A 288,358-nucleotide genomic window follows, 5' to 3' on the forward strand; every position below is an offset into this window, starting at 1 on the left:
AGGTGCCATGTTTATGATAAGCTTTTATTTTGCATGGATATATGGTCTTAATACAGGCATTATTATGTATTTGTGTAAACAATCTGTTTCATACAACACATTGTATTAATTAAGTTCACACAAACTGATGTTATAAGTAATTATTTGTCTTTAATTTTGACAATTTCCTGATTAAACTAATGTATGATTATTCTTTTATAAATATGGGCTTTATGAAAATTATGTTTTATACTGAAATGCTTTTATTTTCAAAAGGTGCTTTTAATTTAGCAAATGAGCTTCACTGGGACACATTTTAATTTATTGAATAATTTAATGATTTTGAATTGAAAGACAAAAAGAAAAGGGTCCCGAGACTAAACCTTGATGAGCACCTGTGTTTGGCTCTTGAATCTTTCAGTGCTTTCTAAAACTCATTTACAAACATTTATTTTTTCTTTGGGATAAATATATATATATATATATGACATATTATAACTTTTTGATGACATTGTGATTTATTGAAATACACCTGTACATCTTCCTCACTGCTGTTCTAGCAAGATGGCGAAGAGTTCCTATAAAAGAGGCCTGCTTTTAAAATAACCCGGCAACATCTGAAGCAGCAAAGACAATCAAAGCAACCACAGTCACCACAACATGTCCGTAAAGGTGTACCTGATGTGACTGTTACTGTTACAGGTCTTCACAGTAAGACCGAACAGATTTCCAAAACAAGCTCACGATAAGCACTTGTTGTGAAATGTGTCAAAGTGATAACGGCACGCTGTTCCGTTTCACAAACTCGGTTAAAGTTTGCTCAGCTGAGCTGACGTGCTGCTGCAGGCTCGTCTGCCGTGGGTCACTCAGAAAGAGGGTGTGTTCGTGTTCGTATGTGTGTGTGTGTGTGTGTGTTTGGCAGGATGCCACGCCACTTCAAAGCAACAAGAACTGCATGTCACCGTCTCAGCTGAGAAGTCTCCATCCTCCGCATTTCCTCTCACGTCTTAAACTCAGCAGACAACAGTGACATGCTGCCGTTTCCAAACAATAATAAATAGCAATAAAAATATATTTGCTGTGTTTTTCTTTTCGCTACAAGTTTTAGCTTCTTCCCCCCCGACCATTCACCCGGTTCCACAGCAGCAAGGCAATGCCTCTCACCTTTTTGCATAAACCGACCTGGTGGGTGTCCTGCGGTTTGTTGGGTTTATAGTAAGGGGTTACAACCTCTACAGGTCTACCATAGGGACTCCCCTCTAGGCCCGTTTACCCCCGTTATCTTTTCTTTTACCCAGCAGACCCGATCAAGCCAGAGATGACTATCGGTTTCATCACACTCAGAGCTGGAAGCTCAGAAGCCACAGTTGCCTCCATACCTGCAGAGAAACAGCCCTGCACGCTGGCGGGAAACTTGCTCTGAACAGCCCAGTGTTGGCAAACGGGTGTTGAGTCAATGCTACAGAGCCGTTTTGCTGCGTAAATGTGTATATTCCAGGAGTCACTCATGCTAACAGCAATGATACAATTCTGTCATGGGTTGAGTCTGTTCACCCCCGTGTCAAAACCCACAAATCCCGAGCAGACACAACAAACTGAGTCATATTTGAAGACGTGATTGACTTGGAAAAAAAAAACTGAATGTGGGCACAGAGGTCAAGAAAGACTTTATACTACTGACTCAGTGCGTCATAAGGGTTGGCAAAATTGGTTGTATGTAGTACTTATTAAGCAGGAGTGCCCTTGAAGTTGATCCCACTGTTGTTTTATTGGAATTTCTTGACAGACCGACAGAGTAAAGCATAATTGTCAAATTGAAGGAAGCTGATTTATGAGTAGATCATTACATTTATTGGTCTTTGCATTTTCTGTTTGCATAAATGATGCACTGGCACACTTACATTCATGTTAGTAAGTCATCATCTGTCATATCTGTGAGAACAAAGAGTCTGTCCTGAAACTATCTACATGATCTCAGTATGTAGATCAGGAAGCCCCTGACAAGAACTGCTTCTTGAGAAAGAATCCATCTTTGAATGATGAAGAAGGCCAAATGGTGGAGCTATATATTGAACTGGCTCACATGCCAGAGCTGCAGGCTGCCATTTATGGAGAACCAGTAACGAGTGCTGCTTGGAGGTTCAACGTACGCAAGTAATGGGTGATCCGAGTCCAACTGACAATCTTAAGAAAGACCTTACAAATTACAAATTACAATGAGTTTAAGCTATTTTATGAATAAAAGGGTGGAAAATCTCACTAGTAATTGTAGCAAAGTATTGAGTCATGGGGCTGAATTGAAATACACACCACACTTTTCGGATTGGGAAAATGGGGGAAAAAAACCAAACACTTTAATTTCATAACTGTGTACTTCTTTTCCTTTTGTTTTCTTACTGGTCCATCGCAAACAAATTCCAATAAAATACAATGAAGCAGAATGCCACGCGGTGCAGCTGTGACTCAGCCGCCTCAGCCGCTCTTGACGCAACGATTCAGGGTCTCACTCCTGTCCTTGAGAAATTTTCTGCATGTTTAAAGCCACTAGCTCCACAAAATAAATCTAAAAAAAAAAAATTCCCCCAAAAATTTTAGTTTGCAATAAAGAGATAAACCTCCAGGTTAATTTATAGTTTTCCAAAGCAATGTAAATTTTTCGGAAATATTTAGCAACCAATTTTCTAAATGTTCATACATTGGCAAGATATGCGATATCTGTGCGGCGCCTTTCGTCTTTGATGACTTTTGAGTAATTTCCAGTTCACAAAAACAGAGAAGAACCAGTTTTGTTTTACATTTGTTTTGTTTTTTTTAATCCAAAGCAGACAAAAAAATGGCAGGTGGAGCTGAACAGACTCAAAGACGAGGGGAAAGACAGACACATCTGCACTTCCACTACAAAGATGTGATGAGTTGAAAGACGACTCATCACATCGACGGGGATAGGCAAAAAAAAAAATTATAATATCATTCTCACTATGAGAGATGTGATACAATTGAGTGTGATTTTATAAAGTGACAAGACCAAAATGACAAATGATTATTTTCTACAATCCCAAGTGAGTTAGGAAGTGTATTGGCAGATTGATCAAACTCTTGAGGATGGGGAAGAGTTATAGTGTGGTAACCTGCTGGTGGTTTAGATTGTGCACCATAGTTCTTTCTAATTCAACTCAGAACTTCAGGAAAATGGCAGAACATACGGTGACATAAATCCACATCAATTTAATTATTGCCCTCTAACAGAACCTCTAAAGGGCCAGTGTGTACCATACAGGATGCTGCGCCTTACATCCCTCCTACTGATGCAGAACATCTTCCCAACACATTTGCAATCAAAATTAATAATAATAATAATAAAAAAAAGACAATTTCAATGGTATTCTAAGCTGAGAAACATCTGCATAGGCTTCACCTGACATACAATCCGTCGATATTTTCAAATCAGAAGGGTAACATTGGTAAAAGCTTGAACCAAATGCCAAGGAGGGATTAAAAGCTAGATGCTAATAAGCAATACTCAGTAAGGCCTAGGCTAAAATGGTCATAAAAATCCATGAAAAAATACAGTATTTGTTGCCTCCTCTCCAGTGAGCTACATGTGAAAGAAAGAGTTGTTCTGGGGTGTCTTTCTCTGCTCCATCTCTGTCTGACAGGCGCACATTTAGTAAGGAGAGAAGGGCTACAAGTGAGGTGCAGTGTCAGTGGCACAGTTCCCTTGTTTGAGTGCATAGGCCTCAGTTTAACATTCATAAAAACAAACTGAACCCGACAGACACTTCCTGTCCAAATCCCAGAAATCAGCCTCCATTTCTTCCCGGTTCCCACAGACAGTGTCTTTACATTCCTCCTGTCAGTTCAGAATACATCTGCTTGCTTAGCATGTACACAGAGAGAAACCTTCGCGTGTTTCGATTTTTGGGGATTAGCCACGTGATACAACATTCACAGGTAAGGGGGGCTGTGGGGACAAAAAATTCAACTAGAGCTAATGCTAAGGCTTCATGTTGTGATCCAACATCACTGCCTCTCTCACTACACAATCTGATATCTTGAAAAGAGAATGAGAGAGATATCTAAAACTCCCCTCTCCTCTGTTTTCCTGCGTTTCATAATCTCTTTTCTGGTGTAAATACATGTACCCGCTCTTCACCCTGCAGGCAGCAGTGTGATGAGCTTGTTAAAATGGCTGAGTAACAAAAAAAAAAAAAAAAAAAAGGAAGAAAAAAATACACTTTTACAAAACTTTTGCCAAGAAAAATAAAACACTGAGAAAATCCATGCAGTACGACTTGTGTCGACAAATTATTGCTTTCTCCTCTCAACCTGGGTTGTATGTGCATGCAAGCCTGACTCTTTCAGTGGGCAGCAGAGTTTGGGTTGTTGGCTTTCTTTCTCCTTTTCGTTAGCAGTGGATTGGTTGAGTCTTCAATGGTCTTGATTTTGATTTGCTCGTAGTCGACCCTCATCGTTGCCAAGGCACTGGTCATTTCCTCCTGAGAGACAGAACAATGAAAGACATTAGGCTATAGCATGAGCATAAATGAAAAGATTTCATGAGTTGTCTCCAGTTGTTGTCCTGGAGACGATGTGTGTCGTTGCTTTTTTAAGCTCCGGATCCAGATAATCTCTTAAAATTATCCCTGAAGAAAACAGCTGAGGAAAAACTGCAGCAAATATTCGAAAAATGCGAGATGTTTTGGTGCAACTCCCATTACTTTCACATCAAACCAGATGACTTCAAAGTTGTTACCATCGACAACAGCAAGTCTTAGTCAGCAGAGGTGCTGAAGTCAAAATTTACCGCACTCCTGTGTTGGGTGGCAATAACGCTTGCAGTGCAAACCTTTATGAAATAACTGCACGGTTCTTTACATTCCTTCACTATCTGCAGACCAGATGTAAAGATTAGTATACAAACACCTCCTACGCACCAATGTAGTGCCGTGCCAGAATAATACAAAACAAAAAACGCAAGACAAGCCAAAACCGAACGCTGTAACTGTTACAACACCTTTGAGAATATTCTCCGTGAAAGAGCTGCAAATCATCCAGCTAAATAAACACACCTTTTCCTTTTACAAGTGTGTGTTGCTTCTTATTTCAGATTGAGAAAAACAAAAGCCTCACCTTGACTTCCTCCCATGCATCCCTCTCCTCCTTTAAAACCCTGCTGGTGTGAAGTGGGGTCTGGGGAACCTCCATTGATTGCTTCAGAAAAAAAAAGGAAAAAAACAACATCTCTAAGGTTAGAGCAGTACTGCTGACCACAATAATTCAGTAGGAAATTATAATTAAGATGAACATTTTGGTTCACTCACATTGATCCATGGATGATTCATGAACTCTGTGATGGTCATCCTTTGGGTCGGCTCAGTCTTTAGGAGGGTCCTGATCAGCTGTTTGGCTGTGCAAAGATAGAAAAGTCTATGATTCCATTTGCATATTTTCAACAGGGTTTCACAAACTCAAATTTAAGATTTTCTAAGACCATTATGGAATTTAAGATCCATGTCTCCACTGAAATGTACACACTTTGTCCAGCAAAGTGGAGATAAATTTGCACATATCCACGATAGATGCAAAAAACCTACGTAGCTAGCTAGCAAGGATACATTAGCAGTGAGTCTTAGAACGATGTTGCGCGTGACTCAACCTTTTACCTGACAGAAATGTCCCGCGAGGAAAAACAAAGATAGATAGAATATACAATTAAATAGACCTGCCAAGACTAAATTTAAGATCTGTGATTTAAAGCCAGTTTACTTTTTTGTAATTAATTTAAAATATTTTAATGCTTTAATTTTAGATACATTAATTTAAGACTTTTAAAGGATCTAAAGACACACCGTTTCATACAGACATATTGTATTTTTTGTAGGATTTTTTAAATCATTAAGGTTAAGATATGGATCTATATTCTCCAGTCATTCTTTTAGTCTTGCTAACCAGGCTAATCGCTACTATAAGATGTTGGATTAAAACATCTTACTGTGTGTCCTTTTGCACACATTTAAATCTCCTAATAAAAATGCGTTGAAAGTTTTCAAAAACTTTCAATGCTGTTCTCATATCTTCTTTCTTCTTTAAAAACAGGAACTGGCTACAATCTGCATTGGAATAACAAAGCTTCACCAAACACAGATGTATACAGTTCTGATTGGCTCTTCCCGTTGCGTACTAGTGAGGCAATGCATTAACAGATGCACTTTATTTTTTCTGTAACAGAGCAAAGTACTTTTTTTCCCAGCATTCTCCAAAAGAAATTATGGTTCTTTGAAACATTGTTGGTAAAACAAACAAACAAACAAAAGAAACACTTGAGTAGATTTTTCCAAAGTGAATTAAAGTGAGTTCAACTATTGAGACGGTCCGCTGCTCCCTCTGATATTTGGAGAGAACTGTACAGTTACACATCATCACTACGCAGCTTCAGTTTTCTTTTTAAAACTAGCATATTACTCATGAAACGAGAGTCGACTTTCGGCTTAGCAGACGGCAGCAGCCTTAGAGGTGGAACACCTTGATCAGTTTCAATTTCTTGATCAGTTTTGTTATCCATTTGTCATGGTTTATTGGGAAGTTTCAAACACCAGCAGGAGTTTAATAATTGTGGCGTCATCAAATTCTAACCGTAATAAAAAAACAATCACCTGCATCAGAGCTTTAAGCGCACCATTTAAAAATATACAATCATCTATTCAAAGATTTATTTACAAATATTATCATTTAAACACCACAAAACTATTGCAGTACATACTTTTGCAGAGTTATTTTACCGAATTTTCTATAAATCATTTAAGCAAAATAAAAAGTTCAGCTTTAGAGTCTTACCTTCTTCCGACACCTCTGACCACTCAGGGTTGGGAAATTCATACTGGCCCATCCTTATCCTCTTCTTCATCCCAGGAGAGATGGCTAAGCCATGGTTAGAATAAAAAGGAGGGTATCCACACAACCTGTTGGGTATTTTAAAAGGTAAGATTAGAGAAAAAAAAAACCCAACAACTAACAATTAGTGAGCTGAAGGGATAGAAAGCCCAGAATGAGCGACTTACAGAATATACATAATGACGCCCAAAGACCACATGTCACATGACTTGTCATACTTCTCTGGGCCAAGAACCTCTGGAGCTGTAAGCACAATTTGAATAAAGGATAAAAACAATAAAGTTTAATACCTTTATTTCACCAGCATTTTCTTTGTTTATTATTAAACCTTTATTTAAGCAGAAAAAAAATATATTGAGATCTAGACCTCCTTCACCAGAGTGACCTGGCCAAAAAAAAGGCAGGAGAACACATCATAATAGACAATTGGAAAAAACTAAAATAGACATAAGAAATATATAAAATGCAAACAATGAGGCAATAAAGTGCAGTAGTTCTGACAATAATTTTATAAAGCAAAGGCAATTTAAGATTTATTTGTGCAAAGTGTTGTTTGAAGGAATGCTGGCCTTACAACAAGAAATACATTTCATAGATAAAACTATAGTTGCAATACTATAAATGTCACAGTGTAACAATCCACTAGAAATAATTGTCACTTTTCTATAACGAAAAAAAGCTAATTGGATCACGTTCCTGTGTAATACCATGAAAACTTGTCATTTTTATATCACATCTTTTAGGCAGCCAACGACCTAAAAAAACAACAAAACGGTCAGACGTCAGAGCTGTGCAGGTGCAGACTCTCACCAACGTAGTAAGGTGTGTAGCAGGGAGTATCTAAAGAGTTGTGTGAGGTCGTCTCCTTGGCAAAACCGAAGTCTGTTAGTTTCAGGAGAGCCCTGGGCCTCTTCGAAGAATACAGCAAGTTCTCTGGCTGCAGGAAGAACCACAGAGACGCTTTAGAACTGGCAGGTGTCTTTTTTTATTATTATGCAAGATAAATAAGGAGCATAACACTAAGATATGAAACAAACCTTCACATCTCGGTGTGCAATATTGATGGCATGTAAGAATTGTATGGCCTCTCCTATGCTCTTCATGATATCAGACGCCTCTACAATGAAGGTTATTTTACAAATGATCAAACATGCACATCAACACTACAGCTGTAGCAAATAAAGTATTCCAGTTGTATGCTGTGAAGGTGATCATAACATTTGGTATTCTGACTTATGTAAAAACCGCTCTACCTTTCTCTGTGAAGGCCTGGTCTCCTCTGTCCTGGATCCGACTGAAAAGCTCACCGCCGTCCATACTGTAAAAGACAAACACCACAAACGGTGTTATTAATATACATGGATCTACAGAACAACTTCATTAGGAGGAGTTGCACAAGAATGACACTTTATCTAACAGGTGAAATTGAGGGAAATATGGATTTGGTCTGTATTTGGGTTTGGATCCCACTGAAGATGATAGAAATCCTGCAGGAAGGACGGATTTAGCACTACTTTAAGCAGATAATGCCAAGTACTTGTTGGTGTTCCTAAAAGGAGAAAAATGCTGAAAAGCAGATAACGCTGATCTTTTCAATGAATGTAAAACTTCCAAATATGGCACTGCTCTGCTCGTTTTTCAAACAAGCCCTACTTCAGCATACTGGCAGTTTCAAAGAACAGACAAGACAGAGTTTTTTTTTTTTCTAACTTCCTTTTCCCTGTAACAGGTGGTCTGTGGTTTGTCGGGGGACTAAAAAAAAAGTGATAATGGGGTTTGCTCCGTTTAGAAACTGCTCCTTTTTCTATTTTCTCTTTTGTCTTCGTCAGAAATCAAATCTGAACTCAAAAATTTCAATCCAATTTTTGGAGATATAAAATGCAGAGCTCTGAAGTCTGATGCACAAAATCAGTCTGAACATAGCAGCTAACAGACGTGTGGTCCGTTCCAGTAATACTGATGACTAAAGCGGCGCCTTTTTCTCTGAATCAGCAGGAGGTTTTTGACATTAAAACAGCGTGAAAATTGTAAATTTACATACAAATCTGAATCTTCAGCAGAAAAGATGGCAGTTTAATGAGAAGTAAAGCATGAAGTAAGAGAATATGCATTTGGTGATCCAGGCCTATTTAGACTGAAAGCTTCACTTTGACTCAAATATTCATTATATTATCATCAATATTATAACTGTGACTTGGTCATGGTATCATTTAATCACAAAGCTGAAGATATTTGGCTTGTCCATGAGGTCAGCTGCAACTAAAGTCTTAAAAGATGGCATTTTTTGAGCAAGAGCTTATCTGAAATTATTTCACTCTGGACACCCACTATGGTGTTACAGTGATTTCCAGATTAACATGGAGCCTTACAGCAGTGGTCCTCAACCAGCGGGCCGTGGACCGGTACCGGTCCGTGGGCCAATACCGGTCCGTGGGCCAATACCGGTCCGTGGGCCAATACCGGTCCGTGGGCCAATACCGGTCCGTGGACCAATACCGGTCCGTGGACCAATACCGGTCCGTGGACCGGTACCGGTCCGTGGGCCAATACCGGTCCGTGGACCAATACCGGTCCGTGGACCAATACCGGTCCGTGGACCAATAGGTACCAAGCCGTGCAAGAAATGATAAATGTGTGTACTTCTAAGGGGCAATTTATATTGACACATTTTTCACTCAACACCACCAACAACATAAGTTGTCATTTATAAAAACAACTTTACACAGGAACACCTCTATAAAGTTCTGCGTTATCTCAGCAAATAGACAAAATCCAGCTAATGATTACTTACTGCATATGAGAAAACTCTCTCCAACTTACTCCATAAGTTTCATTTAGTCTTTTTGCTCGCTATGACTGCACGAGTTTCAGATCAAATCATCAATACCAATTTCACATCTGCTGAACGGCTCATGTCTCCGAGGATCGGCTCCTCAGGCATGCGAGTGGTTAGAGGAGAAGCAGACTCAGAATTAGAGCAGAGGGACTCCCTCCAGAACCGCAGCACTGAGAAACGGACGGCGGAAAGCTTTAAGCAATGCAGGCCGTCTTTCATACAAATCTTACTCAGTTCTCACTCTCTTTTTTTTTTTTTTTTTTTTCCCCAAACATGGTTCAGAGAAAGGAGATATTCTCGAAGTGTCTCGGCCCAACCCTCTTCCTCTACGTTTCTCAAAACTGTTGAGGACATGAATTTTGTTTCACAAAGGATGATGATTTTGATTAAAGGTGAAGACGGGTACATATTCTTACTGAAACAGCAAAAAATTGAGATGGCATTCTTACACACACATCAGCCTACACTGTTTCACATCCCATCAGCAGTGTGAGGGTGTTTAACCATATGAAACAATAAACTAGAGACTGACGACACATCTCAAACGACTATTTCTAATAAATGTAGATCGAATTAAATTTAAATTTGTTGCATTTTATACACTAATGTGTCTTAATTACAAATGTTAGATCAAGGAGTTCTCAAACTATTTGTAATTCAACATGTTAAAGATAAACATATCTATGCTTACCTAGGTTACTTTAATTAGGAAGGGATTCATTTTGGAAATTTTGTAGAGGCCCTGGCATTGTGACCCTTTACACAACATGGGTCAATTGTTCAAAGTGCCTAATGTAGGTCAGACTCAGTGACTCGTGTATCAGGTAGCAGAACAATCAGTTCATCAAGATTGTTCTCCAAGTGTTATATTCTAGGAAATGTTTTGATTTCATAAGAAAAACTACCTTTTTCTTTAATTGCCACAGAATCTCTCAAGGAAATTACTCATCACTTGCTACACCACTGCATGAGCACCTCGGCTCACATGTCTGCCTTTGTGCAGCGACGACAACCACACAGCAAAAAGGATGCACGTGTGACAACTTTATGGGGGTTTGGCGGTTTTAAAATGCAACAAAGTGGAAATGGAAAGGAAATAACAGTAAGTTGTTTAGAGGAAATGGGTCATTTTGCGCCAAGGTCATGCTGAGTAAATTTACAATAAGAGCTGAATAAAGTTAACCTTTGTAGGCTTAAACTTTGCCTTCTTAACACCAGCACCTGTGGGATGTAGAAATAAACAGAAACTGAATCGTTAGTGATGACAGCTTCGCGCAATAAAGAAGTGAACTGTGAATCTTAATGAAGTGATTCAACTCAGACCATAAGCATCAGCCTTGAAAAGTCATCACAACGCATTGCCGATACAATAGTCACTAATGAAAATATTTATCATAGAAACAGCCTTTCCTCCCAATCAGTAAAAAGAATTAAATTAGTTTTAAATGGTAAAATAATAAGCTTGTGAAATAGACATCGAAATATAAAGTGTCTGTACTAAAGAATATTTTTTCACATAACTTCTGTCCTTTTTTCAGTTTTTATATGTTAAACATCATGCAAACAAATACAAAAGTTGCTGAAGCCATTTTTTACTGTGTGTGTGTTTTTCACAGGTAAATTTAGTAAAATGAGCTAAATCACATTGCATGAGGTCTGACAGATTTGGGCTTTTTATGACTTATGATCAAAATTGGGTTTGTAAGTCAGCCTGCAAAATACTTCTGATAACATCCAATACAAACTGACCTATTCACCGACCACATATTGTGTGGGTGGTCATTATCTCAGACAAATCCTGAATACGTTTTTCAATTAATTTTTCTTAGGATATTCTCTCACTGTAAGTAACTTAACATTTTTAAGGTATCAGGAAATATGTTTATTAATTGTAATAAAAGTAAGCTACCATCACCAGTCTGGTCCAGGACCATGATGAGTCAGGATGCTGAAAGTAGGTGGACCTGCCGGACCCACTGGTGAGGTCAGAACCACCTTGAGCTCAACCCGCTCAGGACAGAGGAGGTGACAGCAGATGTCCACAGAACAGTTGGTTGACAAAGTTGTTTGGATTCTATTCAAATTAAAAAATTGTCAAAGATGGATCCGGCAAAGTGATGAAACTTCAATTGTAGATTTTCCAAAGTGATTACAATCTAAAATACCCAACAAATCTGATGGGTACGTTAGCTGGCGAGTCATTTTGGGTTACGTTAAAGACGTCTGCGAAAATTCATCAAAGCAAAGCGAAACAGAAGCTGGCAAAGGTGTGAAAGCTAAATAGAGAAAAAAATCAGTTTGTGTCTCAAAGTTCTTTGATGCACGATTTAAAGGGGCAGTATAAAACATTTTCCAGGTACATAGTGGTATTTTATAGCACAATAAAGTAACTCTGTTACCTTTAGTTGTTATGAAAATATTATATATATATATAAACTTAGAAGATATTTGACTTTGTAATTCATTTTATAAACTCCTGCGCTTTCTGAAACTCCGCCTTCAAGAAGTCATCACAACATGGCTTCTCTCATAAATTTAACAATGTTTTTACCAGCATTGGACTCAGAAGTGGCTCATATAATGAGCTCAGCAGATGTACAGCTCCAACAGGTGTTTGCTAATTGTTGCTGGATAGTTTAAAGGAGCAGAGTGGGAGAGTCGCGCAGGAGGGCTGCTAGGAAACTGCAACACTGAGGAAGAGCTGCACCTCAAAGGCACCTACTAAGTGTTTTGCCACTAGAGATTAAAAGACTTCTCAAATCAAAGCAACAGTTCAAGAGTGTTTATTATGAGGGAATAATGTAACAAAGTGACATAAAGCTCAAAAAAGTTGATTTTACATAATAGTGTCCTTTAAATTGTTGAAAGATGCTTTGAGCATAATGTAAAATAGGAAAACTGATGGGGTTTTTTTCTCATTATTGTTAAATATTTAACTTAAAAAAAAAAAAACGAGAAAAATCCTAATAAAAGAAACTCGATCAGGAGTCAGATTGTCATTGAAGTTAAAAAAGTACAAATTGAAACATTTTAAAAAAATACTGTAAAAAGTGCCAAAAAGCTGACATCTGTGAGAAAGAAAAACAGAAACAAATTGCTTCACTTCCACTCTTGCTGTAGTGAATGGAGCATGACATGGACTTGACACTTGATTCAGATGAAGGAGGATATGTTGGGTAAGACGGAAGATCTACGGATGTGATTTATTCTTCCCAGAACAGCTTTTCCTGTATTTTGTTATGACAGTTTAAGGGCCTTCTCTATTGTCAAGCTGGTGAGTGTCTGGTTCGGTTCTACTGAAGCTTGGAGCGTCTCCATCGTTAGTGTGTTCCTCACCGTTTTGCTGCTGTGATTGTGAGCAGGAACGTGGGCGAGCCATTAGAGCTCAGGAGCTGTGGTTGGCGCTCCGATGAGGTTGTTAGCAGCAACATTCAGCAACTGAAGACCTTGAGGTTGTGGTTTGCATGGACTCAAATAAACCCAGGTATTTCATTTTATCTTATAGAAATTTATATCTGGCCCAAACGTAATGAAAACAATTCAGGTTAGCTAATTGCTTTGCTAAACGTACAAATTTATCTATATTGCATCACTTTATTTGTATTTTTCTAGACATGTGCAAGCTTTAGATTCAGGTGATGAAGTCGAAACGATGCAGTGCAAGATCCATGCATGAACATTATTGAAAACGAAAACCCAAAGAATAAAATGCACATCACGTCCAACTAAGTTCTGGTGTTTGAAGTCAGTCAGTGCAAAACTATTGATCTGACAGAATGTTAACCAGAGCTGCACAGTTGCTCGTCTTTTCATTGCATTCTTGTTTTTCAGAGACACGTGTTGCTTGTAGGGCTGTGAAATTACACTTATTTCACTCCAGAAGTTGATGGATGTGCTTCTGATTTTTCTTCTGATTACATCCTTCCACACTATCAGCTTTCTGATAGCAGACGGCATATCCGCCAGTCCACACTGTGGTGGTTAAGACGTTGTTTGGATCTTGAAAGGTTCGGCCTTTGCCTACAGTGGCGGCCTTTGCCTAAGCTGGTTCCAAAAAAGCTTAGGCAAAGCCTAAGGTCAGGTTCCTCCCCAGTCAGGTTCCTCCCCCTAACTGGGGAGGAACCAGTTAAAGCCGTTCTCATGGAGAAGACGCTTTAGACACTCGGAACGATAAATAATGTAAACATAATATGAAGATGTTTGAATTTTCAGCTCAAAACAGAAACAGAAATCTTAGAAAATTGCTATTTTGACATGTGCGTAAATTGAATCCCAAAATGTTTCACCATCTATACAGGAGAACCTCTGTTGAATGAGCGTCTGTGTAGACAGACTGTGCACTCACCACTCCATGACAATAAGGAGACACTTCTTGCCCTGATAGAGATTCTCATAAACATCAATGATGCGCACAATATTGGCGCATGGGGACGCCCTCCAGTGCAGCTCTACTTCCCTGCGTGCCTTGGGACAGTCCTGCAGCATCTGAGCACAAACACAAAAAGAGAGAGTGTGATGAACAATACGTGTACCATATGTAAATATTTATTTATATTGAACATCCAAAGACCTGGATTGCATAGAGTACTGACAGAGTAACAAATACAAAGACCAAACTCAAAGTAGTGAACTAATTTTCTGTTTTTCCTCTTCCAATTAGGTTTTTTTTTTTTTTTTAAATGGCCATCTTATGACAGATTGCTGCACGTAGCATGAAGCAACAGAAACCTGGAGAAGTTATGCTGCCACCAGATGGCAAAATGATAAATATACAGGAGTATTCTTTTCTTTAGACTTGTGAGCAAAGAGCTCCCTCTGTCTGTGACACTTTGTCAGCACACCGTATATGACATTATTTCTGTCAGTCGTTGTGAGAACGTCTACATGAAAAGTAGAGGTCAATAATTCATTTAATAAGGGTTAGGCATTTGTGACCATCAGAACAACACTAAAATTCAACAACACCGTCTCATGCAATAACATGAACAATTTAAACAGGCAAAAATATTGAATTTTTTTTTATATGAACTGACAGAACATGCATACTGAAGAGTAAACAGTGGGCAGTCATCAGCTCAAACAACCAACAGCAGACAGAGAAAGTTTTACTGCACATAGCAGTAAGAGATGTTACCTGGAGATGTTATGCACCTGCAAAATACACACACCAATCATGCATGTGTATCTATCTAGTCTTGTAATGTTGTGCACAGACTAATCAATGTATTAAAAGTGAAGAGGACATGACTTTTTTTAAACCAAAAATTATTTCTTTACAATTCAGATAGTGATTGAAATATAAGCTGTGTAACTGAAAAAACTAATGATAAATGAGTTTATGCACATATTTTAATTAGAGACAACATGCTATCCTGCAATTAACACTTATTTATTCTCGTGAGTAAAAAAAAAAAAAAAAAAAAAAAAAAAAAAAAAAGGAGCCTGGACAATGAGCCACAGTCCATCTAATTTGTTATGTTACATTCCAACCCGGCCCACTGTCATAATACAATAGAGTGAGCTTCATTCCTCTGAGCAAAAAGTATCCACTCTGATCTCTGGTGCTTCACAACACACACTGTCAGTGGACTTGTGTGCTGCTAAGCAAGCAGTTTACAGAGGAAAGCAGCCATGGCTGTCCGAAATGGCACAACAATGAAAGAAACAACTTAAGCTAAAGCTTTAATAGTTTGCAGGTTTTAGCATTTGCAGTACAAAAGTATTAGCAATAACCATCGATATGGGAAGGAATAAGGGTAACTTGTACAAATTCTGAAAAAAATCTCAACTAAATGTAGGTCAATATAATACACCAAGAAATATTAGAAAACAGAAACTTCACACACAAAGAGCGATATATCTACCTGTAGGGAATAGCAGAGATTAAAAGTGAATTTTAACAATTATGGGAATATTTCTCAACCCTGAAATAAATTACTTTCAAAACAGTGGTAATGGTGCTTTTAAGTCTGTGTTACAGCATTTAATTTCTCTTTGGAATTAATTGAGTATTTTTTAATTTAATTCAACATCAATCAGATGCAGGCTGTAGGCACAAGCAGAAAGCAGTCAAAATAAAGCCGCCACACCTGAATGGCGTATTTTAGACTTCATAACTGTGCCAAGGAGGCTTTTGGGATACATTTCTATCCTCGCTACATGCTGAATACAGTAGAAATCATTTTCCAAGAGCCACAAGTTTCCAAGCAGCTTAGTTAGTTTTTAACAAATCAATACAGTTTTCAGAACAATCTGAAACATCCGGAGACTACCAGCATTGTAGTCTGTTTATACGGAAGAGGATTAGTGCCACCGAAAAATAAAAATAAAAAAAAGAATTCTGACTTTAATCTCAGAATTCTGACTTTAATCTCAGAATTCTGACTTTAATCTCAGAATTTTTTATTTATTTTTATTTTTCGGTGGCCCTAATCCTCTACCATATGTTTATATTCCGAATGACAGACAAAAAAAAAAAAAAAAAAAAAAAGCAAAGCTTTATCCAAATTCAGACACTGAACGTTGTTAAAAGTGCAAAGCACAAATTAAAAGAAAAAAAAAAACCTTAATGTAATTCACCCACTGGGACCTTCAGTCTATTCATTTTGTTGACTTTCTTGAGGTGGTCTAAGGTTCAGTACCTAAAACAACTTAAAATTCAGAAGCTATTCTGTGGTTGGTGTTTTTTTATATGCATCTTTTATTTAACATATAAATAAAAGATGTATTTGTGTTATTTTTTTTGTTGTAAAAAACAAAAAAAAGGAGATTGTTGGGACAAGTTGCCAAGATAAAACAACATACCTGCTCCAACAGGCCTGAATCAAAAAGCTGAATTACAAATTACTTCCCCATTAACTATTCATTTGGTTCAGGTGTGCTGGAGCAGGGATTTATCCAAAGTAAGCAGGACAGCAGGACTGGTGGAGTGGAGTTGAAGACCCATGAATTATTAGTTAGTTAAATTCATTCAGCTGGTCAGCTAATTAAAACAAATGAGTCTTAAAAGAGCCAAATATCCCTAAAATCTCTTTAACCTCTGATAAGCAAAGAATTTCTGGTGACAAGAAAATTAAACGTCCATCTAATCTATACGGTAGGACAAAAGAAATAGATTTATTCTCCAGACTAGAACCTGCCAGAATAATACATAGCAATGGTTACCAGGAAGATGTGGTATGGAGGGTTTGGGCACACCTATGTTTTATACAGTGACGTGCGGTCAGGGGAGGCAGGTGAGGCAGTGCCTCACCAGCCATCATGGAAAGAAAGGAAATATATAATCATAAAGTAATTTAAATTGTTATATCCATCCGGTGGTTTGTACTAAAAAATATTTATTTTTCATGTAGCTTCACCAATTTCGATTTTTATTTGTTCAAAATCGCTGAATTTTCTTATTTTCCCATTCAAATGCTTGGAAGCGATGCCGGTGCTGCCTCACCTTGGATTGCGCAACCCCTGGCTCTGCGCTGGCTGCTAAGCGGAGAGAGCATGTTGCTGTACGGCGTCAATAAAATGGTTTAAACAAATTTAATATGTGAACTTATTTCCAATAATTGAGCTTATGTATATAATGTACAGTACTTTTTGTCACCAACTGTGTTTGTGTAACGTGTTTCGTGTAATGAGCGATTATAAACGGCAGAGAACAGGTTCGAGGTGAGGCAGGCAGTTCTCTTGCCTCATGGCAGGGGGCGCTCAAGATCCCAGACGTTCGTCTTGTTCACTCCTCAACTGCCGAGTAAGTGACAGCGAGCTAGGCTAAACGATTCGGGAAGAAAGTCAAGTGCAGCGATAGATTATAATAGATATAGAGATTTTTTGTTTTGTTTTTTAAGGAAATGTGTGTTTTGTGAGCTACAGTGTGTATGTGTAAGGATGCAGAAGTGAAACATAACCTGTAAACTGCTGTCAATCTATGCATCTATTTGCAAATCTGATTCTGATGACGTCAGTGCCTCACCAGCTATGAACCTCACCGCACGTCACTGGTTTTATATCAACACCACACATTCAGCCCAGTTTAACGAATCTTAAGGGCAGAACAAACCACAGCTTGGCTTCCATCCTTCTAAACAGAGTAACTAGGAAAACACATAAATACATAATCCAGTTGGACATAAACATAGCAAAATGCACACACAAAAAAAAAAAAAACTACAGCATTAAAAATCTATTCCTATATTAATTGTTTTGTCTTTATAGTTCTAAAATGTATTTCTGAATATATTGGGTTTGTGCATACTTTTTTTTGCTTTGTATTATAAAAATAAAAAAAAAACTCATCACACCATTTTCTGATCACAGCAGCTTCGTAAAAAAACAAAATAAAGACTGCATTAGCAAATATTCAAACTTCCTTTGGTCTACAACCATATTTATGGGTAATTTTTGTTACGACAACATTGTGGATCATTTAACACCCAAATCAAACACAGTATAAGTGCTGGTATGACAAAACATCACGCTAAAAATAATTTAACCACAGGCAGATGCGTTCTTTAGAAAAAAAAACAGTTGCGCACAGTGAGATATTTTGGACACTTTGCATATTTTAAGCTGAAGCACAACACCAGCTAATCCATATTTCTCTATTTTAAAAAAATAAACATTATTAAATTGTTTTCCCATCACAACCTAAAAGTGAAAGTAATATCCCATAACATGAAAAACTTAAATGTCAAAAAAAATCTAAAAAACAGTCCTTCTGTCCTTAGGCCACCTGCAATGCATATGAAAGCAGAGTCCTGTGACCTCACTGCTGGTGTTTGTGCAGCGTGCCGCCCCACTGCCCTCCAATCATCTGTTGTTTGCCCTTTTAAACTAAACAGTGAAGCTTATTAAGAAGGCGGGAAAAGATGGAGGCAGATGGGCACACAATGCACTTCCACAAGCCCCAACAAAAATTCCCAAGGGCGGGCCAAAAACAGCAGGAGGTGAGAGACAGTTCAGCGAAAGAAGACCACTTCCTCCACTTGCTGTGTTGAGCCACAAAACGGCTAGTTAAAAAAAAATAAATAAATCACACAGTGAGTGACGGTGCAGTGAAAATGTGTGGGGGACTAAGAATAGGCAGAGGTGACAGGTTAAGCTCAGCTCAATCAGAAAAGCATTTTATGCTGATAAAAAGAGGCTAAACAGCGAGCTGCCAGAGGAAGAAGCAGTTTGTGCTTTTGGCTTGTTCAGTGTAGACTCATTAAAGTTGGAAATGTGTTTGTGTCGTTGGAATATTAAAGCCATTAATATCCCAACGATAAGATCTTTTTCTTAACTGTAAACAGAAGAAATCAGGTGTTTACATACACTAAAAAAAAACAAAATCAAACAGTTTCCTGTTCTGTAATTAGATTTTTTTTTTTTTTTTTGTTCAAATTCATAAGTTCACATCCATTTATTTTTATGCTGTATGACCAGGACCAAATGTTTTGGGTCTCCTTCCAGAGGTTTCTCACAAGAGCTTGCCGGACCTTTCTCCCATTCCTCAATATGGAACTGATGCAACCAGGTCAGATTTGGGACATGCTCTCAAACACATTTTTAGTTCTGCACACAAAGTTTCCATAGTGCCAAGATCAGGGCCATTTTGTATCTAATTTGGTGGTTCAATTGCAATCACTGCGTCCAGAAATACCAATTTGTACCCAAGCTTTAACTGCAAAGAGAAACCAAACAGGCAAAGTTTGTCTGTTAGCTTAGACTTAAAAGGAAAGTTGGATTTTACAAGTTCTACAATGTGTATATTAAATGTGGTTTGAACTGTAAAACAAGTTTTGTGGAAGGAAAAAAAAAAAAAAAAAAAGACACCCATGAAGATTACCTGCTTACACATGAACAGCATTATTTGTCCTTTCTAGTTATCCTTATCACACACCCTTGCATTTAATCTTCAAAGACTCAACAACACCCACTTTCTTTTCCATTAGGAGCGTTCGTTCTGTATCAGGAAGTGAGATGACAGGAAGTGTTACAGCCTTGGTTGTAAAACAACTGGCAGTTGCTCCCAGCTGCTCGAAACAAGGCTCCCTTAAGCAGTGTCCTAACAGAGGAGGAAGTGAGAGTCTACTACATCTCTATGATACGGATGTGTTGTTTTAGAGCCAAGGCTGTAAGATTTTCTGTCGTCTCACTTCCTTATACAGAACGAAAGCTCCCAATGGGAAAGAAAATGGGTGTTATTAAGTCTTTGAAGATCAAATGCAAGGGTATGCAGGATAAAGATAACTAGAAACAATAGATAACGCTGTTGATGGAAGTAAAACAGAGAATAGAAGTTACCAGATATAATTCTGACTCAAACGATCTCCACCCCACGATCTGGTCGGACCTCACCAACTCAGCCCTGTGGTAACCTCATGATTCACAACATGGACCGTGTTTTGTCACTAATATCCGTGAACTACATTAGCGAACCACAAATGGGTCACTAGTAAAAATTCAAGCATGGGTGCTAAATGTTGAACTGCTGACCCGACTCAGACTGTAGAAGTAGTGCAAATACTGAGCACAGGCAACATAAAGGAAAAATAAAAACCCTTCCACCTCCCTTTGATCAGTCACTCATTATTTCCTACTTAGACAGCACTAAAATGATTGCATAATGGACCTCACATAAATCTGTCATCCTCACAGAGTTATTATCTGCTTAATCACAGCAGTCATTTCAGGTATCTCAATAATTCGAGGCATTCCTTGTGAGATACCTGCACCAAGCAGGTCAATTTATTTCCGTTGTCTACTTTCCAATAAATTATTCTATTTGTTGATTTCTGTGGAAATGTTTAAAACAAAAGCAACATGCCACAACTTGTTTTCTTTCAATAAAATTTAAGTGGAAACTAACTAGTTTGAAAGATACACCAATTAAGCCTTAGTATGCAAAAAGAACTCTCCCTCGGGTAGTTTTTAAATAAGAATGAGGATGTTCTGCTAAAACTACTGAAGAGTGGTGGCACCGATATCTAATGCATGCCATATAGTGGTTAAAATTTTATTTAAAAAAAGTTAGATTAGAAACTTATCAAGTTAAGATCTCGTTTTATTTTCTCACTTTCTCCACTTATAGTGTTTACAACTGTAAACAACTTCAGTTAAATTTTGAGGTGAGCATTAGACTTCCTGAAAAAAACAAGTTTCAAGGTAGTTTCACTATTGGTCGCTTCGGCTACCATTCATAACAGAGCAGCAAGACTGGTTATTGGTTAAATAGCCTTTATAAAGAAGGGGAATAATGCTTCCTTTTACCGTTAGCTCCATTCAGCACAATTTAACCACACTGCTTCCGTATCAGGAACGAATCCCAAGTAGCAAATAACATGTAGAGAAAGATTTGCTAAAACAATTCAAGCATGAAGTGTTGCTCTAGAAGTTGTGTTCATTATCTAAAAGTTGTCTTATACTTTTGAACAAACATATTCAAGTCCATGTTTTGGGCTCTTTTTTTTCTTTAAAGTATGACAGTTGCATCAGCTTGGAAAATACTCAGCCACACAACTTGTTAGCAAGTTTCTTCTCCATCTATCAAACCACATCCTTACAATCACACATCCGCCCACATAGAAACTGGTGGTCTGCTCCTCCTGAAGTCACACATATGATAAATACAGATTATCATCCAAGCATGGCCTCAGTTTGGACTAATAAGAGTCTACATTGAACCGGCATCAAAATATTCACAATTCCTATTAGTAAGATTTATGTAGGTCTGTGCAAGTGTCACTGATATTCTTCATGTGCATCATGTAGTTTTTGCAAATATGAACAAAAGGCTGCAAAGAACACAGTAGCAATTCCTTGCTACCGTCACAATTCCTGATGCGTCACTTTCCTGACAGCGACACATCAGGAAAGTGACAAACTCGTATGTAAAACAGAAAAATAAATGTATTCCTTTTCAACTCCCATCTTTAGTTTTTAAGGATGGGAGTTGAAAAGTAAAGGATTAGTTACAGAAGGCAGAGCGGCCTCAAGCACCAGCTTCACATTTAAAATAAAATAAGGATTAAATACGTAGGACAAAAAAAGTAAAATTAGGAAAAGAATGAATCATCCTGAATTCCAAACTTTGGTGTCAAAAAGAAAACTACATCTGCTGACCTGGTTTAACTTTAAAAAGAAGTGGTGTTTATCAGATTTTACAAATCCTTCAATCTAACCTCAAGATGGAAACACCGAAAATAAAAACCGTACGCAAATGCAAATCACTCAAACCCTAAAGTTTAAAGGCAGTGTTGTTTTGTCTGTCAGTGAACATCGACTATGTAAATCTTGTTTCTAACAGAAAAAATACTTAAAGGGAATTGTGTTAATAATGAATAGTACAAAAAAAAGTGTTAATGATAACAACTTGAAGAACCATTAAGGAAAAATACTTCGTTTCCCCAACCTATGAATGTTTTATGATCAAAAGACGGGGACTTTCCTCTTTGGGGACAGAAACAATAGAAATGTCAGATTATTAAAGATAAATGTTACGATTTTACACATATATGAAAAACAGAGGTGAAAAACTATCCAGAGGGCTGACACAGCACCTCTACATCTGGAGATTTTTCCTCTTTCTGTGAGTGATATATTGCCATAGTTACTTCACTCTAATCATGTTAATGTTTAATCAGACAACAGTGTGAATTCACATGGATTTATTATCCATGGACGTTGTTATGATTGCCAAGTCCTCATAAAACGATGTCTAGGTAAAATCAGTTCTACCCTGTTTCAAGAGGCTTAGTGGTCATAAATTTAAACTGCCTAATATATTCAGTTCCCCTTTTTCACACCGGTTTACCATGTTTACCTGCAGTGACGCTTAAAAGCATACGCAACCATGTTCAAATGCCAGTTTTGTTGTGATGTAAAAGACATCATCAGAAGAGATATATCATTTTAGTTTTTCCACATGATATTTATGCTGTACTACTTTATGTCAAAATAAAAATGAAGCCTATCTGAAGTACAAACATAAAACTATGAAGATACTAAAACTAAAGAGATTAAATCTGAACAGACTTAAACTAAAGTTTGACTCAGATTCAGCATTTAATCTTCTTTAGTTCAACTATATCAAATTGAGCTAAGATGGAATAATATTCAGATGACCTAAGATTTACCTGATATTTGCCAGCTGGCATTTTGTTACATCGGATCAGAGGGACTACAAGACATCAAGTCAAAAGAAGGGCCAACTTGATGCAAACCAGTCAACTCCAATAGGAGAAATAACACTAGAAATTAATTGGAAAAAACAAAAAAAACAAAAAAAAAGATGAGCAAGAAACTGGCGATGAAGGCTTCAAGTAGCTCGACAGCAACACTGAAGGAGTTGCAAGTGTTATTTTTTTTATTTTTCTTCATGTGACAACAGGCTTCTGTATTCTCAATGTACCCGTAATAAGAAACAAAGTTGCAATGCAGGAGTCTTCTCTTCCCGAGAAAAACACCCAGACCTGGTTAAAATCTTCCAAAACCTTGTAGACAAATTTGATATGATCTCATAAAAGCAAAGTTGAACTTTTGAACCATAAACTGGGTTATTTGCCAAATGAACAGTGCTTCGCATCCCTGAAGCACATCATATAGACACTGAAACATGGAGGTGGCTGAATCAAGTCTGGAGTTATTTAAAGAAAGTGACTAATATTTCCAAATACCAATAAGGTTTAACACAAAAACATCAAAAGTCTGCAAATAAGCTGAAGATGAAAATAGATTTGCTTTTTCAGCATTACAATAAGTCCAAGTTGTTTTCCAAAATAACAGAAGATGGTACTCAATGGTTTAAAATTGCCTATTTAGAAATAAAAACCAAATCTGTGGGATCTCCAGAAGATAGCTTTGGACAAGAAATGTTTCCACAATGTCTCCACAAGAAACAAATCTGATTGATCTGATGAACCATTTAAAGGCAAAGTGGGAAAATATTAAGTTCCGGGCTCCAAATACACTCTCACCAAAAAAGGTCGGATGCTAAATTTGAGTCAAAAGACGCTCAATGAAAGGATTAGTTTAAAGGTCGACTCACCAATGCAGCTCGATTTTTGACCCTTTTTTCCATCTTTACAAATGTTTGCGTTTCAGTTAAATTGTACAGGATAAACGTGAGAAGGTTGCACTTGGCTCATTTTTCAAAAACCAGACCTTTTAAAACGAGTGTGTACACTTTGGTAGAAAACCATAAGGCTTTCTACCAAAACCTTATGGTTTGGAAGAAAAGACTTTTAAACGTGTTGGATATAAATTGTAACAATTGTAACCACTGTTTGGCTTGCATGGCTGTTTGTCTTTGTGTTGTCCTCTAATAGACTAGGGACCTTTCCACGGTGAACCGCGTCTCTAACGACAAGAGATGGGCACCAGCCCCTCTCTCAATCTCACATGAACCAGCAGGTATAAACACTAGATCGATGGTTGTTTTCCTAGCAGTTTATTTCAGGCAGACCAGTCACACACCATCCCCCTTCTGCTGTCCTCTCTTGTATTTACATTTTACCACTGAAGAGTCGTCACACCACATAGCTCCTCAGCTTAATCTAACACCATGTTCTTTCCAAATACTTCTAGATCCCTTCTCCATAGCTTTGATAAACAGATAAGGCCCAAACAGTACGACAGAGTCCCGCTGCATGACATGTTAAACCAGCCCAAGTTATACAAACACAGACAGCAAATGCGTCAGCTGCACTCGTAGGTTTTCATTATTCATCACATCAAAGATCCATAAAGCCAGGGCTTTAATGTGGAACAATCCTTTTACCTTTTATTTGGGTTTTTATGGTCTAATGTAAACAAGTGACACTAAAAATAACATTTAGTTATGACAGAAGTTTTAAATGATAAAGCTGAATACTTTTCACTGTTTTTGGTGGTTATTTAAAAGAAATATCTGGCGAAAAAAAATGTATGGAGCAATAATTAAAAAGTCACATTTCATTGAAACGTGCCTTACACGTTTCATCCCTTCATGCAGTTTTTGGGTAATGCAGAGTTTAGAAATGTAAGAGTCTATGCTGTTTTTTTGTTGTTGTTTTTTTAATAAAAACACAACCAATAAGTGAAATAGAAACATTAATACTAATAATATATTTAACTTTTAATGACTTTTTGTATTAAATAGCAAAGGGAAAAAATCCCACTTTTAAACTTATGATACCACAGCAAAATGTAAAGTTTAGGTAGATTTATCGATATCGACTCTTGCTAATCTGAAGCTTTGATGCTTCTTTCCCAAAAGACAAAAATAAATTGTGGCTGTTTTGATATTTTAGAGGACCTGAAATGATGACTTTAAATTTTGACTAAAGAAAATTAATATACAAAATGGATTTGAAATCTTCTTTAATATTTAACCATTATTTATCAGCATTCTTCATTCAGGGTGTTCCCTGAAGTCCAAATTTAAGTTGTAGCCTAATGCAACACTTAGAATTTCAACACAATACCTGTTGAATTTTTAAACAAAATGGTTCAGTATTATGAAGTATGTATTTTTGAAAGTAATTGCTTTCATCTTTATGCTAACATCAGGGCTAGATATATATGTCAGTGACATTTGTTTTTATTGCTCCTCTTTAATTTAGTCAGATTAAGTCCATCATCCACATAAAAGAAACTGGTTTTCAGTTCGTTTAGGATTTTATTTTAGTACAATGTTATCACTTTACAACAACACTTGGCAGTACTTCAGACTATAAAAATATTTCCGCAATAAGGACACATTATGGGCAGACCAATCAACACAGGAAGCATGTATAAAGTCAATCAAAAAGTTATTGATTTTTAGAGAGGCTATAATAGGTGGGATACAATAGAAGGCCATAAATAATTACGTTTATAGGCAACGTCAGTCTGCCAAACATTTGCCGGTATTAAGGTATAGTAGCAAGTGGCTAAATAAGAAGTTTCTTTCATAGTGTGTGAGGTTTATTAAACTTAAGAGAATGTCCATATAACCAGATTTTTTCCCCAAAGAAAAGCCAGATAAAAAGATTGCATTATTCTGCAAAACCAGAACAATATGTGATCCAAGAAATACACATGCTGTATCAATACAACATCACCATGATAACTTTACAGGTACTTGAACCTGGACTCTCAATGAACACAATGAGTTAGCACAACCAAAACAACATTTTGCAAAGTATTTCACAGCATGACACGCTGCCATGGAGACTTTTTTTTTTCTTCACATTTGCGTTTCTACATTAGCACGAGCACAAACAAAAGCAAAACATATTAAAGAGACAAGTCTTATGACTTGTGATATCTCTTTATACTTTCACATGCTTGACTCTTCTAGTGTGCGTTACTTATGAGAATTTTTGTGAGCCGATAAAGACGCAGCAGCATTCCTGATGTGCTCTTGCCTTACACATTTCTTCCCTTCATGCAGTTTTTGGGTAATGCAGAGTTTAGAAATGAAAGAATCAGGTCAATGCTGTTTTGGTTTTTTTCCCCTACGCTGTCTGGACACTATGATAGGGAATAACACCCACTTCACTGTCTGACTATTTCTAATATTCTGCAAAGCCTCCTATTTCCCTGAGAAACACTTGGTTGCGTCAGAAGCAAAAATTATTAAGGAAATATTTAAAACAAATATCACTTTGATTATATTTTTTACATACTGTTTAATGTGAACATTGTTAAATGTTCATATCTTTATTACCTTATTTGGTGACTGTCCAAACACATTGCAGCTGGATTGTATAAGTCACTGGAAACTCTCTTTATGAGCCAATCTTCAAAATATACCTGTGTGTCTAGGAGTAAAACCCAGAGCTTCGCAAAGAGCCATTCTTTTTACCAACTGCATTGTTGATAAAATTTTCCATCACTGGGACTGATACAATCTCTCAAATTAGGCATCTGTTTCTTGTTTGGTTGCTTTTTTTGTTGTGTTTTTCAAGTGAGCAGAACCAGTGTCATCGGGCAGAGCTGTAACGTATGCACCATCTATGTCTAATTGACACAGATGTGAAATGACTCGTAACCATGCCGACAACACTATGAAGCAACTAATAATAAACTGTATTTAAAAAGGGACAACACAACTCAAACATAAATATTAGTATTTGATGCACTGTACCAGATTATAGCTTGGTTTTTTTAAACATGATAGACAATAAGATTCCTTAATTCGAAAGATCTAAAGTAGCCGATGGTTCTTCCCTGTTTGCAAACCTTTTCTAAACATTACGGCCGATTACTGTCAGACCATCATGGGAAAGCACATTTATGTACAAAGGTACTGTGAAATGGAGAGTAAGGCAGCCTTCATTCAAATAGTTTGGTTTTTGGAAGAAAAACTCAGTTTTTATTTTCTGCTGCCTCCTGTGTCTTCAATGCCAACTTTCAACTTGCACCGCAATGGCATTTATTTAATGTTATTGTTTTATAAAATACACAACTGAGATTTTGTAGCAAAATATTTAGCTCATACAGGTATAATACACCGAGAGTACGCCGCTCAACCTCCGCCCGACAGTGAACTCTCACACCGAACATCTGCTTAAAGACGCAGCATGTAACTTAAATAAATAATAATAATTTTAAAAAAAGATTTTAGATATGTATTGAAGTATGTCTAGAATATCTAAATTAGGTCAATTTAACAATCCAGGCAATCAGCAATGATCGGTAGAAATTGGCCTCATGGATGATTGGTATCGGCAGCAAAAAACCTGATTGGAGCATCCCTTGAATTAACTTTACAAATCCCATAAACAGCATATTACGCTAAATTTAGTACTTATAATTAGCAACTAAAAACATTATGCTGAAATAATTTTGAGGAAAATGCTACTCTGACAGCAGCACGTTGCAGGGATTGGCAGAGAATACACATCTAAAGCCACGACAGATCAACTTAAAACATTACTGCCATCATTTGCTCATTTAACTGATTTAAAACAAGGGGCTTAATATTAATATTAAATAACATCCATGTATTTTTCCCCTTTAACACACAAGAGAAGGTATGATGAGGCGTAAGGGTGTGACTAATTTGGAGATTTTAATACATAAACAAAAATCACACAGTGCTCCTCAGTGCAGCCCAGAAAAAAGTTCATTCATCCTTACAGATCTTCGCTAAATGTGGACATGTATCAGTCTTGCGTGTGTTTCTCTGTAAAGATGTTTGCCTCTCATTAAACATTGACCAGGACAGAAAGTGATCTTCAGGCGTTGTACCTAATGCAGTGCGTCACATTGCACAGGTTTTAATCTTATCAGCATTTAACTCAAATATGTGCAGCTCAGTAAGCAAGGGTCAACATTTCAAGGTGAGCTGAGGAAGAACCTGTTCTCAATCGATTTCTCAACAGCGCTGGAATGGTAATTATATTCAAGCGTAAACATGAAACAATAAAACGTCATTCCGATGACGTTTAATTTACAGATGCCTACTCTACTACCAGGTTAGTAATTAGAGCTAGTCATGGCATGTTTCCAGCCACCAACGTCACATTTCAGCAGGATGCAGTTGCTGACGCTTGATGATGTGTTTTAAAAAAAATGCATTTAGAACTGTAGTGTAGAAATGGGTCAGGAAATAAGCTAGTGAAACTCTAAGATCTGATTATCTTCCAAATTAGTTAAAATACTACAAACAAGCATCACTGACACCAACACTTCAGCTCCCCGTTACAAAGCGTTTCAGAGTCAGGGAGGTGATTAGAAGTAAAGTCAGGGGAAGTACAGAGACGTGAGAAGATAAGTGAAACCGTGTTTTATTCATCTCCAGTTCAGTTGGCACAGCAAGGCTACTTTGTTTCATCCTTTTCAGTTTTAGGTTTCTGTGATGGAACACCATTAATTTGGAAAAGGGCTGTAAAGACATCAGCGAGTACAAGTTCATCTTGGATGTGACAAAAACAGGCCTTTATATTTTTTGTGACCAAATTACTGCAGAAAAGCTAATTCTGACTTCCTGGAAAAATAAGCGATCAACTTTAAACTTTGGCTCAAAGGAATGACTAATTTTTCCTCATTGGTAAATTTCTATTTTTATGTCCTACTTCTGTGTCCTTAACTTACAATGAGACTTGAGTCCATGTACTAAACAAACTGCACATGCAACTGTGGTAGAAGGGATTACTTTACGTATTTGAGAAATTCTGGTTGTGTATTTGCAGAGGTCACTGAATAATGCTTTTTCTGACAACTGTCTGTCAAAAAACAAACAATGACCAGGGGGTAAAAACAATGCTATTTCAGTCATTCTAGCAGCACCATGTATGCATCACTAACATAAAGTGCTAAAGAAAGCTGGAAATGTTCACTCACACTCACTTAAAAATATTTGGAAAACTCTGCTTTACATTCAATGGCAGCAGCTCCAACATCACATTGGAATGGTCGCGCATAATAGGAAAGCTAAAAACAAACAAAAAAAAATGTTGAATCTTCTTTCTTACATTTAGGGTCTCTGCAAGTCTTCAGATTCACATCAAGGCACTGATTATTTAATAAAATAAATAGATTTTACTTATTTAGTACTAAGCAACTTATATACAAATTTAATTTAAATGTTGTTTTCCAACTATTAGATGTTCTTTTAGGTCTGGGTTTCCTTACTTTAGCACCTTCCTATAGTACAAAATAAGCTTTAGATCACTTTATATTACTGATGAAAGGTTTGGCCAACTATTGAAAACTGCCCTGTGAAATCTAACCATGGTAGTGGTTGGTAACAAGAGTGTTTTGGTTTTAATTCAATTTTAAACCAGTAATTGTTTCGCATGTTTATGGGCAAGACTAAATGTCTGGTCTGTCTGATAAATGTATTTTGACAGGAGCAATTGCTTTCCTGCATCACAGAGCTAGTAGTTTTGTCACAACACAATGCCACCCAAATTCCACAACCAGAGTTTCAAATCACTGAAAAAAAAAATACAGCAGCCAGGGAATGAATGAAGTTATGCAATTAACTCACTGATACAGCTATTGGAAGGGCCTCTTGTGGAAAATGGGGCATTTTGGGGGCTGGAAATTATTTTTAAGGCCTGGGAGAAACGCAAAATATTATGGCACAAATTAAGTTTGAGACGTTCAAGCAACGGTATCGCCAGGTGAAAAGCTGAAAAAAACAAAAGCAAACATGCAGTGCGTAGATATATCCATACCAGTCTTGATAGACAGGTAGAAGAATAGATCTTTCTTTGCTTTTATTAATGATTTCACACGAACAAGATCATCTATAATGGCGGTTCAAGTAGTGTCAACTACAGTATTTAACTGAGTGGCATATAGGACCACTGTGGCTCACCTTCAACGCATATTTGTCACCGGTTTTCCTCTGGAAGATTTCCACCACCTTGCCATTGATCCCGAGCCCCAGCACCTGGCCGGTGATCTTGTACTCATCTGTTATGGCGTTCTTCTTGATCTGTAGGTGGGGTCTGGCATGGAAGTGGCCCGTGGGGTTCTGCTGGCCCGCCGGGTTCGGAAACAGTGGTTGGTTCTGAGCGTTAGACAGCATAATGTCCACAGTCTTGTTTGACTGATCTGGTGGGATAACTTAGCCGTCGCTTCTCGACAATTCCGCGCCGTCGTTCTCCTTTTTTGTCCAGAAATTGAGTCTTCCTGACTTCGCTGGCCTCTGACAGACTAAAAACGGTGACAAAATAAGACCCAAAGTCTAGCAGAGAATAATTCTGATGCTAGGAGTGAGTAAAGACCCTCAGTTACCCGATAAAAGCTCAATTAGACAGTTGTTAGCATGCTAGCTCGAGTCTATTCTGTGATCTATGACTGTCGGCTAACAAGTGAGCTATAGGTTAGCTTATCCATCTCCGGTGGTATCCGCCTTCCACCGGTTCCTCAAAAAAACGCTAGAAAAACTTCTCTAAAACATCCTCTAAGTTAGCTACAATGTTTGGTTTCACTATGGAAAAATCTAAAAGATGAAAATAAAGACGACAGAAACCAGTGGAGAAAGGACAAATAACAGAGAAAGTCCGACACCCACTGCTTCGTCAAACACACTTCACTTTTCAGTGGACAGGCAGCCAGCAGGTTTTACTCCTCACGTCATAGCTGGGTTTTTTCGGCTCTTAAAGAAGAAGTACGACAGAGGAAACGATACGATGTGTAGAGCCAGATTCCAGCTATTTAAAACCAGCGAAAGTGAAGCGTGTCTTTTTGCATTTTTCTTGGTATTGTGATATTCTTTGTAAATTGGTCTTTATTTCGTTGCTGTATTGTCTAAAGGAAGAGACCGTCTAACAAAGATGGTACCAACGAGAGGGAGGGACAAAAATAGACACACTAATCTCTGACCACAGGCCTGCAGGTTACCTCAAGGTTAGGGCTCTTTTCTACCAATTCAGACTGCTGTTTCAAAGGAAGCAGAAGTCCAGCCATTTACAGGTGCATCTCAATAAATTGTAGGAATAATTCTGCTAAAAAAGTGAAATATGTACGCATTATATATTTCAACTCTATTTCCCTTAAGCTCAATAATTATAGATTATAAAGCCACAAAGATTTCTCACTGTGAAATGTTCTGCTGTGGTGTATGCAGTCTGGAGAAAGACTATCTGTTTGACAGTAGTCAGAGAGTTGAGTCACATAAGGGCATTTATTAAGACGCTGGCTGCCCATGGACGGTTTTGTCTGAGCATATTACAGAAATGTTTAGTGGAGGGAAAACCAGCTGGAAAGAAATGCAACAATTTTAAAGCAAGAGGTTGGGGAACATTAGAAAATGGCCATTTGTCACGGGCCCTACTCTACACAACCCTTTTTTTTTTTTACTGGTTTTTCCAGCCTGATACCTGCTTTTTTGGTTCCTGCACAGAAGCAGGAACCGTCAGAGCTGAGCAGAGCACAAAGGTGACATGAACTGACTGCTGTTCATAGATTGGCCATGAGGTGAGACAAAATCCGAAGGTTTTCACTGAGGTAGCGTCAAGGAAAGTTAATAAAACTCAAGAGTGACTATAGTAATATTTAGAACCACAAAGCAAGAAGCGAGTAAAACCAAAGTATTTTACTATTTAAAACTACTAAGAAGTTGATTAATTAATCAGCTTCTTAGATCCATATACTGTTCTTCGAAAACATACAAAACACCATCACCATGAAATGGCTCATGTCATAGTCCTAATAAAAAAGGGTCCCTAACAAAAATCCTCCTGCAGGGTTTTGTACTTTGAAATCTGCTCATAAGTTCTTAGGCACTTTGAAACAACATTGGGACCCAAATTAATTCAGTCTTTGGATTACCAAAACAATATTAGACTGTATTTTTCGCAGGCATGGTGCAGAGATCCTTCTCTCAGTGAGTTTGGCCATGTCTCCGTGTGCCAATGGATTACAGAGAAACCCTAATCCTAACCATTGCCCCAACACAAAACGTCCTCTTAAAGCCCAAAAATGGAACTTCTTCAGGCAAACACTGGAGCTCCACCAGACCAGACAGCAGCATCTCTCCTCTCCGCTTCTCCTGCCACAGCGCTTTAAGGTATAAACCCTGAGGATTTTTATTTAGTCTGGACTGGTTCTGTGTTCCAGAGTCTTATCGTAGTGGACAACATGTTAGATAACTAACCGCTATGATAAAAAGGATTTTGTATTGCATCAGCACACCCCTAATATGTAACCACATGGTATTATCCTGCTTAGTTATTACACTGATTGTGTGAACAGAAGGAAATTATTATAGCATTCAATTAATAAATGGACTGAATGGGACTTCTTCAGCTGAGCAGGATTAGATGAAAGCTTTCCCTTCAATTGTTATCATATTAACAAAGATAAACAACTCTAATCAGGATATAAAGCAGGGTTGCCCAAAGTCGGTCCTTGAAGGCCGGCATCCTACATGTTTTAGTTCTCTCCCTAGTTTAACGCACCTGGATAAAATGATGGCTCGTTACAGAACACTGACCTGCTGAAAAGGTTGTTGGTGCCACCAGGGAGAGAACTAAAACATGCAGGATGCCGGCCCTCGAGGACTGACTTTTGGGACCCCTGAAAAGGCTTTCTATTCTATTCTATTCTATTCTATTCTATTCTATTCTATTCTATTCTATTCTATTCTATTCTATTCTATTCTATTCTCTGTTGTTCTAAAATTGTTCCAAATTCATCCCCAAAACAAAACATTCAAGAAATATATCAGTTACAGAGTTGATACCTGCTTCATTGTCCAGTTATAAAATAGAGAATCACTTATAAAATACTAACAAATACAATCAAGTGTGCCTTAGAGTGCTTCCCTAATATAATTAAGAGTTGTCTCTGTGTCAGTAGAGGTCATTAGTTATAACCCTTTTTTCTTTATTTCCAGTGTCGTTTCACCACTCGATTTATTGTAACCGAAACGCAGTGCTGCCGCTGACCACTAGATGGCAGAAAAACCCTTATTATTGCCTCTGGATCGCAGAGTTAAAATGTCTCACAGGACAGCAGTCCAATATATCACATAAAGACAGGCAAAAGTGTATTTTAAGAAAGAAAAAGATGGCATATATAAATTGTGTTTGTGGAGAAGACATGGAAAACCCCAGTCACTGTGTTTTAAAGAAGTTCAAAACACAGTGACTGGGTTTTGAAATTCCAACAACCAGAAAGGTTGTTGTTGATTGCTGCGATGAATTAATGTATGTACTCTGACACTTCACATACATATTGTGTATATTGTGTTTTATTTTATTTTTTCAAGTTAAAATCTGAAAATTGTGATGTGTGTTTGTATTCAGTCCCCTCTATCCTTTTGGAACCACTTTTTTGCTGCCATTACATCTTCAGGTATTTTGTGGAATAACTCTACTTGCTTTGTACCTGCAGAGACTGAAAGCGTTGCCTATTCTTCTTTGCCAAATAACTCAAGCTCAGCTTAGATAAACAACTAATGTACGATTTTAAGATTATAATCTGGACTGAGGTATGGACTTTGACTAAACCACTTCTAGCACACGAATTTAAGGTGGAACTTTCCATTGTATCGCTACCTCTATGTTCATATTATTTTCCCCTTAAAAAATGCCTATCATTATTTCAGGGTACCACTATATTGTGTTAATCAAATATAATTCCACAAATCTTTTATACACTACATGTACTGATGTCTGCATCATGCTGAAATATGCTCATCGCTGTTTCCACATGAACCCAAAGAAGTCTTTCATACAGGTAGTGCTGCCTCTTTGTGTGCTTGATTCTCTCCATAACTTTCACCCTTTGTTATATTTCAAGTTTTGGAGCTCTGCCACGTGACTATTCTTATCTAATGGGTTAATTGTGTGAGTATGTAGGGCAGTGACAGAGTTTGTGTAGGTCAGGCTATGTTCTGCTAAATCTGATCGTAATGCAAAAAATGTCTGCAACTCTATTTCTCAACAATGCTTTGACTTGTTGTGTGATAAAACAAACAAGGCTCTCCTCAGAGGCTTGTTTATATGAATATCTCTATATCAAATTGACTTTCCAACAAGGGATGAGAAATAATAAAAGTCTGTGACGCTGAATGAAAGTGAACTGGGAGAGGTACACACCTGATTCACGTGGTGTAGTAACAGGATTTAGAGAGACAGGACCGAACTCACACACTTTCAGTCCAGTACTTGAATCATGTTCAGCATGTGATTTTGAGATTTTTCAGATTTAGAGCAATGAGACGTTATCAGATGTTCTAAAAGATGTGAGTTTCCCACAGACTCCTACACTCAAAATGGCAAAAACAGGCTTAGCGTTAAGATCCAAATGAACTGAATAGAATTAAATTTGTGCACAGCTTGCACAAAATATTTAGCAGAAAGTATGAAAAAACAGTACCAATATTTTTGCATGCTTTATTTTCTTAAATATGACTTTGCTATAAAGTAAAACAAACAGCGCTTTAGTCCCTAATGCCAAGCTTTCTGTAGGGCCAGAAATGTTTATTATGTCATAATCCGTTCTTACATTGCATGAGGACTCAGTTCAGTGTTGATTGCATTTGTATTTCAACAAGATTATTAAACTCAAAATGTTCACATCCAATATGATTTTCAGACTACTATAAAAAATTAAGTTAAAGAGGAATGTTATTGTTTATCACTGTTTCTGTCATATTTATTTGTTTTATTTAGTTTATGTAAGGCGCTGTCATCCAGAAGTCTCTAATCTTAAAGAGACTTCCTGGTTAAATAAAGATGTAATCAGGAAAATGTATAGGTGTCTTTTTAATTTAAAATGTGAAAGGTACTTTTAAATACTTTTAGGGCACGTTGGAGCACTACTCAGGCTTTATATCCAGGTTTTAAAGTGAAATGCTGCCACCTATGGACTGGGAAAAGCTGAAAACATTTGAAACATTATGACATAAGATAGGATCACAAAACTTGCCTTTACGAAAGTATTATACAAGGATTGGAGAATATATTTAGTGCTGTTTATTTTTTGATCACATTTTTCTGAAAGGGTTGCAACCTTTTCTTTTTAATATTTCACCACAGTCTGGTTCTGACTTAGAGTTATGTGTCTGTGTCCCAAAGTTTGTCTTGGTCTAAAAGGATGAGGAATGCTCTGCTGTGTGCAGAGCTCCACAGTCTGGCATGCTGACATTTTCTTTTTTTTTTTTTTGCTCCTTCCCAGAACTCCCTCTGGATACACTCGCTCCTGTTTCAAAGTGCTGCTTTAAAGCTCTTTACTGGAAGGAAACTTGGAGTGAAAGAGGTGCAGATCCACCCGTCTTCTTCACCTCCATCCCCTGTTACCCCGCTCTTCATTTGTGTGCCTAACTGGGAGCAAGTTTGGAGCAGTTATTTCAGGCTGGACAGAACCCCTCTTTCTCAGAATAATCCTCTGCCCGCGGGCTGAAACCTAAGCCGGCTCTTGATATAGACCCATGGTCAGTACTGGCCTTGATATAGGATTCTAGCACCTGGACACTCAAAGCCTGCAGTCCAACATGGAACCTGGTGAACTGGCTCACCCCCACTGTTGGAAACAGAAACACTCCTTCAAACACACACACACACACACTTCATAATGCCCTGTTTAAACTCTTTGTCTTTCTCTCAAATTTGCAGAAGTCATGACGAGGAACCAAAGTCATGTCTGAACCTATGATCTGTTTTTACATTGTATTTGTGTTTCCTTAAGCTTAAAAGAGTCTCTGTAGAAGTTGGAAACGCATCACCCCGTCTTGCCAGTAAAAACCTGTTTACGTTCAGGAGTATTTGCACTGGGATTTGCTCCTGACCTGCTTTACCTCAGTGAAGCAAAATAAAAATCACTCTCATAGGACACGAGATGAAGTCTCCCTCTTCTTTTGTCCTTGCTTTCCGGTAGTTCATACTCAGCTCTTCCTTTAAATGATTAACACAAACACACCATGTTCATCTCCAGTGACCTGACTCGAACAATTTCAGCTCGAGATCAATTAAAGTTTTAAATAAAGGCATCAGTAGAGGAAGTGCAAAGGCCGTCCTACTTTCAGCTCTACAACACAAGGCTCGCGAGGGGAAAGTGTGCAATGGGCGACCAACAAGAGATGATGGAGTTTTGTGTGTGTATGCTGCAGGTTATAACTTATTAATGCAGCTCATACATATTTTAGAGCAATAGCAGTTCAATCAAGTTATTCTCATGTAGCAGATCTGCCTGTTAGCGCACACTGTTCAAAAGCCTGGACAACCAAGAGCAAGCTGTTTTGCATTGGTTTTTTTGAGCGTGGTCACACTTTATGTTACAAACACAAACTTCAATAAGGCTTTGAGACCTTATGTGACAGACACAAACACAAACACAACACAAAGTGGCCCATAACTGTGAAATGAATGGGATCCATTGTTTCCAGTTATGTTTTTGACAGATACAAATTTACAAAGAAAGAATAGAGAAAGTAGAGCAAGTTAAAGCAGTATCCCAAGCTTTGAAAAATCTTGGGATACAACATCCATCTCCATTTTGAGGAGAAATGGAGATTTCTCTACCCTAACCCTAACCCTAGCCTACAATGACACACCTGGTCCACCTAAACCAGGTGTGTCCGTACTTTTTGTCACGTGGGCCAAAACTACTAACTCAAAAATAGTCCCGGCAAAATGTTGCGATTTCTTTTACCTGCGCTGCAATAAACTAAACATAAAGTACAGTACAGACCAAAAGTTTGGACACACCTTCTCATTGAATTCAATGGGAAAGTGTGTCCAAACTTTTGGTCTGTACTGTATTTTAATTAAACAAATATAGTCATCAGATTTTTTATTTTATTTTTTTATTTTTTTGGAAGGAACAGGATTGTAGTTCCAAAACTTCAAATGATGTTTTTGCACGTTTTTTTCTTGTTTAGTGAAATAAATCCAGTTTGCTTATTATTCTGGGCTTGTTTGGACCTGGAAAATACTTTTTCAGTAATTAAAAACATATGTCAGTCTTCATGATGCCCTCTTTAAAATCTTTGTCTTTCTAGCAAACACTGTTTGCTTGAAAATTAATTAATATCAATATATTAATGACCATTAATACATTAATTAGACTAGTCACGTTTTAATACAGTAATTAAAAGAAGATTTGTACAGTGTTTTCAAAGTGAAGGCCGCAACTCACTGTGGAGCCAACAGGAGGCGCAAGAGGAAACTTGAGGGAAGACGAGAAAAAAATGCAAACAATAAAATTGTACCTACTACATTTTTCAATGAGAACTTTTTAAATCAGTTTTATTTTACTCAAAATGTAATATGTTTTTCAATCATTATTATAAAATATAAGTTAAAATAATTTATTTAAATCTATGACATGCTCACCTTTTTGACTTGTGTCGAGTGAAATTTATCAAGCTGCTTTGCTCCTCAAGTTAGTGTGATATGGTTAACTAAAGTCAAAAGATGTGAGGCAGCATTTGTGTTTAAAAAAATATTGTTATTGACAATAGAGAACTCCTGCTTTTGAGTATTAGTCAATGAATAGATGTATTCCTATTTACAAAGACAATAGAAGGAAACCAGACAGCTTATGAGAGATAATCACTTTATGCTGCATCTAACATTTTATTTTGAAAATAGTAGTTTTGTAAAAGTTCATTCTTGAATTGTGGTTGGGAGGCCACACAAAGTTAGTTAAGGGACCGTAAATGACTCTCAGTCCCCACTTTGAACACTCTTGAAATTGACTAATAGACTTTCCACTGAATTAGAGAAGCAGACATAGTAACTCTGGAGAGCTTCCGGTTAGAAGCCTAATCTATCTCATAAAAACCCAGTTTAATAGGTTTGTTGAGAAAAAGTTCAAGGGCTATGAATAATTTTGGGAGTCACTCTACAAATTTTTCCGTCTCTCTTTCAAACACACATGTACATCTGACGTTGTATCTAAAAAAGGCCCGTGACATGCCCACGTTGCCTTTTACTCACAAAGCTGCAAAATGCAGTCCTGCATATCCCACACAAAAGAAAAGCTCGTACGGTGTGCCACCCATAAAATGGTTGGCCTCTTCCACAGCCCTGCAGGACACATGTGACTGCTGCTGGAATCCCCTTTTCATCTGCGAACAGAGAGCGAGTCACATCATTCTGTCTCTCCGGGCTGCAGAGAGACCTCAGCGGGGTGCCTGTTCTGGCCTGTTCTAATCGATCCACCACAGCTTGATGCCAAGGACATGCAGTAGAGACTGATACCAAACCCTGGTGATAAATAAATGGAATACACTACATATATATGTATATAAAATGTTCTTTTATTTCTTGTAATCTTTTCAGGTTAGTGGGACACCAACTTATATGTGAGCAGTTGCTCTCACGTTTTAGTCACATGGACATTCCTATCTTCCCTCTAGTCCAGTGCAATAAACAAGAGACCGCTTGATTACTGGAGACGATTATTTAGCCTACTTTTGATGCCAACGCCTCTTTTGCTCTCTACTCAGCTGTGAAACATGCCCTACTTTCCCCTGTGCTCATAAGCAGCCACACGCTCACACACATTTTGCTTTGTCACTCGTACAGTTGTCTCTGTCCCTTGTTTTCTGTTTCTGTTTTCCGTCACATTTCTGCAGATACCCAGACACACAGATCTGCTTCTGCTGACCCAGAGACACGTGGCTGCAGGATGCTCCAGTTATTCTGTACAGAGAGAGTCTGTACAGTTATTGATGCTTTGGCACAGGAGCCACTTCCAAACAGACACAACAATGTCAGACTGCTTTCTCTCCCACAGATTCACTCCAGGCCACCGACCCTGGCCTGAGCAGATACAGTAACACCTACCCAGTCACACAGTCTATCAAATGTGCTGTTTATAAGCAGAGTTACCTCAAGATAGCAAGGCGCCTAGAAGGAGTACAGATTCCCAATATATACGTGCTTATTTTATGGGTAAGTGCAGCACTGGGAAAAACTATATACAACATTTGCTAAAAGGAGAAAAGCTATCAAAACCAACCTGACCATACATGTGGAAATGTGGCTGGACTGAAAACGAGCTGTCATGAACAACATAAAGTCGACCATCTTCCTTTGCCGTCTCAGTCCTCAAACCTAAATCCTGTAGAAAACTTCTACTGTGCTGAAGAGAAGAAAGTGTCTATATAAAATTGTATTATATTGTATAAGAAATGCTCACATCAATAGAAATGAGAGGTTTGAGACTGGTGTTGTTTTAGGATGATAGAAAGTTGGCAATCTAGTACAATTAATATCTAAGTGGAATAAAGCGGATACTTCAATTAAATGCTGCTGAATGTCTCTCCGATAAGGAAGTATTGGTGTATGTAAACAGAAACATAAAAGAATCCTATGTGGGGTGACTGACAACTTTCAGGACTACTAGTGGGCAGACTGACAGAATCGGGGCTGATGGAGCCTCTGACCACCAACAGGCAAGGTCAGCAAAATGTCTTGTTCAAAAACACAAGGACAAAGACAGTCGAAGTGGGCTTTGAACCGGCAGACAAACCTGTAACCCTTGAGCAATTATCGCTCCTAGAGCCTTCAAAGTGAGAAGAAAACTACAAGACAAAAAAGCCTTAAAAAGATTGGCAGTAAAAGGTTGGCATTACATCAGAAGAACAAAAAGATAAAAAAAAAAAAAAACACATGCTGGGATCTAATTGATAATCCAGCCTTTGACCTCCACTGGGAAGTTGCTGTAAACATACAAATTTTCGGCCTTTGTTTAAAGGAGCCAAACGTTTCTGCACATTTAGGTTTTTCTGGCATTTTGCCACACAATGAAATGATGGAAACTAGTTGCTGCCTCCCATTGTTTAGCTCTGGTCCTAAAAAATGTAAAAGGTAACAGATGGGTTACAGGCAGTTTAGATTTTCTAAATCAGTCTAAATTATTTTATACTGAACCATGTATTTTGTGAGAATTACTCAGATACATTGGATACCTTATACCTTAGTCGATAGAGTCAATAGAGCATTTTGCAAGTAATCATTTAATTGGTGTGATATAAGATACAATTTAAGACCCACTCACTGCAAGAATACAAATAAAATAAATTTTTTACTCCAAAAGAAGAATCAAGCAAACACAACAAACCAAAAAAGAGGATTATTAGGAATAATAGCATGGAGAGATTTGAATGGAAATGTTCAGAGAAGTTAATATACTGAGATGATATATGGCACATAAATCTTCTGTTGTCTAAATATTTCCCCCGTTATCCATTTGTCTCTGCCGTTCCTCCTCTTTACCTCCCAGGAGGCCGATCTAATCCAGGGATCCAGTTGAACCCAAACTGGGATTATATGAGTTGAAAGAGCCACTTTGCCAACAACATTAAATCAGTCGTATAGTTTGTTATGTTTGTGTTTTCGTGCACAAGCAACCCTGTGCCCATATCTTGAACGGACTGAACGTTTCATCTTGTGTTCGGGAGATAATGAGGGGTGGTGGTGTGGGAGTAGAGCAGCTGTTGCTGCGGCCTCCCTCCCTTCATCATCTTTCCACTGTGTTCTGTGCATTAGCAGGGGTCAGGCTGGTGCTCTCTAAATCCTAGCAGTCTGATCCTCATCACGTTTCACGTCAGCCTACTGTCCCACTGCCCTTGCATATCTGCTTGGCCAGCTTCGCCTGAGAGGACTCCATATTCTTCAGCTTGCTGGCTCTGTGAAGCCATTCACCATCACCTTGACCTACCAACAGCTCCCTCCCCTCCGCCTGCGCTCTCAACAAGAAACAAGACAGCTCGGTGACAGTCCTGTGAGACGACTCAGTCTAAGCATCATCTCTTTTGCTCATCAGTCGTCACAAAGCTGAAAGAAATCTGCTGTGAATTACTACCGCACCAGCCATCATGTGTTCCTAGAGTCCCGTGCGTTGGCAATCTTCCACACTGCACTATTTTTAAGCAGCCCAGCTGGCACTTAAACTCTCCACCACCACCACCCGCTCCACAGATGCACACATCCACATACAGTAGCATGCGGGCGTGTGCATGTGCGAGGCCAGTTGTGACGATCCTTCGCCTCTCCAGTGTCCTTGTATGGCGGTGTGACCCACACACAGCCGTGCCCGACTAACGCAGATTTCCATTCTTGGTGCCCACACACTCCTCTCAGTCATTATCGTGTCCTATCACGCCTTTTGCCCTGTAGGTGCCCTGCTTCCATCGCACACACAATATGTTCACATGGTCATGCCACATCCACACACCTGCTCCGCTGTAACACGGCCCAAGTCATTTACACCGAAGTAATGTGCAGAGATAAATTTGGAAATTCAGTATTCTTTGCTGTTCACACAGTGCTGCGCCGCTAGCCTCACATTTCCAGTGGGTATTTCACTAACTGACAGGATTAGTAATATTAAGACCTGAACTCTTGAACTCATGCACTCAATGCGTTAAAGCAGCATTGTCCTTGCACTGCTCTGTTTTGTGGACCTTTACTGTAAAGTCAGCAAATAGACCTTGGTGATGGGTCTTGCAGAACCTTGGTTGGAAAATTATGACCATTAGCAAATACTGAAAGCTAATTTTTTATGTTTATGTCCACATTGCTGGGAATAAAAACCCCACTACAGAAAACATCTTTCTCTCTCCACAAGTGTGTTTTTGTAAAGGTCAATAGTCTCAACAGTGATGAAGAGGAAAGAATGTCAAAGTTATTTAGATATCGGCTAAAAGTCACAACTTTGTCTTTAGTCACTCAGTGGCAATCCAGTGTATTATTAGGTTTATGGAGAAAAACATAATTACTCACAATGAAACATGGTGTAGGTCATGATGTGTGAATGCTTTGCTGCCACCTCTGTCAGGTCCTGGAAGGATCAAGAAACATGTTTTATTACCACAGGACTGTAGATGTTTCAGTTTCAAGAGATCTTCTCACGTTTTCAGTATTTGCCAAAACTAAAAGATCATTTATAAAATGTTGCTAACTTTTGTTTTTACTAACAAGTATCTTAGAATCACTATTTTATGGTTATGAGGATATTATGAAATACATTTAGATGAATTGTGAAATTAATGATGTTGACTTGATAGGCAAGGCAAGGCAAAGCTAGCTGCTGCTTAAAACGACTTATTTCCTGGTTTACCATAGGAAATCCAATCAAATACAGTAATTTTTCTAGCTATGATGTGATCATCATGGCTATGACTACTTTCTCAAAACATTGTTTGTGTTGATGGAGAAATGCATCAGCAAAAATCTGTCCTTTTGTTCTAAGCAGTTGTGAAACCTGATTAAAACTTGTTTTAAATCTTCCAATCCAAATGAGATTTTGGATTGGAAGTCCTTCAAAATCAAACATTTTGAAGGACTTTCAAACATTACACTGAAAGGCAAAACACTAAAGGATTCAGAAAAAGTCCCCGATGCCTGCAGATAAACAGTGTGTAAAATTTTAAATAGCCACATTTGCTTATCAGCTCGGTTGTAAAAACCATCACGTTGTTCCGTGTTCCCAACAAAGGGTTGGCATGACCTCATTACAGTATTACTTCCTGCAGCATGTTATTCAGAAAGTTAACCTGAATCTTATTTTTGTCCTTTCAACAACACAAACAAACAATTTATGCAAATAGAAACAAAATTTTTATACCAAAGACTGCACAGGTACAAGAACTGATCCAGCAATAGATTAAAACTGCTATCATGCAGTTTTTTTAAACAGTTTTTTTCCCTCTTCATGTTGGTTTTACATGGACGTAAACATGAAAACATGAACATTTATGATGGTCCCCTACTTCAGAAGTCGCCATCTTGTTTTTTTTTTCTCACAAAACAAAATTGATTTTGTTTTGCTTTGGTCAGTTATTTTTGGTTATGCAAATTGTCACACTGAAGTTCATTGGAAACATATTGTATATTCTGATCTTAAAAGTTACAACTGGAGCATATTTATGTTGACCTCAACACACATTACAACAAAAGATTTATGTTAATCTTTACATTATATCTCATTGTTTCTGTGGCTAAAAGTGTTTAGGGATTGAAGCTGAACAGCATTAATCCTAACACATTACTCATCAGTGATGATATTAGAGTAATGTTGAAGTGGAGGAATAAGTTGAATTTAATTCGTTTCTGTTTTCCCAAATGCAGACATGAGGTACAACAAATCCTGAGGCGGCGCCAGAGTTCTGTGACTAAAACTGGTTGGTTTTTATAATGTTTTGGATTGCTGCTAGTTTGTCTCTAAACATCATGCTTCATGGCTACAAATTGCCCTGGTGGCATAACCAGCCACCAGCAAAACTCAAACATCAATACCATGAAGTGTGACTAAATTATTGATGCTCAGCTGATGCGTGTTGAAAGTGTGTTTTTTTTTTTTTTATCCTCCTTTGAATCTGAATTCAACCCATTTCATGTGTTGAATGAAATGGCAAGATGGAGGCTGATGTACATTCTGACTGTCACTTCAGCTCCAGAGGGAAACTCTCCTTTCGTCTCCTTCAGTAGGTCAGCATTTCTGGGTCAGCAGCAGACGGGGAACTGGCTTTTCAAGCTCCACCATGGAAAACATTTTTAGGATAACAATTCCCCGAACAGCTGAGACAAAGCAGAGGGAGAGGGATCAGAGAAAAGGAACGTGGAAAGAAAAGAGCAAAAGGGGCTTCCCGGCAAACGAACACTTGTAAACAAGTTCAGAGATGTGTGCGTTACTGGAGCCACCGTGCCTTGGAAAGATTGCATCAGATTGATCGGTTTAATATCTTCAGGGAATATGTCAGTGGGACTTTTGTCCCTTTCAACTCTGTAATTTAGTATGTGCCCTTTAAACTAGATTAACTATAATAAGTAATGGCGTGGCTTTCCAAGCAGCCACTGAAAAGAGAATTACCAGCAGATATGAGAGCACTCAAAAAACAGTTTGCTTGCCTAATATTTGCTAAATCTTTGGACTTTCTGGCCTGCAGAAAAACAAAATGGTAACTTCATAGAATTTTTTTGCATGGTATTGACTTTTTCTGTACTTAGAAATGTAGATTGAGCTAAAGTGAAAACAAGGTAGAACATGTGACAGAAACTGATAGGTCTGTGTTTATAGGTCTGCATACACTGACATGAACTCATATGCAGAAACTCACACATGCAGTGTCTTGCAAACCCATTCAGACCCCCTCTAACCTCTTCACATTCACTAGCTACAGCCAGAAGCCTAAAATGTAAGTACTGGATATTTTATACACCAACACATATGGTATGATATGATTAAGTTTTGCAACAACATTCTGGACTTTGAATGGGCCATTGTACCAAACAAATATCCTTTAATCTAAACCATTTCCTTGTTGCTCTGGCTGTATGTTCAGGGTTGTTGTCCTGTTGGAAAGGTGAACCTTCACCTCAGGCTTTTGTAGCCTCTTACAGGGTTTTCCCCTGGATTATCCTGTATTTAGCTTCATCCACCCTCCCATCCACTCTGACCAACTTACTGACCATCACTATGTTTCACCTAGAGTGATGGGCGGTGTTCATCAGCTAAATATGAGGTTTATAAAAGCATCTGTTTACACTTTATTTCATTCAGAGATTTCATAATAAAGAGCCCAAAGCTAAATAGACCATGTCTGTTGGTCTATCACATACAATTAAAGTTAAATATTTAGCAGTTCTGGAAAAATATAAAAAAATCTCTAGAGGCATGATTATTTTTTTCAAGGCAATGTGTCTTCTTCTTCTAATTTGATCATGACTACATGGTAGCCTACTAAAAGTTTTGACCTGAGCTGAATCTGTCTCCTAAAATTTTCCCCCAGCGATAGGTTGCCCTGCCTTGTTAAGGTAATCTTAAACCAACCACAAATATCCAATTTACCCGGCAACAGAAAGGATGCAACAACAGTGTCCCCGCAGAATGTGCTTTACCAGGAAACAAGAGTCTCCTGCACAGCATCTAATGGCTGCAGAAACATGTTTGAAGTGGATGCTCTTGGGCGGCCACGGTTTCAAAAACCTGCCGGTTTGGGAGTGTATGTATGCATGATGATTAAGAAGAAAGTGTTAAAATAACATGTGGGCAGAAGTGATAAGAGCAGATCAGTCATGTTACTTTCTGTGAAAATTAGCTTGCTGAGTGCAGAAAAACACATGCAGCAAAATCTATAACATCCCAAAACACAAATATTTTTCAGAATCTAGACAAATCTTTAAATGAGGGATCCGTAAAATAGAATATCAGAAGACTTTTGGAGATGTTTTCTCTGGAAATGTGATCTGGAGAAGGTCATTTATACTTTTACCATCTTTTGTGCAGATTATTGTAAAACCATTTATGTTGGGTTAGACCACCCATCCCTCCATCAATTATCTCAAGGAGATCAAATAAAGATTCCCATGTCAAGGCTAAGAAGTAGCTCTCTGTTTTTCAGTAAAATCAGGCTTTGTGTTGTTTTTGAGAATAAGATTCTCAAAAATTATTTGTCCTCATGGTTCTATGTGTCACTGGAAAAAATTATCCTTGAATTTCACCAAATCGGCTTAATTAAATTATGTCATTTAGGAGAAATATGCTCCTCCCTTGTAATCTTTCCTTGAAGGAAAAGTTTTAAAATCATTCTAAGAAACCCAAATGGTTACATTTCAGAAGTCAATGAGGCAAGGTAATTTTATTTATCTAGCACATTTTCAGCAACAAGGCAGGGATTTAGAATGAATTGGAAGGAAATATAAAACAAAATAATAAACCAAAGGAAAGAGCAAAAAGACTAAATCAAAAAAGGATAAATTAGGTGTTGGTGCTCCATGTTTGATTGTACAAAATAGATGGTGCTAAATGTTGATGTTCTGGGTTGTGAAGCGGAACAAGAATAAGAATGAAAATTTCATCAACTGAACATTTCTCAGATGTTGCTTTTATATCTCATTATGATTTAGACCACATGTTGACACTTATTTTACAACAAGCACTGCACTGAAGTTATTAAAAGTGCTTTATATGTGCTCTTAAGCTCAGCAGATTTAAAATTCAGCTAACTAAATAAAGTGCTTTTACTGTTTTATAGCTAAGTCTACATTGTTGCTACTGTAAAAACCTCTTAAAATCACAAGCTAGCAGGCTAGCGTAATACTAATAACGGAAACAATGTCTTTCATTTAGGCTAACATGGTTCCCAGTAGTACAACCTGAAGTTTAATGATTGTAATTAAGTCTGAATAAGAGTTTCAAACTACAACTTGTATTTCTCTGAAAGGATAGCTACTGATAAAATGTCCAGATTGGCCTCCAATTAATCTGCCTGCTCTTTTGTGTACTCCATAGCATAACCAGACTGTGGAAAATATCTTCTGCTGAGCTGTGAGCGGTTGGGTTTACAGATCTTGCGCAACGATATAGCTATAGCTTCGACGATGAGCTCGGAGCTTCTTCCAGGAGTGTTGCCGTGCAGACCTACTACCTTCGGGCTATATGAGAACTGGGAAGACACGGGAGTTGAAAAACACACGCAAACTCGCAGACGCACTTATCACAGAAACAGACGCACAGTCGGATTAATCTCTGTAGACAGAGAGTGACTCATCCTCTATTTCCGTCCCAGCTGTGTCGCGTCCGTGTCATGTAAACAAGACGGGGAAACTTAAAACCTAAATATGGAGGAGGTGGGCTGCATATACAGGCAGGTGATACATATTGCCAAAAAAAAAAAAAAAAAAAAAAAAAAAAAAAGAAGCTCAAGCTGAAGGATTTTTACCAGCATCAATGGGAGACAAGTCTCATCTGAGAACTTTTGCACAGGCATTGGAATAAAAAAATAAAATAAAATATATGCACAGCTCCCCTTTCCCGAGGTGGAATGCAGATTGGTAGGTTTGGTGGGCTTGTGTTATTGTGTTATGTGCATGTGTGCCTGGTGTGGGCTCAGCTGTGAGTGTGTCACTGTGAGTGTGTGACTAAGAAACAGTGGGTTGCAGTCTGTTTTTGTGCAAGTGGGGACATGTGTTGTGTTTGTGCGTATGCCGGGGTGTGCATGCAGGCGTGCGTGTGCGTGTGTGTGTGTGCGTTGGTATATGTGATTTAGCAGGACATTTCGTCAGAATACACACCACACTAGAAGGACATTTTGAATTAGCAGGACAGGAGCGGTGTCCTGCTAAAACAGAGAAAAATCTAAAAACGTAGAAAGGTTTCTATTGGTCTATTAACCCCAAAAATGCAAAAAAAACGAGATGTCCGCTTAATACACATAAACCTGATTTTGTGTATAATCTGTGTATCACCACAGTGCCCCCTATGGCAGGTTTGTGTAATAGCAGGACCTCATGAATATTCACACAAGGTCTTAATCTGATTGGTTGTTTACCGGAAGGTCCTGCTAATTATTACAGTGTCCTTCTAATTCACGTCTTGCAATTTACACTGGGGATGAGTTGGCAATATGATTATTCTGTGCTATAAGATACAGAAATGAATATATATTTTGGTCAAATATTGTTTATTTAAAATATTATGACTAATAAATGTGTGACATAAGTGCATGGATTAAAAGAAATATAAACCATAAGACAGCCATTTTTTCACCAAACTATTTATACACTCCACTGCTAACATTTTGTTGATTCTGGCTTGCTCTGCATCCATAGAACCAGAACCAAGCATTTTGAAGCAGAATTTAGCTTCAATGCACCACAAATCTTGAATAAAGCTTGAAAACAGCTGAAACAATGAATTCCTTTAAATCAAGGCAAAAACACAACTATTTACAATTGTTTCTGAATCTTAATCAAAGGTACATGTATCATTATATTTGATGTATATGATTTTAATTTTGATTTTAATTTGAATTTAATTTCTTTGTTTTTTTTTCTTAAGGTGAATGCACACCATGTTCTAAATTATTATGCAAATTGGATTTAACTGTTATAAAGATTACATTTTTGTTGTGCTATTAAATTTATAGATGGTATTGTGTGTCAGGGCTCTTTTAATCACTATAATTAATTTCGGATTAGTTTGTCTGGTGAGCTTAATTAAAGGAAATCTACTTAAGAAGGATGTTCCACATTATTAAGCAGGCCACAGCTTTCAAGCAATATGGGAAAGAGAAAGGATCTCTTTGCTGACCAAAATCATCAGATAGTGTAGTGCTATATGACAAGATATGAAAACATCAAATATTTTAACTGAAACTGAAGCACTATTGTACTGTGAAGAGATTTGTGGCTGATTTAGAACAAAGATGGGTTTGTATAGATAAAGGCAGAATGAGGAAGGTTTCTATTAGACAAATTCATCAAATTAAGAGAGCAGCTGTTAAAATGCCCTTACATAGCAGCAAGCAGTTACTTGAAGCTGGAACCACAAGGTGAAGGGTCCTCCAGAGGCTTGCAGTGCATGAACCTACTATTTGGCAGCTCCTAACCAGAGCTCACAAGCAGAACCGGTCATGATGGGCCCAACTGTACATGAAGATTGATTTTCAAACAGATTAGTTCACTGATGACTGATGTGCAACCCTGGATAGTCCAGATGTTCGCAGTAGTGGATTGATGATGGATGGCCACCAAATTCCAAAACAGCTGTGACATCAACAAGGAGGTAGTGGAGGCTGAAATCATGTGGAGAGAGCTGGTCAGCCCTTCAGAGTCCCTGAAGGCTTGAAAATGACCTCAGCAAAGTATATGGACTTTCTGACTGATCACTTTCTTTCATGGTTCAGAAAGAAGAGCCATACCTTCCATACCAAAATCATCTCCATGCATGACAATGCATCATCTTATGCTGCAAGGCCACTGTGTATAGGCATGAAAGCGTACAAAAACATGGTGAGGTCACCATCCTCCTCTGATCTCTGACCTCAACCCTACTGAGAACCTTTGGAGTTTCCTCAAACAGAAGATCTAAGGGTGGGATGCAGTTGATATCAAAACAGCAACTCTGGGAAGGTATTCTGACATCCTGCAATGAAATTCAAGCAGAAACTATCCACAAGCTCACAAGTTCAATGAATGCAAGAATTGTGATGGTGATATCAAAGAAGGGGTCCTATGTGAACACGTAACTCAGTCTATTAAGAGGTTTTTGATTGAATTAGGTTTTGATTTTAGTACTTGTGATGCTGCACATTCAAATATTGATTAGTTCAGAGAACTGTTTGCAGTTCTTTATAATCCATAAAATGTTTAGAAAATCTGCTGTGCATATTAATTTGGAACAGTGCATTTTGAGTTTCTTTTTGAAAAAATACTGTTCTCCTTGGGAGCTTTGTTCAGTAAAATTTTATTTATACTGTAGTAGTTCTTGACTTGACAATCATACTGACCATCATTTCCATTGACCATTTAATAAAATCTGAGAAGATATCAATTACATAATAATTTGGAACACAGTGTATGTTACTTGTATGACTTCTTAGTTCTGTGTTTCTTTGATGTAAAGCACTTTCAACTGCCTTCCAGCTGAAATGTGCTATACAAATAAACTTGACTTGACAGCAGTTTTCAGATCTTGCCAAAGATTCTCTGTTGAATTTATGTCTAGACTTTGACCTTGCCACTCTAACATGAATGTTTTTTAAACCATTCCATTGTAGATCTGGCTTAATGTTTAGGGTCATTGTCTTGCTGGAAAGTGAACCTCCGCCCCAGCCTCAAGTCGTTTGCAGACTCCGGCAGGTTTTCTTCCAAGATTGACCTGTATTTGGCTCAATCCATCTTACAATCAAGAATGAAGAAAAGAAATGTTTGTCAGTGGGGAAGGTGTGTTCAGAGTGATGTGCAGTGTCCATTCTCCACCACAAGTAATGCTTTGCATTTTTGCCAAAAAGTTCAATTTTGGTCTCGTCTTATTGTTTTTGCTGTATCCCACCATGGCTTCTGGCAAATTGCAAATGGGACTTTTTTATGTTTAGGTGGATGGCCTTGTCTTGGTAGGTTCACAGCTGTGCCATTCTCTTTCCATTTCCAGATGATTCGTGGAACCTGTTTATAACCTAAGCCTGCTTTAAGCTTCTCCACAACTTTGTCCCTGAGTTGTCTGGTGTGTCCCTTGGACTTTGTGATGCTGTTTGCTTCCCAATATTCTCTTAACTAACCTTTGAGGCAGTCTTAGAGGAGTTGAACTTATACTGAGATTAGATTACACACAGGTGGACTATTTAGTCATTAGCAGTCATCAGGCAACTTCTGAAGGCAATTGGTCGCACTTAGGGAAAGGGGGCTGAAGATTTTGTACACTGCATTTTCAGCTTTTATTTGCAGAAAATGTTTTGAATCATGTATAGTTTTGTTTCTACTCCACAACTATATGCCACTTTGTGTTTGTCTTTCCCATAAAATTCTGTAAAAATATGTTTGCGTTGTAATGTCAGAAAATATGGAAAAGTTCAAGGGCTATGGATACTTTTGCAAACTACTGTACCTACAATAAGTAAGGCAAGTCCAATGAGAGAAACAAGGTCCAGCAATCAACAGCTATGCATTGACAGTTATCAAATACCATGCTGGAATGATAAGATGGAAAAGGGAGGAAACTCAGTCCACTGATATAAGAATTCAAATGCTACTGATGATGAATGGAAAACTGTGCCTCTCAAGGTTGTAGCACATTGGAGTAGCCCTGTTATTTCATTGAGAATTTAACTTTTAAACTTTCATTCCTGCCTTTCTGGGGAAATATAGCTTTTGTTTGGACAAAAGTTCCTTCTTGTTTTGATACTGTGTATTTGGACTGATTTTGTAAATATTTTTATACTTTGCTATTTTGTTATGATGCATAATCATAACAACAGGGTGTTTTACAATAGCGAGCAAACAATACTACCAATGGACAAAAAGGCTTAGACTGAAACACAGCACAGAGGTGGTATTTATGGTGGCACACAAGCAGGTGCCTAGTACCGTAGCAAATAGAGGCCAATCCACATAAGTGGATGACTTATTTTGGGCTGTCTAGCCCACAATAATAAATTTAGCTCAACATGGGATTGGGTGTCCATATGTTAGGTCATTATTTTATGACTTAGTGGTAGTGGAAGATTATTACATATTACAGGCTAGACCCAAGATGTTCAGTGTTTATTGTTGTGGTGTAAGTTTACAAAAGTTGGCAACTGTAGAGATTTACCATGGTGCTAAACATGGTGATTTAAAAGGAATAAATATTTTTCTGAGAAGAATTATGTCCACATATCATGTAAAAAGATAACTCTTTGTTTTTGGAATCATTAGGGCCCAATCAGCCCCAATATTAAAGATGAATTAATAATGCATGCCATACAAAAGGTTAAAAAGAGTGTGGAAGGTGTGGGCAACAGTAGTGCCTGTGGTCACTGAAACCCTTGGGGTAATGACCCCTAAACTGGAAGAGTGGCTCAAACAATACATCATCAGACCTCTTGATACAGAGAAGCACACCTTTGGGAACTGTTAATATACTGTGAAGACCACTCACACTCCAAGGCCTGTGGTAGAGGACCCAAGCTTTTTTAAAATTTAATTTCCTTTTTAGGATCAATAAAGTATTTTTGAATTTGAAAGAAGAGATAACCACTCATGGAGTAATACAGAATTACAAATATAAATATAAAAAGCATTTATTTAAAAATATTTAAAGTGCCAAAAATATTATGATTACTTATGTTACTGTTAGCACAAAACTTTAGATTGATATTTTGTCATTATCTCAATGTCACTACTCTGCATACATGCAGATTGTCTAGGTAGTCTAATTTGTCTGTAGGCAGGTACATAAGACAACCTTTTTCTGCTGGTGTTGTCTGCCATTAGACAACAGTTTTGTTTTTATGATTTAAAGTGTTTTGAACACTTTATATCATAAAGTGATCTAGTGTATATATATATATATATATGTGTTGAAATGTGCTATAGAAGTAAACTTAAATAATTGATTGAACAGAAATGATTAAAAGAAGTGACCTTCCTGATAAAACATTAAACATTGCTGGTGAGAGATACCATCTTACTGTTGTTTCCTAATTAAACAAAGATGTATGATAAACTATTTAACTTTGAAATATTGAATGAAAGTTACAAAATATAACTCAAATAAATTTGTTTTCTTGTTTCTGAAAAAAAATCTGACCTTGTGTGCTTCAGAAACAAAATGGATTTCTCCTTTTGTTGTACCCCTCCTACTCTATCAACATGGTACAGTCCATCAAGGCCAGGTGCAAGCCATTAGTATTAATTGAACTTCTTTTGCGTGGAAAAAGAGGTAAGACTCATACAGAATCTCTTAAGACATTTAAGTACATATTGATTTGTAATTCTGAAGAATGTTGTAGGTTACTTGATGTTTGGATGCACCAAAGCATCTGATTTGCTTCAGTTTAGCTAGTTATCACCAACCATCTTAGTCAGTGTACCAGAGTTTAAAGGGAAGGTGGCTCACTCCAGAATTAGACAAAACTGTATTTGGACATTTTCTGTGCATCAGTGAGTGATATTCTTTCACAGGCACAAATTATCCTTTGTAATAATCATTACTATTAAGATAATGTTTTAATATTTGAAGGTTTTGAGAACCTGTCAATAGAAAGTCAATTATTTAATACTGTGTACTTCAGTACAGGTTTTTCGCATACAATAAAATCAAATCATATTGTGTACAGCAGAGGTGTCAAACTCAAGGTCTTGAGGGCTTGTATACAATAACTTTTAGATGTGTCTGTGATGCCACATGGCTGGATCAAATGAGGTGGTCATCAGCAGGTCATCAACTTGACTGCCCTTAGAAGCTAATTCAGTCATATAATTCAGGTGTTTTGGACCAGAGGAACATCTAAAAGTTGCAGTATACTGCCCCTCGATGCCTGGAGTTTGACACTCCTGATGTACAGCATCATGTTGTTACTCAACAACAAATTACTCTGATCTTTGCAGGAGATGTCAGCAACAAGGTCTCAGAGAGCAAAAAGAAATCCCAAACATGATGCCAGCTATTATTCTCCTTGGGTGAAGATAAAGAGGGATTTGATGTAAAATACATCAATTCATTTAAAGGTGAGTTGTGACTTTTTTACGTACAGGATTCCAGAGTTTATTAAAGGATTGTTTTTGTTTACTTTTGTCTTGCTTTTTGACTTTTAAACTATTTTTATACTGCACACTAGCATAGATCATATATATATATATATATATATATATATATATATATATATATATATATATTTATGTATATATATATATATATATATATATATGTATATGTATAAAGGAGGACTGTGTTTTGAAATTCCAAATATAAAAGAATGAGTGACATTTAGAAGCACCACTCAGCTGACAAACAAATGTTCAAGTAACACAGAAAGACCTCAAATTAGATCAATTAACTGATTTTGAAAAATTTTAATAATCTCATTTGCTACTATTTGAAAGATATGCATTGTTTAAAGTTTATTCAACCTTACTCATTATGTTTACCTGCAGGTCGGGGTGTGTTCAGCTGCCAGTGCTTTCAAAAAGGAGATTTCCTTATTGAGTGCAGAGGGGAAGTCATAAGTAGGAAGGAACAAGAAAACCGATTGAAAATTTACCATGATGCACTCCAGGCTTTTATGTTTGATTTCAAGTTCAATGGACAACAGCTTTGGTATGTGACTGTTTTAATGTTGTTTTTTATTTTATATTTAATCAAAGTGATGTAAACATTTTCAGCTTCATCAGTAAAAGTAGTTTTAGTTGGAGGAGGACTATTCTTCTGACATGCAAACACCAAATATGCAAAATCATTTCCGTTGCATGGTATAATTATTCTTATAGCATACTTAATATTTTAGTGTTGATGCTGCCAGAGAACATGGATCATTGGGGAGGCTGGTAAATGATGAAGAGATGAACACAAACAACAAAATGAAAGTTACAAGGGTGGATGGAAGACGTCATCTCTGTTTGTTTGCACTCAAAGATATTGGTCCAGGGGAAGAAATGACTTATAATTGTAATGATTCTGACTGGCTATGGAGAAGAAGGGTACTAGTAAGCGTGAAAATACTATCACAAGTCATTCTACTAGCATTGAAAATATTTTTGAAGGAAATGTCAAGTTGTAGTACAGAGTTTCATTATAGTTGAAAACAAGAAGTGATTAGCAGAGTGCCTAAAAACCAGATTTTGGAGAAAGACTTAACCAGACCACTATTTCAACTTGTTCAGCGCTATCCAAAATGCTAGAAACTGTCATATGTAAATTAATATATTTTGACCTTATATTAATGAACATTTTATAGCAGGAGACATATTTTGCAGTGTGAATACATAAAATGTCTGTTTAACAATCAGCTGGACAGGTTCATTAAATAGGTGGATTTTATTTTCTATGGACTCATTCAGTATACATCTCTTCATTTCAGATTTCCAAAGATGAATTGTGTCAGGCTGGTGATGTGGAAACATGCGGATCCTGTTCAACCAACCCTCCAGAGGTAATTTTGGTGTCCAACGACCAACATATTTTCTAAAACTAAGTCATTGAAATGTTATTAAGTACTGTTCAAACACACAGGTATTGTCTAGAACTTGATATGTAAAGCTGCATTAAAAGGGAGGACAGAGGTTTGAAATTACAAGTACAAAAGAATGAAAGTTACATGTAAAACGCCCATACACAAAGGTCCTGTGTAATACTCATCATGTAAGGTGCCAGAATAAGGAGGACATAGCTTTAAAATTACAAATACAGACGAATGAAAGTGACATGTAGAAACGCCTATATACACAGGTCCTGTGTAGTACTAAAAATGTAAGGTCCCTGAATAAGGAGGACTGTTTTCTACATTGGGAACAAACTCACATTCAATGAGTGTTCTTTACATTTCAGATTTCCAAAGATGAATTGTGTCAGGCTGGTGATGTGGAAACATGCGGATCCTGTTCAACCAACCCTCCAGAGGTAATTTTGGTGTCCAACAACCAACATATTTTCTAAAACTAAGTCATTGAAATGTTATTAAGTACTGTTCAAACACACAGGTATTGTCTAGAACTTGATATGTAAAGCTGCATTAAAAGGGAGGACAGAGGTTTGAAATTACAAGTACATAAGAATGAAAGTTACATGTAAAAACGCCCATACACAAAGGTCCTGTGTAATACTCATCATGTAAGGTGCCAGAATAAGGAGGACATAGTTTTGAAAGAATGAAAGTGACATGTAGAAACGCCAATACACGCAGGTCCTGTGTAATACTCAAAATGTAAGGTCCCTGAATAAGGAGGACTGTTTTCTACATTGGGAACAAACTCATTCAATGAGTGTTCTTTACATTTCAGATTTCCAAAGATGAATTGTGTCAGGCTGGTGATGTGGAAACATGCAGATCCTGTTCAACCAACCCTCCAGAGGTAATTTTGGTGTCCAACAACCAACATATTTTCTAAAACTAAGTCATTGAAATGTTATTAAGTACTGTTCAAACACACAGGTATTGTCTAGAACTTGATATGTAAAGCTGCATTAAAAGGGAGGACAGAGGTTTGAAATTACAAGTACAAAAGAATGAAAGTTACATGTAAAAACGCCCATACACAAAGGTCCTGTGTAATACTCATCATGTAAGGTGCCAGAATAAGGAGGACATAGCTTTAAAATTACAAATACAGATGAATGAAAGTGACATGTAGAAACGCCAATACACGCAGGTCCTGTGTAATACTCAAAATGTAAGGTCCCTGAATAAGGAGGACTGTTTTCTACATTGGGAACAAACTTGGATTCAATGAGTGTTCTTTACATTTCAGATTTCCAAAGATGAATTGTGTCAGGCTGGTGATGTGGAAACATGCAGATCCTGTTCAACCAACCCTCCAGAGGTAATTTTGGTGTCCAACAACCAACATATTTTCTAAAACTAAGTCATTGAAATGTTATTAAGTACTGTTCAAACACACAGGTATTGTCTAGAACTTGATATGTAAAGCTGCATTAAAAGGGAGGACAGAGGTTTGAAATTACAAGTACAAAAGAATGAAAGTTACATGTAAAAACGCCCATACACAAAGGTCCTGTGTAATACTCATCATGTAAGGTGCCAGAATAAGGAGGACATAGCTTTAAAATTACAAATACAGATGAATGAAAGTGACATGTAGAAACGCCAATACACGCAGGTCCTGTGTAATACTCAAAATGTAAGGTCCCTGAATAAGGAGGACTGTTTTCTACATTGGGAACAAACTTGGATTCAATGAGTGTTCTTTACATTTCAGATTTCCAAAGATGAATTGTGTCAGGCTGGTGATGTGGAAACATGCAGATCCTGTTCAACCAACCCTCCAGAGGTAATTTTGGTGTCCAACAACCAACATATTTTCTAAAACTAAGTCATTGAAATGTTATTAAGTACTGTTCAAACACACAGGTATTGTCTAGAACTTGATATGTAAAGCTGCATTAAAAGGGAGGACAGAGGTTTGAAATTACAAGTACAAAAGAATGAAAGTTACATGTAAAAACGCCCATACACAAAGGTCCTGTGTAATACTCATCATGTAAGGTGCCAGAATAAGGAGGACATAGTTTTGAAAGAATGAAAGTGACATGTAGAAACGCCTATACACGCAGGTCCTGTGTAATACTCAAAATGTAAGGTCCCTGAATAAGGAGGACTGTTTTCTACATTGGGAACAAACTCGCATTCAATGAGTGTTCTTTACATTTCAGATTTCCAAAGATGAATTGTGTCAGGCTGGTGATGTGGAAACATGCGGATCCTGTTCAACCAACCCTCCTGAGGTACTATTGGTCTCCAAAGACCAACTTATTTTCTAAATGAAGTCATTAAAATGGTATTAACTACTGTTCAAACAAACAGGTCTTGTGTAATATTCATCATGTAAGATGCAGGTATATAGAGGACTGAGTTTTGAAGTTACAAAAAATTTAAAGTTACATGTAGAAGTGCACAGACACACAGGTCTTGTGTAATATTCAACATGTAATGTGCAGGAATATGGAGAACTGTTTTCTACATTGGGAAGAGACTCACCTTAAGCAAGTGTTCTTTACTTTTCAGTTGATTAACCCCATAATTTTATATGTTCTTTTCAGCACAAAGTAAACACAGATGGTAAGGGAAAGAGCTCAACAGAAAACTAAAACAGAAGGACATAGAGCCCGCAGAAAAGGAACACAAATAAAAATTCTGGTAAATCACCACACCTACACAAGTCTTGAAACACCAAGCTAGTTAAGCTCAAAAGCACAACTGAAGCATGGTCAAAAGTAATGATCTACACCACTGAAAGGCAATAGGGTGACCATGTTCTTCTTTATGCATGATATTTTGAGCAGACATTATCCAATATGTCATCTGGCTTAAATTACCACACACATACCATTTAACTGTGCCTTGTATTAAAATGATAAACTTTCACACAGCCAATGTTCAGATGCTAGAAAATCTAATTTGGTGATCAGTAATGGGACTGTTTATACTACTTTCTCTATCCCAATCTTAATCTGAAATACATTCACATATTTATATTTTTTTCAAAATATCAAAGCACCACAAAACTAATAAGCAAAGTAATCAGAGTATATCTTTAAATTTGGTTAATTTTAAGATATTAACCAAATTTAACATCTTAAATTTGATTAATCTCTGGTTTTAGGAAACCAGAGATCTCAATAAACGGCCCTTTGCTGATGCTGCACCTGTACAGAACCTGTATTTTGGTGGAGTCAGTGAGATGGTTCAGAGTGGGATCTCCTTCACTGGAAAAAAGACTAGGCACCAGCATTAGAAGGAGGAACAAGTCTTTTGGCTTTGGATGGTTCTTCACCAGCTGCTGAGGCCTGTTTGTCAAACAAATGCAATTTTAAATTATGAAAAAAAAAATTTTTTTTCTAGAATTCCCTCAAATAATTAATCATACATACCAAGCAACCATACCAAGTGTTAACCTGTTTGGCATTTGCAGAAATTAATTTTCATCGATGCAACCTACATGCTCATTTCTGTAGCTTCTCCCACTAATGTATGTTCTTTATGAATGCTTATTTGAAAACAGGCATTACATAATTTATAACCAAGAAAAATTAACAATTGGAGTTGGTTTTCACTAATGAATTATTTCTTTTTTCTAGCATCTATGGAAAGTGCTAGGAGAGCAAAAGCATCCATGATCTCCTGGAGATTGCGGTCATGAGGCACTTTGGCGAACACATCAAGAAAGGACAACTGGCCACTATAATAGAATGCCAGCATTATCTTTTTGATTTAACAATAGACCCGTAATTCATTTAACTTTGCCATTCACAGATTTTCCTTTATGTTCACAAACAGAATTGTTGCTCTAGTTCTTAGTGAAGGTGCTGTAAATAAAGTCCACTTTCTGTGTAGCCATAATCCATATTTCCATGTTTGGACTTAATACATATATATTTCATGTTTGTGTATGCTGTGGTCCTGATAAATAAAATTGGCCCTGACAATTACTGTTGGTATCATGGGCGGAGCCAAGCACCTCATTATCGTCTGTCCTTCTAATACAGCATTGCATCAGGTTCTTGTATTTTGAGTTCTGATGTGTGTATTGAAGTTTTCAAGTGAGATCTATGTTGTGTAGCTCAAACAAGATTTTTGACAACTTACTACGTCTTTCTAGCACAAGTGGAAAGGGGTGACTGTTTAGTGTTGCAAAAAACTGGTTTGAAAAAATTGTCCCTCTAAACCACCAAAACCCGTATGTGTGTGTGTGTGTGTGCGTGTGTGTGTGTAGGGACTAATGTGGCATTTCTCTGCCTCCACTCCTGGTCCGAACCCTCAGCTGTCCCTGTGGACCGAAGCCAAACTACACACATTAGCTTCACTGTGTGTCTGCACTCTGTGACCTGAGAGTCTGTGTGCTTGACCATATTGTTTAGCATAAAGCAAAACAAGAGGTTTGTTTTGCTGGGGGAGGGAAGGGAAAAAAAAAAAAGAAATTGTTGCTGAGAGGTGAGTCAGATTCACAATCCACGCTTCGGTCCAGATGGGACAATTTTCTCTGGCGGATCACAACAGCGAGATCAAAAAAGCCACATCCCTATAATGCATGCAGTTATGTGAATGAGCAAAACACAATAGAAAAATTCTTCAGCACCGGCCAGACACATTGGTTGCTCTCTCACATCTCTAGATGTAGATTAAATTGTTCTGCTTCCATGGGAAATTCACCGCTGGGTTTAAAAAATAAAATAAAATAAAATAAAACAAAACATTATTTTTTGCTTTCAAAGTTGATATTATAGAATATTTTTCAGGCCTTTTTGGGGCCTTTTTGTTGTTGTTTTTTTATGGAAAAAGTAGAATATAAATCCATCAAAAGTTGGTTTAACTTAAGTTGGCTGTATGTTTAGCAGCACTGTCCTGGAAGGTGACTCTAGTCCTCACTGTTAAGTCTTCATTAGCCTGTAACAGGTTTACTTCTGGTATTGTCCTGCACTGAGTTCCACCCATTTCCCCATCTACCACCACTACTGTTGGTGTTCGTCCCAATAAAAGACATTGTAGTTTGTATTTTTTTTAACATGACAAGATCCGAACGGCATGGCTGAGGGGACAGAGGCGAAACGCGGAGAGACGGAGACACATGTTAACTCTTCAAGCCAAATGCGGAGCGACGGCCAGGTCAAGATTTCTTAACCTGTGTGGTAATCAGAAACCTGTCAGCACACAGCCCCTCCCTGTCCACCGGCAGGAGCCGAGATCCTGCTGTGGCACCAAAAGGTCTGCAGACGTCGGGATGTTAGTGTGGATGAGGAGAGAAGAGCGAGGCTAACATAATGTGTGTCAAAGAGGACGATCCTTAGACCATATGGTCACAGGGTGACCAGGTTGATTGGTAATGGGATTGGTCTAATCTGCTTTTGCATTGACTGAAAGAGTTGTTTGGAAATGGCGAACATTTAAATTGTTCTTCACTGCTTGTGTATTGATCCTGAGAATAAATATCGCAGGAAACCCATTAAAATGAAATTCTTTGGAGGAAGATGTCAATGATTTTGGTCATTATAGTTAGAGTCAGGTTACTAGATTAGAGTAAAAACACAGCTACTTCAAGACACAAATCCCATTAAGATCAACAGAGACCAGAACGGCTTGGTTGTTGGTTTGCTGGGCCTCTTATTTGAATGATGACGACAATGAGAGCACAACGACTCACAGCTTATCCAAACAGAGACACACCCAGAAAGAATGAACAGTTTTTTTAAAGACCAGCTGGCATTTAAAGACATGAGCCAAGATTTTCTGACACATAGCCAACCACCCACTGCATCCTTCTCTGTCTTTCTCGTAAAACACTCACATTATCTTGTTTTCTGCATTAGCTAATGTCACCCAACCGGTTTCTGCCCCTCCCCCTTCTCCTCCTCCTTTTTTTATTGCATATGTGTACCTGATGCTTTCCTATCTCCAGGAACCTGCCTGCAAGTGGGAAGTCATATGAATCACAACCGTGGCTCATCAGGTGACTGTCCTTATGACGGGAAAGATTTATCAACATGCTTCTTTATTACAGGGACAGACAAAACATATTTAGTCTGGAAAAATATGTAACACCTGGCATTGTTTTTCCTTCCAGATAGTCAATCGAGAGTTGAATCACAGAAAGAAGCGTCACATCTGCCATTAAGAGGTGAAAGGAATCCGGATGAGAACCGTTTCAGACTTGCAGTTCTGCTTCAGGGCTGCCAACCAGAACAGCCTCTCAGACTTTGACAGAATGTCACGGTGACATGGCTTTGACCAGCGTTTCCTAGAAATATATTACTTGAACTCGCCGTTTCAAACTCCACACAGCATAGCACCATTGTAACTTGTCACTGCAGGTCAGCTGGAGCTGCAGCGACAAACATGACCTCAGCGGTCCAATGGAGATCCAGCAACTACTTCAATTTTGTAGGCTGTATTTGTTTTGTTTTTGTTTTTTTCCTGCGAGGTTTGGCTGTAGAAGAAAAATAAATGAAATTAGAAATGCCGTTGCTACATGAAAAGGTAGCCGCTCCCCGTCGTGAGTGTTACATTAATGGCAGCAGATGGGTCATTCCCAGACGCATTGCTAAAAAATAAAAATAGTACCAGTCAGACAACACGAGGTAAGCTAAAAGATTGACAAATGTAACACACCATCTCTCTATCTGTTTCATCCCATCTAACGGGTTTGGATGATTTTATTAAAACATAATGGTTCTTTCATGTGAAATATTTCTCTGAAAGGATAAATATAATCAAATTGAAGGATGGGTTTTAATTATTTTTTCAATTTAGAACTGTAAGATGCGAGGGCTGACAGGAGCGTATGTGCTGCTCTGTAAAACCACTGAAAGGTCAATGCATATGAGGAAAGAAATTAAAAGGGTGACAAGAGTAGTAATCAACAGGAAAGATTATTTAATTATCTACTAAGTTATGGATCCAGTGCACAAAGTGGTTCAGCTTATCTTCTACATGGAGGAAAAAAAGTATGTTGAAAGTAATTTGATTTTAAGAGCATGCTGACCAAAATTATCAGAATGTTCTTTGTAATTGATAAGCAATCTTTTTTTTCCTATATGACTGAATAATTGCCGTATGGCCGTGGTTTTGATTTATGAGTTATTTAGATAAGTTCTCCAATAATAAGGAAGTATTAGTTTTACAGGTCGGTGACTCATCAGTTTCTCTGGGTGTTCACTGAGTCTGTAACCTGATCACCGACTGAAATCAAGTTCTTTTTAATAGTGAATCAAAACCAGTTTGTGTCACAATACCAAACAACGAAGAGGTTTTACTTGAAACAGTCAGATGTTACCGAACGCTCATTGTTACAGTGAATGGCATATTAATCTGGGGCTTGGGATGCTTTGTTTGATCAAAAGTGGTATGATCTGATAACGATCAAATTCAATGAAATTCAAGAACTAAATAAATAAATTTGAATTTGAGATTCATTCCAATGAAAATAATAGGTTGACCTAATTTAAACTGGTTTCCTGTCATGGAACTCCAGTAGCTTAATGTTGACTTGTCTTCCCAAACACATATTAATGTGTAGTTTATAGATGTGTTATTAACACTTTAGAAATCATTGCTAACAGTTTATTATGCATTAATAAAGGGTGAGAAGGAGACAGCATCTACCAGTCGCTTGCCAAATAGTGAGCCAGGTCTGTTCACCTCTACATTTTATCTAGAGTTGTTATACTAAACATTTCAGACCACCTTGTGAGAACAATAAGTATTTGTAAACATATTTTTTGTGTGAATAATATGTTAAATAAGGCCTTTTTGTAGCATTTATTTTTTTTTGCTAAAAAACATGCATTTCTCATTTTCTACAAATAAATACAAAATTTGTGCTTAGAATTTCAGAGACATGTTGTCAGTCGTTCATAAAAGAACAATGTTCATTTTACATAAACATATGAAGCGTAAAATCAGAGAAAATTATCATTTTAAATGGTCTCTTAATTTTTTCCAGAGCTCTAAGGGGAGTCTTATTGTAAAGTGGTAGATATTAACTGTGGGTCAATATCTACCAAATGTATTGTTACCACAGAAACCTTGATACACTGTATTAATATTTGCACTTATTAAATAAATATCATAGATTCAATCATTCCAAGAAAGCAATGAGGTGACGCTCAAATAAGACAAGATAAACACTACCACTATTAAGTATTTATTTATTTATAAAGGGTCACTTTGAAATGTCATCGCATAAAACATGTTTTCTTAATATAGTGACATTCTGATTGGTCAAATTTTAGCTATTTGACCAAAATACTTTTCTCCACAGGGCATTTGGCTCATCCACATGGGCAGCTGCAAATGTCAGTGAAGCTTGAGGTTGTTGGTTTTGGACCAGACTCTTCTTTAGTCAGCACTATGTCATTCCATGTCCATATACACTTCACTGGTGGTCTAGCATAATGGAGTTTATTGACTTGATCATTGCTCCCTCTGTTGTTTTTGAACATCCTAACCAACTTTACTTCAGTTTAGTAATCCAGCAGAGCATGGAGCCCAAACACACATCCGGACTGGTTTCAGAATGGATTAAACGGACTAATATCATTCAGGAATGATTCCAACCTTTACCCTTTTCAACAAGTCAGTGCCAAAAAATGTCTTAAGTGGAGACTGCTAATTCTATAAGAAAAGTGTTGAAAATGTGAGTGGGTTCTTTGCAACTTGCCACAAATATTATAAACAGTGTATATCCATATGTTTGATCTATGGTTATGTCTGTGTTTGAACATCTCAAATAAATTTTATCTTTTTAAAAGAATTAAGTTGTTTGTTTGAAGGGTTTCCAGGCATGTCCACCTGAGAGGAGACCCAGAACTCGATGGCCACTTCGTGACCCGATCTCATTAAGAATGGATGGATGTTTGTCGTCTCATCGACAAACATCAACGTAAAAGTCAAAAGCTTCACTACAAGCCCAAAACTAATTAATGCCAGTAATGACTGTGCTTAAAACTTCTGAACTGTGATCTAATTAATGTGATGAGATTTGCAAAAGAAAAAACGAAAAAAAAAAAAACGAAGAGCAGCAAATTTTACTTAACAGCAAGTTTTATTTTATTTTTTTGTAGAAAAAGAAACTATCACAACTTCATTTGGTTACTGTACATTTCTCCTTTTCATGTCAGTCGCTCCGTCTTGATAACAGCTTGTGATTTCATCCTGAACACCAAAACACCCGGCCGACTAACTCGCACACCTCTAGCACAACATGTCAGAGCACAACTTTCTCTTTCTCCACTTTCAGGTTTTACATCCTCTTGATAATCTCATGTGAAAAGCAATTAGAAACCACTTCTACATATATACATTATATATATATATATATATATATATATATATATATATATATATATTTATATATATAAAACGGAGGAGTAGTACAAATCCCTGACAGAGTCGCTTAGAAAACGAGGGCTGAGAGTCTTTTAACGGTGTGGTCCATAATCAACATGCACCTGACGGGTTTCAGTGTTCGGACAGCACCATGCATCCCCATCTGTGCGTCAGAGAGGTTCCCCGCTCTACACCAGACAGAGAAGAGAGGAGATAGTTGTTGGGTGAAGAGAGGGCGATGAATCTAGGTCAGACTGAAGCGCATGCACACAACCCGCCCTCCCGTTTGGAAAAGAAAAAAAAAAGATTAAAAAAAATCAGAAATGAAGTCTCTCGCTCTTTGTGGACAGATCTGCATGCGTTGTTCACCCGCTTCCGCGGTGAATGACTGAGTGAGGAGCACAGTGAATGAAAAGGATGCATCAAGCATGTCTCCCTGAGAAACACATCGATCTTCAGTACCATAGTAATCCTACTTTATCGCCATCTTTTACATCTGGGCTCATTTTTAAATATTCTGCTCTTCATGCTACCTCACAATATCTCCCACCAACAATTACAGCGGCCTATCACAGGGCGCAGCGCGCGTTTCATAACAATCGCCTTGCATGTTTTTGTGTGCACTACCCTGGTTCTCTCCATATATTTACCATGTGACGTAAGGCGGCCTCTCGTAAAACCAGTTGCGAAGTGCCGAGTATGACGGTGACGCCTTTGCGATGGCGAGTGGTGCAACTGTCCTTTCTACCCTCTCCTCTTTGTTTTTGTTTATTTTTTTCCCCACCAGTGTGGTGAAACTAGGAGAAGCTGTAAATAGGTTGCCCCTTGCCCTTCCCCTCGATGTTTCCCACTGTAGCTCCTTGCGGCTAAAGCACACACACATTAACGTCGAACAGCAGGCTGGTGTCCTTAAGGCAAAAGGAAATGCAGGAAGAAAGGTGCCTTGGAAAACTATTCATACAGTTTTGAAAAAAAATTTTTAAACACTTTGACATGTTACAACCACAAACTCAAGATGGTACATGGTCTTCAACACACACACAAAAAAAAAATCTGAATTGTAGCTTGCATTTGGATTCAGCCCAGTAAATAAAGCCCATTGCATCCAATACAGTCAATCACCTTTAGAAATCATCTAGTGGGATAAATTGGCTTGCTGGAGTAAATCAAACCCGCCACCTCTAAGGTGAAAGAAGGTAGTGGAAGCATCATGGTGTGGGAACTCTTCACTTTTGCAGGCCCGTGAAGAATAATGGAAACTCAATTTATTAAAGTAACACAAATTCTCAAATATTCTTAAAATTTGCCCCAAGTTTATTTATCTATTTATTTATCCCTCACTATATTGACAAAGTTATGCAGAATGTTTGCCTTGGTAAACCAGCACAGAAGTAGAGAATATGATGGCGACACAGTTGGAGTTGTCCGACTGCTCCTGTCCCAGTTCATTAATGCTGTGAAACATGGTAGTGGCAGCATTATGGCGTGGGAACACTAAATGATAGTTGAAGACTCTCGGAAAAATCTTTTGAAGGATGCAGTCGGGTTGTTTGATCATTTTGACGGGGTTTCCATGGCTTTGCATTAAAAATCCGAGACATGCATCTGTTCTGTGACTTCAAAAGAAGTTTTCCAGAGAGCGTCACTGAACAAACAGCATCATGAAGACCAAGGACCAAACCAGACGGGTCAGAGAGAAACCCGTTGTGCTAAAAACATCCCCAGCTTGGAGGTTGCAATATGACAAAACGTGAAAAAAAATGTCAAGGCTGTGTGAATATTTTTACAAGGCACTGCAATTTGCAATTATTCCCCACAAATAAAGCCAGTCCTGTTTTGCCTCTTTAAAAATCGTCGTGAGCATAAATTCACATTTGTGTCGCATTTCTCTTTTCCATCAACTTCCGTTGGCCTAGCATACACCTTCTAGCTCTAACCTGATAGGAGTAATCTCTATAGCCCTTTTCAAGCTTTGCACATGTAAAGAGAGAATTCAAAATGGCGGTGTCCTGTGTGAAGTGAGGCAAGTGACAGTGCAGGTGTGCTCGAGTGCGTTTTTGCTACAACACTCATAAGAGATCAAGCAGAGGTTTAAAAACATCTTCTCTTTAACAAATAAAAAGCTGTCCACTCACAAGGAAGATTTCTTTTTTCCCCCCCAAAAAATCATCTAAAAATCAACAGGCTGTAAACTGAAAAATTCACAGCCATTAAAGGAAATCCTCTGTATAAAAACCTCTATGAGATAGTATTATTATTTTTTTGTTCGCTTGTTGTCATGATTTCTCTTTCTTTGTTTTGCTAATGTTAAAACCAGAAACCGAGGTGTCGACACCTCAGTAGAAAAAACAAATAGAAGAACAACCAAATGAGTTCTAAAAACCACGTCCTCCGTGTGGGACTCCTCCTGAGGAGTGGGTGGAACGAGCAGAGATCAGAGGATGCTCTCTCACTTTTTTTTTTATTAGGAGACAAGTTTAGGTAGGACTGTGCGAAGAGGGATGGTCTCCCCTGAATCTCCAATCATGTTGCTCTTGAGTTTGTTGCCGGGAGCCGTTGTGCCTAGGCCCTGTCCGCCCTTCGTCATGATGGAGGGGAAGGAGGAGCTGTGGTGCTCAGGGAGCCGTTTCACGGGCGCCCCTTGGCTCTTCTCTGTCCCAGGGAGGGGCTTGGGAAGCCGGCGGTACAGCCAGGGGTGTCTGAGGGCCTGGCTAGGCGTGAGGCGGGAGGAGGGGTCCCAGTCCAAGCACTTCTTTAGGAAGTCAGTAAAGGTGGGGTCCTCGCAGCCTTTGAGCGCGACGCTCCAATCCTTGCTGCCCGGCGGGCCTCTCATCTTGCCGCGGCGCGAGCGCGACCCTGTCAGCACGGTGGCGCCGGTCGGCAGGGTGCTGACCCCGCAGTAGCGAGGCTGACCCTTGGAATTGATGAAGTTCTTCGCTCTCTTGGCCTGCTCCAGGATCTTCTGTGGGGGCATGCCGAGCAGCTCCATGACGCAGGCCAGCTGGTCACCCTCGTCCTCGCCGGGAAACAGCGGGTAGCCCGTCAGCAGCTCGGCCAGGATGCAGCCGAAGCTCCACATGTCGATGGGAAGGCCGTAGCGCGAGCCGAGGATCACCTCCGGAGCCCGGTAGAAGCGGGACTGAATGTAGGTGTAGACCCGCTGGTGCTCAAAGCAGCTGGAGCCAAAGTCAATCACCTAGCAGAGACACAGGGGGAGGGAGGGAACAAAAAATGTAGGAGTCAGCATCAGGTTGGGAAAAGCTGTAAAAAGTCTTAAAGCTGCCATACAAAAATACTTTTTTATTTTTTTCCATATTTGTTGAAACTGTCACCATGTTGTTCTCAACGCTGTCAATCACGCGCATGTATGCGCGCTCCTCCTCGCCTCCTCTCATCTTTCTCCAAGCTACACTACAGCTACTTCCTGACAGCAGAGCCTGCTTAATGCTCAAGCTAGAGCAGAGCCACTGATGATGGTGGATAATAGTAAGTTGTTTATCTGCCATAAGCACACTGAGCAGCGCGTACACAAGCTTGACTGACAGCACTAAGACACTCCTCCTGGCTCTGATTGGTTGTTTTTGGCCAGAACGGTGCATTTCAATAAGTTTAATCTTTTCACAGATGATCTGTTTCATAACAAACTGTAATGAAACCTGAGACAGTTTTAACAAATATGTAAAAACCTTTAATAAATGGTTTTTACGTACTTCAACTTTATTTCTTAAGAGTGATATCATGGAATTTTATGATTTATTTTATTATAGAATAATACAAATGAGAGGAAAATTTTGTTTACTGCCAGCTGGGTTGCAAAGATTTCTTACATGGATCCAAATATGATTTGCGACATATTTATAAATTTACACACACACAAAAAAAAACAAAGATAAAAAAGAATGTCTTTTGCTCTAATTTAAATTAAATTATAAACTGATGAAATCATGGATGACAAGAAAGAAAACATTAGATAGGCAGATGTGTAAGACAGGGATAAGCCTTGTGTTTCTGTCTGCGACAAGTTATTCAAATCGTTGCAGTGTTTTGGAGAGTGCATAACAAATCATTTAATGACTGACTGAATAAATAATAATCAAAAATCACATCAGCGTGAAGTTGTCAGGAGTGCTACCTTGATGCCGCTGCGGCCCTGCTGTTTGAGCAGGATGTTCTCAGGCTTCAGGTCACAGTGGATGATCCTGTGTCGGTACAGCGCCTCCAGACACTGCAGGATGGAGTGCGCAAACTTCCTGACCAGAGGCAAGCTGAAGCCTTGAAACTTGTTGCGCTTGATGAGCTCATACAGGTTCATGCTGAGCAGCTCAAAGGTCATGCAGATGTGGTTGCGGAAGGTAAAGTTCTCCAGCATGTGCACCACGTTCATGGCGCCGTTGCGGTCCTGCTTGCGCAGGTGCTCCAGGATGCGGATCTCCTCCTGCGCTTGCCGGTGGAAGCGCTTCTCGTTGCGCACCATTTTGAGAGCCAGGTGCTGCTGCAGCTTGTGGTCGTAGACTTTAGCCACTTGTCCAAAGCTACCCTTACCGATGATCTGAGGAGGCAGAGGAAATCATTTTAGATTCACGCCCAAACTAAAATCAACAAGAAGGTTGGATACAGGTCTAAGCCAGAGTTGGGTAGTAATTAATTATATTCACTTGAGTAACTTCTTGGGAAAAAAAAAAAAAGAAGTACTTTTAGGAGTATTTCTACTATGCTGTAGCAGAAATACTCTATTACAGTGTAGAGTAGTACACTGTACTTTTTACTTTTCCTTCAATAACTTTATTATGAAGTATGGCTATTTTTACTTTAATAAAATGTCTGGATACTCAACGCACTGCAAGTAACTTCACTGGAGAAAGAACAAGCTTGTTTTAACCAAAAAAATAATAATAATTAAAAGTCACCAGACACAAACACAGACCTGCAGTTTAATTAGTGTTTTATTGAAAGAAATTGGTATTTTTTAAATTATGTTATTTACATGAATTATTGTCAATTTGGTCTTTAAAATAACCACAATTTTTTATTAATGTAAATTCAAAGTTTTGAATGACTGAATGTCTGATAAGTTACTCAGCATTTTTACCAGATACTTTTTTACTGTTAATTGAGTAATTTCTTGGAAGGCTACTTTTCAGTTCACTTGAGTAAGAATATGTTGTAGTAGCGATCTACCCACCTCTGGTCTAAGCCCTCTTTAGCGCCCTAACCATTCCCTAACTAATAGTTTGTATCACCAAATGAAATAAATGGCACCATTTTCTGAGTTGCAACCATATCAGAAGTGACAGTATTTGCCTTATTTGTAATGTACTAGGGAAACTCCAGGTGAAAATGGGCGTGGTCTAGGCTAACAGCTACAGAGTCATCCAAGCATGAGACGAGATCAAGTTTTGTAGATGTGACTAATGCTGGAGGGAAGCTGCTAATCTTAGGCTTAGTGTGCGCTAGTTAGTGTTTTTATTTTAAAGCAAAATTCAAGTGCGTAATGCAGTCTTGGACCCAAAAACGTTCATTTAAGTTACCTTCAGGAACTCATATCTGTACGCCAGGTGGTCATGAGGAACATGAATGTAGCCACCCTGCTCGTCGTCGTAGCCGCAGTTGTTGTTTCCGCCGGGAACGACGGGCCTTTTCCTCGCGTTGGGTCCCACGAAGTAGATATCTGGGTATGCCTGGATCTCTGTGTGCTCCAGGGAGGTCAGCTGGGACCGGTAGAGTCTCAGAGCCTGCTCGGGACTGAGGGTGTTGACGAGTTTGCTGCCGTTTCCAGCTCCTTGTGAGCCAGACGATTCACTGGAGCCCTTGCTGGAGTCAGAGCTGAGGCAAATAAACGAGACAGGTAAAAACGCTGAGCCTTTTTTTTTTTTTTGAGGGTGCATTTTATAACTGGAGTGTAGTTTCCTCACCTGTCCGCACTGTGGTCCTTGGACAGGCCGGAGACGGTGGTTTTGGAGGGCGTCTGCACAGTGCTCCCAGTGTTCTGCATGACAGCGGTGGTTACAGCGTTGATTTTCCGGTTATTGGTTGAGTCTTCATACAGGTACTTGACCTTCAGCTGGCCACCTCGCACACTCATTTGATCCCTCATTACAACCTTGTTACCAACAACCTGTAAGCAAAAAAAATAAAATAAACTGTTACATGTTAATAAATGCAAAAGGGCTGGAAAAAAAACAACAACAAACATCTCTGATTCTCTTTAATTTCAAAAGGAACAAAGACAACATGATCATACTGTAAATGTTGAATAATAATTTATGTGATAAGTAGAGGGTGATGTATTCATTTTAATGTGACCAAACCCAAATTCAAAAGAGAAAAAACAGATGTGAATAAAAACAGAGAGCTTAGCATATAGTAGAACTAAGCCAGGTGTTGATGAAGAAGAGCAGAAATATAAACACCAGACTTTTGAGTCGAGTGTTTAAAGCCAAGCAGCCTTGCTGAAGCTTGTAGCTGGTAAACTGGCAAGACCGGATCTGGATCCAGTCCGACTGAAAACTCTCCAAAGTGACAAACTCCAACACCTCACTGACAAACATGCAAATGAACTAAGCCACACCCACCTCTGTGTCTACGGGTTTTTAACATTTACAGCTAACTTATACAAATATTTATACCCCCTTAGCCTTTTCATGGAAAACCAGGAACTTAAATGTGTTTTGGGGGATTTTAAACGGTGGATGAACACAAAGTATTACGTAGATGGTGAATGTGGCGAAGCAACAACTTTGTGGAACGAACATTTTTCTTTGATGACAGCTACTCATGCCTTGCGACTTTTCTCTATCAGATTACATTCTTCTTAAACAAAGGCCAAGCCAAGGCATTAATTCTGAAGTCTTGACTTTGACTCGGCCGTAGGGTTGGTTGATATGGACTTGGAAGTTTTATCATAGTAGTTTGCAGCACTACTGTGATAATGATAAAAGGTAACTGTATGGCTGTGTGTCGCAGCTATTTTAGCCCCACAAAGTCAAATGCTGCTCTTCGAAAACTTTCCCATTTGTATCAAGCTTCTTTTGGGACGTCTGTTGCATAAGGAAGTGTAATTTACATCAATAAACTGCAGGTTGTAACTGACATTTCATAATTTGTTCAACTTTATTGATATTTATTGATGTTTTTATTGAATAAAAAGTGGAGAAAATATTAAAAACCAACAATCCCAGCGGCATGGGGAGTTTTGAAGGTTTCAAGCATGATTTACTGGAACTTATCATGACAATAAATAAAAGAATACTATATAGTATAAGACATCTATAAATAATAAACTACATGACAAACGCCCACCCACACTAGACCATCATGACACATGAATACTCTGTAATCTAATCCTACTTAAATGTAGGTCTGGGTAGACTTTCCTCCAGGGTTGCTCTGTTTTTTGTTTCTATCCATTTCTGAGCAGCTTCCCACTATCCATACTGAAGAAACGTATCCTCACAGTTATTTCTGTGACACTGTATTTCACTTAGGAGTGAAAGATTGAGGGTGGATGAACTTTGCAACTTTCTTGGTCATTCACATGGAGGTGTTTTGGCTGTACCCTTACCAGATGTCACAAAGAGGGCGCAAAGACTTTTTATGCAATGTAGTCAAACACTGTCAGCAACCTCAAAGCACTACAGCCACATGTAACTCATAAAGTTCAGTATTTAACTCCTTGAGGTAATCATGATGTTTCTATTAGACTAAGACCTCCAGCGTCGACTGTCTCTGTGTTAGGACAAAGACAAGATTCTGTCAACAACAACAGAGATTGCATGTGTATATAGATCAAAATATCACACTACATACTCATAGACTTGTAAAGAGAGATATCTGTGGTTGTTCAAAGGAAGAGTAGGGCTATAAAGTCTAAAAAAAGGTCTTGAGTCTTTCCAGTAAAGCATTTCCTTCTGGCAACACCAGGAATTCCTTCTTCCACGCTGTCTGACCTTCTTCTTTCTCACCAGCGGAAAAACCCTCCACAAGATTATGGAGCACAGAGGAAATAATAGTCATTAAAGTCAGATTACGCTCCCAAACTATAGAAGAAATGTAGCTATAAAGACAAAAATGAGAGTCGGGCTGACTTTTCTTTCAAATTTGAAAAGTTCGTCTTCTAATCGCCAAGTGATTTTTTTTTTTTTTTTGGGGAGGAGGAAACAGTCTTTCCTCGACGCTGAAATGACTGAAACCGCGCTAATCTACAGAGACAACAAAATTTAAAAGATTTAAAAGAGGGTGCCGACACGTTCCCTTGAAAGAGGACTCAGTCAGGAGTGTGTTTATGTTGTAAGTTTGAGTCCCTAAAATAGACGAGGTATGCAGGATTGGTTTCCATACATGTAGCTGTATAGTCTGAACTTATGACAAGCCTTTCTGCTGAAGCAGTGTCTCACGCAGCTGTTCTGCAGTCACAGTGAATGTCATCGATCGCGCCCCCTTTGCTTTTTTTTTATGCTCAGGCAAACACGTGCAAGCTCGTGTATATATATATATATATATATAAAAAAATAATCGAGGGTTCATGCACGTGCTGCAGTATAATGGATTACCAGCTGACCGGGCCGTGGGTGTTACAAACAACATAAATCGTTTTGATGCGCGGACAAAAATGGAAACAGGAAGCAGATTTCTACCGCAGGTACTATTGAGGGTAATGCGAGTTGTGTGCGAAACTGTAGTCTCCGACAGATGGAGGAGAGCTTATCACTGAGCTGTCAGAAACACCTCAGAGCGCTTTTGATTTTGCTCCTGAGCGCACACGGGTTTCCGTCTTATGTAGCACCTAAAAACACAGCAAACTTCGGTCACAATCGGCTTTAAACTGGATCCACGTTTTCCGTTCAGAACTGAGTTCTCTTCCAAATTCACATTTCAAGACTTTCACCATTTTTCAAAGCATTCTGTTAATTCGGGAAGAAAACGTGAACCTGATCTGTCCTGTGTTGCATAATTGTGAATATTTTTGTTTAATTTTAAATGTTTGATATTAAACAAACAGATGAGCCAAAGAAATTAAAAGAGTCCAAAAAAAATGAGACGTCATTACTTGCAAGTTTTACACATCAATCAACAGCTTTCTTCGGCCTCTCGCTCAGCTCTACACTCAGGAAAATCTGGTTTGTTTTTATCAGCTTGTGATACATTTAATTTGTCTGTAAAAGCCAAAAGTATTTTTGGAAAAATTTATGTTTATCACCAATTACAACAATAAACTGAACTTGTTCAATTTCCCCCTTAAACCAATAGAATCTGCTTACAAAGCCATTAAATGTTTGCAAAAGCAGGGACAGTTCAGCATTTTCCATCAAATCCAATTTTATAATTTTCCATTAAGCTCCTCTCTGAGCACTTTCGAACTGGGACGAGCTCCTGTCAGTCACGCTGAGCAGACCTCTGCGAGCGCTGCCAAAAAAAAACAACAAAAAACAACAAAAAAAAAACACTAAAGGAAGAAAAGTCGGACTAGAATAGAAAACTAGGCCTAACCTCTGAGCGAGCTCACCGACATACACGAACATAACAAGAGAGGGAGGGAGGATGTTGATCGGTGATTTGGTTTGTGGGTCACATTTTCAAGTCCAATAAATCTCTACAATGTATCAAACCAGCCTTTTTTTTTGCTGGAATGTGGAAAACAGAGCATGCATTTTTTGCTGACGGGGATATTTAGAGAGGGGAACAGAGACAATATATGTTTTATGTCGTTTTATAGAATCAGATAGATTGCATTCTATAATGTGCATTAACACGTGTAGAAACTGCAGAATAAATCAGAGTGAAACTGGTTCCTCAGTCACGCAATCGGCATCAGCAGATGAAGAGTTTAACTAGTAGTCAGATTCTGGTAGTTATCTAGTTATCTCCCTGGAACTCTCTCTCATTTTGCAACATTAAACCTTGTTGTGGAAATTTTCCTTTAACAAAGAGTGAGGCAAAACTGTTTCAAGAACCAGAGAAAGAATATATTCTTAATTGGTATTTATTCCCACTACAGCCTGCAAACCTTAATTTACCAAACTTTAATTTATTTTATTGGGATTTGTGTTATAGAGCCACGCATTCAGGCTCAATGAGTCAACACAATAAAGACATTTTTGTAAAATTAAAACTGCAAATTTCTTAGGATGTTTTATGGCTTTCTGTAAATAATCAATTTTCCCTTGCCACTGTTCAATTCTGACAAGATTTGAGTTTATGTCCAATAGTTGTGCTGTCAACAGAATCCCCTACATGAGCAGTGGATCTCTGCAGTTCCTCCAGAGCTACCCCAAAGGCCTCTAAGCTGCTTCTCTGATTAATTTTGCCATGTTCTGGCCTGTCGGTTTAAGTAGACGGTCATTTCTTGGTAGTTTTGAAGTTGTACTGCATACTTTAACAGTTCTGTGTGAAAATACACACTGCTTGCCTCTATTTACCAATTGTATGACTTCTGAAAGTTACTGCTTCCACTGCAGTGGTGAGTAAAAGGGTATAAATATAAATGCACTTCACAAATATGCAACTTTGTGTTTGTTCTATTACATTAAAAAATGTGTTTGTTGTTGTATTGCGACAAACTGCGAAAGAGTTCAAGGGGCATGCATAGTTTTGCTCTGTACACAGTGTGCATCTGCCTTCCCTGCACTATTAAACTGACAAAATAAATAACTGCTGCTGGATCTCTGGGGGACACTCACTCTGCACGTTTCACTGTGACACAGAGATCCTCCGCATTAATCATTTTCATTTGTCTCCAGGAAACGAATCAATATTACTCACATGATCACAGCTTCCTCACTGAGGGGCATAAAACTGACCGCGGTAAAAATACTGGAGAGAAGGAAGGAGATAAGCTTCCCTAATCGACACAGAAAAAACAGGGGGAAGAGGGAGGAGCGGCACAAAGACGAACAGAAACAGGGCAGACTGTAGGGGATGTCTCTCTGAGGAACAGGATGTCTCAAGACAGAGAGACATCCTGAGCCTCGGCACAGGAAACGAGCTTTAACTAGCTCCGAGCTCTTTTGTGTTTTTCTGTGCACTACTCACTGTGTGCTTGGGCATCGGGGGCAGTCCAGAAGGGCTGTTTGCATCTGCTTCGTCTTTCAGAATGTGGTCTGTTCTCATGTAGGAGTCGTACAGGCCGTCACCATGGCGCGCTGCGGTGGACAAAAGTGACCAAACAGATCAGTGCGACGGCAGCGGCCCCTTAACATCTGCAACACTCAAGGATAAAGATGTGATAAGAGGTAATAATTGTATTCTACACGGGCAAAGTCCCATTGATTAGCTCATAAGTCTTCTGGACAGCTCAAAAATAAAACAATTACCTTATCACTAAAATAAAGGAGTTGACAAATCCCTTCAGCTAACCTCAGCAGGGCTCCCTCCTCCTGTGGAGTGAACGCTGCCTGCTACAAGATCCCAGCACATGTTTATAGTGAAAAGGCCATTATTAGCAGGTACACCATTGTATCTATTGTGTGCCATACATTGTATCCGAGCCCAGGGCTCTGACCTGAACAGCTTAGATAAGGCTTAGGGTCCCAGATCGCTAGCGCTGCAAGTGGTATTATTGGCCTAATGGGGGTAACAGATGCCTCAGTGACGACAGCATCTTTCCATCTGTCCATCCGGCCAAATCTTTTAAGGCCCACACCAGGTGTGCTTGGGAGTTCTAGATAGATAAATGGATGGATGCGTAGGCTTGCCATTCAATAAGTGCTGAGTTTTGTGCTCACCTCTGTGGCTTCGAGCCAGACACCTAGAGTAACCCGAGATCATACAGGAGGGAGGACAAGGCGACGAGAAACGGGTTTGGGAAGGCAGTTACCGAAATGGCAAGCCACCATCAGCCGGCTGTTTATGCCAACAGTCATCTAAGCTCCTACACTTGCCGTTGGTTCCGCAGAAGAAAGGCGAGAGGAAAATCTGTGTAAATGTGAAACTACCACCCCTCGCTTGGACAAAAAGCTTTCAGTTTTGGCCCGTTTGATCTTCTAACCGACTGGGCCTTGAGAATGTTGTAATCATATGCAGATGCGTCAGAGGGCCCACGTCCCTCATGCAACTCCGTCAAAGGACCGGCTTCTGAACAGATTAGGCCTGCTGCTTGGATACAGACGCATTAAACCTGCACAGCACAGCAACCAGCCGCATTAAAGCCACGCACACAAAATATTAGGCAAGTGTGTGCTCCATTAGCCTTCTGCAAACTCCTAATTACTCAGCAGGAAGTCGACAACTTCTGTAGATGACCTGACTTACTTGTTCGCACAAAGAAATTGTTGTTTTTTTGTCCGACCAAAAATTCCTCCAATAGTGGAAATATCTTTGAGTTGCTCCATAAACTCAAAGATATCAGGTTGGTCAAGCTAATTCTCAGCTTGACCAACCCAAATCGGTGACTAGATGGTCAGAAACTGAAAAATTCTATCTTTTTGAAATCAGTGAACACAACATACCAAAATACATGCTTCGGTGTGAGAGTTGTTATGGAGTGAAGACACTTGGCCAAGAAGAAAAAGAGTTGCAGAAAGCCATTTAAAAAAGGTACATTTATAGAAACCAAACAGTTATTTAAACTGTGCATACTCACTAGCTAGATAGGCAACAAGAACAAATTTAACTTTGTCATTTTGTATTTCTAAAGTTTTGGTCATTTCAACATTTTCAGGTCAAAAAAACAAGCTCTCTGCCTCAGGACCTCAGTCCACACTTGTCTCAAGGACATTTAATCAATTCCATCCTTGTGAGCTTTCAACCCCTGTCTGTCATGGCCCAGGGTTAGGGTTAGGGTCAGGAATAGGGAAATACTGTTAACTTTTTGGAAATCTCAAGCCCTGTTCACACTGATCCAGATTTCCAGATGTTTTCTGCTGCGTCTATCAAACGCAATAAAATGAGGAATTAGAATACGTTTAAAAAGAAAACTTCTTTCTTAGGTTGAGATTTTTAAAAACACAATTCGGACCTCCATATGAGATAACTAGAACTGATGCCATCACTTCCTGAGCTTGATTTTTTCCCTCAAAGGATAAGAACTCCTATAGGAGAAATTAATGTGCCAAATGCTATCATTAGTCATTTTAAATGCAAAAGGAAAAGAAATACTAGTGAATTTGGATTTAACTTGCCTTTGTCTTAAAATCTTAAAGTTCATAAATCATCAACTGGTGCATATCTAACTTTAAAAACCTGGAGAATGTAAATCAATACATCTGTAAAGCATTCGTAGGAATCAAAAGGTAGCGACAGTCAAGTAAACAAACACAGCAGTTAATTTATCATAAAACATGTAAGTGGGGCTGTAAGTGCTGTAAAGTCAGATTTTTTGCTTCCTGGTAACTCTGAACAGTGCCTCTATAGACAGAATAAACCGTCTATTTCCTGGTACACATAACAATAAACCCGCAGTCAACACACTAAAATAATAACTATCGTGATATGACCCGAACAAATTCCAAATAAAGCTAATAATACGACTATAAACAGAAGAAGGGCTTACAGGACAGATGTAAAATCAACGCAGTACTTCATGGACTGTCTACCAACAACATACAACATTTTAAGAGGTCTTAAAATTGATAATCACCACAAAGCATATTAACGACCCGCATCACAACACAGAAAAAAACATTTAAAAGAAGGAAAACTGACCAAGCTCATAATTAAAGTCGCTTTTGGTGGAGGATGTTTCGTTGACAACCCCAAAAAAGATGGAAACTCGTACATGAAGCGACCAAAATTAACGTTTTCAAAAACAAACAAAAGCAAACGATAGAAAGAACTGTTGTGGTTACCTGTTGCTATCGGGGCTTCTGGTTTTCTGCTTATTATCATCATATTTGCTATTAAAACGTGATTCCAGCATCCAAAGAGACAAAAAAACTGATGGAAAAAAGAAAAGCGTCCACACCGTTTTCACCTAGCAAACTCAGCTAATAGCATCTAAAAACTTTGTTTTAAAGTCTTTTTTTTGTGTTTGAAACACTCCCCGCTTTAGTTTTAGGTTAAATTCGAGTTGTTGTTGTTGTTTTTTTTTCTTTCTGGGGGTTTTACTTTTTCTCTTTATTCTGGATTTAACAGTGACCCGGCTTTATTAAAACCACAGATTGCTGTATTTATACTTCTGGCTAACATTAGCCTCGCCTGCAGTCTGGAAAGACTTCAACAGGCAGTGGGGGTCGTTACCCGCAGCTAGCCAGCCCAGCTAGCTCTCAAAGCAGCCACAAAAACACCCGTCCGGACCGAAGCCGCTCCCTCCGTTGAAAACAGTTTGAGTCCGAATATCACAGCTGGCTGTCTTGGCCCTCGTACCCCTCGCCTTTCTCTGACAGGACAATGAGTCTGTCCAGAGCACCATTCCCGTCCCGGTTAGCTGACTCGGTAGTTAGCAAACAGCGATGCTGTCACTCGCTGAGCCCCCCAGAGATTCGTCCTGTTTTGGGACAGCTCAGAGCTGTTTCACTCTTCCTCAGTGGAAGCTAGCCAACTGATCAGGCGAGCAAGAGCCGCACAGAAGCTCCATGTCCGCAACAGAAAACAAGCGGAGAGTCCTCTTCGCGTAAAGCTTCAGCCGAAGTCAGTGCTGTTAAATCCCTCTTGAGCGTGGCGAGAGTACCTTATTCTGAGCTGTGTGTTGTTGCTAAGGGCGTCTTCAGTGAGCCTAGAGACAGCAGGGAAACTGAGGGAGGGAGCAGGGCGGCGCTTAGCCAGGAAGGCTGAAAGGACGCAGACAGGGCGCCCCCTAGCGCTTACTCGTGCGCTACAGATGAACTTTGGGCTATTTGTCGATTCTATATGTTATCACAAAATTCAACTGCACCGTATTTCTTTGAAGCATTTAAATACATCAAGCAAAAATTAGCATAATCTATAGGATAGTCATCTGCACAATTAGTGGCGATGTGTTAGTATTTTATTTGGCAATGTGTATCCATCGTCTTGTCATAATAACAAATTTTGTTGGACAATAATTGTCCTAAACGTTATTGCGATAAATGATAATAATATTGTTTTAAGACCGTTTTGAAGTAATATATCATGGCATAATAGAACAATTTCGCTCTCTAAAAGACCAATAAACTTTGATTTTGTTTATAACACTCAACACTAGGCTCACCCATGACTACATTTATGCAGAAACTGACACTTTTATCAAAATGATTAACATATTAAAAAAATCAGGTACTGACAGTCTGTGTAAATATTGTAATAAACAATTCAGAAAGTAACCAAGGAAATAGGTTTAACAGCTACATATTTAACTTCTGTGTGTGTAGTTGCCAATCAGAAGATTGTGACTAATATGTTCATGACATTGTCTTCAAGATGCCACATGTTTTCTTATAGTCTGAATTTGTAAAAAACCTACAGCAATTCTATTTTCTCTTCATTGCCAAATGAAAAATCTGAAAGAGCATTTAAAATGGATAGTTCAGGGTTTTTTCAAGTGAGTCTAAAAAAACAATATAAATCAGTTTACATCATTCAGGAACAATTAAGATTGTGTCTGTGTCTGAAGCTAACAGCTAGTCCAAGAGCAGGCTGCCCAAAGTTGTCTTCCACCTAAAAACCCAAATTTAAAATAACATCAGCAGTTTATCTATGCACTTTTATTACTTATCCTTAAGCTCTTGTCGTGTTTGCCATTATTTAACCAGATACGGATAACTAGTTGGAGTTATCAATTATCTTCCTGTGGGAAACTTGTACCATACTTGTTCATGGTGTATTTCTAATATAAAAGTAAACTTATGTAAAAATCCTAAATATTACAGCAATTTAAGCACACAGAATTGTATTGATTTCTACACTCTCTTAGTTCACTTAAGAATAGAAAGGACGTGTCTAATCAGAATTGCTTTACATGTTCCGCTCTCACTATGTGTGGAAATAACCATACAAGGCAAACATCACAATAACATAAATATTTCTAAATCTCTTTTTGTCATGTTCTATTTGCTTTATAATATAGAAGACTTCTTTCTTGGCATCTCTTAGTTAGCTTGAGCCACTGGGATCAACTAATCTAAATCAATAGTAAATCAAGATGCCCAGGTGATTGCCAACTAGAGGGAAGATATTGACTTCCAACAGCTATTTATCAAGATTTAATTTACAGAAATCATTACCTATCCATTTAATATTTTAAATGCTAAGAGCAACATTTATAAAAAAAAAAAAATTAAACGCATTTTTAAAAAAATATTTTTTTTTGTTCTGCAAAATTAGCTCAGCCTTTTCTGTTTGTCAGAACAAAGAGTAAAGAAAAGCAGCGTTTATGTTGTTAAATATTTAAAGCATATGTTTTTTGCAGAACTTGTTAATAGGGCCACACTTTGCTAACGGTCATTCACTCCAAATACCCTATGAGGGAAACTGCGAACTGAAACTTGAGAAGTCATGAAGATCCATACTGAGACACAAATAGTTGGAGGCAGCGAATAGGACAGACGGAGTAAGACCGGGCCGGCATGAGAAGGGGACCGAGGCTAAATTCAGAAAGTGATACATGGTGGCTGCAGAGGGTAAAGCTAATCATAGCTCTTTCTCAGAGGTGAGAAGAGGGCCCTGTCTATATTTGCTTCCAAAAATATGCATGCTGACACAGATTTAGTTAGCTTCTGGCCAAGAGCCAACCCTTAAACACCATATTGATTATTCTTAGGCTGTGTATGTGACAATGGCTATAAACTGAAACGCTTTTCACACTTTCCTCTAAAGTAGGTTGGGCATGTGAGAGTGTGGCCAGGGAGCCTATTTAACCCCAACTGATGAATTTACAGCTGCAGCAAAACATAGGGCCTGGTGCAAAGCTACCTATAGGTCCTTGTGGGGGTTTCTGGCTGTATTTGGTCATAAATCTCGTGACAGACACTGACACCTGTTAGTTTATTGCTTTAACACCATATTCTAAAAGGACAGTGAAAACAGAGTTCAACTAACCCAACCCTAAAAAAGGGAACTCATTGTGGAACCAAACTGTCGCTATGATACAAGCACCAAGGCTGGGGCTCAGGCTGCCGTCAGTAATATTTAGAGGAAATTTTGTTAGCCTATTGAAAATTAAATTCAAGGTAAATAAACGTTAATGTAGCGCAAATAACCCACATAATCAAAAAGATGAGCAGTTGAAACACTAGAAACAGGGACTTCTGATGTAGCATTTTAGCTAATTCAGATTCTGTTGTGCTTTTCATGCTCACAAAAGTATATTTTGTTCACAAATAGAATAAAAGTTTCATGATCTTAAGTTTTGTTCACAGAATCCATCTTCAGGGCAGAACAGGCTTAGTTTATGTTTGTATTTTTATAGAACCATAATCAGATGTAGGAAGAAAAAAACCTCTTTAATTTAGAGCCGGCTTGAAAGTTCAAGCACTAACTTCTGCATAACTGGCCATCTCTGAAGTGTGTATATCTTCCTACAGTTCTTACAGCATGCACAACACTGAGATGCTGCAACCATCCCCCCATCAGCTCTTCCTACAAAAGCCACGCCACCCTGGGCAGAGAGCCACATCAGTTTTTGACATCATAGCAGTAATTTGGAAAACATAGTGCATTGTAAGATAGCACTGCTGCTATAGGGTTTTCTGTAAGCAGATAAAAAGAAAACACAAAGTAGGACGAACAGCTGTAGCTTACATCCAGCATGTACAGATGGTGCTTGTGGTTTAGATGAGGTCTCGCCACCTGCTGGTGGTTTGAAAGTAGTGCAAGTGGGCTTTTCAGAAGGAACTCAAGATACAGGCAGATCAGCACTTTCTGAGGTTCATGACCAAACTACACATTGTGTTCAAACCAGGGATCCAGTAGATGGCGTGTAGCTGTGTCACTGTCCAAAATAAACATACTAACACTTAATTAGAAATGTGTGTATGTGACTTTATACGAATGTGAAGCAAAACAACTGTTTAAGCAAACACATTTCAATAAAGAGGTTACCCTTTTATTTCATTTGAATTTCTGTACAGGTCTAGTCATATTTATGCACAGTTGTACAAGTCAAACTAAATAAATTGCAAAAAAATAAAGCAACACCCTTTACATAATTTCACATGGATGGTTGTGAACCATGAAATAAATAAAACGCACACACGCACGCACACACCCAAACATGCACACACACTCCCACATGGGATTTGCTGAGGGAAAAAAAGGAGCATTCTGAAAATGGGGATTAAAGGGAAAAAAATTACAAATAAAAACCAACGTCATTCCAGAAAATCGCACACAAGCAGAAGCATCCACACTTGTAACTCAATCAGGCACCTGAATGTGTGCTGAAACCCACGTTAACGCAGAAAACACATGGGACAAAAGGCACTGCCAGCAGGAACAGCTCGGGTGGTGAGGGTGGGAACACACAGGTGTGGGTTTTACAGGGAAGTATGTGCTCATGGACAGCAGGCCTCACTTATTTGAGGATTATAACAAACATAAGAATGTTTAATGGATCCTTTCTACGCAGGATGACCATGCACACACACACAGCAGTGGAAATGATGTAAAAAAAATAATAAAATAAATAAATTTAATTAGCAACAACGTAAAATCTTTTCCCTCTTTTTTCCAGTGTCTACACAATTCATATGCATTCCAAACATATCATAGCCATTATTATTTGTTTTACATATTTTTGTTCCTTTTTAGGGGTTAGAAAGTAAACTAAAATGCATGTCCAGCCTCAGAGTTGTGGCCTGGATCAAGACGTGCAAAACAGAAGCTGATTTTTAATTTTTTTTTAACGTATTCATTTTTTTTAATCCACCACCTCCAATTCAATTGAAATCCTCTTTGTAAAAGTCAGTTGGTGAAAACGTCCTCTCTCATTCAAAGACAACCCCCAAACAACAAGAGTTTGCTTGTAACTAAAGGCATAAGAGCTGACTTTCATCATCACTCCAGGGTTCTTAGTTGTGGATTTAGGCAGCAAAAAAAAAAGAAGAAAAAACTAACCACATAGTTTTTATGTCCATCAGTGGACATGTTGGGACCGAGTGAATTAAGAGGAGAAAAACGACAAGCATCTCTCTTACTTTCAGATCATTTTATGTATGGTAGCAGCTCCCTTCTGAAGCTGTTACCCCCACGACCCGACTCTGGATAAGCGGAAGAAGATGGAGGATGGATGGATGGATTAATATATATAAACACCTACTAAGAACATGGTGGCGGCAGCATCATGCTGCTGGGGTGGACAGTAAAAGAGGTCGAATAGATCTAATTCTGCTTTCTGTTCAGTGAACTGAAAGCAAATCAAGCACTCTGTTTCATGACGTTTCCTGATCAAATCGGCAAATCCAGAAATAAAAAAATAAAAAATAAAAAATTACATCAGATGACATCAGACACGTCACGTCTAAGAAAACACACTGTGTGATTGTCCTTCAGCTCCAGCTCGAGGCAGCTAAAAGTAATCATGCCTTCTGTTTTAATCCTAATCCTATGTGCAGGGCAGATGAGCTGAGAGACTCATGCATAAGTAACACTTGCAGTAGCAGTAGCAGCAGTAGTTGTTGTAGTAGCAGAAGAGAAGGGAAAAGTTTAAAAAACATTGCTGATTCACATCAGTCATAAATGAGATCTCAAGAAGAAGGTTGCAGTTCCAGATCTTCCTGCCCAGGGTAAACAACTGTTGTCCGGATCCTGTTGTGGATGGTGGGATTGTGTAAGGGAGCCTGCGTACGACCTGAGAAAGTATATGCATCAGTGTGTCTCTTGTCTGTGTCGGAACGTTTCTCGACGAGGAGTCCGAAGGTAAGTTCAGCTCAGGCTCCGCTCTCTGGACTCAGATCACATGGTGTCCTAAAGGTCCGTGCATCCCCGGGTCGGAGACATCAGGGGACGGGGTCAGGCGTCAAGGGCTGTGCTGTTGAAGGGCCTGCTGCAGCTTCTGTCGGTAAATGGTGTACTTTTGCTGCACAGCTCGCACGCGCTCCGCCTCCTCTTTCTCCAGGATGACCAAGAAGTTTTGCAGCTCGGGGACAGAGAACGCGTGCCACTGTGGAATGAAGAGTGAAATCAAAGAAGGACATGAGTTCACTCTTACAGCCTCTTTTTAATTCAGACTGTTGTTTTTTACTTTGAATTTATAAAACTCTGCCTTGTAACCCTTTCCCATTTACTTGCCAAGTAACTCTGCATGAAAGGATAATGCAGATTGTACACTGCAGATTGTACACAGCTTTGTAAATGTGTTCGTAGTCCATTTCTACGTTTTTACAAGAATCTTAGTCTCAATGTGCTTAATTAGGATCTTATTAAATTATAGACCAAACCATGCCTTTCGGAATTTTATTGCACAACTATGCGCCGGTCTGTCACCCAAAATCTTAATAAAATTTTGGTTGTAACGTAACAAAATGTGAAAAAGAGAAAGTCCTACTCTTGGAAAGCATTATATTTGCACGATTGTTTCAAGGCTCCCTCACCTCAACCTCTCCAGTCTCGTTTTCCTTAAGGACAAAGGTGAGCTGCTCAGGATCTGGTCCTGCTATCAACCTCAGGACAAGAGGATGTTCAGACAGAGGGACCTTCTGGAACAAGTCTGTACCGGAACAATAATGACAAAAAAAATCAGGGATTTGTTGGGCACATTATGCATTAAACAACTTGTGGGAGGTCTGTTCCTCACCCTGACCGTCTCTGTGCGTCTGCCTGTACAATGCGAACTTGCGAGGGTCGTCTAGCACCATGAACTTCTTCAGCAGGCCCTGTATCACCTCACTGGTGGTGGTCAGAGAGCCGATGTGGATCTGCTTCACACAGTCGCATGGTAAGTAGAAGGACGTTCGCTTTTCTGTACACTCGCCCTGCTCTCCATCCTGGTCTTCTGACGAGGCGCGGCCCCGCTTGCCGTCCACCGTGACCGGCCGACTGAGCCGCAGGTGGACCTTGATGAAGCCGGTGAAAGACCCGTCTGTAGCCTGAAGACGGCAACAAAGGGGAGAGAGTTCAGAACTAAAATATGTTCTTTAGAAGGAAATAAAGACTGAATGAGTATTTAAAAAATTACAATCATGAGCAATAAAACTTTCTTTCACAGTAAGAACATGTAAAAAAAATCCAAAGTTTATTTTGATTACATTTTACTTAATGGGGGAAAAATATGAGTTCACTAAAAAAAGTGTTGTAATAAAATCCCATGTGACAGAATTGTGTCCATATCTGCATACGGTGACTTTCAAAAGTGCACAGACTCCTGAAAAAATGCTTTTGATTTTATGAGAGCATGATAAATCATTCCAAAAAATTTTTCTAGTTTATTATAAAAGACATTTAGTAAAATTCAAAGCAAAAAACACACACTTATCCGAGGACAGCATTTTCTAGAGCATGGAATTAAACATGCCATCTAATCATGTGTCACTTACGCCTTTATGTTGTAAAAGCAACATTGGATTAAGGTTTCACATTCAGTCTTATCAAATTCACAACTGCCATCAAATATTATAAAACCTGATAACCATAAAGTTGAGCTGGCTAGACCATTCCTAACATTTGTTTGTTTGAATCCTTTAGCTAAGGCCATGATATGGAAAGAGGTGATAAGCTTTAGCAAAGATTTATCACAACAGTGGGCAATAATTGGAGAAAATTTAAGACAACAGAGATCTTTAAAAAAACTGGACATTTATATACATTTATATATTTATACAAAACGTATGAAAAACATGAAGCATAAATTGGTCAGGGAGGTTGCAGAGAAGCCGACAATGTCATTTCAACAAGTACTGGCCCACATATAATCTCCCAAAACCTTAACAGAAATTGTGTTATGATCCAGTAAATCGAAATCTTCTCAGACTGTTCAGACTTCTGCTACATACCACCAGCAGCAGTCATTCCAACCCATGAAAGACTTAATGGGAAGAAAAGAAAAGTTTTGGAATGGGCTAGTCAAAGTTCAGAACTAAAAAAAAGTCGGTGGAGTCCTTAGAAGAGAGATGACAACAAGAGTCGTTCTCCTAATCAGACATATTTGGAGAATGTCTGCCAGGCAGACTTGGCAAATATTACCAATCTGACTCCTGAGGGCTGATACTGAATCTAAAGGTGCTTCCATAAAGTTTTAAAACTGTGCACAGTTTTATTAGATTTTCACTTGCCTTCACAAAATACTACCAATTCTTCATAATATTATTAATTTTCCTCACAAAAAATAAACTGCTTTCTTCCAGTGTTTAAATAGTACATATGTGCTGCTAAACAGCACAAAGTAACAATTCTAATCAACCTTATTAGTTGACAGTATGACAATGCTACTTTCTAACACATACTAAAGCAATATATTCTTTTATGGTTTTCTAACTCATCTGTTTGCATTCCTCTACCACTAGGAAGCAACAAATGTAAAAAAAAAAAACAACAAAAAAACAACATAGTACTTTTTTTCTGATCAGAACATTCATCTATAATTGGATTTGATGGTTTCCAGAACTCACCAGATTCATGCCATTTTCAGACACCTGAGCATTGTACGACTCTATCTTGGCCCGGACTTCTTCCTCTGACAGCTCCTCAGCGCCTCCTCTCTCCTCCTTTGTTTCACTTTGCTGGAAGGAGAAAGGAAATATCAGTAAGTGGAGGACTGTCATGATTGAATCAGTGCTCTATATTTAACAGCAGATGGCGTTGTTACAGTTCTCCCAGTAAAAAGAAAATGAAATAAAAATTTTATTGAGGATTGGAAAAGTTGAATGAGCAAAACTTTTTAACCTCTGTTTTTTTAGTCTTTGAAGGAAATATTAAACTGATGTATAATGTTGATAATGGAGTTAAAAAGCCCAAACAGAAAAGTCTCCATGCTTTTCCCCACATAGAAAAGCTGCTATTTTTTGGGGGGGGGGTTGCTCATCATCCTTCCTCAGCAGTGAGATGATTCAATACTCCAGCTGTATTTGGAGTCAAGAAATATTGTGAATGGAGCTAATAACAGTCGACATGAGAAGAACGCCTTCCCCTTCGCTCTTATTCATGCCTCTGACAGAGAGATGGGGAGTGAGGGAGGAAACGCAGGAAAGGAGGAGAAGGATGGAGGGAGTCAAACAGTGGGAGGCCCTGAGTGAGGGGTGAGAAATGATGAAAGAATGGCTGCTGAGCAAGCCTTAGCAACACAGAGTTTGACTGGGTTATTTATAGTACAGTGGGATCCATCCTCTCTATCTCACAATAGCTTCCCCCCCACCCCCCCGCCACTTCCCTCACAATCTTCTACAGTTTGTTTGCATTTTCTGAGGCAGTGGGAGAGCGTGGAAGGAAGAGAAAACATTGTTGGGGGCAGGAGAGGAGGAGAACGGGGGCTGACGGGGTCACGGCGGCAGGAAGGGTGATTTTGTGCCTGAAGTGCAGACAGACAGGCTGTGATGAATCCTGGAGGACAAGAGAGCAAGAGGAGCCCGTGGCACCATGAGGAATAAAATTTAAGGACGATTCTTGAGTTTGGTTCAGAAATATTCAATCGCAACTTGGTGAAATGGCAAACATTACTCTGTGCAGCGCACACACTTTTCATATCTTTTGAATATTTTGTCTAGGGAAATGAAATAGACATATTTGGACTTCGTGTAAAGCGCTCTGTGTGGCTGAAACTTATCACCACGCCGACACAAGTTTGTGCAGTTTCAGCAGAGAACTGCTCGGATATTGGATAGTTAACAAAATCAGACATTTCCTTGACCGGTGATCAGAACTTTAAGAAGAAAAAAAATCTGCATCAGATGGTAAAAGTCAGATCAGCGCATCTACAACATCCCAGTGTATGAATAATTTTCAGCTCTGTTGAATGTACCATTCAAGATTTATATGCTGGGACTGGATTTGGTGTTACTTTAGAGAGCCATTAGGATGTTTTGCTAGTTATTAGTTTCATATCCAAAAACAGCAACGATAAAATTCTGTTGGGAAAGAAATGACAAATTAAATTTTTTTTGTAATTTTCTGCATAAATTATTCAGAATCTGGCCTCCATGTCTGCAGTGAAGCCGCAATCAGCCAACACTGAAAGTCTATTTTATCTGTTTATTGCATGGCACCTTGTCACTGCAACGTTCAACGGTGTTGCACACTGCACGTTTTCCTATTTTGTGTAACACACCATCGCCATGGAGACCTGTGGTGGTAGGAGCATCATGCTGTGGGAATGCTTTTCTCCAGAAGAGACAGGAAGCAGGTCAAAGAATTGATGGAGCTAAATACTCGCAGCAAAACCTTTCTTTGACATTATTTTTTCATTTATTTTTTTATACATGCTCTACATCTAACCTGACTGAGCTTCAACTATGTTGCAATGGTTCTTGGACTTAAATTTCTGTCTCCCAACGTTTCCTTCCACTTCACTTGACTTCCCAGTAAAATATCCAAATTTAATATATTAAAGTTTGTTGTTATCATATGACAAAAGGGGATACCTTAAGCAGGCATGAATACATTTGAAGGCTATTTTACAATTAGACACTTCTCAGTGCATGCAATAACACTGTTAAACAAATAATCAATAAAACAGGAGATATACTGTAGAGTCACTCCATCTCTGACCTTTTGTATTTATCTTTATAGACCCATAACCTATTGAGTTTGCTGACCTGTTCTCAAGCATAAACAAAACAAAACACAGTAAAGCTGTATAAATGTTGAGCAAGCACTGAGCGCTCCAGGGTTGGGAAAAGAATCTGAGGGTTATTGTATGTAGGAGTCGGACTCCTTCCAGAATTCCTCACAGTCGAAAGCAACGGAGTGAAAGGAGCCTTGCAGGAATTCCTGCGTTTGTATGAGAGTTTCTAAATGTAACGGAGGCCGTGCCCTGCCCTCCCTTTCTGCATACCAGTGAGAGTGATGGGAGCACAATGGAGCAGGACGGAGTGGGTGTAGCTTCGGAGTCCCACAAAGTTACCCGGTTGGCCCGGGTCGCTTTGGAGCTGCTGACCGAGAGCACACAGAGTCAGAAAGATGAACAACTATATCTGCAGTAACTACTAGGAGGTCATGAATAGTCAGGGCTTCGTGTTCCCTCTATCAGGACGTACTTTTCTGTCCAAATAACATGCACAGACAGGATGCTATTTGATTTTACCTTTGCTTGAAAAAGTATTTATAATCCTCTTCATATTTGATCACACTATCACTGTAAAGTACAGTGTGTTTTTTTGGGGATTTTAAAATCAGCACAAAGGAGTTAATAGCAGTGAAGATGATCGTTTTGTAAGTAAAAATCTAAGAAGTGTCTTGTAAGTGACACGCAAAAGTTCAATTAAGGGTTCGGGTCAAATGGCACTAAAGTCTACCGTTTCGAACTGTGTGGAAAACCACCACTGCACATCACCACCATGTTTCACCATCACCATGGTGAAACATCATGTTGTGGAATACTTTGTGTTCATGTATCACATATAATCTAAAAAGAAACAAAAAAATCTTTAAGTTTGTGGAGACAAAACGTGAAATAGTTTCAGCTCGTGCTTTCAATCTCTTGTAGAACACAGACAGTTTATGAAATCTGTTTATTCTTTAGTTGTGAGTATCCAATTGGAAAATTTTCCATCCCTTTCAACTCAGAGCAAGGCGTGACGGCAGGTGACACAGATGATTCCCTTCTAAGTTTATGAAAGCCCAGCCTAATTGCTGAGAGTCCAGCATCTGTCAGCTGGATGTTCAGTCCCTGTCTGGTGAAGATAATAACACTGCAGGTGACAGAGAGCAGACAGATGCCATGTTATCTAATCCATCAATGTTAGTGTTGCAGGTGTCGGGTGAAAACAAATGTCTAGGATGTCTTTGACGGCCATGTAAGCGACACACACACACACACACACACACGCACACAGACTCATATTTGCCATGCAGAACCTGAGGGTGAAATGAGTAATCGTTGGTCTGTCTTGCGCTGCTGACATGAGACAAGAGAGGTCAGGATTGCTTGAAATGTCAGTGCTGCAGCATGCTGCATGTTTCCTTAATCTGACCAGCTGCTCCTTAACCTGTGATAGTCAGTGCCACATCACACCATCTGTGTTTCCGTGTGAGAATAGATTGCATGTGCTAGTGTACAATGAACGTAGGGTGTCGGCAGAGAGCGTTTGCACGAACACACACTCACACATGCAGATTTAGTTTCACAGCTTTCAGGCTTTCTCACATGTGAGTGTGTGGGGGTGTGTGTGCGCGTGTGGGTGGGTGTGTGCGTGTATGTAAATGGGTTAGAAGATGCAAAATCATGTTTCTATTACTTCAGAGAACACTGGCTGTGTTGTGTAATTCAATCTAATAGTTTTTACATATAATACTACTGATTACTAAATAAGAAAATGCTTTTTCTTCACATCCTTAAAAAATAGAAAAATAGTATTATGGGTAAATTTCACTCTTTGTAATATGAACCCTTCAACACCATTTGACATATGCTTCAGAAGAAACAAACATAATTATGCTTAAATATTTTCAATGACATACTGAATTTTTAATGTTATTTTTAAATGCTGTTGTTTTTTCGAGACCATTTTCAAGTAATATATTGATAATGGCACAATAAATTCAAATTTGCTCTCTCGAAGACCAATGAACTTTAATTTTGTAAAGAACACTTTACACTAGAACTGGAAGCGGTATCTTAAATATCCAAACTAAAACTTGACAACCAAAACCAATAATTAAAGTGGAAATAAAAACCTCACACAACAGAATGCATAAATCGATTATGATGTCTCTGTAAAAAAATGAATCAAAATGGAAATTATTGACCTCATTTTAATTTATCATGCAATTAATTGATTAATTGTTTGCTGTGACAGGTTTAGAGACTTCTTATAGAGTACAGATGTATTTATAGTCAGATTCAGTTACACATAGATTGCTTTCAATAGTTAGGTGACTATTTAAGGATATTTGGTGACACTAGGTTTTATTCAGGGATATCAGAGTAAAAGGGGCTGAATACAAATGGGTTCTATAGGGTATGTAATTGTAAAGTAAAGTGAAACGCTTTGCAATATTCATACACTTTGAATGAATACTTTCTAGTTAAATAATATTCAGCTATATCAAGATTACAGTTACTACAGCGAACTGTGTGAATGTCACTAAAGTTTTCATGCAAATATGCATCGAAGCTGCAGAGATATAACTCCTCGATTTGCATGCGCGTATCCCACGCTCAGCAGCTGCACACCCACCCACACTGGGACATACATGCATAAACGCAGACTGGCTGATCTGAAGGAAAAACGACGAGCTGTGGAAATAATTCATAAAGGATGGCGATGAGCATCTGCCACCTCCGTGGATGTGACGGTGCGGATGCAACTAAAAAAAGAAAAAAAAAACAAAAAACCCACTGACACAAATGTAGCAATTTACACCTAAAAATAAAAGGATGCTGAGTGTATCCAGAGGACGCCACTCGGATCTGTTTGTCCAGCTTTTTTATATTCAAATACAGGTAAAAAAAATCCCCAGAACTCAATCAGTTCCTGATTGAACGTGCACAGTCGCTCCCTTTCGTATCCTCTCACCTAGGAGTTCAGCTTTATTACAATTAATGTCACACTATTTGCCTGTGGATCTGTGTTAACAAGTCTCCACGCTGACTGATCTGACACCTTAAAACTCGTCTGTGTCAGCATGGCAGCAACCCTGACTCTGCGCAGCTGGTGAATTATTCAGAGAATAAACCCTCAGACAACCAAAGAGAGGCCAGGACAAGGTCAGCGTGAGGCAGCCCAAGGAGTCGCTCATTAATGCAGCCGTCCATGTCGCCGTGCCTCAGTGACAATCACCCGCCGAGCATCCTGCCCCTACACACACAAACATGAACAGAACCCTAGAGGGCGAGCATCGCCGCATGTCTGCCGCTGCTGCTCCATCTAGCAGCTCTGTGTGAAGTGACCGAGTGCAAAGCAGAGTGAAATTTCTCAGAACATGCAAACGGAGCCAAAGAAAAAAAAAAACCCCCGAGAGTTGCCATGGCAACCACAAAGTACTGGTAAAGTGATCTGCACCTTGCACACACAAACGACAACATAAACCCGACGCACGGGCATCGCCGGCGTTTCTACAGAAACCTCTCCCACTCGCAGTGGAGAGGAAGCCATTACGACGGCTGGCTCAGATCATTAGCATCTCTGCTGGCTGGGCTGAGGAGACTGGAGAAGCAGCAGCAGCAGCAGCAGCAGCAGCAGCAGGAGTTCAGTTTCAACTCTGAATGCCTCAGGTAAAGGAGTTGAAATGGGTTTTTAAGGTAAATCATAGAGAAACAGTGCAGATGTGTGAAAGTAACTCCCCTCCTGTACTCTCACACACACCTAGAGGCCTGCTTGAACAACACCACCACTTCCTCTCCAGACTTCTGCTTTCAGGCTGCATTTTTTGTTGTTTTTTTTTTCATATAAATGACAGTTTGCTTTGTTCCCAGACACACTGAATCAAACCGTTGATCTTATCTGTCAGAGTCTCCCCTCCATCTCTTTTATCAACATCTTAATCCATCTCGGAGAAAATGATGCAGATCTGTACCTTCGGTGCATGCTTGGGCTTGCGGAAGAACGAGGTCTTGGCGGTGAAGAAAGTGAAGTCCTCGCTTTCGTCGTCCAGGCTGCAGTACCCGCTGCTCATGCTGTTACTGCTGGTCATGGAGGGGGTCAGCACCGTGCTGACGGTCATGGAGAGGTCTTCCAGGACACCGGAGCGGCGGGCAGCTTGAGGAGAGCGTCGGCTCGTCTCAGAACGTGGCGGCTGAAGGGACTGTCAGCCGCAGTCAAGAGTCCGAAAGCATCCAACTGTCCCTCACTCACCCAGGAGAGGTCAGAGCTGCTCCGCTGGCACATCCAGTTCAAACGGTGGCGGCGATGGGCTGGAAGCAGCTGAGCTCAGCTCGGATCCGGTACCGTGAAGCGCCGCCGGAGAACGGGACCAGGAAATACAAGAGCGATCTCAGACGTGTCACTTCCTCCTCACGAGCCTGTGTTCCAGAAAGCTCTGGTGCTGCTGTCGCAAACGGGCTGCAGAGCACCTGGCTGTCGGCAGCTGACGCTCTCTCACGCAGCAGGCCGGGACTCCTTCATGTCCACACCGGTTCAGAGTCGGCTTACAGCCTGGTGTCAAGTTAACCCCGCTCACCTGACGGCACCTGCTAAGCCAGCAGACTAATGAAGGCATGCATGCAAAACCACATCCTGTTTCAGACTGGGCTCTGCGTCACACTGGCGAATAGGGCAAACGGCAGCTGGGGTCAAGTTCTGGCTGCGGAGCAAATAAAGAGCTCAGTGATCCCCATCCACTCCCGAAGTAGCAGAAGAAATCTCCGCGGAGACGACGAGACGCTCTCCTCCTCTCTCCATCGCTTTGGACTGATCCCTCCCACACAAGAGCCTCGCTTTCTCAATCCTTCTCTCTTTGCGATCGTTTCCCTCCCTCGGTCTCTCGCAACCTCCCTCAACCATCTGTGGTTTGAGCGTGTTATCAGGCGGAGAGCGCCCTCCCCCTTCTCCCTCCGCTCTCTCTCTTTCTCTCCCCCCACCTCCGTCTCTCTTCCTGCAGGCAACTGCACCCTGCAGAGCACGGCCACTTCCTCTAGCAGAAGACGACGAAAGCAACAGAGAGGTGGGGGGTGGACGGGGAGAGACATGAGTACACAGAAAGACAAACGTTGATGAGCGGGAGCCATGAAGCCTCGCTGCTCTTGTATGCGCCGTATGTTCGAACGGCGGAGACAGGAAGCAGCAGGGCCGGGAAAGATGGCTGCTCGATTGCTGAAATTCTGTCATTGTGTGTTAACAGTTGACTCGAAACCGGCAAGACCACCAACCAGGTGTGTCCCGGCAGGCCAGAGTGTCGTTGAAAAGTGACATTATTTCTGTAGTTCAACGAGAAAAGTGAAACTCATATGTTATCTACAGAGAAAACCGACAGTTCAATTGGGTCAGTCGTCATTTTTATTAGAGAAATGTTATGTCACGGTCTAGGCAATAATGAGGAACTAGTACCACTGAGGCTAGTTGTTCACAGAGTGCTGTCTCTAAGTATGTTTGTGGAAAGTTGAGTGGAAGGAAAAAGTGAGGTAGAAAAAAGGTGCACAAACAGCCTGGGCAAATGAGCAAAAGATCTAAACCACTGATTATAGACTTTTCTGTTTAGATGAAAGTAAATTTATCCTTTCATTTTGAAACCAAGCTTCTTGAATTTTGTTCCTTGAGTGAATTTTAAAGCTCTAAGTTGGTAAGTCTTATGGGGATTGTTTAATTTTCCAGACAGAATTGGCTATCAGAACAATCTGGGCATCTTAAAAACCTCCGTAAGGAGACAGACTGATCGCCTCAGTGCCACACTCTAATAATGAATTTTAAAATAAGCCACAACTGCACAGTACAGTACATAAAACATGTTTTCCTTCCACTTAGTTTTGTGATATATTTGGATAGAACACTATGAAAAGCCAGCTTCTTGCTTCTTTACCCATGACTCACTAGTTTATTTAGTCTTTTTGCAATTATTTACAAAACTGAATTTTGGGTTTTTATTAGCTGTAATCATCTGAAAGAACAGATAAAAATGCCTCAGTTGTGTTGCTCTCTGTGATATTAACCTACATAAGAGCTTGCATAAGATCCTCTTGTTTAAATAAATTACTTGGCATGAATGGATTCTTCAGTTAGGTTGTAATTTATTGAAATGTACCTTTAAAAGCTGAGATATCCCCAATCCTTCTGCCTTACGTCTGCTGATTTTCTGCTAAAGAGATGGGTTTGTGTCGACTAAGAGGGATAAAATATCGATAATTTACCCAGTAAGAGCGACTCCAGTCACCTTTGACCTTACACTGAATACACGATCTGCCCTTTCTGTCTGGCAGTGACCTCCCATGTCAGAAAAGAGCCAAAGCCTCCCCCTTCAACCATGATATTGATTCCATCTGAACGAGCTTCAGTGAGCTGCTTTTGAATCTTCACAAATGCAGAACTGGTTTCTGTTATGGTAGAACTGATTCACCATTTTACTCTGTATCTGTCTGTAAGCTTTGGCTCTGCTCAAAGGGAACCGCATGCAGATTTCTTCCTCTATATGGGTTTGCTGTTTTCCTAGAGGGGAAGACAGCAAAAAGGGGGGAGTGGGATGCAAAAACTACACAAACACACACACACACACACGACTACGCAAACATGCGCGTGCGTCTCCGATCAATAAAACGTGGTCAGTGCTTTGAATTGTGAGTGCAGCCACAGCAGCATCTGGGCACGTCGGGGCGCGTGGGGATCAATTTTTGCTGAGACACACACAAAGTAACAAAAGGCTGGTGAAAAAAAAAAAAGCAACCAGACACACAGCTACAGCGATAAAACAGAGCAAATGAAAAAAGGGGGACAGCAGGAAATAAACACTCGTCTTTTCTCTGGTCTGCAGCGCTGCTGCAATATTTTGCGCCAAACCACAGTGTGCACAGAGACAAACCTCGGTCTCACAAATATGTGCAAAACAGGGATTGCACTTGTTTTGCTTCTTTCAGGCACAGCTTATTACGATGGGCTTGTTGTTCATTTGCTTCCAAAATTCAACTAGCAAGATTTGAAGGATGTACTGGAGGTGTGCACTGCCACAAACGACAGAGGAGCTTAAAGAGAAACACACATCTGTTAACAACAGAGATTTTCAAGCAGTTTTCTTAAGACTTGAGGACGTATAAAAACATTTTTATTTTTTTTTTAGGCTCTTTAAAGGTGTTCGTAAGTGGATATTTCAAATGATATTTGTTATCACGGTGAGTATATGAAAAATAGACCAGGGTGAATTTTCAAAATTTATTGCAAAGGAATGCAAAAGAAAAAAAACAAACATTTTCCTTGGGGGCTTCATAAATTCAGGCACTGGCAGTAAAATGGACCATTTTAAATTTAAACTAAAATACTGATTAGTAAAGGGTTAAAAATCAGTGTGAGATTTGTCAGCTCCAGGGAAAATATGTCAAATTAATCTAAATCTGTTTAAAAAAACAAAAAAATTATTAGGATTTTGTCCTTTAATAAATGAAAGAAGGACAAAGGTCAGTAAAGTCAACCCCTCTTTTATTCTGGATTTTCTTTTTTCCACACTAATGGAAACCTGGAAAACTCTAAAAGCCAATTAGATGAGGTTTTTTTCAGCTGTACGAACCCTAAACAACATTATCTAGTCCCTTAAAAATGCAGCAATCTTAATAGGCTCATCTCTGCCAGCAAAATGCAGATTACACCAACATTGATCCTACAGCTCACTGTAACATTAACTCATAATGGAGATAGAGCAGATTTACATAATTAAACAGAACTCCTTTCATGACTGATTATTTGAGGATTAATCTGACACAATTGGATCTTAACTTTTAGGAATGATTTGAGATTAAAGGAAAATGTTGACCAACATTCACACTTAGGTCGTTCTGTGACGGGGGGGGCTTCGTCAGAGATCAAAGAAAACATGTTGGGATAATGCAGCTTTGCCGTGACTGATGTCTCTTGGGAGAAACAGTGATTAACCTAATTGGTTTCCTCCTTCTGACAGGAAGAGAGGAAGTGAGGCCATCATGGGCCAGAACTGATTCGATAAAGTGAACCCCTGCTGCTGGAGAGAGGAGATGGGGAGGCTAAAAAAAGAAAAAAGAAAAAGTGGGGAACTGGAGAGTCAGCAACAGAGGAGGTTGTAGGCAGATGTTAATTTAATGTAGCGTCCGGTTCTGGGAACATTCTGTGAGCGAAAAAGGTATCTGAGCACATAAATAAATCCTGAAGTGATCCTGCATAGCCTATTGTTGGAGCGGAGGACGCTTACGTAACAGTGGAGGCATGGAAAGATGACGCAAAGACAACCTAATAACTATAAAGAACTGAGTCATGTTCACCTCGCTCTTCCAACCGAATCCAGATTGTCTCACCTTGCACCGAGGAGCTGCAGAAGAGGAGCAGGGGGATGAGCGCCCTTTGGGTCCTGGGCTGTCTTCCGTCTCTCTGTCCCTCTGGTTGCAGTCGAGCTGGACCTGTCTCTCACACTCCAGGTGACAGGTGTAGCTGCAGTCTGATGGGACAGAAAAACACACATCAGTGCATTCAGTGACCAATCAGCGGGCAGGACTGATAAAATAACATAATTAATGCTGCCCCACAGGAGTCCCACCAGCAGCAGTGCAAGATGAGGAAAGTAGGCCAGAATTAAAACTTGATTCTTCATAAGAAGGAAATGGCTCCGTCTAGTGGTTGAAGCCAGGAGTGAACATTTCCTATAAGTCTCTTCTGATGCAGGTCCATTGAAAAACTCATAATGGATTTATAAGATATAACGTAGAGCTGTGTTAAATGACTCTAATGTAGTACAGCGATGAACTGACTCTAGAAGCTTTTAAGTGATTAAGTATAAAGCAGTTTCCATGATTTACGATTTTCAACTCTCATCCGCTTCTGGTAAAAAAAGAAAAAAACAAAAACAAAAAAAACCAACACGGATCAAGCTACTTCCACAAAGCCCTCTTAAAATAGTTGTTTTTTTTGTTCTATATGTGGGTCTGCCAGTTTCTGCCTCCAATACTTTCTTGTGGTCAGAGGTTTTTCCCAGTCTCAGATCTCACTTCTCCTCAACGGCAGAGAAAAACACAGAGACCATAAAAAAAAACTGCCCAGGCAAGAAGAGCTCTCCTCTAGGGGGAAACGGGAGTCAAATAATCCTCCAAAACACTTTGTCGCTTCCTCTTATCATTTATTGAAATGGCCTTTTTCTTCTTAAATGTAATTTAATCAAAAGCAAGTAACTACAAATAACTAACAGAAGGTGAAAGAGTAAAAAAAAAAAAAAAGATGAAATACCAAAAGTAAATGATATTTTGCAGTTTTTTTTCATTGACATGCTAAAACAGAATAGGTTCGGTACAGATTTTAAGAAATCCTTCTACTACACTCATATTTAACCTTTACAGCCAAAGCTGTCTTCAAGCTTTTCAGCCTATTTAAATGGATAAACATGCTGCTAGGTACATTTGTGTTTTTGAGCTTAATGTCTTTAACCAATGGTCAGTAAACTGATATAGAAAAATGCATGGCTTCCCTACAGCAATGTGTCCAGGGCCAAATGGCCTTATTACCCTCTTCATTCTGACAGATGCTTTCTTGCCTTTTTAGATAATTTAGGCAGTTTTATGTTGCCTAACGAGTCATATTGAATTATTCCAGACCTGGGTGTGGTGAATAAATAAATACGGCTTATTACAGGTAATTCATGATTTAACAAGAGCGAAGGGATTTTTTATTTTTTTTTACAAGACTATGTTGGTTTGGATATCAATTTTTCTTAAACAAATGAAATCCTCTGTTAAAACTTTATTTTGTATTTACCTAAGTTGTCTTTGATGTTAACATTTGTTTGTGACGATCTGAAACACTGAAGCAGGACAGAAAAACAGAAACAGAAGAAATCTGCAAGGTGGAAAATACATTTTCACAGCCTTGCATAAGATATTTAGCCAAAAAAAAAATCTAAAATATGAAAAAAAAAAAAACACTAAGAAATTGTATATTTTGGCCGGTTTAAGTACCAGCAAAATAGTTGACTGGATAGAACATCACAAAGAGATCATATTTCAGCTATCTGATGGATATTAAAACAAATAAATTCATGAAAAAATAAGATAAGCCCTGTTTTTCCCTTTCTCTGCCAACATCAGTGACCTTTTCCACTAGGAAGAACATAATGGCAGCATGACTTGGTGACTTGCACTGAAAACAAAGATCTCTTTGGTTAAAATCCAACTTAAATGACCTTTTTTTCTGCAACATATAAACTTCAGACAAATACAAAAAAGATGTAAAGACAGGGCGACACTTTCAACTATTTAGCTTTGGTGGAGAACAAAGAAGGAAGATGTGACAACACATGGCATACTGTATACATATAAGGAATACACTGATAACTGAAGGCGCCTGCACTGGAACAGGAGGACAGATATAAGTATGTGTGAATGACAGCGACTGGATTGGCAGATAAACCGGGAGAAGGAAAAGACGGGACTGCCTCGCTGACAGGCGGGGATGAGTCGACCAGAGGGAAGAGTTCAGATAAGAGGATGCTCCGCTCTCGACATTTGAAGGTCAGTGCAGGGAGACAGAAAGAAAGGAAGCTGACAGGGGGGGAAAGGAAAAGAGAGACTCCTTTTCCTGTCTTTGGTTTTCCCTCATCCATATTTACACTGGCATCACCTCCACATCTAACGCAGCAGGTGATCCGGGAGGCACTCAGTGGGTCACGGTATGACGGCATGCATGTGAGCAAAGTGCAAAATAAAAGTGAAAGAAATATGAAATAGAAGAAGTAGGAATGGAGTCAGGAATAAGGCTGTTCTTCTTGTGTAGCTTGTTAAGTGATGTGTGTTAGTTTGTTGGCGTTTGTAGGGAGAAGAGAGGGGCTTTCCCTTTTCACTTCAGAGGAAATTTTATAACCCCCTTGTCAGATAGAGAAGTTAAGTTGGAATTTCTGACACACTTACAGGAACTACTGACATTTATTTTATTCTTTTCACAGACTGGGCCAAGAACAACCTTTTACTTCATATTTTTACTTTTGGTTTTTTTTGAGGGAAAAAAATCCCCTCAACTGGGAAGTTGACTTCCTCGTAGTTTACTCTCTTCAGCTGAAAAAGCGTCACCTATGGGATTAGAAAGTCTCTTTGAAAATCAACCAATCCAGCTATTGTCTTCTGCTTATTAGAGGTTGGGTCACAGAGGTTACAGGTCCAAGAGATACACCCAGACATTCCTGTTTCCATCGACACTCCTATGATTTCTGGTGGATCCCAAGCTGTCCCTGTAGTGGCGGAGCCAGAAAATGTTCATACTGATTCAGTAGTGGCCAACTACTGATCTGTGCCAGAACCATTTTGAAACACAAGATCCGTATTCTCCAAATAATTCACTATTCCATCAATTTTCTTCATTTAAAGACAACCTATACACATTTATTTGTAAATTTATGTTGTCCAAGCATATTCCACTGCTTATTTGGTCCGCATTAGAGTTCGATTGGGAATTCTCTATTTTATAATCGCATTGTATTTTATGATTGTGTATAGCACCTTGGTCCTGTCGGTGTATAAAGTGCTTCATAAATAAAGGTGATGATGATGATGATGATTATTCTCAACTCTACAAATGAATCAAACTTTCCGGGCAAACGAGCCAGAGTTCAATTAAAGTGGACTAAACAGGACTGGTGTGAATGCACCCTCAGTTTTTTGTCTATTCTCAAATTAATTTCTTGCTTCCTTTTTGAGATTTTTGGCCAATTTCCTGTTGTCTATTTTAAATAATTTGATGCATGAACCAACTCCAGGTTGGTTTGAACATGATGCATATGCAATGACCGTAGATGAAGGAACAGGTACAGATAGGTCACAGAGTCTGCAATGAACTTGAACCATAAACAATCATTAGCATCCAATCTTCCAATGCAGTGTTGATGCCAAGAGCCGTGTGTGTTGTCCCAACATGAATGGTGTTGTGAGTCACTCTGATGAACCGGTCTGGCTTGTTTCTGCTTTGTAGAAAAAAACCCAAAACAAAACATGTGGGATATAACCTCCTGACTGACTCTGCCTCGACAGTGCAGGGCGAGGAAAAAGGCACGTTTTCAGGGATGTGCATCAGTGCAGGCGCGGAGAGGAAGGGAGCTCCGACCTGCACTTAGCAAAGATCCATTTGTGGAAGCTGTGTTAACTTCAACTGCGGCAGCAGTCGATAATCAGTTGGTAGATGGGAAACGGGAAACTTTGTCTCCCTCGCACAAGACACATCATGTCCTGTCTGCATTCCTAAACGCATCTCTTTTTCTTCAGTCTCCCATGAAGCACAAAAATCCATCTCCATTTGAAGTAACTTGAAACATCGCTCTGTGCAATCACTAAATGGGCTGAGACAGGAATTGCAAGATGCGGGGATGCGGGTGGTTGTTTTTCTGTTCCTGAGAGACAGTGGGTGAGGGACAGATTAGCAGTGTCTCTCAGGTTAAAGAGGATGTCTGCATGGCTGCAGATACAAAGGGGGTGGGGGTATTATACTTACTGTGAGTCTGGTTCAGGAGGGGGATGTTGTGGGGTTAGATAGCTTTAACATAAGGGGCAGGGATACTAACACCGACACTAATGAATCTAAGCGGTCTAAGAAGGACCTGAAAGCAGCTTAGAGGGTCTTTGGGGGAACGTTTAACTAGTCTGATCCTATCACAGCTGATTTGGAGTTATTATTCATGTTCTCCCATGTGTGAATTGTATGCACAGACACACCATGCTTCACACACTCCTCTTTTCCTTACTATTAGTATTTAAAGGTATTACTTGCTTCCATTTTTAAACATACAGCATCACATCCATCTCTGATCCTTTTGCAAACACATATTCACAGTAAAAAAAAAACCCTTTGTGTGAGGACCCACCAGACATAAACACACAAGTGTAATCCTCATCAAATCTGACCCTCCATACATCTGTGTTTGTTTATCCGCACTGTAGCTTCGTATTTGATAACGAAGAGTCTGCCTTCTTCCTCATTCTTTAAATATTGATCTGTGTGGATACAGATGCTCCCACGATGCACAAGAAATTGAGATTCAGAAATATAGCAGCACAATTAAATGTACGGTTCCAATGCCTTTTCTATCTCAAGATTTATTTTGCAGTTTTGGTAACACTAGATATTTAAGTACAAAATTTGACCTACTTGGGTTCTACTATCTTTTCAACAGCTCATGATCCAACATAATGGTGAAGTTTACTTCTGGTTTTGGCAGTGTGGTAAAGAAGTATTTCACTTCCTCTTTTGCCATCCAGATAAATTTAGATCCGTTTTAATTTCAAGTATGAAATAAAAGCATATTTTATTTGCTGGGTTAATCTATGCTAAACACAGGTTTGCCACAGCGCAGTTTGTGATACCCTTCTTAAAAATTCTATAAATTGGACTGTTTTGTTTGGCATCTAAACCACAACCAACTTGGAAACCCAATCTAATAAGGTCTGGAAGCCCCAAAAGTAGTGAACTGTGTTCAGAAAAATGTTGGTTGTCTGTCGGCAGCTTATAAACTAAGAATAATGAATTAGTTGGACTAAAACTAAATTGTGTTGTTTCAAATGCCAAAATAAAAAATATACTACCTATAAATTGATGTGAAAGCTCCCCTTTGAAACACGGGCAGAATACACACAAAATCAAGCTTTTGCTGAAGAGAGATATTCAAAGATTTATAACTCAATTAGATAAATTCCTACTAAACCATCCAAGTTCACAAATCTGTACACAAGCATACTGAAAACTGTAACCATTCATATCTAATTACATGTGTGACTTTGTGCTGAAAATGACTGAGCCCCATAAACAGGACCTTATCGACCTTAGAGTCAGCAAAGACTGCCTTGTCCAGATGGCATGAGCTGTAAGGAAGGGTCCGCCTTAGGAGAACTGCTGGTCTATCACAGGGCACACAGATAGTCATGTACACCAAATTTCCTTCTACTTTTCCTGTTTTCAGCTTGGGACAGATTAACCAACAGAGAACAAAAGCTGAAAATAATCAAGTCAGGGACGATTTGGCCTTTTATGATGAAAGAACTTTGGTTTACTTTAGCTGTCTTGTGTTGTGGTTTCTATTTCAGTCAGTTCTTTGTAGTTGTTTTATTCTGGAGTTTTTGGTATTTACATTCTGAGTCATTTCTGTGTTGCTTAGTTTTTCCCAGGCCATCCAAGCAGTCTCCTGTTGAGGTCTGTGCTTTGTATCACACTCTAACCTACCCATAGTGGGATTGACTCTCCTGTTGTATGTTTTCGGTTTCATTTTAAGGTATTCCCACATTAACTTTCTGGCTGGCCACTCTTGGGTCTTTTACAACATGCGCTGTTAAGGTCACCCAGATAAATCTGGTAGATTTTACATTCATTGGTGTGACTGTTAAAGATATATGAAATAAATTAATCCTGCATTGCAGTACCATGAGTACTTTTAAATTCCTTTCCTATCTTTGTGTTTCCTCTAACTTAAACTTTGAGGTTTCTTCACACAGTAACTCCCTCCACACCGATGAGTGTTGTCAACAGGTCAGGGGCAGGATGGGCGTTCAGGAGTGACCAAGACAAAAACAGTGATGCCCGGCAGGCAATTTCTCTATGCATCTTCAGTGCCAATAAACACGGCGCTCGCCTTATACTGTAAAAGCAGTGAGCTTCACCCTTAAAGTACTTGATCGGCAAAACGTTTCAGCCACCCAACCTGCAGCTGAACTGCTTTGGAATTAGGCTTAAGGGATGAGATACCTTTACTTGAAATCCCTTTTGAACTCACTGTTTACACTTGGGAGTGAAAGGATATTATAAAGGCGATTAAAGTTAGCCTTGAAGCCCGCGCAGAGTTTCTCATGCAGAAGAAACTATAGAAAACTCCAAGAAAACCTATAGACTACTGTGTTTCATGGAAAAGCACAATTTAGGTTGCAGCAGAAATGTCTCTGCTTGCATTTAAAAAAACCACTGTGTGTATCAGTGGGCTTCTGATTGTTAGCACTTTATGAGATCAAAGGGCTTACTTTCTCGCTCAAAGTAAACTTTGAATTTCTCCACATGCCCCTTGATGTTAAAGTTTCTGAACCACATCTTTTATAAATGTTTGAAAACACTTAAATATGCTGAAATCCTAATAGAATAAACTATTCAAGAAGTGAAGTGTCCAGTTTGTCCCGGTTTTTATTCTTTAAAGGGATTAACTGGGTTTCCTTCCAGGGAACGCCATCTATAAATAGCCCTTATCAGTCTGCAGTGAGCCTGCGCTGCTGAAGCTGCTTCTTAGGCTTTGAAGGCTGCAGCATGACGTCACTCAGGTTGAGTGGTGGTGAAGAAGTGCTCCCTGAGTCATGTTTGGTCAGGGTCTTATCGCACTCACACAGAAGGTCACACACACAACAAAATGTGTGTGTTAAATCTTTTGCTTTAAAGATTTGCGTCATTCTGTCTGTGGGTGAATCAATGAATCTGCAGCATCCAGCCATTATTTGCTCCCTGCCTCTTTTCACCCCGGTTGCACTTCAGGCTAATGTTACATGATGTAGTCATCGCCCTCTAAAAAAATATACAACAAAAAAAACAACAAAAAAAACACATTAGCTCAGTCCTTTATTTGGGTAAAACATGGGGAAAAATCGATGCTGCGCAGCCTATGGTAGGCTCCATCTTTTCTCAAATTTCTGCCAGACAGAACAAAGTCAATATCATAATTCACTTACGGGGGATTTTAGAGGCTCAAACTGAAAGTGTGTTTTGGATCCGTCTGAGTAAGATGGCGACTTTCTGGAGGTGCAAAAGCAAACTGCAGCTGCCAGCTGACCTTTTCCACTTGGTTGTTTCCAACCAGTGTGCAGGCCGGACCCTGATGATGGTGAAACGTATGGAAGGCCAAACATGTCACATTGAAATGAATGATCTTTTATGTAATAACTTCAATAAACTTGCAAAGTATTACAATTAATAACTAAATTGGTCAAAGTTATTTTAAATAATTAAATGTGAGAAATGTAAAAAAATAAATAAATCCTTTCATATTAAATAAACATAAAATGGGTCATGAAATGGTTTCCTACAGTTTAACCCCACATGATGACGCTAACACTGAAATAATTATAAAATATATAATTATGAACACATAATAGATTAAAAATAGTGTAATATAAATTTTTACATTTATTGACAAAAACCTATTTTTTAATTATTCATAATTGTATTTAATTAACAGTTATTTCTAATTTTATCAGACTTCCTAAATAAGTGAATATTTATTGATCCAATTATATATCTATTAGATTCTGGAATGTGGTGAGCAGATACCATCTTCTCTTACACAAAAAGCAACAGGAATAGATCAGTCAATAGTGTTTCAGAGACAAAGGCTAACACGGTGTTTCGAGGCATGGCTGTTCAATAGTGGACAGAATGGTCGACACAAAACAGAAATATTTTTGGCCTACAGCCGGCCTCTGAGGTCAGCGCAGCTCAACTTGTCCACTCATCAACTTTTTCTCTTCCCTCAAAGTACAGACTCCTGTTCTCATCATGAGAAACGTCAGGAGATTTTTATTTGCCGTTGTCGTACCTGAGCTGGTAAGCAGGGATCCGTTAGACGATGATCTTCGCAGGATCCTCAAGCCGTCGCTCCAGGAGCGAGACTTGGGCAGCCTCTTCAGCAGCCGGCCCAGCCGCCGTGACACATGGCCGAAGCACGCGCTACCGGCATCCACTTCTGAATCCCCCTTGACTTCCTCCAGACACAAGGACACCTGGCCCAGAAACGTCCTCCCCACTGGTTCGACTCGCCCCAGCCCTTCCCCAACCTCCCGTTTTCCCTCCTCCTGCCCCGGGCGGAGAGGTGCTATCTGTGCCATGGATGGAGCATGTTGACACCATCCGGTGGGCACCGTCCGGTGTGCGTAGCCTTCGCTGGATCGCCTGTCCTGTCGCCGACTGACCCTGTCCCTTTGTGGACTGCCCCAGCGCCAGCCCACCAGCTGCCCCCCTCTGCCATCCCAGCGGAGCCACTCTGCCACCGGTGCCACGCTCCGAATAAACAGCCCCTTCTCCACACGCTCTGCCACCCCTCCACCTGTTCTCCACACAGAGTCCCCTATGCTCCCACCTCTTGAACGGTGCACCTCACACCTGAGCGCAGACACTTGAGATCTGAATCTGTGCCGGGCGGCTTGTTCCTCTCTCGCCCTGCTGTTGCCACTGCTCCCGCATCCTCTCTCTGTGTCTACTGCAGCACCCACACACTCTGCAGTATCAACCAGCCAGCTTAAAGAGACAGACACCCCCAAATACAAACACTCCTCTCGAAGCTCCTCTGCTACTTTCTCTCCTCTTTTTGTCCGACAACAAAAACATCTTCCTCTTCGTCAGTGATCGATTTTTTCAGCCATTTCTCTGACTCCAAAGAGGCGATCACTGACGCTGTCTCATATTTTATCCCTCTCTTCAGTCTCCTCACTGAGGGGAAGTGAGTCAGCCAGTCTCTTTCGCACCACAACAGTGGAATGTCTCGTCTGTGCAAAGCTAACGCATCGTGTGGGTTGAGCTGACGCACAGTCCGGCGGATATTAATATGCTCTGTGAAGAAGAAAGAGGAAGAGCCACATGGAGTTCTTCTCCTGTCCTACTTCTGAAATAGAAGAAACAGGACGATGTGCTCACCACTTTGACTCACGGTTATTATTACGTAATCACAAGCAAGGACGTCAGAAGTAGATTTTTGCGCCGATGGAGCAGCCGTCCTATTCTGTGTACCTGGTGGAGGAAATGCATTGTTTTTATGTACTATCTCTGATGTAAGACGGGTCTGCAGTCCTCACAACAGTATCCAGCCAAGGGCATCCTAAAAATAAACTTCATTGAAAGTCACCACTGTTCTTTAATGCAGACGCCACTGGAGATGCAGCTTTCCTTATGGTTTAGATCTCAAGAAAATATTCTAAGCCCTTGAACTTATACACAAAGAAGTGCCTTATTCTGAAGTGGAAAGGAAAATATTTTTTCTTTCAACACTTTCTAGAAGTCTCTACCAGCTTTGCTCATCTAGAGACTGAAGTGTTGGCCTGTTCTTTGATCAGTCAGACTGGATGCAGATCACCTTTGAACAGCTTTTTTCAAGACGTTCCACAGATTTGCAATTGGATTTAGATCTAGGTTTGGACTAGGCCATCTGACTGTATGTTTAGGGTCATGGTTCTACTAAAAGACCAGGTTTCCAACCACTACAAGGAGAAGCATTCCCATAGCATGTTGCTGCCACCATCATGTTTTAAAGCAGCTTTTGACAATATGTAAACATGGCTTCTCCAGACACTGGCTTTCTTCTAGCCTCTGTCTCATAAAGAAAGAGATTTGTGAACTCCATGAGTCGTCCTGTCAACAGGATCTCTGCAGCTCCTCCAGATTCACCAATCGCCTCTCGGCTGCATCTGCACTTTTTTGCTCCTATTGTAGGTTTAAGTGGAGAGGCATCTCTCAGCAGGCTTTGAGATGTGCCATGATCTTTTCATTTTCAAATGATTGAACAGATCTCTGCGAGATGCCTAAAGGGTGATATATAATTTTATAATGTAAAAATGCTTGAAACTTCTCCACAACTCCCTTCCCTCATCTGTCTGCTGTGTTCCTTCCTCTTCATGATGCTGTTTGATCGCTCAGGCCTTCACAGAACAGCTGGATTTATACTGAGATGAAACTACACACTGACAAATACAATAATTTACTGAAATCTGAAGGTTTTATTTATGCATATAAGGAAAAGGTGGTTGAATATCAATCCACATTACTTGTTTTCAGATTTTTCTTTCATTTTCCATCCACTTTGCAGTCTTTTATTTTGCACTAGAATAATACAAAGGTACCATAAATGCAAACGTAAAACACAGCAGAATAATCATGTAGCTGATTTTGACAGACATAATAGCTCTTATGGAAAGTTTAGGCTGAAATGAGTGTTGTCTTCCAGTTTATCTAGACGTGAGGGTTACGTGCCGTTTTAACACCTCCTCTCCACCCATATTTCCCTTCGAGTGGGGATTTCTGAGCGTGAAACGGCCGAGTAGGTTCTTGATTCAAGACCCACTCTGTGTAAACTAAAGGAAGCGGTCAGATTAGGAGGTGATGGGGTTTAAGAAAATCATATTGAAAACTCCCTGAAGAGATATCTGGAAAGTCACAGAGTATACAAGAGGCAGAGAACCAAGCAGGACCTGCAGCAGCATGTGAGCTTGATGTCATGTGATGTTAAATTTAGAGTGTTGTTTGAGATTTCATGTGTTTCATGATTTCCAATTCCAACATGTCTCAAATATGCATTATAGGCATTGATAGTTGCTGTAACATACTGTCTATTTGCACTGTGAACAACAAATACGAAGCTCCACTGGCTTTTCAATTTGCAAGGGAAAATGGCTAAATTGGGAGTGACGGTATTCCAAGATCTCAGTTCCAACTTGTGAGGTAAATGGAACATACTCAAATATTTCACTTAAAATCCAATTTGTCTGCATCAAAACTAACTATTAAACTCAATACTATGCAAAACCAATATGAGTTTCCATGTGATGCCCAAAAATGCAATCTTGTTTAGTTTTCCCAATTGTTAGTCGGGTCAATGTGAAAAAAAAAATTGCAAACTGCAGAAGTTTTAACAGCCGTAACTGTAATACGGCTAAGTTGCTTATGAAGTGAGTGCACTAAAATCCTAATTGGAAAACACTAAACATACAATTTTTCTTACAAAAAACCCCCCATCAGCGATCAATATCTTCATATTAACAAAAGTCTATGTGACAGTGGGATATATTTTTATTAATAATGGAAATATTAATAAGAATATGAGGCTTGCATTTGTTTTGGTGCAGCAGACTTTAAACGGTGAACTGAAATCATTTTGGTCATCGCTTACAAAGTTTGCTATCTGCTGTTTTCAGCTGAAAAAATATGAAATGGTTTAGAAAGAACACTTTTAGGCACAGACCATGTGACCATGATGGAAAAGCACTTGAAATATTTTTACGGTCTGGAATGTTGTTAAATATGGTTATTGTCCATCTGACATTAGTGAAAAATATATATAATCATGTTTAATTATCCATGAACGAACTCTTAATGCATGTTTTAAGACATAACTGATCATTACATGTCTTCCTCTGCTGCTTGGATGCTAAACCATGTTGTTAACCAACCGGTTTCAAATAGCTGCTGCTTAAAATGTAGCTGTGTAGAAACAGGAGACCGAACAAAGGAGACCACCGAATCCAGGAGTCAAAGCTCTGGATCCACAACAGTATGAGAGCCCGAAAACATTAAATCACATATTAATCTGACATCTGACTGTAATCCCAACCACTCTATTCCTGGGATTTAATCCTAGACAGGAGACATTCAGAGCTGGGATTATAGTGGCTGCCATTCCCAGACCATTCCCACTTAAATCTCCCGAGATGACGAGAATCAACAAATTAAATCAAGGAAACACTTTTAATGTTAAATGAAATTTAAGATGTCTTTTAACATGACATCTCAAATGAAATAACCCAGATAGAGTTTTTATATTAATGAATTCTTACATGTTTTATGTTGTATGTATAAAACATACTTTCTTGCTGCAAGGCAACAGCTGATGTTTCAGAAGAGTCCAAAATGTGGCCCAAATGGACATGAAAAACACTACTGATCGAACTGGGGTGTATTGAACAATTTTCAAAAAATTTATATACAATTAAATTCAATTCTACATCAAATTTTAGTATTTTTATGACTATAATTCATCAGAATATAGTGGACTCCCAATGTTCACAAAGGTAGGCGTCACAACTGTGTGCAAATAGCTAAAAGTGGGAAAGCTATCTCACCCGTGACACTCTCATCTAACTGTCAAGATGAGGAATGAAGATAAAACCTAAAAAAGCAAAACCCACAAAGATGAAAGGCGGCATTGGAGTCAGACGACAAGGCTGGGCGAAGACGTTCGACTGACAGATTCCTCTGGAGGGCAAGGCCACAAGAGTCCCAGTGGGACCAGCTTCTATAGGCTTCATTTGCAAGCAGACTGCAGCAAACTGAGGGAGGGCGATAAATCCGAGAAGTGCCGACGGAGCAAAGCAACCAAAACAAAGACACAGAATAATTTTTATGGCTACAAATCTCCGTCTCTCGTCCCCTGTTATTTGATGGGAGTAGAGGAAAAGCAATTATATGTTCATGTGTGCTGCTGCTATTTTGACACGTCTGTTTGCTTTTCTTTTCTGAGCATACCCCGAAAGGACCGACTTTGTACTGTTGCCCTCAGGACCCTGCAGAACTCTCACCTCTGATGGCGTCACAGAGAAGCGAGCAGAGGTTCACTGGCAGCTGGCAACAAACCACGGCTTCTGTGCCTTCCACAAGTTTTCATACCCCTGAAGGCTTTTTCATGTTTTGTCAGATCACAACCATATATTTTGAACAAATCACTGTCTTTCTGCTACTCTGTCATAAAGCCCAGATTTGTTGAGTGAACAACTAGTAACTCATTGTTTGAGAAGTTGAGACCTTGGGATATTGTAAACGTCTCTACAGCGCACCATCGCTGACCTGTCTGCTGTGTTCATTGGTCTTTATAATGCTGCTAATGGTCTATGCCAGCACAAAATATCACAAATATTTCACCATTACTGTATCAGTGTGTGCAATATTCACATAGCAAATTACTGATTGGAGCACGGTAATTGTTGCCTACTGTATTCCAGGAGTTATTAACTTTACATGCATTTTACATGCTAATTCGATATTTAGCCAAGTGAATAGAGCTGCATCAGCAAAAGCTCACACTAGATGCTAATGACAGCCAAAAATGCTAAAAGTCACAGAGTGATGCAAACCCAGATGAGACAGAGAGAAATGGAGAAAATTGGAGTATGTAGCAACTAACAGTGTCATCATAATATTTATCAATATTCCAACACAACATTTTCTAACAATGTCCAGACGTACAATGGCCTCTGTCAAAGATCTGAGGACTTTGCAGAACAGATATAATTTTTATGGAGAGTAAATGACACCACTAAACTTTTTTTTTTATTATTATTATTTATCGGGGGACTTCTGGAGGTAAACTAGATTTTAGTTAGAGTTATAAGAACAATGGCCATTGGACACAAAGCCATGGCTTCCTTTTTTTCAGATTTCCATCTATACAAACGTTTTGGACTCCAATTTGATTTTCCCTTCTCTTAAAAATTATGCTCTATTTTGTGTTGGTCTATATCAGGGGTCTTCGGATTCAGTTGAATCAAATGGCTGATTTACCCCCTCAGTATCCAGTCAAATTACCCACAGTCCTGCAAATCGCCTCATGATTTGACTCAGGCGCATTGAAACAGAATGTCGGTGTCATAAACAGCCAACAAAATACACTCTATAGCTTGCGGTTTCAACCTGAGAAAATGTGAACACTGCTACAAGGATTTGTAACTTCTTTGATCCACAAAGAAAGAAGTTTTTGAGCTGTGAAGAAACGGTGTGTCCGTCCGTGTCTCCCTCTGTGTGATTAATGCTCCAGTAATCTCTGCTCTTGCTTCAGTGAGCTCCTGCTGATAGCACACTAAATCAGACAGCTCCGCAGCGCTGGACCAACTCATGCTCTTTTCTTCCATCCCGCATCCACGTTAAGTCCCTCCTCTCGCAGATCCTTTGTCTCTCTCCATTCCCATCAAGTTAGCAACACTTTTTCAGAGAATCTAACTTCTTCTCTTTGTTTTTTTCCCCCCCACTTATTCATTATGTGTTCCCTTCTCCACTCCCTTCTTTCATCACTTTCAATCAGACCACCGTTTGGTTTATCCCACGCTGCTCTGCAGACGCAGCCTCCCTGTCACAGATTGTTGCTGACACAATGCTTGCTCAGCAACCACACATTTACACACAGACATTCACATATACAGTACATGGGTGGCGTGAAGCTCACAAAGGTTGCTGGTGTTAAGTTATGTGTTTGCGGCAAAACAGCGGCCGCTGTGTGTTTGCCTGTAAACATGTAAAGTCATGACCAGGTCAAATTAGCCTGGACAAACCTTTCTTTGTCCTACAGTGGAGATTAAGCGAAGACCTGACTTTCTACAAAACAAGTAAAATAAATCAGGATTTCCCCCTTTATGAGTGGGTTTTTAAATTACAATCAATGTGTGTTAATTTATCAGATGGGGGGTTTTCCTGGCATTTCCATTTATTTCTTAAAAATGGCTACTTTGTTTCAGAAAATAGGAGTCCAAATTTTAAAAAAAAGAGGTGATTTTTATTTTTAAAAATTCTATCACCTTCCAGATTGTCCATTACAGTCAGTAAACTAAACCCCAACATATCATTAGGTTTGATGTTTTCTTGCAGCTAACCAAAGCTGCAGAATTTGATTGTCGCAGTATGAATTCCAGTCTCTGTCCTCCAGTTTCTTTCTGGTGAGAGTGGGAACACTGGGAGGCAAAGCTGGCTGGATAAGATAAAGGGATTTACGCAGAAGGATTCTGGTTCAGTCTCAGAAGTAATATTGGATATATCCATACCCAACACACTTATCGACATTCTCCATTTTTTGAGTATAAACAGAGTCGACCCAAGGCACAAAACCTAAGCTGCAGCTCAGTGAATCTCCTCCTACTCCAGCCCAGCAGGGGGCCCCAAAAAGTCCTTTGACTGCTGAAGTCAGAGCTTTAAATTTGTTGTTAGCCTTGGACGAGATTATATGGATACTTATATGTATATATAATTCCTCCTTAAATCATAAATCCTTAATATAGGAATTAAATAAATGAAATCACAAGGTCTGAATGAGAATATAAACCTAAAGACATTGAAAATAGCACATTAAAATAGATGGGAACAAGACATTACGGCCAACACGTGGCCAGGTTTGGTCATGTATATAAGAAACATTTCTCAAATGTTTTTAACTTTTATCGAGCATGCTTTAAGCATAAATTGTCATGTATTCCAATCTTTCCTCTACAAACAGAGCTGTGCAAAGTTCAAATGGCAAATTTACAGTAAATCACTTGTGCTCTATCAAAAGTCTGTCAACTCTATCAAAAGTCATATTTTGTGGACAAAACGGCAGACTAATAAGAGTACGTTGTGACACGAGCAAGAAACAGCTGTGTGCTGTTATATGTTTAATAGAAGAATGTGAATCAGCTTTGAACTTAAATCTAATTCCACAAGGCGTCCCACGCGAATCTGGATCGCCTCTGTCGCCAAACATCAGTAGAAATCAGTCTGTCATCTTGCCCTGGATGCCCTTCACTCATATAATCCTCTACTGAACCAGATAGAACTTTTTTGTTTTCAATATCAAGTGAAATGCATGTTTAGGAACCACATGTGACTAAAATCGTCTTCAGTTATTATTACAAACGGCTTCACTTACTTTGACACTTGAGTCCCTGCGCTGTGATCTGTCTGCTGCAGGCGTCACACCAGTCCTGCTTCACTGGCTTGGTCTCGAACCGGTGTCCTTCGCCTCTCTCTGCCCTCACTCGGGGGTCCATCTCTCGGGGGAAGATGGACCAGGCCTCCCTGCGGTGAGGCTCGGTGCGGGCCAGCTTCACCACCCCAGTCTTGCCCTGAGTGAGCCGCTCCAGCGGCAGCCCGCGGCGCTCTCCGGGCGGCGAGACCGCGGATGAATTGCTCTGTTGTCCGCTGTGACCGTCTCCATTCCGGGAGCCCCGTCTCCCGTGCGACGCGTCCCGGTGCCGGTGTGCTCTTCTCGGTCTGTTAGTCGTACCGCTTGGCATGGCGCAGACTCCAGGCTCCTTCAGCGATCCCCCCCTGCCACAACTCGTGTTTTGGTTTGGGTCACACCTCATGTAGCCATTGGTGATGTGTCCGGTCGTCCCTCGGGCAACGCTGCCGCAGCTGCCCACTTCTCCATCCTGCGTGGGGCTACGTGGCGCTTGGAGGCCGGCTGAGGCAGTGCATCCTCCGGCGGGCATCATCCCTCCAGCTGGTCCTGGACGCCGTAAAGGATGAGTTCGCAACTCCTCTTCAGCAGCGTCCGAGCCGCTCTCCGCACCGCTCCTGGCGAGCATCATCTTCTCCCAGGACGACCTCCTCGGCAGCGTGATTTTCTTCTTGGTGCCGGACAGTTTGAAGAGCAGGATCGGCGGTTCCGAGTCCAGTCTGTGTGGACCGGGCTGCTGCCCCACCACGCTCGCAGACGCCATTACGCTGCGCTCCCCGTAATGATTGTGTGTTTGGCTGCTGGGAGTGTGTAGGTATTTGGCAGCTGAGTGTTTTCAGTCCGTGCGCTGAATGTAAACTCAGCTCCCGCCAGTGACAAATCTGTTGTAGTGACGCGGGGGATCAGGAGCGTTAAATGCCGGGAGCGCGCCCCAGTTCGGAGCGTCGGGAGCGCGCTCTCACTCACAGGTTCACGCTGAGGTTTTCACTAGAGAGCAGAAGACTTTCAGAGAAATCAGCTCTACTAGACGATTTGGTTTGTGTTTTTGCCTCTTTCCCCCCAGGCAAAACAAGCAGAAATACTGAATTACTTCCTAATACTGAAAGTAGAAGTTGTACTCATCGAGTTAACACTTTATCATTTTAAACTTTAGAGGAAAGCTGCAAAGAATGTCTAAAAAATATTTAGGAGCCAGAAACAGTTTGAGTAATTCTAATTCACCTAAAACAAGAGAGGCTTGGTCAGATTTGTAATTATAGAAAATCTGAGTGTATGTATATGATTGATTTATTCAGTAGACTCATGGTTCATATGCACAACAACAAATAAAAATGTATAATATAAGTAATGATCAGGTTTCATAAATATAGAGTCTTCAGCAATCTTTTTCAGCCAAACTGGCTGAGTCAACTTGGTTCAGATGCTGCCGCCATAAATGATCAAACCCAAATTATGAGCCCAGTCCTGCCAGAAAACCAGACCTAACACAACATCAGAAGGAAGAAGCAAGACAAAATAGGTCATCATGCTCAAAGTATGTAATAATATGCTCAGTTAAAATGAAGCAGAATTAACTCAGAATGAAAAACTATCCTGGAAAAACACAAAATACATCATACAAGCAGAATATAGTATTTTATAGATTCGAGAGTGGTTAATATTGTGTATGAAACCAATCAGATGGAAGAAAAAATAAAACTGGAATCCAAATAAATTATTAACAGTTAATCTAGTCAAATTCTGCTTTCTTCATACTTTGTGCTTTATGACTGCAATTGAAATTGAAAGTTTACACCTAGCTGTGCTTTTAATGTCCACAAACTCAATGGAAAAAAAAAAACTACACTAATGAATCTTTATGCGACAGACAGGCAGCCTGTCTAGGGTGACCCCACCTCTCGCCCGGAACGTTAGCTGGAGATAGACACCAGCACCTCTTGACCCACTGGGTACAAGGGTGTTGGAAAATGGATGGATGGATTTTTAACAAATTCTACCACAACAAAGGGCAGACAGACATGCCTTAATATTTTAGCAAGACATCCCGTCTTATAAATAGCTACTTTGGAGTACACATACACCTCTGGAGCAGGATTGCCGTCTGTATTTACAGAAAGATGTTCAACAGCATGAAAAACAACACAATGTCTCACTTGTTAGTGTGGGCTAGAAAAGGACATCAAACTTTCCACTTTGCCAAAAGCACGTCATATGAGCGGCTAAAAACCCACAGAGGCATCTGAATTTACCCCCGCTTCTTCCCCCTCTCAAACTAAACTGAAACTACGAGGGCTTTCTCAAACACGCCCACTCACCCACCCACACACACACACACTGAGAAAACATTACATCTCATTTTCTGTAATCTAAGTTGTAATAACTTTGAAATTATGCTAAACTTACAATTTATTTGATTTTATGAAGGCTGCGTTTGACAATGGAGAAACGTACATCAAGTGTTAAATCTCAAGGGATTAAAAAACAGTAAACGGGAATCAAGTTCGCATGTGTGAAAGGATGAAGTACGTTTGACCTTCTAAAGGTCTTTCCTTTGAGAATACCCTTTTTCAACCACAAACAGCAATGCCCTGGATTTCCCCTGCGGGGTAGATCACAGCTACTGTGATTGTTTAATGTTACTCTAATACTGTCAGTGAAGTGACACAGCGGGGTTCATCGTAGAGTTTCCCCTGACCATGTTTACTCTCTTTTCAGGAAAATCACATGATAAAAAAAACAAAAAACAAACACAAACAGAACAGGGACATTACTTCAGATACAGTCCTGATGAAAGTATCCATACTTCTTAAACATGTCCATATTTGACTTTTTCTACAACTATAAGCTAATACATTAGGATTTTAAGTGGCAGGCCGACATGGAGCTAATATGTCCAATATACAATATTTTAACAAAAATACAACTATGGTAGCTTTTTTCAGAATCCCCCTTTACTTTAGTGGTGAATCACACAAAATCCCAGTAAGGTATACTAAACATTGTTTTTGTAATGGGGTATGAAAATGGTAATACGCCATCATCGTCACCAGGACTACTGTGATTCATTCAAACAGCTTATATGGAGATTTGTTTTTAACAATCATTGGATTAACATTCCCTGAGTTCATGATACATGGAGCTGTATCATGTTAATTAAACAATTAACTAACAAGTTTTAATTGTTAATTAATTGTTTAATTAAACAATTAACTAACAAGTTTTAATTGTTAATTAATTGTTTAATTAACAATTAATTAACAAGTTTTAATTGTTAATTAATTGTTTAATTAACATTTAAAACTTGTTAGTTCTCTTTCACACAAAACCCCAAATTTTAATCAGGCCTCAATTAAGATTTTAAGAGATGACCAAGGGGTCGCTGTATCCATCTTATTTCTACTTCCTGGTTGATTTACTGGAAGCGACAGACGTCCTCTTCCAGAATAATGCATCTTCTGTAAAAACTAATCACTTTAAATGTCGAACCACTTATGAAGTGGTCAAAATGAACTCACTGGCAGAATGTTTGGATTCTCGAGAACTTCTCTGGTAGAAGGGAAAATAGGAAATGCAACCAATAAAACACTCCAGCTGCTGACAGAGCATTTGTTTTGTTTCATGTCCACAGTCTATCACTATGGCAGCCTATTAAAAATACAATAACACAAAAGGCATTAATGAGGTTTGTATTGAACTGCTTTACTCAGGCAGGAAACACACACTCACACAAACACAATGCCTAAAAACATTAATGAGCCTCATCCTGCATCTCTCCTTAAATTGAGATTCACATTCTACCCAATGTCTCTGACTGCTTCCTTTTATATCAGTGGTCCCCAACCACCGGGCCGCGGACCGGTACCGGTCCGTGGACCAATTGGTACCGGGCCGCGCAAGAACTAATAAAATATGTCCGTTCTATGTATTGAGTCTGGAGGAGCTTTTATTTTGAAAATCGTACACGGATGCCGAGAGGTTGAGTCTTGCGCCAGCTCACTGAAATTTACAAGGCTTTGGCCGGTCCGCTGTAATAAAAAGGTTGGGGACCACTGTTTTATATGACGACAGCCATCCATAGATAGAAGCTCTACCACACAGTTCATCAGTGGCAGTGATTGCAAGAGACACTGTCTGTGGACTTGAGAGGTAAAAATTCAAAAATTGCACATGAATGTCACAGTGTGGATGGTCTGGTCGGACCGGCCTCCAGAGCAGCTGAAGAATTCACTCCGCCGAGGCTGTAAGGTCGAAAGAAATATCATCAACCTGAGGAAGAGCTTAAAGAATTAAAGCTGTTTAGACGACTCACCTCTCTATGATGCTGTTGTTACACTGTAGTTCTCTGACCAGAATCTCCATTTCGTCCCTCAGTTGATGCATCCTACAACAAAGCAACACATGAAATCAGGCGACTGAGAGTTTGTATCTGCAGCTACACAAGCTGGCCTGGGTATTCAAGTTATTAAGCTCTGCTGCTGCAAGTTCACCTCAAACCACCACAATAACAAAATGGATTATTACTAAAATTCAACACATACCGCAGATCAGATTAGAAACACTTTGCTGCCATCTGGTGGCTGGGGTTATGCTAAATGATGCATAGTAAATAACGATTTTCAATTATTTATTATGTTGAAATTACAAAAATGTTCTTAATATTTTTGACAACAAGAACACAAACTTACTTAAATGCATTTTAAGTAAGAAAACAAATTCAGGCAGTGAAGGAATATGTAGCACTGAATTTTTTCTAAATGAACAATAACAAACCGATGAGTTCGTCATTGTTCATTTAAGGTTTAGAGGAGAATAAATATTTTTTGTTGTATTTTTTAGCGCTTTATGAACAGAATGGTTAAAATGTAGACGTCACAAAGCACAACCTTTACAAAAAATGACATATTACAGTGTTTCCCAGTTGTGAAGGATTGGGTTTTAGTTTATTGCCAACAAACTCGTTCAACTTTGTAATTCTCTTTCATATAAGGCTTCTTCTTGCCATCTTTATAAATTTTATTGATAATAAAGTCAATTTTAAATGTTCCATGTGTTCTTGTCTCTGCTCTTTGTGTTTAGAGTTGTTTGCTTTCTTTTTCCTTGCTAAATTTTCAGCCTTAAGCAACATTTGTTGTCGTATTGTTCAGCTGTCTCCATATCATTTTTATTATTATTTGGCAATCGGGACTGTCATGATTGTTTTCTACATCTAAAATTGTCAAATAATCTGTAGAGGGGAGCAGATATGCATGTTTTAAGGTAATTTCCACAATTATGATTTCATCCAAATTCAACAGGTCCTTGAGACAAAAACCAAACTGTTGTTGAATTACAACAGGTTTAAAATTAAACCCACCTAAACACCATCTGAGACTTGTCCCTGGGTGTGATTTCAGGCTGCTGTTCAGCTCTACCAAACTGAGGAGAGCTAAGGATTCTGTTCAAAGCCTGTGGAAGAGACACACGAGACGAAACATCTTCAGAGCCCAAACATCCCCAACGTGAAAAAATGAAGAATCCAAAGTACAAGAGCACATGTTCATAAATAAAGAGAAAGGTTTGACCTTCCCAAAGGGAGAAAGCCGAGGTTCTAATAGAACAAAAAAAATCAGAAAGTCATAAAAACTCATGTTGACCTTATTCTGCTGCTGCTCGCTAATATCCAAGTCTCTCAGTAAGCTGGCAGAGAAGGAAGTGAAGTCCTGCAGTCGCGTCTGCATGTCCAGCAAAATGCTGCAAATGCAAATGAAAGCAGAAATGTATAACTCTGGGCAATTATAAACCCTTACAACCATCAACAATACTGAGGTGGGACTGGATACTATAAAACCTTCTTGTATCCATTTTTGTAAGGCTGAGAGAAAATTAACCCAGAAAAGCCGTCAATAAAGCTTATTCCGGTGTTGTCAGCTACAGTAACATTATGAAGCTAAATATGTTTGAATAACTCCTTGAAACTCTCATTAAATACATTAAATTTCTCCAATATGTTATTATGAAACAGTTCCTTCGTATAAATTTCCTCCCAGTTTTGAGTAGTTTTGGAGACTTGACAGGTAAGGGTATTTGTGATGTTTTATTTTTTAACTATAGGCTCAGATCAGTTAAAATTGAGACAGAAAAGGATGAGAAAGCAAATTGTAAATAAATTGTTATTTTATAAAATACCATTAGGTAACAGGGAATAATCAGGATTTTTGAACTTACTGACATAAATTCCTAATTTCTAGTTATTTAAAAATAAAGATGGGAAGGAATTAAACAAAAGTAAAGTGTTACCTTACAAGTAAGATGCTTAAAAAAGTTAAACAGGACAAGCAATGTGAAGATCTGTAATCTCCTTAAAGCAGACTTTGATCGTGTTGCTGCTCTGACCTGCTCCACGTCCTTGTTGAGGCCAAGAGCTCTTTATACCTCTGCACACATTCCTCTCTGAAGAGAGATTTCACCCGCTTAATGTGGGACGACAAGTGGATTCTGGGAAAAGGACAGCGAACAAGTTCAGAAGCTTCCTACACCGAGGTCTCAATCAGGTAGAACCATGAGGCCACATAAAAAAATAAATAATAATAAAAAAAAAAAAAAGAGTCAACTCACTTTTCAAACTTGTGTATTTGCTCATCGTTATACAGAAGTTCTGGTTTCAAAAAAAAAAAAAAAAGAAGTAACAGATCAGAAAAGTCAATATTTGTATTAATGACAGTTTTTGCTTTTAGTTGTTCATCAAAATTTATTCAATGTATTAAAGACAATACACAAGGGCTAAAACTGACAAGATTAATTTATTGGGACAATGCTATGAAGAAATATTTGCCCTTAATTACTGACCTGCTGTTTGACCCAGGTGTGTTTGAGCTAAAGGTCAAAAACTGATTAAAAATATATCCTCTTCACATTAAACTCCTCTCCCATGTTTAATTGTAGGTAAGCTGCTCTTTTTCTAAACTCTGTTGAAGTTTCTCCAAAACTAAACAGATGCTGACCTCCCAGCAAAGTTCCACTTTTTTCTCTTCGGTCCACAGAATCTCTCATAAAAGTCTTCAGGATCATCAAGAAGGTTTTTGACAAATGTGAAACAGGAAGTTGTATTTTTTATTATTTCTTTCACCAGTAGTTTTTATCTTAAACGTCACTCGTTGATTCTATTTTGGCCGAGTGTCTTTCTAACTGCTGAATAATGAACTTTGACATTAACTGTGGGAAGCGAGGCCTGTCGTGTTTTGTGTGTTGTTCTTGGTTTTTGTGACTTCCTGTATGAGTAGTCGATTCGCTCTGAGAGTCATTTTAGTCATTTTGGTAGTCTAGTCACTCTTTGGAAGGTTTTCATGTCTATTCGATATGCTGATATTGGTTCTTGCTGTGATTTGGTACAGTCCCATAAATTTAGAAATGCCACTGTAATCCTTTCATGACAATAAATTGTAGTGGTTTTGTTTCTTAGATCCTTCTTTTTGAAATCCTTCACAACCTGTCGTCAGTTTCTATGCAAGTAATTTCTCTGTTCAACAAGTCTGGCTGTAATCAGATTCCTTTCTAAATAATTAAGTAAAAACTTTGCTATCCAAAACTCATTCTATGATGAAGAAGATAAAGTTTTCCACATAGGCAAGGTTAATTGTTTTTCCCTCTTAAAATACTCATACTTCAAAACTGAATTTTGTATCAACTCCGGTTATCTTTGATGCAGATATTTTAATGATCTGCAACATTCAATGGGTGATGAAAAAGAAAAAATTATTTTCACAGCATTGTATCTCCACCCAAATTAAAAATGAGAATTTGTTCCTTAAAAAAAAAAAAAAAAAATCTAGCAAAACCTAAAACAAACCGAGACAAAAAAATATGTAGCTATAAAAGCCTTCATACTTCCTGTGAGTCTGTCTTTGCGATACTGCTGATGAATTGCTGTTATCTTCTCCAGCAACATCTGCATCTTCTGACAGCTGTGGAGCAAAAATAAACAAATAAATAAATAAAAATAAAAACTTTAAACAACAAAATATATTCTCAACAATAAATCCTAGTGAAAAAACAACACATCTCTCCCACAATACCCCTTATCACGAGCGAGGATCTCGGCTAGCTTAGCCTGCTGTATCTGTAGGTGCTGCAGCTGAGTCTGAAACTCCCGGATACCAGCAGAATAAATAGGCAGATGTTGATGAACCTGCAACGACAACAGCAACACATTCTGTTACTTGGTGCAAAAAGAAACAACCTGTTTGCTGTTATTATTCACATGAATGTATTTACAATTAGTTCTATCTGATTTAAGCTATTAACGACCATTTTCTGTCTCCTGTGATATACTGACTTTCTGCTCTGTAATAACTTACTTGAATGAAAGTGAATTTAAAAACCAAACACAGAACTTAATAAGCCACCAAAATCTAAAATGCATTACAAGGAACCAACTAAAGAAAATACAGGAGTAAAAAACAAGCCTCCTTTCCCAATCTGATGCCCCACAAACAGAAACATTTTTACACAAACAGATCTTAAATAAGCACAAAGAGGATTGTTTCTGTAGCTGTCTGTAATGGCAAAACACTGGAGATATCATATAGGAATGAAGAAATTGTTAATAAGAAAGGCAAATAAAATTAAGATAAATTAACAGAAGGTAGTAAATAGATCTATATTAAATTGGCAAAAACAAGTAAGACCAATTCATAACAGAAAACAGGAATAACAGAAAATAAAAGTGTCAATCAACATTAGATAGAAATAAACTGCAAACATGTAAAACCAAAAGCTTTTAAAACTTAGCATGAAGAAATTAATAAGATAAAAATAATTGGGGGTGGTACAAGTCAAAAGAAAAATCAGACAAAAATTTGTAAATGATTAGAAACTTTAAAGGCAAATAAAAAAAAACATAAGTTATCCACAAACACTAAGAAACCAGTGCAGAGAGTCCAGTTAGCTCTCCTCAACAAAAGATGGGTGGAAAAATATTCCACCAAAAATACCTTTAGGTATTTAGCCTAGCACACTGTTCTCATATCATTTTCATGGTTCACCGTGAGCAGGTATAATTGTGTGTATTAATACCGTACAATTCAAACAGGGGAGAACGCTGCAAACAGCCAGTCTGTACCAAATCAGCCAGGGAATAAAACAGTCCTGCATTAGTCAGACTGAACTCTGGTGTTGCTTCCTGGAGGCGCTTACCAGCTGCAGCTTTTGAGTGGCGTCATCAACGGAGCCTTGACTTTCAGCTGAGTGTAAAGCTCTAAAACACACACAGTAGAAGACAGAGATTACACGAGATAATGACAGTAATGGAAATCCAACTCCAAGAATCCAGAGACGTTCACATTGTAGGGAACAAATCCACACCTGAATTTTAATGCTTGTGCAAGGTTTAAAACATCACAGCTACAACATGGTGGCTATGAGATCTGCTTCTAAAAGCCAAAACTAAACATACAGTTTGTGAATCCTGTGCTGTGTGCTGAGGCAGGACTGCAGTCTAATGGTGATTATTGCAATGCTGTGCATGGCCTCTGTGCACTCGTGACGCAACTTCATCCTGAGAAACAAGAGAGAAAAAGAAGCAAGAAGGATAAGATAACCTGGTCAGAGAGAATTTATCTGTGTCTGCATGCAAAGGTCTCACATGTAGCTGTAGTAGCCCTGCAGCAGCAACTCTCTATATGTGTGAAGCAACAGTACGATCCTCTTGTACTGGTGAACTATTCCCACTATTAACTAAAAAAAGAAACAGACAGATAATCATCAGAATACATTTCTAATTAAACAATACTAAAATACACTTGAATTTGGTAGAAAATAGTATGAGTAACAGTACCTTGGAGAAATTGTAATCTGTCACTACGTCAAACTTGAATGGGATGGGAGTTGCCTCCGCTACAGAAAAAAGAAATCCAAAGAAATATGATTCATTCAACATCTATGTCAGCATCTATGCACCACAAATCTGGAACAAACTTCCAGAAAACTGTAAAACAGCTGAAACACTGACTTCCTTTAAATCTCAACTAAAAACCCACTTGTTTAGCGTTGTATTTGAAACGTAATCAATTACAAAGTTATTGATGGAACCTGAGTTAATGTTGTGTTTTGATTGTTGATTCTATGTTGCATTGTGTTTTTGTGTTTGTTATTATGTAAAGCACTTTGAAATGCCTTGCTGCTGAAATGTGCGATACAAATAAAACTTGATTTGATTTGATGACAGTGTTTAGGTTTTACTAATAACTAAGGATTTACGTTTTATTCTAAATGTGACTTTCTTCTTCGCTATGTACACACTGGTGTAGCTCTCAGTCAGATTTCATTAAATTAACGAGATGGGAGATGGCCAAAAAGAACGTGAAGGTTGTCTCTGTTTGCCTTACGCTCTCTGAAGGGCAGGCTGGTGTTGATCTCCGGCGCGCTGCTGAGCAGAATGAGAGGCTGGGAAGATGAAGTGCATGGAAGGTTCACCACCTTCATGCTGCCCTCCAGAACCAGATCATTGCCCAGGTATATGAGCTGTTGTTGCGGGATGCCAATGCCAGTCTGAGCTGCCACCTCTTCAAAGAACACCGACACTCTGCTTAGCACAAAGGAGACATTTCAGGTTTATCTTGGGTAAGATCTTGTGAAAAGCCAAGAATTCACCCCTTTGGTTTCCAAATTTTGTATATTTCACACTATAAAATACAAAAGGCAAACATATAGCAACTCTTGTTATTGTTAGCTGAAGTAAGGCACGTTTATTTGTAAAATATATTTCAATAACTGGCAATTCAAGGTGCTTCACATGTGTGAAAACAACAAAGTAACAAACATTTTTCTATCATCAAAAGTTATCCTCATGAGATGTTAGAATAAAGCCTAAAATGAATCCATCCTTGTCATTATTAATCAAACGTAAAGAAATGGGATTTAGTCTTGATCTTAAGGAACTCAGTGTTTTGTCTGTTTTACAGTTTTCTGGAAGGTTAGTCCAGATTAGTGGAGCATAAAAATCTAAATATTGCTTCTTCATGTTTGTTTCTGCAAATGCAGAGCAGGCCGGAAGCAGAAGGCCTGAGCGGTCTGGAAGGTTGACACACCAACAACAGATATTTAATGTATTTTGGTGCTAATCAATTAAATGATTTATAAACTAACATAAAAGTATTTCAAAGTCTATTTTCTAAACTGCAGTGAGCAACGGGGGTAGTGTGCTCTATTTTACTAGTTTTAGTTGCATAGTTGCAACATAATTAATGGCAGAAAGCTTATCTTCTACTTCACCAGGACCGTAGCTGTAAATCTTTGTCAGACAAAGACGAGACACAATAAAATGGTCCAACAAATGAACAAACTAAGAGTTCCCCACTCATCAATTTGACTTAGATCCTACAAAATCTTTAGAAACAAATAATTCAGTAACTTGCCAAAAAGGTATGAAAGTCTGAGCCATTGTCCCAATAAAATGATAACTTAAAATCAGAATGAAATACAGATACATTTCAAGTTTGATCACAAAGTGTGTGTCCACATCATGCCAGTGCAGACGTACGTGTTGTAGTGATGGACGTAAATACTGTGAGCCATGGCCTGCTGCAGGGAGAACAGATAGACGGGCTGCCGCTGCAATATGTCTGTAGTGGCTGTGAAGAACTGGTCAAAACCCCAACACCTGCCTTGGTCAGCCTCCATTATGCCCGCGAGGACGGGAATTAGAAGGGCTTTCAGACCCCTGCAGACAAACACAGGTGTGAATGTAAATGGAAAGAAACATGTGTGCACAGGCTAAATATGTCTCCTATAAACTGAGGAATTACTGTGAAAGCTGGCAGCTGTAAGGCAAGTGGTAGCTCCACTCTATAGGACCACCTTCCACTCGCTGTGTGCCGGCTATTGCTCCCATGGGTTTCTCTGTGGTTATCTTGTACCTGAAGGGTAAGTCAAACAAGGAAGGAAGGGCTTCAGCGCTTCAAACTCCAGAGAGGTTTCAGGAGCGAGTCAAAGCCTGCAGCTTACATGGTGAGTTTGTTTTTACGGGGTCCTTCAAAAGGTGTGAAAGGGAGACTCCCCGTGGCAGAGTGGTACAAGGTGACGCCGATGCTCCACAAGTCGACACTCACTCCGTAGGATTTCTGATGGGGCTTACGGAGCACAGCCCGTTCATACATGTCTGGGTGCTGCTCATGCGGAGAGAAAATGGAGGAAAAAAAAATAATTACATAAGCAATGCAATTAGGAGCACCTATATCACATATAGCATAGTTCCTCGTTTGACTAAAAGCAGGTCATTCAGTCAGGAGATCCGAGACATTTTTTCATTCCACTGCGACGCTCTTGACAGAATACCGCTTGCAACAAAGAGATGTGCATCAGAGGAAAGAGTTGATGACAGAAGCTGCAAATATGCCGCCTAGATATAAGAAGCTGCGGTTCATCTAATCAAGAATCTCAAAATTAACCTCATTCTGCATTTCATCACTCACTTAAGATTTTTTGTGTATTTTATTGAGATTTCTTCCTTAGTCCAAATGCAACATAGTGACTTCAGAATGAGACCAGAGAACATGACATTTAGGTAGCGCAGAAGTCAGGAAATTATGGGGCTCCTAAACATTTTCCACTGTAAAATTCTGTACTTTTCCAGACTTATGTTTTTAGATTCACTTCTTGAGAAAATGCCTGGCCTGAACTTATTTATAGGTTCACAAATCACAAAGTTTACTGAAACTTTGTGATTTGTTTTTGTTGCATTTTTTTGCATATGGACGAACTCTATTTCATTCATAACCTGTAACTGTTAGCACTTGTTGAATAACAGTTGTCGCATTCTACAAAAAAATCCTGATTCTGTAAGGCAGTTTGTCAAGTTTGGGACCTTTCAAAAATTAGTAGTTTTAGTACATTTTTCAACTTTGGCACCAGAGTCAGTCTAAGAATCACATGTCCAGTTCAACCTGAATTTGAAGATGTCTAATGTCCAAAATATTTGGAAAGAGTGATTGTTATTTTATTTTATTTATTTTTTTGAGCTTGTATGCATCCAGTCCATAATTTGAACACTAAAATACTGATGCCGGTAAGTAAATTGCGTACGTCAATGTCTAATTTTGCAAATCAAAAATAAATTGTGGTATTTAACTATAAATCAATGTAAAATCTGGTTACTTATTAAAAAAAAAATTATTGGGATTTTGTTCTAGAATTGAAGATTTTAAAAAGTCCATACTCAATGTTTTTATACTTACCCAAATCTGTAAAATTACATACATTTTTTATTTATTAGTAAAATTCTATACTTAGTCGCCACTTTAAAGGTTTTTTCTATCTTTAATTAGTGCACCTTTAATTTTTCAACTCCCTATTCTCAAAGAAAAAAAAACCCCACTGCTGCACAGGGCAGCTAAGTTTGGTGCCAAGACTAAAATCCTACCAGATATTCCTCAGTTCCATAAATGGACACAAACTTCTCGTCGTCTTCCAGCTCTCGCGCTGCTCCAAAGTCCGTCAGCTTGTAGACGGACTTGCCGTCCTCTCCAACTTGCCTCATTATGTTCCCCGGCTTAATGTCCCGGTGCACTACTCCGTATTCCCGCAGATGATTCATACCCTGCACTGCAGGGCAAAACAAAGATGGAGGTCACACATGGGCACACAAAACTGTAGGACCAAATCCTACCCATGAACCTACCTATGCACTGCAATACAGTGAGGAACTCTGCTTCAGGCAAGCCAAATGCGTTTTCTGGGTCCTCAAGCAGGTTGAGCAGACTCCCCCCTGAACAATACTCCATCACCAGGACCTTCTGCTTTGTTTGCAGCTGGCAGAAAACCAACAAAGTCAGACAGCTGCTCTCCTTTATAAGAAAAGTTTCAGTAGCAACTTTAAAAAAAAAAAATCTATGTGAAATATTCCAGTTGTTGCAACTAGGCCTGTCACAATATGAAATTTTGCTGGATGATAAATTGTTCCAGACGTTATTGCGATAATTGATAATATTGTTGTTTGAATATCATTTTGAACTAATTTAATAAGAACGGCATAATGATCCAAGTACACCCTCTCAAAGATCAATAAACGTGGAACTGAAAGAGATTTTACATATCCAAAATAAGTGAACAAAGCACCCAAAACAACTTATAAAAAGGATGCTGAAGGCTCTGCAAACAAAATTGTCCTTCAAACAAAAGGTTAGTTGAGACCAATGAAGCCCTTTTGTCATCCAATCTTTGGTAGAAAGAGAGAGAGAACCAAGAAAAACAATCATGCAAATGGAAATTATCGAGCTCGATTTAACTTATCATGCAATCAATCGATCTGTCGCTTATTGCGACATGCTTAGTTGCAACATGTCACTATGTTTCTGTTTCCTCTTCCTTCGGTTCCATTACCTCCTCAACAGCAAACAGCCTCACAATGTTGCTGTGGTTGAGCTTCCTGAGCATCTCGAACTCTCTCATCTGGACATCGTGGGGGCGGCTGTAGCTCAGCACGTTGAACACTTTCACAGCCACCAGCTCGCCTGATTTCTGCACAAGTACGCACATCGCGGCGTAATCGTCAGCACAGAGCATCACAAGAGAGCGTCAGACAGCCCACATCACTGAAACCACAGCCTTTCCTTGTCTTTCAAGATGCAACAGCAAAGGCTACGCTGTATGAGATGGTGACTAAAATGACGCGGGGAAGTATTATTGATGTGAAATGGCTCTGCGGTGGTGGCTACCTTGTTGCGAGCTTTGTAGACATTGGCAGTGGCCCCCTGCCCAAGGACGTCATGTACAGACCACAGGTAGTTTGGTGTGCTTCCTGCTATACCCGACATACTAAAAGAAGCAGAGAGGAGAGTCATCCGGTAGCAGAAACACATGGCAAATCACAAACAAATCACAATTTGAAATATATGAGAAAAGGTGGCCAAAGAAGTAAAATAGCTGCATCTTAATTAATTACTACCTCATTCAAAAGTTGTGTTCGGTTTTTCAGTTCAAAAAGGAACACACGTTTTATTGATTCACTACGATTTATCTTTTATATTGTTATCTCTGAAACAGTAGCATTTTACCTGGGCTAAAGAGAAACAGGAACCAGTTGTCATCTTTACAAATTCAATTACATTTTGAATTTCATGCCATATTGTGTTTGGTTTGTGATCCTTCTTCATAAAGGTTATTTATATTTTATACGTCTTCACATATTCTGATCTGTCAGGATCTGTGCTTATTATTGTTTCTTGCCATAGCAGTTCCTTCCTGTATGTTCAGTGTCTTAGTTTATTCTTCTCCTTGTAAATTTGTATTTATTGTTTTATTAGATTCTTTTGGGGCCTTTTTTTTTTGGGTTTGGTTACAAAAACTTTGGAGTAAGAGTTCAGCTTCTTTTGTTTGTAACTTTCTTCCCTCAGTTTTCCTCAGTTTTCCTGATTTCTTTCTGCCACAGCTGTGCCACATTTCCACTAGTTAGTTTGTCTAGCTCTTCTGTCATTTTCCACCCTGCCTCAGTATTTAAGCTCCTGATTTTTCATTGTTCACTACCTTCTGCTTCAGTGCATGAGTTTTGTTCCCTTGTTTTTTATTTCTTTGATGCAGTTTATTTTTGGAACTTGCAAGTTTATCCTTGTATATAAAAATAAGAAAAAGATTCAAGCGGCTGTCTGAACAGAGACTCTGCCAAACTAAACATGACATTTAATTTAGAAATTAATTTCCAATAGTCTGGAAAACGCAAGAAGACAACAGAATCCACATTGCTAGAGATCCAATGTGAAATTTCCACAGTAAGAGATGAATGGACATGCTTTTCAGTAGACTGGGATATGCTCAATAAATAAATAAATAAATCAGCATGAAGAAGTTTATGATTTCATACAGGCATGCTTCAAAATCCCCCAGGGGAACTGCCAGACTGCACATCTAAATAAAGCACTTTTAAGAAACTCACTCTTTAATTCTATGTTTCAATAATGCTGGTAAAAACATTGTTTTGTACTCAGGAATCCCACAGTGGGATGTTTACTTTATTAAACCCCATTCAGACCATCTTTATTTTATTATTTTTTTTTTTTCTGGATTTAATAGAATGGGAATAGGCGTCCTTTAAAAAGTCGCAATATTTACTTATGCGTTTATTTATTTTTTAACTTAGTTAACACATTAATCTGTCATTTTACTGTTCTTCAAAACGGGTCACTTTTAGATGTCTGACACTCCCAGCCCTTTGGCAACTTTCCAATCCCCTACCTGCAACAACACAACGAACCATAGAAAGTTTGTTAAGGTGACAGCAGATTCACTTATTTATTTACCTGTGTATAAATAAATACACACACAAATAAGTGTGTATTTATTTATTTATTACGAACCACTACTATAATAACGAGCTAGCTATACAGACTTAGCTGGTCATTTCAAACATAATTCTCTTAGTTTGTTAGCTTGTTAAGAAGTTATCATGTTAGCAGCGATGTTAGCTTACCTGGTTCCGGTTCTGCAGTTGGCTGAGCTATTATTCATCTACAGCGTTTTGTTGAACCCGGGTCAGTGACTCCGACCCGTTTCAGTCCGTCCGCAACTCAAAACTGCGATAAAACTAACTTGACTGGAAACAAATTACGCCAGCGTGTAAAACTTGTTCCGCAGAAAACAGTGACAGCATGCCGGGGTGATGGCTGTTGTCTCAGCGGGTGTCACGGGAAAAAACACTCGCTGGTAGCAGCAGGCCTCCTGAATTTTATACGAGGATCCAAAGTTTATTAGATTCCTGAAAGGCAGCAGCCTCTGTACATGACTGAACCGTGGTGTGTGTGATGAAGGAAGTGTGTAGGCTTCAAAAGGGGCGGACGTTTCTCTTTGGGTAATGACAGCGGAAATAACTAGGGAACTTCCGACTTCTTACTTATTACACCACAGCTGTGTAAATAACCAGTCTAGTTACAGCCTGAAAGATCACTGAATCATGCAATAAATAGATACATGCTTTACATTAATTGTAGTGTTTTTTCCCCCCCACAAGATAGTTATACGTACAAAATCTGACATGTGGAAAATGTAGTCGATCAAACATTATCCCGAGATTGTTTCAGTTTTAGTAATAGGAACTGTTTCAGGCCCCTAATTAATGGTTCAATAAATGCTCACACTTTTCAAATTGGTCTCACTGTGTCCAGATAAAGCTCTCTCCAAATAAGGAAAGCGTATGTACTCTAACCCAAACACATTCCCCACACCGCTTTCTGTCATTCTAAGCACAGTTTTAAAAAATTAAATAATAAAAACATACAATTAAGGTCAGAAATCACACAAACTCTTAGAACTTCTATAGAAGTTACCATCATAAAAACTGTAAAACATACTTTTACTGCTTCCAAAAGAACGAAGTCAAAATCCCCATAGAGTTTGATCAGTATATTTTATTGATGTGCTGAATTGCAACATGAAACCTGAAAAACAATAAGGCCAAGAAGATTAACTTTCCTTTGCTTTACTTGAACACTTGGACTACTCTGAGACATTTCGTAAGAAGTACATTGATCCTGCCAAAAAAAAAAGTTAGTGTTAATCTCAGAAAGAAAATACTAGACGTTTATTGTGAATGAAAGCTACACTCCATGGCAAAACATGAAGTCCCAAATTCTGTCATGGGCGTAACAACAACATTTTAATAACTTGAGAGAAAAATAACCAGAGATGCCGATAAGGACCTCCGGGTCTCTACCAAGATGAGTATTGCTCAGCTGGCCTCTTGTGGAATAGGTGGAATCAGTGTGACAAGGAAAGTAGCAGTGACAGCTCTTCACCATGTAGGGTTTAAGGTCACCATCCAAGAAAGACTCAACTGCTGAAACAAATTATTACCCATGAACATTTGAAACATGGTGATATGGTTTGGAAGTGTGTTTCCTTGGGCTGATGAGACTATACTTGAGCTCTTTAGGCACAGTGATGTTGCTTTTGCTTGGGAAAGGAAGAGAGAAGCCTTCAAACCTAAAACCCAGTTACACCTACTGGTGGTTTGCTTCTTCAGGCACGATGAGCATCATGGAAACGAGCAAAATGTTGGCATTTGGAAGAATAATTTAAATAAACCTGTTGCAAGACTCGCATTTGGCCAGATCTGGGGTATCTTGTTGTCGTTCAACAAGATATCCCAAAGCATACCTCCAATTTGCTCACAAATCTTTTAAGGGACTTGAAAATCAAAATATATGGAGTGGCCCTCAGAGCCCCGATCTGAGGGCCACTCCACATCTGAGAGCCCAGATCTCAATCCCATTGAGAATCTATGGTGAGTGCTTAAGGTGCCATGCAAACTAGATGAGCTGGAACGATTTGCAAAACCAAAGTGGACTCTATACCTCAAGAGAGATCTCTGTAAGACAGAGGCAACACTGAATGTCACAATGTCAATAGTGAGTAATGTAGTGCCAGAAGCGATGGGTGTGGTTATCTTGTCTCCTGGTAGAGAGACACTGGACTAGTGTTAGCTAGACAGTTTGCCTCAGTTTGTTTATTCATTGCTTGGTTACCACAGGGATGCCTTTGGTTGGTTTGAATGTCTTTTTTTTTCTCGATCAGGAAATCAGTAGCTGAAAATTGCAATTTATGTTTACTCAGTTTTTGACTGTATTATGATTTTGCTCATCTGAAAAATTTAAGATTAAAAAATGTAAAAACAAAAACAACATGTGGAGAGGCAAATACTTTTTCTAAGTGGTATATATCTACATATGTGTACTAAAATTAAAGGTTGAGTATTTCTAAAATTTTCCAGTGCAATAATATGCTAATGCAGAAATTGATGCATTTTTTTCTACATATCTTTGCTAGAGATATCAAAAGTCTACATGAGTAGAAAACCACTTTCTTGATACAAAAACATTTGAGAGCTCTTTCTATCCTGTTTTGAGATAGATATGTCTAACTATACGTTACCTTTGTGATCCAGCTGTGGGTGTGTTTTGTGTGTGTGTTTCAGTGGATCAACAAATCTTATAGCAAGCCATGTTTATTAAAAAAAAACAGATCTACTACAAGAACTACACATAGAATTATATAAGGCCTGTTTGATTAAACTACTATTGCTATTACTGTACAATACTGTACCAAAAGTGTACCTCTGTAATGTACAACATTGTATATACAAAGTACATCTGAGCACATGATTCTCCAGTAATACAGAGACAACTATAAATAGATTTGACATTATTGTCTTTTTTTTTTAGTTCTGTGATTACCCCCCCCCCCCCAAATGCACACACAAAAAAAATGCATACTCATCAACAATATTCAACTCCAACACATCATTCCCACACAGTTAGTCCACATGCAAGCCAAGTGCACAATAACTGATTAGAGTTCACAGAAGATCTTTTGCGCCTTTTCACAAATGCACCAACCACCCACATGCATGTTTGTACTGTACGCGTGAACAGTAATGGTTCTGCAGTTCACAGTCCCTCCAGTTGTGATATTGAGGTAAGAGCAACACAAATACACCAGGTATGCACAAAAACTATACAAAGATTTCAAAGAGACTTGACAGATACAGTTCATTACAGGAATGCAGACTGCGCTGTAGAGCGGGGGGGAGAGGGGAAGCTGTGATCCCAGGTAATGTTTCCAAAAAGGGGAACATACACAGAAAAGGCATGGATGTGTGCTCTCTCTTACTGTGAGTTTCACTTTTTTTTTCACATAATGCAAATTCATTTTTGCAAAGGGCAAATAAGACAAAAAAAAAAAAAAAGGCCAGAAATGTTGGTTTTGTCTTTTTAATAACAGCAAGCTTGTCTGCCAATGCCAGGGTTGCTACTATGACTGAAGACAACACATCAGCTATTTTAGCTGGTTTGTTCCTCATTTACAGTGCAAAAGTAACAGCATCCCTTAAATCTTTTCACAGTTTGTCACGCTACAACCATTAACTTGAGTGTTTTATTTTATTTCTTTTTTTTTGTAGGATTTTCCATGATCGCCCAGCACAAAGTGGTGCATAACGTGAAAGGTGAATGGTTTGAAAAGTTTGCAAGGGAAAATTTGAAAATTATGGTGAGCATTTGTAATCAGTCTCTTGTATTAATTTTGTGTAGAACCAGATTTTGCTGCAATCACAGCTGAAAGTCTATAGACATGGATTTGCCAACTGGTGTGTCTGTGAACATCTCCTTTCAAGTTTTGTTACAGGTCCTTAATTGGTCTCAGGTCTACAATACTGCTGGGAGAAGAACATCAGGTTTTCTTCCAGGATTGTCCTGCATTTAGCCTTTTGCGATCTTTTGATTAACTCTGACCAGCTTCCTTATCCCTGCTGAAGAGCAGCACAGTGCTGCCAGCACCATGCCCTACTCCAAATATGCTTTCTATAGACTGATTTGCAGTGTCACCATTGTGTATGTAGGCTACAAAGCTCATGTTTAACACATTCTCACAAATTTTTTGCTCTTTCTGCTAAATTATCTTGGTCAAACTGCTTTCCACTTTGACTTTCTTTCCATAAATACCAGATTTGTTGTGAAGGGTACCATTACTACTTGGAGCTGCCAGCAGATTCTCCCATAAGAACCTTGGGCTTCAAGTTGCTGTTTGTTCGCAAATGTTCTCCAGCAAACCTCTGAGGCCTTCACGGTAGGAATGGAATAACAACATAAACTTTTATGATATTCTACAGGATTTATTGTGATAACAGTAAAAGTCTGTCAGTGTATATGGTCACCAACCAACACACAGTAATTGCAATTAATCATATATTCGTTTGTACTGATATATACTGACTCTCTCATGGAGTCAACAAGGAAAATAATTCTTCAAACAGTAAAATGAACTAACCATACTGTCAGTTTTGGGATTTTTGCAAACATCATCAGTTATATTTGATATTTATCATCATACATCACAATTCTACAATGCGACAATTATCCATCACTGTTTTGCAGAACAGCTGTTTTTATACTGAGGTGAAATTGCACTCAGACTCTTTAGTAATTAGGTGACTTCTGAAGGAAACTGAAGACTGCTGGGGCGTATTGGATAAATCAAACCCCATTGTTTCCTTCCTTCCACTTCACAATTATGAGCTACTTTGTGTTGAGTTGATCCTATAAGATTCCATTAAAATATATTTAATATAATGGTTTTAATGTGGCAAAAATGTGAAAAAAGAACAACTAAAGGGAAATAGAAATACACTTGCAGCTGTAAATGACACATTTTCAGGATATTGAGAACTGCCGTCCCACGTGTCTCCTGAATGTAGTTTTCAGTTGGCATTCATTTATATGCAGGCTGGGGAGGTGCATAAGTACTCTCTATCCATGCATGTGCACGCTTACACACATGCATACAGATAGATTTAACAGTCCATAATTTCCCCCACCCAACCAATTCTTGGCATAGAATTGAGAACACAGAAGATGAGGTGGTTGGTTGTGCTTACATGTGCACACACTCAGGAAGATCCTCAGCTGCATGCTTCCAGTTATCAACATGATTATTAAATAGTAAAAACACAAGATCAAGATGTTTTCTTTACTTTTAAATGATGGACTTTTTGGAGCTCGTGTTATAGCTGGTATCCCCGGGTTCGGCTAGTTGGTACTGTGAGTGGCCCCAGCATGCATGATAAAAACCTGAAAGGCGTTTAGCTGCCTCAAATCACCACACATTAGGGGAAAATGTGTGCACAGTCCAAAAAAAAATGCCATATAAAGACGCTGGGTTTCAGTGGTCCCCTACACACAGACACACGGCAAAGCTGCTGCACTACAGCAGCTTCATACCGCCAAACTCTTAGCTTTCATTATTTTATTGCTATGTTAGATTCAGAATTACTGTTGGCCATATTAGGTACATGTTTATGTTATGCAATAATAAAAAAACACAGATGTATTAAAACACTGAAGGAGAGGTAAATAAAGCTCTTAATCACGTGAGTTACACTGATATTTGGCCAAGTTTTTCCTTTCTCTCATCGTTCCGAAGAGAAAATAAAAACCCCATCTGCCTCTCATGAAGCAGCAAGTTGGTGTGTTTCGGTTCTTCAAAGTGGGAGCTTGGCTTTCGCAGTCTGTTCTCGTAAATCAAACACTCCCATCTGTTTCTCCACACACAGGGTTGTCAAAAAAACAAAACAAAAAAAAAGCTGTCAAGTCTATAATACAAAAATTAAACAGTGCTTTTTGTTCTTTACACATAGAGCTCCTTGTCAAAGGTAAATAACTCTTACACCTGCACTCAAACGTAATTTTTTAATCTTATGCAAACCCTTGCTACCCCCCCAAAAAATGTGAGTGTGTGAAGTCTCCAGATGTTGTTCCCCTGCAGGTTTTAAAATCCAGCGGTGTTTGGAGATCCTTCTGCAGAGGAAAAGAAAAATCCAAACTTCACCTTGCAGCAAAGCAGAGCTGCCAGCAGAGGGCACACTTTTCCTGCTAAAGACAATGACACCAAAGAGGTTGCTAAGAAACTGCTACATGTGAGTAGAGGGGTTATGTGAAACAACTGAAGTGCTTTTTGCACTCGCTGAAAGAGCTGTAAGGATTGTTACAATGAATTCAGGACAAATTAAGCGGGACAGGATTTGTCATTAGACTGTGGAGGGGGCGGAGGAGGAGGGGGCGTGTTGGCGAGTGAGTGTGTGTGGCCCACGAGCGGAGGAGGCGGCGTTGGGGGGACGATGGAGGTTGGAGAGCCCATAGCCGGGCTCCCGGTCCCTCCTCCCTTTGGGAACACCACGGGTTTCGGTCTGGTCGCCGGTGGACGCAGCTCCCTGAAGGACGGCACGGACGAGGAGAGCGTTGACGAAGACAGGGAGGGGGACGTGGCAGATGGCAGGGGGCTCCGTGGCTGGGTCTTAGGAGGGCGGAAAGACGAGGGAACGTCGCTCGCCGACGAGGCGCTGCGCTGGAGCGGGTGGACGTAAGAGGGGCCGCCCTCGCTGTCCCGCAGCAGACGGGAGTGGAGCGGGCTGGAGGGCTCGGAAGCTCCGCCACCTCCGCTCATGCCCTTCAGCTGCTCCAGTGTGTCCAGCACCACGTCGGGGGTGTGCGTGTGTTTGGAGGGCGTTTGTCTTTCAAACTTACTGAGCTCGCTCAGGGCAGAGTCCTGGGTGTCCTGCAATGCAGCAGGCAGACATGATGTAAGCAAACACAGAGGTTGAAAAGAACCGAGTTCCAACGCAGGAAAAAGCCGTACCTGTGCGGTGAGCTCCACATGACCTATGACCTCAGGGTCCAGGGGTCTGTGGTTGCTAAAACTCTTGGAGCGTCCTGCGGGGGTCGCCTTCCGTAACTGTGGACTCTCCACCTAAACCAGGGGCGTCAAACTCATTTTAATTTCAGGCCATTTAAAACTCACACATGTCCTCAAACGGCTGGTTGCCACAGAGTGTATTGATAAAACTACTAATTAACTAACTGTTAAAATATGAATAAATGGCTTTCTCTGAATTCGATGACAACTTCTTATGATTAAATAGTGATAAACATTGCAGATTATTTTACAAACTTCTACATCAGCAGGCAATGCGTCTGAAGAAAATGTCTTTGTCTGGAGCAAAAGAAGAATAGAATCTACACTGCATGTACTGTACCTTTGTTTTGAGTGAAGAGTGCCGAGTCACTGAGTTGAGGATGTTGTGAGCGCTGACGGGACGTTTGTCTCCCGAGTCTTTCACCGGAGCTCCACCAGTGAGAGACGCTGTTCTGGCTCCTCCTGCTCCACTGCTGCTGGCCGCTGGACTCATGCTGTCGCTCTCTGACCTGAACGCTCTCCGGATGTTCCCGGGCTCGGGCCGCTTCTTCAGCCTAAAGGACACAAAATGCTTACTGAGTTTAACTGAACTTGGCAGGGAACAGCAGGAAATCCCCGACGCACAGATATTTTAAATGGTAATATTCTGCGGACATGCAACCCACTTGAGGTTGGCCAGGTAGATGTCGGCCACATGGCCTCCTGTGGGAGACGGTGCGCTGCCCCGAGTGGACACCCTCTCCTCCAGCTGGTCCCTGCTGTCCACTTCAGGCTTTGGACTGCCGCGCTCAGCATCAGATCTGACAAATTGCAGGAAAAAAACCCATTGCACTAATCGCACAACAAACCGCCGAGAGTGAGGACACATGTGAACAACCCTACTGTGTGTTTGGAAGGCAAGGAAGATTTTACAAATTAATCAGGACACATTCTTGGTGGCAGTATCATGCTGTGGGGATGTGGTTTTTTTGGGGTTTTTTTTTTCTCCAAAAGCTACAGGGAAGCTGATCAGAACTGATGGTGAGATTAGCTACAGTTTGTATAAAAAGTATTCACCCCTTGGATGTTTTACACTTTTTATTGCTTTTACAAATCAATCTTGATTAACAAGATCTGAGTTGGGTTTTTTTTTGACAAAATAAATGACAATAAAAGTAAAATCTTATTTCTAATAAATAAAATGAACATATTTACCACTAATTAAGTGATGTCAGTATTTAGTAGATGAACCTTTGGCTACAATCACAGCATACAGTCTGTGTGGACATGTCATTTGGCTTGCTCCTCTCCATACTGCAGTTTTACTGCATTCTTTTTTGCATAACTATTCAAACTATGTCAGGGTGCTCAAGTCCTGCCACAAATTCGCTATCAGATTAAGTTCTGGGCTTTGACAAGTGAATACAAAACCTAAAGGGGATTTTAAAAACAACTGACTTAAAGGTGCTGAATGAATGCCAAACGGTTCAGATATGTATCTGCAAAATACGATCAAAATCGTGTATCCGTTTCTGTGCAGTTCAAAACGATGTACCTCTTTGTTTTCTTCCTTGTCGTATTCCTATAAAATATATCAAAGATTCTGGTTGTGAGGTGACAAAATGTGGAAAACTAAAAGGGGTATTAAAAGTTTTACAAGACACAGTGTCCATCTTTCATGACCATAATGTAATCTTCAAAATCCTACAAGAATCGCACCACAGCTAGACAACAATATTGTGTTACTGTGTATTCTTACTTATCAGAGAGAAAGTCTGGAAATCCGAACCTTTCTTTTGGTCAGATTAAACACAACTGTGAAAACGTTACAAACTACTGTCTGCCTGTCTTAAGCTGAGACGGAAACTGATCTCTAATCACGTGCAGCTTATATCACTGCTGCTCAACTTCCTTAGCAACGGGGATTTCCAACAGTGCGTGAACTTCTGACGTTTGGCCAGAAATGTCAAACATGTGTTTGACCGCTTCCCTGTTTAGGTTTTGAACAGAGGGCTCTTTGTCCTGAAAGTGAAACATCTGAACATTCACGAAGACATGGAAATAAAAACAAACATCTATAACAGAGCCGTCGACACGAGGCCAGAAAAAATCTTACGTCTCTAGGATGGTGATGTACTGGTGCGGCACCAGACCGTCCACGCCGTTGTGCTGCCCCTCCCACCAGTCGTCGGAGGCTCGCTGGAACAGCAGGAGAGAGGCGCCCTTTTTGAACGTCAGCTCCCGACCAGAGCGCCCCGTGTAGTCGAACTTGCCGATGGCTTCGACCGGTTCAGATTCTGAAACAGCCAACGTGCCTGAGATTCAGAGGGAGGGTCAACAGAGGCAGGTGGAGCGGCAGAAAGCAGGTTGCAAAGGGAGAAAAGAGAGAGAAAAGAGAGAGAGAGGTGTGGAGAGCCACATTAGTGCAAGGCTGTTTAGTGCTGCTGCCTTACAGTGATGATAAAAATGCATTATTAATAGGTTAAAGCAAGCAGGTTGGGAGCTATGATGACAAAATTATAGTCAGTGAGCAGCAGAACAGGGTTTGTTGAAGTAAACAGAGTGAAAGTACGCACCGTCTTCACTGTTGTGGCTGACGGAGACGGTGTCAGGTGCCGGCTCTTCCACTAGGGGGGGCTCACACTGCAGACTGTCACTGCAGCAGAGGCACACAGCAGAGGATGTTCAAGAAAGAGGTGAAGGTTTCAGTCTCAACGCCTTGCAAAGGAGTTTATATCCTGTGTGTTTTATTGAGACTCTATTTGTGTGATAAACTGACACAAAGGAAGGCTTACTTGTGAAGTGGAGGAGAAATCAAAAGAAGATCTGAAAAAGTGTTATGTGGATCTTTCATTTTCCCTCTGTGTCACAGTGGCACGCTATTTTATTTTAATTTGCTCTTACATAAAATTCCCAAATAACAAAGTTGCCGAATGTGATGAAAACTAAGGCTCTTTAATAATTTGCCAAGGCACAGTAGTTCATATTTTCCAGTGCCATCTGGGCTAAAAGGGCTGCTTTTTAAGAAATGGTAATGTTTTAAAATTATTTTTCTTGTTACTACTTGTCAAATTTGATGAGTTTTGACACGAGGTTCTGTTTTTTTCCCCCCTGTACACTTTGTTACACAGTAAAACACACACACACAGTAATACAGGATATTTGGTAAAGTTAAAGATGTCTTGGGAAAATGGGACAAAAGCATTCAGGATGCCTTTTCTGATAACTCTACGGTCAGCCAACCAAAATAAATCCAAGTGGCCTAGGCATACATCTAGTTACAGGAAGGTTAAAGGTCGTTTTATACCTAAATTAAATTAAATCACGAGTGTCCTTTTATTCTGAAATCAAAAGATAGAAGTTCAACAAATCCCAGGTGTTGCCGGCGTGATAACATAATTTAAGCCCATTCACATTCATTGACTGACTGGCAGTAATCACAATAACAAGCTCCAAGATTGAGATTGAAAATTAACCATTGCCTTTGCTGTTGTGTGCTGCCTGCTGTGGTCAGGTGGGGCTTTAATCTCCCATGTGATGGACAGTAAGCTGATTCCCGTGGCCCCCTGGCTCTGTGTAGCCCCCGCTCTAAATCTCTCCCTGGCAGCCCTTAAATAAATCCTTCACTCCCTCCTCAAGTATTTCCCTCCCAAATCGCCAACAGCCATTTGAAAAGACGTGTAAAGACCATCCCAGGGCCTGAACCCTGAGATTCAGATTTTCACTGATATTTTTACGGTATCCCCGCTCTCACCAGAAGTCGTCACCAGCTCCAGGGATTGTGTATATAGGGCCTGGCAGGTCCTGCAGGCCTGGGAAGATGCTGTCGTGGTGGATGATGATAGTTTTAATGAATTCGTTGACGTGTGCCTGGCAGGAGACCTGGTCGTGGCCTTCAGGGACAGACATCAGGGTGGGGCCGAAGCAGATGGCCAAGTTGTAGGGGTCCATCATGTTTTCCTCGCTGTACTGGGACAGACTGGGGGGGAAGGAGAAAAGACGGAGGTTTGTCATTATTTTTATTCCGCTGTCTTAAACAGACAACATGCTCTGCAAAAATATTCACACATTTAGAACTTTTTTCTATTTTATCACAAAGTTTTATTGATGTTTTATGTTCTAAACCAGCACAAAGTAACCTCGAAGTGGAGGTAAAAGGACGCCTTGTTTTATGCAAATAAAAATCTGCATTTGTAATCACCTGCCCAGAATGAATACTTTGCAGAAACAAGTTTCACTGCAATCCCAGCTGCAAGTCTATCTCTACCAGAACAAAGTTTTTGCTCGTTCTTTTTTGCAAAACTGCTCAAGCTTACTCAGACTGGTTCAGCAAACAGCAATTTTCAAGCTTTCCTAAAACTTTCTGAGTTTTAGGAAAGTCTACATCTTTGTCTTTGTGACGCTGTTTCTTCGTTATTAATCTCCGAAGAACCTCTAAGGCCTTCACAGAACAGCTGTATGTGTTTTTATAGAAAATAAAAACAGTGCTTCTGTGTCTTCTGAAGGGTATTGGTTTCTCCACATTTTATTAAGGTGTATCAGAGTAGTGAAGTACAAAAATACATGTTAAAAAAGACGATAAAACTGTATTATTATGCACAATTTGTGTCAATAAAGTAGATCACCCACTATTCCTGCGGTGATCCAAAACAAAGTGGTGATGTGTGCTTAAAGGAGTGAGAAGAAACAGGAACACAGGGATGACAGTAGATCGGTCAAGTCAGAGGAATCTTTACTGTCTCCACATGAGCTGCTTGGTTTACCCGGGAGGCTTAAATGTCAGCTCCCTCCTCATCTCTCCAAACATGCCTTCAGCTTTGCATGAGGCCTCTGCCACGGTTTCAAGGTCAAAAGGTGACAAATTGATTTTCTCCATATGCAAGCATGTGTGTCCAAACATGTTGTAAGAAATGTTTCGTTCCATCTAAGCAAAACTTGTACTTCTACATGCTTCAACGGGGATTTGTTTGATGGGAAGCTTTGGTTTGTGGCTGATGTCAAAGCGAAGGATCTATCGTGTGCTACGATGAATCATGAAAATAAACTTGATTTGAAAGAGGAAATTAAGGTAATAATTAATCTGGAAAGTTTTAGTTTCCTGTGTTTGCGGTTTAATACTTCATGACATCCCACACTGACCTGTGACAAAGGTTAGAGGAAGTTTAGATGTGGTGTTAGGCCCCAAAATAATCTGGTATTTGTGGAAAACTCAGTGCAAAAGGGTCAAAGTTGACAGAAAGATCTTTAGCTACCAAAGTGTAAAATACAAGAGCCATTTCTGTTTCTAGATACCTTGACAGGGTTGCTCTTTGTTTCTATAAAGCCAATTTCTGACAATCCCAGTTTATAGCAGAACTATTTAGTCAATATATATGTTCAAAGTAAATACAGACAGTCAAACCAAATATTGTTTTCAAACATTTTGCTGCAGCAACAACCACAACTGTCCAGAGACATAACTCAGACTTAATTCAGTACCATTCTACAAAATGTAAAACAATTTAATTTGGTTTCAAAGGGTAACTGTTACAGTTGTGGAACATGGGGAGATAATCTCAATCAGAGATCTCGCTCATCTCTCCTTTGTCACAAATTCAGTGAAAGCAGATGTCTGCATCTGTGATATGATTGTAACATTTGGTACAGTTTCACCTCCGCATACAGCATAGAAGGACTTTACATAAGATACAGTATAATTATGTGACAATAATAATCAGTTGTAGTTTTTCTGCAGGAAGAACATCCGCCAAGCAGCCCAGGGGAGTTTGAGGCTTCAGAGTAATTAAATCCAAGGGGATAAAGGTTCAGGATAGCACAATGGAAACCCACCTAATGAGACACACTGGTTTCATTGCTGGAGTTATAATGGTAACTTTGTGGCACATAACCTCGCAACAAGGTAAGCCGTAGGACGTATCAGCTGTGATTTAACTGCAGATTATTTTAGAGCTCATTAATATTAAGCAGCTTTTATCCATCCAGCTTATTTTGTAATGCGCAGCCACTAATTGATGCAGGAGACATTCAGGTTCTGAGTGTGCTGCTACTCACTGGTTGAGGAAGGCAAACAGGTATCTCATGATGATGAGCGTTTTACTTGGCAGGCCTTGCAGAACCTTTCTAATGTGGACCGCTCGCTCCTGAAGACTCTCCATTGCTGGAAAATAACCACAACGTGAATAAGTCAGTGATGACTAAGAGGCTGCTGTATGGAGGCTGAAGTGGCGGTACTCACAGACACAGGATATGAGGTCATGGAAGACTTCTTTAGGAAAGAGGGCGTGCTCCAGGCCTCTAAAGTAGAGCTTCAGGACTCCAGCAATAGAGTCCATGTCATGGTCATTCTGGTCCCCTGCCAGAGGGTCCTCGCCTACATGGGGACGAAGAGGAAGGAAACAGAGGAAATGTAACAAATCAAACCAAAAACAACATGTTTGAGGCAACGTCTCACTTTCGACTGTAATGTTACCTCTCTCAAAGGCATTCTTGATGTCATTGACCTCCACCTGTGATCCAGACACCCTGAAGATGCCCTCATGCTGCAGACCTACCCAGAAGCACACATAAAGGTTATCCTCGTAGTTCCTAAGCTTTCCGCAGGAATACTGAGATGTTAAAAACTATTATTTCTGTGATTTGAATGTCTTTTTATTTATTATTATTATTATTATTATTATTATTATTAAACGCCAAAGAATGTGCTGGAGTAACTGGATTTTTCTCTGGTGTTTAAGTCCATAATCTGTTACTGCAGAATGCCAGTCAATGACATATAACAGAGTCAAATATGGCTACTTGGACAAAACTCAAATCAGTCAGAGTGTAAAAACTAAAGGAGTGGTACCTTTCTCTTTTATCAAGTTAATGATGTTCTAAAGTTAAATGTTTTTGCACTTGTGTAACACAGAACTACACACTGCAAAGTGCCAGTAACCAGGCAGAAAGATGGATCAATTTTACTGCTTGGAAACATTTTCAGACATGAAAAACAAGGGCAGCCACAGCACTACATTTATTTATCATCGCATTAACATTTTTGTTTTGTTTTTAGTTGCTATTCAACAGTGGTATTTCCTCCAAATGTTAACATACCGCAAGAATCTCACAGCAGTCGATGCCTAACCTGAATTTTTCTCTTTTCTTTTGTAGTTTTACAATAAAAAGTACACAGAAAATATTTGGATTCAGTCAAATCTCAACCAATCCAACTCTTCACATGAGAGAAAAAAAAAAAATCAACAACCAATCACTGAATCAAAAAGCTGGGGCTGAACCTATCACCTAACAGGGAGGATTTCCTCACCATGGCGACTGATGAAGCGGATGCAGCTCTCGACCATCAGCGGAATGGCTTCACCTGAGTCCTAAAATAGAGAAATTAGAAATGACCTGTGGTAAATTAAAGCTGCTACAGGAAATTGGTAGAAAAAATATGTTCACACACACACACGCCCACAGACAGATATTTTTTCCCCTACATAATACATGCTTGCACATCAATTTGCAAAGATGGACCAATTTAGGGGGTAAACCATATCAGACATGAGGAAGACATGATGGGTGCAGCTGTTGCTAGGAAACCACACATTTCAATTTCCCTTTGTCTCATTTTTTTCTTCATTTTTTTCAGAAATCTGGTGAGGTTTGGCTACAAATTATACTGTGTGATACTGGTAGCCAGTTCAATATCAACACAAATGCAATTTATTTGTTGAAGATTTATTTTAAGATTAGGAAATAAACTGATTTCTCCATAAGGAGTGAGTTTATGTCAAACACAACCCAAGTGGTGCCACAAGGGGGAGCTACAAACATGTGTTTCTCCACTTCTGAAGCTTCCTTTGATTATTTAGCCACAGGAAAGCCCCCATATATATGAATGATGGTTTATATATGTGAGTTAACAACCCAACTGCGCCAGTTCACCCTGTGGATGTTGGATTTTCCTGAGAAAAAATGAGGTCTGAGTTAAAAGTAGAGACACAAACACCCTGACTCAGATAATTACCTGCTTCCGCAAGGTTGAATTTCTCCTTCCACTATAGAGGGAAAAAAGAAAAAGAGGTAACAGCACTCTGTCATTATGTCACCAGAGAAAGTCTATTTATATGCACAGCTCTTGTAATGCTCTATTTGTCCTAACAGACAAATTATAAATACATTTGAGAACGTCTATAAACGACCACAAAGACCACTGGCTGCGATGCATATGCACGTTTATGAGTGAGTGTGTGCGTGAGCGAGAGCATATTTCCTTCCTTTGCCACACCTACCTGGCAAGGCAACAGTCGGTTTTCTGACCTATAGGAGGGAGGAAGAAGAAGAAGAAGAAGCAGCAAGGGAGGGGAAGAGGGAAGAGGGGGGTTTATGACAGCAGAGAGACACAGAGATAGGCAGTTACAGCAGGAACAAGACCCATGAGGAAATGGCTTCAGATGAAAACAGGGAGACAAAGTTCCCCTTTAAAGCCACACACACAGATACAATGCAGAAGATGTTTCTGAGGCTGTGGAAACTGATACGTGTGACCAGGAGGAACACACCCCAAACAGACATGTTGGAGAACACAGCTGCATCCACATATGGTCAGCGCTGCTGTGACCTTCCCTTTGACTCGCACACAGCTTGTGATTATTAGATATATTAAAGTCATTCTGCATCACTGCTGTGACCCTGATGTGCCCCCACTCCAATCCCCATCCCTCTGATCCCCCCCCCACCTCTCTTCAGTTTGCTGGAGGTGGGGAAGAAGGCAGGGGGGTCGGCCCTATACCGGACCCACGCGGCTGGAAAAAAGGACAATATGCAAAAGGTATGAAGGACACTCACTCTCTCCCAGGGTCTTCTGGATTAAGTCATGCTTGGCGTCCAGTTTGGTGATCAGACTCCTGCCTTCCAGAAACTCCTTTAGCTTCTATAAAACATTCAAACATACAAATGCCAGGGTCACCAGAGCTGGCGATTTACTAAAATACATTGCTACTGAGAGTTTCTATGGTTAAAAAGACAACAACATCAAAACTTAGCGTGGGCTGACATGAAATGATGGTACTGTATCATAAGCTTGAGTATAAATACCAAGCAAATTCCACACACAGGGAAACGTGATTCCAAGTCACATGGATATCTGTTGTTCCTTATAAATCAGTAAAAATTAGTAAACTGAAATGACAAACGATAGAAAATATTTTCAAAAACTGGCTTTTATTCCGATCATCCCATCTGTGCGTTGGTCTGAATTCAAACTCCAAATAAATACAGCTGTAAAACACAAGAAACAAGACGGCAGTCTTTAGGAGAGCTGACATGAACTATGGAAACCCAAGGGGGACATTGGTGAAAAAAAAAATCAAAATTTTCCAAAAATGAAATCCTCAAAAACAGAAAATCTGATTAATTGACAAAATCATTTTGTAGTCTGACGTGAAACAAATGGTTTATATGTGGTAAAGAGCATCATGCCCAGTGCAAAGCATGGTGGAGGAACTATGGTGCTGTGGGCCTGACTCCAAATGAGACAAAGTAGCGTTGTAAAGCAGGCTTGCTCTTGTTGGTGCAATACAAGTACAAAAATTGCTCAGTGAGTTCCAGTCCACTTTTATATTTTGCTGTATTTCGAGGAAACTGGGTTGTTTCTTTTTCACCATAGAACACTTTTGAGGCATCTTGTCATCAACACAAAGCCTGTATAATGAAATGTTTCTGTGACCCAGAAAGTTTGATTATATAGAGAAAATGTCTTCAGATTTATAAATGTTGAACCATATCAGCTATAAAAATCCCAGTTTCAATTCAGTAAAAGCTTCGCATACTTTCCATCTGTGTTGTACTTCTAAGTAATTTTGTATTGGTGATATTTATGTTAGTTGATAAGAACTGCTGGACCAGGTCGAGATCAGGCCCGTTCCTCAATCCGCTCCACTGACCGTGAAGTAAAACTGCTCGGTCTCCTGCTGATTGGCACGCCGCTTGGCCAGGCTCGGTTTGCTCAGATACGACTCGCTGAACGTGGACTTCACCGACTCCATGCTGTTGCTATGGTGGAAGCACTCGGAGACGTCGTAGTCCTCCACCGTCACCATGTCCTGGATGGTGGACATAGTGGCCTCCATTGTTTTCTTCACCTGGTGGACGATGAGAAGAAAATTATCTTTTTTTCTTTTTTTATTTAAACTTGTAGCTAAGAAACAAAAGCAAAAACACGTCCTGACCTCTTCATTCTCAATCTTAAGAGTGGAGAGGCGCGACTGAAGCGACTGACACCTCTGATGGAGATCCACTTCCAGTGGCTGTTGTGCACACATCACTCCCATCTAAAATAAAAATACACACACACACACAGGTAAGCATACCACTGCCTTTTAAAAAGAAATTCTCTCACTTTGACACAGTAGAAAGAAGAAAACGATCCATACCATGTCCCCCATGTGGGACTGAAAATCAAATCGGGCTGGTGGGCAGAAGACGTTGTTGTAGGTCTCCATCAGTTTTTGTTTGTCCCCGTTGGGCTCCAGGCTCTCTGCCGCTCCTTCCAGTGTCTCCAAACCCGTGTGTTTAGACGTCTCTACGTTCTGCTCCGCAGACAGGTAGGTCCTCAGGGCTCGATGCAGGCTGGCATGGTAGCCCAGGTCACAGCACTGTCACACGTGCATGCAGATAAAGACAAATACTTAGAATGATATGTAACAAGTAGTCTTATCTCCCTGAGTTCGTGGAGAGGTAAAAAAAAAAAAAAGAAAAGAGAGAGAGAGACGGTGAGAGACATGATGAAACAGGAAAGTCGAGATAAAATAGTATTCCGATATGCAACAATCAGATACACTCATTATCTGCACTTTTTTTTTTCTCCGAAGAGTTTTTGACGCACTAGTGGCTTGTATTTTTGTGACAGTAGGCAGACAGGAAGGCGGGTGAGGAGAGGGGGGAAGACATGCGGCAAGGGTCGCGGACGTTGAACCCGCGACATCCTCAAGGACTGAGGCCTCCAAACATGGGGCGTGCTAACCCCCTGCACCACCACAGCACGCCCCTTATCTGCACTTTTGCACATTTATTGTAGCATAGATAAATATAGACACTACCACTCATCCAGGCACTTTTGCCTTTTTCTCTTCAGAATAGCTATAATTTGTGCCACTTGTTCAACAACATGCAACAAACATTCATTAAACCTCCTCCTCTGACCCACTGCGGCCACTGCAGATTTTAGATGAGTGGTTTTAAGATGCAGTTCTCTCAAACAAACTCCCAAAGGGCCAGTGGACGTGAAGTCCATTTGAGTTCAGTGAACACTCGTTATTTTCTAGTAAACAACCTGAGATAATTGAGGCTTTGTGACAAAGTGCATTACACTGCTGACAGCAGCAATATACTGTACAGTAACACTGGCCCACGGAGGACATGGAAGGTATTTCTGACTACCAAGTGCTACCAAATGTTTGATTCTTGAGTGCTACCTGGGTTCGATTCCCGGCCCGGGATCTTTCTGCATGGAGTTTGCATGTTCTCCCTGTGCATGGTGGGTTCTCTCTGGGTTCTCCGGCTTCCTCCCACAGTTCAAAAACATGACTGTCAGGTTAATTGGTCTCTCTAAATTCTCCCTAGGTGTGAGTGTGTGTGTGAATGGTTGGGTGTCCTGTGTGTCTCTGTGTTGCCCTGCGACAGACTGCCAACCTGTCCAAGGTCGCCAGTCTGTCTTTCCCGAAACATTAGCTGGAGATAGGCACCAGCAACCCTCTGGACCCCACTAGGGACAAGGGTGAACAGAAAATGTATGGATGGATGACCCTGGGAACTAGTCTTTGCTCTAGCCTTAATCAGTTTGTGGAAGACTTTTTCAGACATAAGCTACAAAGCAAGGTGTGGCAAAATAAACACACACACATAAAAAAAATGCAGCTCCGCGTCCTGGCATATGCCTACACACACTAAGCCAGCATCCACTGAGAGCTAGCAGCGTTGTTCATTAGAGCGGTGTGCTGTACATGCTGCCATCCACATGACACGCTCACACCAATTTGGCTCTATGACTACCTCTGCTGCAGTCTCTCCTGCATCACACCGAGGAGCAACAAAGATGAATCAGACACACGCGGGAAGGAGAAGGTACACAAAGAGGAGAAAGAAAGAAAGCAAGGCCAAAACGAAAGAAAAATATGAGGAAGAAAGAAGAAACAAACAGAACGAAGGGAGATAGGTCACAAAGAAAGAAGGTAAAAACAGAAGTGGCAAAGAAGTAAGAATAAAGAAAGAACAAGGAAATAGAAAAACAAGGACAGATGAAGAAAGTCTACGAGGATCCAAGGAAAGAATAATGTTTGGATAATAAATACAGAATTAAGTCAGGAGGTAGAATTCCCCCCCCATATTTTCCAAGGAATTAAATGAAATCCCAGACTTTTCCAGGCTGTGTAGGACACCTATCTTGTGCAGCTGCAGTGGCCTACGAAGTCGAGTCTGTTTCCCAAGCTTTTATGTCAACATTATATTAAATATATGCTGTAAAACTAAACAACTGGATGTCTCTTTTAGAGCATTTACCCAGTAAACCATAAACCATTACTGTTTCTCTAAGCCTTCATAAACGCGTTCGTGGCACATCTGTTCTCTGCTGCTCTGTGGTTCAGCTCAGTGCAGAAAATACAGCACATAAATCCTAACATAGAAGCTGTTACCACCGATTGTTGAAACAAAAAGGGATGCGGGGACAAAGGGCGACCGCTTTGCAGTCTTTATTAAAGACGCTGAAGCTAATGTGAAGAGACGAACCCAGGGGAAACCGCGAGCTGAAAACAGACAACAAAGGACACACACTGAGCCGGCAACGTCCTCAGACACCAGCTCGCATCACAGGGTAACAGCGTGTTTATACTCACATCGATGATGTCGGACAGGTCATGGATGTAATATTTGAAGACGCAGCTGTTGGTGGCCTCCAGCGCCAGGAGGTACTCATTTCTGGCCTTGATGGCCTTCAACTTGTTCTCTGTGTACTTAGCTTGTCTCTGATAAGAAGAAGAAGAAAAAAAGCGTAAAACCGAGAATTGTAAAAAAGAATCAGTAAAAGGGGGAACACTGATGACAGGATGTGTGGAGGAACGACTGAGGGTAATAGGTGTTAAAGTGAAATGCCTCAGTATTGATTAAAGGGGATAATAGGTGTAGACCGTTGTTACTCTGACAAGCTGCCGCTTTGGCAGACACGGTTAGCAGTAAGCCTGTCGCGCAGCTATAAATCATTCATGAGACGCAGACATGCCTGTGTGACCCCCGTCCGCCTCACCCCGACCCACTTACCTTCTCCTTCATCTTCTCAATTTTTTTCACACTGGAACGGCGGACGACTCTCTCTTCGGTCCTGATGTTGCCCAGCGCGTCGGGGGAGCGCGGGGTCTGCTTGTCTTCCTGTCGACTGGAGCGTCCCATCTGCTTCTCCTCCTGCTTCTCCGCCTCTTTCAGCTTGGACTCGGCATTGATGCTGTCGGTGTTGTACATGTGGTACGTCTTCATCACCTGTGAGCAGGAATCTGACGCTTTAATCAATGAGCATGATGACGTGTTTTCGCCCCTCCTGAGCTGTGAACTTGCAATAAAGAGCTATAATAGTGGAAGTGAGCATTTATGTGCAGTGTCAGCTGTATTTCGTTGACCACCACCAGAGCTGTCATTACACAGTTCTGCTCAGAGCCTCGGCCCCTCAAACAGCAGACAAACACAGTTTCCAGTGCGTGAGCATACATGTGAGCGTCACTCAAACCAGATCTATTTCTATCTCTTGCTATACACTATAATTATAGAATAAGATTTGCCTTTATGGGTTTGGCAGACCTAAAGATATGTAGCGTGTTTTAGTGTAAAGCCAGAAATACCCTCTGATTGCCTCAGTAAATTGGTAGTATCATGGACCATTTGGATATTACAATGCATGTATGTGAAAAAAACCCCAACAAAAAAGAAAAATAAGAGTGAGGATTATAGTATAAAATGTTTATTATGATAGCCATTGTGATATGGAAGATATATAAAACAACAATGTATTTTAGAGATGTGATCCTTTCTGAGGGTGCACTCACACCGGTCCTCTTTAGTCCACTTTCATCAGACTCTTCTGTGTATACCTGGAAAGTCCGGTTCATTTTGGAAAGTGTGAATGTGCAACCAAACTCTGATGCAGACCACAAAAAAACAAAACAAAAAAAAAACAAACAAAAAACTACTCTGGTCTCAGTTCAGTTGAAATGAACTCTGAATGCATTTGTGAATGCAAGTGGACCGGAGTTCACGCCAAAAGCAGGAGGCAGACCACAAAACGTGGCATTCTGGGTAAATACAACTAAAACAAAACGTGCGAGTCCAGCAGTAGTGAGAGAAATGGCTTGTAGTCTTTTGTCAAAGACAAAAGAGAAATCCTACAGCCACTAAAACCTTACACCACTCCAGTTTTGTTTATATTTTGTCAAGAAGGAGGTTGTCTTCAGTGTCAGCTTAAAGAGATTAACAAAAAAAATCAAAGAGTTGTAAAAAATATTTAACTATGTCACCAAATTAAAAGTAACATCAGGTGGTACTGAGACCCAAGATCTTAATAGTCAGGGTTGGCCACTAAATATATTAGTGCTGATGATAACCTTTGTAAAAATACTTTAATTCTGTGTGGTGATATTAAAATAAAAGGTCAAAATAACCCTGTTTTAGCATCAGTGATCACATCTAAGGAAGAGATTTCTAATCCTAACACAAACAGAGTACATCATGTGTGATGATAGCCCAGAGAAAGTTTTCCTACCGTATAAAGTTCATTGAGGACTTTCATCAGGTCTTCCTGCAGCTGTACTCCAACCTCTTTGCTCTGAAAAGAGAAAAAATATAGGCTATGTGAACAAAGTGCTCTAAGAGATAAATTAACATAGTCTGCAAAACAAATGTCCATCTATCAAAGATTAAATAGTCTATCTAGCATGGACAGAAATGTGTCAAACCCAGGTAAGCAACAAATCAATTGCGGACATATTCATGGTTTCCCCCATGCTGGCTTTACTGCTGGTGCAAAGAGAGGGATGAAGGTCAGCTCAGTTCATTTTTATTTTGTAGCCCAACAACACAGATTTGTCTCAGTGAGCTTCACAGAGCGGACACCGTATGACACTTTCTGTCTTTAAGGCTGGAAAAGAAAGATAACACGGGCAGAATGTAAACTCCTCAAGCCTTTTATAGCGCAGGCAATTATGCAAAATATTTTGTTGCGAGGGCAGACTGCATGACAAAGTTCAAGTGAAAGGGAAGTGGACCAAAAAAAAAGTCCTGAAAAGTCTGTTAGCTCAACTAAATGTCATATGTGGAGACGTTCAGCTGAGGTTATGGAAGGATAATGCGGCTCATTTACCTCAAAAATCGGAACTTGGATCTTGGAATGACGTCACACCCAATACATGCATGTCGAAAAAGCCATGTATGTATGGCTTTTTCTAAGTGCTGTTCTCAGTGACTAGGCCAACTAGAGTTAGCAGTGCAGGCAAATGACGTTTTTGCCTGTATTTACATTTTCAAACACTGAGAAACCAAAGAGGTGCAGTTCAGCGTACATTTACGTTGCTTATTACCACAACTATCTCCGGTCTTTCTGAGCAAACCTATTGGACTTTGATGTGCTACAAGTCAGAATTTCAACGTCAGTGGACGTTACAGCTGATTTTTCTCACCAGGAGATTGTAAACGTTGGCTTCTGAGAACAAACTGAACGGAACAAGAGAGCCTCTAATGCTAATCCGTTGCTATGTAATGCTTACAGCTGATATCTTTTCATCTGTTTGGTCAGTTGTGCTGTTTTTAAAGCGCTTATCAATAAATTTGGTTTGGCTTATTGAAAACATTTAAACACTGTCATCGCCAACATGGAGAAAGACCTCAAAACAACAACTAAATTAATAACAAATGCATTTATTGTAGACATAAGAAGGCACTCTTGTTGATTTCTTTAATGAGCTGACATGAAAGTTAAATCAACATCAACTATCTCAGCTGTCAAACTGACAAGACCCAGATCTGCTTGATCTTCGCCTGTAGAAAGCTGGGTCAGTGATCTGTTACTTAGTTTTATCAAAGCAGGAAATATTGTGACATCAATTTTTCTTTCATAGCAAACAAACAGCTTAATTATGTATGATATTGTGCCACATAGAGGAATTTCACCAAGAGTAAGGAAATGTTTTGAGGGACTGTTTAAAAATGTGCCAGAATAAACATTTTGCTGAAAACAGTTTTGAAAACATTGATTCGCTCAAAATTTCTGATGTGTTTGCAATACAAAGAGTACAAAGAAGAGAGCTAATCTGTTTAAACAGAATCCAGCACTAAATTTTACCTTCAAGGTCTCAAAATTATTCAAGAATCTCATTTCAATTCCTCATGGGGGGGAGCATGCATTTGCAAATGTGGTCTCACGCATGCCCGATGTAATTAATCAAGAGTTTCATTTGACTTATCAGATGTAACAAAGATAGACTAATGACAGTAAGGAGTTATTGCTTGTCAGAAATATGGCAAGTCAAGTGAGCTGTCTAAAAAGTTCAGAAAAGATATAATTGCCAGGCACAAAAGGGCACCAAAAGACAGCAAAGGTCATGGGTGTTCCTAGAGATGTAGCTGGAAGAATAACTTGCACGACTGAAGTTATTGTAACACTACTGATGCAAAAGCATTAGAAAAATCGCTAACACTTTATTTGAAGGGGTGTGCATAAGACTGACATGACACTGTCACAAACATCACGTAACATTTATTATAAACATGAAGGAGTCCTTATGAATGTTTCTGACTGTTGTCATGAAGGGTAATTCGGTAAATAATGACACTTTTAAACAAAGTTGTGCTAAAAGTTGCATTAAAAGTCCATTTAAAACGGCCAACTTTGCACTCCAGCTCCAATCAGCTCCAATTTGCACACAACTACAAAAATGAGCTAAAAAGTTTTTGAAATTCTATTCTGAGAAGCGATGAATCAAAACTTTTTCAAATCTATGGATCAGCGATATGCTTGGGTCAATTTTTATGTAGTAATATATCCAAACTGAATATATTGCAGTTTGGAGAAAGGCTTAGGAAAAAAAAAAAAGATAATTTACAAAAAAAAAAAAAACAAGAAAAAACTCCAATGTTGAGGGATTTTTATAGTTGTGGATGAGTTCAGCACAGTTGATTTCAGTGCTTCTTCCAGTCAAATGCCATCATTGTTCAGCTCCTTCAACACTGCCTTGTCAAATATGAGCTGTGGTGAGACAGTTGTAGCCTCTGGCATTGCTAGTATTACTGCCACTGAATGGAAACATAATAAATGGACTCGTTATGCGCTTAATTAGACTTTAGAGCATTGTGTGGGCGTGTTGTTTGCAGGCTGTTTACGAACCAGACAAGATGAAATCAACCCTTCAGTAGAACAGCCTGCATAAGAAAAATACCCCCAAAACAAGAATTGACGACGTCTCATTAAAATCCAGAGAGGAAAAAAAGTTTTAAAAAATCAAATAAAAAATAAAAAACACGCAGTTTTTTGTTGCTTTGTTTTGGTATCAGGATCAGAGTGGACAAGCCGTTTAAAGACTTTCTATCAGGATGGAAATCGGCCGCCGCTGTCACGACATTCCAGACACGCAGACACAACTTCCCTTCACGCTCCACACTTGTACTAAACAGTTATCTTCCTCTACCTGAGAGGGTTTCAGATTCTCCACATTCTTCTCCTCTACTGCGGTACGCCCAGTTCCAGTCCTCTTTGCTTTCATCCAAAAAAAACAAAAAAACAAAAAACAACCCAATCTATTCCAACCTGAAATGTATTGTAATTTTAAATCTGAGCCAAAGCCTGATCTCGCAACCCAGTCTGTGATCTCGTGAAGCTCCGACTTTTGGTAAAAATTACCTCATCCCGCAGCAACACTCGCTCTGCGGGACTCCTGCTGAATAAATAGTCTAAGATGTCCTTCCTGGCGATGAACAGCCGTCTCCCAGGGGAGAACTGCGCTCTGGTATTTGCTTCATCATGCTTACCCTCCCCCTCACCCTCCATCTTTATCTTGTTCCTTTGCTGTTTCTGCTCTTCCACTACAATTCTCTATTCTTATCTGTTTTAACTCACAGACCGGGGAGAGGCTTGATAAATGCAGACTCCTGTATGAAACCCAGACACTATAAACTGCCCCGGCTTATGGTTCAGCTGTCAATAAATCAGTCAGGACAAAAAGCAGACGCAAGGGAGACGGATGGACATGCCTGAAACAGGACATGGATTTATTATGCCCTCTATCTCTGCATCACTTGAGTTCCTCGTAAATGCATTGTGTGTGTCTGAGTGCAGGCGTGGGACCACCTTCTTGAAGAGGCGCCCCGAGTCCTCGCTGATCTGCGCGAACCGTGGGATGATGTTGTTGAGGTAGAGGTCGGACAAAGTGGCGTGGTCCCGACTCTCCCTCTTCACCTGAAGCAGCAGAAGGTTCCAGCAGTTCACCGGAGATAAGACGGACTGCTCCTTCCTGTAAACACACACACACACACAGAGACGGAAGTGCAACATTGAGAGGGCTTCACAAACCAACGAGTCCATTTTTATACACCTTGCAAAAGTATTCAAACTCACTTAAACTTGTTTCCATTTCGTCAAGTTACAACCACAAACTTCAAACTTCTGGTCTTTTTTGAGACAACAAAACCAAGAAGAAGTGCACCATTATGAGGTGGGGGACAAAGATCAATGTCTAATCTGACATTAATCAGCTCCTGCCAGGAAAACTTCAAATATGTGGAAGAGTGTGATAACATGAGACAAAAAAGATCCAGTAGCCCAGAACATCATCCTGAACGACTGATATCTATATGAAACACAGTGGTGGCGGCACCATGCTGTGGGCATGCTGTTCTTCAGCAGGGACAGGGAAGCTGCAGGGAAATGTACTCCGGGAAGTCATGAAAGAAAGTCTGTTACAGGCTGCACATAACTTGAGGCTGGGGGTGGAGGTTCACCCTCCAGCGAGGCCGGAGCTGCAATGGGGTGACTAAGATCAAAGCTGTTCATGAGCTCAAATGACCCAGTTGTATGAAAGTGGGACCCTGACACACTGTTGAACTCACAAGATTAAATATGAAACATTTAGTTCACTGGCTGTCATTAGTCAAACACATTCCAATGGTTAGGAGCGTTCTCCAACAGATAATCACATCCAGCGTCAAAATACAAACAAAATGGTGGCAGATCAAAGGATTAGATAGATTTCCCCCCATTTTAGTACACATTCTCCATAATTAGAAACATTAAAACCAACCAAAACAAGACTCAATGACTTTGTTGAAAAATACATTACCTGCCAATTAAAAGGTAAACCTTGTGTGGAGTGTGTATTTCAGTAGTAATATTTGGAAATGTTGTCGTTTAAAGCTCCTCTCTCAGCTGCTAAGTTCAGCTTTTTGTGTGTATGAGGCTTTTTTAGACACACACACACAACAATGATGTACAATCTCAACCTCGGAAACAGAACCAAAATCCCAGACAGATCAGAGCAAAAGCTAGCAATCGTTTCTTTTTTGAACTCACACACACGCACACACACACACACACGCCCACACACACACACACCCCCACAGAGAGACTGAAAGCCAGTCCAAACACAGGCCTCTGCCGAGGCGAAAAAGCCATCAGGAAGACGTAACACTCCCTGCAAAAAGCACAGCTGCCGTTTCTAAGAAATCCGAGTGGGAGGAAAAAGAAAGAAAAACTCACAGTTATTTTATTAAACGTATAATAGCTCAATACTGCTGCACTGACATTGTTTCAAGAGGCCATGGTGCCATTAGAGTAATGCTACGGTAGTAGGTAATCGCTTGCTTATGCAACAATGCAACTGCTTTCACACAGCCTGTTCTAGTGTGTGTGTGCGAATGTGTGAGTACAGTACGAGTAATGGGTGATCCATGGATGATCTAGTGGGTAAAATGGATTATGAGTGAGTGTAAGTGGATGAAAGACAGCCTTTGTGTCGTTAAGAGCAGCTTTAGCTGGATAGAGAGAGCAAGAGCTGCAAGGCATTTACATCACACACACTAACACACACACGGGGGAGGGGGGGGGGGGGGGGGTTCAGAAAAAGTAGAGCTGAGACCGTAGCATACGCAATGTCAAACAGACAGAGAGGGTCTTTGATTGAAGGGTATTGAGTTGGGGGTTTTGTCTGTGAGGAGGTGTGTCCGGGGGGACGGGACGGTACATGGTGTCACAGGTCAAATGGCTGTGATTATAACAACCGTGGCATGACAAAGGGAGAAAAAAAAAAAATCCCCCACTGAAAACCAAAGAGCGCTGAAAGCCTCCATGTGTCATAAAGTCATGTGTGTTCACTTCCTTCAACGGGGCAGCTTTCCGTCTGGTCTCTACCGGTTGCACAACATAAAGACGAGAGAGCGCAGTTCCTCTGTTGTTTCAAGAAGCTGGTGGCACGACATTCTTATCTCACCAGTGATCACCGCATATATATATATATATATATATATATATATATATATATATATATATATATATATATATATATATATATATATATGTATATATGTATATATAAATATATATATATATATATATATATATATATTTATATATATATGTATATATATGTATAAATGTATATATACATATATATATATATATATATATATATATATGTATATATATATGTATGTATATATATAAGATAAAAGAATTTTCTGAAATTAGAATTGAGAGAATGTCAAGTCTTTCAATAACAGCCTACTCTAAAGTTTAATTTTAGAACATTTCACTCAACAAGAAAAAATAATATTGTGATGTCACATTTATCTCTTGGAAATATAAATATAAAAACACTTAATAAAATACACAGTGTCAACAGGGCAACAACTATTAATAATTCCTCTGTTAGTCTGTATATATACGTATACATTCTGTATATAGAGCAAGGTGTTATGATTATTAACAACCACTGATAACCTGCCGGTTGTAAACATTTCTGTTAAATAAATAAAAGTCTTCATTTTACACAAGCATACAGCAAACCAAAAGTACACATGGGATTTAGGGACCATAAATAGCTAAAATCTGTAAATTCTTGCTACCCCTTCTAAAAACATTCAGAGCTGCCTGTTTTAATTGTTGAAATATCAAATATGCTTTAATATGCACAGTGGAAACCGGCATTAGTACAGAACATCAACTGTTTTCCTTTCTCTGCTATTGTGGGTACAGCTAATCAATGCAAAGGAAAATGAATGGAGCTCCTGGACTGGCATGCCAATGTGTTTCAGCTTCCCAAAATGCTTTTTTTTTTAAATAGTCATGTATTCAAAAGAATTTGCTGTTATGTTCCATAGAAAAATCCACAAATAGGTGAATCCACACATGCTGAGGCGGGGATCCACATCACATCTTGTCAAAACTCCAAGCTGTGGCATATGTATCGGCTTATTTTCATCACTTATTGCATGAACTGAGAAACAGTTCATGAGCTTCAAGTTGCTCGCTTGCAATCTAAGTCAGATCTGAAGTCTTTAAAGAGCAGATCTATAATAAGTCTCCCATCTTTAGAGCACAAGTTCGAGTCAGCTCACTAGATCTCTACAAGACATGCAAAATGTCCAAATCAAGTGCCCAGTCCTTTACTTTAACTGAAGCTCACCTTTCAGTAATCCATGCTTTCTTAAAACCTTGAATGAAGCTACCTATTTTCACAGGACTTATTTAATAGGTATGAGTGACCAAACGCAGATTAATGAGAGCTTCGTTATTGTCTGTGCAAGGTCCTTTGTTGAATCATGTTAAGTGACTGCCTTGTTATAGCTATACATATGTGGTCAGACCAAAAGAAGCATAGCAGATGCAAAACAAAATATTTAGGCCACTTTTGGTCACACAGCAATGACAACAGTTCTTCTAAATCTATGTAAGTATTAGTTACATAGACAATTGATACTGACCTAATATTTTGCCTAAGGGAGGGGGGGGGGGGGTTATAGTGGAACTGCTCAGAAAACATCTCTCTGAACCAATCAGGGTACTCACGCACACACACCATACGGTTTAACCATATAACTCTGCAGCCACTGCTGTGCAGTCTGCCAAATAGCACACATACCAGGGATCTCCATGGGATCAGCATACTTACAACTCTCACACCCCACACTGTTAGGAGCACTATTGACGCCTGGCCTGTTGAGAGTGTATGAGCCACAGGCAACTCTCTCACACACAGACACACACACACACACACACGCTCTCCTTGATTCAAACAGCCAGATACACACGCACACCCGCACAACCCGGAAAATAGCTGAAATTCCATCATGGCGCTCTGACAGAGCAGCAGCAGATGCAAGAAGAGTGTTAAATACACAGATGTTGGAGGTAGAGAGAAGCTAAATAAATACAAGAATAAATACTGACCACTTTGTAATTAGTGGCTTCATATATTCTCCTTAAAGACATCTAGATGGACCACAGCATGTGAACAAACAGAGGGGCTGTATTTATTCTGCTCCACTGTCCTTCTCTTTTCCACTGTTCCTTTCCCCTCCCCAAAATGCAACACATACTCTTCAATTGCCTGTATATTGATCTGAGCTGGAGGGTGTGTGCAAGGCAGGGGGGGTGGATGTCCTCAAAGTAGGAATTGGGTTTCGTTTAGAGAACCTATTGATCCCTTTTAGTCTGCGCCTGTGAATGAACGTGAACGTGGGGTTTGCCCCCAGCAGAGAAAAATGTGTTTCTGGCATAGTGTGACGGTTAAGAAACAAACTGAGCGACAGTGGAGGATAGAAAAAAAAAAAAGAGGAAGGTGATAGGGAAGAAAAACAGGAAACGAGGCAACAGAAAAGGGACAAATGATCCGGCCTTTCTCAAAAGATTTGAAGTCACTTTGGAATATCCAGTTGATCAGAAACTCCAGCAAAAGTTTTCTGTTTCTTAATAAGTCCTTTAAAATCTCCAAAGTGAATAAAAACAAAATGCACACTGAATCACACTGAAATGATTCACATCAAACACATTCTAGTAATCAATGTCACATGCCCACCCAGGTCTGATTTCTGCCTTAGTCATAGAATCGACGTCCCCAAATTATGACAATAAGAAGCAGGTGCAACAGCCTTTCACATAATATCAGTTTTAAACAGGTCATAAAGCCATTTCTAAGCTTTGGGACTCCAGCAGACCACAGTGAAAGCCATAATCTTCAAATGAAGAACACATGCAACAGTGGTAAACCTTCCCAAGAGTGGCTTGGCTTTCAAATTACTCAAAAACGCAATAATGGCTCGTCCAGGAAGTGTCACAACACAACTCAGAACAACATGTAAAACTTCAGACACTATTCTCCTCAATTTAGGTTAGTGTTCATGACTCCACAAAAAGTGAGGGGCTGGGCCAACATTAAAATCTTTCCTCAACAAGAACACCATAAAGCCATTTCTCACTTCCTATAAAACACACACACACACCCACACACACATTTTTATGATCCACAAGACATTTTGGTAAGTATTCTGTGGACGGGCCAGTCAAAAATGGAACCTTTTCTGCGTCTTGTTTTCTGAGGTGTATAACTAGAACAGCTTTTTCCGACGGTCATACATGGTGGTGGAATGATGATCCAGAACTGTTCTGCTGTCAGTCAGTACTTGGGTGTCTTCTTATAATTGATGGAGCCACAAATTTTGCTCTCTACCAGAAAATGCTGAAGAGTAACCAGCCGTTAGTTTGTGATCTTTAGCACACCACACTTGGGTCATGCAGCAAGGTGCCGATACAAAAATACCAACAAGTCAACTGAAAGTTTTAAAGGGGTGTAGTCAAAGTCTGGACTTAAATTTGATTAAGATGCTGTGGCAAAACCTTTAACACGCTGCTTGTAAATGGCTGAACTGAAACATTTCTGGAAAGAAGAGAAGGCCAAAATTCCCTTATAACAATGCAAAAACACACAAGATGGCAGCCATCTTCTGTGTGGCACAATGGTGGTGCAACTACTTACTAGGGCTTATGGGTCAATTGCTCTTTCAAATAGAGCCAGTCTGGTTTTACAACTTTAGCCTTTGAAAAATTTTATCTTATTTGATGATCTGAAACATTTAAGTGTAGCAAAAACATGAATAAAACAGAATAAATGAAAAAGGGGCAAATACTATTTCACTGCCACCAAAAAGTTTGCATCACTCTCACTGAAATCTATGAATTCTTTTAGCTGTTACATTTACAAACAAGCATCAAAGCAAACTTTAACTATGTTGCATGAATTGCAGAGATGTTGCAGCAACCAACAAGCAAGTTGGTTTCAATAGAACAACGCTAATCTGTCTCCAAGTTACTCACTCACTTCTCTTATTTAGGTGTCCACTGATTCCATGTAAGACTAAATAAAGAATGAGGAACAGGTTTCTAAATTTTAATTTTGAAAGAGTAAGCATTTACTGATGACTTACAGCCGTTCATGCCTCCATGGAATGATTATTGGCAGATTTATAAAACTGCGGTGATGATTAGGGAGAATTTAGGCTCCTTCAAATCTGCACCCGTGATTAATCAACAACTACACATTTCCATCCAAAAGGTCTCTCTATTTAATTAAACAAATGAAGTCTCTATAAAAAAAATTTAGTTCGCTCCTTTTGCCTGAAACTTTTATCCCCTAACATTTCAATGAGAATTACTGCAGTTCAAAGAGTTCGTGTTTAAGATTGAAGTGTAGCGAGAGAAATTTTTAATGCAAAACACATCTTTATTCCTCATGAATTATAACATGAAACTTAATATGAATTTGTTTTTGTATTTCACTATGTTTGTATATAGTTCCAAATTTTAAATGACCCAATAAGCATTATTCCATTCAGATCTCACACGAGTTCATTACAAAACAAGCTAGCATTTTTTTACTCCCGAAAGTCAGACTACAACAAAACAAAGCAACTGAAAACACACATGAAGACTTATATATCATACTGTGAAGAGCATTCAAACTTTGTCTGCCTACAGTGAATATATTAACAAGTTGCTGCTTTATTTGATCACTGCTTTTTTATGGCAGCTAGCTTGTTCCAGGCATTGAAAGTTAAAACTTGCTAGCATTAGCCTTCCAGGTTTTGTTACCAACATGAGTCAGTTTAATGTAGTGCCAATGCTGTTCGGCAAATTTAGAAAGCATAAGAGCCGTGGTTTTCAAAACTTTTCAAAAGCAACATAATGTGTCAAAAATATAAAAACATACAAACACTTGTATAGTACACATTTATTAAATGTGTACAAGCTTCAACTACTTTCTGGCTGAGGTACAATTTTGTCCAGTTTCAGCGTTCTCTTGAATTCATACCTCTCTAATCAGCTAATGAATCTGGTTAAACAGAGTTAAAGTTCAGCTGTCTAAGTAGTAATTCCTTGACATTTGCTAATATGCACCCTTTAGCCCAGGAGCTACTATGCTCACACTGTAAAAAGGTATCAGTCAGAGAAAAGGTGAAAACAAACTCCAGCTACATGTACACTCCAAAGAAGAGTGAAGGTGGTAACTGATAACTGGAGAAAATACAAAAAAAGGGGGAACATGAGAGAACTTGCACATTTCTCCAAAATTGATTAAAAGTTTAGACTGACATCAGTGAGAGAGGATGTCAAGAGGCCAACAGGAAGGCTGAAGAAACTGGTGACAGCCCTAGAATCACAAACGTTGCTCTTAAGGTACAACTTACCAATTATCAAAGAGGTTGCTTCCAGAAACCAGCTTTACTAGGTGGTGCAGTTTTATTACTAAACCACACACTAAATTAATTTAATCATACTTTAAAAGATACTGATAATTTTTTTTCCTGCTTTCACTGAGCAAAAAGAGGGAAAGATATTCAAAGGAACAACCCCAACAGTTGCTAATCGCTTCGGGACAGGTCACCAGTCCATCACAGGGCAACACGATCATGAACACTCACTCCCAAGGGTAATTTTAAAAACCCAATAAACCTGAGAGTCGTGTTTTTGGACTATGGGAGGAAACAAGAGTACCCAGAGAGATCCTATGCTTCCATGAGAAGAATATGCAAACTCCTTGCCTAAAGGCCACAATCTGGGATTCAAACCCAGAACCTTCCTGCTAAGCTGCAATATCGGTCCTAGCAGTAACAACTGTGCCACAGAGGAGCCCTACAGGTACTATGAATATGTTTATAGCAGTTGATCTTTTTTGGCATGAGCTCCTGTGCTCCTCTGGGCCTTGATCTTTCTGGTTTCGCATAAAGCAAAATGTGTCTTGACATCCAAAAAAACATAATAAATGTCGTGGTCGTAAAGATGACAGAAACAACTCCTAGCTGTGTGGAGCAGGCCCACTAACACGCTGGCTAGAAAGGACATTTTAATCCCTGTCACTGGTTAAAAGTCAGAGAAGACAGATGCAAATGTATACAGTTATGTCAGTAAAAAGTCACCCCTGGCTTCCTTAATTTGCAGCAGCCCTGCCAAGTTTGTGTGTGTGTGTGCATGAGGTTTATGATTAGCTAGCACTTCCCCACAGGGAAACAGCCCGCTCTCTCCTATTAAAAGCTGCCAGATAAACCGAGCTGCCTAAACCGGGGAATTTCAGAGTGCATCTTTTATATCGTCTACCGCTGACGGAAGGAGGGAAAAAATGGAAATACAAATCACTGACAGAGAAAAACCATCTACGGAGAAAAAGACTGGCCTATTTAGCAAAGGTTCGCTTCATGGCAAGACGCTACAAAACAGCACAGAAACACCACCTGGACATTTTTGGCAGCAGATTCTGCCTTTGTCATATGCAATGCAACCTTTCTCACGAGACGTAATATGTTCAAATAGAAATCAACGTGAATCGTGCACTGCTTCAGTAAATCTATGTAGGAGGCAATGAGTGATTTGGGTAAAAATTCGGCAGTACAATTAGGACATCCGTCATCTCTCTTTGTGCAATTTTTTTCTTTCATTTCCTTGCCTGCTGCCTCTACTTCTCTATTCTTTCAGGAAGGAAGCCAGCAGTCTGTGAAAAACTATGTTGCTCAAAAAGGCTAAATAAGGAGACTGGCTATTTTTGGCCCCACAAACCTACATGTGCAAAGTACCGACCTGCAGCTCTGCTTAACTTTGTGCTTAACCCATGGACTCTTGAAATACGTACTTGAGTAGATGGTCCTTGGTGCTGCGCGTCTTTGTGAGGAACCTCTCAGCCAGCTTCTCCAGGTTTCGGCTATAGTCCATCTCAATCTCTGCCTTCTTCCTGAAGAAGTCCTGCAGGTCCTGAAGCAGCTGAACCCTCAGCTCACACTGCTGGTCCAAACACTTGAGCTGCTCCACCAACTGGGCTCGGACCTCTGCAAAGACACAAAGAAGAGGGGTGTGAAGTTAGCTTTGTTGTGGTAGCTATAATGCAGGTGTTATTTCACACACACAAAGTACTTTAAGATTTATTTTGCTTTTCTTTTGTTACAGTTGAACAATGTTACAAAATGTTCACATTATGCACATATAACCCGAGTTACATTTGCATGGTTTTGGAGCATGGACAACCTGTTCATGGTTCATCTTAATCAGACTGAAGTCTGGAATTTGACTACATCAAGTTGTCCAGCAGAACAGCAGCACCACACTACCACCGTCGTGTTTTAAATTCAATACTATATTCTCTTATGAAAATGCTGTGTTAGTTTTATGCTGCGTAACGGGATGCTCCCGGTAAGGTTCATCACTGACCATGTTCACTGCTTGCATGGAAAATGCCTCTCAACATGGCTCTCGAGTCCTAAAGCTTTAGAAACGGCTTTGTAACCGTTTCTACATGAGTAGAGTTCAGTGACTTTGTTTTTCATCAGTTCTCACATTAATTTTACACAACAGGGAGTATTGTCATTTGAGCTTATTTAGTTTACTGTCCAGACTAGTTGTATACTAGTAATTTCTTGAGTCAACTTTGCATTTGTGGCTAATGGCTCTGAAGAAAAAACTTGACTTATCACAGTTAACTAACGGATTTCATCAGGCCAAGTTGGTTTGGATATTTTAAATCCCTTAATAAACAAAATAATCAGCGGAAAACTGTGTTTTATATTTACTCTGGCTATCAGACTCTGAGAGTGTTTGACGATCTGACACATTTAAGTGAACAGGAAGAGTCACATGATCTACAGAACTGCATATAACATTTGCTTCCTGATAGTCTAAGATAAATGTTTATTTACTCATCAGTGGAATGTTGTTACCTATACAACAAGGGAATGCACTGATGACAAAGGGTAAAGCTGGGCTTTCATTACAGCGAGCGAGACAGTCAACATCAAAAAACACCTGGAGCTGGAATACTTGGCGGAAGTCTGTCTCTCGCCCACCAGTTTATGAAGCACGAATCTCCCAAGCATGAATATGCACCTTCATGTTTACAGCCAACTCTGCTTGTGTGTGTTTGTGGGTGTGTGTGTGTGTGTGTGTGTGTGTGTGTGTGCGTGTGAAGGGGATCAGATATCCTCTTTCATCTCCAGTGGCAGCCATTTATCCCTGCTTATCACTTTTCATTTTCCTCCTGCCTCCGTCCCTTCTCCCCCGCTCCTGCACTCCTCCTGGCCTCAAATTAATAGAGTGCTCTCAGTGCAGACACACTCAGAAACCACATTCAATCACTGGCAACACAAACATCCCCTGGAGAGTGCTGTCCACTGCAGGGGAGAGAGACCACTGCAAAATGCGTGCGTTTACGTGGATAAAATCAAGGGCACTGGCACCGACACACATGCACTGATTCAATGCAGACAGCTGACAGATTAATGCTATGCTCCCTTCGCAGTCTGCCAACGCTGAGAAGCATGAATCCTCTCTTGAGTTGGAAAACCACACACACACACACACACACACGTCTTCTCCTACCTTTACACCGCTGGCTGTAGAGAAATCGGACAGTTTTGGCCTCCATCCTGGCTGCGCTGCAGTATTCAACTCACACTCAGCCACACAAACAGTCACAGGGACCCGAGGAGCCAGCCGCCCGTCACGCCGCCGGTGATGCAGCTTTTGTGTTTACCAGCTGAGAGTGCAGTTTCTCATTGCCACAAAGAGAAGTGGGATATCTAAATGTGTCTGTGACCACGCCGCTCCTCCCACCTCTGTCTCGCTCTCTCACGCCCCCATAGACATGGACCTTAACGTCCTGCCACTCGCCCCCCAGAGGCTGTTCGGTCATTTATACTGTTTGAAAGGCCACAAAGCCACCGACAACGATGCAGCACAGTAGGAAGAAGCAAAGCTCACAGTAAATGCATGCATGCATACGCACTGCCGGTGTCTGTGCTAATCGTCTGGTGTGAAGATTTGCTTTGACAACATGTGTTATTGTCTCGCAGTCTGTTCATGTACGTGTTTGTGTGTAATTTACTCATTGCGCAGCACTGCCAATGATGGGGGAGTGAGTCAGAGTTCCACCTCTTCAAGCCGTGGCACAAAACCTCGAGATGGTGGCCTTGTAATTAGCCCATTCAAGACAACAACAACACAATGCATGCGCAACGCGTCAGATGGAAACAATCCCTCCAAAAAATAGGGGGAGAAGGAACAGGGGGGCCGAGATCAAGTGGAAGGACTGCTTGAAGAAAATATGGAGGAGGACTCTCAAATTCAATGCATTTGCTTTAAGTCACTCAGCCATATCAGGTTGAAAAATTTTATAATAATAAACAGTAAATGATACACGTTTATTGTTCTTTGTTGAGGTAAAATAATGTAATAGTGCTACTTGCCTTCCCCATCAATCAGCCTTTTGTGTGTGTGTCTTTGTGTCAGAAAGCATTAGTCATCCTGTGATAATAACATTAATATTTGATTAATGATGCTTCCAAGTCCAAAAACTGACAGTATGATTGGAGTTGTTACTTTTACTGAGTTTGAAATTGACTTCTGTACACAAAAAAAGTAGTAGGTTGTCAGTTTTCCACCAAGATATACAACTAAAATCTTGCCTGAACCATAAACTATGCACCGTTTTATTTCCTAAGCTAGATGCACTGTTAATCATAGTTCTTGGAAAGAAAATCTGCCAAAACTGGAAAAAGCGAGACGGACCTTGAAGAAAACTAATAATTTGGTCAGACCAGAAAAAAAGGCCTTATCGTTCCATGTCTTATTGACTTGCAAAGTAAAATGCTGTAACATGTGGAAATAAGAGTGAAATAATATTTTTACACACTTGTGAGAGATTATGAGAAAAAGAAAGAGGGATAACACTCGTTGCGGGGTCTTAACTTCTGTTTTGTTGCTCTGTAATGTCCATCATCCTGGCTGAGACCACAGTGGGGAGGAACCGGAATGTGACGCCTCCACCTCCTCCAGCCAGTCCAGTCACATTTTCCAGGAGCAGGTCTTAATATCGAGCTCTGGGAATCTACTTTACCGATGCTCTCCTCTCCCCTTTCCTCCCTCCTTGCCTTCCAGTGTCTCACCTCCTCTCTCAGCTGAAGATACGGGCTGCCTAGCTCTGTCTGCATGAGAGTTGTGCATACATTACTCACTCCGTTCAGCCAGCAACAACAGACCAATGGGAAAGAGGATTTAGCTTGAACACAGTTATCTCTGCAGGAACTGCATTTAAAGGAGGATAGTGATTTAGCTTTAGAAAACACAGTCATCTTCCTGCTTATATTCACTACAGCCACCTGTTTCTTTCTTCTTCTTCTTTTTTTTTTGACAACCTGTGTAGGTGTAGCGCAAATTCATGTCATTAACCTGGATTTGTTTTCTTACTCCCACCCAGAGCATAAAGATGACAACAAGGAGATAATGGAAGGAGACAGCAAACCACAACAGAGTGACATTACCACCATGGGTGATGATGACTGCAGTTAATTTTGGAGGCAGGGCTGAGGCTCTGAGGATGCCTTGAAGCGAACCAGACCCTCGCATGTGGTTGTGTTCAACTATGTGGATGCAAGACCAGGGAATAACAAAAATAAACCAGAAAAGGAAGCAAAAAAAAAAAAATGCTGCAACACAGTCAGTCATGTGACATCCATCCCTCTTTGGCAAGCACAACACCGAGGCTAAAAATAATTTTCCTGCAACATTACGTCTTTTGGCTGGGTTCAGTTTTGCAGCAAAATTACGCCCGGAGCTTCAGGCTGCTTTGGCTGGCGCTGACAGGTGAGACGGTCGCCCTGGATTCTGCTCTGGTTCTGGCCTACATACCGGAGACAAAACACGCTGCTCAGGGGTCTCATCACACTTAAAAATCATCATAGAGGCAGCACAAGCTCCCTTCTGCGCAATTCACACACGCAAACCGCGTTTGACAGCACCCATCCAGAAAACTTCTGGAAGCTCAAGCTGACTTCTTTATAACCACATCATAACACAGCAGACACACACACACACACACATACACAGATGTGGCAACTGTTTGCATCTACATGTGAAGACTGTTTGAGGCATGGCTTGAACTGGCTGCAGAGGAAATGTGACAGAGCAAAAACAACAGAGGAGCAATATCCCAATGGTTCAGACAAGTTGGCTGATTTAAAAGGCAGCTGGAGCGAACCGCAAATTTGATGTCGCTCCAGTGACATGTCTCCGTTTTTGTCATTTCGGTAAGGGAGCAACGCATTTCTGAGGCACATTTATGTATTTTCCAGACACATAGTTTCATTTCAGAGCAAAATCAAGGTACTTTGTTACCATCAGTTGAAAAATAATATACACATCAATGAGAAATTTTGACATCACATCGTGACACTTTTAACTTAGCCTCTTCCTCTGTAAGAAGCTCCTGCTCTGACACCCCACCTTTGTGTCAGGAGGGTTGGGCTGAGAAGGAGTTTGCATGACGGGCTCAGCAAATTCGCAGCTCCACCGGGTGTTTGCCAATTCTTGCTGCCGCTAGTCCGGTGGAGCGAATCACGGGGACGGGGTGCTCGGCTGGAAGACTGCAGCTCCCATGAGGAGCTCTGTGGAAATAGGTGCCGCTGTGTACAACCAAGTGCTACATCCCTTCTGAATGGCTAGAATCGGTTCATTTTTAGCATATTTGTGACATAATTTAATCTGTCGTTGCTAGGTTCCACGACAACTCAGTAGTGGGCTGAGGAGATAATGAACAGTTTGGAATCAGAATGAATACAGTGAGGGCATTTGCTTTCAAGCTGATGCTATGTTGAGTAGAGATTGTTCATTTATAGCACAAGCATTAGATGTAAACACATAGTATTTAGAATGCAAAATTAGTCATAATTGGTAACAACTCTAGCCACTAGATGGTAGAAAAACACTCCCAGTACAGACCTTAGTATGGGTGGAATCTGCGTCAATAGACATCAGAGGAAATGTTTGCCACCTTGGCAGCATTAAGACTGGAACAGTTTCAAAGTACCAGGAAAGCATTTTTCTGGCTTCTTTCATTCTTTTCCTTCATGAAAATGTCCCCATCAGTGCTTTAGCAAGACTATTTTTTACACGAGGAAACAGCGAGGTGATTTCCAGAGTATAAGCTAAGATGAAGCAATCATTGTCAAGTTGCCTTTTTATGCTGGCCCTGAGACTTACAGCAGGGAATGCAGTTTGAATCTTGGACAGTGTTAGAATGGCCAAATCCAGCGAACAGTTTTCACCTTTTCGAGCCAACACTGAGTACAGAGTAGAAGTATTTCAAGCACTCCTTTATTTAACAGCACTTTATTTATTTAAAGCGCTGTTGTGATTTTTGGCTCCCGCAGGTCACTGTAACACCATTTTACTGCCCAACTCTTCCTGCAGGTACCGAGCTCTCAGCATAATCTAGGGAAGCCAAGGTCTAATCCACGGAGATTATGCTATAAAAGTATCGGCCAACTCTGAGTGCAAGTGAGCAAAAACCTTGACAGATAATAACTAATGACAGCCGTAGCATAATGCCACACACATAAGAAATCAGAGACACCCGACCAGGTGATGTAGCTACAAGCACGGTGGAACATTAGCCATTCTTCTTGCTTTCTTTTGTGGTTTAGCGAGTGCGAGCTCGCATACCCGACGTGTTTATGCAGCAAGGCCTGGTCTTTGTTGCTCCGGGGGCTGATACTGCAGCACAGACTACAGAGCTGTGGAAAAGAGAAGGGGGGGAGTGGGAATGGTTTTCAGTTGTACCACTGTGAGCTCATGCTATTGTCCCCAAAAGAATGAAAAAAAAAAGCAGAGAGAAAAGAAGAAAGAAACACAAAGTAGTGTAAAGGGTGAGTAAGAGGGCGGGCCCTGCATCAGCGTGAATAATATGGCCATTCATCCCTGTACACGCAGGAAGAGAGGACAGAGAGACAGGAAGTCAGCCGGACCGGTTTAGTGCCAGCAGGGAGCACACGGTAGAGTGAAAAGGGGGGGGGGGGTTACACTAAAACAACTGCAGGAAGCGTGTGTGTGTGTGTGTGTGTGTGTGTGTGCGTATGACTGGGTGAAGAGGGTGAGGGGGATCGACTGAGGTGAGCGGCTATAAATGAAATGTCCTAACAAAATAACAGGCTGCAAAAGAGGTCACCAGTATAATCTGAAACCAGACTGAAGGGGGAAACTGGGCCAGGAGTCTGCATGTTGAACGGGGATAAATGAGTGAGCGCCTCTGTCTGCAGGTTGTGTTTTCCTCAGATAATTTAAACGGGCAGGTTCTGGAGCCTCAGGTTGCAAGTAGTGATTCCTAATACGACTCTTCATCAGGGTGAAATCTATTGGTTCCAGACATCTCTGCTTGAGTGCACAAAAACAGACACACACACACACGTCCACGCACGCCTACACACACACACACACACACCAAGTAAGGACGGAGAAGAGGAAAAGATAGAGTTACAGTACAGTAAGTGTTGGAGGGAAAACTATTGCAGGAATGGAAAGATTCCAACCAAAGTCTTTTCCTTGAGCCGGGATGTTTCCTCTAAAAACAAACACGTACACTTTAAGCTTATGCTGGCATTTCCTTTCTCACACATGGGGCGCAAAAGGAAAAGTAGTGTCGTCTCATGGATGCAAATTAACAAGCTTAGAACCTGGAGGACATGGAAAAGCCAGTCGAAGCCAAACCACTGCACAAAACGTGCAGTGCAGCGGAGGAGAGCGAGAGGGGCAGGGAAGAAAAAAAAAACTTTGAGTGGTGCCATCAATAAGTAAAGAACACACAGTTATAAAATGGGAAAAGTTACAGACCTCTCTCTGTTACTTTAGGACTTTTGACCAAAGTTCCTTCCTAATGGAGAACAGGCAGCTGAAGAATGCGCTTCGGGTGGCGTGGAAGCACCAAGTCAAGCAAACATGATGCAATGAAACAGTGTACCAACTGGAAAAAATGGATTATGAAATATATGATGCAATAAGATTTTTTTTTTTTTTTTTTTAGACCTTCCACCAGGAAGGCATTAGCATCTTTGAGAATCTGAAACTCTCTACAGCATCCATTCAGCCTGTTTTTTTCATCTGGTGTGACCCCTTGCTTCTCCTTCTGCTTTTTATAAGACTTTAACATTGACCCTTTGTCAGTTTTCAGCTCCATGAGGGGTCCACAAAGCAGTCGTATACGTCTGAGGAGTAATACAGTGGAAAATAGGCAAATAATAGTTTCTGGAAATATTTCTGTCATTTTCAACTTTGATTTGACAATATGTAGGCTGATTTCAAGAAGAGTAGGAGTTCTTCAAAGGTATAGCAAGAGATTTTAGAAGAATAATACCACTAATATACATACTAATATACTAATATTAGTACACTTTCTTTTTATTTCAAACAGCTGTAAGAGGAGTTTCAGTATTCTTGATGTAATGTTAATGTATGTTAGACTATATAGATGAACATAAGTAATAATCCATCAAAAATCTGTCAGAAAGATGAGATTTTATCTGAAGTGTGAAAATATTTGGCCAGGAGAGGTGGAGGGGAATTGCAGATTATAGATTACAGCTAATTTAGGCAATGCAAGAGGGAAAAATATCACAATCATTTAATACGAAACTAATTAAATTCCCGTCACCCTAGATTATTTCCAGCTTGGTTTTGACCAGTAGATCTGCCATTTGAGAGGAGGAGGGGAGTTACTGTGCAGGCTGGTCCTCAGCAGGGATAAATTCCTCCACACAACTTCACACCCTGTTCAGTCCAGGAATTCATTAACCCTTTACTGGACTGCAACATGTTTTAAGAGAAAAAAGGCTAACAGGTTAAATTTGATAGTCATTGCTATTCATGGTACATGATGCAGGATTTTCACAACGTGTCACTTCTAGTAACTATCTGAAGGAAGACAAAGTGCTATAAAAATCCATAACAAAAACATTAGCCTATCTTGCTATAATCTTTTTTTATTTTCGCTCTATTACTTTTGAATCTGACACTTTCACATTCACATCATTCACTTTGCAATCCTTTCTGTGGAGCATTACTTCAAGGAAGAAGCACTACTTCTGCCTCGATTCTTCTCTGAAGGAAGAAGAATCAGGTTTACTTTGCACATTTGCATAGACCGCCAAAGGGTGTAAACAAGAACGTTTCTCATCTGGTACTCAGTAGAACGAGATGAACAAGAGAAAGACAGACATATCATGAAGGACATATTTACTGTACACCTGAGCTGGCTAGTGATCTCAGGGTTGGTGTTTGATTTGCACCAACACCAAAAAAAACAACAATAAAAATCTGTATCTCATTCATTTTTTCATTAAGGGTCTCTGTCTCTGCCTGGTTTCTTCTGCTACATGATCTGACATTTGCACTTTACTGTAGAAAACCACCTGCAACAATACACTATCTGACTGAGCACTGAAAGATGAACAGCTAATTACTCCACGGACACAACATTACCACTCAAAGCCTGTCTAGAAGCCCCCTCCCTGTCTGTCTGTCTGAAAAACCCTTTACCCCCGCCGACACCAGCAGCTCTAATCGGCCCGTGCGTGCGCTGACTCCATCTCGGATGGTTGCAGACGGGTTGCAGGGTGTGGGACTTGATGTGGGGGTGGGCTGGGAGTTTCATGCATAATGAACTACAGCTTATCAAAAGTTAACAACCTCTTTTCCTTTTCATCTTACAACCACTTGCAACCGCCTGCTCTACTAACCCAGTCTTGAAAAGGACACTGGGGGACGGGGCTTGTGTGGATGCTGCAGGATCTAGAAACAAACGGTTTCCAACAAGCCAATATTAAATTAGAGGGAGTTTGTTTGCAAGTAAGAGTGTCTAATTTGTTTACAGTAAAATCTTGGTCTGTGTTCATAGGTTACACAAAAGGTCACGCAGTTTTTATTTGATTTCCTGCACCGTTTTAGGTCTGGATGATTATGGAAAAATAGAGATTTGTATGGGAACATATCAAAGATTTTAAAACGTTTTCTTCCTGTCTTTACTTTTCAAAAGGATCAAAAAGTAATAATCCTTAATATTTACAGAAATTTTTACATTGATGTATATTAGATCTGTAATTTGGTTCAACGCTCCTTTAATTTAACATTTATCCATCAGTATTTCGTTTTTTTGACTTGAGAAGAACTATTCCGATTTCAGACAACTTCAAATTCAGATTACACTGGACCTGTGATCTTTAAATGGGGTCTGGTTAAAATGCTAAACAACAAACTGTTGTGTTCGGAAGCTTTATGTTTTTCTTTTACAAAGCAGAGGTACCAAGTTCACGACATTAAATTATCCAGGATGTTCCAGTCAGCACAAATTTAGAAAGAGAACTGACGTTACTCCAGATGCCAAAACAACAAGAAAAGAAAAAGCAAAATAATGACATTTGGATTCCAAAAATGGAGGCTATTTCTATTGAATTGTTTCCGGATGTGGAATCTACGCATGAAGCTACTACTCAAAGAACTCAAGGTCTGTCGCTTGTGCTCAAAATCTACAGAATTATTCTTCTTATTATTTTTATTTGAGTATGGAAAAAAATTGAAACTTCTGAAATGAAACAAATGCGCAGAATCTCCGTGTAAAGCTTATCACCTCCAAAGATTTGTCACCAGCTATTTTGATTAAGATGGATTAGCAGCCTCTGAGCTGACTTGTGAGCGCTCGTGCATGCGTTTCATCCTCGAGGATGCCGTCCACCTGGTGTCACCTCGATTTCCTGTCTCTGCTGGACGTAGCCATCTGTGCCTCCGTCTGCTCCAACAGGCTTTATCTCTGTCTCTCGCTCCTTCAACTCATTTGCTCTCTTGCTCGGTCACACACACACATGGACACACAAAAATGCACATCGGGTTTGCTGCAGGGCTGCAAACCATGACCGCTCGTGATCTATGCCATCTGTCTGAAGAGTTGCGGACGGCTTTCAGACAAACTCCCTCAGACACACAAAGAGAATACAGCAACCTGGGCCGACATGAGAGGAAATATTAACCCGAGGTGTCCCACTCCATAAGTGTATGTCTGCTTCCTTACTAGTTTTCCAGAACAGCCAGTGCATAACAACCTCCTTAATCAGCTTAGCAACCAGTCGGGGGATTTGGCTAACCCACAACACAAGCATGTGAAGAAGCCCACTGTATGTGTGGGTGTGTGTATGTGTGTGTTGCCCACAAGAGAGGGCTGTCTGATGGTGTGTGTAGTTAAGTTATTTCAGCCTCCAAAGTCTTAGACTGTGCACGCTCGATCAACCAGGCATCAGAAGAATTATCTAAAACTGCATATAGTGATGGGTAAATGTGGACAGTATGTGGAGACCCATCATTGGCTGGGTCAAAGTTCGATCCCATCTTCATTATGAGGTTTGTACTTGTTATGATTCCAGTGACTGGATGAGGTAAGACTCCCTTTTTCTAAATTAAACAGCTGTGAAAAGTCCATCAGTCTGACTCAGTTTGTCTTCATCTTTTTCTCAAAATCTTTCTGCTCATCACCAATGAGTCACTGTGACCTTGGTGACTGCACAGGGATGAGCTTGTCCACATTTAGGTCCTTTTACAGCGGGAGTCTGCAACTGCAGTCCCTCAGAGCTACGACAAACTTTTAGATACATCCCTGCTTCAAAACAGTTAAATCAAACGACTGGATTTCCTCTTCCGCATGACAACAAGCTTTGCAATGGCCTTGTAACAAGCCATTCATTTAATCCAGGTGTGTTGGAGCAGAGATATGCTGCAGGTCTCAAGGTCTGGACTTGGAGGACATATCAGCAGCGGTGATATTAATATGAACCCTGGCCGAATAGGATGTTAACAGAGGAACCTAACAACTATAATTCATGCCTGGCAGTAAAAATCTATCTTCTGGATCACCACTTAGCAGGCAAATCAGCAGCCAGGTCACAGAGCAGCCAACAGGACATCAACAGGTCTATTGATAATGCAATAAATGATAGCTAAGGGTATATGTATTGAGCTTTCAGGTTCCCTATGCTGGTAATACATGTGGTGAGGCTTGTTGTGTAATGCAGTAGTTTTAGGTGAACATTAACCATGTTGTTGAAATAAAAATGATGACTTTCTTTGTTTTTCCTGCTCTGTCACACACACACACACACGCACACGCCCACACACACACACACACACGCACACACAGTAGAATCTGGATCTTCTACTCACTATTTGGGGTCTATGTTTGCAGGGAACCCCAATCCAAAATATATTAATGGGTTGACATGTATTTATCACAGGTCACACTTTCCAAAACTCACATATGTCACGTTTTTCTGACATTGTGTAGTTCTACTGCAAAACACTTAAGTGTGTAGCTTTGCAGATGAGGCATTAGAAGGAAGGGAGGAATAAATAAGGAGACCTCAGAAAACTTTGCTTCAACATGCAGACACTAAAGCATTGAAGATAAATCCTGCACGTAAACCTTTCAACTGGGAAATTTCTGTCTTTATATTAGTCCAGATATCGATTTAGATTCAAGTAATTGTATGCTGCTTATATTGGTGTATATTTTGACAAAATCAGTCAGGATGGGGTTTTCCTGCAATTTGCGATTTGGGTCAGTGGCCTAAAGATGAGCACAGTGTGTAAAAGGCATCGCCTGACAGCAGTCTAACACAGCCAGAGTCAAACAGTAAACCATAAACAAAACATACGAAAGTCACACAGAAGGACATAAATGATACCAGCTTTGCCTACGTGACTGGTATGTACATCCTTAGACAGCAGATTCTTATCTCGACATTCCACGAGACTCGAGCGGCACGCAGCTAATGACTGCAGGAAAATAGAAAAGATGGGAACAGAGGATAGAGTTGGAAGTGAGGATGGGCAGTCACAGATATCTGCTGATGGCCACTGATACTTATCTGATCGCCAGGGCGAGCACAGAGGCAATGAGAAGAGACCAAAGGGATATGTTACATCAGATGAAGGGTGAGACCACGAACAGAAGATAGCATCAGCAAATCCACCTTGAGGTCACATCATTTCCGTTTAGGAACTGAATGAATCCTTTCCACACATCTTTGGATCGTTACTGTGCAGCTAAAGGTGCGTTAGCCTGAGAGGTACAGCAAGATCACATTCACCTGTCCTCTTTTCTCCTCCATCTGTACTTCCTCGTTCTTACCGACCAACAACACCAAAGATATAGCATTAACCTTACGCAGCTTTTGTATAAGTCTAAATGCTGTTGTCGGATACTTTTACAACGACTGCTGCAGATGCACCAGATGAGCTAAAGGCGGTCCAATGAAATACAGAAGACTTTTCAACGTGGCAGCAGTCTGTCACAAAAACACAGCAAGAGGCATCTTTACAACCCCATGTCAACATTGAAAAACAGTATTGCTGGGCCTTTTATTGTTTTTACATTGAAGGAAAACACTTTGTACCCACAGGGACTCTTATTACGTCTTCATGATTGGAGGAGGTCTCCAAACGATCAGCTTGTGGGACCCAAACTCAGATATACTGAGCAATATTTATGGGTATCCATAACCAAGCTCAAAAATATAATAACATTTTAGGATTTTTGCAAAGGCAGACTATCCATGCAGATACAATAATTCTGCACCTGGAGAATAGTTTAAAAAAAAACAAAACAAAAAAAAAAAAACAGTCTGGGAGTTTGAGTGCTCCAGCCTACGATATCTGCTCACCAGAAAGAGTTATGAATGTGCCTGAGTGAGCGCCGCAGTTCTCTCTTTGCCTTCTTTGTAAAAAAAAAGGCAGACCACTCAGCGTTCCAACCTCCGCGCATATCCACCGAAACATCTGTCTGAGCGCTGCGGGGACAATGGCACAGAACAGAAAGGAGAAACTGGGCCAAGCTCTGAGGAAAGGGAATCAAACCCAGCAGAAAATAGGGGGGGAAAATACTGCAGCACAGTAGCACAAAGATGGTGCGATAGACCTGACCAAGAGCAGGACTCACTTTACAGGTGTTTGTTGTTTTTCTCTCATTTGTTTGCTGTTGCTTTCATTCTGACGAAGTAGCTTTTGCTCTCCTGTGGCTCAAAAAGTAGAGAAACGATCACTATTTTTATGCCTCCTTCCAGATGGTGCATTTTATACTACACTTGAGCTAAGTTTTTGAGTAATTCATTAAAAATGCTTCTATTATGCATAAAAAAACCACAAATGAAGCATATCTCATTTTTTTAGATGACTAGGGATAAAAAGACGAGCTGTGCATCTAGCGGTTTACATTACAAAGTCATCTATAACACCAAAAGAGACAGATGGCGTAATAAATGTGTTCTGGTTGTTTAGTTTGTGCTCTCTATTACTCACTCAATGTGACAAACAGCAAATTGTAACTGAAAGCGGCGATCACATCAATTCACACACAAGGCAACTGTTTAAAGAAGTGAAACAGCTTATAAGTACACATACAGCCACAGATAAACAGGAAATAAACCAAAAGCATGCACAGGGCTTTGTTAGATATTACTTGACCATTAGCTGTCATGGTAAAAAGCTATCATGTGATAACAACAAATGGTCGCAGTGAAAAGGGAAATGAGAAGTTAAATTAACATTAAAACACATTTCAGATGTGGTTTCTGTTCTGAATTAGCAATAAAAAAAACCTGGGCCACCGATGAATATATTACAATTCTGGGTTCAGTAAATAAGATTATAGACAGTTCATCGGTTTTCAACAGGCTTAATATGACAGTGAAACAGATTACACTAATAATTGTCTCCAAGCCTGTAGCTCACACTTCTTATACTTCTGCACTACATGCAGTGATGTGAGAAGAAAGCAATTAGCTACTATTGCTTTTGTGAGCTTTGATAGATGCATTCAAGCTTTAGCGAAAGAAAAGCAACTGTTTAAATGCACTTAGAGGTAGGTAATTGCCCAAATCAGCACCGATTACCGCACAAAACAAAGAACAAAACAAGAACAGGAAGTTGAATTGGCTGGCACATCTGAAACTTTTCACACATCGTTGTACTTTAAAGAAGGACAAATAGATATGGTTTCTACTTTTCAATAACAAAAATCTAAGATATTGTAGCAAATTTACAAAAAAGGCACCAATGGTGATGAATTAGGATAATCAATATTACGTTAAAATTAAGGTCAGAAACAAACACCTGTAGGCATTAGTTGCCACCTCCCAACTAACTAAAATAAAAGAAGTCTAAAGTTCTGAGGGCCAGTGAAGGGGTCACCTAGTCTCCCTGTTCTCAGTAACAAGCTCAGGATGCCAACTGCACTGCACATGGAAAAAAGTAATGGAGTACTTTTTCAATAGCACTTTGGGTAACTGCCCACACACACACCATATCAAAATCCACCCTAAAGGCAGGGTGGATTTTGCCTTCAGGGTGCGTTTTGCTTTAGCAAATTTGAAGATTTGCTCACAACTAGATGTTTTAGACCTTTACCCTTATCAAGAAATCAGATTTGGACCATTGAAGTAGAGCAACACCACTCAGAGCAGGACATTAAATGTCTGGGGCCTTCCATAAATCTCTGCCATGTTGGTCATTCCTGGTTGCGAGGTTTGTGAGGCCTTCCAGTTCACCTGGAGGCAGCCTGAGGAAGTTCTAACACAAATTACACACACTGTGACATTCTGCACCTCTTGACAACAGGATCCAACTCTAAAGCTTTGACCTTATGAACCCAACAGACAAATTTACCACCTTGTGGTAAATTTGTCTGTTGGGTTCATACAAATTTGTGGGTGTTGAAAAGACAGAGATGCAAATGCCGTTTTATTACATTCTGTGATTCATCCACTTAGAGTTGACAAATGTTCACCTAAAGTGGTGTAACCTGTCACACTTTTCCTGGCCTCTGATGAACCTTCGAGCTCATTAATGTTTTATTTAACGTGGCAACCGATTGATTTTTTTTCATCTTCTCACCAGAACATGCAACAGCATGTTCAGACCCACGCTCTCTGCTGTCAGGTTGAATACAGGATTGTTGAGTTGGGAAATATCTTCCTAAAATCCGATGGACTTTCTTTGATTATTTTTAATATATTACATATTAGCTAAACCTTTAGAGCTTGAGATGCAGAACCAGTGACACATTTAAAAACTACACGCCTGTCGTCGGTCCTGGAGTTTGGGACCACTGACGCCGATCCTTACCCCCTAAAACCAACTCCAAAAGGCTCCAGACATTTTGCGAACACAGCATGTTCCATGGCAGAGGCTTGAGGTTAAAAGGGAAAAAACTGAGACTTTCTGTCATCTACTGAAGTCCCACTTCCTGTTTTTACACGTCTCCACAGAAAATGCAGCTTTCTTTCTAAAGATTTCTAACACCTGTCGCTCCTCCTCTGACTTTATTTTTCCAAACGCTTCACTGATAGTGAAAATAACTAATTCTGACTCATCTTCAGTCAGTGACAGGCAGCTGAAGCATCCAAGCATGTTGTGGTTAGCATGACCTTTTAGCACTGAGGTATGGCATGGTAAGGCATGTTTACTGACAAGGTAAAATTAGCATTTTTGAGTTTCTGATGGCCTGATCAGTGAAAATTTGTAATCCAGCCAATTTCTCAAAAAATACTTAATTTCCTGCTGAATCCTCTGTCTGTTTTTAAGCCACTTATGCAACCACTCTGTACATTTGTAGATCCATTATCTCAGGCTTCCTGACCTTTGACACATGCCAGCTGGTCAGTGAGCTTTTAACACATGAGCTCACTGACCAGACACTGGAGACAGTATTCTTCTTGTATCAGGGCTGTCCATTCCTGCTTTACACAAAGCTATCTGTGCTCAGGAATGGACAGCCCTGATACCAAGAGAATACGCTCCACATGGAGAATAGTGGGACAAGGCGTCGACGGCTCCACGTGGAGAGCAGCCCTTTAACGTGTGATGGTAAACGTGTGTTTGGTCAGAGTTAAGGACATGACGGAGTCAGAGCAAAACAATGGAGCACAACGGTGTGGGTGGACACACCTTTTCCTTCCACATCCTCCCTGAAGGCTCTTCTTTGGCTCCTCAAGAACAAAGTGGAGTGGAGGAGGGAGAATAAAGCTGGAAATAACAATATGGCCAATCTGAAAACGAAGACAGGAACGCAAGAAAAGATCAAGCTTAGGAGGAGATCTGTCTGAGGAACACTAGCAAGCACAAAAAAATGAGGGCATGCTAATGGATAAAAGGAGAATAAACACTGAGGAATGCAGTGATTTAAAAAAGTAAAAAAGAGAGAGAGAGAATCGTCTGCCCTCGGTGGAGCTCAGACGAATCTGTGACTAAATTATTGATGGCTCCCTTTGAGTTTCAGGTTGGGAAGATGAAACTCCCTCGCACAGCTGAATCTCCTGGTAATTACCACGTTCCCTCTCTCGTCTGCGGAGCAGTCAGGAAAACACACAGTGACCGTCCTGTGTGGTGCCAAGCGTGAGCTGATTCAGGGAGAGTCTGCACTCGGAGAGGTCAAAGGTGAGAGCAGACCGGAGGAGGAGCCATGGGGTTTGCACCTGTTCTGAACTTGGCTCGGTAAACAAACAGATGATTGAATGATCAGCTACAGTAAGGCGGTTGGCGTTGTTGCTCGCTGCCTTGCAGTCATGCTCAGCTTGAAAGGCTGCTGAGAGCCATCTTCCTGCTTTCCTTTATCCCATCCCAACTCGTGTTTTCTCTCCCTTCCTGCCAGGCTATTTTTCTTATCCACAGAGGAAGCCTGTTTGATCTTGCAGAGTCCTGCTGTTTTGACTCTCTGGCTCCCAGACATCAAGCGAACACTCCTCTGTTTCTCCCTCTCTCCTGCTGAACACAGGAGATCTCCTCATACTTCCACAGAAATCCCAGGATCACCTCCCCGAACCCTCCTCTTGTTAGAAATCAGACATTCTGCTGTTTTACCTCCAGAAAACAACAAAATTATTCATTTATTCAAAACGCAGCAGAAGCGGTGCTGAGGACAGCTGTGCTGGCTGCATGCAGAATGCAAGCTATGTCAGCGATGTATTTCATTCAGGACACAGTGGCCATCATTGTCATCCCCAGGAGAGCATGGCACAATGGAGAGGGATACAACCAGGAACCTGACGCACACACTGTAAAGCCTTCCTGGCTGTTTGCCGTAACTAAAGGGGGGGTCAGAAAACAATGGGCAGTAAGTAATAGCATGATGTGTGGAGGTGCAACAGCTGTGTTTCTATCCAAAACCAGCAGAGCCGGTCGAATTTATTTAAACAGTTTCATTAGATAACATCAGGTTACTTCATATTCCTGTTTTGTATCCACACCTTGAGATTTTATCTCAACTTACAGTTAAGCCCACATTTATTCATCTATGTGGTATATTAACATATAAATGATTGTCATTGAATGTGTAAATAACCTTTACTACTGTTCTTCTTTTGCTTTGCTTGCCTTTGCTTGAAATTTATTTGGTTTATGTATAACTTTGCTTATTCTTTTATTACACTACGTTCAATAAAGTCAAACTGCTCAATTTAACCAGTAAGGATTTTTCTGATATTTAACTCTCAAAACATGATAAAGTAAAGAATGTAAGAGGAGCACAACTTTTGAAAGAAGTTATTTATCTGTTTATATTGACATTTGACTAGAAAATGTCATGCCAAAACGTATTTTATACTCTTCTCAGTAATTACTTTAAAAGCCTTCATTGGGATTACCACAATAATAATAAGGTTTGTTGATTATCTCCAAGTCATAGAGGTTGGAATTCCTCTTTGCCATCACCCTAATCTTTAGCTCAGGTCAGAACTCTGACTAGGCCACTTTAAAACTCTAACACTACGTCCAATTCCAAGAAACAAGGGGGTAAAAATAAATTTACCAGAAGTTTGCATATATTTTGGCTAAACTTTAACCGTTCCAGACCAAATGGAGCAATCCTGCCAAATTTGTAGATAGGCACCAACATCCTTCACAACCCAACCAGGGACAACTCTGTTAGTTAAAGGATGGATGGATACTGCCACGATGATGTGTAAAGTAGATGTGTTTGATCCACTAACCTGAAATAAACTATGATTTTCTTAAAACCTACCACGTCATATAGCTCCTGTTCAGTTTCTTAACAAGATAATCCCATAAATTCAGCAAGCAAACGGGGCCACAATGATTCCCAACGCTTTACGTTCATGCTATGGAATCCAGCATTCCAGAATGGATTCCTGATAGGGAACACCACCAGCTTACAACAAGAGCCCTTCTCACTCTCCAGTCACTTAGCCTGCTGCCTCCCACTGCAACCTTTGCACACAGAGACAATGCCTGTGTGTATATGCAGATGTGTCATGGGCAGCAACCTTTAACACGCCACTCTGCCTCGAACAGAAAGAAATTGCACAGAAGGGACAGAAGAGATCCTGAGAAAAGAAAAAAGAAAAAAAGAGTGATGAGGGTCACAAGAACATGCTTGTGTCAAACAGCTATGCCACAAATGTGATGAAGTGATTGATGGGAGGGGTCTTTGTGCTAAGCCTCACCCCCCTCAACTCTTTATTCTTCTCTTAGTGAAAAACTTCACCCCTCTGACACGAGGGAGTTGTCTTTTCTTATTTTGGCAAAAAACCTCTTGGTCTTCAGCTCAGAACAGGTCCAGACAGAAGTAAACATCCCACTTTCTTCCATTAGATGTAACGGACCATAAAGTGTATTATCTGTAATGGAAATAACCCATCTGCCACACTGTAACCCCTGTGCTAAATGGGCCACTGAACAACAGGAATGAGTAAGTGTGTGTGCATGTATGAGGGGTGGGATGTTCACGTTTCCACTCTATTTGAAGCACATAGACGGAGTCGGGAATCTGCCGGGGGAGGAGAAAGGCAAAGGGGGGGGGGAAGCGGTGGGCGAAGGGAGTAACCTGAGAGGGGTATCCCACCGTGCAGGCAGGCACATGGTCTTTATACACTTCTGTGGGCTAAAAGCTGAAAGAGAGACACGCCGAAGGAAAAGACTCCTCTATAAATCACTGGTGTGAATTGTTCAGCCTTATCAGAAAGAATGAAAAATAAAAAATACTGACTGTTCGGATTACTTTATACCTATTGTAATCTTGGAATTTAACGCACCATTATCTTTTTTTTTTTGTTTGTTTAAAAAAAAAAAAAAGCTGTTTTTTTTAGTAATTGTTAAAACTGTCACTACATCCTAGCAGCGTAATGTGATACAGATCATTGGTGAAAATTTTAGCTCCTTTGCCTCCTGCCTTTAGTCCTACTGCAGAGATACACCGCTCCCTGTCAGAAACAACCAATCAGAGAAAGGAGGAGGGTCTTAACACTGTCAGTCACTCTTGTGTACGTGCTGCTCACACCCTCCCTCTTGCTCGCTGCAGAGCTACGGCTAGTTCCCCACTAACAGTGCCTGCCGTGAATGTTCAGGCTAGTTAGCGTGACCACCGATGATGGCGGATAAAATTTTTTCTTGAAGCAGTAAGTTGTTGTTCCACTATTAGCATATGTTTTTAACGGTGCTTAATTTGTGCAAAATATCCCATTCAGGACATGTGCAAAAAATAGATGTTTGTGATGCAAACAGCTTTTATTTATTAGGTCATGCTGCCCCTATTAAAAACTGACAGACTCCAGAGATGAGAAGACTCCACCATCACCAGACAAAGAGCCTTGAACAGAAAGCCTTATCAATATGTACAACTATTTTTCAACTAATCATACTTCACCCATACAGCCTCATGCTTAGCATACCAAAACTCCAATCTCAATGGTATGTGGATATGCATCTACTCATTCAGCATGCCTCTGTCTCAACTGTAACAATAAAAAATATTCCCCAAAGATTCATAATTATCTTTTATTGCAGGGCTTTTGCTCAAGTCTGTGTGAACTTCAATATAATATCCGCGATGATGTCATTGCACCAAAGCTCCCCCCTGAATGTGCAACTGTGTGAAACGCATCAGCACAACAATCCTCCGCTCTCTTTCCCTCCTGTTTGTAGACGGCTAGCTTAGCACATCTCCCACAGCCTCAGGACACACTTCACACATGCATGAGAGAGCCTGCTCTTCGTGTCGCCGCACCTTTGGCCATTCTCAGTGAGAGGCCCTCCAAGAGCCTGCATCAGCTAACAGGCTCCTGCAGCGGGGTAAGTAACAGGCCTCGGGTGTGTTCCTCCCGCCTGTGCAGCCCGACAGCCGGAGCACGCAGCGTGCTGCAGGTAAACCGCAGTTTAAGGTGGGAATCATCAAAACCCGGCACCGTGGCACTGGGCCACAGTGGCATGTCGGTTCAAAACAAATACATAAATCTATTTAGAAACTTGAGAGATAAAACAGCCACACCCTAAAGCATAAACTGCTTTAATTGGAAAATGGTGTTGGTGCTTTGTGTTTAAACCGCCTTTGAGCAGTTTTTCTTTCTTTTTTTTTTTAAGTATAAAACTGCAGCCATCTTTTAATGTGAATTTAACAGAAACTCACCAAACCTGAATGGCTTCTGTCTGTGTGTTTGTTGTTTAAGGTGTAGACTGAAATAGCATCGCTTTATGCAAAATAATATGATAGTAACAAAAATGTTCCCATGAGCTGTGTCTTTTTTAACAGGCGCACCCCAGACAGCGTTTATCTTGAGCACATTTGATAAAGTTTACCATAAAGTTTATCAAATGAGCTCAAGATAAACGATAAGGGTAGCAAAATATTGCAATGTGAACAAGAAACATGTTTGAGGTAAATTTCAAATGCCTAGGAGAGATGGGTTACCGACAGCAGGATGATTGTTGCAGCTCTGTTTGAAGAAAAAGCAACTAGATCACTGTTGTCATTTTTATTAATCTGAATTCCTGGATGTTAGTAGCTACTGAGCCTTTCTATTGTTCTCTGCACGAGTTTGGTCCAAATGGTGGCACAAGTCAGAATAACATTTAAATCATAAAAACACTTTCTATTTGAATTACACTCCAACTCTGGACCTGACTGGAAACTCAAGTCTCATGAACAATCTTTATCGCAGGTTATTCCCACTGTAGCTGCAGGAGAAGCCTTAATATTCCCAAATGTAGAGTTTAGTGATCACTGGGAGTCGCTGCAATTTGTATGAAAATATACAGAACACTGCATTTCACACTTAGCTCCACATATCAACACTCTGCATGTGTTCAGGTTTTATATTCATATGTACAGAATATACATATGAATATATGTATATTCATATATTCATATGTATACGCATATTCATATACATATGAATATACATATGTATATAAATACTTCCTGCGATAAATATTTCCAGTAATAATCAGTCTTTTAACCCTTGACTTTGATTTGAGGAGATTTCTGGTGGCTGCATGCACGCAGTAAAAATTGCTTTTGTCTTTTTAAAAAGAAAAGTTTAAGATACACTTTAATCTGGATGCAAAACTGTTCGTCCATTACAGATGATGTGAAACCAGGATCTGGGAAAAGAGAGACGCTTAACTCTCTCTGTTTTAAGGATCACAGACCAGGGGATGGTCGTTCGAAGGGAATGTGCGGCATGTTTTTTCAATCATCCTACTACGGATAACGAGCGCATGCGTGCTGACCGTGGGAAGCGAAACTGCAGCACTCCCGTATAACGGTGGGTTTAAAGCAAAAGGTAGGACTCAGCGTTTTACATCAACCTGTTTCAGGAAAAACACTTGGAAGGGCGAAGTGGGAGAAATCCCTACCAGAGCCGCTCCAAATCTGGGAGAAACTAAAATAGAACTGGTGCATCCACATGGCAACGAGTCAGGGGCTGTGGGGGGGCGGAGGGGACGACACAGCGTTCTCACACTCGCACATACAGAAAGAAAGAAAAAGCAGGAAGCTTGGTGTGTGTGTGTGAGTGTGTGTGAAAAGTGATGCGGATTCAGCCGAGAAGAGGTGATGAATGGCTTCATTAAAACAGCATTAGGAGAGGTGTGAACTTGAATAGAGAGGGCCAGTGTGCTGTGACTGCTCTGTTCCAACAGAGAAAAACCTGTCGCAAAAGCCAGATTCTCCCCTCGGTCCCAGAACATCCTGTTTTCTCTCTGCTAATTATTTACAGAGTTCAAAATGCAACACCAGGCTCCCAGAAATCTATTGCGCTTCAGATAATATTAGTTTGGATCAGCGACTTCAACTGGAGAAACAGCAGCAGGAGTTTATTATCATTATCTTTTTATTAAAGATGAACAAATAAATCTACCAAAGATTGGCAGGTTAAATTCTGAAAAATGTGTTTTTCATTCTTGTTCACTGAATAAATCAAAACTCAGAACTCCCACCACACTTGGTCTGTAACCCATCAATAAACTGGATGAAAAAAATCACTTGATTTGAGAGAAGCAAAGATCAGACACGGCCAAATCTTGGATACAGAAAAAAACCCAAAACGTTTCTTGACTCATCTCTCACGCTTATTTCCTCAAAAATAAGGGGGAAAAGAAGGACAACAGCACTGGCATCTAGCAGTAATTAAGGTATAAACGTAAACAAGAGTTTAAACCACAAATGTGGAAAAACCTTTCAAAACAAAGGTCTGCAAATGGCTTTAAACTGTGTGTGTTTGGTGCTAACCTGATTAACCAGGCCCTGCAGGGGAGTCAAATCCACAGCATTCTTTTTCATTTTTCCCTTCTGCTTCTTCTGAACCCAGAAAAAAAGAAATGGGGCAATTCGGTAACCCTGGCAACCAAACTGTTCATCGGCGCCGGGAGAAACTGCTGATGGAGGGGGAAGCAGAGAGGAAGAGACGGAGATACGGCTGGTAGAAGAGCAACACATACAAAGAGTGTGAGAGGCGGTTCTGAGCATCTTTAAAATCAATCCTGGCTTCCTTTCACATGTTTTCCAGATCCACCTCCTCTTTCCGCTCCTTTTTTCCTGCCATTTTTCCTCCTTTGGTGAGAGCCCCTCGCTATGTCTCCCCCTGCTCTCCGTCCAGTACGAAGGCTGTTCAAACACAACCTGTTTCCTTTTGTGCCCCTCGGGAGAATTATACAACCTGTCTTCTGTTGTATTTTCTCTCCTTTCCTTCTCTGTTTATTTACAGTCGAGCGACTGTTCACCTATTCGATTGTCTTACAGAGGATGTGACTGGGCCTTGTCTCCACCCGGCCTGGTCTTATATAGATCTCTGTCATCCTAAGAGTGCTGTCGTCCGGCACATACTCAGTCACACCTAAATATCCCAGCTTGTTTTTAAGTCGGTGTCCAGCAGGAGAGGGTGAGGCCTGCACACACGCACGATATGTGAGCCGTATACTGTAATCAAGGGTTGCAGATTATAGGTTTAGGTTGTCATAGGAGGATGAGGGTCATATTTCACGACAACTGACAAACACCACGGAGGAAAACACAGTGGGGAGAAAGGAGAACAATATGGCGTGAATTTCGACTGAATTTTGACTGAAATAAACTGTAAAAATGAGGAATGGAGATGTTTTTTTTAGGCGCCCTGATGACGACTCCACAGCTGATCACTTTTACAACCACATTTGCATCGGACCACCTGGCATTAAAGGTTTTTACGACCACAAACTAAAATAATACTTCAACGGGCACAAAAGGTGGTGGATCGCAGGTCCTCCTTCCACAGTAGCTGTTAGACAGTATAACCATTACTGAGTCTTGTTTTTTATGCACATATATATACATCCACATCTTCTATATTGTTGTTCTTAAGTTAACCTACTCAGTTGCACATTATTTTTAATCAGACCATGTTATTTTTTCAGTGCTTTTTGACTCATTTTCAAACATACAAATAGTTTTATAGATGACATTTCTCACACCTCGAAACAAACATCATTTGAAAAGACGGCGCAACATCCTAACCATAGTGTCCGCAAATACAAACACAGGTCTGTAGCAACTTCTTCTGCACCACAACTTTATCATCTCACATTAATCAACTGTCTGTCAAGAGGAATGCGACAGTTGACATTATGCAAAAAAAATAAAATTAAATCCCACAGCAGGTAACAACAAACCCACCAAGCCCGCAGGGCTGAGTGCGGCTGTGAGCGACTTTGTGCTTTACATAAACTAATTTGGGTGTTTGTGCTTGTTTGAGTGACGTGGCACAAAAGCTGACCTATTCAACCAGACCTTCAGGGGTGAAGCTCAACACACATTAAACAGTGAGCACCTGAGAAGGTGGGCGGGCCAGGGGGGGGGCCAATCAGAGTGACGGGATTCGCCAATCAGAGCGGGCCGAACATCTGTTGCTCAATGGATTTCACGTCTGGAACACCTGGCACAGCAGATGAACTCTGACCTTTCCCAACTTGAATACACTTCTCTTCTTTGCTAGATTATATTTCAAAATCCTTCTTATTTGTATTGTCTTGGCATGAACTGGTAACAGCGGCCATTAGTGTCACATCCTTCAGCCGCCAAGCATATTCTATAAGTTGTGGAGCTGACAGAGATGGATTAGACGTCTCAATCAAACCGCAACAACGCAGCGCTGCGTCATGAGGCTGCAGGCCGTCCACTGCAGGAGGCCACCTCAGCACTTACAGAGCGAATAGATGTAGAGCTGCGTGTTTTCTCTCAGGTGTGGCAGTAAATTTTCATATTGAGCAGCAAAGAATAAGAAAGCAAACAGGCGAAGGAAGCAGGAAATCAATAAGCGCCGGGTAGAGTGCTGACACAGCGCACACACACACACACACACACACATTCTACAGGGCAGAGGGACACCTGGTTTGGACTACTGTTCTTTTGCCACACCATGGATGGAGGAGGCTGTCTGTCTCATTCTATTCCTTTTTATTTTACGGTGCAAGGATGGTAACTGTAGGGTCAAAATAAGCCTCACAGACCAAAAGGTCCTGCAGCTTTATGTGTGCGCGTGCGCATGTGTGGGTGTGTTATGTGAGAGGCAGCTGATTCCTTTGGCCAAACACAAAGCCGTGGGCCTAAACAGGAAGCTTCACACACTTCTGTATGATCCATGTGTGTTCCCGTTTCACACAAACATCCTTCCTTCCTGTCTGATTCTTTTGAGCTATGTCAGCAGTTTCAATCAGAGCACTTGTGCGGGGCTGCAGGAAGTAAATGCTATGTGTTACGGTCGCCCCATTGAATTGCCTCGATTTGAACACGATCTGAATCCTCTGCATGTTTTCAGCCACACGTGGCCGACGTGGAGCCGTCGTGTACCTCTTTCCGACTGTCGTTTCGTTGAATGAATTACAGCTGTCGCCTCAACGTATGGCCCAAGCACAGGGCTTCGATGAGACGAAGACACAGATCCACTGTCCCGCTCCGTATCACCACTTCTCCCATTGTGTGGCAGTGAAAGCAGTCTTTTATCCTAAATCATACGTTTCCACAGCTGCCTTGTCAGCACGGAGCTCAGTAACGTATACACGCAGGCGGACACACAGTTTAGTCTCTGATCCCTAAACAAATCGACACCATTCCTGAATTTGCAGTGTGTATTTGTGAAAATAAACTTCAATATATTACATTAGGAATTTTAATAGGACAGAGCAACACAGTGGTTGTAAAGTGGAAAGGAAAATGCTGATTTGTTTTTTGTTTTCTTTTTAATCTTGGTAACACTTTATTTGAAGGGGAGTGCATAAGTCTGATATAATAAATATGATATAACACCTGTTAGGTGAACATGAAGGAGTCTTCATGAATATTTATGAATGTTGTTATGAAGTGTCATACGGTAAATAATGACACTTTTAGTGCAAAGTTAACACTTTTAATGCACTTTTAATTGAAGTCTCATTACAACTTTGCATTAAAAGTTATTTACCGAACGACACTCCATGACAACAGTCATGAACATTCATGGAGACTCCTTCATGTTCGCAATAGATGCTATGCTCATAACAGTGTCATGTCAGATCTTCAAATTAACTAATTAACATTTTGTTAACTAATTTACCAAAATGTTCAATGGATGGCAAGCATTGAAGAAGTCCAATTTATTCTATCATCCACCAAAACACGATCAACTGCCTTCAGAGATCACCTAATTAGTGAATGAAATCCACTTGTGTGTGATTTAGTCTCAGTGTAAATCCAGCTTCTGTGTGAAGAGCTCAGAGATTTGAAAAATAACATTAATGTACAAACAATTTACATGGCGACTCTGGTTGAGCTGCAGATGTCCAAAGCTCAGGTGGGACAATCTGGACACATGGTAACTGTTACCAACATGGCCTTTATGAAAGAGTGGAAACAAGACAGCCACTGCCGAAAGGAGGCCATAAAAAGTCTGGTTTCCTGTTCGCTACAAACCATGTAAAGAAGACAACCAACATGTGGGAGAAGGGACAATATGTTTTTGCAATGTGAGCAAGAAAACTAACATGTACAGACGGCGAAAGCATCCTAAATCCTAACACACAAAAAGGGTGGCGGCTGCATCATGCTGCAGGGAGGCTTTTCTTTGGCAAATACAAAGTTACTGGGAAGGTAGATGGAGCCAAATGCAGAGCAATTCTGGAAGAAAACCAGTCAGAGGCTACAACAGATTCCACACGGGGGCGGAGACAACAACAATCCTAAAACAAACAACTGGAGCAACAGTGAAATGTTTTAGGTCCAAGGCATATTTATCGGTCAGAATGGCTGAGTGAAAGTCCAGAGCTAAATCCAATTGGTAATTTGTGGGAAGACTTGGAAATGTACGTTCACATACACTCACCATCCAGTTTGACTGAGTTTCAGCTATAGGGTTAAAAATTGTTTTGGTTCAAGCCGTTAGAGGAATACCTCAACAGCCTGTGAGTCCAGTGGCTCAGGGTTTATCAAAGTGACTCAGGAGGGTTGAACACAAGTACCTCACAATTTTTTGTTATTTTTGAAAATGTACTTGTCATAAAATCTGCTTCTATTTATGCTTCAAAAAAATGAAATCAATGTAAAGTCGTAAGACAGAAAAAAAAAACACACTCCTTAACTGTTTCGGCTGCGTTGCTCACAGGTCATATGTATTTTATCCCCTATTTGAGATTTCCCCTCGTTCCCTCTCACTGCCGTTCTTGCCAGGTCTGTTTCTTTTCTCTGTATTCTGTATTTTTTTTTTCTTTTACCTATCTCTGTCCCTTTAAATGCGCACACACAAACACACATTCATACGCATACACTAACAAACACACCCTGTTCCTAAGCAAGTAGGAACATTCCTCTCCTCAGCCAGAATCCCATATCAGCACTGCATCTGTGTGAAGTACAGTAGATTCAGAGAGCGATGAGGGCACCAAAGCATCAATGTGCACGACGAAAGCATAAAAGGCAACATTCTTCAGTCAGTCTGCAACAAAACAATATCTGTTAGAGCCCACACTGTCTTATCTGAATTTATGGGTATTTCTTTTTTTTTTTCTTTTTTTTTTTTTTTTCATAAAGCACAGATGAGGAAATGAAAACAAGAAGAAAATCTAAAAAAGAAGTTGTGGAAACCGAATAGGAATGGCAGACAGAAATGACTTCACTGTCACTGAAAGCATCCTGGACATATATAGTGCAGTGAAGTGTGACAGTGGGTGATATAAACACTACAAGGTTGAAGAGGTAACAGCTACGGCATAACTCTTAAATAGACAGGCTAAGTACATTCCTTAGGTGGTCAATTAACAATGCAAAAGTTATTTGTGAGGACCGGTGCATACTTGTGCTGCTCCTTCTGCGGCAAACTTATCTCGTATCCACAGAAGGATTTGAATTTATTTTCCCCATGATGCTGCAGTGTGTTGCCGCAGCAAGCGTTATCTTTTCAGAAAGGTATCCCCTCGGTAACACGCCCATAAACAGCATGACAAGCTGCCCCTGCACCAAGACAGACTGCACATATTAACCAGCAGACAAATCAACACACGTAGAGCACATACTTAAAGCAACTATGCAGATGTGCAGGTTTACCTTTCCATAAGTTCGAATGTGTAAAAATATGCAGGTTACAGTCTAAAACAGTGGAGGCAGAGCAGCAGTGCAGCTGATCACCGGGGGAGCAGTGGAGTAAATGACTGTAGAAATCGATGCAGTGGGTCGATGGACAAACATTAAGTCCATGGTGTGACATGCGTGGCAGGCAGCCGTCACAATGCAGCAACGGTAAAGAAGCCTTCACGCCGACTGCCCAGCTTAAACACCTGTCCAGAGGGAGATTAAGACACAAACCCTAATTGCACAGTGGTGGCAACTTCACAAGAGTTTTCAAACAGGCACAGAGCGAAGCAGGTAACAGTGAGGTGAGTCACTGCAGCTAAGATTCTTCTACGGCCTTGTTCAGTTTACAGGAAACGCTTGTAAACTGGCACCTTTGTTGTCAGAGTATGGATAGTTTTGACAACGAAGCAATTATTCACTGTGGAGAAACATGCAGGGCCTTGCAAAAGTAATCGCACCCCTTAACGTCGTTTGTCATTTTGTCACTTTAAAACCTAGAGAACCTATATACTTTATTTAACTTTATGTAAGGGTTCTCCAATATTTTTTACAAGAAAAAAGCTGAAAGTTTTTAGCATGACTTTATATTTGACTCCACGGGGCCACCTTGCGCTGATGGGAGTCTTCTTGAGCGTTTATCCACCAACTTTGCACCAACACAGATGGAAAATCTTCCAAGATTATAGCTCATTCTCAGACGTCTCCATTACTTCGATAAGAACTTTCTGAGGTCAGGCCGGAACAGCTGTCTCAAACTGAGCTTGAAAAACAAATCGATCGGGTCTAGCATCATGAGGGGAAAAGGAGGCAACCCACACTTTTCAGATTTTATTCGTCAAAGATGTTGAAAACCCTGTCCGTTTATTAGTGTTACCAGCCACTTACAATCCAAACGAAGCCCAATTTGCAATCCTTTACGATCAGAACCGATAATCATGAAGCTTCCCTTTCTTGTCATCGGACTGAGTCGTCTGAGAGCGGCACGTTTGTCTTCTGAACATTTTCCAAAGGAAAATAGTGTTTGAAGGCTCCACGCCTAAACGTTCATCTCATGTTTTCCTTTCAATTTGTTTACTTTAACACAAGAAATTCCAGTCCAACGTTATAATTTATGCCTCTTCCCCTTGCGGCTGACTAATCCAGCTCTGGCAAAACAAGTTGATCGTGGAAAGCAGTTTCTTTCTGAGGAAACGGGGAGCACCTGAGGGTGACAGAGCAAGTGGGAAGAAGTGATCAGACCGGTCCCGAGCAGAGGTGGGAAGTGGTGGTGATAGTGATGAGGCAAGTGGTGGCCCATCTTATCAAGTGATCTAGCACTGGTGGTGGCAGAGCTTGTAGTATACAGCCTGTTCACATGGGAGGATCATATCCTTCCTTCATCCCCTCTCCCCCTACCAGCCACCCCTGATTTTCTTTCCCCTTTTTTTTCTGCAGCTTGAGGTATGAACCACATAACCTCACAGATCTGATAAGCAGTCACTTTAACTCTCATAGACCAAGCCACTACAGTACCCAATCGGTACATCTGCCTTTTTTTTTTTTCTTTTTTCTTACCAGCCTAACCTGTAGATGAGCTGTAATCAATGAGCATGCATCCCATCTTTTAATTGCAATGTGTGTTCAGCCCATAAACGAGAAGTATAATGCAGAATAGCGAGGCAGACACGCAGGACACATGCAGCGAGGGGAAGAAAACGCCCTACACCCCAGCTTGTGTTGAATCACCCCCCCTCCCCTCCACCTCCTGTTTCTACTACACATCACCTTTGCATATGCTTTCTCTCTCTGTGTCCCTATAACAGACCGCTGAGGCCACATCTGGACTACACCTCTGATTTCTGCGCGGTTCTTTTTCTTCCTCCCCCTGCCTTTGTTAGCCATCTGTGCGCTGCCTCTTACCCATGCGATCACACGCTTAGAGACATCATATTTACCCTTTAATGACTCCAGTTAATTAAATAGCAGAGATCTGATACGTCTGCCTGGCGACAAATTCGTTTTTCGCAAAGGATCGGCGCAATTAAAAGGAGCAGGAATGATAGGTGAGGGCGCAGACACAGAGGTAAAGGTAGAGAAAATAACACGCTGATCCATAGGAAATATATAGTAAGGAAGCGGAGGGGGGTTAACGCGAAATTGCGTCACTTTGTGCAGCAAAATGCGTAAAAAAAAAAGAAAAAAGTTGTACCTTTAACTTGAGTTTCATATTCGGCCACGATCTCCTTGTCCTTTCGGAATTTCGCCGGAGACGTCATGGCTGAGTTTGGAGATCAGATCCCACTTGTTTTCCCCCCACTCTGAACAGCTCGCTTAACCGGCTGTGGATAGAAGCAAAAAAAAAAAAAAAAAAAAAAAAAAGCCTTCCTGGAACAGTGCTCTTAAGACAGAAGAAGTAAAAAAAAAACAAAAAAAAAACAACGGGGAGATCCCGGGTGGGGAGATGGCAGATCCTCTCGGTGCGGTCTGTATTGTCTCCCTGCCTCGGCTCACTCAGGGCGCATTGTGAGTTTGGCGCGGCTCCTGCTGCTGCTGCTGCTGCTGCCTCACCGCCTCCTCAAAACCGGTTGTGGTGAAAAAAAAACTTCAAGTGGAAAAAGATTAATTCCCTTCATAAAGGAAGAAAATAAAACCTAAGACACAGAGTTCATAAGTAAGCTCTTCTAAAACTTGTTCTGACGGCGAAAAACTCTCCGAGAGGCTTTCGCGTTGGTGCCCGCCCGCCTGTCTAAACTCAACTGATCTGTTCTTCTTCTTCCTCCTCCTGAAGTGAGAGAGAAAGAGGCAGGAAACCAAAGTGGTGATGGAGTGTTGGTCAGCTACTGCGCAGGACAAGCATGGATGCCTGCATGCACACATGGGTAGTAGAACTCACACAGGCAAGGCAAGTGGGCAACATCTTACCTCCACGATGAAATACAATAGAAAGAGGTTTTTTTTAAAAAGTTAACAGCCAGAGCAGTGAAAAGCTATGTGCCTCTTTCAGATTTTTATTGTTTATGCGTTGCTGTCACACTTCAACAAACGTTCCAGATTCTCAGGCTAATTCTAATATCAAACCAAGGACATTTGAGGTAATGGAATAATTAGTTTTCCGTGATTTATTAAGGGAGATCAAATCAAACTATCTGAAAATATAACTTTATGTTGTTGAGTTATGAATCACGTCTGATTAGCCATAGGTTTTTTTTTATATTATTATTAAATTTTACCAGTTACACTCTAGAAAAATTACTACCAGGGCTGTAAATTGAAAAAAAAAAAATCTAAACAACTTGACTGATAACATAAGTCTCAAAACGCAGCACATCATGAGAAACAAATTCACTAATATAATATATATCAGTCAGGAAAAGATTACAATGGCATTTCTAAAGGTCTAAAACTCCATAAAATCACAATGAAAGCCAATATCAGCGACACAATGATGAGCATTCCCTGGAGTTCTCTGTCCTGTCTATATTTCTACCAAAATAACTCCAGGAGTATACTGACAGCTCATCCAGGAAGGTGACAAACAACCCAGAACAACCTCAAACCTACGTTGTCTAATTGCTTGTTTTGTTTTCAGCTGTTTTTATTCTGATCTCTTTTTTTATTTTTTATTACTGCACCAATGGGAAGCACTTTGGTCCAGCACTCTCTATTGTGAGAATTTGATTGATTAATTGCAATGAGAAAACAAAAGCAGAAGACGTCTGTTAGGAGGCATTTCACTAAACAGTCCAATTTGCCACTCAACAACATGTCAGTTTGTCTTTAGACATAAATAAAAGATATTGGTTATGTTTAACAAAAACATAACAATGTGTTTTACTGTAAGACAAAAGACAGCAAACATTGTTTATAATAAAAAATAAATAAATAAAAATAAAATCTAACAAACCTCCACATGTACGGGTGAGATCAAATAATCCAAATAATCAAAGTTCATTTGACTTGAGAATGTTCAGTTGTGTGTTCTTGTTATTGTTTACTCTTCATTTACACATTTGAGCATGCCATGGTAATGACTTATGAAGAAATGGTCTGTTTAAATTTTTATTTCTTTATATTTCAATTTATTACACACTTCTAAATGCTTCACTTGTTGACATCACGGTTGGGATGCGTGTTTCAGATATGTGTTTAGATAATATTTAATATATTCATATTTGTTTTAGTGGTGAACATTGCACAACACTTTTGGAGAAACAGCGTTAGGTGGGAACCAATTCTTTAACACTTTTCACAGAGTTTATCATCTCATTAATTGATGGCAACATGAGAAGGGAGCAACATAATACAGACTAACAGAACTAATATCTTGGCCAATAAACAGCCTGGACAGAAATGTTCCTTGCATCCCTGGATAAGATATACGTAAAAAAAGAAAAAGAAAAAGAAACAACTATCAATGCCCCATATGGCAAATAATTTCCCAATCACAAAATCAGTTTTAAACCACTTGCAACCACTGTAGAACAACTCAGTCCAGACTTTATTTCTCTGGCTTGTCCCAGTCTGATGTGATTCTAATAAAGAAAACATTGAAAATTAACTGTTGTTGTCAACACCAATAGAAAAAAAAAAGATAAGAAATCACAATATGTTTTTTAGAGACTCTCTTTTCACTGTAACTCAGCCATTGCTTTATCTGTCCAGGAACAGGATTTTGAAACAACAGATAACCAAATGCAATCTCAAATCTTCAAATCAAATAGCAAGACCTTTAACCGTATCGTACCATAGCTACCAATTACGATTTAAACATCATCACAAGATGTACAGTAATTGTTCTTCTGGCATGCATAGTCCCATTCACTAAACAACTTTCATGAACTTTGTTCTGTTTTGTTTTGACTTGTACCTTGTCAGAGAGCCATGTTTCGCGTGTTACTTACTTTTTCTGTCCTTTATTATTCTATAGTTTAGCAACAAGGTAGAGGAGTTCAACGATGGATCTGCAAGTTTACGCCCCGGATGCACTGGATGAAATGGTTGCGTAAATCCCGCCTACCCGGAACACCACTTTCTGTCTCGTTGGCTGACAAATGATGCGGGCCAACTTTTAGCTCCTGAAGCAGTGGCATGAGATTTAAATGGCATTTCACTTAACAAATATATTTTTACATTATTTACTGAGAGTTTTTCAACTCTGATTTTCAACCAATCAAATTCGGGTTCTGTAACGAAACTGGCCAATAAGATTAGCTCCTGCAGCAATCATCCAATGACAATCCGAAGTATGGTCTTTTAAACGTGGTTTTAGGAAGTGTCGTTAAACACCAGGAAGTTGTAAACAAACCTGACAGCTATTGAGTTAGCTGTTAAGTATATATGCATGGATCTCGAAATAGCTGAATAAAAAGACGATATTCTTTCTTTTTAAATAATAAAGCTAACCGGTTTCAATGTAGCGGTCATTTTGCGGCTGTTGCCTGGATCTATTCCTCTTCGGTACCGTTACCTGTCTTCCGTTTTTGCGCAGAGGGGAGAAAAAACAAAACAACTAACGTTTTTGTACAAGAACGTTAGACCAGTCGCCGTTGCCGCATCGACAGTAAACGTTAATCGTCTACTATTTACCCGATCCACACTGGTTTAACACCACCGGCGTGAACAGCGAGAAGGGTTTATCTTTATTAGCTAAACAACAATGTCCACATCCAACGCCAGCTTTAAGAACAAATGCGTGGCCCAGGTGAACTGCATCTTCTGTGACAGTCTGTTGTGCACCAGGGGGATGAAGGCTGTGCTTCTTGCAGACACCGAAGTTGAGCTCTTTTCCACGGATATACCTCCAAACAGGTAGGTGCTAACTGGATTAGCCTAGATGCTAGCCTCTGTTTATGTCCGCTGCTGGTTTGGAATTGGCTTCCAAAACTGTTGTTCAGTAAAGTATTTCCACGAAAGTATTATGTGTAGCAAGTCTCGATGTTATTTTTTATCCACGTGTTTAATGCCTTATGTGTTTATTTGAATGCTTCCTCCCGTCAGAACTGTTGACTTTGTGGCCAGCTGCTACTCGACTGAGAGCTGCAAATGCAAACTGAGAGACATTGCATGTCTCAAATGGTATGTTCACTTGATCATTTTCTTCCAGGATATCAATAGTCTTTATTTTAACTAAGAAATGAGGCTTGTTTATGTTTTTTTTTTTTTATGTAAATGAAAAGCTGCTGGCTTTAATTTCCAACTTGCTTTTGTTACTTGAACGAATTACTAGTGGAATTTCTGTGAGTTTCCACTTAAAATGATCAGAATAGTTGCTAAGCAGTTTCATTGCTGTATATTGAATTCACATTGCAGCAGAGTTTGAGCCTCTTTTGTATTCCCAGTCTTTTGTTGTTGTTGTACACAGGACAAAAACAAACACCTGGCAGATAATAGGCAGCCACTAGTGGAGTTAGCACTTTTCACACATGTCCCCAGGAAAAGTGCTGACCTATGGTTTCTTCTTTATTCCCTGTAACTCCTGCTCACAGTGGCAATGTTGTGGGTTATCATGTGGTTGCCCCCTGCAAACCCTGCTTGCTGTCATGTAACAATGGCCATTTCTGGATGTTCAACAGCGACGCTGTGTCCACTCTCAACAGACTTGATGCTACGGGTTAGTACAAGGCCCATTCTTTTATGATTTTTTTTTTTTTTACCAGCCACTTTTTTTCTTTAGGCACCCAGTTAAAGATGTGCAAAACACTTTAAAATAAACTTTTCTTTTACTGCTGAAGAATAAGGTTGGAAAAATCCAACCTTTTAAAATTTCACTCCATTCCGTCGGTTGGAAAAACTGCCATGCAAAGAAATTGCTTTCCAATATAATCATCAGTAACATTTAACTATTTGGATAAGATAAATGTAACTGAAATTTATCGTCTGTTTTCTTGGGGTATAAACACTCAGATGGTTATTTTGTTTCACAGATTGTAACAGAATGATGACCCATGTTTATTTCATCACACGCAGTAGTTATGTTTTCATCAGAAAGCCTTCACCTGCAGTTTTTGCTCCAATCACTTTTTGTTCATACCAATGGCTGATCCTTACAGCCATCTTCTCAAAAGATTATTTTTCATCGTGACTTGCTGTTTTCAGAATTTCTAATTTAACATTATGTAAATACACCCAGCTACAGTGAAAGATGAACTCAGTTTAACTATTTCCACATCGTTGCAGAGGGTGCCAATGTGGGCTGTTGTAAACATGTAGCGTCTTCCTGTTAAATATTTCTTCTTTTTTTTTTTTTTTTTTTTTTTACCTAACTATCCGTGCAGGTCTGAATCTGCTCCTTTGGGGAGATCTTCCAGAGTTGGATGACAGTGAAAACGAAGAATCGGAAAGCCCGTCTGAGGAGGAGTGCATTAGGTAGAGTGCAACACGGACAATGTAAGAGGAACCTAGTGGACGACATTCATTAACGGGGGCGGCGGAGCTGAAGGAGTGTACAGACTATGCTGGGAGGAGACCAAAAAGAGAAGCATTAAAGGGTAACTGAACACTGAATCGCATAAGGCTGATAAGCTCTGCTGTAATCCTCTGTGTGGGCTGTGACTGCAGCTTCTAATCATTCGTCAAACTGATGCTGCAGCAGGTGTTGATAGCGGAGAACACCTGCTGTGACATCATTGGGGCGTGGCAGTGAAGCAGAGGTGCACAAAAGTTTTTGTTGAGTTACCCTTTAAGCTGTGGCCATGTCTTTCTCTTCTTTAATTTACAATGTTAAAGCACAGATTAAACAAACAAATAAATAATGATAATTCCTTTAGGGTATTATAAAATATGTAGCCGAGGAGATTGGAGGACATTCTTGCCTCTTACTTACGTTTTATTTAACTATGAGTAAAGCAGAAGAAGCGATACAAGATGGTGTTGAGTTTAGTTCAGACTCTGTGAAAGGATGGCCACAGCTCACCCAGTTGTGTTCTGTACAGATAACATGCTGTGATTGAGAGCCGTGTCTTAAAGGCCTATATGTGTTCTCGCTGTGTGGCTTGGTGCTGAATGAAACCTCGAGTGCTTTTTGAATCTCGCATATTAGAGAAATGGCACAAATATTAAATGATGTACACGTTCCTTGCTTTTTCAAAGGGCACATAGTATTTAAGGTACCATGCGATTTCAAATGGTATAAAAGTGAAAGATGTTACCATGCATAGATTTATTTATTTTTGGTTTGTACACTTGTGATGGCAGTGCATTTAATATTTAACCCGAAGGTAGATGCCAGATCATAGCAGTTTTCCTTACTAACATACTAACTTAAGGAATATGTGATTGAACAAAAAAGAAACTGAAAGAACTGCTGAGTTAAAACATGCATTTATATATATATATATATATATATATATATATATAAATGAGGGGGATCCAATTTATTGAAATGAGGGAATGTATAAAACATGAGCTTTGCAAGGGTGTCAGGATTCATGGTGAGTTTATTTATGCAACATCGTACCTGCAGCACCTGAGGAGGAAAAACAAGTCAGCCAAGGGGAATAATCATGGATCGTTAAAATATTTGCCTTTTATAAATGGGCTTTAGTCGTGCATTTTATAGGTCGATCTACAGAGCTCCTCAGATTATTATTTTTTTCTTAGAGAAACTGTTCAGGATGGCACACTGAATGGTGAAGCTTACAACGTTTAGGGTTAAAACCTCTTTCATATTGTGAAGCACTGTCCGATTCTGTTCGTTGGACAGATAGAACCAGCAGGTCAGAGTTCAAACTCAAAGGGCTCTGGGTCAAATCGCTCCTTGGCCAGTTTGTACCTCCATGTTGCCATTTTCTCCCTTCTTACATGTAAATGGTTACCTGTAAGGAAGCAGTTCATACCTGCACTTAGCCATTGTGCACTTGTTTAATTAACTGGGCAATTAATTGATTAAATCTATAGAGGAGGACTCATAAAAAATAGCTAAAACCCCAAATATTTTACATTACCTCTAATATTTATTGAAGACATTAAATTACACCCTATTTCCACTAATTGTGGTTCTGACAGGCTGATTCCTACACAAACCAGAAAATATTAAGTGGGATAAATATAGAAACAACCATAAAATTTATTGTGAAATGGGTACAAAGTGTTTCTCTGGTGGATGTGAAGTGATACTAGGCTGGCCCTTTAAGAAGACTACTCCATTTCATTTACGGCGAAGTTGTGCACGAAACTGGCAAGAGTAGGAAATTTTGAACGGTGGATGTGACCAGGACCCCAAGTACTCTGAGTATTTGTTGTTTTGGGTCTTTGAGATCTTGCTCTCACATCTTCGCTGTGTAATTCTATGATCCGGTCTTAAAGTTACAGTAAAATTCTCATTCAGGAAGAAGTTAATTGCATTTACTTGCGGTGTCTGCAATCGCTGTTGAGGAATGGAACATTGAATGTCTTATTATTAATCTATATTTTCTTGGTTTCCTTTTTTTTTTTACCTGAAGGCTGAGAATAAATAATTTAGTCACTTTGCCCTCACGTTCATCTATACTGCAGCTATTAATTCAGAAAAAAACCCACATTTAACGAGAAAAATCTTCTTTTATTTTTAAATAGAAACTGACAGTCTGTATCTTTTCAGACCAATTTCTGTCTGTGTGTATGAAATAGTGCATTGCCTATATATTTATTAAACTCAAAAACCAAAAGTACTGTTTTTTTTTTCTTTTCTTTTTTTAAGCCTAACAAATGCATTGATTTGTATTGTGCTAATATTTCTGTTCTATATTTAATGTGTCGATCTTTAGTGCTTTGTTTTGTACATTAACGGTTGGATGTGTACAGTTTTACCTCAAGATGGTATGATGTGTGAATTTCCTCTGGTTAGGATAATTGTTTAAAAGATAATCAAATTACTTAAACGGCTGTTTCTGACGGTTGATTAACAATGCCCATATGGAAAATACATATATCTATATATTTTGGAATTGCACTAAAACGGCACTGGTAGTCTGAAAATGATTTATTGTTTTGTATGCTTGTTAAGTTAATAAACTTTTTTTTTTTCCCAAATGATCTTGATGCCATTATTTTTCCATCAGGTTTTGTTTGTTTTTAACTATTGCCGCGTTCAATCTGAAACTCTGAGACGGATGGCTCTGCTGATTTTGGTCTTGATAAAACACAGTGCATCAACACCAGTGGATGACTTGCCTCACTAAATCACCACTGACTGGAAAAATCACAGCAGCTTTGGATTCTGGGCCTCTCCAGTGTTTCTCCATACTCTTAAGACCTTGATTTCCAAAGTAAGAGGATTGTGGACCACTACAAAACCTCCAGCGTCTTTAGCAATGATATTTTGTGGCTGACTCGCCTCGTAGAGGTCAGTGCCTGTCTGTGGGATAACTTTCTCCAGTCAGCATTCTTCCCTCGTGATTATGTAATACCTAACATGACATCTTGGTCAGATAAAGCAGTGCGACCATCTGATCAGGATTCTGCTTGGCTTTATCCTTAGGGAGTTTTTTTTTTTTTTTGGGCCATGTCCCGCTAGACGGAGACATCGGTGCAGACCCAGAGGTCACTCGGGATTATTCGTCTCTTCTGGTTTGGGAATCCCTTCAAAATCCCTCTGGATGAACTGCAGAGTGCCGTTGGGCATAGAGACAACTGAGTTTCCATGCAGGGCCAGCCAGCCCTATGACCTTATCTCTGGAAAGCAAAGACAATATTAATTTAATAGAAATTTTTTATTCACTTTATGCATATATATATAATTTCTTAAAGGGAATTGAAATTATGCTAGAATGGTAAAGTTCCAGGAGATGGACATAATTACAATTTTGATACTTGGTACTGGCTTGGTTTAGCTGCAGGGCTTGGTGTTCATTTGGAGCAATCCAACTGATGTTATGGGATTTGTTTTTGGAATTTCAGGAAGATGGAAAAGAGCCGTGTCTCGCAGCTCTTCCTGCACGTCTCTTTTGCAGCGTGCCGTGATGAAATAAAAGTCAAGTTTGTATAGTTCCAGCTGGCTGTTTGGGTTAGTTTTACCAAATGTATCTGTGTAAAAGAAGAAAGAAAAGACAAAAAGACGAAGCATTTTAACAAGTGAAAAAGTTTGTTGGGGATATTTTCCAGATGTTTCTAAAGTACTGAATAAACGTGTAGCACAACAAGAACCTGGGTACCTTTCCTCTTGGACACCAAATGTATCCACATCCCTTGAATCTTTCCATTCTAGTTACAAATATGTATATTACTGTTAATCCAGATAAGGTCATCTTAAAATATGATTACTTACTTACTACTTGATTTTTATTGTGCTTTTTTTAAAATTCCCCCTTGTGTTTGATTTCAAGCACTTATGGAAAGAAGTGTGTGGTATTGGCATTTTGTGTTGCTTCTAAAAGAGTACAAAATGTGTCTGCATTGTGATAGGATATTATTTATTTAATTTGCTAAATAAATGCTATGTTATCTTTTAAAAAATAAACAGGGTTGAATAGAGAGAGAGAGACAGAGCAAACTGATAATGGAAATGGAACAATGTCTCTTTGTGCAAACCTTTCAGGTTTACTTTTGTAAGGTGGTTTTTGTGATGTCTCAAAATGTGGAAAAAGTTGAAGAGCTGTGAAAGTTTTTGCAAGACACGGAACACAGTTTAAGCTTACAAAGAGATGCAGTAATCCAGTTTAAGTCCTGTGAGTTCAGGCACAACCAATAGTACTTAGCACATTTATTCTGCTAGTAAAGACCAACAAAGTATCATAAGACTGCAAAGTAATAATGTCAAAATTTACTGTGATTTTTATCTGTTATTAATGAAGATATTGTAATGTCAGTGTGTGAGGCTGAAAAGCCTCTGTATTTTTCCAACACATTTTGGAGCATCCCTCACACATTTTTCCACATCAATGTTCTTGTGAGCCACAGTGTTGAGCAATGGTGAAAATGAATCATAATTAATGTTCATTATACCAACTTCTCCTGCTAAGACATGAATGTTTTGATAAAGCCTCTTCTATCCAAATATTTACTGCCTCAGGTAAAAGCCAATAACAAGGTTAGAGAAATAATTAAGCTCTTGTACAAAAAGTGGAAACACTCTCACTTAAAGATGTCTTAATGTCAACACTTTAGTTTTTTGTTTTTTTTGGCTTTTCACATTTGAGTAAAAAATACTCAAACCCAGTGCGATGTGAAATACATTTTTAACAGAGTGTAACGCTTGCCACGTAGCTTTGGGGGAAATCTCTAAAGATGACAGTGGCTCCCTCTGCTGGATTGTACACGCAATCACAGGCTTGAAAAAAAACTTGTAACATTTCAAACGTGAAATTGAAATGATAAATTCGTTTTCATTTGAACTCCGAATGTACCTAACCCCAAAATGATTCCGTCTCCTGGCAGATTTAGATTAAAAGTAACACTTTTAAATGGAACCACATGCCAGTTTTTATTGGAAAGCACATAAATGTGCACCAAAATATAATATCTTCAGGTTTTGCTGACATTTTCTGTAAAGGAGCATTTGTGAAACTATTTACATCTTTTGAAAATTACGAGACTGCAGAAAATTCAAGTTTCTACACTGATTCAAATAGTTCCTGCTGTTCTGAGGCATCCCAGTTATACTGATGTATTGGGAACAGCTGTTTCCATCAATTTAACAGGTGAAAAAAGGAGCTCTGCTGTAGGATTGTGGCCTGTTGTCTCTGAAACAAATGCTCATTGAGAGATCATGTCCAAAAATGTTGAATCTTTGAAGCAGCTAAAATTGTGCATGTATCTCAATAATAATAATAATAATAATAATAATAATAATAATAATAATAATAATAATAATAATAATAATAATAATAATAAAAAACAACATAGCATTTAATGATGGAGGGAGTGTTTGTAGTCCTTTATACAACAACAGTGAAATGAAAGCGTCTTCTTTAAAACAAATTGTATCATCTGATAAACCAATTGTACTGAAAGGCCACAGTTGTACCACTGCTGATGTAAAATCATTAAGAGGGCCTCACTCTGGGCGCTTTGGACTAACTGCTTTCCTCTTGGTGAAAGGTGGTTGTGCAAATCATGCGATAAAAGATTAATTTACATAAAGGCTTTTTGCACATCCATTAAGTCTTATTAACTTGATTTATTTGTATGGGGATCTGTGTTAAGTATTAACAAATATTGTATGCCTTAACATAACATAGTTTAGGCTAATTAGTAAAACCAGTCCCTATTTGTGTTTTTGATTATTGGAAGAGAGGCTTTAAAATGCAGTTTTGCCAATGGTGGCAGTATTGTAGAGAAATCTGTATTTTTGTGTTTTTTTTTTTTCCATGCAGGGCCTGTTAACCCTACGATCTTATCTCTGGAAAGCAAAAGACAATTATTAATGTATGTAACAGACACTTTTTCTTTACTTTAAATATATATATATATATATATATATATATATATTGGCTGATCAAATGATAACAAGATGGAGTTTTAATCTTTTATTCTGTTAGTCTGATATTAAGGTCACAGTAAATGAGGCCGTCTTATCTACTGTTGTGGATCTCTAGTTTATTTAGAAAAATGGTCTCCAGACAGATAATTAAAATCAACGTGTGTGTGAGGCGTGTGACTGGACAGGTCTTAAGTTTTCCCTTTCTCATCTTTACACACTAGATGGTGCAGATGCACTGTTAATAGAGACTACCATGAAGGGGCTGCAACACATACAACCTGCTCAGCGGTAAAGAAATCTAATGCAGTAAAAAAAAAAAAAAAAAAAAAGGTCTTTAAATAAAAAAAAACAAACCCTAATTCTGTGAGCCTTCACCACTTTAATTCTGGAAATCTTCCTCTGACTTAAATGAAAAATCACAGATATCAATACTTGAGCCCCAAAATGTTCATACACCTGCCAGAGTTGGATTAATTTTTTTTTTTTAAATTTAACTGGGACACTTTTGGGACTCTGATATATCTCAGAATATATAAAACAATGTTAAGAGACTATCAATTTTTGGGGAGAGGCACGAAGGGGGAAGATTAATCTGTTCATATTTACATTTTAATAACACAGAAAGGTTCAGAATCTTTTTTTGACTTACATTCTTAATAATCAAAGGAAAAATCTTTATTGGCATTATACAGTTAAACTTCTCTTCTAATTGATCTGTTTTTTTTTTTTTTTTTTGCACATTTTCTCTGGTATTCCGACAATGTAGAAACTCCAAAGCTTAGGGGTCGCAAGGCCTCCTTTCTATTGCCCCAATCTTTAGCTACCTCCACAGACTGCATCAAATTTGAGTCGGCCAATGACTGGGAAATGGCTATTTCTAGTAGGACGAAACATGCGGGTCAAAGTCAAAGATTTCTCATCTTCCTGGATGCAAATACTCCTAGACTGCTTGTCTGAGCTACACCAAATCACCTTGTTAAGCATAAAATTCTCAGATAGTCATTTACAATTTTAAACAAAGTAAATATTTATACATTTAAACTCTCCAACTAAACAGAAGTTTTTCATGTGTTTTCCGTGATAGATGAAGAAGGTTACCATCAAATTAGAGACAACCTTGAGCTTCAGAGTGATTTAAAAGAGCTTCATAAACGCTCTGCAGCCTGTCATGGCCGTCTCTTGATAACGGACCTAAAAGCTGGAGTAATGTCCAGCCTTCCTTGATTATGCATATTTATGACACCTCAAGAATTCTTCTCATTTTTTTTATTTTTTTTTTTATTTCCAGCGGGTGAGGAGGGCAAATGGTGATAAATGGGAGAATTTATTCACTTAAGGAATAAATCCTTTAATCAGGAGAGAGCATTTTCATGAGATTGGTGGACCAGGCTGCTGGAATTCTTAAATAATTTAACAAAATCAATTTTATATGTAATATGATCACTTACCTAATCACAAAAACATCTAATCCTCGAGGAACCACTGAAGCCACAAGCGCTTGTGCTGCAATTAAGGCATAATAAATACAACTGCGTTAGTCTGGGGAAAAGTAACTGCAGGTGGCACATGCAACATTGCAGGTTTTCAACAAGCAGACGGCCTACTGGACCATTATTATACGCTGAGGCTGGCTGCACTGGGCTTTTGTTGAAGTGCTCAAGATAACACAAAAGGAAAACTTCAAACGGGGCTTCTTATTGTGCTCAGTTCTTCTGGGCAAGCTGATTACAGTTAAGGATAAAAGTTGTTCCTATACAGTAAACTAATGCGGGGAATCAGAGTGCACTAATTAAGTCATGGGGGGATATGAGGCGGTCTGCTTGGATGTTCTCCCCCTTCCCGCCCCAAACACCCGGACCATAGGGGTTTACTGGGAACTTTTCTTTTTTTTTACAGCCCAACAGCAAGTCAGCATCAAAGGTGTTTATTGTCAGCTGAGTGTCCGGTAGAGGCACGAACCGCTGGATCTTCGCCGCCGCCTGGGAGAAGAAGCAGAGGCTGTGCAGCTTCTCTCCCTCGTTTGTCTATTCTCCTCCCGTCTTCTTCTCTCCATCTCACTGCCCCTGCCTGCATGCCACAACCAGGAAAGCAGCACAGAATATCAACTTTTTTTTTCTTGCTTAAAAATAAATGCACGGGGATATTTTGGGTGCAACTGCGTCCTTTACGTTCATGCTTGTAAGAAATTGGGCACTTTATGAGTCTATTTACTGCAAAAAAAAAAAAAAAAGAAAAAAAAAGGTGAACCTGCGACCCTGACCTTAGTATCAGAGTAGTTACGTGCAGCTTTAAATATAATTTTAATACCTTATAATTAAAAGTGTTTCATTAGATGGCTTGCGATCCCGGCTCTGAATAGGTATGACTGAAGCGCTCCTGCTTTTGTCTGTTTCCCAGCCTCAGCAGAGACGCTGAATGAACCCACCCTGAAATTAACACATCAATTTGTATTGTGAAAATATTTGAGAATTGTGCCTTTTGTGTGTTGTAAGCATATGATCGCTCTATCTTTTTAGTAGTATATGAAGGGATGAGGCTGTTGACATTGCATACATTTTTGTTTCATGTAGGCTGGTTTCACAATCTGTCCTTGGGCTAGCCTGTACTCTTTGAGCTCTTACATGGCCTTCTTTCATTCACTTCTGTGTGTTTCTTTTATATTTCACAAAGAGAGCACTTGCCTATAATCTTATCTTGGGAGTCAGAATGTTTTGATTCATTTAAAACTTAGCGAAACCTTCATATGATCAAAATGGTGTCTACACACATGCAGTTATGTCATTTACTTGCATGTTCAGGAGTAGAGCACAATATGAAGGAAAAAGTCAAATTGTGCCTTGCAAAAGTATTTATGATCCTTTAACTTTTCACTTTTTTCAGAACAAATGTGTCATGTTAGGATTTTATCTCAAAGATTAAGTAAAGAATAATTGCCAAATAGAAGGAAAAGTATGAATTTTTCACATTTTTGCAAAAGAAAGTTTAAAAAGGGTGGTACACATTTTTATTTACCCACTTTACTCAATGCTGTACAGAAACCTTTTAGGTTTTTTTTTTGGTTTTTTTTTTTGGCAAACTGTAAATCAAACTTTATTTTTGCTACTCTTTCATTGAGGCCAGACATATAAAACTTTAAAAACAATCACAGATCCACTCTGGTAGTTAATAATTGATCTGTTAACAGATCCTCTCACCTGAGCTGTGGATCTCTGTGACTCCTCCAGAGTTATTATGGGCTTCTCGGTTGTTTCTCAGGTTAAGGCACTCCTTGTCCAACCTGTTGATTGACACATCCATTTACTTACCTACCACATCTTTTAAACTTCTCCACAACTTTATCTCTGACCTGTCGGAAGTGTTTGTTGGTCATCATGATGTTGTTTGCTCTTTATAGTGCTCAAACAAACCCTAAATCCTTTAGATAGAGCAGCTGAATTTATGCCAGGATCAGTGGATTTTGTTAGGTGGTTGTGTCAAAACTTATTCCATGGTAAATAGTCTGGGTACAATGTGATGCTTTTCAGATTAATTATAAAATTGTTCATCCATGGATCATTCTCTCTCTCTCTCTACATCACATTTATGTGCTGCTTTGCCACATAATATTGCAATAAAGTGCATTTATGGTCAAAGTGTGGCAAGATCTGAACTCATTTAAGGTATATAAATAACTTTTGGAAGACAAACATTTCTTAGGCCGTATAAAAACCACCATGTGGGGATCAAGCAACATTTTGTTTTTACTATGCTTACTTAATAACCATAGAGTTGTCTTTTATATTTAGCTGTGCCTGTTTGTAGTGGTTAACACACAACCAAGCACAGACACATGTAACTTAACTTCCTACTTCCTTTTTTTTTTTTTTTTTACATTTGTGAAGACCAGTTCCCCTTCTTGTATCCTTTTTGGCAAATCACAATTTAGTACTCCAAGAGTTAAAGCGTTCTTTCAGCCCTCTTGGAGTGTATGCATGTGTGTGTGAATGTCAGAGGGGGGTGGGTGGTTAGAGTGTCTAGTAGAAAACCTTTAATCCGGGTGCTGTCAGGCCCAAACCCGGCTTGACGTCCCATTGATGTGGAACAGAACAAAACATAGGGCCCCTTCCTAAGCTCCCACTGGCTCAAACACACACTCACGCGCACGCACACACAGGCACACACTGACCCTCTTTAAAGCACCCAGCTTGGGCCCCCACTTTCTAAGCGGGCAGGGCATTACTCAGCCTAAGCACATGCGCGTGCATGCAGAAACCCACTCGCTCTCGCACACATACATGTACATGCATAGGAAGATGCAGATACTGAAACTGAAATGGGAGGGAGCAAAAAAAAAAACAAAAAAAAACAACTTTTTGAAATTGCAGGTAGATACTTGCTGAAAGTCCCACCCTGTAGAACAGGTTTAAATTTATCGCTAAAATTAAACCAAATGCGACCGTGACACTGCTGACACCTGCTTTTTCATGTGAGCAGCTATACAGGGCTAGCAGAAGCCAGCTAAAAGTGTTTATCCAACAAATGGTCATTACAGCCCTGATTGAAGAGTGACCGTCCAGCAGAATATTTCATTAAAGTTACTTTGCAGAAAATGAAGCAGAAAGACACACACGAGAAAGTTGTATGAAATAAAATTAACCAGTCTGAACCAGAATTCATTCGAGTTAATGGTCTGGAGCTGCAGAGATGCTGTGAGATGCTGTTCTCTGACCAGCCAGTAGGTGGAGATAGTCCTATTAGAAATCTACAAATCACAGGCCTCTTAAACTTGACATAAAGGTTCAGCCATTTGGTTCAGAAGGTCACTTTCAGATTTTTAGTAAAGGTGGTCCATAATGCTTGGGTTTGATTAAAGTACTCCTATTGTAAGTAAAATATCCCCATCTGTTATGCATAACCACTCACACCTACAATGTGGTCAGCTTGTTTCAGTCCAGTGCTTTCTCCAGGATAAAACCTGCTCCTCGTTTCCTCTTTTAGATTACAAAGATCTTTAATCCCGCCGTGCTGGCATTCCGTCGGCCGCGTCTCGGAATGCCAAAACTCCGGGGTGAGATGTTTGTCTGGGCCAGGCTGCAGTGCAGGGAGACTTGAACAGGCCCAACAAAAATGTTTTTATTGACGGGTGAAAGCAGTCAGACCGACAGCGGCGATTGGCTGTAATTGGTCGGCAAGTCAGCGCCGCGTTTGAAATACCCTATGTAAAGTAGCAGCCTTTAAGAGCAGACACACACACACACACGCACACACACACACACGCACACACACACACACGTACGCCCACCCCTGTTTTCCCCCTCCAGTTGCCTTAAGAGAATCCAGATGGGCCACGGGGAAGCAATCACCTCTCTATTTGTCTTGGTGCTGATCAGGTTAGTGAAGTGTTCTCAGGCCTGGCCAGAAGTCGACACACTGCTGCCTGTTGTCCTCGCTGCTCTCTGCACTGCGCGACTCAAGCCAGCCGGCCCGGTCAAACCTCTGTGGGACTGTCTAAACAGCTGTGCTGAACGCTGAGCAGAGGGAAATGGTCTGTCACCATTAAAAGAGCGGCAAACGTTGGCGGACATGACTGTGCCAGCGCTGGGCACTTGGTGTAGGTGAAGCGAGAGGGAGAGAGCAGTGAGAAGAAAAAGTAGAAGTGATTTATACAGTAAATAGGATCTTTTATGTTAGAAATTAGAGCTAACTAACTTCTTTGGGTATCTTAGACTCTTACTTTAAGTCTGAGTTTTTGAAAAGGCAGTCGACATTTTCAGATTGAGCCCAATCAACTTTTTCGAGTTTCGTGTTTTACTATAATGTCATTCCCTCATCAAAACTTACCTGGACTGTTGCTTTAATGCGTTCATCCATGTTTGACAAATCAATTAATGCTCCATGCCTAATCACTTGCTCATACAAACAGCCGCCTAATTTCTCCAGCTGAGATTCCACCTCACAGAGCACCACTCCCTCATGACTCCCCTACTCCTTCAGACTAGTGGCAGAAGCAATTGGCAAACACCAGGTGGAACTGTGAGTCTACTGAGCTTGTCATACAAACTACTTTCAGTGTAACGCACCTAAGAACGGTTGTTAACGGCAAAATGAAGAGCATTTTTGTGAAGCCGTACTGAAAGCAGAGTGTCGGAAAGAGTAGGAGTTTCTTAAAGAGACAGAGGCCAATTTCAAGGAGTCAAATTACAAAGTCAAGTTTCTGTTAAGTCATGTTTGACATACATAGCATTCTTATAGCTGATATTATACATAACTAGCATTATGTATTTTCCAGTTACTGGAAATGAAGGGGATTTTGTTGAACATATTGTCTTGCTACTTTTAAAAGTATCTGTCCTTTGATTCTCTCCCTGTTGTGCTGCTTCAGGTTACTTTTGTTGTGATGCTACTGTTATATTTTATTAGCCTTTTTTCCTTTACTTGAGATCAGTTGATCATCTGGGAATTAAAGTTCAATATTTTCAATACTTCCAAATCGATGATTATTTGCTGAATTAATTAGATAATAAGTCCTGTCTTCAGTTTCAAGGCTCTCGCATACCGAGGATAGCAGAGCATTTGCATGGGGTAGCGTAGGAATAAGTTATGTTATTATTCAGCCATCTCTGACATTCGAGTCTCAGTGTATCTGACTTTGTGCAGATACACCTTTGCCTGTTGATATGGACACATGTGTGAGAGCTGTGGCACATGATGTCGTAGGGATTATTCAACAAGTCCAAAAAGTCAGCAGCATCATTGGCTTCTGTGGTGATCCATTAATGGCCTGTTAAATGCATAGCATGACAATGACATCATTTTCCTTTGGCATCTTGTTTGCCTTTGTTTTTGAAACTCAGAAATTTAACAGTGTGGTGGGAATGTAACTAATTCTTAAAATAGCTAACCTATTGTCTTCTTGAAACTTTAACTTCCCCAACAACAAAGACCATTGTTCTCTCTTAGTTTGACCGTAATAGACTTCTGTTGGCAGCTTCATTTACTAATTAGAAAAAAAAGAAATAACTTTGACAAGTCAGTGATAAGGGTCGATCAATGTGATAACTGATTGGGCATCAGACTGTTCTTTTCTTTCTTTTTTTTGGTGGATATGAGGTTGGATGAGTTTGAACAGCCGATATCAACTTACTGCTGCTAACTAAGCGGTTGATAAGTTAATATGTAAATGTTTGGGCCAACTAGGAAGTTGGTAGCTGACATCTTTCGTCTGTTGATATGGACACCAGCAGTTAGCAGTGGGTCAGTGAATGGGAGGTGTTTAAGCAGCGGCAGCATGTGGGAAGGAGAACATTCCACCCACTGAATGCGCAGATGGTTTGATTTAGAGCAATCCAACGAGCACCAGACACTGAGCAGTGACAGTGTACGAAGGCCTCATTAATGCACATACACACATATGTAGCGCTGACTGGCCAAGTTAATGGAGTGACGGAATCCAGAAGGAATTTCATCAAGGACTCGGAGTGAGTAGCCCCTTCAACTGGCCTGGGGAAACTCTAGAGGGCAGGATGTTTTTTTACATCGAGGTACAGCTACGGACTCTTAACAAGGACATTATTTATGTAAAGATACAGCAGTGCGTAGAGCAGGGGTGTCAAACTGCAGTCCTCGAGGGCCGCTGTCCTGCAACTTTTAGATGTGCCTCCGCTGCACCACACCTGAAAAGAATAATTAGGTCATTAGCAAGGCTTTGGAGAACTGGTCTACACAAGGAGGAGGTAATTAAGCCATTTCATTCCAGTGTTTTGTACCTGTGGCACATCTAAAAACTGCAGGACAGCGGCCCTTGAGGACTGGAGCTTGACACCCCTGGCGTAGAGAGATTCAAGAAGAAGGTGACAAAAGAAAAAAAAAAGAAAAATATGACAGGATAAGTTGTCCTGGAACTGGGCAGGACCATCTAGCAGACTCTCTGGCAGTGAAACCTTATCCCACTCAGACCTGGCCACCTTCTCATTGGCTGGCCCTCCCATGAACCCCGACCCCTGACTTTGTCTGGGGCTTGTGACCTTGAGTGAGGTCCAGGCTGAGCGCTGCACATCCTTTCAGACCGCACCTCCTCTGTGCACCCCCGCTCTAGTTTCTCCTCTCTGCCCATTCGTCTCCAGTGAGAGATGCTTGGCGGGGAGGAGATGGGGAGCAGAAATGTCAGCAAGACATTAAACAGAGTGCGTCTGTGTGTGCTCTTAAAGTCCAACCTGTCTGATTTCCCTCTCCTCCAAGCCCCCGCCCTTTTCCTACCCCTCAATATCTGTGTCTCTACAGAGCAATAAATTCATCCTCTTCTCTCTAAATCTCCAAATCTCTTTGTCTTTTTTGCTCCGTCAACACACTTATCACATCTTCTGCTGATCCATTTGGCCTCCCTTTGCCCTCTTGTGGTTTATTATGGCTGGTGTCAGGAAAAAATGCTGCTTTGCCTTTGAAGAGCAATACACACCGTTTGATCAGATGTTGCACATTATGAATTTATTCTTCAACAAAAGAAGGATGGAAACGTTTTGGTTTTGTTTTACTGTGGCACAGTTTTGCGAGGTATTTCATGTGAGTTGGTTTTGTTGTCGAGAGGTGACGATGGACCTCTCTAATATTTCTTTTAAAATATAATTCTCAGTGATTGCTAATTTGATTTCATCCTCTTCATCAGCAATCAGGGTCCAAATATCTTTTAGACAAGCAAAACAGCATATTTATGCCTAATTTATTTAATAGGTCAAAATGTGTTTTTATACTTGTAAAATTATCTTATAATCTGTGGTTGCCGAATCTCCATACATCCAAACAAATTGGACCCGTCTGACAACATAAAGTGGGTTAAAAAACCTCAAAAACAACATGTCTGATCTAAAGACTTTCAAAAACAGATGGAAAAACAACATTACTAGTAACTATCAGACTGGAAACAGTTACAAAGTTACTTCTAAGACTTTTAGACAGACATTATCCACAAATAAATTATAACCAGAATTACTTTAAGAGTACGTTGATGACTCATCTGGGAGATCACGAAAGGAGCCGGGACACTTGTTCAGCAGTTGAACAAGTGTTCAAGATTCAATATCAAAAACTTTTGTAGTTACTCGCTCATCTTACCCTTGTCTTATTCTAAACTTGGTTTGATCTGAAATATTTAAATGTGCTAAAAAAAACAAAAAAACATAGCAAACAAAAATCAGACATCTATAATTTTTCACAACAACATACAGTATGTATGGTAATGTGATTGTGACTGTGTTAGTGGTTGTATTACTAAAAACATAACCAGTTTACAAGTCTGCCTCCTTGAAATTACAGCACGACTAGACTTTTACCCAAAAAACTAACAGAGCACGTGTTTTCAGAGAAGTACTTCTCGCTTTTTTTTTGCCACACTTAAAACTACGTACCACTGGAAATCTGGTTGATTAACAAGCATTGTCCACTTTGACTGCTGTAAACCTGCTTACCATTTCTAGCCCAACTCCGTCTAAAAATATTCATGTGGGTCAATCGTTAAAAAGTAAACTACTTTGTGAGGCCCTTTTGGCCTAATAACATTTACATTTTTTCAGCTGAAAGTTCAACACTCTTTACACAGTCAATAAAATCCCCCATGTGATCAAACAAGTACTAGGTTAATTTATTAGAAGACTGTGAGCCACTCCAAACATTTTGCTAGCCAGGTTGAGTGAGTGAATCTTCGTCGGTGCAGACCGCTTGTCTGCATAGTGCAGCATCGGATTAAATAACACAAATGGGGGCAGAGGGGGAGGTTCTGCCACTTGGATGACAATTACATAAATGTCATAGTACTGGGGCCCATGTGCGACATTTATGGCATCTAAAAGTTTGATATGACAGCCCAACTGCATTGTATATCAAATCGTGTATGCATCAGCGTTAAAATAATAGAAAGTTGGAATAGTTCATACATAAAGTTTGATACACAATAGAAAGACAAGGTAGGTACTAAAAGATTCTTCAGGTAAAGCAGTGAAGTTGCACAGAAAGAGGGCTGATGGAAAACACATCCGAGAGTAAAAGGAGGAACCATTGCTGCAACCCACTGTATTAAAAGTTTCCTCCAGCTATTTCTTTCAGTTTACCACAAGTGTTAATAAAGAACAACCCCCCCCCCCCCAAAAAAAACCCAACAACAAATGTATAAACTTTTGAGAAGTTATGTATATTAAATATACACTTTTAAATCACATTTTAAGCCAAATCTGAAAAGAAAAGTGTTTATATCTACCTAAACAATTACAACAAATGACACAACATTCCAGAGTTGGATATCCAGGCGTCACTAGTAAGTCAGTGCAACATGCAGCGCCCCCTAATGGTAAGAACACCCCCCCCAGAACTTCAAGTAAATCAGTTTTTAAAACCGGGCACCAACTTCTAAAGAGAGTCAAAATTGCAATGACTACATTTAGACAGAGAGATGTCCATATAGACGTAACAATGCCTTTAATGTGAGATTACTTGAATAAGGTGACAAATTGAGATAAGTGCTGTGCAAGTATTGCGGCTGCTCTCTATTAACTGTGAAAGATTTCAAAACAGAAATGCATTAATTTCAAAGACTGCATAAATCTAAGTCGATACTCTGTTTCATTGACTCAAAGTTCTCTGTATTTTCATGCAGTTTTAGAAGGAGAATTCTTTTTTTTTTTTCATTTAATACATGTATGGTTTAAAACAGCTATAAATTTCTGAATGCTTCCACATGGAGCAGGCCTCTCCTGTCCTTTCCCACCTGCGGGCACACACACTTCCTCTTGCCTGCGCGGCGGTTCGCTGCAGATGGAGCGCCGTCTCCGTCGTCCCAGTTCAGAAGAGGAGTGCAGCGCAGTACAGCTGAGGGGTGTTTATTTTATTGAATGTTTATTTCACTCTGTAAAACATGCCACTCAGGGACGTTACGGAGCGATGCACTCAGCCCCCCTTCTCTTCTCTCCCTCTGCCAGTGTAAACAGTGTGTGTGCCGAGAGTGTTTCCTTCGCTAGTCTGTGTAGATGTGTAATCCATCCAGTCAGACATGGTAAACAACATCTCTGCATGTTTATAAATACTGCCCAACCACTCTAATGAATTTATGGTAATGCCTTGTTCTGCTGCTGCTGTATGCGTCGACTCCGCGTGTGTGTGGAAGGTGTGAGTGAGTACCGCACACTTTTTTTTCTGCTTTCTGATGTTTCTGTGGCCGGGGGCAGAGAGGGGATGGGGGGGGATGTTTCATGGTGCAGAGCTTGGTTAAAAGCTTAAAACGTGTGACAGCATCAAGAAATGTGGGACTGTTTGAACCAATGAGCCACAGTAAGAAGTCCATTAGCAACCAGCTCTGGTTTGTACCATTTAGTGAACTGTATATCACCACAGCAAGCACTGATCTTTTAATAATGAAGCCCAGGACTTCGGTTTCCAGCAGAAGTTTGTTCCTGTCTTTCAGGCATTGATGTTTTTTTATGCACTTTTCAGCGACCTCTTTCAACATTAAAAAATTTGCATGCATTGTTAAACTTGCTATTAACTTGTCAGAGTCTTATTGCATTGTGTTACCTGATTGGACAGGGAATAAAAAAAAAACTAACTTTGTGCTAACATTAGAAATTAATTTAAGTGAAGTTTATTTGTGCAGCACATTTCAGCAACAAAGCAGTTAAAGTGCTTTACACCATAAAAGAAACACATTATGGTAACCAATTATAATAAAACAGATACAACATTGCTTTTTGGGTCTTCAGCCATGATTTAGAGGAACTCAGTGTTTCAGCTGTTTTGCAGTTTTCTGGATGTTTGCTCCAGAAACGTCAACTTCTATGTGGTGTATAGAAATTGAATGCATAGTTAGTAAATAAAAATGTTAGTTAGAAATAGACTTTGTTGATAAAATAGTGACAACAAAATGATTAACATTTTATAATATTAGTGGTAGATCAAATTGAGAATAAACCAAACCTAAACACATCAAATAGAGACTTTACTTAAAAACTACTAAACAGATATGCAAATTAAAAAAATTAGATAAATATTAAAACTTAAGAATAACTAAATTACAGAAATTCAAGTTTCATTTGAAATTTTACATGGAATCAATCAACTCATTAGGTGGAGAAACCTGATTTGGAGCTTTTTAATGCAAGTTTCTTAAAATTTTACATTCTGGTCAAATACGTCTCATTGTGTATTTGTGACATTGGGCAGCTAACTGACCGCTAATCCCACTGGTGTGCAAGTAAACAAGTATTTGGTGTCTCTTTAGTGCGTTCCTTGTGCATTATTGACTTGATTATCTCGTGAACGCACATGTCCGTATGTGTGAGGGTGTCTGTGTAGATCCGTTGTTCAGACTAAGCCATCACAGCTCCTCTCTCATCAGGCCTGACAGGTGTTATTACATTGAAATGAGAGCAGTGATGTATGCATCTGTAATGTGGGCCTGTCCTCTTCTGCTTGATGGAACCTGACGCTTCTCATTATTGTGACATGTTTGAGGAAAGAACAAAGTAGCAACACTTTGCCTGGAGTGCGGCGCGCGCGCGGCGTCGCCAGGCCTCATAAGCACATCTCACGAGGACGTTGACGGAAAGTGGTACATCACGTTTTTGAAATGCTTTCAGAGGGCTAACAAATCTAATGTCAGTTTCATTTAGCGCAGATGAAGAAAGTTGCTGTCGCACTTTAGGTCAAGAATGTTACTTTTCAGCAGCGAGAGTAGCAGACATGATTGGTTTTATTTTGTTTGTAAAACAGTTAAGGCAAAATATAGAAAAATATGTTAATATGTCAGCTAATGCTATTGATTGGGTTAGATATTTCATATGTGAGGACTTTCTATTGAACAAGCTTCTCTTATGAGTTACAACGTCAAAAGGAGAGTTTGTGCAATTATGTGGCAATCTAATGCTTTTGAAAGGGAGTCAGTTTGGGAGTCCATTGAAGTCAGAGATGTGGCACTTTTTAAAGGACATCTGTTTCACATCAGGCTCCTGTTGACTATGTAAATTTCATTCAGCAGCTAATGGACAACACAACCTGATCTGTCACTAAAGTATTCCAGCAGCCTTGACTCTCTGCTCGCTGCACAGTATTTTTACAGAAAATGTTTTATTCAGCTCCTGCCTCGGTTTATTCAGTTTCCAAACCTCACTTGGCTTGTTTGTTGTTTGATGAAGTTTTTTATATGATGCTTTCCCCTCTTAGGGCTGGAGGGCTTGTTGTGCCACATGGATTAAATAAAGGGTAATTGTTCTTAATGTACTGCAAGAGTGAGTATTACTGATACGCTAGAGTGGTTAAACACAATGAGTAGCAATACAATGAGGATAAATGCATTGTTTATTGTTTGAAAAGACCATAAAAAGGGAAACACAAAAAGTGGCAATGGTATTTTTGCATCTAGTCTGGATTATCTTTGCTGGAAGATGCAAAAAACAAAAAAAACAAAAAACAAAAAAAAAAAAAACCCAAAAACAATAGAAAACTGTCTTGTAATTGCTTTTAGCTGGAGTTACCATAAGAATTTTGGATCCGAGGTACAGCTTCTCATATTATCAAACAGTTCTGAGAAACAAAACTAACTGTTTATTTATCATGGTATTATCTAAACAGCTGCTCATTATAAGGTTTATTCTTTCAATGTTAAAAAGTCGAGCAGATGTCAAGACTCTTTGAAGCATATGGAAGAGAAACTTGGCAAATTGCTGTGCTCTTGTTTTTCATAAAAATCGGCTGATTGCTTCCTTATATTTCAATTCAATCCAGTTTATTTGTACCATACCAACTTAACGTGTCATGTTTACAGTAAAAAGTCATTTCAATCCAATTATACATTCATCCCGGTTATCAAACAATGCAGTCAGGTTCAGTTTAGTATTCAGATTGATTAATGAAGTTTCCTTTTAAAGTAAACCCAGCAAATTACAGCGAGTCACTAGAAATGTTCAGACCTCCCGGAGGAGCACATAGCAACAGTAGACAATCGCTTGCATTGTGTCATTGACTTTACAGCAATCTCTTAGCAAGCATGCAGCGACAGCATTCAGTTACTGCATGCTGGGATGTTCACACCCTCGTAAAAACATAGTTAATCTAATCAACCTTGAAAAAGTTTCAATGACCCAACAGGAATCTTCTGGCACTTGCTGTGTCGAGGTTCCGGCAGGCGTTTTCAGGTGCAACATCATGGATGATAAAAATACGTCTTGAATCAGTATCTGTTTGACATTTTCTATGCTCTTAAATAAGCCTAGAGCACAGTAATTGTGCATTTGACATTTTTAAGTGGAAATACAGGGATGTGGTGACTGGGACATCACTGAGTTAATTAAAATAATTAAACTTGACTAATTATATCTGAAACATAAAACCCTACCTGATTCACTCGCAGCAGCGCTCCTAATCCTTCTGCTGAAGCTGACGCTTCCTCTCTGGCGGTTCATCGCTGCTTCATCTTGTGAGTTTTTGTAGAGAAACTGAAAGGAGAAAACACTTTTGGTGTGATAACTGGTGATCATTTTAGGTTTATCTTCCTCATCCACAATCACCTTTCATTCGTTGATAACTGATGGAAAAAGGACCTTCGATCTCCAACCTCACTTTAGATGAATGTTCAACATGCAAAACCTTTTCAGAATATAGGTGCAGTCCCTAAAAGGGCTTCAGATGGACATGTTTCAAAACAGACAATAGCTGAACAAAAGACAAAAACAGTGTAACGAAACGCAGTTATTCTTTTTGTGAGTTTGACGAGTCAGTGTGCGCTAGTGTGTCTGATGGTTAAAAATGATTACAAGATCAACCCAAGTCAACGAGTGAGTAAAGCATACACGTTTTGTTGCCCGTCGCTCCTTTATCAGTGGACGTAAAAGGCTCCATTGACTCGACTAGGCTCACGCAGCGCTCAGACAAGCAGGCAATCCCGCGTATGCTGCCTGAGTTTGTCCATGCTTGCTCCAACAATCGAGGGGGGACAAAGGTGAACAAACTGATTTGTTGCAAGTCGCTAAAATAATAGAGCAATTTCTTTCCTTTAATGCTCACGTTGTACTTTTGACTCTTGCGCACGCACACCCACACACACACACACACACACACACGCACACACACGCAAGCACACGCATTCAGGTGGCCAGGTCTGCTGAGAACAGGCTGTTCACTCAAATCGTCCTCAAACAATGAAGTGCCGAACAGATCACATCAATCTCTCTCAAGAGAAATATTACTTTCCTCCCCCTCCACCGCTTCTTTCCTCCCGGTCCTCCCCATCTCCACACATGCTGGAGGAGAGGCTTTTCAGCCAGTGAGTGGAAACGTGTGGAAGTGTGACAGTGGGGAAAAAGACAAATGTTCGGTTTGTCCTAAATTTGCTTCAGGTCCCTCCACAAGTCACTCACCTGTAGTTTAAACAGACGGTGAATGTCCTGCCGAAGCATAAAGCAACCTCTAACTGGGAAGTTGGTGTAGCTAAGTCACTTTTGCTGTTTTTTTTTTCTGTGCTTCAAAGAAACTTAAATCAGATTTTTTTTCTTTTAAAATGGCACTTTAATTTAATTTGCTGTAATTCATAGCGCTATACATGTTTCATAGTATTAATAATGTTGACGTTTAGCACATTGAATGCCAATTGCGAAAGTAGGATGAAAAGTTTGCTTTGAAAATCTAAGAAGAAGAAGAGAAGAAAGATTAACTGATAAGAGCAGCTTAATATTTAAAGACGCTACTATATTTCACTTTTTTGTAAAGCTCTTCCCTCCCCTTCCAAGTTTTAAGAAAGTCATTGTATTTGGTTCTTCCACCCACCCACTAATCTCTGTATATTAGCTCTCAGGAAGGGAAAAGTCTCTCCATGAGCTCTGGTGTTTTAATATCTGTCATCTTCATCCTGTGCTTCATTTCTCTGCTTCCTCTTCTCTTTTTTGGGCTTTCTGTTTCCTCTTGTCGTCATATTTCACTCCTTTGTTTGACTCCCCTGTCCTCGTCTCCGTTTGCTCTATCAGTCCTCACAACGAGGAGTGCTGGACAACACTGTGTGTGTGCGTGTGTGTGTGCGTGTATTTGCCTGTGTGTAGTTTCAGTGCTGGTGATGAGGGCGACACCATTTAGTGTTTTGTCTCAGCGTTTCTTCATTCAGCTCCTCGCTTTTTGTCAGAGCTACCCAGGTTTCTTGACGTTCCATGTAAACACACTGATTACAGCTCGAGCTGTGGGACCTTGGTGTGTGTGGGTATTTTCTTTGCGGTGTTTCGCTCTAGCATGTGAAAGTGCAATATCTAAAGCACACCTGTGTTTGAGTTTTTGTTCTCTGGCAGATGCCTTCAGCAGCCTCTCACTTCCAATGCATTTGGTCTCCAACACAAAGACTCACCCGTTTCAACTTAATCCCTCATATCCGTTTATCACACTTTGGTTTTCATCATTGTCGCAGCTTACCTGACAGCATTACCTTAGTGGATATATATTTATATATATATATATATATATACCTGTATATATATCTCAATCATTTCACCAACGCTGGTGTTGTTTTGTGAACTGCGGGATCCTCCAGCTCTGTCCAGAATGCTTTAAATAAGATTTTTGAGAGTAATACTTACAAGTAAGATTTTGATAAACATCTAAAAAAAGTTAAAAAAGTTTTGTAATACTTAGGACATTTAAGATACTAATAATAAATAAGAAAGATTCAACATGAAAAACATATGAAAGTCATATTTCTCTAACCTACCAACCACGTCTTCTATCTTTGCATTCTAATAAAACTGATTTTTCTTCCTGCTCTTTATTTAGATATTTTGCGAATGTTGTATGTTTTTGTGTAACTAGTCAATTTTGGGGACTCATAATAATATATTGTTTGAAATTGACACTAAATAATGTAAATATCTGCTGACGAAATTGACATTTTGTTTTCATAAAATCCACAGATGCTGTGAAAGATCTTATAAAATGTGCTTTTCTGTTATTTGTTGTTGTGGCGGTGAATCTATGATGGTTATTTTGAAAAGGAAAGTAAAAATGTATATATTCAATTTGAAAATGTATATAAAAATGTGACTTACTATGATGAATCAAGTTTTTAGTAGAGTTATGTGTGTTCATCTGCTCTTACCCTCTGTAAAGGACTTTGTGTTACACTTGGATACAGAAAAAGTGCTCTATGTATAAAGTTTGATTTGATATCTCCGCAAATCCAAAAATTATTAAGAGGAAAAATATTATTGTTTCATTTTGTGACATCTTTTGAATTTAGAGTTGTATTTTAACATAACTTTTTAGATTTAATAACCAAGATTAGTTGACAAAAAAAAAAAAAAAATCCTAATAATTTTATGCAGACCGTGTTAATTATGGTTCACCGTCAGCTGAGTTTAAGTGAGGGAAGAAATCTGGGATAACGAGTGCCTCAGAGTGACCGCGCCTTAAAACCAAACTAATTTTACAAGCGCAATTTGACTAGTTTCCCACACCTCTAGAGGCAATCCATGCAAATGAAAAGACAGAAGGATAAATAAATAAGTACCTCTTCTAAATGTGAAACTGCATCAACCAAAAAGCATTGCTTCCTAGAAGAGTGAGTGCTTTTAGGGATTTCTTTTGTCTTTTTTTCCCCCTCAAGTTAAAAAGACATGGACAAGGTATTTATGTACACACATACGCACGCACACACATACACTAAAACATATAAATGCTCAGGTTGGCCGGGGGCAACGTAACAATGCAAAATGGAAAAAAATAAAATAATAAAAATAAAAACACGAGCTGCGGTGTTGAGCGTGACAAAAGACGTCTGTAAATGAATAGAGTAAACCACAGCAAATGAAGAGACGCGTCCAGATGGAGGAGGCCGACTGATAGATGAATGGAAGCAAAAAGGGTAAAACGGGGAGAGGCTGATTTGCGTAATGCCATTGTGGAAATTGACTTTTAACTGAAATATTCAATTTTCATACTCCTGCAGGTGAGAGAGCACAAGAGCCTGGGCTTTTTTGGTTAATAAAAATAACAAAATAATGTACTTGACACATCAAAGCAAATAGAAAAATGAGAACGGCCGGGCTTTTGGAGAGCAGAGACACAACTTGGCTGCACACAAACAAGGTGTCTTCGCTGACAAGGCTGGGAGAATTAGTTTCCACCTTGGCCTTTCAGGATTTAAAACAGCAGGAACGCTCTAAATATGAACAGAGAAGCCCAGATGGGGAAAATGAAAAGAATGTGGTTATATTTATCCATTTCACAAAAAAGTAAATGTGTTCAATGTGAAGAGTTAATCACAATTCTTCTCAGAGCTGACCATTAACAGATTATAAAACTTAAAAGAGCAACTAAAAGATCAATTTAAATAGTCCTAGATTGTTAATGTAGCTTTCAAACATCCAGCAGCCACTAATTATTGTTTAGAGTACTCTACAACTCCTGCTGCTGAGCAATATTTCAGATAATTCAAACTGATAACTATTTAGCTTAAATTTTAATCATTTTTTTGACTGTAGTTAGATTCCCTAGTTTGTTATTGTTTGCAAAAGTCTGTCATAATTGTAACACTCTTATTACACCTTACTGCACAATAATGAGAAGTCAATTTCAATGCAGCTCTTCTGAAGGGTTTGGCATCTCTCAAAGGAAAACTAAGAAAAACAGGCATATCAATACTTCTACATCAGCGAGGTTGTTTAATTAATAAGGTTTTTATTTAGTGAGGAGGAACTAATTGAGGTGCAGAATCTTTTTCCAGTTTCAAATGAATAAACTTTCGAGGTTCAAACAGCTAAGGACAAAAAGAGACAAATTACAGAAACTGACACAGGAGAAAAAGTTAAACATTGAAAACCATATTGACGAAATTCTAACCCAGTTACGTTCCAATAAAGAGTCATGTTAAATGATTACACATTTTTCCTCAGATGGTTCAGTTGCCTTGTCATTTACAGTGCAAAATTGATGACAGACTTTCTGCAGCATATTTAGCCTCCCGTGAAGCAAAACTACCAGGGCTTTGCAGACAACACTATGGCAATGGAGCAACTTCACTCCACTGTTCACAAAAACCCAGCTTTAAATAGTCATGATCATACAAACTCATTGAAGCTTTAGATGCTAAAAATGCATAAGCTTGTTGAAGTTGGCAAATATTTAATATCTACATTAAATTGTGCCTCTTTTCAGCAACACAATTTAAACTGCTGATGATCAAATTCAGTCTAATCTTATAAAAATGATTGAATGTCCCTCAAACTTAGTGCTGATTTGAAAACTTGAAAACCACACTGACTTCAGCGTCATAATGAGTTGTGGTGTATTTGTCATGATGGGTGTGGTGGAAGCGGTGGTGAGGTAAACGCAGCAGACCCAGATACGGTTAAATGAGGAGTTTTAATGATAAACCAGATCACAGGGAACAGGACGACGGAGGGACGAGACATAGACGTAGACGTGACGAGGATCCGACAAACACACGGAGACACAGGTGACATTAAATACACATGAGGTAATCAGGGAACGAGACACACCTGGGAACTAATCACGGGGAGACAGGACAACACAGAGACTCAGACACACAAGAAAACTAGAAATAAATACACAGAGAAACATGGATCCTGACAGTACCCCCCCCTTAACGGGCGGCTCCCAGACGCCCAAAACAGAAAATACAACGAGGGTGGGCGGAGGGGAGCTGGACGGGGGGCACAGAGTCTATAAACAACGAAAAACAACCCAAAAATAATTGGGCGGAGACACAAGGGTCCAGAGTCCAAAAAACCAAAACAAACCCAAATGGGTGGGCGGAGCACAGAAAGGCTGGACCCACGGAGGAGGTCAGGGGGCCGACCTCGGCGCCGGAAGCGGGAACCACGGAGGCTGTCCGGCGGCCGTCCGCGGCGCAGGAGGCGGGAACCACGGAGGCTGTCCGGCGGCCGTCCGCGGCGCAGGAGGCGGGAACCACGGAGGCTGTCCGGCGGCCGTCCGCGGCGCAGGAGGCGGGAACCACGGAGGCTGGCCGGCGGCCGTCCATGGCGCAGGAGGCGGGAACCACGGAGGCTGTCCGGCGGCCGTCCGCGGCGCAGGAGGCGGGAACCACGGAGGCTGTCCGGCGGCCGTCCGCGGCGCAGGAGGCGGGAACCACGGAGGCTGTCCGGCAGCCGTCCGCGGCGCAGGAGGCGGGAACCACGGAGGCGGTACGGCGGCCGTCCGCGGCGACGAGGAGGAGTCTCTGGGGCCCCACGGGGGCGGCGACGAGGAGCATAGAGGGGCTCTGGACTGGCACTAGGGGGCTCTGGACTGGCACTGGGAAACTCTGGACTGGCACTGGGAAACTCTGGACTGGCACTGGGAAACTCTGGACTGGCACTGGGAAACTCTGGACTGGCACTGGGAAACTCTGGACTGGCACTGGGAAACTCTGGACTGGCACTGGGAAACTCTGGACTGGCACTGGGAAACTCTGGCCGGCTGCGGAGGAAGTCCGTTGAGCCGCCTCGGGGCCGGCTGCGGAGGAAGTCCGTTGAGCCGCCTCGGGGCCGGCTGCGGAGGAAGTCCGTTGAGCCGCCTCGGGGCCGGCTGCGGAGGAAGTCCGTTGAGCCGCCTCGGGGCGGCGGAGGAAGTCCGTTGAGCCGCCTCGGGGCCGGCTGCGGAGGAAGTCCGTTGAGCCGCCTCGGGGCCGGCTGCGGAGGAAGTCCGTTGAGCCGCCTCGGGGCCGGCTGCGGAGGAAGTCCGTTGAGCCGCCTCGGGGCCGGCTGCGGAGGAAGTCCGTTGAGCCGCCTCGGGGCCGGCTGCGGAGGAAGTCCGTTGAGCCGCCTCGGGGCCGGCTGCGGAGGAAGTCCGTTGAGCCGCCTCGGGGCCGGCTGCGGAGGAAGTCCGTTGAGCCGCCTGGGGCGGCTGCGGAGGAAGTCCGTTGAGCGCCGCCGGGGCGGCTGCGGAGGAAGTCCGTTGAGCCGCCTCGGGGCCGGCTGCGGGGGAAGTGCGGCGAGCCGCCTCGGGGCCGGCTGCGGGAAGTGGCGAAGCCGCCTCGGGCCGCTGGGAAGTCGGGCGAGCCGCCGGGCCGGCTGCGGGAATGCGCGCAGCCGCCGGGCCGTGCGGGAAGTAATGGCTCCGTGAAGCGACCAGGGGCCGGGTCCACCGGCGGCTCAAGTCGCTTTCTCGGGGCAGGAAGAGGAGGCGGTGTTCCCGGAAGGCGACGAGGGGCCGGGTCCACCGGCGGCTCACGTCGCTGTTGCCGGGCTAACAGCGGAGGTGGTGGTCCCAGAAGGCGACGAGGGGCCGGATCCACCGGCGGCTCACGCCGCTTCTTCCGGGCAGACTTCGGGAAGCGACCAGGGGCCGGGTCCACCGGCGGCTCAGGTCGCCTGCCTCCCTGGCGGAGGTAACGGAGGGGACCGAATCCGGGGGGTGCCAAGACCAGTCTAGTCCCCCGAAAAACCTCCCGGTCCAGCTGGGCCAAAAATCTTGCGACCTCACCTCGTTTGTGGTGGTCGGATCCTTCTGTCATGATGGGTGTGGTGGAAGCGGTGGTGAGGTAAACGCAGCAGACCCAGATACGGTTAAATGAGGAGTTTTAATGATAAACCAGATCACAGGGAACAGGACGACGGAGGGACGAGACATAGACGTAGACGTGACGAGGATCCGACAAACACACGGAGACACAGGTGACATTAAATACACATGAGGTAATCAGGGAATGAGACACACCTGGGAACTAATCACGGGGAGACAGGACAACACAGAGACTCAGACACACAAGAAAACTAGAAATAAATACACAGAGAAACATGGATCCTGACAGTATTAGCCATATTTCCTTAAAATACTGACATTGTGCAAAACTCAAGAGTTTTTCACACTCTGGTTGTCCCTAAAAGCAAAAGAAGCTTCATTATGGGGGCAATTGATAGATCATTTTACGTGAGGGGATTCGCAGCCCCTAGACACAGTGGCTCCCTTGGTGAAGAGCCATAGTACACATATCCGAAACCACTACTTGCCCATGAGACACAAAGAACGAAGTGAATTTCCTCAGAAAACACAGAAGTGGTGTTTGGTTGGCCATTTACATTCACTTCAGCCCTCTGTGGCTTCCTGTTGACATTAAAGTGCATTAATGTACTCTTACAAATGAAAGAACTCAGGTCTCAATGTAAAACACCATTTCTGACATTCAGTTTTGTATTAGACTGCTAGATGTCAAGCAGCTCTTAACATTTACAGTATATTCTGCTTTACAATAAATTAGAGTGGAAAAAATGATAATTAACATAAAAGCCCTATATGTAAGGACAAAATGAGAGAATGAAATTGCTACAATGTTATTGAGCAACTTTCATCTTTTTTTTTTTTCTCTGAAGAGTTTTTGCAGCACTAGTGGCTCATATTTTTTTGCAACAGTAGGCAGACAGGAAAGAAGGCGAGGACCTGTGGCAAAGGTCGTCGGGACCGGGAGTCGAACCCGTGATGTCCGCATCGAGGACTAAGTCCTCCGAACATGGGGCGTGCTAACCCCCTGTGCCACCGCAGCAACTTTCATCTTAAACCTGAAACCAAAAGGACAAACTTGTAGGACATTTACTGATTTATTTCCACAGGCTTTGAGTTGATTTATCATTTACACAGTAGAGCTAATGCTTTCCTCTCCAAGCACTGAATGTACTGTGAGATGCTGGACTTGTCATTGATCCGTCGCTGGCCCTCCATAAAGCTGTGAATTAATCCACACTAACTCACAACAGCAGGCCGTTCGGAATAACAAGGCATAAAATATTTATTTTTCAGAACTTGGGGATAAGGTCCAAGGAGTCAATTAAATCATGGTCAAACTCATAAGAAAACACTTCAGCTCTTTACAAGACATGGAGCAGTTTCTAGACTGGTTTCAGAGTTGCTTAAATACCAATCCAGACTGGAGTTCTTCACCTTTATAGAGCACATTTAGATCACGAATGGATGGATGAAAATCTTATGTTGAGTAAAAAATGTGAATTAAACATCTAGATGAGGAAACACAGTCGAGTTATGGAAGATAATGTGGGTAGGCTGTCCATCCGGTTACAAGTGTTTTCTTCTGGTCTGCCTGAACATCAAAACTTGTTTCCTTTACTTTGGATTGTTAGGTGTTTAAAAAATATACACAAACTAAGATGTAATACCAGACTTTCAAAGGTGAAATGAACAGCTACATGACTGAAGTTAATGTGTAATAAAATACAAACTTTATCTCTAAAGGAAAAAACTGAATTTTGAGCGTTGTTGTTTGCTAATTGCTACTGCTAGTCTTGAGGAGCTGTGAAGTGCTCATAAAGCTGTGTGAGGGAGCCCCAAAGTGGAGCAGGGTGGAGCAGGGTGGAGCGTCTGGCCTCCAGTTGAGCCAGAAGCTCAACTTTGGGTAAACAGAACTTTGCTTTGCAGGCGCAAGCCTTTAGGCACCCCTGACTGATTTCCATGGATGATTCAAGGATTTCTCAAATGTGCATGAAAGAATTAAAGGAATACTCCAGGTATGTTTTTGATGAGAGAATAAGATTTTAGCATGACATAAAAATAAAAAAAGGTTAATTTTACATATCACCACCCTTTAAGAAGAATTTAATGTTACCCATGCAGAACAAAGTAAAAAGTTGTGCCTCTCTGCAGCTTGCCTCCTCGTCCCCTCCTTGCTGGTTTCTTCATTTTATGCACCTCTCCACACGGCATCTCTCACCCGCTGCACTTTCCTCTCCGCTTGTTTACAGTAAGCAGGTCCAAGCGGGATAGTTTTACCTTTTATGGCCATTCTTCATCCATGGTAAAAGTGCACTAATACAATGGCATGTTGCCCTCCTCCTTCTCCTCATCCTGACCTCCCTAGTGGAGGTGCTCAGGGGGAGTGTATGCGTGTGCGCACGGCGTCGATCACGACGTGCGCGACATGTGGGGTTTCTGTGGTGCGTTAAAAGCGGCTTTTAAAATCAACTCACCCGTCCGTGGAGACAGATAGTAGCTGAGGAAGAGGTTTGTTTTGAATGTCTGGCTGCATAAAAAGCTCCTCTCACAAGTGTTTAGGTTTGACTAGCGGTTTGTACATGTGACACACACACACAAAGCAGGTAGGTGTTATTGAGGAAAGCCTGCTGTGAGCACATCCAAGTATTCAAGGGCTGGATAAGTGTGAGTGTGAGAGAGGAATATGACACGAAGCATTGTGCAGGCGTGTTGGGAACGAGCAGGAAATGTCATTTTTTCAAAGCAATTTTAATTAATATGTGACCACAGCATTAAGGTCCTGTCTTACTTAAGCTCTCTAATTCTACTTTTCAAAATGTAGTGCCAATTTAAGGCCTTCTGCTGAACATGTCAAGGCCAGGCACACATACAGAACCCAGCTCATTTATTTGTTACTGCCACTATACCCTAAAACTGGAAATAAAAGCTTATACTGATAATTAATGTCTCTGTGTCTTGTTTATGTCTCTCCGTAGGGTGCAGCATTATGGGCAAAGGTTAGTGAAAAATGTGCTGTGATCTGACCTCCACAGGTTATGAATTGTTGGCATGTGTGTTTGTGTGTAAGCTCTGGAATGCCAGGGTCAAGGGCCTGAGAAACAGCCGTGTACAAACAAACATGAGCTCGTCTTTCCCTGCTGCCCTCCTCCAGCCTCTATCACTCACATGGAAAAAACATCTCTTGCACACAGAGCAGCAGTGTGGTTGCATGGGCGCAGTATTTATTATCTCAGTGTTAACTAACAGCGATGCCCTATCTGAAGTTCTGTAATCAGATTTACCTTGCTGTGTTTTTCCTTTCCTTTCACTGAGCTCTTGTCTTTCCTCTTCTTTCCTATCCTCCATCAGCGTTGTTTTTCTCCCCTGAGTGGTCTGCAAAGGACAAAGGTCTGATCAAATCTTTCTTGCTTTAATTTAGCCGGCTTCCTAAGTATTTCAAATGTTTGAACCTTTCCCACATTTATTTTCACTTACAACAACGAACTTCAATGAATTTTTGGGATTTTTGCGTGACAGATCAAGATCCACATATTAAGATTTTCCCCATTTTTCTTGGTTTGCTCAGATTGTACGAAGACAAAGCGTGAAAATCTATTTTCACACTTTGCGGCATTATAAAGCATGAAAATGCTTTTATCTAAACCATTATTGTACTTCTTACTTCATATTTAAAGTTGCTGTCCTGTGTGAAGTCTACTGGGACCTCTAACAGGTTATCTTCATTGTCATGTTTTCGCTTCGCCCATCTAGACATCATCCTTGATAAGTGTTCTTGTCAGGGCTGATGGGATAGTTGGCACAGAAACATGTTGCCACCACCATGTTTCAATGTGAGGATGGATTATTCTGTAGGTCGGTCTTGCTTGATACATAGTCTCATCTCTCTATTGCTTCTTCTGTCACAGGTTTGTTCTTTTCCCCTTTGTGGCCTGTGGCAAGCAGAAAACATATTACTTCCATCAACAATGACTTTCCTCTTGCAGCTCTTTTGGATAGGCCAAATTTGTGGAGTCCACAACTAATAAGTTTTCTGTTCCATAGTCATTAAAAGTTGAAAGATGACAAAATATGAAAAACTTATAGTACTATAAATATTTCTTAAAGGCTGTGTGACTTTTTCTTTCTTTCTTTTTTCTTATTATTTTGTAGTCTTTTCTTGTTTCCTGAGGAACAGAAGTGAAGTGGAATCTGCCCTCAACACCATTCCTCTACCTGAGGGGTGTTTCACCTTGGTACACCTTGCTGTGGGGTGTGTGTACATATGCAGAACCTCAAAACATAAACTGTTACATCTCTGGTCCCCATTGAGCAAGTCAAGTCTCTGCGGCACCATTGAGAAAGAATATGTTTTTCCCTGCAGAGCAGAGGTCGCAACCTGCTTTCAACTGTGATTCAATCTGACGATTGCTGGTTTTGCCTTTTATGTGTTTCCTGTTCTCTCCTGGCACTGTACGCTTTGGGATTTGGAGGCAGAAAAACACTATGCAATCACGTATGTGTACAGTCATTATCTTGTGACATAAGCCCATAGGAGAAAACTTCCTTGGTAAATGGCAGCGGTTTGTATCTGTTTCTGTTTGTGTGCGTTGGTAGCTTGTTTTAGCTGCAATCTTTGCTTGCAATGAAACTTCTTGTTCTGTTTTGGGAAGGAAAAAAACTAAAAATGTCCCCTCTGCGTTGGTTTGAAGTGACCTTACAGTGCCAGCCACAAACTCCTCTTATGGTAGTGTTATTGGCCATCTGTACAGTGCTCTGTGCGGACGTCCATGTGGGCCATGCCACTTTATTTTCCCCTCCAGGTTTTAAAGCCTTACATGGAGCCAAACAGACACCAGAAACCACATGGAAGTTCCCCAGACAGGTTTTTGTTGTGTGTGCATACATCTGCGTGTCACTCTGTGCCTTAGCATACACAAACCTTGGAGGCCTATGGGTGAAGGCTAACATATCAAAGGTTCAGCCACCGGGGATTAAGTATCACTTCCCTGCTAAAGAAGGCTTGTGGCTCATGTTGAGAAGTTGCAACAATAGGTGGCAGAACATTAGACCGTCACTAGAGGGCTGAAATCCAGTCTGCTTTGCCCTGAAGTACATTTGTTTTAATCTCTCCAGTTTAAATTTTATGAGCCTTGCTACTGCCAAGATCTGAGACCTGTCTCATACCATCCTGCTTGCACTTTTTCTTTCTTTCTTTTTTTTTCACCTGGCCTTCACTTGTTTTTGATCTGTCTTTCAATACTAAGACACATGTCTGGAAATGAAAGACAGGCAGGCAGGAGGGAATAAAAAAACAAAAGGAGAGCTACTCAGCTGCCCCCGTTCTCTCTCGGCCCCCTCACCTCTTCTTTCTCAACCTCCCCTCCAGGGAATGTTTTGGGGCCCAGCTCATATTTTGTTTGCACAATGCATTCCTGCAGGCTCTTTATTTATGTCAATCTTCCTTTTGATCAGAGTCCGGTTACCACCAGTTACCCACTCACTGCTCCTGTGAGTGAAGGAACCCACCTGTGATACAGGACTGTGTGTGTGCCTATATGTGTGTGTAAAAAAAAGAAAAAAAGAAAAAAAAAAGTCTGGGGCCTTCGTTCCAGGGCAAGTTTACCATCAATTAATATGGCTAAATGATTCCCTCACATGGTAAAGTATTTATGTAAGGTGATCTGGCTGGCGGTGGAGCTAAAGACATCTGGCTGTGATCTACATCCCAGATGGCCCTACCTGCACTGCACATACACACAAAGAGAGAGTCTGCATGTGGGGAGGTGGGCTTTTGTGTGTGAGTTTATTGTGTCAACTGTGTGTCTGTGTGCTGTCCATTTTAGGCATTAGTGTTGCTGTTAAAAAGAAAGAGGCATCAGAGTTCAGGCAGCAGTGAGATCCACATACACACTGCTGGGAGCAGAGGTCATGCATGCCTGATTTCCTGGCTTTGTGGGAAAAAAAGCACTGGAAAAATGAAAACTTAATAGATCCAGATTTTAAAAACGGAACAGTCTGAGCACAATTTCCAAAAATACTCATATACAGATTTGGACAAATTGCTGCATCATTGTTTATATAGTTTTCCAAACAGTTCATTGCTGAATAATTGCCTTTTTCCTGAATGTTCTTCTGTCAGTGCTCGCTTTAAAATATCTTTCTTCTTTTCTGTGCGATACATCACGATGATACCAAGTAAATGCAGGGACAGTACAGATAATACAGATTTTTATTATTATTTAGGTCTAATATATAATCAAACTTCTGACCTTCAGGTCTTTTTGCTGTTAGCCAGAATTTAGAGAAAAAAAAATTATTATTATTTTTTTTTTTACATATTTGTTAAAGCTGTCACCATGTCCTTACAGTGTAAAGACATAGAGTGAAAAAAAAACAAAGCTCTTCCATCTTCTCCCAGTTGTGCTTTTGACATCTAAAGAAATGCACCGCCACCAGTCAAAAACAACCCATCAGAGCCAGGAGGTAGGTTTCAGTGCTGCCAATCAACCTCATGTACACACTGCCTAATGTGTAATGGTGGATAAACAACTTACCATTCCAGTAAAACAGTCTATCAGCCATCAGCCATACAGGCGCTGCTGACGGGGAGAAGCTGTAGTGCAGCTTACAAAGTTACAAACCCCACCTGTATGGATATCTACAAAATACTTTAATAATATAATCATAATAAACAGAACCAATAGAAAAAATATAAGTTGTGTACATAATGTATATTTTCCAAAAGTAAAATGAAAACTAATCTGGTTAGTACTTATATTTACAACCCATTTCTATTTCATTTCTAAGATCTAAACTAAGTTTTGAGTGCATCGGGACAAATACAGATATTTCATTTGAAACTGGTTATAAAGACAATGACACAACAAGGTGACACAAAGGATAATCTTGTAGGCTCTCAACATGTAGTAGTTTCTCACCAACCAGTGTTCTGGGGAACAGACGCACAATGGTGCCTTCTAAGGGCCCAAGTGTGTTCAGCCTAATTCAATTGATATCACAATTATGTATTCTCAGGACAATGTGTCAATATATATATAAATAAAATCAGTGTCCAAGGTCCAAATCAATGCAATTTATGTGTGCTCAGTGCCATCTTTCAACCACTGAAATGACAGCAAAGAGAAATAGAAATATTGGCTATTATATGATAGCATAAAGCTCTTACAAACATAAAAAGGTTCCTTGACTTCAACTAGAGTTTTCACCATCTGATTTCTATAGATAGATGTGACAGAAGAAGTGCATCAATATTTTTTGATCATGGCTTTCTGGATTGCTCTAAGAATCATGAGGGATGTTGGGGTTTAACCATCCTTCAGGTACAGTGGACCTCCAGTAATTGTGGGGGTTGGAGATCACAGCTGGCCACAAATAACTAAAATCTGCAAATACTTGAAATCCTCTCTAGCAATGCTTAGAAAAGCCAATTTTAATAGTTCAAATATCTTAGTACACACAGTGGAAATTGTCTTAGAACCGTTGCAAAAGCTAATATCTATATAGTTGTCCTTATCTCTGCTTTTGAGGGTACAGCCAGTCAGCAGCAAGGAAAATAAATCCGCTATTTGCTTGACTGCTTTGCAAGGCCAACCAGTAGTATCAGGTTGCTTTGCGTCTCAGCATTTCACCTCTCCAAAGTGCATTTTGCTTAATATATTTTACATGTGGTCTGCAAAAAAAATAAATAAATCTGTGAATAGGTGGATTTTCAGAAAAATTGTCAACATAGTTTTATCTTTATCTCAAGTTTTCCATTCCACATTAATCGAATGCTGCACTCTGAACTGAAAATGATGAACAACATTTTATACTTAATATAATTTATTTTATTGGAATCTCGTCAATGTGCTTACATATTAAACAACGGGGACAACAATTTTTTTTTTTGTGTACATGGACTTTAGGTTTTGATAATGCAAGTTCTAAAGTTAATGTGCTTAATAAGTGCTGCAGATGTGGGGAGATTAATATGTGCCAACTGCTGAGCACACACCAGTTGATGTCTGTGGTTGAACTGGGCATCTCCCCAGTGTGAAAGTATGCGCTTGTGTAAACGTGACGGGGGTGTTGCTGAAAAAAAAATGGTTTGCTCGTCAACTTTCCCTAGGAGAATGTAGATGAAAATACATGAGTAAACATGACATTAATTTTGATTTGCTCACCCTCCTGGGTGATGTTGGTCCAAAAGGCCATTCTTGACTTTAAGAGATGAATGAATATTTCCTAGAAATGAACTCTCTCTCTTCTTCTTCTTCTTCTACCCCTCCTCTCCATCTTTTCCTCCTGAAGGAGCCCTCGAGAGATGTGTGTACCCTCTCGCTGCCCGTATCCAAATAATTAATCCAAAGCAATTACTCTCCTCCTTCATCTGTCCGTCGGCCCGCTAACAAAACATTTCGACACGTGTCCTCATCACTCCCCTTTAATTAAGGGAGAACTATTTATCACTCCCCTTTAATTATCCTAGCCTGTTTATCAGTCTGCCTTTAATGGAAAAGGCACCGGAGAGATACTCGCACAAACACACCCCGCTATGCTTTCCTCGCTTCTGCCAGTTTTGAACTCCACCGCAAAAAAACCCCCAAAACACACAAAACAATTAGTCAAAGAAAGCAGGAAAACAGGGATTTTAAAAGAGGGAAACTTTGAGAGGCGAGAGAGATAGAAGTTGTTGTTTTTCTTCCTCTCCTGGCAATCAGGGTGATGGCCACACTCGCACGCTCCGCTGTGCTTTTGTTCCCCCCGCTGAAAGCTTCCGCAGACTCCACGCGGTTCACACTGAGTTCAAACACGCACACATGCATGCACACACTAGCCTAGATCAAACGCACCTCCACAATAGTTCCTTTGTGTTCAGTAACCATGGTTTCTGTCAGGTTTAATGCCTAGCAACATGTGTCACGGGGCAACCACTCACCAAGGAGGGGAGGATACTTCATAACGGCATAAGTGTTTGACCACAAAACAAATTTAACCATCCTGACACTAGCTTAGAGATTCCGAGTTGAAACGTAGCACTGGGAGTTTCCTTTTTTCAGTGATGAGTTTAAGTAAGGTAAGTTCACGTCTTTGCGAGGCGAGAGAGCTAGAAGTTGTGGTTTTTCTTGTTCTCCTGGCAATCAAGGTGATGGCCACATCAGCATGATTGTTTGCGGGTGCCTTATTGCTGCCTTTATACCTGGACACGTCCATCACTCTTTAACCAGCTCAGACAGGCCAGAAAGTCTCAGGAGAACAGAGGCAGGTTCTAGCATCGCCTCCAGATGCGGAGCTCCTCCCCCTGGATCCAGAACTCACCGCTCCTTGTGAAGCTGCCTCAGCCTGGGAGCAATTTGGAGGATGTAAATTGTAACCCCACATACGGCGAGCAACTAGTTACATTTCACACATACACATATGGACAAACACACAGACACAAACAAGCAGCTGGTAGGGTCAGAAGTCTGGGTGTCACACCCTGTCATTGCAGATTAAGTTATGCAAAGTGAGGTGGTCAGGCAGCCAACCCCTGGGGCTTAACAAGCAGGAAACGCTAATTGGGTCGGCTTGCTGATTGCCATAATTGCTACTGTGTGTGTAGGGGTGTGTGTGTGTAAATGCTTGTGTGTTGGTGTCTGTGTGAATGAGAGATAGAGAGGAAAAGGAAGCTTGTTCACTGAACTCTCTGAGAAAGACTGACTGAAAAAGTTGCGGTATTTCAATGCAGCTTTTAGGACAGCCTGCTGCTCTCTGAGGAAAGTAAAAAGCAGGTTGAAGACAAACACAATTCTTATAACAAATTACAGCAAAGAAGCAACTGATAAAATGAATGAATAGGTAACAGAATAAAATTTGCCCTACTGCGTTTTATTTGAACCGAGCCACTCTCTCAGGTGTACTTGCATTGAAAACATGTCACTTTTCACAAAATGTACACAATTTGAAAACCTAAATCTACAAGCAGAAAGCAGAAAATGGCGGATCAGGTACGATTTAAGCATAATCAGTACATGGATTAGAGCTAGCAACACGGAAGGGCTAATTTTTACCTAAATGGTAAAAACGGTGGCTTGCGAAGTTCAAAAGGACGCAGATTTTCTTTATTTAGTTGGGATCGAGGGTTTGTCTGAAAGTGAACTGAGACAGACCTGCATGAAAGGTCCAGACCAAAAGGGGAAACAAACTCTGGTCTGTTTAAAGTGGACCAAAAGTGTCACAAGTGAAACTGATTGCCTTTAGAATTTACCTAATTAGCAAATGCAGGCCTGTCGTACATTATTCATTATTATTATCCATGAGTCCAACTGTGCTTTGGAGGCCTCAGAGGTTTGCTAGACAAAACGAGGAGGCAAACTGCATCATGTGGATGAAGGAGCAGACAAATCGAGATTAAAAGATCATCAGGATATAAAACAATATCTCAACCTTTGAACATCTCACAGAGCACTATTCAATCCATCATCTGTAAATGTAAGATGTATGGCACAACTACAAACCTAATGCTAAATATTCGACGTGTGGTATTTAAGGAAGCGTGGAAAGAAGAAAGCCATTGTTGAAAGAAGTGCTGTTTAAAGTTTGCCACATGTCCCGCAAGGGTGTTCTGCATGGAAAAGAACTTTCCTCGGTCAAATAAGACCAAAATAAAACTTTTTGGCCGACCCCCAAAACGCCAAGCTGCAATTGCTGTAAAAAGTGGTTTTACTAAGTATTGACTCCCACCACAATTTCAAGATTTAAAGTTCTAATACCGTATATCTTTAAACCGGTATATCTTTTTTCTTCCATTTTCTAATTATTAAAAAAATAACATGAATGTACAGTGAAATTGCAATGTACCTTAATTAAGTTAAGGTACATAAGAGACGTGGATACTTTTGCAACACTTTCTGTTACTGTTTTCTTGAGCTCTTGTCAAACTTGCATCCTTTCTACTCGATTTTGGCACATTTGTTCATATTATGGTCATGCTTTGTTGTTTCTTCCTCCTTTTCCTCTGTCCCAACTCTTTTTCTCCCAAATGCAACACTCCCACAAAGAGAGGCTTTAACCTAAACTGTCTCTGCACAAGTTTCCTAGTTAATGTGCTTTGGATGGGTACACTTGTGAAGCTGAATGAACCAGCATCCCTCTTTTGGTCCTAATTGCCTGCTTTCATCAGCTCCTTACTGACACATACACATGCACACAGTTGTGTATATACACACATATACACACTCTGTATGAAGTGCTAGTGCTCAGTGTGGCTAACTATGCACAGCTCCATAAGCAGTGCTGGGGCCTGTTATTCTGTTAGTGAGTCTCTGTGCAAGTGCTAGCTGCAAGCATGCAGGATTTTAGGGTTTAGTGTCCCACTGAGACAGAATAATAAGTGTATGTTTCTAATCTGTGTGCATGGCACTATGTGTGTTTGTGCAGCAGCAGAGCTGGAGAATAATGAGTGTGTGTTGCTAATCTGGGCCCTGGGAGAGCGCCTCTCGTTGCTCCGTGCAGCGTCTCAAGTCTGCGGCCTCTCTCTCTCTCACTCCATTTCTTCTTTCCTCCTCTCGCTCCCTGTATGTAGGCTAATTTAGCCGCGGCTTTGATGCGTTCTCCTGCGGGCCTGCGTTTCTCATATCCAAATGCAGGGATTAGCCGGCTTTTATTCTCCAAAGCCCGTCTCATCCTGTTCTCCCCTTTTTCTGTCTGCTCGCCCGTCTCCCCGACCCTCGGAAACAGTGGCAGGGACTTAACAACCTGACAACAACTGCTTTGTTGTTGTGTTTTTGTGTATTGGTTGTTAGCTGAGACTCTCAGCCCTTTGTGGGCCTGGTATTTACTTGCGTGTACTAAAGATATATGTCAATAGGGAGTGGGATGGAGGGGAGATTTGCTATGGCTGACGCGAAAGGTGAAGAAGAATGGAACAGGAGAGTAATTTAACAGCTGCTATCTTGTTTTAAGATTCATTAAGAGGAATAATGAGAAATTATGTGTAACTAAGTAGCGTCTCTGGGTGACATCATGAATCTCTTTGTAGCCTTCTGAGTGAGGATATTTCTGAACATTTGTGCGAGTGGGATGTCAGTGTACGTGTTTGTGTGTGCGCACATGTGAAAGAGAGAAAGGGATAAAGATGGCAGGTCTCTTGGTGATAGTCTAAATCCCTTTGTAGAGACAGGGACTGTCACTTCTGAGCGTGTGCGTGATGAAAGTGAGTGCTAAGCAGGAGACGCAGTCAGCATGCTCCCATAGAGACAACATTTATATACACACACACACACACGCACTTAGACTGAGAAAAAGTCTCTTGATGATCTTTCAACAGATCTGCAGAAGTGGCTTAGGCAGTGAGGACGCCTCTGGGACTCTTCACAGACCCAGGCACATGCATCAGACCACAAATACATAACCACACCTTCCAAACATCTGTGGAACTACAACAGGTAGACACACAGGAATTAAGATAAGATATAGATCTTAATAAACGGTGCTATATGCTCAAACACTTGTTATTACTGACATAGAACTCAGTAAATAAAATTCCCTAATGGGAATTTATAGAAGTCAAAAATTGTGAAATGTAAACTTTCTCCAGAAACAAGTTATTTCTGAGGTTTGTAATAAGTGCATGTGTGATTCAAGCATTTATTTGTTTTTAAGTTGACAAATGGTTTTAAAAAAATGTGTCAGATTTGTATGCCTTCTCTTCCAACCCATTGATTATTCTTAAGGGGAGCAATAAAAAAAGATTCCTCTCTGTCAATGTAACATTTCTATTACAATAGAAGACTAAGTGTCAAAAGTAACGTAAGTGACTTTGTTCATATTACTTTTCCTCACTGAATAAATTTAGTCAAATTAAAGGCTGGATTTTTTGTTTGTTTGTTTTATATCTGGTGTGAGATTAAACAACTCACATAAACATGGCTTAAGCAAAATACATGGTCGTCAGTCACAATGAATGAGTAAATTGAGCAATTTCTTTAGAACTCATCAGCCACGTCTATTCAACACTCAGCAGGTGTTATGGTGACATGTGCAGATGAAACTGTGCATATTGGGGATAGCTAATAACAGCAGACAGGCACTCGGCTATATTTGCTCTATGTGTTGAAAGAACATGTTGGAGGCAACAGTCTCCATACGCATTAAAAAACAAGGTTTATTCAAGGAAAGGCAAAAACAAGCACACACAGAGGCAACATGCATCCATCATCACTAAAACTCTTCGGCTTGCTTTTGATCTAACTAATTATAATGACTACTTAAGTGAGATAAGTGGGGTTGCTTATATGCAAATGCGTCCTCTTCTCTATCTTCAGTAGCTCTTTTAATGATTTACCTCATCCTCTCAGTTTAAATTGCTTTATTTCCACCCCAAAATCCCCCACCTCCACCCTATCCCTGTTGTTGTTGATATGTTGTGGCTTATGGTGGCTCTGGTCTGTGTTGACTGTGATTGAGAGAGACCTTCGACCTTTTTGACTCTATGGAATTCCATACATCGTGCGTCTGTGACCCCCTGACCTCCAGCTGCGCTCCGATTCTATTGGCTGAAAGGCTCGCTGTGCTGTGAAGCAAAGGGCTGACAGTAAGAATCAACAGGTCAAAGGCTGAGACACTTGGAAATGAGGCAATGAAGTATGGTCCGCCATTTACAGCAAAGCAACAATGCCATCATTCTGTACGCGCACAGTGGCGCACATGAAAAGAAAAGAGTGAGACTGACAATGACAGATAGCTGCTGGAAAAGCAGAATATTGTTCAACTGGACTTTTTTTTCCCATGATAAAAGTCAACTATTATGTCAATAGATTTTCTTGAACATAAAATAGGCATTAATAAATGCAATATCCTTCAAAAATACTAAAAGAAATACTAAGATGGTTGCTTGTTGTGATGTAAGATTTTTTTGGGGGATTTTTAATGTGAAGTAAATACTCCATGATTTCACAAAAAAAAAGCAACATTAGTTCTCATGTGTGGTCTCATCTCTGTTCACTGTTATCCCCGTCTGCCTTGTATTCTTCTAGTGTTCGTGTTTTGGTTTTCTTTTCATTTGTGTTGAGCAGTTTCTGTTTCCATCAAATAAAGTTAGCCCAGTGGCGTGCTGTGGTGGCGCAGGGGGTTAGCACGGCCCACGCTTGGAGGTCTTAGTCCTCGACGTGGACGTCGAGGACTAAGACCTCCCGGTCCCGATGACCTTTGCCGCATGCCTTCCCCCCTCTCCTCACCCTCTTTCCTGTCTGCCTACTGTCGCAAAAATACGAGCCACTAGTGCCGCAAAAACTCTTCGGAGAATAAAATAAAATAAATAAAGTTAGCCCAAAATGCAAATGTCCCCGTCTTCATCATTTGTGACATGTTTAGATTTAATTTCTTAATTCATTACTTTTCAGTTCACACCTGACATCAATTATAGTGAATCTGAATACTTTGAAATAAAGTTCAGCTGTCCTTGTAGGACTTTGCTTGTTTGTGTCTTAAGTGAAGTTGTAACCTTCCTAGTTAGCAGGAAGGTTACAAGAGAGTCTTATTTATATCCAGTTATCTGATCAGGGTCATAAGATATCATAAATATTCAATGATTAAGATATACAATTTTCTATAACATTTTTACAATACTTTACACTATATATTAAAATATATCAATGCAATGATATGCTGCTATACACTCGAAGTGCCCCAAAAAGTTTGCCGTTTGCTTTTGAAGTTTTGCACATTTTAAAGATCTTACACCTTCACTCTTATATGCCATCAATGTCCAGACTGTCCAAAACTTTCTGTGATCCGTCTGCAGTCAAACTGTACATCAGCTATACTTCATCCACGCCATCCCAACACCCAAACTTCTGTCTTTGTCAGACTGAAGCAGCCTCTGTCTTCCAGACAAAGACAGGTGGGGGTGGACGGGAGGTTGTCAGGGGTGGCAGCACCTTAACATGCAGCCGCCTTGATCAAGGCCCTGATTTGGACATGAACATGGAGTGCTCATCTCTGCAAAGCCCTCAACCTGTGACACTGGTTCAGAGCCAGCTGACAGAAAGTACCTTAACTGTCTCTCTTCCAGGCCTTTGAATGTCCTTTAAAACAGGCAGATACAGAAATGGTGGAGGTGAATGAGAGCAGTCCTCCGTCTTTCTGTCTTAAACCTGACAGGTTAAAGACAGGTTCCTCTCATTTTGCTCTTTGCTCTCTCCTCTGTACCTTTCACGTTTTGGTGGCAACACTCTTTTCATTTGTCTGTCAAAGTTGAAAGAAATGGCTAAAAATAAAAAAATAAAAAATAAAAATTACAGAACTTCCATCCTGTGCTTCCCTCAAACTCCTTCTGTCCTCTCGTCCACAGAAAGCTGTTATTTTGTTGCTTCTCTTGTGGGATCCCTTCTCGCAGGAGGAAGGAGGGAGGGAGTGAGGTGGAGCGCTTGGAAAGTGAGAGAAGAGGGTCCAGAAAAGCACCCTAAAATAACTGTCATGCAAGTGGACAGGCAGTGATTAAGGATTTAACTGATCATCCTGCGGCTGACAGTGAACCAGCTATTATCTAGCAGGAATCAAACGTTGCTCAAAGCCCTGGGAGGCTTTCTGCGCTTCTCAGCATCTCTCAGCTCCTCTTAGAGGCCTGGCCAACATGAAAGGAGACGTCAGGGCCTGGCAGCTGACAAGCCACGGAGAGCGCAGCGGAGAGTGAAGTAATGAGATCTTTATTTTGGCCGTTACCTTAGGGACTGTTGATCTGTGTTGTGGCGATGTGCAACGGAATACAAAAAGCCTCTCTGTTTGTTTGTATGGGAACCCTGCCCTGTGTGCGTCTGTGCATGCACATGCATGTTGCCAGTCGCTCCGAATTAGAGGAGTAACAGTCATTCATTAAGCTAACAAATGTCAGGAAACTCGATGCTGCCAGATGCATGGAAGTAAATCTTATAGCGATTGTGGTGAGAACATAATTACAGTCAGCAGGAAATCAGCAAATTGATTTGTGGCTCTGTGTGAGTGTGTGTTTGTGTGTGTGTGTTCTGTTGGTGTGGTTACACTGTGCTCTTCCTCATCAAAGGCCTTTCCATTGCACAAAAGATTTTACACTTGATCCTCTTGCTGATCTTCTCGGTATCTGCTGATTTTTGTGGCGTGTTTGTGTATGCCTGTGTGTACATGTGTGTATGTAAGGTGTTATGTACAGCATCATATTCAGTTTTACCCCAGTACATTAATGGAAAAATGAAAGCGAAACAAAAGAAAACTAACCCCGAGTTAAACTCAACCACATTCAGTTAATAAGCTATAATGCTTTGAAAAATTGTTCATACTTTTGCATACTTGCATACAAAACGACAGAAAAATATGCTTCAGTTTTTTCTTGCATTTATGAAAGGTGAGATGAAAATGTATTGTTTTTTTTCTTTCACAGATAAATATCCCCGAAATATGACATGCATTTGTATTTTATGTTGTTGAATTTAAACTTTGTACAGCCCCTTTTTGCTGCAGTTGCAAGTCTTATAGGGGTCACAATGTACCTTCTACTTTATGTGCAGGCTTGTCAAAGTGGAAGGTAAACCCCCTGCCCTAGTTTCAAGACTCTTAAAGCTTTTCTTCCAAAATTGGTCGGTTTAAACCTCCTTCTGTCTTCTCATTAGCTCTGACTAGTTTCCGTAGGCCCATGGCATCATACCGTCAACACCATGTTTCACAGAGGGAATTGTATTATCCGGGTTTCTTTTTACCAGATCCTGTTCTGGTAAAAAGCATGTTTTCTAGTATCTGAAAAACTGTAAATGGGACTTCCAATGACGTTCTTTTAAAAATGTCCATGTGTGTTCTTCCAGTTCGCAATAATGTTCTGATTTGTATTGGTTTATAACATAGAAAAAATATAAATATTTTTACAGTCTGACTAATCTTGCAAGGCAACATCTGTCTGTTGACGCCTTGGTCCATCAGTTGATTTAATAACAAAAGTCATTTTTTAACATTTTTCTATGATCCTTTCAGATTTTGAAGAAAAAGGAGCATTCAAAAGATAATTTCTTAAATTTCTTAAAGCCATAATCATAAATTGTATATAGAGCTTATGTAACTCCATATCATAGAATCTCATGGTCTAGAAAAAAGACGGGCAAAAATATTTTCTGTTGCTCCATCTCCTTATGAGCTTCTGGTTAAAACTAAGAGATCTTCAACAAACAGTGGACCTGTTGCACCTGAACAAGTTTCATTGCAAGTTCATGTTGCCTTTTAGATGATGACTACAAATAGAAATATCTCCTAAAATCTCTTCAATCCGTAATGTTTTTTGACAAAATAATTTGAACTTGTATGTGGTTATACTATAAAGCCACTATTTAGTGGTACATGCTGGTTATTTCTGGGCAACATGCTGGTTGTTTTATTTACTACCAAATCATATTCTTTTTCCAGGATATTGTTTTCATTGACCTTGAATTATTTTTAAACCTTAAAAAAGTATTTGGGAAGTATTTTAAGGAAATTTAAATAAAAAATGCCATGGAGAGCTGAATTGAACTGAGGTGTTCAAGGTAAAGCCAGAGCAGAAAACTCCCTTACTGCAGGAGCAAGTTTTATTTTCTCATGTGATAATGAGTTTGGACCCAGCCACCATCTCCCTGCTCTTGTAAAGAACTTGTTAGTAGCAACAGTTTATCAAAAGGTTGGACATGTCAGTAAAAAAGTAAAACTGCATCATGTAATTTGTGTGTGGCGGTACAATAATTAGTGCTGTCATCTCAAAGTGAGAAGGTATTTGATTTTAATCCCACTGGTGTTGGTGTTTCACTTGTAAATTCTCCCAATGTATGTACGTGTTTTAATCAGGTACTCTGGATATTGAGAAACCCTAAACAGGGAAAAGATAAGATTTTCTGATGATTACAATATTCTCTTCAGACTCAGGCTGTCCAGATTCTAACTTTTTTTTTAACTTTCTTTCTTTGTTTTCTATATTGATCGACAAACCTTTAGCCAGCTACTATATAAGACAAGCTCAGACATTTCTCTTGTATCAAATTATTGTTCACATAGTGAACACAAATATTACAATAAACATCTATTTTTTTGATGGACAACTTCTCCATGTTACTAGAATTAACCATAACCAAACAAATAAACCTGCCAGTTGCTTAATCCCTAGATAATGACTTGTTTGGACAAGAAATATGCCAAAGTGAATTCAGCTAGATAAAAGAGTAGCCGCTTGCCTTTTTTATTATGTCACACTAATGAATTAAATTAAACTCAGTTATAATTTGCATGCTATTTGTTCTATTAGAATGTTTTTTTTAGATCAATGCTGGATAAACTCCTTTGTTTAACAATGCTGAAAAATATCACTGACAGTTTTTTTGTAGTTTTTTTCCTGGTAATGCCAGAACACTCTTCCCCATAATTCATAAGCCCCAGCTACACTTCTCCAGGTATTTAATCAAACTGAATTTTTTCAATAAATCAATTTGTGACCTCATTGTCTGCCAAACTCTCATCAATATTTTGAAATACATTCGATACACCAGTAGGTGGCACTAATGGTGTCATTAACAACATTAAAATCCAAAAGAAGCAGATGATCATCAGCTTTGCTAAAGCAATGCTAGGCTAAATATTCTCCCAAAAAATGGTAGCTTATGATTTTGTCACTTGACTTAACCTTTCTTCTCATTAATCTATTTCTCCAGCTAATATCTGGAGCCTACAGGAAGCAGAGTCAGTACAATGAAAAAAAAAAAATAGGAAAGAAATCCAGAAACACTACTCCACCATTAATTTTTTTTTTTTTTTTTTTTTTTTTTGCCAAAGCCTGATAAACAAAACAAAAATTTTTTAACATGTAACACTTTCTTGACATAAGGTCCTGCTTCTGTCCAAGTCTCCTCTTTTTTGTTGACAGTATAGCAGCAGCCTTAAACTGGGTAGGCTTCGTTTCTGAGAGTCTTTAAGGACCATGGCTTTCTCCTGCTTTAGCCTCAAGAATGCCCACTAACTCACACATGCATCCATTTGAGCACATACCTACACACACAAGCTCTCTTTGCTCATGCAGAGATGAGTGCTGTGTTCCTTCTTGAGGTCCCTTCACACATTAGACCAACTCTAATAATAAAAGGGAGAGGCGTAAGAGTGGATCCTTTGAGTGTTCATGTGAGGGTGGGTGACCCACTTATCCATTTCTCTGGCTTTGTCTGGGCCTCTGGGTTAACCCACTTACCCACTCCCCAGGCTTCTGCCAGGCCCTGGAGTGAAGGCCGGCTCCTTTTCTCATCAAACAACTGCTCTTAATAAAGGCCAGGGCCTTGGGAGCCTGCAGCCCATGGAGCCCTGTGTCAGCCTATGGACGTACTCACACATACCAACATGTACAACAGTGCTCTCAGAGTGGAAGAACAAAAACCCACTTACATGGTTCTCTGTAGTATTTCCCTCCAACGCCAGATTTCTTCTTAACCTTCATTGTTAGGTTGCGTGTGTTTTCTGCAAGGATTTGTCTGTGTTTGTGTGTTTCTCCTTCTGTGCGTCTGTTTCTGTGTGCATATCAGCTTAGAGATCTCGGTCTGTCTCCAGCACCACCAAACTGCATTTGCATTTTAATTATGTCAATGTTTGTTCAAAAGCATGACAAGCGCTCAGACATGACAAAATGGAAATAAGGGACTTAAATTGGGGAATTACAGCCCATCCGCTCATGTTTAGTACGACGCTGACACGATGTAGATCCCTGTGTCCCGCATGTGAAAACCTTATTTTTCATGCTTCTTAATCCTGCTGTGGGGGTTACAGAGGAGGCTTGCTCAGGGAGTCACAACAGTATCAGGAGCACAAGGAGGAATCTATTATGTGCCATCAAATTTGCTATTGTGTTCGAAAGTATTATATTAAGGCTGGGCATGGGGGTGTATCAGTGAACACTGGCACCTTAAGGCAAGAAGGTCTCCAGTTCTAACCTTGGCTTAGAAGGCCTTTAGTGCAGAGCTCTTGTGTTCTACCTCTGGAGTGAATGCAAGGCTTTCTAATGAGGAGTTTTCAACTGGTTTTCTTGAATAAAAAGGTCTTGTGGCCTAATCCATCACCCCTTCAAGACTGTTCTTTATCTATTGTTGTGAAGAATTTCCTCTGATCCACTGTGTTTGATTTCATCCAACCCTAATGAGATCCTTATTGTTCGATCAAATCATAAGTAATTTGGTCAGATTCACAGGTGCAAAACTTCAGTCTACAGTCAAATGTTTTCAAATGAAGAAGACATCAACTGAAGACGTTCTCGCTGAGAAATGCCCTCTCATGGATGTTTGGCAATCTGAGTGATAATGTGGAACTGTTCCACTATGCTGCTCATTCTAATCCATTCATTAAGCCTGCCACATAAAAGGGTCTGTAAAATGGTGTTTTGACACCATGGTGTTTGATTGTCAAATGACAGGAGTAGTAAACAGGTTGCCTGTAACTCTGGCTAAAGCTTTGCTGATTCTTGTCTGATAAGTGAAGAAGTCTTAAACCTAAAATCAAACCCACAATACTAATGTGGCACAGTCTTCCACAGATCCTCCACTCTGGTCAGTCACAGCACCTGAACACACCTGACTTTCTAACCTCCAACCATCACCTTCAGAATCAACAAGAAAATCTGGAAGCTCTCAAACCACCATCACCTCAAGCTCTTCTTTCTCTCTGCCAGCCCTCTTCTACCAGCCAAGTTAGGCAAAAGTATATTTACTAAACAGAAAGTCAACTTTTTCCTAAAACATAGCCTAAAGTGATTCCTTCTCTTATTAAAAAAAAAAGGCAATTTCAGTCATTTTCCATGATCCACTCACCCAGTCTAATTCAGAGTACTCTCTTTACCAAATATGTGTTTGCCTGAATGCACTGAGTTTTATTTTAGGGCATTAATGTCAATTTATTTATAAAGCACTTTAAAACAGCTATTAACTGCACCAAAGTGCTGTACAGTATTCTTAAAACATTAGAGAATTTTTTTTAGATGTCATTTGTAAAAAGCACATAAAATCAGTTTAGTTGCTTTCACTTCATAATTATGCTGTATTTTGTGCTTTATCAAATAAAATCACACAAAAATGTGTTAATGTTTCTGGTTTAAATGTTTTAAACTGTAACAAAGAGAAAAGGGAATGAAGACTTTTTTTTCCCACAGCTCTCAACATGTGGTCACTTACCTCATTCATTTATGTTTGCCCTGGTCACAACTTGTTTTGATGACACAAGGCTGATAAACAAGAATAAACAATAAAGAAAAATCATTTTCCATATCTTTCTATAACTCTAAAAACTATTTTTAATTTTTTTTATTCCTGTACACATATTGTCAAAGACAAAACCTTGTGTAATTGTGTCTTTTAAAACACAAAAATTTGCACTTCTTTGTTGCTAACCTTGACTTTAAAATGCTGCCTTTGCGCAAAGCTGGTTTGGATTAACTTCATGAAGCTAGAAGTATGCAATCTCTCTGATCTTTTTCATTCTTTATAGGTGCAAGTTTTTCTTCCCTACTTCTTGTCCTCCTTCTCCCTATCTCCACTGAATGGCAGGGCCAGAATGGTGCTTCTGTTGTGTGTAATAAATGCTCTTGTATTGAGCCCACAGGGTAACTCTCCTCTCCTCTCCCAGCCATTACTGTCTAATGGCCAGATGATGGGAGAGACACACACAGAGCCTGTCACTGACACGCTGATATACTGCTCTGCTGTGTGCGTGCTCACGCATGCGTGTGTGTGTGCGTGTGTGTGTGGTGAACGTGTCATATATAGGCTGATATAGCACCTTGGCCTCCGGGCAGAGGAGGGGGGAGAGGGGTAACAGTAGTAACTCACTCGCAACCTGATCAAGCAGTGATAAATCTTCTGAAGCCATCCTGTTTCCTGACAAACACATGCACGTACACCCCCCCACACACACACACAACTCCACCCTCTTGCTCCTTCGGAACCACTGAACCCTTAGGGTAACAATGAAAAACATACGCTCATCACTTAAACTGTCCCCTATATATACTGTTGCGTTCCAGAACAGCTGTTAGAGTCCTGACTCACCAGGTGAAACTAAGTGTTTTTCTTCCTTGTTAAAAGTTTTCTCGCAGATGTGTAACGCTCACGAATCGTTGTTCCTCCGATCAATATGTTTTAATGGGATGTTGGTCTTTGTCAGAGAAGTGAGAAGTGTTGTTAGCGTTTGGGACATAGCCCTACTCCTCAGGAACACAAGTCACATCTTCACCATGGTAATCATTAAAGTTTAAGATGAACATTGCCTTGAAAAAGTATTCATGCGCTCAGGACCCTTTCCCATTTTGTCATGTTACACCCACACAGCTCAATGTATTTTATTGGAATTTTCAATGAGACCGATGACAAGTAATGCATAGTTTTTAAAGTGGAACAAAAATGAAACTGGGTTTTCAAAAACCTTTGCAAGTGAAAGCTGAAGAGCAAAGAGAGAGTTTGTAGTCATCCTCCCAAACGTAGCACTTTATAGAACCATCTTTCACTGCAATTACAGCTGCAGATGTGTTGGAGTATGTCTCAATCAGTGTCTTTTTACCTCTGAACACTAAAAAATGCGGCCTTCTCAAAACAGGCCAACCTCGATCAAATTGGACAGTGTGTCTATGAACATCAGCTTTCAAGTATCATACCACGCATTCTGATTTAGATTTAGGTCTGGACTTTGACTAGGTCATCCTAACATGTTAGTATGCTTTGACCTGTACCATTCAACTGTAGCTTTGGCAGTGTGCTTTGGGTTGTTAACCTGCGGAACATGTGAGCTTCCACCCCTCTCTTAAGTCTCATAAAAGTGTGGTCTGTTTGCAGCCCTCAATAGTTGTTCTGGGGCCGCTGGCCAAAGGTCTGAGAGTTGTAAAAATTTGGCCGGCCAGTACAGTCAGTAGCTGATCCAGATGAATCAGGTTTTTCTTAAAAAATTTTAATTTAATGTTTTCACTGAAATATTAGAAAATGCACAGAGCAAAGTCAACGGTTTTTGCTTTTGTCTTAATCTCATGGGCAGTAGAACCAAAAACATCCAGTCGATTTTCCTCATAAGTAGACTTATCTCTAACATAATCGCTGATGTTTACACAGTAGCATTTATACAACATTTAATTTTATTATTCAATAATTATGGGAACTTCTGAATGTAATTTGTGGCATTGGATTGCATTTAGGGGTATCAAAGGAAAATGTGCTAAAATGATATGGACACCACACTTTTTAGATCTATATACACACACCTCCCCCCTCCCCCCCCACCACACACACACACACATATATATATATATATAAAACACAATGACTGATTTTCCTTTTCCTCAACAATTATGTGCAACTTTGTGTGTTTCTATCCCTCAAAATCCCAACAAATGTATTGAGATTTTTGGTTGCAACATGACAAAATACAAATGACTTCAACAGGAATGAAACCATTTGCAAAGCAGTGTAGTTTCATGGACATGAAAGGCATGAAATTTTAGTGCTCAGGTGGTTTAAGCATCTTAATCTTCCCCCATGGCCACATTTAGATGGGTGGGCTGTGTTGTTTAGTGCTTCTAATGAGATTCAAGGGCAAATAATTTGAGATGTTTAAAACATCTCCACTTTTAGCAGTGGTTTTATTTTATATAATATTGAAGTGATTTATTCTCTGATTTTGTTATGCCTGAGACAAAATAATAGCAGCTATTTTTTTAATTTGGGGTTATTTGTGTCTGCTTGCATACTTGAATAATGTTTTGAACTCCATTTGGTTGCGTAAAACTGTTGAAGCTCTCAAGGCGCCCAACCTGTATTCAGTATTTGATCTTGTTCTTTGCTAAAATGTTCTTAATGAATTTCAGACTTGGAGCAAAGATTTCTATTGAGAGCACGGTGGCAACCAATAAAAATGTTTTTTTTCTTTTCACTAATGCGTTGATGCACGGAAGTGCACAAATACAATCTATCCTTCTGCCTCTCTCTCACACATGCACTCCTAAACACCATACAAGGCCTGGACAGTGCAAGGACATCAACACACTTCAGCTACAATCAAAACAACCTTGAGATGCACTGGTCCTTTCTCCTCATCCAGGCTTAAGAATAATTTGAATACCTATATAACTCAATGAAATTCAACTGCTTTGAATGACAAAATTCATAAATACCCAAACAATTTGTATTGCCGCCTTTACAGTCTTGTCTCCAAAGACAAACACTGAAAGAACATTTTTTGGAGGTTCTTTTAGCTTTGACTTACTTTGAAGCACCAACCGAAGCTGCCGATTGTACAAGCACACAAAGAACTTCACTGCTTTAAGGAAAAAACACACTGGCTATTCAAGCAGAGGAAAAACTTGATAACAAGTTAGATAAATTCTGCAGATATTGATCAAATCCTTTGAAAAATTAAATAAAAATGTTCCCTCTTTGCTGATTATTACAAGTTCTTTTAGAACTGTTTAATGCCCTCTGTTCTTTGTTTAATCTCTTGATTGTATCACTGTCCTTGCAAATTAATTCCACATGAACTCAAATCTGTTTGTGTTCTGCATAAACACACTTTTGTTGCATCACTGTTGGCTGAAAAATAGAAAACTAGTAAATTCCACATACTTTATTGGTTTTACGACAGATCAACTCAAAATGGAACATTACTTTGAAGAGGTGTTATATTTACAATAAAAAAATGTGGGTCGCACATCCATTCTAATACCCGTAAATCAAATCTAGTACAGCCAATCCCCTTCCTAATTTACATAGTAAATAGACTCCAAATGTGTGTAATTTAATCTCTGTATAAAACTAAATGTTCTGTGAAGGCCTGGAGGTTTGTTACAAAACATTAGTAAGGAAACAGCAGTTTGGAGACCAAAACATACAGCAGAGGAAACGTTGTGGAGATATATAAAGCAGGGTAGAGTAAAAAGGGTTGGGGGGTGAGTCAGAGAAGCAGTTTTAGCATCTTTGCAATGCTTTGAACATTTTGCATCTCAAGCCGTCATCTGGACATGAAAAGATTATAGCACAAATACAAAGTGCGAGAATCATGGCCGTCCACATAAACTCATATGCCAGGTTAAAACAAAACAAAACAAAACAAAACAGCACTAATCAGGAAACCACTCTTAGTGACTCTGGAGTACTTGCGGAGATTCACATATATGCCAGTATATCTGTTGACAAGACAACTACTCTTTACAAGGTCTATTTTTTATTTTTATTTTTTACAGAATATCATAATAAGTCCCATTTACAGTTTGTTCTTGCTTTCATGTGGAGAAAGCAAGGCAAGTTTATTTGCATGGCACATTTCAGCAACGAGGCAATTCAATGTGCTCTAGATGTAAATACAACAGACAAGCTACAAATATTAAATTTTTCAAACGCTATCAATATCCTTAGAAAACTTCTTCACAAAAGAAATTTATTTTCCCAATGTTCTTAATTAAAAAAAAAAAATCAACATACAAATATTGCATAAATATGAAACACTTTAACAAAACTTTTAATGTGGCCCAAAACTTAAATAATTATTTTCTTTTCTTTGTTTTTGTCAATAAATGCCTAAATGGGACGAATTTAGTGGGCGGGGTTACCGTCCATGTTTTATGACGTACTGCCAACCAGCCAAAAAAAGATTGTTTATTATTGTATATGAAGAAATGCTGGAAGGCTTTATGGGAGTAAATGATATACAAACATACAAGTATGAAACTAAACTGACAGTCAGATGTCCACAATCTAATGGAAACGCTTCAGACTTGGATTCTGTTGATCAGGACCGTCATCGCCGATATGACGACGCGGATAACGACCGAGTTGGGAACTAGAATGGTGAGAACCGTTTACCTTTTTTAATGTACAATTTGAGGATGTAGTGCATCACTAGGAGCATCTACTCTCGTAATTGTGTGCAGCACATACCTATATGCTTGAGATACGTTCCTCTTGTTTCGTCTGGTTGACTGATGGTGAGTAGTCCTCCTCTCTTTTTGACTTTATTTTTCTAACTTTTCTGACGAAGTTTTGTACATTTAGGGAAGCTTAAAAAATTAAAATTTGTCCTATTTTCTTGCCGGTTCGAACAAATAATACACTAAACCATGTTGGACCAGTATTCATCCGCTCATGATACAATGTGGAGAGAAAATTGCAACCGCTCGTTGTTCTTCTTCTTCTACTACTAAATGTTAATGGCGGTTGGCAAACAACAATACGGTGCATTACCGCCACCAATCAGTAAGGCGATTGCATGACGCTAACAGGCTAAACCTCCTAAGAGATTTGATGCAACGACAACATATCTTTAATATATTTTGGTACTAAATCACTTAGAGTTTTTTTTTTTTTTTTAACAAAATAGTGTTAAAGTGTATTCTTCTAGCTATATGGAGCTTGTGTACGGACTTTAGGAATGAGGTGATCTGCTCAATTTTCCTAGCTTTAGTGAATAAGACACTTGCAGGAATCACTTCAGCTACACATAAATGCATCAATAAGAAGCTGCAGAGCTTAGGTAGAAAAATCTTTTTAAAGAACAACTAGATTTGAAGAGAAGAATTAGTCTTATTTTTCACATTTAGGTGGCAGGATGCAAAGAGCTATGTTTGATTAAAATCTAATGGGCAACATGTTAGGCCCACAATGAAGGAGGCAGTTTTGGCAATAACTTTGTCAAAGACTACAAAGAGCAACAGTTTCACTTTCAGCAATAAAGCAACATAAAACATACAAAACTCTTATGAAACAGTTTGAGCTGGAACATGTTCTAGTGGTTACCAGCACTCTGGGTTTTTATCTGCACTGCGGTGCTTAGATCATAAATTAATTCAACTTAACATGTTTGATGACGCGTCTAGAAAAAAAAAGAAAGAAAATACAGTGAGTTCCGGATTTCTTTAGGCCCCTTCACCCCTCATTTATTTTCTAATTAGGTGTCTTTGTAATAATAAACCTATTTTGGTAAGTCATCCTGTACTTGAGGGTAAATAGTAAATGATATCTAATCACATATAATTTAGCTTCATTCACCTTCTATATTTAGCAGACTCATGGCTACATTAACAGAGATTGATGTTTGCCAATACTTCCTTTGTTGCATTTTTTCCCAATCAAGCTGAAACTCATTACATTAAAAAAAATAATAATTAAGAACCACTGTAATCCTAAAAGCTACACAAGTGCTGGTTCATATTTAAACTTGCACATAAAAAAATTAAATGGTAAAAGTTGTACAAACAGTGTTTCAGATTGGTGCCAAAACTGTTGGCAAAAGCAATCAGCATCCAATCAGCAGAAAATGGCTGTTTTAGAATCTATTCTATAGGTATGGAGGCGTTTAAGTAGAGACATAGTTTATTTACATTATTTCACTTCACATAGAAAATACATATTATATTAATGTATTGTCCTAGGTACAAAAAACTGTTTAAATGCCATAGGATAGGAGTTAAAATGCTTCTTTAAAAAATAGGGTTCATTGTTCCAAATCATTATTAAGCAATGACCTATACTGTGCTCTTTGGAGTAGATATTGTAATCAGTGTCTAGAAAGCTGCTCTTGTACTTGGGAGAACAAGTACAAAAGCAGCTTGTAACGATCAGTTTTAATCTAATATTTACTATAAGTTGTATGTAAAACATAAGAATCTCACAAGGGCTTTTCAGAATCACAAAAACCAAGGCTGTACCCCCAAGAAAGACTGAAAGTGCGTAGACCCTTACACAGAACAACATATCACCACAATCAGTAAAAACAACCTACATTTACAGTTCTTATGAGACATTTACACACTCATAAGACTTTCAATGATGGATCTGAAATATTCTATTATTATAGTAGTACAGATGAAGGGCTCAGATTTCAGAGTGAATGCTTTTGGTCAGACGACAATCCAGACGATTGGAAAAGGTGCCTCTTGGTCAGCACTCTCTCAGTCTCTCTGTTTCACAGTTAAAAACTCACCTTGCTATACACAAAAACACTGATGTTCCAGCAGTTTTCAGGACAAGACAAAATTCATAACAAAAGGAAACTGGTATAACACCACGCTTTGTTTTATAAAACCCCAGAAAATTTAAATTGACCTAAATCTGAGAGTTTGTTCTTACATGTGTTTTACACAAACATGCTCTACATATTTAAGCATTAATACATTTGGCCTTGTGCACCTATGGATGTGCTTACATGTGGAGTGTGTGTGTATGTGAGAGGCAACGTGTTGCTACCAGATGAAAGGTGCGAGTGTTGAGCCTCGCTGTCAGTCCTTGCCATGTTTTACAGCCTGTCCGCTCTGCACAGTGATTAGAGCTGTCGACTGTGATGTGATGACATGGGCTGAAACCACAGCAGGGGAATGAGAGCTGTGAGTGGGAGAGAAAGACAGACGGAGAGAAAAAAAGAGAGAGACAGTCAGGGTGTCAGGTGGAGATCAGAGGAAAAGTTTGGAGGGAAGAGGGTTTTTTGGCAGAGAGCTGACCTTGACTGCAGCTTCAGTAGCAGCTCAGAGAATATTGTGAATGGAAGTTGGACCTATTGTTGCAGATCAGTCACTGTGAAGTTGTTCAGCAACCCACCCTACTTCCTAGAGTTTGCAAGCAGAAGCGCCTGCAGAGTTAGGGGCAAAATTAAAAATGATGCTCCGGTAAGGATGATGCTGCACAATCAGAGTTCTTTGCACAAGAAGTGAAAATTAACCCTTTGAATTTGAAAACCTTTTCTGACGGTAAAAATTTGGTGTCGTAATCAGCGTTCTGTCCCATCTTTATTACCAAGAACTAGGTAAAAGTTTAGGTCGTCAAGGTTAAAAACATTTTTTGATCTTCAAAGTTTACTACTAACATGAATTAGTTTGTGCTCATTTATCATATTTTACCTGAAATATTTAAAATATTATTTGTTTTATTATGTCCAAATTTCTTTGGGTCCTGAAACATCTGTTCCCATTCACAAATCTTAAGAATTTTGTCATCAGAAAACCAAAGTTGCACAAAAACATAAATAAAACCCCCCTTCGGTCAGAGTTTCTTTTGGGTTACTACAGTCAGACCATGGGTTGGAGAGTCAAGGGAGGTGGGTTGAAAAAGCTCGTTCAGGTTATAGATTTTGAACTACAGTTGATTATATGCAATCAAGACTCTTTATGAAACTATAAAACAGTCCTTTAGCACTTAGAAAAGCCTCCAAAAATCCAGGGTAAGTGAGGGTAACTGTTAGCCATTCATGGTATTTCGTCAGTGCTTCCAAACTTTTCATACTTTCTCTGTCACTCTGTCATTTTTATCTCCTGAGTAGCCAAAAATATTGAATCACAAATTATTTAATTGTACTTAAGGCATTCCTCAATGCTTTTGAAACCTAAAGTTGTTGATCACTCCCACAGAGTCACCTTTAGAGAGCTCCATCGATACAACAGGGCAATAAGTAAAGGCCTACTTCCATGCAAACTTAGAAATTAATGTCTCAAAAGGTGTGTCTTGCTTGAAGACCTAATTTTCCTGTCCAATGCTTACAATCGCCACTTTGGCTTATCTCACCTTTCAAAATCACATTCTGACATCAACTGCTTGGCTCCAGTGAGAAATATTGCGGCATTTTAATATTGCTTGTGGCACAAGATCGAAATACAACCTGAGTGGAAAGCTATATCACACTTCTTAACACATATGTACTTCACTGGCATTTTCCTTCCTTGCTCTTTTACCTTTTAACATTGTCTCATTCCCACATGTTCTTCATCAGACCCAGCAAGAGGGAAGAAGAAAATCCACAGGGGGAGCAGGTCCTTTTTCAGTTTAATGTCTGCTCCTTCCCTAATAGAGGATAAATAAACACCCCTCTGTTGTCGAGTGTGTGATTCTCACACACACACACGCACGCATTCAGAGACCCACACAATCTACCTACTTGTTGCGTGTCCAGTCGAAGCTAAAACAGCAGAAAATAGCTCACTGCCCTGTCCTCCCTATGTGGTAAAGCTGCTATTACTGGAGCCTAATAAGGCCCAGATGCCTAATATTAGACGTAATCTGTCAGAGCAGTGTTGTTTATGTAATTTAATTTTTGCAGCCAGTTGTTTCCAATTAGGTTGTTTAACATTTTTAATTGAATTAAATGGGAGATATGTACATTAGGAGAATTGGCAAAAAGTCAGTGCCAGAGCTGGGGCAGACATGTGGAAACAATGTTGTTTTCAGATTGTGTGTGTATGCCTGTGTGTGTGTGCGTGTGCTTGTGTGTGTCTGTGTCATGATACGCACCTATCATTACAGCTTTTCCATTATTGTCAAGCCTCTCTGATGTGAGGGGTGCAGCGTGTATGGTAATTATGACGTTATGAGGTGGCAATTACTCGGAAATGTGTTTGACTGTCATACGCCCACTACAATGAAATGTCAGCCGGCCCAGATTGGCAAAAAAGTGTTGAAATGGAGAGAATGAAAGAAATAACGTTGAGTGACTGCATTGCTAAGGAACCGACAGGGAACAAATTGTGGCCTAAAAATTAAAAGTCTAGTTTTTGTAAAGGGTTCAATTTAACAGGCTTTTGCCATTTGACAAAGAATGTCTGAGGTTTTTATGAATGGAAATTTATAAAGTGTGGCAAGCGTTGGCATTTAGCACACCAGTGTCAGTTTTCTCACTTTCTATAATTACCATTCATTATAATTATAGCCACAAGTCTTTTAGGGTCTGTCCTTTCTAGCTTGGCAACCATTGGGAAATATTTGCTGAAATTGGTCAAAGAATGTTTTCCAAATACATTAGTTTTCAAGTCAGAGACCAAATTTCCAGCTATATTAAGGTTCTTATATTGACCGGATCTTTTGAACACATTTCGTTTTAGGACCGTTGCACTGTTGGGAAGTGAACCTCCACCTCTTTTGCAGCCTCTTGAGGGCAATTCACATCAGTGGCATCAGACATACCTCCATTAAAATCTATCACACTAAAGTCTACTGTGAACTACCAAGGCAACCTTTATCTTTTACTGGAGTGTCAATGTTTTTGACAGAACTGTGCAAGGCTGGAGTTCAATGTCACGCCCTGTCTAGGTTAACTTAAGCAAGATGCATCCAGAGGTGCCAGTTGACACATGGTAACTGACCAGCTGCACTTTGATGCTCCAGATTAGCATTCCCCTTAGCAAGTTTTCCTCCAGGATTGCCCAGTATTTACCTCCTTCCATTATCTCATCAACTCTGAACAGTTTCCCTATTTCCCTGCTCAAAAACAACATCCACATAGCATGATGCTGCCACCGATAGGACTTGCTGGGGGGATAGTATTGTTTATGGTGATGAACCTTGATGTCTTGTAGCAACCTCCAGATGTATGAATATCTTTATGTGTTTTTTTATTAAATGGTTACTGCTCCTCCACAGTTTCTTTTTACATAGACGAGTGTGCAGTTGTGCTATGTTCCTTCAGTATTTGGATGATTGACGGAAAAGTGAGATATTCACAACTTGGGACGTTGTTTTATGACCTAACCTTACTTTTAAATTCTCCACAGCTTTCTCCCTTATATATCTCTCGTCTTCATTTCTCTTAATAATGCTGTTTGTTCATACATGTTTTCTAACATCTCTGATGCCTTTAAGGAATGGCCATCTTTATACTGGGTTTCAATTACGATGAAGTTTGCACTTGCAAAATAGAAAATGTTACAGTTCAAGTTCAGACCTTTTTATGCAACATTTAATTCAAACATTATATTTATGGAAAAATTTAATTTTATATATTTTTTGAGTTTTATATTAGGATTCCAATTAGATCCCAAATTGTATTTTTTTTTCAATAATTGTTTTAACCACAAGGGGCAGGTGTAAGCAGGTCTGAATATCTCCACCACAAAGCTGAGGCTGTGAGCCTGACGCTTATCCAGTGAAAGTTTCAAAATGATGTGGTTTCTTAGTGGAAGGATCTGCGGGGGGGAGGAGGGCTATGAGTTATTTGGGATTGAGCAAAGAGCGGGGTGAGGAAAATACGTCTCAAATATTCTACCAAACGAAAACCTAAGTTGGCGTTTGAGAGAATTCCAGAGGAAAAAAAAAAGGAAAAGCAGAAGAAAAACAAGGATCCCTTTAACAGTCAGATCAGTTTTGCGTGACTGGCATTTCATAAACACTCTCCTCCACACATACACCAAACACAGACATCACCCGACTATGAATTGTGCTCTGATGTGTTTTCTCTCACTGGTAACTGTAGTATGGATGATTTAATGCTTAACTGCAATCAGTGTTAAAGCGTTCCACAAGGCTCCCTCAGACATAGCTGCTGTGTGTAGGGGTGTGTGTGTGCGTGTGTGTGTGTGTGTGTGTGTGTGTGTGCCTCTCCCAGCCATAACAGACTCCCGGGCTGTTTAGAGAGGCTGCCTACAATGCGGAGGACAGATGTGGAAAACCCCTGGCTCTCTAGACAAGGGCCTCCTTCATCCCTCCTTCTCCTGTCCTTCACTGAGACGGGGGTTGGGGCGTTGGGACGGAGGGATGGAGTTACTGAACTAACTTCCTGGATTACATCAAACACCCCTCTAAAACCAGAGCACTAAAAACCACCTACCTCCTCCTTCTCTCTCGATCACCTTTTTTGCTTTTCTTTCTCTTCGTGTTTTTTAACTGCGGGGAGTCTCCACCTTTCCATCAAAACACACAAATACAAACATCATGCTTCATATTGTCTGAAAACTACCTTTATTTTATTTCAAAATCAGATATTGGATTAACGAGAATATTCAGATTGACATAAACAACCTTTAAAATCCTTAAAAAAAAATCACTTTGTCCCATTTTGTCACCTTACTATCTTTAATATATTTAAATAAACTTTGGTATATTTAAATGGGTTTTTATGTGATAGTCTTCAAATGAAAACCTCAAGGGTGTTTTAAATGTGTCTCTGTTTCAATACATCTGAATCAAATGGCTGAATTACCTCCTCAGTATACATTTAAGTTCTCCAGAGTCCTGCTAATGTCCTGATTACTTGACTCAAGTATGTTTAAGCAAAACACCGGACCTTAAGACCTGGATTTGAAGACTCATGTGATAGAACAACATAAGGAAGAATGCTAACTGGTTTTAAGTTTCTAGAGCCTAAAATCTACTTTAGTTACACATCTGCGTGTGTGCGTGCGTGTGGGTGTGTGTGTGTGTGTGTGTGTATTGTCCCTTTAACTTAAACAAAGAGTCAGAAGGGAGAAAAAAAGAGAACATGAGGAAAAGAAATAAACAAATCTGTAAATAAATGGCTAAACGAAAAGAAAAAATTCAAAGAGGAAATATTAGGGGACAAAATGAATCAATGTTTAATTAAAAAAGTATCAGTAAAACAATAGTACAGAAAATAAAAAAAAGACAAATAACTAAATGAAATGTGGCAATAAACGCATTGTACTGAAAAAATGTAGAATATAAAAAATTAGGCAAAATAAACCAGGACACTAACAAAAAAAATAACTTTGTTAAAAATCAATTAAAAGTGATGTAGAAAATAAAAATATATTACTTTATGTCACTCTGTATAATCAAATGCGTTTAGAAAGTTTTAATTTTGAATGCAACATTTGCCACATTACTTTATTGAATAATTTATTTATTTTGCCAATTTTGACAGTATCAGTCCTCAGTCCACTTCATCTGAACATCCAGTAGCTTTTGACCTTACATGTGTGCAGATGTTAGCTTGAATCAGTGAATGACTAAATGTAGTGTTGGAGTCATCGGCCTTCATAATTTAGGAAACGGAATACAAAAGCCAATTTTTATTTGCAAATATTTTTGAAATCCATTCATTTCCCTTCTAATTTTTAACAAATAAAAATTGTTTATTTGGAATAAAATTATTCCAAATAATTGTCTACCACATTACCTTCCAATATGTAACACTATAAAAACAAATAAAGGGGTATTAACACGTTTCCAATGCCCTATATATTCATAGATTCACATGGGAAGAAGTTTGACAGAACCAAAAGAGAAAAAAAAAGTAATTTTATTTTTAAGTTCTGCTTCAGTTGAATGCTTCAGAGCATTGAGCAGCAGGTGTTTGTGCTGTTTAAAAGGCATGGCTAAGGCATCGAGCTGCAGAGGGCAGTCAGTAGCCACTGAGCCACAGAACAAGTCGGTTCCTGGGGATTGGCCCTTATCTACCCAGTCGTCTGCAGCTGTATTTACAACCATTGTTTGTTGTTCCCTAAGCAGTCGGAGATATGTGCATCTGTGTGTGTCTGTGTGTGTAATTGTGTGTTTGCCGTTCCCTTTGCGGCCTAGGGAGTACTGGGAATTTTCTGTTTCAGTGCGTCAGAGGATTTTGGCTGGAGCTTTGTTGATCCTGTCTTTGTTGATCCTGTGTTGTTGTAGCAAGGGGGGCAAGAAGATTGAAGCATTAGCCATGGCAGCCAGGACTTAACCCTCTCACTGCCCTCTCTGCAGTGCTTACCCCACCCCTGAGTCTGGCCATTGGGCAGGGACCATCGTCCCCTCTGACCTATCCCAAGTACTTACTAACTCCAGCATAAAAACAGAGCACAGCAACTCCTGGTTCCCCTCTTGGTTTTGTGTCATGCTCCCTGAAGCGAGCCAACTTTCAATTATTGTCCCTCTAGTTCACCCAGGCACCGCTGACTCCAAGTGTGTGATGTTGAAAGTGTGTGTTAAAACCCGGTTCGTTTGTGGCTGTGAGCCAGGTGATCCAGAGGCCTTTATGCTTCTCTGACCATTTAAAAGATAAAAGTGACGGTTGCAACTGTTTCCTGTTTGTATGATCTGAGATAACGCTGCTGTTTTCATTAAATAACATCTCCTCGCATAGGATGGGTGTTGAGATCTTGGCAGTGGGCGTTAGACATCGTAGACTCGCATACATACAGTGACTTGTTTTAAATTGGCTGCTTCTCAGACTGCTGTGAGCTGTGACCTATCCTTCGATGAGCATCCAGAAGGTCAGGATAAAAAGTGGCCCATCTGAAGTAGAGGTTGGGAGGTTTTAGCCTGCCAGTGTGACCTGCCAGTTCCAAACCAGCAGTGGAAGACAAGCTGCTCTGCTCTACAGGAAAATCCTCATGAGAAAAAAAAAAAAAAAAGACAGAAAAGAAACTTCTCCACCTTGGTGTTCAGGCAGCAAGATATAGCATGTTAGAATTGTGCAAAGTGGAAAAAATGATTGCTTTTATTGTACACAGAAACAAATAAACACATAGATTTAGATGGACTGATTTGTCTTTTTTTCCACATTTTTGGTTGAGAATCTGTGGGAAACTTAAAGATGAGGAGTTTAATTAAAGTGTGACCAGAGGCCAAAAAACTTCCAGAGCTCATTCAGACAGGTGCAAGCATATGTGCATATTTGTACCATTGCGTTATGACTCCTACTTCTTTTTTCAAGTTTGCCCAGACTTGTTAAATGACAAGCAGTCTTTATATATCAGCAAAAGTGCTGATCAAGCAGTTTAGGAAACAAATAGATGGAAAGAAATATATATCTTTATTCTGAATAGAGGTGTAGATGTTGGCTAGCTAGTTGGGTTAAACTAAAGGACAGTTATTCAAAGTTCAAAGTCAAAACATATAACTACTATAAAACATTTTTTTTTCAAACATATTTGTTGAAACTGTCACTATGCCGTGTCATGAGACAGGTAACCTGTGAAAACCATGCTTGTCAAAGATTAAGCTTTGTAACTCTGATCACATAGATCCTGGCCACTTGGGTCCATTTTTATGTTTATTTGATTAATGCCAAATGGCTAATTCTGTGTCTTAATTCATTGGCAGATATTAACTTTATGCTGTAGAAAAGAACTAATCAAATACATCAGTCTAGCAGTCTCCTTCCTCCTTCCTCCTTTTCTGCCTCTGCGGATTTTTTTGCGCGAGGGAGCACCTCAAGCTTTTGTTTTGACTGGCTGCGCTTTTTCTCATGAATCACGGTGAAAACCACCTAAATACAATTTAATTAACAACTGTCTGCAGCATAAGAAGTGACACAAAGACTAGGAGGATTAATACGCAGTTAAATTTGGCATGAAAACACATACGTTCACAGAAGACGACTAAAAGCCCAAAAGATGCATGTGTGAAGTATGTGATCTTGTTGGCACCCTAAATATTAAGAGACTGCAAATGAAGAAAGAGATTTTCCTTTTTTTGTCTGTGTGTGAAAGGATCTGTCAGTTAGGTGACAGTGGGATGTGCATGAGTGTGTGTGTGTGTGTGAGAGCGTGCACTCACTAGAAAAGCAATCACAGAAACAAATTAATTAGTCTCTCTTCTAGCAAAGGAATTTGATAAATTGCTCATCTTTCCCACCACCTCTTCTCTCCGGCTCGCTTTGCTGCTTTGACTATTTGTCTCTCTGTCGCTGCTACTTTTTTTTTTTTTTTTTTTTTAACATCCTGGTCTCTTCCACATAATAAACAACTCATTACACTGTCACACCGCTAATTATTTATCTTCTTTTTTTTCCACTTCTCCCATGGGACTATGTATATTATAGTTTCTTCTTTAATATACTTCTTCTTTAATATATGGAAACTATAATGCGCCTCCCATAAAATGTCTCAGCATGCAAGTTTCTTTCATGTCGATCAACTGGCTTACTTAGACCTTTACTTTGTGCTGCGATATTCAACCTGCATTAACAGTTTCTTACAAAAGGCATTAAAAGGCATCCCAGAACTTTTCACAGTTTGTTATAATATAGTTGCAAATTTTAATCTTTTTCAGGCACCCTCGACTCAGATTGAAACATAATTGTGAAATAGAACTAAAATTTTAAATGGTTTTCAATTTTCCTTTTTAAATAAAATCTGTGCAATTGTATTCAGTTGTCATGAATTAAAACTTTGTAGAAACATCTTTTGGCTCCTTTGTGCTAAGTTTAAACATGTACTGACTGAAATGTTTGACCATTTTGCTTAGGAATGTATCTCAGTCAGACTGAACAGAGTATCTGTGAAAAACAGTTTTCAAGTCTCTTCACAGATTCTCACCTTGATTTAGGTCTGGATTTTGGGCCTCTGTAATAAAGTATGCCTTGGTTTTATCTCTGGTTGTACACTTAGTGTTGTGGTACCTTCTGGAAATTGAACTTCTGCAAAGTTAACTCTTTTTTTCTTTCCCCCACAACTCTGACCAGTTTTCCCTGATCCTGGTAAAGATGCTTATTCCCACAGCATGATGGTACCACCACCATGTTTCACTGGGTGGACTGTGTGTTACCATCACAAATAACATCTGACAGGTTGACTAAAAAGTTTTATTTTGTTCTTATCTTATCTGACAAGAGGGCGTTATTCCATGTTGTAAAAGTGTCTTCTCTTTTTTTTAATAACCAGATTTGTGAAATACGCGACCAAAAGGCTGTCCTCTCTACAGATTCTCTCTCTTAATCTCCGGATCTCTCCAGGTCCTCTGGAGTGAGCGTGAGTCTCTGGACTCCTTCTGTGTTTGATGTTCTTCTTGCCCGGTCGGTCAGTTTAGGAGGATGTCTATTTGTTTAGAGCTTTGACGTTATTTTCCAACCAGAACAGCCACATTTATACTGATACCGTTAAACTATACTTTCTACTATCTGTTAATAGATCACACTAGATTTTATTTAGAGGTTTCAGAGTAAAAGGGACTGAATACAACACCCATCCACTCAGCTATGTGCCATCTTGTGTTGTTCTGTCACCTAAAATCCCATTGCAACGTTTACTTAAGTTTGTGACAAAGTGAGAAGAGGTTCAAGGCATATAAATACTTTGCAAGGCACTGTAGATAAGCTAATATGCTTTAACTACTCATATTTTCAGTTTTCATTAGCCCACTTAAACATTATTCTTCGTTTTGTGAATGAGCACACTCATCATCGCAAACTAAAGAGCGCCGCTCGAACAACAGGAATAACTAGCTGGCATGCAAAACGCATTCATGAGTTATTTTCCCTGTGTGGGCGCTGGGGGCTGGAATGAAGACCCGGTCTCTTTTCAATTACTCGCATGCATGCACGCACCCACCCGCCACACACACACACACAGGCACACACGCATACACACACAGCATAGAAGCACAGCAGCATTAAGCGGTGTGTGCTCATTAAGCACTCTCATTATACACAGGAGGAGATCCCTGCAGGTGCAGTTTACCAGAGTTTAGTTCATTTCCTGCTCCTCCTCCTTTTCCTCGCCCTCACATCTTTTTTTTATTTTCTCTCCTACCCATTGCTTCTTCCGGCTTTATTTACTTCACTAACCACAAACTCGGAGCAGTGGGGGTCTGTCATTGTATGTGCGGTGTGAGAAATGGGCTTTTAAGAGCCTTTAAAAAGATTACCCAACATAAAAAACGGGAATGTGTTTTGTGTTGGATGCAGCCAGCAGAGGCTGCAGGTGCAACAACGTGCAGGAAACCAAGAAAATACCTGAACATTGAATCTGCACCTACTCTTAGTTTTTACTCTTTTCTGTCTTCTATCTAACCTAAATGCCTCTCAACTGTTAGAAACTTTATTCGTCACTGGGATTTCTGTATGCTAAAGTAAGAATGGATATTCAACTGTATTATTTTAGGGGCCTGAATGCTTCTTTGTGGCAAACCTCTCATTTTCTCCACATGCTCATAGGCTCCGTCTTTTTGATTGACACACACAAAATAGCCCTTTATACCAGACCTGTTGCAACTTCAGATGTGCCTTCCCAGAGGGGTATGTCTCTGCGTGTGTGTGTGCTGTGAGTGTGTGTTTGTGCGTGAAAGAACAATGTAATAAGGACAGGGAGCCTTCTCAGCTGTCCTAACAGTTTCATTGGACTGTTGCTACCTGAACACATAACATAGTAAGTGCTCTGGCAAAACCTCCTGACCCAAACTTTTTAGCCTTTTATGGTTTATAACGTCTCTCCTGAGGAGCAGAGATTATATGACCTTCAGAGTGAGGGAATGAAAATGGTGAAAGTTGAAAGAGCTTATCCACATTGTGTTTAACTGTGGAAACAAAGCTTTAAGAGTGACAGACAGGCTTTGGAGGACTCAGTTGGGAGCGTTTTTTGTTCTGAATTTAGCTTCACTTTCTATAATATTAGCCCTATAGTTTAAAAAAAACAGGCATTCCAACTCTTTGCAAGATGTTTCAATTAATTTTTTGTAATTCGTTCATCAGCTACCTGTCTTTTTTCCATTTACAAAGTGAGGAAATAATCCGTTTCTCTTGTGTGCTGCACTGCAGTTCTTCTGACCTACTTATTCTGCCTTTTCCACTCTCTGCTACCATCTCCTTTTTGCAATTATAAAAAGTAAATTTGTAGCTTTGTCTTTTCTTTTTCACCTGGCAGGTGAGTCAAAAAGTCAGTTCTTATAAAACAACGTTGTTATAATAAATTACTTTCCTAATTAGGCCACTCTGTGAGTTTTAATTAGCTCTAAAACATGTTACTGTTTAAATATGTCTTTTGTAAATTTGATTAATTTTAAAAAATAAGGAAGCAAATTGGTCATAATTTTTTTATATAGATTCATTCTTGGCTTCCAGATAAATATTCAGGTCTGTTATGGAATCTTACTATCAAGTGACTAGAGACTTAATAGTTAAATTAACTCCTGCAGTGCAAGAGCTTTAATGCCTTGAGAACCAAAGGCATTAAAGCTCTTAACTTGGAAAAAGAAGCTAGAAAATGGTGTAAAAAAATGTTTTCTTGATGTTTTCTGCATCCTCATTCCTCACCTCTTGCTCTCCTGCTCTCTGACTTTGTGCATGAGCTTTCTGCCAGAAAGGCTTTAAAAGTATTTTATTTTCTCATGTTGCACCAAACTGCACCAGTGAAAGACAAATGTTAGGGCTGTAAACATATTTGAGCTAACTTGGAATAAAAAAATAAAAGACATCATCCTTGGGTTTAGAAAAACATAAGCGCTCAAACCTGGGAAGGAGTGCTGTCATGTAAACCTTAAAAAATTTATGAAATAATAAATTTACAGAAGAGATTATTTTGATTAAACATAAAAAAACCCCTAAATTAATATGGAGGAGACAGAAAAACGAAACAACTTTGTTTATAAAAGTAAGTAAAGTGCTCCTTGTCAGATAACATTTTTGCATGTGTCTGTCTTAGAGAAGACTGATGAGACAAATGATTTTTGGAAGTTGTGCATTCTGTTAACTTAGCTGCATTGCAAAGAATATAAAATATTATGTTTAGTATTAATTATATTTTCTTAGCTCCCCTCATCCCCACTAGTTGGTTGTTCCTACACCCCTTATGCCCCTCCTGCCCTCAGAGCTCCGGTGCTGTTCGCAGTCGTGCTCTGGGGGGGAGAAATGGGGTGATCTTTTTAATGGACTGACCTTGGAAAGCATCTTATCAAATTGTCTGGTGCCTAAAGACGCCAAAGAGAGAAGAATAAGAAGGGAAAAACGTGACAGAGATGGAGGAACAGTAAAACTAATGTGATGAAATTGACTTATGACTTAGCGCTACACTCTGCTAAATAACTGACTTCCTAATTTGATGTTGAATAGTCTGTTACCTTCCTCATTACAGGGGAGAGTTTAATCTACTGTCCATCAGTGCTTCACACAAAACTATTTCCAAATAAAACTCTTGGTATTGATGATACATTTATAGACAAACTGATGGGAGAGAGAGGATGCAATTGACAGAAGGCAAATACATCTGCACACCACATAGAGAGCCCCGCTCATAAAAGATAATCAGTAAGATATTGATCACTAGCCAAAAATGGCACTAATCAATATGTAGTCAAGTCATTTCAGCAACAAGGCAGTTCAAAGTGCTTTACACGATTAAAAGGATAACTTATTAACCAATTGAGAGCAACAAACAATGCATTTTCTTAAATGTCATCATCAAAATCATTTCTATCAAATATTAGAATGAAGACGAATTAAAATCTTGCCAAAGGCACACACCAGAGTAGCTATAGCACCGACCTTGACCTGAACATGCCCTTCTTTCTAAAAACCTTTCAATGTGTTTAATTAAAATAACTTTTCGAAAAAGTTGTTTGCCAGACTTAAAGAAGAGTTATTGCCATTTAAAACAAATGCTTGATGACATTTATTCCAGCCAAGGGTGGGACAATCAGTTAAGTTTGCAGAGCAAATACTGTTCTTTTTCAGTTGGTTTAGATAGTTTCATCCCTTAATACATTAAATTGTTATTTGAAAAATGGACTTAGTATTAATTCTGGTTATCTTAGTCTTAAGATTTTGAAAGGACATCATATATCCTAGCTACAATAAAGGGGAATAGGCTGGTTACTGAATCTATGTTGGCTTGATCCTTACAGAATTTGAAAGATTACCAGGCTGGCCTAATGCCAGGGTAACAACTTAACCACACCAGAGTTTGGAGAGAAGGGCCCAAACCTCCATAATTTGGGTACTGGAATGCTGGAGAAAGCTATGAGCTTTTCAGACTGACTGTCTGTCAAGCTGTTAAAGAGAAGCTCTGGCATTGAAGTTAGGTGGAGAAGAAAGAAAAAGCACAATGAGCAGCTCTGGCAGTCTATAAAATAAATGTTAAAGGACTCATTAAAACAAATTTGAGGCCCAGAGCCTTAGTGAAATTGACTTATGATAATTAGTGAAAACACAATGATTTCTTCAGTTACCGGATTTACAAGATTTGTTCTGATTATAGCTACTCTAGACATGTGGACAAAGCACTGCACTGCAGTGAACTTAATGTCCAAAATGCTGTATGGTACAATGCATCTGGACAGAAAACTCAGACACCTTCATTCTCACATTTGGCCGATAAGCGCATGAAAATACAAAGAGCATGAGGTCCTCCACAACAAGGGTGAAACTGATGATAGAGGCGCAGAAACTTGCCATATGTGGAGGGAATTCTAGACATTGTGATTAGATATCGTACAATAGCTGTGATGTCTGTCATAGTATCTGTGAAGGTATTTGTATTTCAGCCACGGCACCAGCGCTCATCATCTACCATCAGATGAGACTTTGGCATCTTATTCAGGCATTGGAGCGACAAGTCCATCATACTTTGGAGTGGCTGCATATTTATTTGACATTTTGGGGACATTGTAGTTGGTGATTTCACATAAGTGCTATGATTTCAACTTACTCCAATATCAAACTCAACTTTTGATGAGCTGTATGATGCTGTGAGACCTCTGGTGGAGCCATCTGTGCATTGTCCAATAAGACTATTGAAAGCTTGTTGCTGTATAAAATGGCATGATGTGAATACGGTAAATTGTTTCCATGGCAGTTTTGAGAAATACACCAAAGTCCTGTTCAACTACTAATAAATAAATGTCACTCGTGAAATAAATAAAATTGCATGAGAACTGTATGAAAGGTAGCTTTGACAACAGTGTCACGTGATCAGTTCAAAAAACATGCCAAGGACATAAACTGACAAAGTCCAGTGGTTGTTTACATTGATGTGACCATGACTACCCTCTTTAAACATCTTCCCAGAACTAGATTAAGTGCAGAACAATGTCATTGTGTTTTCTTCTGGAGGAGAACCATAGTGAACTCAAAAGAGACGAAAAGCAAAGCCTGAACAAGAAAAAGATTAAAGAAGATGTAAACAGACGAGCCGCCTTTGCTGAGCAAACTTTGAGAAAATACCCACAGGTATCAGGAATCTAATCCAGCTACTTTTCAGGCCTTGGTAATGGGCCCATGTGTGTTATTTGCATCACACAATGCATTTAACCTCTAGGTGAAACTAATTCTGACTTAAAAACAAACCTTTTTTGAAACATGAAGCTAGACTAAGGTCCTATGGAGCTTTAATGAAACTCATTATACTATTAGTAATTTGAGGTGTCCTCACAGCACTTGTGGAGTAATGCCAAAACATTTAGAGCAACAATAACCCTATATTGTATGTAGATGAAATGGAGCAGAGTACACCTTCACAGACAACCAAACGCACCTTTGGACTCAGTTTTAAAAACTAAGTCTTTAGTTGTTTTTTTCTTTATACCAAACAGGCTTGTCTTTAGTCTCTTAAAAGATCAAAACTCATGCAGACACAAAGACAAAATACAAATGTCACAAAGATCTCAGGTCTCAGATCTGTGCTGAGTTTCTAATCAGTTACAACTGCACGTTCTTTGCCCTGAAAGTGACTATTATCATTAGTTTAAAATATTTTTTCGAAATTTATTGTTAAGATTACTTTCAGATACCAACTGCTGCCAACTTTTTTTCCTCTGTGACCATGGCTCCATTAAATGAAGTGATCCCTGTAAAGCTCTGATTTTATTGTCTGTTCAATTCTAAAAAAATTATGTTTAAATTTTAGTAGGTCAGAGTTGTCTCATTGTACCTAATATAGAGGTAGTGCCTGCCACTGCATTTGGTTTTACTCTTGTAATACTCTTTGAGTTTCATGTTGCAAGGATCCATCAATACCTGTGGTGGGCAAAATCAGGCAGCACAGAATATTATAAAAATTTAAGATATGGTACCGATCGACGTTTGGAAACATTGGCAGCTTTGTCATCAATCAACAATGCAGAGCAGTTTCCCATGCACAATGAGAGCCAGGCAAAGTGCTTCATAACCAATATAAAAAAAGGTGAATAAACAAAAAGAAAGAAAAACAAAAGAAGGCTGATCATGAAATATGGAACAAAACAATTTAGTATAGAAATGTACAGTTAGCAGAGGTGGTACTTGTTAGAACGATTGAAGGAATATGGACATTAATACCTCTAATACAAACAGGCTCACTAATTGGAGGAGTTAAAAAAATAAAGTATAGTAAAACTGTTAAGAATCTCATTAAAATCAAAGATATTTAAATTTAATACAAAAATAATATAGGGTTAAATTAGGACTAAATAATCTTGATTAGTAAAAGTAAAACATAAAACCTCCAAATGGTGAAACAGAGACAAAAGAGTTAAAATATCTTCTTGGGAACATTCTCACAGTGAGATAAAAAACTTAAACTAGAATCCAACATATGTGAAGATTTTTACATGAATATGAAATCTACCTCTCTCTAAAGAGGTTATTAATATTACTATTATAATTATTAAAACTTCAGCTTTGTAGTGATTCAGCTGTATAAAATTTTTCGTAAAAGCTTCAAATTGAAAGATGATGTGCGCAGTTTATAACCTGAATAAGGCCAATTCAAAATGAATGAACATGCATGTCTAATCTTTAGACAGAAAAAGGAAATAAATATTTGAACCGAAAATGAAATTATAAAATCTTGCTGAGTGTGACCATCATTTTCGACACTCTGCAAAGTGAAAGCAGAAAATCTGATTAGTCTGTATTCAAATATAAAACAAAGCAAGATATCTGTTTTACTTTTTCCACCCTTGTCCTTTACATGTGTGTGTGCGTGGGTGTGTGTGTGTGTGTGTTACTGTTGTATCTTTAGAGCTATTTGGGTTCTGACCCATCAACAGTAAGAACAGAATGGCTGTGAAACATCTGATGTTTGACATTTAACTTATTTGATATACCTTAAAGATTTACTTAGTTAAAATGTATTTAACCAAAAGTCAAGCTGAATATTTGTTTTAGTCACTAGAGGCACATCTACAAAAAAAATGTTGTTTTGTGAAAAAGTTCAAATATTTTTGGTGAATCTTTTCAAAAAGTTAAACTCCTATATTGATTTATTACAGATTGACATTTTTCAGGCCTTTATTTCTTGTAATTTTAATAATTATTTCTTATAGACAATAACAAGTCTAAGGTCTGTGTCTCAGAAAATAAGAATACTGTGAAAAAGTTGAATACTTTAAACTGATGGTGTCGCACCATATTCAACACATTCAGAGATTTCCAGAGCATCTAACTGGTCTGTCTAAAACATTATGCTAATCAATCATTGGAGAGACTACTGAACTGAAATATCCAAGCGACAAAGACAAATGTGTGCATAATTTTTGCATATTCTGCTAATGTAGAGAAAACACAATTGTCTTTCCATTCAATAAGATGCAAATAAAATCAGATCTGAATAATTTGTTCACACAAGAACTCATTAAAAACGGGGCAGCGACGGATGTAAACACTTTAATGAAATATATTTATATTTCAGCCACAGCACTAGTGCTCATCATCATCTGTCAGAGAGGACTTCCTTATCTTAATTAGTCATTGGTGCTACAAGCGCCTTTTACTGGGGTGTTTTGGGAAACTGTAGTCAGCGACTTTACAGAAGCTCTTTGGATTCAACACTTTCGAGTGACAAACTCAACTTTTGATGAGCTGTGCGATGCTGTGAGACCTCTGCTGGAGCCAGCTGCGCATTGTCCAAGGAGGCCAGTGAATGTTGCTGCTTTAATGCAAACTGGCGTGACTCGTGATGCGGAAAAACTTTTTCCATTGAGGTTTTGTGAAATACACCAATTTCAATATAAAATGCACCAAGTTTTGCTCATCTTGGAGCAAAAACTTCAGCGAAAAACACAATGTTTTTCAGATGCAGTGAAGGCTATCAAAGTAACTTGGGGTTCCACTATCCCTCAGCAGAAACACTAATCAACTCCCTCTATATGCAACAAAGCACCTAGATATAAACATAGTTTTAAAAAGCCTGACATTTTTGTCTAAAGCATTCTTTTTTTGTGGTTCTTATGTAATATTTAAATTTTCTGAGACATGGAAGTTTGCCGTTTCATTATTTGTGACCCATAGTCAAATACACACTAAAGGGCTGTATCCATTACACTCTGTAATGGATGGAGTGTCACTCTCTGAAATTAGCGAAAAATTCAAATTTTTTGAGATGTACTTGTACATCTGTGTGAAAAAAATATTATTAATTGTACTAATTATTAACATATTATGTTTTGTGTTTGGTAGAAAATTGATTGCCAGAATGTTATGGTCTGGATTATATCAGATTGTCCTAAGATTATTTAAGTTCTTGGAGTATAGGGATTCAAATTGCAACATTTCCTAATTAGAAGTTTAAATTGTGATTATGAAAATTCTCTGTGATTTTGACAGGAAAATGATGTTTCTTCAAGTAAAGTTCAGGATATATTTATTAGTTTCTCTCATAGTTTTCGCAGGGACATTGCATACAGAAAAGAAAGCATGTGAGTCAAGGCCTGTGGTGAACCTGCTATGAGCTTTATGAACAGCGTGATAAGAATTATTAATTAAAGGTGGGGGGAAAGTAATAATGAGACCCAGAATGTTATGCATGACTTTTTTTTTTTCTGCAGAGCTCAAGGTCAGATCATCTCTTTTTAATATCAGCTACAATTTTGTGATTCTACCTCAGATACTTTAGAGCAGCAAAGCAGAGCACTGAGGAAAAAAATAGAGGCATTATAATGCACAATATGATACACATAATGCGGTGGGTGTTTTGAAACCTTATTAAAGTATGCTTCTTTTGTTCTCATTGTATTCACATCTATGCACAGGGCTCATCTTAAGTTAACATGCATTCATGATGGCCATGAATCCCATGTTAATTCGAGGTTCTTGATGGTTTATTGGATATTCAATTACATTTTTTTATTGTGGCTTTCCTACAATGCACCATAAAAAAAAAAAAAAAAAAAATCTGATAACCATACATCTCCAGTAATGTTTGGTTAAATGTTCCTAATATGTTGTAAAGAAACTTTTTGCAAACATTGTCAGCTTTTGTCATACATATGGGAAAGAATTTGACTCTTGGTAGAGTTAACTTCAGCGGTTCAGTTTTTTAGCACAGACTTGGCCTTTAAGCACAGTCCACACATTTTTAAGGTCAGGGTTTTTGTTTGTTTTTATTCCAGAACGAGATTAGATATGTGTTTGTGGCCAAGTTTCAGCTCTCTGGAATCTTTAGGAGCATCATTTTGCCATCCACAAAACTGAAATTTGCCGCTGTCTCTGGAGAAGGAACCTTTTTCTAGAAGGATGGCTATGATAAAAAGCACTGGATATATCAGGTTTAAAGGTTTTGAAAACCCCTGACTGACCAAAACAAACTAATATTAATTACCCCTATATTTCGGATGAAAAATATTGACCAAATTTAAATTTGTACAACAGAAGCATGCTAATTTCTAATGGCATCTTTCCTATAAGTTGGGTTACATATTTATCTGTAAGCCTCCATGTTTCATTTTGACCTGGTATGGTTCACACAACACCCTTACAAATGAACCTGCATGCTCCCATAACTTGCTCACTTATGAATTTGTGATTACAATGAGCTGTAGCTTAATGAAGCTACAGCTTCATTAAGCTGTAGCTTCAACTTATATTTTGTTAGCAAAATATAAGTTGGAAGAGTTAAATCGTTTTCAATGAAGAGTGCTGGAAATCTTGCGTCTTACTGAATTTTTTTTGGAGCTCATGATGAAATTTCAGAATGCATAATTCAAACACTGGTTTCTCTTCAGTACCTACAAAAACATATTTCTGTATTCTCCGCCCTAACTCACTTCTCTATCATCCAAATCAGCAAAACACAGAACAAAACTTATCTACTGGAAGGCTCGGGATGTCAGATGGCATAAAACCTCCTTTCCACAAATCCACCAACCCTTCAGGTTCAAAGCAGAAGACACACTTCACATGATGCAACCCTTTTGCACTTATTGTTCCAATTCTCCCTAGCATTCAGACGATTTTTGTTCGGTGAGAGATAACATTCAGGGAGGGAGTTATTGTGTTTGCCAGTGATGGGAGTTAAAGAGGCAGCATCCCACCAGGGATGGATTCTTAACATGCCTCCCAGTCTTTTGTTAGATATGATGCAACAGTGATGCAGTGCTGTCAGTGTGTGCATGTTGTGTGTCAGGCAGTGAATAGGTGAGGAGTTAGGAGTCAGCACTGATCTGAGCAGGTTTTTTTTCCCCCCCAAACTAGGGGAAATTATAGCTTCTCTATTCATGTGGGAGGAAAAGCCCTCCCATCACAACCCTACCACTTCTTAATGTGTGTGCGCACATGCAGATGGATGGGTTTGCACATGTACATGTGTGAGTGAGTGGCAGGTCTGCTATCTGTGCCATCATATGTGGATGTGTGTGTTAATAGAGAATGCCCCGTGCTGCAAGCTGCCTTTGTTTGGTAAGAACATACATATGCATGAAGGCTTTCTTTGAGCATTTGTGTGTATGTATGTGCATGAGGGGGGGTTTACTAATTACTAGATTTCTATCATGAATATGTATGACCGCATCCTTTATTATGGGACTGGCTTAAACACATCACAAAGACGAATGAGTGGCAGAGAAAGGAAAGCAGGTTTGAGGTTTTGAGAGATGTTTCTTTAATAAAAAAAGGGACAGAAGAGTGATTTTCTTATTTTTCAAATTATATTTTTCTATCAGTTTGTCTTGTACATTTAGTTACCCTCTGTTAAATCATCATCAATGATTAGTTTCAGCCAAATGAAAAAAGCGACAAAAAAATTGGAAAAAAGAACTTTAAAAGAAAATTCATAATTTTAACCTTGACCATAAAAGGTAAAATGCAACTTTTTTGTTCTAAGTACTGACTCTTTTGGTTGTAGTAGTAGTAACAATATCAATAATAATAACAATAATAATAATAATAATAACAACAATAATAATAATAATAAATTATCTATTATCAGTGCAATCAAATATTTTTGAGTCTTCTCAATAAAAATAGGGCGAAACATTCTTTCCCTTGTTGCTTCTACAGGAGGTGATAAATAACACTTTCAGACTTTTCTTAGCTTTATTGCAAATCAATTCTTGCAAACATTATTTATAAAAAATTACTGTGTTGCTTTAGAAGAATATTGACACCATAAATGGTACTTTATGTACCTTTCAGTCAAGGCACAATGCCACTCAATAAAAGGAGGTGCTGCTGGTTTAAAAATTGGACATAACCTGTAATTTGTTTTATAAAACAAGTTAAAACTTAAAGTATTTTCACATTTCTTTATGTGCAATAACATAATGGCATCCAGTGCACAATAGTGCACATCAATTTTACTTCACTAAGAAAGGAAAACAACGTCATCCAACATTTGAACAGTGTCAGACGATCATGTAGATTTTTTGCAACTATTAAATGTCAGTTTAGTAGTTGTTGTTTTTTTTCTTCATCTCAATTTAAAGAGATCTGCTCAGCCCTCATGTCAAATTTGGTAGTGTTCAATAGCTTTATTTAAACAGCAGTTTATTGCTCCTAAAGTGTGTGTAGTTTAAACCATTGCTCCATTTGATTTCCTCAGGAGTTGGACTTTAGGAATTGGGAATGACATGACCCCAAAATTGAGCATGTTTAAGTCACAACATGCTTAAACATCTTTTGCAGTCCAAAGATGGGTTTGTGAATTCATGGCACATCTATGATTTTAAGCTTATGTTTGGTTTTCTTGCTATTTGCAGTGAGATCACCTGGTGATTTGTTCGTTATTCTCTTCACATACTTGAACAGAGCAGGAAAAAATAATAATCAACAACAGAGTTCAAAAAAAGTACTGAGTTGTTCTTTTCTGCAAGACTCATTTATCAGATATAGAATATGACAATATTTTGATCTCTTAGAACTGTGTTCTAGCAACTAAAACCTTTTATTTTTTTTAAGTGCTTTCCCTTTATTCAAAACAAATCTACTTTCTGCAGAATGTAAATATAGTATCATATAACATTTAGAGGGGTATTTTCTAAGTAGTGAAGGCTTGATTTAAATTTGATTTATTATAAATTTGATTCAAAATAAAAACAAAATTCATAATAAAAACAAATTTGTCCTGTTTGTTTTTATTATGACATTACTCTAAAAAGATACAGTATAGCTTCTTCCTGGTGTCAGCTATTATTTTCAGTCGCTGTAACATCCATTAAGAATATCAACAGGAGTTTACACTGACTCTTTTTGTTTTTTTTTGTTTAAGAAAGTAAATCTAGATGAAATTAGGCTTATAGTCTCATAAGGAAAACAAGCCCAGATCTCCACCTTTCATAGTGCCAGTATCAAATTTAAAGGATTTTAATTACTCTTCATTGACTAAAATGCAAGGAGATATAAAAACAGCTTTGATTTTTTTTTTCTTCCTGGTTTCCTGTAATTATTAGTTTATATTAAGAGCAGAGCTGACGACACATCATGTGTGTGAGTAATCACTTTCTTCAAGCAGATATAAAACAACAAAAATTATTATGGAGCTGAAATTTTGAACTGGTCTTGGTGCGTCACATTGCTGATTAACCTTTTAACACAGAGCAGCTTTTCATTGCTCTGTTTAGCCTTCCTGCTGGTTGGTGAAAATCTTGAGCTCTCTCTCCCTCTCCCAAACCTGAATGGATGTCATTATAAATACAAAATTGCAGCACTTATGCTGAGACCGGTCAAATGTAAGTCCTTTTAATCCATTAATAACTTCAAAGTATACAGTAGAAGAATTTCAGTCTGTGCAACTTGGTAGCGCTTAGTATTGTGTGAAATATAATAAAAATACAAGATTTGAATTTTGAGATTCTAACTGGACAATAACTGGGTAAAATGTAACATTGTAAATCACCAGGGGCCTCATGCATAAAGCTTGCGTGCGCATAAAAAATGTGCGGCGCCATATTTTATACATGCACAAGTCGACGTGTATAAAAATTTGCTTTGCGTCAAAGTTTGCGTAAATATACGCATACTTTTTCGCTGGTGTGAAAATTTGCGACAGCCACGCAAACTTTTTCTGTGGATAATATCAAACTACAAAGCGTCAAAACTCACCTAAATTCACTGAAATCTGACTACATTCGGTGTTATCTAGACCAAGAAGCATCAAATCCGATGTTTTTCATGATTTTAATATTTTATTGTTTAAACGTAAACGATGAAACTGAACCGCATTTATCCTCAAGTAATAAGCTAACACGGATACAAAATAGAGAAAATGAAAATAAAAGTATGTGAAAACCTCGCTCGAATGTATCATCATCAATCAATAAAACCCCCTCAGGCCGAACTTGAAAATTGGACGTTATGCCACTAAAACTTAGCTTTCATCAACAGCTCAGAGGCGGAAGTCTGAGCTCTGCACAAAGCAAATAATGTTCCGGCCGGAACATGGTGCGCCAAATAATAAAACGTAAATTAACGAAGCTTTGAGGCAGGTAAATATTTCTCGAGGAATTTTAATAAACGAGGTACTCGAATCATTCGAGGAAACATTTCAGTCCTAGACACCACTTTCCGTTGCTGCTCAGATGTTTTTTTTGGAAGTTTTTTGGTGCAAATACTGCCATTTCAAAAGATAAAACCGAAGCATTTGTTCTGCTTGTAACAGATTTAAATATTTAGGCCTAATTTTCTCAAAATGTTCTCTTTTCACTCAGATTTTCTCTCGCTCTATTAGAGTTCTCGATCCTCTTTTTTTCACACTCGGCACACAAACCAAGCAGCAACCAGCTTAAATCTACAATCCTACACTCTGACATGTATACAAAATACAAAGCATTAATTATTTTTTTTCTTTTTTCTGGCTTGTATTTTTCCACATGGACAAACTCAATTGCAATAATGGCATCATTAGTGGTCGAAACTATTTAATGTTGGAAAAAAAGACACAAAAAACGAGCAGAGAAGTTAGAAGTGATGTAAAAGTTGTACACAGGACAAGCCGCAGGTCTATGAAAAGGTTAGTCTTCTAAACAGGTTTAGAGCTCTAGCAGAGCCGTCATTCCTTTACTTTTCTTTCTTTCATTTTTCACAGCTCCCAGCAGAATTAAAAATAACTATTAACATGTTAAACAAAGCAAATAATCTCTAAATGTTAGTGCTTCTATCAGTTACCTTTGCCTATTTTAGTCTGTCTGAAAAGACTAAATATTCACTATTTAAGCATTTTCTTAACTTACCTGTGAAATCACACAATCAAAAGACTTTGAAAGCAGTTATCTGTCCACAACCCTTCGTCCCTGCTTCCCCCCCTCCTCCCTGAACTATATGTCTGACAATAGTCTGGCAATCTGAAGAGAGCGAGGAAAATAAAGGGACAGGACAGGTTTTTTTTTTTACAAAAAGAGAATGTCAACTGTCAGTTTGACGGCTATGTCCAAATCAGCCGAAGCCATCAAGCTTATGTCCTTAGAAAAAAATGGGGGGAGGGAAGAGGGTAAGGTGGCATGTATTTAACGCAACTGTAAAAGGCAATAGTGGAGGAAAATGAAAGGGCAGCAACGGAAAATATCTGGTAAAGAAAGTGGTCTGTCTGAGTTTGAAGGGTTTGGTTTGTCATTTTACACCAAACATGCGCCTCCTTTCTCCTGCCGGGACACGTATGGTGGATTGTTTGAGAGGAAAAGCTCTTCATTTTAGATCTTTTTTTTTTTTTCATGTAATGCAGAGACAGAAAGAGAGAGAGAAAACAAGTAAGAGGTGAGGTCAGCGAGCGTTGACACAGACATCACAAGCTCCCAATGAGAGGAGGGCAGCGGGGTGCAGCAGGGCACCGAGCTGAAGAGAAAGAGAGGTTGAAGAGGAGAGCGGCAGAGAAGGGGAGGAAGAGAGGCAGCGGTGTTTGAAGAGAGCTGTTGAGATAAATCAGTATGTTTACGTTCTGGAGGAACAAAGTGTTCCGTTGGCAGAAGAGCACTCGACTGTCCGTTTCCCCCTGGACTGTTTTTACTGGACTCTTTACTGTGTGTCTATGTGCCTTTATGGGACAGCGTCAAGGCCAGCTCTTGTGCTGTTAAAGTCCTATCAGCTCAATATTTATGACTTTTTACCCATATGGACAGTAAGATGAGCACATTAATATTAAGAATCAGTGAGAGTGAACATAAAAGAGATTATTAAGACTTCTGACTGAAATTACCATAAATGTCAGAAGGAGTGACTGGGCACAATTTTTGATTTATATTGTATGCAATCCTGGACCTTTAGGGTTCTTTTGTTTTAAGATAAAGGGCCATAAGTTCTCATTGTTCTGAAAGCATCTGAAACCTGTTATTGAGTTAACCAACAGAATCAAGTACTATTAGTAATTACACTAGCAATACTACACTGTTTTCTTAAGGAAGAAAGCAAACAAAAGTAAAATGCAACGCAACATAATGACACATTGAATCTAAAAGACAAACAACGAAGGGAAATAAACATTGAGATCCAACTTTTCTCTATATAAAGAGAAGTTCCATCCGTGTCACTTAGAAGCTTAAAATAAATTATTATACACAATTTGGATTTTTGTTGCCTGAATTAAGTTGGAGGGAAATGTTTGTCAGAGAGTAAAAAAAGAAATGTTCGCCAACTAAACACAGCTGAACTGCTAATTTCAAACTAATAAGGGAATACCTCACATCTGTCCAGAATCAGACTGTTACATTTCTGTGGTAAAGTGAACCTGAACCTTAATCAGCTTGGAAACTGCAGCTTCTAACACATCCTACTGGGATGTTGTACAGTGTTTTTAGTGTGTTCGGTCATCCTCAGATTAGCTGTCGGCTTCTTCAGAAACTGGCCTTTAAATTTGATCACTACAAGATGAAAATTCCTTTGGAAAACTTGACTTTGACTTCAGCTTTGAATGTTAGTGAAGCAAAACAAAGCTTGTCCGGAGTTCACAAATCAAAACTTATGTAAGAAACATACGAATGTTACCAATAGCTGTCACAGTAATTAAGTGGATATAAAATATTTTTCTAAATAAGATACTTCCACAAAATGCAGTTGAAATGAGAATCTTGACAAACCAGTCAAGATGCTGTGAGCTGCACAGGAGAGAGAAGAGCCGCATGCATTTGCCACTTCTACCCCAGCACTACACATGCTTGTGATGTCACCTCTGGGACAGACGACAGAGCTTATCTATGTTCGGTGAAATGGTGTTTGACTGTGCGAGGCTGACCCAGAATCAACATCAAACACGTCAAACAAGTTATCCACTCAAACCACTGTAATGGCATCACAGAATAGAAATTTCAGAAGGTCTTAGCGACGTCACATTACAGCGAGACAGTTATAAAACACTTCATGATAAGATTTCTTTAACTCAAGCTATTTACTGGTCTGAGACACCAATTAAGAGAAAAAAAGGTGGTAAACATTTATGTATAAAGCTTAGTGAGCTGTAAGTTGACAGAATAAAAAAGTATATATTTTGACATGTATTAACCTGCATTTAAACAAACTTTTTTTTCATAGCAGTTCCAGTGTTAAAAAAATTGCAATTTTAACCTCTCCAACCTCTCTTTAGAATAATAAAAAAAATATTACGGCTGAACATAATGTCATGATGAAGGCCTTGGTGGATATTTGCATTTATGTACAAAGTGGTTTCTGAGAGTTGAAGGTACTACAGTTTCATACTTAAACTAATAGTTGGCAACAATGCAATGGTCTCTTGAAAAGATCTGAGGTTTGAGTGATATTTTGAAGAGCACCCTATTGCAGACTAACTATGGATTCCCACTGTTTCTGGCTGTTAGTTCGGAACACACTTTTAAAGGTTTACAATTTAAAAACCTCCCGTGTATGTATGGAAAATCTGCAGATTGTGAAGAAGCATTATCATTGTAGTAGGAAAAGCAGCAAGAAAAAAGCATTGCAGAGTACGTACTCAGAATGTTGCAGGATCATTGATTTCTCACTACATTCAAGTTTTCCAAATTCTGTGTGATTTATTTATTTATACAGACATCCTAGAGACCTGAAATTGGTCTAAACTAGGGCTGAAGCAATTCCTCGAATGATTTGAGTACCTCAATTATTAAAATTCCTCGAGGAAAATTGATCTGCCACGAAGCTTGGTTAATTTATGTTTTATTTAGCTCACTGCTTTCTGGCTGGGTTATTACTTGCTGTGCGCAGCACTCTCACTTCCGCCTGAGTTGTTGGTGAAAGCTAACAGTTAGCAGCACAAGATCCAGTTTTCAACTTCGGCCTGGGAGGATTTTATTGATTGGTGATAATATCTGGGTCTTTGTCTTTTTTCAGGGACCAATAAACAACCTTAAAATGACTGGCGGGATGTCTGGTGTACGGCGGCTTTTCTCCTCCTGGAGCTGCTGCCTGATGGCGGTTCACAGCAAACGGCAGGGAAGAGCGCTGCAGATGTATTTATACAGGTGAGCGGACAGAATGAATATAATTTCTAAACTACAGAAAAGTTGTTGTTGGGGAAGCTTAAATGTGAAAATTTGGACTGGTAACTGATAGTGAATCTGCTGTTATATTAGATTTACTGAAGTTTTATTTTATCCTTTTTTTAAAATCCAATTACTCGATTAATCGTAAGATTAATCAATGGATTACTCGATTACTAAAATATCCATTTACAACAGCCCTAGTCTTAACCCTGTGGTGAAGGCGGCGATACTTGTAGATGAATCTACTACCCCAGAAAAAAAAAGTTATGGAAAAAGAAAACATTTAAGTGATGCAATAAATTTTAACAAAGTTGAACAACTTATTTTCAGGACATTTAACAATCAAAGTATAGATGAGGAAGTTGTGTATGAAAAGAGAAAATATTAAGTAGGCCAAACAAAAAAAGCACTGAGGGCAAAGAACCAAAAAGCAATAGAACGAAGCGTCTTAGCGATAGCAGAACTTGAACATATCTGCTTCTGCCTTTACAATGTGTGCCGTCACCAAGTGAAACTGTCCTGTTTAAATACATATCAGGCACAGGGAAGAAAACGAAACTGTCCATATCTCAGTTATTCTTTCTCTTCCTTACTCTGTTCCTATCCATTGTCCTCACATACGGTTCGTCTATCAGTGTCCAAACTGCCCACAGCAGAGAGAAAAAGGCCATGTGGGATGGGGTTGGGGCTCGAGTAGGTCCTGAGTGTAAGAGAGAGAAGAGAATGATAGCCATTCCGCTTTATTATCTGAAATGTATCAACTTAATCACAGCTCCATTCTCTCCCAGTTCTCCCCTGGGCTCAGTGGGACACACTGAAAGAAAATTGGAAAAGTATAGCTGAGATGAAGGTAGGAACGAATGGAGATGGACAGAGCAGGGGGATGGGAAACCGTAGGAAGAGTAACTACCGTAAAGTGAAGAACAGAAATACTCGGAGGAGAGGGAGAAAAAGATGGGAAGAGGGAAGTGATAAACCTGTTAATTTTTCATGGCCAGCCGCTCATAATCGCAACGCTTTGTACCCTGAGAGCTTTTAAAGTTGGCCAACTTAAATGCGAGGATTTACGTGTGTGTGTGTGTGTGTCTGTGTGTATGTGAGGAACAGATGGACTGGGCTTCATTATTGGGACTCCCAAAACACTCCCTTTAACCATTCACACTACTGATTCAGGACTTCCTGACGTTACAGTAGTGACTATTATCTTCAGATAGGAAACTGCACCATCTTAAGGCTATTAAAGCACTTTAACTTTTCCTTTTGTCATATGCATCCAAAGATAGATCTGTTGAACTAACAGGAAAACGTCTGAGCAATCAAAAAAAAAATCCTGCTCTTGTTTTCAAGCAGTTACAAAATTATTTGAGCAAAGATGACAAGATAACTTTGCAGTTCTAAATCATTCCACTCCATTCTTCTCTCCTCTTCATGCAAGAATAATGTTTTAGGTATGATAAGCTATAAACACAAAGAGCTAACTGCTGTGCTTGTTTAAAAGTTGACAGCTGCAGGACTTTGCGATGGTTTTTACGCCCCTCATACTTTATTACATTATGTCACGGAAGATTTTTTATTAAGTTTTTTATGTTATAAACTAACAAACAAAGCAGTGCCTCGTTGGTAAGTGGAAGGAAAATAATTCATGGATTTAATTAATCTTTTAAAAGTGTGGTGTGTAGATCCTTTTGCTTTAAGACCCCCAACTGAAGAGTACATCTATGTATATTAAGCTCAATACACATGACATAGAACGCATTTGTACTATAAAGGATTTGTTTTAGAACATTTCAGTGCAAAGAACCAGAAGGATGGAGGAGAATTACATGATAAAGGAGTTGTAAATTCTGAAGGTTGTGAGACAATGTCCCAAGTTTTGGACATCTCGGAGAGCATTGTTCAGTTGTTCATTGAACATGGAAAGAGTACAACAAGACTCCAAACCTGCTGCTTCACAGACAGGCCAATAATTAGAGAGATATGTGGTAACTCTGGAGGAGGATTTAAAAAAGAAACCCGATTTGAGGGGGAATGATTTAGCTAAGTACAACGCAATATAGTAAGACACCTAAAAGCATGAGTGGGACATAGGCTCGTCTGACAGCAGGACAAAGACCCCAAGCCTACTGTGGACTGGTTTAGATCAAAACATATTAATGTGTTACACAGGACCAGTCAAAAAAACAAACCTCAATCCAATTGAGAATCTGTGGTAAGACTTGATGAAGAAGAATTGACAAAAATTTCAGTCTCTTGATAATGAAATGCTGGTAGACAAGTAAGACCTACAGCTGCAGTGGCTCTAAAACATAGATTTTAATTTTTACATAAAATTCAAACATCATAATTTTTATTTCAGTTCAAAATAATGTGCTATATTCTATTGGACAGTGAAATAATTTTGCCATAAAACACTGTAAAGTTTAAAAGTTGTAATGTTAGAAAATGTGTGAAGATTCAAGGGATGTGAATACTTTTGCGTAGCCCTGTATTCAGTGTGATGTGGCACCCAGTCAGAATCAATAAATAAAGCACTATGCAGTTCACATGCACATGCGCACCCCGACACACAAACACAAATCTCACTTGTGCAGGTTAATAATGAGCATAATCATCCATCTTCAACACACAAAGACACACACAAACACAGTTTGGCAGTGCATTGCCATGTAAGGGGAAAAACCACTGTGTGTTTACACTAAAACACAGCTTGTCTGAGTGGCTTTCGAGCCCAAGCAGAGCAGGCAAGTTTTTAACAAGCCTTAAAAGAGGCAAACACACACACATATATATACAGCCTTCTTGCCTTTGTCTGTGTCCTCAGAGAAGAAGAAGCCTTCTGCATTTTCTCATTTATCTCGTTACTCTAAAATTTGACAGGAGTAACTTGTCTGGTCAACATACGTGTGTGTTAATAAAACCTTGCATCCCAAACAGGATGTGTGAAAGAGCAAGATGAGTGTTTGTTATGTCAGTGGCATTAAGTTTGACTCTGGTCCCTTCCTCTGCTGTACTTTGTCTACATTACAAGCACTTGCTTCTTTTTCTCCTGCAGAGTGTGTATATTGGCATGCTTATCAGTACCTTCTCCAATCTGTGTACATATGTGTGTGTGTGTGATTGAACGTACAGGTCAGAAAGGCAGCATTCGTTCTGTGAAGGCCCATAAACATCAGCATACCCTTTTAAGGGATTGTTTAGATTGACAGAACAGGAAAATAAACGTTCTCAAGGAGGCGGGCACTCTTCGCTGACTGTCAGATCGCTGCTAGCAGTGTAACATGTGCATGTAAGCATTTATGGGTGTCAGTTTGTGTGAGTTAAGCCTGATATGACAGGTCCTTTATGGTTTCTTTGGCGATCAAATGGCTACTTACCATGAACCCTAACTGACCTCATTTTTCTTCCTTTTCTGTGACCTCCCCAATCGTAATATATCCTGTACCTCAGTAGATGGAAACTGTAAGCAGTGCATACCTTTCCGTTTTCTTCCTCTCCTAAAAGCATGTTTTTTTTATTTTCCCTCCACCTCCACCCCATGAGGTCACCCCTACGATAACCTTCTCTACTTGCCAGCAGAAACCTCTCCTTGTCTCTTGTTTTTCATTCGTGGCCTCTTCCTAATGCTGAGGAGTTGTTGTGTCTGCATAGCAAGCAACATGTGGAATACATCAAAACCAGGTCCGTCTCCCTCTGTCTTTCTGCCTTTTATTCTCAAGCATGCAGCTGTACGCAGACGGCTCTCGTAGCGGCGCGCTGGCCTTCTTAAAAACATCCAACGTGAGGAAATGGGGTGTCTGTCCAGCCATGATTTAGGTCAGGGAGAAACAGGGATGGGAGCATTCTCTGTTCTCTGTTTATTTGAGGCAGGAGCCATTACTGCTGTCTCTGAGCCTTATTTATACACAGACACAGAACAGACGAGGCTCGATGCAGCTCCACTGTTTTCTTTTTTTTTCTCCCTCGGTGTCTGGGCGAAAAAAGAAAGGGCACGCATATTATGTGACTCATGAGGGAGATGTGTGTCTGTGTACAATGCACAGTAAAAATAAACTGCTGTGATTTGTGGTCTGGGCCTAATAGAGGATGGGCCGGAGCTTTTAGCGGGAACAGTGTGCAGTGCAGGGCCTCAGAGAGGCAACATTAGAAGTCTACAGGGACTCCTGGCTTGACTCCAGGCCAGTCCCAACATACTTGATTCATCCAGTGAAAGACATCTAATCACCAAACTGAAGTAAAATAAGCAAGCAAGTCCATCTGCTGTGTGAAGCATGAGTTCAGGGTTTGCAAAGTTAATGAAAGTGTGTATATGTGTGGTCCAGGTATTACTCAACTCAGGAAAAGCTAAATCTGTTTACAAAGTTAAGGAAGGGTGTCTCTTTTAAAAGTGCCTAAAGAAAGTTTACGTGATGTACAAAATGTTTATGATGTTTGTGGGTAGAGATGTGTATTTTAATGTCATGGATAAGGTTTTTTAACAGTAAGGTTAGAGTTCTGATTTCTAGGTTCTATTGGTTGTAGCAATTATGTCTGACTAATTACATAGTCTTGGCCCCACATTTATGTTTCAAACAACTAAAGGTCATATTCCACAATTTTGAAACTCATTTCACAATTGCGTCTTGGGTTATATTGTATTTCCATGTCCAACATTGAAAAAAAAAAGAAAGTACAACAAAGAATGAAAGAAGAATGAAAAAGTAAACACAAGTCAGCTAAGAATTCCCTCGAAAGTTGCTTTCATAGTCTTGGCCCCACATTTATGTTCCAAACAACTAAAGGTCATATTCCATAACATTTCATATGTTGTGCATATTAGTGCTAAACACAATGGCTGCAAAAGTAGAAAATCCAACCATCCATTGTCTATATCCTCTTCTCTGTGTAGGGTCATGGGCAAGCGGTGCCTATCTCATTGGGCGAGAAGCGGTTTACACCCTGAAAGAAAATCATGAAAGCTAAGTCTCCAACCTAAATTAGAGTACATAAGATTAATATTAATATTAATATTAATATTACAAAAGAAAAGTGGTCTGATAGCAGTCGCTTAGAGACTTCACACATTGGCTTACTAGATTGGGATTTAGGTTTTCTATGGCGTGACCAGTCTACCACTCAAGTGGTAAATGAGACCTTGAAGCAAAAATATTTGCCTAATAGCTAAAATCTAGCCAGCACATAGATGGAAGTATTTTTTTTCTCCAGTTATGAGCAGCATTGTTGCGCTGATGCACAGATTTCCCTTTAGTCCCAAAAAGTCTTTCAGCAGAACAGCCCACAGTGGTTGTGTAAAACCAATAAATGGTAGCTGAAAGTCTCAGTTTCCTCCAAGTGTAAGTTTATGTTTTACTCAAGACAGTTTAAAGACATTACAATATAACTGCTGTCAAAAATGTTGTTAGACCACACAATTTGTACCATAACTCTCACTCTTTAAGTTTTTATCAGGTTTGGCCATGAAAAGTTCCACTGTGCATTCCTGCACACATGGACAATCCATTACTCACCCTAAATTTCTTGGCTTGGACACTAAGAAATTACCAGGTGGTGCTACAGCAGATTATTATAAGAGGATCGGTTGGATTCTCTCAAAATAAGAGGATGGTTATTGTATTGATTTATAACAGAAAATGCAAAGAAAGAGGGAACGTAAAAAGCATAATGAAAAAACACCTTTTCTTAATTTTTACTTTGCCGATCAATGGCACTTTGTGGTTGCTTGATGGCCTGACTCCTGAGTCACCGATATAGCTGGCTGGCCCTACTTTAGCATGAACCGTGCTGTGTTCTCCTCCCTCAGAAATAGAGATTGTTTTTGGTAAGTAAAGAGAAATCCATCTTTTTCAACTGTTTGCTTTCAAGAATGACACTGCTTATTGGCAAAGTGAGTCATTTTACTGTATTACTAAGAAGCATCCACTCTTTCATCTGACTCATTTCAATTAGGTCTTTTTAATTAACAAAACTTTTTTCTTTACAGCAGCAGACATCATGCAGTTTTAGACACTGTGATTCAATTAGCCACATTATCATCATCAATATAATGTTTTTTCTTCCTGATTTGGAGTGGCGTGTATCAGTGCATTTTAAATTTATATCTGAACTGGAAAACAATTGCTGTTGCTTTTTTTCTCTTTGTGGTTTCAATTTTTTGTCAGTTTTCTAATTCTAAAATATATTTGGACATTAAACCAAGAATACAAACAAATCTACCACAAAGTATTTTTGTTTTGTGAATAAATACTATTTATTTGAGCAGTACCGTGTTATATATATATATCTCAGTCTTCCATCTCTACTTATATTCAAGCTGTATAGAGCTGTGCTATACCCACCAGTGACACCTGTCATTTAGAAGAAGACTGTTGGAAATCAAGAGCGTTTCAAGCGCTCCTATAAAAAATTTAGATGTCAAGCATAAGACAGGCTTAAAGACTCAGTTTGACAAATTTGAACGCAAAATTTTTAACATATAACTCAAAAGTTCTTCCATTTGTTTTGTACTCATCTGCTCTACTTTAGCTCCATTTTTAACGTAATCCTTCAACCCATTCTGAGGTGAAGGATGTCGCAGACTTTAAGGGCTGCAACCCTGACAGCTGTCAAAGTGGAAGTGACTTCTCTTGGTTCTTAGTGGTTGTTTTATTTTTATTTTTTTAAATCAAATCTAAAGCTTTCCCAGTGGCTATAAAAATTGTTTACAAGCAGAGGCCTGGTTATAAAATCCAACTAATAATAGCTGATGACACTGTTTGGTTTCTCTACTGTAAATGTTACTGGTTGGCAATTTGTTTGTAATTGCAAGTTCTCTCTTTGAAACTGTCAGATTTGCCCCTGCAATGAACATACTCAATTTGTTGTTTGGTCCATCTATTTATCACATCGCTTATGAAGAGGTTCCGTTTTAGAGTTTTAGTAAACAGTAGTTCTGAATATGATGCAGTAATAGAAAACGGAAGAAGGTGAATGTAAGCCAAACTAAAATCTGAAGTCCATGACTGAGAGTGTACTTCTGTATGCAGCCTGGTTATGTCAGCTCTGTCTGCTGTGAAACAGTCCCATGGCATCTATTGCCAGTCTGTCATTACTGCAGGGTTGCCACGGCTTGTAAAAGCCTCGTTAACACAAAGGTCCGCTCACATGTTAATTGTCTAATTGACTAATTAATTTTTGCATAAAGGCACACACAGCGAAGAAAGATAGCTAATTGAAAGTGACTATAGGTTTAAT

The 288,358-nt window shown here is 39.7% G+C and overlaps 6 protein-coding genes and 1 long non-coding RNA gene across 15 annotated transcripts; 2 read left to right on the forward strand and 5 right to left on the reverse strand.

Annotated features, from left to right (window-relative positions):
* Positions 1-1,722: 1,722 nt before the first annotated feature.
* mapkapk2a (MAPK activated protein kinase 2a) lies at positions 1,723-30,733 on the reverse strand. The gene is made up of 10 exons (XM_044120990.1): positions 29,973-30,733; positions 14,052-14,191; positions 8,124-8,188; positions 7,908-7,987; positions 7,681-7,807; positions 7,038-7,113; positions 6,814-6,938; positions 5,301-5,386; positions 5,110-5,190; positions 1,723-4,475 (listed from the first exon to the last, which is right to left on the reverse strand). Exons 1-10 carry the CDS (start codon positions 30,183-30,185, stop codon positions 4,338-4,340), a joined length of 1,131 nt encoding a protein of 376 aa, XP_043976925.1. The 5' UTR covers positions 30,186-30,733; the 3' UTR covers positions 1,723-4,337.
* Positions 30,734-52,990: 22,257 nt separating this feature from the next.
* LOC122834000 lies at positions 52,991-54,272 on the forward strand. Its single transcript, XR_006371102.1, has 3 exons — positions 52,991-53,052; positions 53,479-53,641; positions 53,829-54,272. It is a non-coding gene; the product is annotated as an uncharacterized LOC122834000 (long non-coding RNA).
* Positions 54,273-66,320: 12,048 nt separating this feature from the next.
* Positions 66,321-78,562, reverse strand: dyrk3 (dual specificity tyrosine phosphorylation regulated kinase 3). Of its 3 annotated transcripts, none has more exons than XM_044122436.1 (6): positions 78,481-78,562; positions 74,907-75,016; positions 69,791-69,993; positions 69,407-69,701; positions 68,011-68,427; positions 66,321-67,074 (listed from the first exon to the last, which is right to left on the reverse strand). In XM_044122436.1, exons 2-6 carry the CDS (start codon positions 74,982-74,984, stop codon positions 66,343-66,345), a joined length of 1,725 nt encoding a protein of 574 aa, XP_043978371.1. In that variant the 5' UTR covers positions 74,985-75,016; positions 78,481-78,562; the 3' UTR covers positions 66,321-66,342. The 3 variants fall into 3 exon arrangements, with proteins under 3 accessions (XP_043978371.1, XP_043978369.1, XP_043978370.1); XM_044122434.1 differs by lacking the exon at positions 78,481-78,562 and adding an exon at positions 77,660-78,480; XM_044122435.1 differs by lacking the exon at positions 78,481-78,562 and adding an exon at positions 77,517-77,623.
* Positions 78,563-81,787: 3,225 nt separating this feature from the next.
* On the reverse strand, positions 81,788-113,733 carry rassf5 (Ras association domain family member 5). 3 transcript variants are annotated; one of them, XM_044122119.1, is made up of 6 exons: positions 112,824-113,733; positions 96,760-96,899; positions 86,312-86,422; positions 84,502-84,793; positions 84,299-84,414; positions 81,788-83,868 (listed from the first exon to the last, which is right to left on the reverse strand). In XM_044122119.1, the coding sequence occupies exons 1-6, from the start codon at positions 113,617-113,619 to the stop codon at positions 83,725-83,727; spliced, it is 1,599 nt and encodes a 532-aa protein (XP_043978054.1). In that variant the 5' UTR covers positions 113,620-113,733; the 3' UTR covers positions 81,788-83,724. The 3 variants fall into 3 exon arrangements, with proteins under 3 accessions (XP_043978054.1, XP_043978055.1, XP_043978056.1); XM_044122120.1 differs by lacking the exon at positions 112,824-113,733 and adding an exon at positions 104,991-106,026; XM_044122121.1 differs by lacking the exons at positions 96,760-96,899; positions 112,824-113,733 and adding an exon at positions 92,373-94,255.
* Positions 113,734-116,534: 2,801 nt separating this feature from the next.
* ikbke (inhibitor of nuclear factor kappa B kinase subunit epsilon) lies at positions 116,535-129,663 on the reverse strand. Its single transcript, XM_044122514.1, has 22 exons — positions 129,292-129,663; positions 127,544-127,643; positions 127,209-127,346; positions 126,508-126,637; positions 126,250-126,431; positions 124,836-124,996; positions 124,637-124,747; positions 124,372-124,551; positions 123,218-123,414; positions 122,668-122,726; positions 122,476-122,567; positions 122,287-122,388; positions 122,028-122,088; positions 120,908-121,020; positions 120,720-120,796; positions 119,451-119,490; positions 119,229-119,330; positions 118,490-118,586; positions 118,210-118,301; positions 117,166-117,237; positions 116,915-117,094; positions 116,535-116,681 (listed from the first exon to the last, which is right to left on the reverse strand). The coding sequence occupies exons 1-21, from the start codon at positions 129,327-129,329 to the stop codon at positions 117,031-117,033; spliced, it is 2,208 nt and encodes a 735-aa protein (XP_043978449.1). The 5' UTR covers positions 129,330-129,663; the 3' UTR covers positions 116,535-116,681; positions 116,915-117,030.
* Positions 129,664-133,469: 3,806 nt separating this feature from the next.
* Positions 133,470-196,225, reverse strand: srgap2 (SLIT-ROBO Rho GTPase activating protein 2). 5 transcript variants are annotated; one of them, XM_044121353.1, is made up of 24 exons: positions 193,494-194,252; positions 163,223-163,415; positions 154,402-154,564; positions 150,826-150,888; positions 149,337-149,552; positions 148,916-149,044; positions 146,456-146,677; positions 146,252-146,353; positions 145,967-146,164; positions 144,870-144,954; positions 144,314-144,341; positions 144,049-144,079; positions 143,344-143,404; positions 142,510-142,587; positions 142,276-142,410; positions 142,092-142,197; positions 139,795-140,019; positions 138,617-138,696; positions 138,157-138,355; positions 136,727-136,861; positions 136,402-136,615; positions 136,005-136,115; positions 135,893-135,923; positions 133,470-135,166 (listed from the first exon to the last, which is right to left on the reverse strand). In XM_044121353.1, the coding sequence occupies exons 1-24, from the start codon at positions 193,558-193,560 to the stop codon at positions 135,138-135,140; spliced, it is 2,901 nt and encodes a 966-aa protein (XP_043977288.1). In that variant the 5' UTR covers positions 193,561-194,252; the 3' UTR covers positions 133,470-135,137. The 5 variants fall into 5 exon arrangements, with proteins under 5 accessions (XP_043977288.1, XP_043977289.1, XP_043977286.1 ...); XM_044121354.1 differs by lacking the exon at positions 193,494-194,252 and adding an exon at positions 196,186-196,225 and having other exon boundaries at positions 133,470-135,923; XM_044121351.1 differs by having other exon boundaries at positions 133,470-135,923; positions 138,157-138,337; positions 193,494-194,248.
* Positions 196,226-196,578: 353 nt separating this feature from the next.
* On the forward strand, positions 196,579-199,356 carry fam72a (family with sequence similarity 72 member A). Its single transcript, XM_044122636.1, has 4 exons — positions 196,579-197,092; positions 197,282-197,359; positions 197,770-197,894; positions 198,559-199,356. The coding sequence occupies exons 1-4, from the start codon at positions 196,941-196,943 to the stop codon at positions 198,651-198,653; spliced, it is 450 nt and encodes a 149-aa protein (XP_043978571.1). The 5' UTR covers positions 196,579-196,940; the 3' UTR covers positions 198,654-199,356.
* Positions 199,357-288,358: the final 89,002 nt, after the last annotated feature.

Source organism: Gambusia affinis, linkage group LG07 (genome assembly GCF_019740435.1).
Source record: "Gambusia affinis linkage group LG07, SWU_Gaff_1.0, whole genome shotgun sequence".
Lineage (NCBI taxonomy): Eukaryota > Metazoa > Chordata > Actinopteri > Cyprinodontiformes > Poeciliidae > Gambusia > Gambusia affinis.

Excerpts from the sequence above, each read along its gene's own strand:
- dyrk3 (XM_044122434.1), bottom strand. The coding sequence starts at position 77,702 with ATGATGATAATAAGCAGAAAACCAGAAGCCCCGATAGCAACAG. Across the intron at positions 75,017-77,659 it reads AGAAGCCCCGATAGCAACAG|CGCGCCATGGTGACGGCCTG; the intron begins GTAACCACAACA and ends TGTCCACCGCAG. Across the intron at positions 67,075-68,010 it reads AGGGCCGCAGCGGCATCAAG|GTGATTGACTTTGGCTCCAG; the intron begins GTAGCACTCCTG and ends TGTCTCTGCTAG.
- mapkapk2a (XM_044120990.1), bottom strand. The coding sequence starts at position 30,185 with ATGCTGTCTAACGCTCAGAACCAACCACTGTTTCCGAACCCGGCGGGC. Across the intron at positions 7,988-8,123 it reads CCAGGCCTTCACAGAGAAAG|AGGCGTCTGATATCATGAAG; the intron begins GTAGAGCGGTTT and ends CCTTCATTGTAG. Across the intron at positions 5,191-5,300 it reads TGAATCATCCATGGATCAAT|CAATCAATGGAGGTTCCCCA; the intron begins GTGAGTGAACCA and ends TTTTTTCTGAAG.
- srgap2 (XM_044121350.1), bottom strand. The coding sequence starts at position 193,560 with ATGACGTCTCCGGCGAAATTCCGAAAGGACAAGGAGATCGTGGCCGAA. Across the intron at positions 144,080-144,313 it reads ACCGACTGTTGCCTTGCCAG|TGGAAGGAGAAATTCAACCT; the intron begins GTAGGTGTGGCA and ends TTCCCTCTATAG. Across the intron at positions 136,862-138,156 it reads TACATCACCATCCTAGAGAC|ATCTGATGCTGAGCGCGGCA; the intron begins GTAAGATTTTTT and ends GCAATTTGTCAG.
- rassf5 (XM_044122119.1), bottom strand. The coding sequence starts at position 113,619 with ATGGCGTCTGCGAGCGTGGTGGGGCAGCAGCCCGGTCCACACAGACTG. Across the intron at positions 84,794-86,311 it reads CTGAAAATGGCATGAATCTG|GCTACAGACGGGTCTTTCAC; the intron begins GTGAGTTCTGGA and ends TGCCGTCTTCAG. Across the intron at positions 83,869-84,298 it reads ACGAGACTGGAGAGGTTGAG|TGGCACGCGTTCTCTGTCCC; the intron begins GTGAGGGAGCCT and ends TTCATTCCACAG.
- ikbke (XM_044122514.1), bottom strand. The coding sequence starts at position 129,329 with ATGAATAATAGCTCAGCCAACTGCAGAACCGGAACCAG. Across the intron at positions 120,797-120,907 it reads ATCCTCGCTCGTGATAAGGG|CTGTCAGAAGATGCAGATGT; the intron begins GTATTGTGGGAG and ends TTTGCTCCACAG. Across the intron at positions 118,587-119,228 it reads TCAACAAGGACGTGGAGCAG|CATTTTGCTGGACATGCAGA; the intron begins GTCAGAGCAGCA and ends TTGCATTTGCAG.
- fam72a (XM_044122636.1), top strand. The coding sequence starts at position 196,941 with ATGTCCACATCCAACGCCAGCTTTAAGAACAAATGCGTGGCCCAGGTG. Across the intron at positions 197,093-197,281 it reads ACGGATATACCTCCAAACAG|AACTGTTGACTTTGTGGCCA; the intron begins GTAGGTGCTAAC and ends TCCTCCCGTCAG. Across the intron at positions 197,895-198,558 it reads CAACAGACTTGATGCTACGG|GTCTGAATCTGCTCCTTTGG; the intron begins GTTAGTACAAGG and ends CTATCCGTGCAG.